At 52.3% G+C, this 284,319-nt stretch overlaps 2 protein-coding genes, 2 long non-coding RNA genes and 1 pseudogene across 12 annotated transcripts in view; 3 read left to right on the top strand and 2 right to left on the bottom strand.

The window, feature by feature from the left end:
* The window catches only part of LOC121494258, a 7,484-nt gene extending 1,936 nt beyond the window's left edge, over positions 1–5,548 (bottom strand). The window contains exon 1 of the long non-coding RNA XR_005988773.1: positions 5,086–5,548. This is a non-coding gene — a long non-coding RNA (uncharacterized LOC121494258). The remainder of the gene's footprint in view (positions 1–5,085) is intronic.
* LOC121494259 overlaps positions 1–6,030 on the top strand; it is a 6,995-nt gene extending 965 nt beyond the window's left edge. The window contains exons 1-2 of the long non-coding RNA XR_005988774.1: positions 1–3,201; positions 5,765–6,030. The exon at positions 1–3,201 is cut by the window's left edge and continues 965 nt beyond it. This is a non-coding gene — a long non-coding RNA (uncharacterized LOC121494259). The remainder of the gene's footprint in view (positions 3,202–5,764) is intronic.
* A 77,770-nt stretch (positions 6,031–83,800) lies between these two features.
* Positions 83,801–84,032, top strand: LOC121495148 (annotated as a pseudogene).
* Positions 84,033–93,322: 9,290 nt separating this feature from the next.
* SLC6A6 (solute carrier family 6 member 6) lies at positions 93,323–179,045 on the top strand. 2 transcript variants are annotated; one of them, XM_041764674.1, is made up of 15 exons: positions 93,323–93,610; positions 106,718–106,755; positions 135,712–135,954; positions 137,679–137,813; positions 139,099–139,333; positions 149,176–149,308; positions 156,515–156,649; positions 157,872–157,975; positions 158,105–158,229; positions 162,211–162,323; positions 166,772–166,909; positions 168,214–168,316; positions 169,002–169,102; positions 171,598–171,768; positions 174,620–179,045. In XM_041764674.1, the coding sequence occupies exons 3-15, from the start codon at positions 135,726–135,728 to the stop codon at positions 174,758–174,760; spliced, it is 1,863 nt and encodes a 620-aa protein (XP_041620608.1). In that variant the 5' UTR covers positions 93,323–93,610; positions 106,718–106,755; positions 135,712–135,725; the 3' UTR covers positions 174,761–179,045. The 2 variants fall into 2 exon arrangements, with proteins under 2 accessions (XP_041620608.1, XP_041620609.1); XM_041764675.1 differs by lacking the exons at positions 93,323–93,610; positions 106,718–106,755 and adding an exon at positions 126,238–126,355.
* A 1,903-nt stretch (positions 179,046–180,948) lies between these two features.
* Positions 180,949–279,410, bottom strand: GRIP2 (glutamate receptor interacting protein 2). Of its 8 annotated transcripts, none has more exons than XM_041763889.1 (24): positions 279,288–279,410; positions 212,175–212,255; positions 211,808–211,943; positions 210,836–211,089; positions 210,072–210,158; positions 209,257–209,332; positions 207,899–208,044; positions 206,987–207,134; positions 206,704–206,873; positions 204,330–204,455; positions 203,847–203,996; positions 201,319–201,505; positions 200,676–200,821; positions 199,790–199,870; positions 196,661–196,727; positions 196,405–196,550; positions 195,404–195,548; positions 192,939–193,078; positions 192,085–192,264; positions 190,897–191,071; positions 189,176–189,281; positions 185,703–185,849; positions 184,798–184,944; positions 180,949–183,574 (listed from the first exon to the last, which is right to left on the bottom strand). In XM_041763889.1, exons 1-24 carry the CDS (start codon positions 279,340–279,342, stop codon positions 183,416–183,418), a joined length of 3,255 nt encoding a protein of 1,084 aa, XP_041619823.1. In that variant the 5' UTR covers positions 279,343–279,410; the 3' UTR covers positions 180,949–183,415. The 8 variants fall into 8 exon arrangements, with proteins under 8 accessions (XP_041619823.1, XP_041619826.1, XP_041619824.1 ...); XM_041763892.1 differs by having other exon boundaries at positions 210,836–210,981; XM_041763890.1 differs by lacking the exon at positions 279,288–279,410 and adding an exon at positions 239,279–239,335.
* Positions 279,411–284,319: the final 4,909 nt, after the last annotated feature.

The raw sequence follows: 284,319 nt of genomic DNA, 5'->3' as shown, positions 1-284,319 counted from the left end.
AGGCTCACAGGTCCCAAAGGCAGTAAGTGTCAAAGCTGGGATTTTAGCCCATGTGTCTCTGACTGAGCTGACATCTCTGCACTTTGAAAAGCAGACAGCATCTTGGTCTGTGAGAATTCCTCTCTTGCATCGTGGCCCTGGGGATGGAGATGCTGAGCCAGCGTGGAAAGAGCCTGAAGATACAAGTTTGCCTCACGACTGAGCCCCTAAATGTGAAGTGTGAGGCCTCAGCAGCCTAATATGTGGCCCCTTCTTTTCTTTGGCATGGTTTTTAGAAGACTCAGGAGCCTGAGCTGGGGAAGGAAGGGAGGGTGAGCCCAGCTCATGTCCACAGGACAGATGTCAGCAGAAAATACACACCCAGTCAGAGGAATGCACTTTCACATTCTACACACACATATGCACATGAACCCTCATGATGTTCAAAGCTGTCTCCTCACCATTATCCCATTTAGGCCTCCAATCAGGGCTGCCTCCTATGGTTGCTCATGCCGTGCACTGCACAATTGTAAGAGCCGCCAGTCACATGGACTGTGATGTGAGCAGCACCCCCTGGAGTAGCCTAACACTGTGGCCCTGTTCACAGTAACCTGGGAGGGAGCCAAGGAGACTTGGCCCATTTTGTAGCTAGTAGAAACTGAAGCTCAGAGACAGCCAGTGACTTACCCATGGGTCAAAGAATGAGTCAGTGGTTGGAACAAATTCTATGTCATCCTTTGTCTCCCTCCCCCAGGCATTTCACAAAGAATTCCTCTTTCTTTCTAAAACTTTGATTTACTTTCAAAAACAAATCATTTTAAACTTCTATCTATTTTTGAAGAGGAGCCATACTCATGTGATACAGAATTGTAAGGGTACGAAAGGATATAAAGAGAAAGCTGTTCCCCATCCACCCCGACCCCCAAACAGCCCCTGCTGCTGTCCTGTGCCCCCTTCCAGAGACAGTCTGTACACCTGTCACACCAGAGGGTGTGTACAGTGCCTGCACACCTTGCTGTTTTCACATTACATGTCCTGCAGTGTATCAGAACATTTCAGGCTATGGGATTCTTCGTTTTACCCGTGAACAAAATTCCATCAAGTGGAGGCCTTAACTGCTGCCTAAGCAGGACCCACCGGTGTTCACATAGGGCATTTCCAATCTCTCGTGCAAGCAAAGGATTGCCAGATACTCCCCCTCCTCGAGCACAGAGTATCATTCCGTAAATCTGAAAACACACCTCAAGGATACATTCTTCATTTCTTTAAAATCAAAATGTTTCATTTTTGAAACAAACATAAAACACCATGAAAGGACATATCAGAAAATATAAGAGAATATCCGTATCGCTCACCCCTACTTCCTAGAAGTGACCAATAGTTCATATTATTTCATGTCTTGCACCTGTGGCTTAATATATATGATTGGTTGCAAAACCAGCCACAATACTTCACACCTCTTTGGGTGCACTGTCCCTTGTGACTTGGTAGCTTGTCCCACTGAGAGTCAGAGTCTGTTTCTCCCTACATTAAATCTGAGCTTGGCCCTATTCCTGGCGTTGGCCATTAGAATGTGGAAGTGATGGTGTGCCAGTTCCAGGCCTAGGCCTCAAGAAGCTTTACATGCTTCTGCTAACTCTTTTGGAACCTTGCTGCCCCATGGGAATAAACCCAGGCTAGCCTGCTGGAAGATGAGAGATACATGGAACAGGGGAGACTCATCCCAGTTGCCCCAAAGTTCCAGAGAGCAGCTCCTTGAAATCTAATCTGACGTCCCAACTCCAACCCTTCCCCCCTACCCCATGCCAGCTTCCCCAGCAAAATCAGAGCCCTCCATCCAACCAGAGGCCGAGTATAGCGACCTAGGTATCTCTACAGAGGTGGGAGGTGGGGGGTGGGCAGGGCTTGGAGGAAGCCATATGCATGCTCATTTTGTATGCCAGAGAGCAGAGGTCTTTCCCAATGTGTCTTTGGGAGAAAAATTGTAAAATGGTCACCAATGACTGTCCCTCTCACCTCCTGCCTGTTCTAGTTGGTCTTTCATTCACTCAACACACTTTTGTTGAGCACCTACTACATACCAGGTCTAGGTGTCAGGGATATAGCCATGAGCAAAACTGACATTCTCTGCAAGTCACATGCTAAATGGATGAGACAGACAATATGCATTTAAGCCCATGATTATATGTCAGTAAGTAATAAGTGTTCAGAAAGAAATAAAGCAGGGTAAAGAGACAGCAGTGATGGGATAGCCAAGAAATGCCCATCAGGGAAGGGATGTGTGAGCAGACACTGGAACAATAACAAGGAGTGAGCCTGGCAGACATTCTAGGCCAAGGGTGTAACAGCGTGTGCAAAGGCCTGGAGGTCCCTTTGCTCCTAAGATCCTGAGCTCAAGGTAGGAGTGAGTGTGCAGAAATGCTGGAGGAACAGCCAGGAGGCAGGTGTGGCTGGAGCAGAGTTAGCATGGTGTGTGGGGAGTGGGGAACAAGAATAGAGGTGTCTCCTGTCACTCCACTCCCTCTTCCAATCCTCAACACCCCCCTCCCACCATCTGCAAACTGACCTCTCCATCCTTTTTCCTCTTGTCCAAGGCTGATCCCTCCCCCCAAGCTCTGGATCCCATTTAGCCCTTTATGCCTCCTCAGATGCCTCCTGCCTCCCTCCCGCCTGAGATTCTTAGCACACATCATTCCCTCTCCCTCCAAGTCCTCCCCACCCCTATTCGCCTGGCTGTGCATCTTTTCAGGTCCAGGCAGGCCTCACATTTCCTGAAGGCTTCTCTGGTGCCCCAGGCTGGGTTGGAGGCCCTGTGGGCTCCCTCACTTGCCTGAGCTTCCACCCTGTGGATCTGACTCACTGGCAAGGTCATGAGCTCCCAGGGCCTAGCAAATGTCTGATTCCCCTTTGCATCCCCAGGCCTGAGCTCTGGGTTTGGCCAGGTATGCAGATGACATTCCTATGGCTTCAGGCTAAGACATCTGGCTCCCCAGATCCCCTTCTGCACCATCTCCCCTGCTTGTCCCTGTAGCCTGGGACAGTTGAGTCTCCGCCACCAAGACCTATTTGCTGCTCACTAAGCCGATATGGTGTTTCCTGTCCACCCCCACCATAATAAGCCACTCCCATTCCTGTCTCCTTAGCCCAAATCTCCTCCCTCAAAACCAGCTGGAGCCTGTTTTGATTGGAGCAGCACAAAGCACACGAGAAACAGCTAGACAGGTATGTTGTATGATGTCTGCCTGGCCCTCAGCTTCCTCACCCACTGGCTGGGGATGCAGTGGTACCCAGAGCATAGGGCAGGGGTGGGGAGTGGATGGTGTGTGCTTACCTGGTCTCTTCCCCCTTGGCCCTGGAATCCCTGAGGTGCTTGAGTTATCTCTGTAACCCCCCTCAGTGTCCAGAATATAACAGCTTCTCAGCAAATATATACAAAATATATAAAGATGCCATACTTTATGGTTTCCATTGCACAAACATTATTGTGTTCTGTCCTCACAGCAATTCTTACCAGCATCCCGTCATTTCATATGAGCACACTGTGGCTCCTGAGCCAGGAAGACTGAGTCAGGAGGGCCTTGGCCATCAGCTTTGGCAAGACTCCTACCACAACCAGAGAGGTTGTGGGATCCGCCCAAGGCCAGCCCTTGAATCCTGATCCTTAGATTCCAGATCCTAAGCTCAAAACCCTTGCACATTCTTAAGTCCTCCCTATGACACTCTGAAGTGAGCAATGATATCACGCCCATTTTATAGCCCAGAAAACTGAAGCACAGCTTGTGAATGACAGAGGCAGAACTTGACCCCAAGTCTGGGGACTATCTCTGTGTTCCTCACACATCTCCATACGTAAGCTGATTGATAATAAATAAGGAGAGATATTTTCTTTCCCTCTCTTTTGGCCTTTTTCCCATTTTTGAGGATTTAGGGTAGCAGCTGTCCTGGAAAGAACAGGACATGCAGTGCCCAGCCAGGCACCGGCTAGCTGGAGGTGGGAGGCAGGAGCTGTGAATTAATTGGTCAGCCCCTTTGAGTTGGGAGCAAGCCTCTGAATGCATCTCCATTGTTTTGCGGCTTAGAGACCTGGGGAGGTGGAGTGCCTCACCTCCCAGCGGCCACATGTTGACCTTGGAGCTGGGGTGTAACTTCAGGCACTGTTGACGAATGGAAAGTGGCTGGAGGGGGAGGGGGGGATACTGCCCTGTTTGTGTTTTGTCATCTGTCTTTGGTGTCCCAGGCTTTAGGGCTGGGTTAGGACTGTAAAAGCAGGGATGGTCTTAACGTTTGGTTATTTCTTGGCATGAAGAGGTAGGATGTGGGCATCCTGCAGCATTTAGCTGACATCCATATCCAATGGTAAAATCATGCCTCCTGCCTGGGACTGCTACACAGACATGCAATAGTACCTGGCAACACACACACAAACACACACACACACACACACACACACACACACAGGTCTGCGGAGCCCCAAAGCTGAGGAAATCCTGCAGGTTTTGAAGCATTTAGTCAACACCTACTGTATACCAGGCACGCACTAACCACAACACTGGCTAGGGGTGCTGCGGATGACCTTGGTGCACCCTTAGCCTCCTGAAGCCTTGGTTGCCTCAGCTGGAAGGAAGAGATAATGATAATACTGGCCTCATGATCCTGTAGACAATGAGGGGGATAAACACCACAGCCTCGAGAGGGTCCATCCCAAGCTGCCAAAGTGCTGGTCAGGAACTGAAGCACAAACAGCTCTGTGAAAATTAAATAATTTGGCTCCTCCAAAACTTAGGAGATTTTTTTTTTTTATCAATTTCATGTCATGGACTGGATGGAATTGGAACTAAAATCCACATGACTTTTGAATGAAATACACATGGGAAAGAAGAAGAAAACTCATGCTGACTACTCATAATAGCCAAGATGGGGAAACAGCCTAAGTGTCCAGCATCGATAGATGAATGGATAAAGAAGATGTGGTGTTCACGTACAACAGAATAGTATTCAGCCATGAGGAAGAAGGCAAGCCTGCCATGTGCTGTGGCTTGGATGAAACTTGAAAGCATGATGCTAAGCGAGATAACTCAGAGAAAAACAAATACTATATGGTCTCACCTGTAGGCGGAATCTGAAAAAGTCAAACTCAGAGAAACAGAGTAGAGTCGTGGTCGCCAGGCATCAGGAGTGTGGAAAATGGGGAGCTCTTGGTCAAAGGTACAAACTTCCAGTCCTAAGATGAATGAGTTCTGGGGATCTAATGTACAGCATGCTGTTATAGCTAATGATACTGTATTGCATGCTTAAATATTCTCATCACTGAGCACCTTAAACTTACACAATGTGTAATTGTGTGTCACGTGCCAATTTTATCTTAACCTGGAGGATAAAAGTGAAGGGAAAAAAGGAACGCATGCTGAAATATGTAGTAAACCATCAAGGAAATGATAAGCCAAGATCAAAAGAGTAAACAAAATATTTCCTCCTAGGGACACCTGGGTGGATCAGCAGTTGAGCACCTGCCTTTGGCTCAGGTCTTGATCCTGGGATCCAGGATCGAGTCCCGCGTTGAGCTCCCTGCATGAAGCCTCCTTCTCCCTCTGCCTGTGTCTCTGCCTCTCTCTCTCTCTCTCTCTCTCTGTTTCTCTCTCTGTGTGTGTGTCTCATGAATAAATAAATAAAATCTTTAAAAAATGTATTTCCTCCTCGCTGGGACTTGCCCTTTGACTTTCTTAAGGGTATCTTTTGATGTTGTTAATTTCAATCAAGTACAACATCTGTATTTCTTCTTTCCCAGGTAGGGCGCCTTGTCTTCTGTTGAAGAAATCCTTGCCTCCCGAAGGCCATAAAGACTGCCTTGAATGCTCTACACTGCAGTCCATCATCCACCTTGGATCATGTCTATGCATGGAGTATAAAGTCAAGGTTTGCGATTTTCCATATGATGTCCAGTCATTCCAGCATGATGTGTTGAAAGTCATTCCTTTCCCCCACTGAACTGCTGTGGTGCTTTGAAATATGGAACACTGCATAGCAATAAACACAAGAAGCTGCTGCCTCCTATGACAGCATGGGTAAAGTCTGTAGATTTTATGGTAAACGAGAGAAGCCAGACACAAAGGAATGTGCAGCACGATTCCATTTATAGGATGTTCCAAAGAGGCCTCTGCAGTGACAGGGTGATAGTGGATGCCTTGGGGTGGGGTGTCACCTGGGAGGGGGCACAAGAGATCCTTCTGGGGTGTGGAAGTGTTCTTTATCTCCACCTTGGGTGGTGCTCCACAGGTGTCTGCAAGTGAAAACAAAAATCGATGAGCTGTACCATTAGGAACATTCTTTTAAATTAGTGTGCAAACAGCCACTGTTTGTATGCTATATGCTGATTTAAAAAAAAAAAAATGTTCTTAGAGCACCCAGGAGGAAAAGATGCATTCAGGCAGCGGGTGTTCACTGTGGAAGCTGTGAAGAGGCTTTTCAGAGCTGGAGAAATAAAAAGAGAAGCAGCCCCTGGAAGCTGGCCTGACTTCTAGCTGGGCCGTGCTGTTCCCCCATGGGACATAAACAGGCTCACAAAACACCAACCTCACCTGAGGTCCCTCTGGGACAGTGAGAGGGTGAGACACAGCAAAGCCACTTCACAATTGTTTCTCAGCATGGACAAAACAAGGTCCCCATGCTACCCACAAAACCCCAAGCTCCCTCTCTCATTGAGCCTCTTATTAAGCTAAAATAAATATGTCTCTACCAATTATCATCTATCAGCATTATCATCGTTTTGGTCTCCCACTCTGTAGATGACACTGATTGAGGATCCTCGGTCACACAATTACTTCTGCTTTCTGGCAGCATCCAATCTGGTGAGCCCCTCCTACCTGTGTTCCTCCCCTAAATCACCCAGCTGAAGCCCAAATCCTATAATGGGTTCTTTTCAGCACTCTCTACAGAGAACTCAGAATCCCCATGAGCAGCAAGGCCACACTATTTAACTACTGGTGGCTCCAGGTGATCTGGCTGCAGGGCATCTATTGGACATTTGACCAAAGTCCTGCAGAATAATCAGGTGTTTGCCATGCAGAGGAGGGAAAAGTGATCCAAGCAAAAGGCATAGATTAGCTAACACTTTTGCAGGAGGTGGAGGGACCCTGTTTGTGGATAGTGCTGGGGTGGGGGAGCATACAGTGGAGGTGGGTTGGGGCCAGAGCATGAGCGTTGAATGCTAAGCTTTAGAATGGACCTGAGACCAGGGTGAAGGGCACAAGACCTGACCCTGGAAGAGTGAGCACCTCCTTCAGCTTTGCACCCGAGGCACCTCACTCCCCTCACACTAATTCCAACCCTACTGGAGTTTCTGGAATTACCTCTAATTCAGAGCCAGCCCCAGCCTTGACTCAGTCTAGGGGGGACACCAGTCCCCATCAGTCTGGGGACACCCTAGACTCAGGCCAAGACTCAGTCTATGGGGACACCAGTGGGCAGAGCTGTCCCCAGTGCCATCTGTATGGCCAACCCTTTCTCCTGCTATCTATAGTAACTGTTTCTAGGCTTCAACTTATGCCACACTCAGCTACCCCAGCTCTTGGCATGAGACTCAGTGCGGATTCATGGGCAGGGGGCCACCGACCTCCCACCCCTGATTGCCAACCCCCCAGGGCTTTTTGGCCTCTGTCCACTGCCCTCTATCCCTCCTCTAGACCCCTGCCTGTCAAAGACCTGGCCTCTCTTGTCAGCCCAGGACTCAATTTGGGTCCTCTCTGACCCCTGGCCCTTGTGTCCTTTGGTGCTTGGCCACACCTGCCTGGCTCTCTTCGATCCCTGGGGCCTCTATGTGGCTGACTCCTGACTGGTAAGCCTTGAATGCTAGAGGTCAGGTAGGCTCTGTTCTCAGCCTTACATTTTCCTTGAGTGACCTTACCTCCTCTGCTGGTTCCTATGACCCTAAGACCCCCAGGTCTCTTTCCCAGTCTCCAGACCACTGAATCCTACCACAAGATAGATGCTTTCATTTGGGGCCCCAGAATTCCAAACACCCATCTCAGGCTGGGTTCTCTGTGTCAGAGACTCATGCTCCAGGGATGTGATGGGAACAACTGGGAGAATCTGATGAGGGCACAGAGGAAGCAGGATGTGGAAGGGGAGGATGCTGAGTGAGGACCCCACAGATGGCAGTTCCATCCTGGTTCCCCAGTTACTCTGGAGGCTAAGTCACACTGCAAGCCTGCCACTCCTGGAGGCAAGGTGTTTGGGCTTGCATACTCTTGTGCCCATGATCAAGGGTGGGCTTACCCACCCATTTCCAGCCACAGCAGCATCCAGAAGGAGCCTGCCTAGGAAGAGAGGCAGGAGCAGGATGGGCCAGGATGCAAATACCATCCAAACAGGTAGAGGGTACAAAAAGATGGGAGGAGACCGCACCCATCATCCCCTCCAATTGCTCCCCCTTCAAGATATTTCACCTGCACAAGTAGTAAACTCTGGGGCCCAGGCCCAAGAGCAGAAACCACCCTGTGGCCCAGTCCAGGTCAGTTCAAGCATCTGGGCCAGCTCTCCCTCTGTTACTTGTGCTGGGAGGTGGCACAGGGAAGCCCAACCAGGCCTTGACCCAGGAACCCCTGGTCTATTAGGAGTCCCTGATACCAAGAAATGACAGAGGAAAAGAGATGTCATTATTCCTCTACCATTCCTCCACGAGGAAGTGGGACTCCGGCTGGGGTGTGAGGACAGGCTGCTTATACTTGGGGCAGGGAGACAGGTCTGGGTGAGAAAGACGTCACAGAATGAGGAGGCATTGACCTAGAGGTGGAAGGATGATTCAGGCAGGAGATGGGGGGCAGGACGCAGCCTGGTTTACACAGGAAACAACACTGGTTTCACCAAGAATTCCCACAACTTTATCCGCATGCCACCTGCACAGTTTTCGACCTAATGATTTTCTATAAAGAACTCTCATTTAAAAGAAAAAAAAAACTTGAATGAGTTTCTTTCAAAAGGACATTTCATATTACTACCTCAAGTAGAAAGTGAATATCACTTGCCTAGAAAAAGAGAGAGGGGATTGTCCAGAAGGCCGTTGGATACATGGGTTTAGAGCCTGAGGGTGGGGGATCTGGACAGGAGGTGCACATTTGGGGTGACCAGCATGTGGACTGTGCGCCCCAGGGCACCCCCAACAAGCTGGGGAGTGTGGGAAGGTGTAGGAAGCCAAGGGGGAAGGGCCGCCAAGGAGGGGGTCTGCTCGCAGGGAGCCTGGAGCACCTGGAGAAAAACATACAGCCCACTGGGGATTATGGAAGCTCAAATACCAGATCCCTCCTTTAGGAACACAGCCTCAGCATTTTGCTATAAAATGCTTTTCCTACCTCTCCCATAAATGTAAAATGTCCTTTGGGGGAAAAAAAGTGTGTTTTTTTTTTTAACGAGAACAACAAATGATTGATATCCTTCCAAGGGATTAAAAAACTAAAAACCAGCTTTTACTTGATGCAGGCGTCGATACCTTCAACACATCCCTTTCCAAAAATAACAATAACAAAGCAAAACGCAAACAGGGCATGTTGGACACCAGAGTAGGAAAGTTTCCAGAAAAATTAAAAATATATATATTTGTCTAAGGTTTTAACAACCAAACTGACAACCCCCTGCCCTTGGCTTCCACGCTGTAATCAGAGCTGAACAATGGAGTGAAGACAAGCCTGTTTTCCCCGGGGTGCGGCCCATGTCAGCAGATGCATCAGTGGGGAGCTTTGTGCTCTCCAGCTGATGTGCAAAGCAGCTCTGCTAGCTGGTTTCCTGGTTTGAGTTTGGGGCATCTGTGCCACCCCCCTCAGCAGCCGGCTCCCTCTTCCAGGACACTGGGCCCTTCCCTGCACGGTCTGCTGGTTGCCCACCTCTGAGCTTTAGCAGTTGCTGTTTCCCTCCATCCGGTACATTCTTAATGCCACTCCTCCTCAATCTCTGCATGTTCAAATTCTCACCATCTCCTAACACCAAGGCGAGCACAGCATCCAACAGACCTGCCACAACCCTGGTTTATACCACGTGATTATTAACAGCGCCCCCTTTCACTTTCAAAAACTAGGGATTCTGGTTCATAGGACAGATTCTATAATCACCTGACAGGAGGCCCAACTCAAATGCCTCCTCTAGGAAGCCACCCCTGATTTCCAGAGCCATGTCTTCTTTATCCTGAACTTGCACAGCCCCGAGTCCTCTTCCTGAATACATCATACACACTGTAATGGGCACTCTCCTTTGCATGCAGGCCTTTCTCCTCTACTAGGCAGATACAGTCTCTTCATTAAAAACATTTATAGGGATCCCTGGGTGGCGCAGCGGTTTGGCGCCTGCCTTTGGCCCGGGGCACGATCCTGGAGGCCCGGGATCGAGTCCCGTGTTGGGCTCCCTGCATGGGGTCTGCTCCTCTCTCTGCCTGTGTCTCTGCCTCTCTCTCTCTCTCTCTCCGTGACTATCATGAATAAATAAATAAAATCTTTAAAAAAAATTAAAAAAAAATAAAAACATTTATAGACATAGTATTGTGGGTTAGACTGCATCCCCCAAAAAGATATATGCCCATTCTCACCCCTGGTACCTGTGACTGTGACCTTATTTGGAAATAGTTTTTGTAGAATGACCCAGGTTAAGATGAGGTCATTTGGGTGGGCCCTAATCCAGTATGACTATGTCCTTGTAAAAAAGAGAAATTTGAACACAGAGACACAGAGAGAACTCTACCGTGTGACCAGAGTGACACGTCCGCAAGCCAGGGATGCCAACAGCTGCCAGCAAACACCAGAAGCTGGAAGGGGCAAGGAAGAATCCTCCCCTGGAGCTGTCAGAGGAAGCAGGACCCTTCTGACACTCGGCTCTGGGACCTCTAGCTTCCTGACCTATGAGACAGTAAGTTTCTGTTCTTAAAAGCCACTCTGTTTTGGGTACTTTGTTACAGCAGCCTTAGGAAATGGATAAATACAGTAACTACTCTTTTAAATGACTGCTTCATTGGCATACAATAAATATATAAATAAATACTATAAGATTCACCCCCTCCCTTTTTTTTTTTTTTAAGATTTTGTTTATTTATTCATGAGAAACACAGAGAGAGTACCGTCTACACCTTGCTCCTTTGGCTCTGCCTACCCTGGACATTTCATGCAGTTTGTGGCATTTTGTGACTGGCTTCTTTCACTTGGCATGTTTTCAGGGTACATCCATGTTGTAGCATGTAACAGTAGTTTACTCCTTTTTATGACTAAATAGTATTCCATTGTGTGGCTAGACCACATTTTATTTACCACTTCATCAGTTGATGGACGTTTGGGTTGTTTCCACATTCCGGCTCTTATGAATAAGGCTGCTGTGATCATCCGTGTATAAGTTTTTTCATGGACATGAATTTTTTATTCTCTTGGATAGAGATACTTAGAAAAGATTTATTTACCTGAGAGAGAGAGAGTGTGTGTGTGTGTGTGTGCAAGCACAGGGAAGGGCAGAGGGCAAGAGAAACTTTAACAGACTCCACAGTGAGCGCAGAGCCTGCCTCCAGGCTCAATCCTATGACCCTGAGCCAAAACCAAGAATGGGTTGCTCTACTGACTGTGCCACCCAGGGGCCCCAGTTGGGAGACTTATGGAAAGGTAATGCCTGCACATTAACGCAGAAAGAAAGAAAAGAAAGGAAAGAGAAAGAAATAAAGAAAAAGAGAAGAAAGAAAGAAAAAGAAAGAAAGAAAGAAAGAAAGAAAGAAAGAAAGAAAGAAAGAAAGAAAGAAAGAAAAGACAAATGTACAATTAAAAGCTAGATTCTTTCTCTCCTCAGGTAGAGTTTTGCTCCCCAGAGACCACCTATTCGTTTCATTCCTGTCCTTCCAGAAATGTAATCTGCCCCCACACACTCAGATAAGTGAATATCCATTTTCTCCAACAAGAATACCAGCTTGCAAGTGTTGTGTCCCTTGTTCGTCTAACACAGCAACATCTCTGGCTCCTTCTGCATCGGTGCATAGGGCCACACTGCCTTCTTTCAGTGACTGCCTCGCTCAATTGTTTGAATGTGCTTCCATTTTCAAGTTACTTGACAGACATTTAGGCTGCTCCTAAATTTTTGTCGCTGCAAATTCACTGCTCTGAACATGCTTGTGTACCCGTGCAAACATCTCTCAGAGACGAACTAGAAGGCCCAGAGGTGGACTTGCTGGGACACAGAATGTGAAGCTGCCTGGTTTGAGTAAGGAGACAGCCCTGAGTTTCTTGATATCGTGGCTGAATCCTATTCACCTTAGTGCCCCAGAAAGACCTGTGCATAGCACAGACAGGTGCCTGGTGGGGAGATGGGTGGAGCTTGCCCTCCTCTATTTCATCTCTTGAATTTGTGTGTTTTGAGCCTCACAAGGCTGGGGGCGCGGCTCTATGCGCTGCCCCTGACCTGCTGATTCACCAGCCTGTTAGTGACCTCATGGAGATGTTACAGCCCAGGTATAGAAAATAGATCCTTTGCCAGCACCTTTCCCTAAATGTTAAGAACCAAGCTCAATTATTCTCTTAACAAATAGTAATTGTCAACTTTAAAACTAGCCAGATTAACAAAAACAACCTTTCTGAATTATGGACTCGGTATGATGGTATGAAAGTCTTTTTTTTTTTTTTCTTTCATCTTGCTGACACAAAAACAGGCTTTGAAAACAAACTTCATTGACTTTGCACTCGTTTTCCAACTGGACAAAGATTTTCTGGCCAATCAATTTTATTGTACAGTGTGCCTTAACAAGTTTGAGAATCAGGTGAGGGCAACTCTATCCCAGCCCTGACACCAAATTAGACGGGTGACCTTGAGCATGTTTGTTATCTTCACTAGGTAGCAGTTTGCTTAACAGCAAAGGGAGGGGTGAGATAAGATTGAGAGCCCAAGATCTTCAGCTTCTAGATGAAGCTAATCTCTGTTCGTAATGGTGCCTACGTGCCTGTTGGTAGACAGGGAGTTCTCTCTTCTGGTCTGAAACTCTAACCTCCAGCAAGGAGTGAATGTCAGATTTACCGTCTACACCTTGCTCAAACTTGAAGTGCAGACAAAGGGTTAATGTCACATTTCGCCATCTAGACAGCCCTTCCAGGACCCCATTTGCCTAGATAAACTCAGAACCAATATTATTAGCCTGTGCAGGTACCTTTGGCAAAAGTTTCCGGGTGGAGATGGGGATCTGGGAGTGGCCTGGGGATTACAGATGAATTAGCATTTCTTTCCCTGGCTCATTACCGGTAGATAAAGGCGCCTCCTGCAGCTCCCAGCAGGTTGGGAGCAGGAAGTTGGGTGGTTTAGGCAGCAGGAATCTGGCTTCACAAAGGCCCCTGAAAGCCATTGTTCCAGGGCTTAACCGGGCCCTTGTGTTGGCAGCTCCCTCAGGTCTCGACTGGAGCCAAGGTCTTCACCCAGACACTGATAAACAACACAGTCGGTGCCAGAATAAGCTTCATACACTCCCCTGCCAGCCAGTCACTCCCCTGCTCAAGAACCCTCAATTACTCCCTGTTGCCCACCCACTCTCTTGCTTGGCACTCCGAGCTGACCACAGTCCAGACCAATTACCTGGCTAATCCTAATGCCCACTGCTTCTCAGTGCTTTATTTTAACCAATGTCTGTCCAGCATCTAGTCTGAGCCAGCCACCATGCCATGTGCTATGTGAGTATCATCTTGTTTCATCTTGATGAACATTCTTAAAGAAGTTCTCATCCCCATTGCGTAGATGATGAAACTGAGCCCAGGGCAGCTCAAACAGCCTGCCTAGTGCTTCATAGCCAGAAAGGCAATGCATCCCCAGTTGAGATCTCCCTTGCTGCCTGAGATTGGGGCCAGGTACCGATAACCACTGTGAGCAAGGCAGAAATGGAAGGATGCTGATGGGGTGATGCTGAGTGACGAGAAACAGCAAGTGAGGTGACAAGGGGAACAGAACATTTCAGACAGAACAGCATGGACAAAGGCCTTCCCTGGGCCTCCGCTGCTTGTCTGTCAAAATGTGCACGTGTGTTTGTTTGGAAGGTTTTACTTTCCAGTTTTCTGAGTATACTTGCACCCTGAAACACCTGAAATTTCTCTGAATCTCCCCCTAAAATCAGGGAGTGAGTGTTGGGTGCCTCTTTAAATGTTGTGCCCTCGGTGCTTTGCTTGTCTCACCCCTGGACCTGTCAGGCTGCTGGCTGCAATCACCCTGCAACTTGATTCAGGAAATAAATAAACAAATTGGCTGAGATTGGTGAGCTGGGGGTGGGGAAGACTGGAACGGGCTCTTCTGGCCAAAGTCAGTTGGACTTGAGCAAAGGCTGTTCCTTTTAGAGAGGGCATGGTCTCTACTATGCCTTAATTATAAATCAGGTCGGTCTTAATCATTTTTATCCCGTGCAAGGCCCAGGTAGCAATCTGAGTGTGCAACTCCCAGGCACCATGTTTCACAAGGCAAGTGAGGACCCATTATTCAATTTTTATGCTACTTAACACATCTTTGGCAACCACGTTACATCTCATTTGCTGATTTTCATTCTTCTTCCTTGCTTTCTTGCTCTATCATCTCCTATTCTTTCCCTGCACCCTCTCTCTTCTCACTCCCCACTCATCTCCCTCTCACCCCTGGCTACTTCTCTATCATGGCATGTCTAAATCTATTTTGACATAAGAAGTCTACCAGGGATCAGGAGGGGCTTCAGTGAGATGGTAGCCCTTGAGCAGAGCTTTGGGGCGTAAACGTGAGTCTGTCAAGGAGAAGGAAGGAAGGAGCAAAAGACTTGCCTGCTTAAATACAAGGGCTGGATTCATACAATTTGAGTTTGAATCCTGGCTTCTCTGCTCTCAAGCTCTGTGATCCGTGCGAAATTATATCACATCATCAACCTCAGTTACTTCATCAGTATGATGGGAATTTCTCTCGCACCTACTAGTGGGCAGGGCTCAGCCTTCAATGAGAAAATTTCTCGGTACAGTCCTGGTGCCTGGTTTACAGAAGGCACTCGATAGATATTTGTTGAATGAATGAACAGAAATTCCAGGCAGAAGGGACGGCATGAAGAAAGGTCTGGAGATGAGACCAAGCACAGCATGTCTGGGAAAACATCTCCCTGCCAGAATCGGTGGCAGAGCCTGGTCTTACTGGCTCCTGAGAGCCAATTGTGCACATCTCTTTCCAATTCTGCATTCAGTGATGTCACCCCGGTAGCTTGGAATCCACCACTGTGGAAGACTTTGCACTGTGGAAATTGGCAAAGACTGTAGGTCAGAGCTTTCCTTCCTCCTCTGCTGAGCCAGTTTACCAGTACACCACCCCCTGTAAGCTGGGAAGACAGGCTAGGGTTAGATTTCAAGGGGCCTTGGATTTCAAGGGCCTGGTGACGTTCTGTCCACTTTGTTTGTTGTAGGACTTCAGAGAAACAGTTTGACCTTACTTGACCCGAGAAACATGTGTTTTTCAAAACCAAAGAAGCCCAAAGTTTGAGTTCCTTAAAAAAATCCCAAACATATAACCATTTTATATTCACATAACTCTCAAAAAAAATCCTCAGTTTAATTTTTTTAAAAAATGTATTTCTAGGGATCCCTGGGTGGCGCAGCGGTTTGGCGCCTGCCTTTGGCCCAGAGCGCGATCCTGGAGACGCGGGATCGAATCCCGCGTCGGGCTCCCGGTGCATGGAGCCCGCTTCTCCCTCTGCCTATGTCTCTGCCTCTCTCTCTGTATGACTATCATAAATAAATAATAAAAAAAAATTAAAAAAAAAACAAAAAAACCTATACCTGAATCTTCTCAGAATTTATAAATTAATTTCATGTGGCTGGAAGAGAATTGCAAAATGTCCAACCTTAGTCTCTGCTGCTAATTTAAAAAAAAAATGTATTTCTACTGATTAGCAAAATGTGAATTAGAAAATCACTTAATTCCCAAGCTGAAGAATCAGATTTTTAACTGGGAGAAATGGGTATGAGAGGCCCAGTGTGAGAGGGTGGCAACAGCCAGGCCATATAAGATTTTGTGGGAAAGGATGTTGACTTTGATCCTGATAGCAGTGGGAAATCATTGGAAGGTTTGAAGCAAATTAATGATATGATCGGATTCTGGTCTTAGAAAAGATCCTTGTTGCCCCTCTGTGGAGAGCCTGAAGGGGGCCAACATGGATTCAAGGACACAAAGCAAGAGATGATGGGTGTGGATAAGCATTTTTCTGGAGAGAATAGACCACTATTCACCTTACTTCCTTTTTATCCAGAACACTCGGCTGGACTACATTCCCAGCTTCCTCTGAAGTTACAAGGGGTCATATGATTCAGTTCTAGACAATAGAATGTGTTGGAGGAAGTGATGTAAGCCCGGCCATAAGCATTGTCCAGGTTTTTTCTCTTGCCCTCACACCTTATGCCAAGGATCCAATGGAGGACTCCAAGGCCTAGGGATAGCAGAGTCACAAGCTGGAAGGAGCCTGGGTTGATGAATGGCTGTGTGGAGCAGAGCCCCACCATCTCCCTGCATTGGACTGTGCTGAGAGGAACAAAGCTTCCTTGTGTTGAACTATGACACTTAAGGCTGCTTGTTATGGCAGCTGACCTGACCTACTAGGAGGGATGGAAGCAGAGACAAATGTACACACCTGACAGCTTCTTGGGGTAAAATTGTGGGACTTATGATTGGTGGAAATGGAATGAGGGAAGAAAAGGCATTGCAGGCCACATTTCTTGCTAAATGGAGGTGTCTTTAACTAAGAGAACACTGTGGGGAGACCATGAGGTGCATCTGAGACACCAGAGTGGAGATATCAAGAGACTCTTCTTTTGGCCTCGGCAAGCCAAAGCAGTCTGGTAGTTCCTCTGAGAGCACATCATGGTGGCAGGGGCCACCTGTCATCACTCATGTGGGGAGACACAGGAAACCTCTGTCTGTCTATGAAACCATCATGCTGCCTTTGGCCAAAGCCTACCCATGAGGTTGGTGGAAATACTAACAACCTCTTCCCACCCCAGCATACACCCCACCATGTCCATACTGGACCCTTAGCTACAGCGAAGCTAATGTTGGGACATAATTTATTCTTTTTCTCTCCTTTCAATAAATGTTTCCTGAGTACCTACTATAATAATAATGTTAAAACTATCATTCATTGAGCATTTAGTAGGTTCCAGATCTTATGCCAAGTGCTTTACTATATGACTTTGTTTAATCTTCAATCAACAGAGATGAGAATTATTAGTGGTCTTGTTTGACAGTTGGGAACATTGAGGCTCAGAGAGATCACAGGCCCTGAAACCAGATCATCAAATTCCAGAGACCATGATTGCTAGCATGGGGCCATCCTTGCCCCGGACACTGAGATTGATGCAATCTCCCAGAGCTGAGTGCGGCCCCATCTCCCAGGTTCTCCTAACAATGGCCCCTTCAGTCCCTCACCGTTCTTGTTCCTCTCAATTGGGCAGTGACTGCTTTCTGCCACCCAACACATTGACATGTCCTGGATCCCTCTTCCTTTGCCTTCAGGAAGCTTATGCCCAGGACACCATATTTCATTTCTCTCCCCCAGGGGGACTGTCATTGTGCCAGGTCATGGGGCCTAGATTACTGATCCAGCCACTGTTGGCATCATAACAAGATCATATCACCCAAATTATGGCCCCTGATGAACACAGATTCCCAGTCAGAAACTGTTCTCAGGAGGGGGCCATGGGCCTAGGATCTAGAGCAGTTCCTGAGCTAGTTTAGAAACCCATCTGAACCAGCTTAGCTCAAAAGTAGGACTTAAGGCAACACAGAATCCAAGGGCAAGTTGAACCGAAACCTAACATCAGGCATCCAGATGCCACTACAACACTCTCTGCATCTCTCATTTGCTTCTTGAGGACTGTCACAGGGCAAAAGTGGGTGGTTGCCCACCTAGCATCCCTTCTCATTTTAAAGAGCCTTGATTTGAGGGCACCTGGGTGGCTCAGTCAGTTAAGCATCCAACTCTTGATTTCAGCTCAGGTCATGATCTCAGAGTCATAAAACCGAGCTCCACGTCTTGCTCCATGCTGAGCATGGAACCTGCTTGGGATTCTCTCTCTCTTTCCTCTGCCTCTCCCTGCTCACATACACTCTCTCTCTAAAAAAATAAAATAGGGATCCTTGGGTGGCGCAGCGGTTTGGCGCCTGCCTTTGGCCCAGGGCGCGATCCTGGAGACCCGGGATCGAATCCCACATCAGGCTCCCGGTGCATGGAGCCTGCTTCTCCCTCCGCCTGTGTCTCTGCCTCTCTCTCTCTCTCTCTGTGACTATCATAAATAAATAAAAATTAAAAAAAAATAAATAAAAATAAAAAAATAAAATAAAATAAACTTCTTTAAGAAAAACAAAAGTAAAAAATAAAAGATCCCTAATTTTGCTCAGCAATGTACTCAGCTAAATATTTTTTCCCAGCTTCCTTTATGGTAGCCATGAAGCCATGAGACATAGTTTTGGTCAATGAGATGTAAACAGATATCTGCTGTGGGTTCTGGAAAGGTTTTGGGTTTTTGGGTTTTTTGTTTGTTGGTTTGTTTGTTTTAGAAAAGGCATCAAACACAGTTGGCCTAGCCCTTCTCCCCTTCATCCTTCCATGAATGCTGATATGATGGCTCCATCCTGTTCCACAGGAGCAACTGTTTTTTAGCCATGAGGGAAAAGCAATAAAATCACAAAATTCTTGCTCTGACATCACTGAGTGACTGAACCAATGCTCATGATCACCTCCTTCTAGATTTCTTATCATATAAGAGAAATATAATTTTATTTATTAAGACATTGATGGCCAGATTCATTCTGACTTGCTAGCTAGGGATCCCTTGGTGGCGCAGCGGTTTAGCGCCTGCCTTTGGCCCAGGGCGTGATCCTGGAGACCCGGGATCGAATCCCACATCGGGCTCCCAGTGCATGGAGCCTGCTTCTCTCTCTTTCTCTCTCTCTCTCTCTCTGTGTGTGTGTGTGTGTGACTATCATAAATAAATAAAAATTTTGAAAAAAAACTGACTTGCTAGCTAAAGCTGTCCTGATTGAGACAATTGCTGTCACTACCACTGTGGCTTCATAAATGGAAACATAATTGCCCCTGGCCCCTGAGTTTCACATTTTACAGTCTGAACTCAAACTTCTGAGTCCCAAGTTTGAAAAAACATTCCTAGATGAGGACTCATTGGCCCAGTTTAGATTGCTTCTGCCTGGGCCAATCACCAGTGGCCATGGCCAAGGCGGGCAGGCTGTGACTGGTCCAGTTGGTGCCAACCCCTAGACCAATCAGCCGCAGCCACTACAGAAGTGGGAGGGGTTCCATTTGAACATGACACTAAGAAAGGCCCTGGGCAGCTTAACCTAGCAGTGTCTGTTCTGGTCACCCAGCCAAGGGAACTGACTGGGTCATCCCCACTTGCCCTTCCAGCTCTCATCTATTCCACCATGTTTCTTATGCATTGCTGTGTGTCCTGCATGGTGCTGGGCCAGGGCAGCATGGAAACCAGGTCCACTGTCTGGCCCACTGCCACAGCTAGACCCCAACGGCTGCCTGTTTTTATGCAGTCTTTGGATTCAGTTTATAGGGTTCAGACATGGGCTCTGCTTCTCACTGGCCGATGACAACCAGTTTCCTCATCTGTGACAGGTAGGGACACCCTGCTAACCCGAGTCCTCTCCTGGCTTCAATGGGCTTCAGAGTCAGCAGACTGGATTCTGTTCCCCAGCCTGCCCTGTCCTGACTATGTGACCTCAGGACAGCCGCCTTGCTTCTCTGTATGTGATCTCCTTGTCTGTAGACTGAGGCCATAATCCTCACCTCCCGGGTTGTTAGGGTAAGAAGACTCATGAGACAACTCTGGTCACACAGGAGGTGCTCAGTAAATCCTAAAAATAAAAATTTAATGGCCCCACGGGAATGTATGAGGAGTCATAAGCAGAGTTTCCTGCGACCAGTTGCCCAGGAGGACATTGGGCCCTGGGTGGGAGCCAACCCCCCCTCGCCCCCCCCCCCCCCCCCAGACAGGGGATGCTGCTAGAGCGGTCAGACAGGACAAGCACAAGGGCTCCGACCCTGCCTCAGGCCCACTGAAGCTCATGGGACTGGTTGGCAGATGTGGGTCAGTGGTGCATGCCAGTCCTCGGGGTGAGGGCAGCAAAAGCTGTTCCTGTCCATCTGAGGGCTGGCAGCTGCCAGGGCCACATCCACATGGGAGAGAGGAACCAAGGACAGGACTTGGGTCCTTTGGTGACAGCTGCTGGCCGCAGAAGACAGGCTGACCTTCTCTTTGTCCCCCAGGAGCTGGGCGGCCTAGGGGGGTGGACGGTGTCTCCCATCCAGGCCTTCAGGCAACCTTCCCCACATACTTTGAAGTGCCTCGCCAACAGCAGGCTGGGGGCTACGTGGAGACCAAAGCTTCCCGTCCATGCCAGGCGCCCACCACCACCTCCCTGGACTGGGTGCTAGGCTGGGGCTGCTGAGAAGGGTTTGCTCTGCCCTCGGGATACTCACTGACTGACGGGGACTAGACACCACGGGTTGAATTGGAACGGCTTTCCTCATCAAGGATCTGCTGCGTGCAGCACATTGGGGAAATGCCGTCATTTCTCACCATGACCCTAGAAAAGAGGAACTGTCATTATCCCCATTTTGCAGAGAAGGAAAATGAGGCTGATAAAGATGAGCTAGCTTGCCCAGAGTCACACTTGTCAGGGAGTGGAAACCGGGATTCCAGACTAAGCCTGTCCAACCCTAAAGAGTGTTCTCTTTCTTCTGTGTGACAGTCTCTGGGAAGCAGGCAAAGAGTCAAAATGGCATCATGGGGTGGGTCATGGGAAGCAGTTAAGTTGGGCATCAGAGAACTATCCCTTGTTGTCCCCAAATCCCTGCAGCCTGGTGTAGCTGCCTGCTTGAACAGGTGCACCTTTCTTCTTCTCCTCAGCTAAGCTTTTCAGCCACCTCCTGACCTCCATTTAAATGCTGCCTCCTCTGGGAAGCCCTCCCTTGATTTCCCCTAGGAAAGGAGTTGTGGCTCCTTTTCTCAGCTCCCACAGACCCCCATGCCAAGACCCATCTGCCTGCCTCAGGAGGATTTAAACTCCAGAGGGCAAGACTATTTCTGCCAAATCCCCCCACAACATCTTCAGGATGTAGCAGGATGCTTGGCACATAGTAGGCCTTCAATGAATATACGTGAAAAAAAACGACTTTGACCAATAAGAGTGCAGACCCTTGTTGGGGGGGAGTGTGGGGGGACTCGGGAGGGAAAGAGACTGCATCCCCGGACAAAGGGGAACAGAACAGAACAGACCCCGGGAATCCCAGGGGGCCCCAGGGACTGCCACTCAGGACTCTGTCCCTCCACCCAGGGTGAGATGTGTCCCCAGAGCCCAGCCCATTGAATTTTTTCCTGCCGACTCACTCTGTGATTCATTCTCAGCCCCTGGCACGCCTGGGTCTACCCAGAAGCCACAGGCCCCGGTGCTAAGTTTAGTGACTGCAAAATGTCCCCGTGAAATTCCAGGCAGAGCCAGGGGGCTGGTGGCACATTCCACAGGCTTCCTCGGGCCCTTCTGCACAGCTCTGGGGCCTGAAGGGGTGTGCTTCCAGTGAACAGCCTGGAAGGGCTGAGTCCTCCTCTCAGGGCCTTGACCAGAGGCCACAGAGCTCAAGGACAAAGATGTTGTTTAACGTCAGAAGAGTTTGGTGTGGAGAGATGGGAGCCTGGGGAGCTTTTCCATGACATATGGCAATGGAGAGAGGCTTGTCGAGATTCAGGGCAAGCTCCTCTCCCTGTGAATCCTATTGAAGTCTTGCACAGTCCATGCTTTCTTGCAGAGGGCTGGGGTCTGCCCCCCTGTGCTACTTAAGAGATAGAAGCATCCCAGCTCTACTCTTTGGGCCTCAGACCCACCTGTCTCCTGGTCTCTCCCTGCTATGCAGCCCCCTCCACATTTTTCTTGTCTGTCCTGCCCCTCTCCCAGAGATGGACAAAAGACCCCCAAACAGGATTGGATAGAGGAGAGGGAATGAGACAGATGTGAGAAGGACCTTTGTCAAGTCCCCACGGTTTCCTCCTGTCCTCTGTACACAGTAAAAACTATATGAAAACCATGAAGGCAGTGAAGGGGGTCTTAAGTTACCTTAAATTATTGACCCGGATTGAGCTTGTGGCCCACTAAGACCATCAGATCTTGCTCACATGAACATGTTACCTGGGAAGGTGTCCCCCTGTCTGCATTTGGGCAACTGGTTTCAATCAATTCCTCCTCCACTTGGGTCTTTCCAAATAGAAGAAACCACATCTGCATCACCGTAACTCAGAAGCTCCAGTCTTATGGCTAGACTGTCAGCCCAATGAGGCGGGAAGAAACTGTCAGATCACTGCATTCTCCCAAGCACCAAGCACAATAATGCTCTCTGAGGCCCTGATGTGCAGGTCCTTTTCTAAATGTGAAATATATATACATCCATATCTACAAAAGAGAATCATAGCAGTTTAAAGAATAATAATTTTAAAATAATAAACAAAGGCATTAAGTCAACCCAATGGGGAAAGAAAAATACTTTTAACAAATGGAAAAAATAGGATATAGAAGGAAAAGATCTCTTTATACACAAAAGTCAATTTTCACAGGGAGCAGGAGGAAACTTGCGGGGGATACATCTAAGGCCTCGATAATAGTGATGGTTTCATGGGTGTATTCTTACTCCCAAACTTGTAGAGTTGTTTACATTAAATATTTACAGCTTTTTACATGTTGAAAACAAATCAATCTGGGACCCCTGGGTGGCTCAGTGGCTGAGCACCTGTCTTTGGCTCAGGTCATGATCCCAGAGTCCTGGGATCAAGTCTCACATCAGGGTCCCTGTGAGGAGCCTGCTTCTCTCTCTGCCTGTGTCTCTGCCTCTCTCTCTGTGTCCCTCATGAATAAATAAATAAAATCTTTAAAAAAATAATTTGAAATGGATCATACACTTAAATATAAAAAGCAGAACCAGAATTCCAGAGGACACATAACAAATATATTTGCTCCACTAAGGAAGCAAAGCTCTAACCTAAAACAAAAAATTTAAAAAATTGGATCTCATCCAAATTCAAATTTTCTGCTCATTAAAAGACACCATTAACAAAACTAATAGGCAAGACAAAGACTGGGAAAAATTGTCAGTGTGTGTAAATGCATATAGGCCTGTGTGTGTGTGTGTGTGTGTGTGTGTGTGTGTGACCCGACAAAGGACTTATTCCCAGAACATGTAAATAACTATGAATCAAAAGTAATCAAATGCATAATCCAACTATAAAAAAAACAGCAGAAGACTTGCACATATACTACAAAAGGAGCTATACAAATAGCCAGTAAGGAAAATGGTGCTCTATACCAAGAATCTACAAAATATCAGAGTTCAAATTAAAACCAGATCCCTGGGTGGTTCAGAGGTTGAGCGTATGCCTTTAGCTCAGGTCGTGATCCCAGGATCGAGTCTTGCATTGGGCTCCCCGCAGGGAGCCTGCTTCTCCCTCTATCTGTGTATCTGTCTCTCTCTTTTTGTGTCTCTCATGAATAAATAAATAAAATGGTTTTTAAAAAATTAAAACAAGATACCATTGCAATGCCCACCAGAATAGCTAAATGTCTATAAAGCTTACAACTGAGTATTGTGCTGTGCACACGGAGCAATTGGAGCTTTCCTGCTCTGCTCTGGGATGGCCAGGTACTTTGGGAAACAGTTGGGAAGTTTCCTATAAAGTCGGGCAGGTAAGGAGCTTTTCAAGTTACCTTAAGGAAGCACACATCCACGACTGATGACTCAGTCGTTCTCCTCCTAGCTATTTACCCAGAGAAATGGAAACATGCACTTGCACAGACACTTGTGTGATTATGTTCGTAGCAGCTTTGTTCGTGTCAACAAAGACCGAAGCAAACCAGAGTCTATCACCAGAGAAGTGGATAAATAAACTGTGGAACACCCACACAATGGAATACTACTCAGCAACAAAAACACACTAACAACTGATAATGTGGATGAATCTCCAACATCGTGTGCTGAGGGGAAAGAGCCAGGCCTAAAAGAGTGCATCTTGCACAAATCCATGTATGTAGGGCAGCCCTGGTAGCTCAGTGGTTTAGCGCTGCCTTTAGCCCAGGGTGTGATCCTGGAGACCTGGGGTCGAGTCCCAAGTCGGGCTCCATGCACGGAGCCTGCTTCTCCCACTGTGTCTCTGCCTCTCTCCGTGTGTCTCTCATGAATAAATAAAATCTAAAAAAAAAAAAAATCTATGTATGTGAAACCCTAGGATAAGCAAAGCTAACCTACGGTGAACAGTATCAGGGCAGCAGTTGTCTCCAGGCAGGCAAGGGGTGACTGCAAAGGGGTACAAGGAAGTTTCCGTGGATGCCGGAAACTTTCCATATCTTGCTCAAGTGATAGTCATGACAGTGGATACAAGTGTGAAAACGCATTGAGATGAGCACTTAAGATGTGTGCTATTTATTCTCTCCTGATTATATTTGCCTTCAGCAAAATATGTCTTTAAAAAAAAAAAACCACCAGCCATTTCTTTCTTTTTTAAAAGAGAAAGGCGAGAGAGGGAGATAGGGGGAGAGAGAATCTCAAGCAGACTCCCTGCTTAACACAGAGCAGGACTTAATGCGGGTTCAATCTCACGACCCTGAGATCATGACCTGAGCCAAAATCAAGAGTTGTACGCTCAGCAGACTAAGCCACCCAGGTGCTCCAAAATACGTCTTTTAAAATTAAAAAATTGTTTGAAATAACTCATATCATCAATAATAATTTTAAATAATAATAATGTAGCAAACTGTGCATTTCCACTACCCAGCTTAAGAAATATAGCATCATCACCCTCTTAGAATCGTTACATTTTCCTCCCTCCCTCAGAGGTAAGCACCAGCTGGAATTCTGTATTCACATTCTGTGTTCTGTGTTCAGATTATTCCTTTCTTTTTCCTCTTAATTGTAACATGTCTGCCCAGTTCCTTTGCTTATTGTTTAGTGTGTCTGCTTAGGGACGCCATACAAATGGAATTGGAATTGTTCTGTCTATATTTTTCTGACACTTGCTCTTTTCACTCACATTGTGTCTCTGACATTCATTCCCGTTGTATGAAGTTCTAGCTCATTCATTACCGTTGCTGTATAATATTCCAGTGTAGAGATACAATACAATTGGTTTATCATTCTTCTGTTGATGGACATTGGGTTACTTCTAGCTTCGGGCAAATAGTACTTGTGGGTGTCTTCTGGTACACATGAGCACAGGTTCCTTTAGGGTATAAACCCAGGGCAGGAGTTGCTGGGTTATGGCAAATGCATGTCTTCAGTTTATAAAATGATTCCAACTTCACTAGAAATTACTGGATAGTTTCCAAAGTGACCCAACACAACACAACTCTTTGTGAGTTACACTGTCACCACAAAGTATAAAAATTCCAGTTGCTCCACATCCTCACCAAACCTTGGATTATAGGAATATTTAAATATTTGGAGACAAGGATAGGAATCACAAGCTCAGGTGCCTAGAGTAACCAGAGACTGACCTGGGGGCACAGCATGGAAGGTGAAGATTACAGCAAACTGGAACACATGCATCCTATCTGAAAGAGGTGGCTTTGGCTCTGCTTCCTGACTGTGTTTGGGTGAGAATGCAGAACCCAGGGCTGCCAGAGTTCTGGAATATTCCAAAGAAGCCAGAAATCCAGATTTTTACATGAAATCTGATTTTGAAATCAGCAACTATTTCAGATTTGCTTAAAACACTGTCTTGTACCAAGTACATTGGTGTGCCAAACTGTAACTATTCTAATAGATAGATTGCCTTAACATTCAATTCCACTTAATTTATAACTATTGGAATTTATTGGAACTTTGGCAAATGACCTCAGCTCTCCACAGTTTATGGGCTTGTGTGCTCTGTAGACTGCCATTCCTTATTGGTGGGAGCTCATCATTCTTCTGATTTATTATTCAGAAAGCTCAAATTTCCGGAAGTCCACTGTGTCAAAGGAACAAGGGTAATGAGGTGCTATTCCAATCTTCTGTTAAGTCGAACCGTATTCATTTTGAACTACTGGAAGAAATCATCCCCTTCTTCATGCTACAACCCTCCTGTAACCTGTGCTCCACTCAGCAGCCAGACGGATTCTTTCAGAATATAAATCAGATGATGTTGCTTCCCTTGCCTGAGTCCTTCAATCCACACCTGTCATCTTCGTAGACAGTCCAAACTCTTGACCAAGAAGAGCCCCTCGTTGCATCTTTGCCACATACTCCGCTTCCCACCCCACCCCCAACCCATCCATCTCCCCAAGCTCAGTCTCAACTCAGGGTTTTTGCACGTGCTGAACCCATTCATTATCTCCCCTGCCTCTGATTTTCCATGGATGGTTCATTCTTAGCCTCCAGGTCTGGCAATAATGTCACCTTCCCACAAAGATCTCCTCTGACCACTTACCTAAATAGCAGATCACTCCCTCTGATGCCCTCCCTACGACCCCCTTTGGATGTCCTTTGCACTCCACCATCTGCAATCATCTGACACATTTGTGTTCGTATTGCTAGCTACCTCCCCTAGCACGGGATCAGCTTCTGTTCCCTGCCCCCGGTGTGGGGCCTGGCATACAAGCAGCTTTTGAATGGACAGATGTGTCTGAAGCACCTACTGTGTGCAGTACCTGTGTACTGGGGGCAATAGTAGGGTGAGACATAGCATCACCCTGGCCCAGACCTCGGGGAGACAGGACTGAGAGGAGGTTGAATCATCCATAAAGAGCAACAGTGTAAGGCAGAAAATGCCATACATCGTGCAAGGCAAGGGTGCAGGCCAGGTATCCTGATATGGCCGAGCTGGCTGTTTGCAGCTTGCATCTATTTCAACTGGTTGCCATGAGCCCCGACAGTTGTGAAATATTCTTTTTCTTCCTAGAAAGAAGTAGAGGTGAAAGCAAAGTCTAGCAGACAACTTTGGGTCACAGGGTCAGAATCCCAGGCCCAGTCTTGGGAAGTCTCTGTGTGGACAAGGGATGGAAACCCCCATTCCCAGAGTCAGGGAGAAGTCAGCACTATCCTATGTGTAAAAGAGGTCGATCAATGCTATGACTCATTGGTGGCAGGTCCTGCCGGGGGCTGCAAGGCCAAGAGGCTGGGGTCTAGTCTGGGGACATGGTGGGGTAGGGGGTGATGGATGCCTTCCTGGCAGATAGAAGGGAGTCAGCAGGGGCCAGGTAAGCAGGTGGGGGATGGGGGACTGAGATGCAGGAAGGCACCAGGGTACCCAGGCCTCATGATGTCCCCATCTGCCCTCTGACAGCACTGGGATTTAATTTCAATGCCTTCCTCCCAACACTCGGGGGACCTCCACTCTGAGCCTGAGATGTCGCCACACCTGTCAGCTTTCCTGTGGGAGATGAGGGTGCTCATCCCAGTGTATCAAGGACCTCTCTGCAGGTTCAGTGACCTCTAAGGGCCACTCTGTGGGCAGTGGGGTGTGTGGGGGAACATGCTTAGGAAGGCAGTGAAGGGACCACATTTATGAAGCACCAGCTGTATCCCAACCCATGAGGAAACCAGAGAGGTTAAGGGAGTTGCCGAGGGTCACCCAGCAACAAATACAGAGACTTGAACTCAGTTCTTCCCATCCCAAGTCCCGAGATCATGATACAAAGTGCTAATTGTAGGCCTGGTACTGTGTGGAAATCTATTGTGTAGATGCTAGCACATCCAATCCTGTGAGGCAAGTAGAGGGACTATCTCAATTTTTCGGAAGAGCAGTCTGAATGTCAGAGAAGTTAAGAAACGTGATCAATGGCTGAATCAGAATGATAATGATGTTTGTAGTGATAGCAGTAGTAGCCAACACTTACACGGTGATTACTCTGTGCCCAGTACTGGCCTAAGTGCTTTGCATATGCAGCTAACTTTTTTTTTCTTTTAGATTTGATTGATTGATTGATTGATTGATTGGGGAGGGTAGACTACGAGAGCACAGGCTGAGGAGAAGGGAGGGAAGGGGTAGAGGGAGAGGGAGAAGCAGACTCCCTGCTAAGCGGAGAGCTGAGTGGGGGGCTCCATCCCACAACCCTGAGATCACGACCAGAGCTGAAACCCAGAGTCAGATGCTTAACCAGCTGAGCCACCCAGCTAACCTTTTTAATTCTGGAGTGAGCAGGGGCCAGGTCAGATTTACTCCAGGAGTATATCTGGAGCCACCCTTCCAGATATATGCTGTTCTCCCCACTAGCCCATTGTACAGATCAGGAGACCAAGGGAAAAGAGGTTAAGTCTGAGCCTAGGTCTGCCTGACTCCTGAGACAGGACCATAACATGCCTGCTGGTGGCACGGCCCCCCACGTTCTGAAGTGACCAGTTCAGACTCGTTCTGCTGTCCTGGAAGGCAGCACCAAGGCCTTTCACCTTGAGAGGTGACTTGAGAGGTGACTCTCGCCTCGGGCGGATGTGTGTGTGTGTGCACAAACCAAGAAGGTCAAGGATGCTGTGGGATGGGGACCGCATGGAGGTGCCTCTCGCCTTCCATGCTGTGCGAGGGCAAGTGTCCATATTACATGACCCACAGGATCCCCCAGCTGGTGGCTCCTGCACACCCGGTGGGTAGGTGGGCACCGGCAGGGGTACGGGGGGATGGTTTGGCCCAGAATGCATCAGCTACCCCAATTCTGGAGGCTTCTCAGGGCCCAGTCCTGCCCTGCCCTTGGCTTTGGAAGGCAGCGACCTCCCCTGAGCCAGGGCTGGGCACACCAAGGAGCTGCCTGGCAGCCAGCAAAGCGGAAAACATTGTTCTAATTAGTCTAATATGTGCGCTATGTGAAGTGTGCTTCTGGGACGGCCCCAAAATGTTGCAGGTTCCTGAACCACAGTGGGCCAGCTGGGCCTGGCTGCTCGGTGGGAAGCCTGAGGCCTGCCGGGCTGGAGACTGCTGTGGGGCGTCCATCCGTCCTTCTTTCTTCCCTTACACATGGACTGAGCACCTACTGATTGCCAGGTTCACCCTGCCTTGGGTCCTGAATGTTGGTGTTCGTATCTTAGTTCCATTCCTTAAAGTTCCTGGGGTGGGCACGGCCTGCTGTCTTCCAATGCAGTGACGTGGAGAGAAGGGCTCTGACAGTTCTGGTTTCGAATTCAGAGACTGCCATTTGCTCACTGTGTAACCTCAGGTCAGTTGCTCCCTACTCTGCAAAATGGGCTGACAACGCAGCCTGTGCAGGGTGTGGCCATCAGGGCCCCCCTCAAGGGAGGTTAAAGTCTCACCTCCTTCAGGAAGCCTTCCAACTTCGGGATCCTAAATCCCAAATAGCTTCTTCCTGCTGGACTCTGGCAGTGCCTGCCCTGAACACACAGTGGGACCGTCAGGGCACATGTTTGCCCAGGGGAACTGAGACCCTCTCTGGGGAGTCACCTGAGACATCACAGTGAGCCAATGGCAGAGTCAGTGCTAGATCTGAGGCCTCAGGACTCCCTCTCCAGTGCTCTTCTTAAAATAGGGCTTTCCGGAGGCAGCGCAGCTGGTGGTGAAGAGCATGGCTTGGAAGTTTGATTAGCCTGAGTCTGAATTCCCAACTTTCCTGCTTCTCAGCTAGGGGACTGAGGGGCAGCTAATTTCATCTCACCGGACCTCAGTCTCTGCATCTATAAATGGAGGTAAAAATTATATAGTGGTTAGAGTGCTTGTTGCAGCAGGCCCTTGGGGGAAGCCAAGGGTGTGAGATCCACTGCCCCCCCCTCCCCCCGCCCACTCCGGGTCTTGGCTGTGAATAGATACTCCCCACCCTGGGAAGCCAGAGGTGAGGTTAGCCATGGTGAGCATGAGAAAGAAGGCGGGCCCTGGAGACACCCTGGGTCAAAGCCTGGCTTTATTCCTTCTCCTTCTCAGCTGTGTGACTTTGTGCAAATTACTGAACCCCTCTGGGCCTCAGTTCCCCATCTGCTAAAACAAAGTTAGTATAGAAATTCTCCTCGTTGAGAATGGGATGAGTTAATATTCGTGAAATGCTTAGAACAGTTACCTGGAGGCAAGGCTTACGGGTGAAATAAAATACAAATGTCCACCTTGTGTCCTTCTCCCTGACCAGGTCCCTGAGGGAGGTCTAATGCCTTCCTTCCTAGAGGGTTCACGAGGAAGTGGCACACCCACCGGATGGGGCATCTGGGACGCTGGCCCCTGACCCAGCCCCCTCAGCTGTCTCTGGGGCAGAGAGTAAGCTCTGGGCTGGGCAGGGGGTGTCCTGGCTGCAGTCCCTGGGTGAGCAAAGATTAGAGCACTCATATCTACTCATGATCTTTTTAAAAAATCCATTTGAGTATGTGCTTTCTATATTTTTTAAGATTTTATTTATTTATTCATGAGAGACACACAGAGAGAGAGGCAGAGACACAGGCAGAGGGAGAAGCAGGCTCCCTGCAGGGAGCCCCATGTGGGACTCACGCCCTGGGCCTAAGGCAGAGACTCAACCGCTGAGCCACCCTGGCACCCCGAGTATGTCTTTCCGGGATACATCACGTGCGAGTTGAGGAACGCACCTATGCTTCATAAACACATATCCATCTGTAGGGGCTGTGTGTTCATTCAAGCTGGGAGACCATTGACCTAAATTAATAGCAACCATTGCTAGGAGCCAGACACTATCGAAGCACCTCAAGTACATCCTTTCATTCAGTCCTCTAGTGACCTAGGGGGTGGGTGCTGGCATTGTACCTACCTTCCAGGTGAGGCGAGCAAGAAAACGAGGCGACTCTCCCAGATCCTGAAGCTGGAGACAGCGCAAGGTCCACACCCCTGCAGGCCATGCCCCAGAGTCTGGGACCACTGGGCAGTAGTACTGCTGATTTTAACCTAAAAGGTCTAAAATGAAAGAAAGGATCGCCGGCATGAAGATTACTTTTCTTCCCGCATTCCCCAAAATGCACACATGCACACCACCACCACCACCACCACCACCACCACCACCTACTTGTACGCCTTCTGGCTTGTTAGAGAAATTGATGCTCCTTCTACTAGGCCCCAGTTCCTGTAAACACAGACTCCTGCTCCCGCTGCAATGTCTACACCTCCAGTTACACCCCCTTCTCTCGATTCACACGGTTTGTCCACTGCCCACCCTGAGATGGGGAGGGATTTTTGCTCATTGCAGGAGAACTAGCAGAGAGCACAGATGATGCCGGCACGCAGGACATCTGTTTGTCTATCTGTGGGAGGCAGCGCACCCATGTCTCTGCTCCCTGGCATTGGCTAGTGGAGCCTGTCTGACTCCTCTCCGCAGTAGCATGCAGGAGGTGCCCGTAAACACTTCCTGTGAGAAGGAATGAAGGAGCCAGTCCTGTGAGGGCCCTCCTCTGTGAAAATAAAAAAGTCCAGTCCAGTCCAGAAAGCCGGCCAGGTGCCAGTTTGGGTCCCGCTACTGGCTGAGCTCAGAATCCAGCTCCGCAGAAGATTCTGAGGATGTAAGAGGGAAGCGAGGGGACCATGAGAGGCCAGTGCCTCTCACCACTCAACCTCATTTTACAGAAGGCTGAGGCCCAGAGAGACACTGTGAGTTGGATAGAGTCTCTGACAAGGCCAGGGCATGGCCTGGGTCGTTGGATGAACGAGCGTGAGCAGAGCACAGCCTGCGCCTTGCCAAGGACCGAACCCCAACCATGTGGACCCCTCCCCAGAGTTTATAGGACCTGGCAGGAGGAGGTCACTTGCTTTGGCCTTCAGAAGGGGCCTGGAAACAAGCTGAGGATGGGTCTTACTTCTCTCACCCCTGCCCGGTGGGGGTGGCAAGGGTGGTAGTGTCCTCCCTACAGTCCCAAGGAGGAGGCCGGGCCAAGCGGTTCAGATGAGGTGCTGGAGGCAGACACACCTGCCTCAGCCCCGGCTCTACCCCTCCGATGTGGCCTTGGGCATATGAGTGCCTCTCTCCGAGCCTCAGTTTATCCATCTGTACGACAGGAATGAGAACAAAGTGACAGTCCCACTAATAACAACAATGACCATCCCTCACCTGGCCAGTCCTCAGGGTGGCACTGGGGGTCGAGGGCTGTCATTGCCCCAATTTACAGTCATAAACTAGAGGCCTTTTTTCAGCAACCTGCCCCTCTTTCCACTGCCCTTTGCCCAAACAAATGAACCAACAGGTGTGCAGAGGGGTCAGTGTTGCACCTGACGCAAAGAAACATCGGGGAGATGGTGGCATTAGTATTAGCGCTGTGGTTATCATCATGACTTGGTTTACTGTCCAAACACGGCGGGCTGCAGAGGGCACGGAAATGCCCCCGAGCCAGAGGCAGAGGCGTCGGGCAAGGAACTGTGGCCTGGACACGGGATCTCTCTCTCTCTCTCTCTCTCTGAGGTTGTAATTGTCTCGAGCGCAGTGCCGCAGATAAAAAACATTTGTGCCTTTGGGCTGCGGGGCCCCTCTGTCGCTGGCCTGTGCAGTGCTTGTTCCCTTTCCTTCTCTCAGCCCCGGCTTGTCTTCTCCGGTGGAGGCCACCATCCTCCGGTGCGCAAGGCCTGCTCCTTTGTGCACCTTCTTGCAAAGGGCACACGCGTCTAGTTTTCAGGACCCATGTTCGCAGGAAATCAATCACACGGAGAAAGGCAGAAAGGACGCCTGGAGAGCTTTGTGAATTTTCACAACCTGAACACCCTCGTGTCACCCAGACACGGAAGCAGCATCCAATGTCGCAGAAGCTCCCAGGAGCCCCCGCACTCACCCCAAAGAAGGGCTGCTTTCCTGACTTCTAACACCATAGAATCGACTCGGCTGTGTTTGAACTTTAGACCCATGGGATCACGCACCACGTCCCCCCCTCGTGTCTGGCTCCTTTTGCCCAACAGAGCCGCGCAGGTGGGTGCAGGGCTCATTCTAGTTTGTTCCCTCGGCTGTCGCTATTCCCTCCCGTGAAGCCACTACGGAGCATCTGCCTTCTGTGTCGCTGGACGCGTGCAGTGTTTCCAGCCGCCAGCTGTTCCAAACGGTGCTGCGCACCTCTGAACAAGGTTTTCGGTGACCATAGCACGAACCTCTGCCAGGTAACTCACTCGGGGTGGGGTCGCCGGGCCCCACCCGTGCGGACGCTCAGCTTTGCTAGTTCTGCTGACGTCTCCCTGGACCTGTCTCCCGCCAGCAGCTCCACCCCCTGCAACCTGCTGCTGCCTGCCCTCATCGTAGCCATTACCATGGGCGCACCTGGAGTCCTAATTTCTCTAAACGATAGTGTTTCCTTTTACCCTCTCCCCACCACCCCCGTGGCCCCCGAGACTCTCCTAAGAGCTGGAAGCAACAGCCGAACCCTTTATATCCACCAGGCTTCAGAGCTTAATCCTAAGTCTGTTACCTCACTTAATCAGACAGCCCAGGGGGGAAGTACCATCTTTCAGATGATGAAACTGAGGCACAGAGAGGGAAAGAACCCCCAACCCCAAGACATAGCTGACTGTCTCAGCAGGAGGAGAAGGGGTCAAGCTCCCCTTGACAGGGCAGGCAGGGGCCCCTGTGCCTGTCCTCACTGCCCTGATTCTGGGAAAATCCTAGTCTTTCCCTGGCCTCTGTCTTCCTATCTTTAAAATGAAAGCATCCAGCCCCAGGCACAAAGAAGCACGTGTTTGTTGCATTAAATGACATTTGCCATCTCACATCCAGACCCCACAGCAGGCCAGGTGGTCTTCACGTGATATCTCAGGTGCTTCTCATACCATCCCTTCAAACTGTGTATGGAAATCTCCCTGTCATAGCCAAGGACATTGAGATTCAGGAAGGTGGACTACTTGGGCAGTCAGACAGCAGGTGGCAATGCTGGGAGTTTGACGTGACCCACTGGCATGCCCGACCCCTCAGGGATCCCCTGTGGGACTTTGTAGAATCTACAGGACTCCTTAGGTGTTAGGATGTATTTTTTAATTGTTGAAGAAAGATATTATTCATTTTTTATCCCAAATTAAGAGGGAGCAAAACGTTAGCTACAGAGTTACTATATGTTTGAGCAATTCCGTTCCTAGGAACAGAATACTCAAGAGAATTGAAGATATACATCCACATATTAGTATTCATAACAGCATTATATTAATAGCTAAAAAGTAGTTACAAAGCCAAATGTCCATCAATTGATTAATGAATAAACAAAATGCAATATAGCTACACGATGGAATGTTACTGAGTAACAAAAAGGAATATGGTACTGACACAGGTGGAAGTGTGGAGGGACCTCGAACAGATGATGTCACGTGAAAGAAGCCAGTCACAAAAGGCCACAGATTGTATGAGTCCCCTTATATGAAAAACACAGACTAGGTTAGTCAGAGAGAGTAGGGTAGTGATCGCCTAGAGCTGAGGATGGAGAGGTTGGGATGGGGAGTGAATGCTAATAGATTCGGGGTTTCTTTTGGCGTGATGTATTAGGTGGTGGTAATAGTTGCACAATTCTGTAACTATGCTAAAAAGCACTGAATTGCACATTTCAAATGGATGAATTTTATGGCATATGATTATATCTCAATAAAACAGGTTTTTAAAAAGATTTTATTTATTTATTCATGAGAGACATGGGGTGGGGGGGGGGCAGGCAGAAACATAGGCAGAGGGAGACGCAGGCTCCATGCAGGGAGCCCAATATGGAACTCGATCCCAGGACTCCAGGATCACGCCCCGGGCCAAAGGCAGGCACCAAACTGCTGAGCCACCCAGGTAGCCCAACAGTTTTTTTTTTTTTAACTGAAAGTCAGTGGCTGACCATGAAGCATGCTGGACAGAGCACCCTTGGGGGGCTTTCTGCAAGCCTGTTACTGCCCTTGCCCCCACAGTCTGCCTCTTGAATTGGGCAAGTGCCCCTTGCCACCCTGTACTGCCAACTGTTTTTAGTGCATAACAAAGGGTCATCGGAATGAATTCGATGTCCAGGCTTTGCTCATTGTGGCCTCGTTTGCAGGAAAAATTCTTGGCCCTCTCCCTCATTGTTTGTCTTTCTAGGCCCCCAACACCATCTCTTCTGATTCATTCATTCTTTTATTTATTCATCAGGCATTTATTGAGCATCTACTGTGTACTAGGTTCTGAGACCATGAGACCTCTGGAAGTAAATGTGTTGTCAAGGAAACAGACCCAGAAAGAGAAACCTGGGATCTGATATGATACACATGGCCATGTATTTGATGATTATTTTTTATTTATTTATTTATTTATTTATTTATTTATTTATTTTTAGATTTTATTTATTTATTCATGAGAGACAGAGAGAAAGAGAGAGGCAGAGAGAGACACAGGCAGAGGGAGAAGCAGGCTCCATGCAGGGAGCCTGACATGGGACTCAATCCCCGGTCTCCAGATCACACCCAGGGCTGAAGGTGGCGCTAAACCGCTGAGCCACCTGGGCTGTCCTCGATGATTATTCATTGAGTACCTACTACCACTGGACCTGTGTTAGGGGCTGGGATCATCATGGTGTGAGGGCAGCAGCATGGCCATGACTTGGGTGCCCAGACTACAGCTGCATTGCCCAGGTTCAGGTCCTGGCTCTGTCAGTGATCAGTAACGCGACACTCTCTCTCTCTGTAAAGTTAGCATGGAAACAGAATCTATGGTCTAGGCTACAGTGAAAATTAAACAACTCAGTATATGCAAAGTGCCTAGACCAGTGCCTAGTCCCTACTAAGGACCAGGTACACGTTGACTATCATCACAATTGTCATTGTAGTTCTGCTAGATGTGGACATCCTGGGGGATGCAGTCGGGATTCCAGTCTGTCAGGTGATGGTGGACAGAGGGTGTAACAGGCAGAGGGGATGGCTTGCCCAGGGGCCTTGGGCAGAGCGACTGTAGGGGTGCAATGCACAGAAGAGGTGGTGAGGATGAGAGATGAGATAGGTTCTGTGAGCCTGGGAACCTCTGGTTCTCTCTGCAATGGCCCCACAACTACTCTGGTGCGATGGGGGCTTTCCCTCCAGGTCCCCAAGCAACCTCACAGCCTTGAAGTCAGGGGAGGCTTCTGAAGCCAGCCCAGGGGGAAGGGGTCAGTGTACGTGGGTGGCGAGAGGCCGAGGACAGAGCTGGATGCCACCTGCCAAGGGTCTAGGTGGGCAGGAGGAATTGGCTTCATGGATTCCCTCAGTCCGTCATCACTACCTCTATGAAGTGGGCATATCATTATCCCCATTTTACAGATGAGAACTCTGGGGCGTGGAGAAAAGAAGCACCTGGCAAGATCACCCAGCCAGTGAGCAGAGGTGCTGAGGTTCAAACCCTCCTCTATTTCCCTGAACCCCACATCCTTAGCCACCAAACCAGGGAGGACGGTGGTGGCTACAGACGCTGGGGCCTTAGGTTAGGGTCAGAGTCAAGTCTTGCATTACACTGGGGTTAGACTTCCCATGAGTCCCAAGCAGCCCCTGCCTCTCCCTAATGGAAGCAGCAACTGCACGCTCACCTACCAGGTGGCCCAAGGAGCACTTGGAAGTGCCGAGGGCCATCCAAGTGTCCGGGACAGACACACTCTGTCTAGGTGACTACAAACAAAGCCTTCTTGCTCTCTGGGCCTCAGGTCACAGATGGGGAAACATGATTTCTAAGTCCCTTTCATCTGGAGATTCCTGAAAATGTTCACTTGGGCTTCAGCTGTGAGGGAGCTTACGTGACCTTCAGGGTTACTGTCTGGAGGTGAAGCATGCAGGCTGACCAGGTGTACGGTTGCCAGATATAGCAAATAAAAACAAAAGGATACCCACTTAAATTTGAATTTCAGATAAATGACAAACGCTTGTTTAGTCCTCATCTCATATTTGGGATATACTTATCCTAAAAACATATCATTGTTTTTCTGAAATTCAAATTTAACCGGGCATCCTGTATCTGATCTTACAGCCTTAGCGGGTGTAGGTTGAATGCCTGCCTGAAAGACACTGGTGTTGGTCTCTCTACACCAGAAAAACATGGCCCCAAGAAGCCAGAGGCTTTGTGGGAGATGGTAGGAAAGTCAGAGGGAAAACATATCTCCCCTTCCAACATCCTCCCTCCTCCTGTTGTTGTTCTGAAACTCACCCCTGCTGTTGGCTGAGCACTGGCTCCCTCAGCGCTGGGGGCCTGAAGAGATATGATGTAAGACCAGCCTTTATCTGATGGGCAGGCTCAGAATGGCTGCTTGGGTGCTTGAGACAGGGTATGGGTAGGTGGGGCAGGCAGCCCCAGGGACTTGGCAGGGTCCAGACCCCGTTATTTATGCCACCCCCTCCTGCTTGCCACTCCCCCACTCTGATTGGAACCCAAAGAGCACCCTGGATTTGAAGACCACCCTGCCTCCCAGTACAGGCCATGCCTGTGATCGGGTCTGCAGCTTGCGTGGCGTCTCAGGGCACTCCACGGCGAAGAGGCCCTTCTCTCTGGGTCCTGTGTTCTCTGCCTGTGAAGTCGGCTTTAATTCCCCCGGCCGTTCCAGCCAGAGGAGATGGTTCCCTGAGCCCCTCTGGCATGCGCGTGTGCACAGTAGTCTGCCCCTGGCCCCTTCCCTCTGCCCATCCTGAGTCCTCACGTGTGCCCTGTCCTTGGGCCGGCTGCGTAATTTGGAGGCCCCCTAACTCTGATTCAAAAGGCAGGAATAAAGTATGGTTGAAGGACTAAGACATAAACCTTTCCCATTCTTCCATGGTCTTTCTTTCTCTCTGTTCTGTCTCTCTCTCATGGTGCTCTGTATTGGCTACTTAATGTCACACTCTCGAGTGCAGGGACACTGTGGGAGACGGCGCCTGCACCTGGGATAGTGCCTCACAACTCAGCACTCACGTGCCCGCTGATTTGGGCCGCCCCTCCCACAGGGACTGGTGGGCCATGGCCTAGACAGGTGACAGTCCAAGCCAGACCGTCCCCCTTCCTGGGCCTGCCACCTCAACCCATGGGGACAGGCACTCCACAGGGTAGCATACCCTCCCTGCTAGGGCAGTAGCCTTCTGTGCTGGGCACCTACATGCCCCTGTCAGCTGGGGCAAGAAGACTTTGCCCTCCTCTGAGGTGCCGGGGGCGTGCGACTCTGACCCTCTCTCTGCCAGCACCCAAGCCCCCAGCGGAAGGCACATCAGCTAGATGGGGTTCTGATGGGAACTTCCGTGTCCTAGGCTGGTGGCAGGAGGTGGGACCGCGTGCCACAATGCCAGCTGAGCCTCCACGTCCCTGGTACACGCTCCACATTGGACTCAAGCAACACAAATTCGAAGATAAAATTATTATGAATTTCAAGGCGACAACTAGGGGTTTTAAACCCCAAGTGTGGGGCTCTTCTGAGCAACGGCACCGGGCTTGTACCCCAGAAGGCCACCTGGTCCTGCTCCCTCCTGCTTCATGGCCTTTGCACAGACTGCTCTCTCTGCTTGGAATGCTCCTCCCTTCCTTCCTTCCCCAATTCACTCATGCACACTCAGCACTTGCCCAGGTAATCCCCTGCCCCCCCCGCACCCCCCCACCGAGGGATCCTGCATCACCCCTCCTTCCCAGACAGGAGGCTCATGAGAGCAGGAAACAGATTGTAGTGGTTCTTGCCCAGAGTACACGGGGCCTGTCACACAGAAGGCGCTCAGTAGTGTGGAGTGAGCTTTCAACTAATGAGTGGCCAGGACTGAAGAGGAAGGAGGGGGTGTGTTCCAGGCACTGGAGACAGCAAGGCAGCTGCCTGGAAGCGTGATGAGCCTGCTGTGTTGGGGAGAATGCTGTGTCCTGGGTCCGAAGGCAGGTGAAAGGCTGGCAGGCAAAGATGCACAATGGCAGGCTCTGGGGTCAGATTGCTAAGCCTTGAATGCCAGGCTAAGGGTTCAGGCTGTGTCCTGGGGAGGGTGGAGTTCTCCGAGGAGATTCACAGTGGCGTACTGTGGTCACAGCTATGCTGAGGGCCGATTGGGCAGGGTTAAGACTGGAGGCAGGGAGCCTGGCAGAGGCTGGTACAATTGTCCGGATCCCAGGGAAGTGAAAGAGGAGGGAGAGCCTTTTAGCAAGCTGCCCCCTGTGCTGGGTCCCACACAGCCTAATCCCTTACTCTGGCTCAGGCTAGAGCAAGGTGCTTAGATGTCATGTGGCAGCGGAGCCCCATGCTCTGGGATTACTGTATGCTCATGGAAGACTCGGGCTCAGAGGAGGGCAGAGCCACACACCAAGCTGCAGCCACCTCGGAATCTCATTGCTGCCACGGAGCTTCTCTCATCTGATCTAGGGTCCAGATTTAGCTCTGAGGGTGAAACCCCACTCCTAGAATAAGAAAACACTGGAGCTCTGGCTGGCCACTGTAAAAGGGAGCGTGGAGAGAGACAGGCAGATGTCAACCCAGGAGAGTAAGTGATAATTCTAGGAGCCCTGCAGGTACAGAGTCCCGTCTCAGTTTGAAGGGCTGCCCTTAGAACAGAGTGACACCTAGGCAGGCGGAGATGCTGGGGGTGGGGAGGGAGTCAACAGGAGGAGTGTGAATGCCAGGCAAGGACAGTGCGTGGGGGGGATCAAAGATCTCGGAGTTTACCTGGCCCTCCTCCGTTCTGTGACTTCTTGGTTTGGGAAGAGACGCTGACAAAGGGAGAAATCTGGGCTAGGCCGGGGACCGTGGGCTAGACCGTCCCGCTGTCAATGCCAGGGCACGGCTGGTCAGCTGGCACCCCAGAGCAATGGGGGAGCAGCTTGCCAGGTCCTGGCAGAAGTGCGAGGTAGTTAGTATATCGAGTGTATAGAGAGCTTGTTAAATGGGTTGATTGACTAAGCGTGTCAATCAGCTTCAGAACTGCCCAGCAGCGCAGTGAGGCCCCAGAAGAACCAGACAATCAGGTGCTGCTTCTGCCCTCGAGGAGCTTTGAGTCCTGGCTGGGAGTTGACTGGGACAAGGGGGCCACCTCAGTGAATTACTCTCAAGCCAAAAGAGGTCATTCACTTCAGAGAGAGGAACACGCTGCTGGGGAGCTAGAGGTGGGGAGCTGGAAGCCAGAAGATGCCCAGGGTGGCTTCTCAGCTGTGCGGTGAGCAAGGGGAGGCCCTGGGCCTTAGTGTCCCCTCTCGCACTGGACAGGAGCTGGGGTTCTCAGCCCTGCTGGAGCATCGGCATCCCAGGGGCTTGTGACACCGCCCAGAGTATCTGATTCTATAGGTCCGAGGAGGGGCCAGGAGGGGGCATCTCTAACGAGTTCCAGGAGCTGCTGCTGGCCATCCAGGGACCCCACCTTGAGAACCAACAGGCTGGAGGAGGGTTTTCAGATGTTGCTTTAACTGCATAGCCTGCCTTTGTGAAGCCCTACTCCTAGAAGGAGCTCTAAAAGAGAGCTGCAAGGATGTGGGGGGGGGCACCCATACTGTCCCCGCTCCCCACTTAGGTGACACGTTGAGGCCACTGTCTGTTCTCAGCGGCCCTGAGACAGTCCCCAGGGACACCACCACCGGTTCAGACAAGGTGTGTGGCCTACGAAGTGAGCTTGGGTGAAGGCCCCGTGCTCTCCCCGGCCCTCCGTTTCCTCCTCCATAAAATGGGTCGTTGAGGAAGTGAGCAAGGCACGAAGCTGGGGGAGCCTGGTCAGCACTTCTGCCTTTTGACTTCTCCCCGTGTCCTCGGGCAGCTGCGTTGGCTCCTGGAGCTCACAGCCAAGAATCCAGCTGGATTCGGCCCCCAACGCCCCAAACCACAGGCATGTGCCGCCCCCACTGGGCAGGAGCAGGCCAGGGTTAAGCTGGCCCCTAGGACCCCCTGGCTCCTGGCTTTGGGACAGGGTGAGTATTTCCAATTACAGAACCTCCCGGAGCAGCAGCAGCGGTCTGGGGTTGGCTTATCTCTCTGCCCACCCCTTGCAAAGCCCCTCAGGCAGAGGCTGTCACGGGGGTGTGGTTCGGTGTTTTGTTACCGAATTCTTCTTCTGGAAGAAAGGACCCACTGTGTCTGGCTGCTCCCGGAGGCTGGCTGGGTGAGAGGGTCAGCCCCATTCCCCCTCCCTCCAGGGCTGGGGTTGCTGAGGCCAGAGAGAGCTCAAGGGGCTCAGTTTGCTTCTCCCGAGCTCTCCTTCCTTGAGGGAGCAGTTTCCAAAAAGTCACAGCATTTCCTGATGCCCACATCTTGTGCTCGGCATTCAAGGCCCCTGGAACCCAATTGCTCCTCCTTTCTCCCTCTCTTCCCTGTTCCCCAGACCCAGGGGGGCTTCCACAAGCTAAGGCAGCCATATCTGCCACTCACACACTTTATCTCCCACCTCCTAGCCTTCTCCACCGCTGGGCCTCCTGCCTGCCTTGCCTTCCCTTTGCTTGAGAATGACCAACAGGCCCCATTAGCCCAGGACTAAGGTTTCCAGGATGCACGCGCTCAGTGCTCAGGCTGGGATTGTCCCAGACACACAGGATGAGTTGGTCACCCTGCTTCTCTCTATCCGCACCACATCAGGGCACCGACTCGCCCACTGCAAGGCAGGGACACAGACACAGAATGGAATAAAAATTCAGAGTCCAGCCAATCTAAGTAGACCTTGGTCCAGGTCACACAGCCTCCTCCTGGGTATAGGCTCCGTCCTCTACTACCCCATGCCTCGCTTCCTGGAGTTGGGGATCTGTTTTACAGAGCAAGTAGCAAATGTTAGGAAAGCTGTGGGGCAAAGGCTGAGCCAAGAGAGGCAGCCAAGGGTGTAGGCAAGATGTGGATTGGCAATCTCCACCACTTGCTGCTGTGTGGCCTTGGATGAGCCACTTTCCTTTCTGAGTCCAGTTGCCCCAACTGTAAAACCAGCCTTTTGATACCATACCTCTAGGGGCATTGAGAAATGACAGATCATATTATAACAAAGTATAACCAGCAGCCCACAGCATGTAGAGGATCCAGAATCCTGCAGTCCAATGTTCTGTGCTCCCTGCATATTTGGGACGTGAGACTCTGGGCCCCCAAATAGAAGAGATGTCCCCTTCCAGGCACTGAGACCACCCAGCGAGTGAAGGTACAGCAGGGCTGGGCTGACCTCATATCTCCTGGGATGGTCAGGAAAGGCCTCTTTGAGAAAGTGACCTTTGGGCAGAGACCCAAAGAAAGGAAGTAATGAAAATCTGGGGGGAAGAAAGAGCATTCTGGGTAGAAGAAACAGCCAGTGCAAAGGTCCAGAGGTAAGAACTAGTTGGATGTGTCTGAGGCTGATGGGGTCAGGGTAGGAGATAAGCTTGGGAAGCCCAGTGTAGGTCAGGTCATGCAGATGCAGGAGTGCAACAGATGTGAGTCTAGAGAGATAAGGTGACCCACCGAGGGGCACACATCGGGCCCAGGGGTACAAGGCTGAGGTGGGAGTCACGCAAGGTTGGAGATGGACTCTCAGAGCTCAGTGGCCTGGGCCCAGCAGAGGATGCTGCTTCTGTAGTGCTCACGAGCCAGACAATGCCAGGATTCAAGGTGCTATCCCACAGCACCCCACTCAGCTAGGGCAGGGCACCTAATCTGACCCAGATACAGCCTCAGCATGGTGGCTTGAGCAGGGAGAAGACCCCAGATCCCCTGGAAACTCTAGGACAGGAGGCATAGAAGGGCCAGCTGCACTTTTTGGTCCTGGGCCCTGGGTTCCAGGTGTTTCTGGATAACACATGACATGTCAGCAAGATATGAGAGTAAGGGTCCCTGCCTCCAGAGTTCCCCCCATCCCTGGAGATTGCATGTGACTCTAAGCCCACCACCCACCCGCTCGTCCATTCATTCATTCTTTTACTGACTTAATTCACTCACTCACTCATTTATCCACTCAAAAAACTTTAATGAAGAGCCAGGCTCAGATCAGATCTTTATTTATAGCCACAGAGCCTTAGATCTCAAAAAGACTCTTAAAAAAAAAAGAAAGAAAAAAAAATCCCAAAAGAGACTTGACCCTGAGAAAGGATCCCCAGAGGTGAGGACATTTGCACTAAGGCTGCAGGAGCTCTGTTGAGGCAGAGGAAAAGTCCTTCTGGGCTCCAGGTGCTGACTACAAGGGCACGGTGAATTTGCATGGCTTTCAGTGGCTGAGGACACGGCCACTCGGGCATGATTGCACCACAGGGTACAGGGATTTGTGGGAGAGTAGGAGGGGGCGAGTAGGTGTGAACAGGATGAGGCCGCTTGGTGCCATGGACACTGGGAAGCCACCAAGGATAGCATACCACTGGTTCCATGACTCCAGGCCATGTCCAAGCTGACCCCAGGACTGCAGCACCCTGGCTCCCTTTGGCAGCTCGGCCTTTTCTGCGTCTTCCTCCCAGCCTCTCATGAGCTCCAAACCCGGGCTCATATGTGTCTTTTTTCCTCCCATAGCCAGTCCCCATAAATCAACCCTGCTCATCCCTGAGTTATTTTTTCACTGTGGAGATATAACCTTGCACATGCTTGGCCTAGGGCCACCCATTTGCTGGAAGGAGATATCAAGGCTCGTGTTGCTCAAAGCTCTGTTAGCCTATCCGGCCTCAGCAAGGCTGGGAAGGGCAGCTAAGCTGGGCACATTCCTATACTTCGGTCGTTAAACATGTACAGAACAAGGGGCTGGGCCCATTGAGGGGCTCAGTGCCCAATGATGGCGTCAAGAGAACAAGATGGGGCTCATCCTCCTCCTCAATATACAGTTCAGGTGAGGTAAAGAAGGTCTCCCTCAATTCACATAGAGGTTGAGTCTTTCACATCTTCACATTTCCTTCTTAAGCCTCCCACTTTCCTTTCCCAGTTCGTGAGGGTCTTATTCTGACTGAAATAACAAAGAAATTAATGTCCACTAAAGCGTTAGCTGAAAAAGAAGATGGTAGGTGTTAACTGAGATGTAAGGTATTTAGCTGAATGCAAAGACGTTAGTTCGCTAATTAAAACATTAGCTAAAAAACAAGGAGTTAACTCATGACTAACTTAAAGATCAAGATCTTCAAGACCTTGGCTAAAAGTTAGGGTTGGTGGATAACTTCAGTGTTAGTCAATAACTAAGATGTTGGCTGAAACACTGAGCAGTTAACCATCACTAAGGTTGAAACTCAGATGTTACTTCAAAAGTAAGGTTTTCATAACTCAGTAGTGAAATGACTACCCGATTGAGGCAGGAACCCTAAGAGATATTTGTACACCAATATTCATCTCAGCATTATTCACAATAGCTAACACATGTCAGCCAATGGTTGAACGGATAAACACAATGTGGTCTGTCCATACAATGGAGTATTATTCAGCCATAAAAAGGAAGGAAATTCTGACACAGGCTACAACATGGACAAACCCCGAGGACATTGTGCTCAGTGAAATAAGCCAGTCACAAAAGGACAAACACTATAATTTCACTTCTATGAGGCCCCTGTGGTAGTTAAATTCATAGGCATACAAAGTAGGGTGGTGGCTGCAGGGGAGGAGAATGGCGAGTTTGTGTCAGTGGGGACAGAATTTCAGTTTGCACCGATGAAAAAGTTCTGGAGACAGATGGTGGGGATGGTTGCACAACACCATGAATGTACTTAACAACACCGAACTGCACACCTAAAACAGCAAGTTTTACATTATGAATCTTTTACCACAATAAAAAAGGACAACCCCACATGGGCGAAAGGAAAGATACATGGTGGCCAATATGCACATGGGAAAGATGGTCAACATTGCTAGGCATCGGGGAAATGAGAGTTCAGCCACGATGCCATACCAGCACACACCCTTTGGAAATAAAGTCAGGAAGACTGGCCACTTCAAGTGTTGATGTGCTAATGAGCAACTGGAACTCTCACGCACTGCTGGTGGGCGTGTGAAACAGCACAATTACCCCAGAGAACAGTCAAGCGTTAAACATCTACCCACCATTCAATCCAGTGATCCAGCCCCCCCACCCCACCCTGTGGGGTGGCGGGAATATCCAAGAGAAATGGAAATATATGGCCACACAAAGACCTGGACCCAAATGTTTCCAGAACCTTTATCTTCTTAAACCTCAACCTGGAAGCCACCCAAATAGCCCTCACATGGTGGTCCATCCATACAAAGGATTGCTACTGACAATAATGGGGAAGAAACTACGTATGTACAAGACACAGGAGAACCCTGAAATCATTTTTGCTGAGGGAAGAGGCTAGACTCCAAAGAGAACACACGGAGTAATCCCATTTATGTGAAAGTCTAGAAAGGACGAATTGAATTGATAGTGACATGAGGGGTTAGAGGTGGGCACTGTCCACAAAGGGACACGGGAGTGATGTTTTTGCAATGATGGATACCTTTCACATCTTCATTGTGCCATTCAGTTACATGGGTGTATCCCTTTGTCACAACTCAGATGACCGTAGGGACTTTAAAGAGGTGATTAAGTTAAAATGAAGTCTGTATTGACATTCTTCCAAAGAAGACACACAGATGGCCAACAGGGACATGACAAGGTGCTCAACATTACTAATCACCAGGGGAAATGCAAATCACAACCACAGTGAGCTATCACCTCACATCCATTAGAATGGCTATCGTATCAAAAAGACAAGAGGAAACAAGTGTTGACAAGGACGTATAGAAAAGGGAACCATTGTGCACCGGTGGTGGGAATGCAAATTGGTGCAGCCACTATGGAAAACAGCAGGGCAGTTCCTCAAAAGATTAAAAATAGAATTATCCTATGTGCCCATAACCCTACTTACAGGTATAGATCCAAAGAAATGAAGTCACCATCTCAAAGAGACATCTGCATCCCTGCATTTGTGGCAGCATTATGCACAAGAGCGGAGGCACAAAAACCAAGTTTCCTACAGTGGATGAATAGACAAAGAAAATGTGGTGTATAAATACAATGGAATATTATTCAGCCATGAAAAGGAAACCCTGCCATCTGTGATGCTATAGATGGCCCTGGAGGACATCTTGTAAGTGAAATAAGTCAGAGAGAGGCCAACACCTTATGATCTCACTTAACACGTGCAGTTTTAAGGAGTCAGACTCAGAACCAGAGAGTAGAAGAGTGCTTGCCAGGGGCCAAAGGGGCAGGGAAAGGCAAAATGTTAGTCAATGGCACAAACTTTCTGTTATAAGATGAGCATGTTTTGAGACTCCAACGTGCAGTGCGGTGTCTGTAGTTAACAATCCTGTCTTGTATACTTGAAATTTGCTAAGACGGTAGATCTTAAGTGTTCTCACCACAAAACAAAAAGAGGTGAGGTGAGCGATGTGTTGACGGATTTTATTATGGTGATCGTTGCACAACATATATGTACTTTAAATCATTATGTTGTATACCTTAGGCTCATATAGTTTTATTTGTCAGTTGTACCTCAATAAAGCTGGGGAAAGGGGAAGGTTAAAATGAGGGTGCGTGGGTCGGCCCTAATCTAATAGGATTGTCGTCCTTACAAAAAGAGGAGATTGAGACACAGACGAGGACCATGTGACCATGTGAGGACACAGGATTAGGAGAGAGGCCTGAGAAGAAACCAGCTCGCCCAAACCTTGATCTTGGACTTGCCAGCCTCCAGAACCATGAGATAATAAATTTCAGGTGTTTCAGCCCCCAGTCTATGGTATTGTTATGGCAGCCCTAGTAAGCTAATCCAGGGTACATTTTACTGTATATAAATTATAGCTCTATAAAATAAAACTAAAGGAAAATAAGAAGGCGAGCAACTTTGGGTCATAACTGGATTGTACAGTCACCCTCCAGGGCTCGTGCATCCTTGCACTCAGCTCTGTTCCTAGTCAGCCGACATAAATGCGAACTTAAAGTCCAGGCTGCTACCTAAAGTATTAAGTGATCATCCAGGCACTCCCTTCCCTTCTCCAAGAGATTCTGGAACTTTTTAAAAGCCTCTCCAATGGAGACAGAAAGTAGGTGCTGGTTGCCAGGGGCTGGCGCAGAGGGGGAACAGGGAGTTCGTGTCTAGCCGGCTCAGAGTTTCAGTTTGGCAAGACGAAAAGAATTATGGAGACGGATGGTGGTGATGGCTGCAAACAACATGATGAATGTGTTTAATACCACTGAACTGCACACTTAAAAATGGTTAAGATGGCACAGTTTGTGTTAGGTGTACTTTATCGTGATTTTCAATATTGAAGAAAAAAAAAAGCATTTCCAGTCCAGAGTAATACTTCCTATGTGCCAGACGAAATGTGCAATAATGGTCAAGTGACACAGGGGTTGCAAACCCCGTAAGGCAGTTGTTTTTCTTTTTCTTTCTTTTTTTCAAAGATATTTATTTATTCGTTCATTCAAGAGAGAGAGAGAGAGAGAGAGCACACGCATGCATGAGTGAGGGGGGGTAGGGGAGAAGGGAGAGAGAATCTCAAGCAGATTCTACATAGAGCTCCAAGCCAGACTCGGGGCTCCAGCCCAGGACCCTGAGATCATGACCTGAGCCGAAATCAAGAGTCAGCTGTTTAACCAGCTGAGCCACCCAGCCGCCTCGAAGCTGTTATTTTCATCTTTATTTTACAGGTTCAGAGAGAGGACATGACTTGCCCAAAGTCACTCAGTGAGTTGGTGGCCAGTTCAACGTTCCAATGAAAGGCATTGTTCACACAGGGGCGGGTCATGTTTCCATGGGCTCGCTGGGCCCCGGGACCAGGGCCCAAATCCTTTCAGGGGAGTCAAGTTCCTCCATACCTGTCCTTGTCAGGCTCTGAGAGGCTTAAGACAGGTGTTACCTTTCAGGGCTGTGGGGCCCCTGCACCGGCCAGCAGGCTGCACACAGACGCTGCCACCAAGTAGGCAGGGCAGATGGCCTGGAAGGTGGGCTGGGCCGTCCCACCCCACTGGACGGCAAGCTGCCTAGTGACCCGAAGCCCAGGAGGTGCACCCTGGTTGACAGGGGCGGGGGTCACATCCCTGTGACCCCGGAGATGTGGCCGTGCTGGACAAGGCTGTTGTGGTGTGATCAGGGTGCCTGCCGCCGGCTGGCTGTGACCTTGGGCGTTCCTCTCTGACCTCCTTTTCCTTATTTCATTTCACGCCTTCTGGACAGCTGGCTCTGCTCCTGGCAGGCTGGGGGCCCCCTGGCTCCCACTGAGCTCTCCTCCTCTCAGCTGCACGTGGACCTTCCTCCTCCCCGCAGACTGCGAGCGCCGAGCACCGTGGGGCAGAGTCGGCACCTGCCTCCCCGTGGAGCCCCCGCTCCCCACGTCACAGGGAGGCTGCACAGCGAGGGGCATAAACACAGGAGCCAGAGGCACCTTCCAGCTCACCCACCACAGCTCTCTGAGCCTCAGCTTTCACTTCTGCCAAATGGGGCCGCCGAGGACCATCCTGCCTCTCTGACCGCAGGTGACATGAACAGCTGGATCAGTTAGAGGAGCCCAGGCGAGCCTCCTGGAGGCGTGTGGCTCAGGCCACAGCCACACTGCCAGACCTAAGCGATGTCATCTTCCAGCAGCCGGCCCCAAGGTGTCTACAGCTGCCGAGTGAGCCCAAACAAAACCGCAGCAGGGCCCAGCTGCACCCAGATCAGATGGCAGAGCTAATGAAGTGGTTGCTATTTTCAGCCTCTGAGTTTGGGGATGGTTTTGATGCATCCATAGATCATTGAGACAAACTTCTCAGTGTCTGGTGTCTGAAAGGGAAAAGACAGGCAATGTGGTACAATGTGACATAGCAGAGGACTGTAAGGTGTCCTGTCCTGGGGAGCATCGTGGGAAGAAAAGGCTTAAAGGGGGAGTTCCAGGGCTCTGGTTTGCTGACATCTGTAGCCCCCTGAGGAGGTATCAGGGATTTGCACCCTCCTCTGCATTCTGGACCCTGGAGAGAAGCCTAGCCTCTCACATCACTATTTCCAAAGCACTGCACTCTCCTCAAAGGCTGCAGCCCACCTCTTTATCTAGCACCCGGCACATGTCCAGGCACATGGTAGGTGCTTTAGAAATAGTCAAATGATAGAGGATGCGTGGGTCCTGTTCTCTGAGCCACTGTGGGAACACTAGACTTCCACTGCCTTGTGATTCCGGGTGTGCCCACCCCCAGGATGCGTGGAGTGTTTGCCTCCCTCCTTAGACTGACTCGGGCATCTGTTCTGTCCCCCTCCGGGGAGGCAGCACATGAGTCTCCCCTTGGGACAAATGGGGGGGTGTGCCCCCCCTCGTGGAATGGATAAGTGTAACCTGCCTTCCCCCTTAGATTCTCTGGAATATCCACCTACGGCCTTACACCGGGTAGGAGTAGCTCCCCTCCCCTTTGGGACTGGGGGTTCCTTAAGACCAGGGTGCCCACTTCACCCAGCACAGAACACGGCCCTGGGGCTCTGCTGTGTAGGTCACTTGCTGATCTGTCAGTGTCCTTGAGCCTGGAGTCCGCGAGTGATGGTCAGAAAGAGGGACAGACACACAGCCTTCCTCCCCAGCAGGCCTCGTGCCCCCATTTCAAAGAACATGAATCTGAGACCCAGAAGGGATGAAGGATGTGCTCGCATTCATGACAGGCAGCATGTGGTGGGGCCAGGACTCAAACTCAGGCCTCCCTGGCTGCAGCCCCAGTGTTCCTGAGAAGCGCCCCCACTGCCACTGTGCAAGAGGGTCTTGGAAGCCCGTGCTGTTTGCAGGGGACCTGGATGAGGCTCCTAAGTCAGTCTTGACACACTGCCTGGAGAGGGTCTCTCTGAGAGGGCTGTGCACCTGGTCAGGGCTTCCAAGGACCACCTGCGGAGGGCTACAGGAAAGCCTCCAGGCCCACAGGGACTCTCAGGCCCTGCAAAGAGCACTGGACCAGGAGTCCCATGCAGCCAGAAGCCAGACCCGATTCTACAGCTAACCAGCCCCTCTGCCTCCATCTTCTCATCCATACAATGGGGACAGGTGGTACCCACCCAAGAGCATGGTGCTGAGTGCCTGGCCCACTGTAAATGTGAGTTCCCCTGCCTCATGGAGCCCCATCCCATCTTGGACTCCCTCCTTCCTCATTCACACAGGCTCCCTCCGTTTCCTGGGTCAAATGCCAGCCACAGATTTCTTCCTCCTTTTGACTTAACCAAGGCAAGTTGGGGTTGGCCACAAAATAGAACAAAATACCTGCAAGGAAGAAAACAAAACTCAGAACAAACAAGCTCTCAAGGCTGGATGCGTCTGGGTGACATGTGAAGTGGGGGTCACTTGGGCAGCCGTGACCATCTAGGGGCTGCTCACCCCCACTGCAACCATCAGGGATTTGAGAGGGCTGGGGGCCAGCCCAGGGTTCTGGAGCTGCCAGCCCTGCCATTTATCCAGGCTCCACTTTTCAGTCACTACAAGACCTTGGGAAAGTTGTGTCGCTTCTCCATGCCTCAATTTCCCGATTGGGAATTGGGAATGGCCAGAGAAGTAACAGTACTTGTCTGTCCGTTTGCCTGTCAAATATCCTTTTCTGAGTTTTTTAAAAGATTTTATTTATTTTATTTATTCATGAGAGACACAGAGAAAGGCAGAGACACAGGCAGAGAGAGAAGCAGGCTCCATGCAGGGAGCTCGATGTGGGACTCGATCCCAGGACCCCGGGGTCACACCCTGAGCCACCCAGGCACTGCTGATTTATTTGTTTTAAACTGGAAGTTTGTAAAAAATAAAAATAAAAAAAAAATAAACTGGAAGTTTGTGTTTCTTAATCCCTTCACCTATTTCACCCACCCGCCCCCACCCCCAGCAACCACTGGTTTGTTCTCTGTATTTATGAGTCTATTTCTGTTTTCTTGTTTGTTTTGTTTTGTTTTCTACATTCCACATATAAATGAAATTTTATGGCATTTGTCTTTCTCTGATTTATTTCACTCAGCATTATACCATCTAGGTCTACCCATGTTGTCGCAAATGGCAAAAGTTCATTCTTTCTTATGGCTGAGTAATATTCCACTTAAACGTGTGTGTGTGTGTGTGTGTGTGTGTGTGTGTGTGTGTGTGTGTAGGCTGCTTCCATATCTTGGCTATTGTAAATGATGCTGCAATGAACACTGGAGTGTGTATGTCTTTTTGAATTAGAGTTTTCATTTTCTTTGGGTAAAGACCCAGTAATGAAATTACTGGATTGTGTAGATATTTCTATTTTTAAAATTTGAGGAACCTCCATACTATTTTCCACAGTAACTGTACCAAGATACCTTCCCACCACAGTGCATAAGGGTTCCTTTTTCTTACATCCCACCAATGCTTATTTCTTATCCTTTTGATACCAGCCATTCTGACTGGTATGTAGGTAAGTTCTCACCTGCCATCTCCTTTGCTCTGCACACCCACCCAGGAGGTAGAGCCTGCCTGACTCTAGGACTCATTCCTAGTGCCATAGGAACTCACAAGAGAAGTGGTGGTGACAGAAAGAGGGAGGGGGGTAATTTGTCTCTAGAGACACCCACTAAGAAGCCCTCCACCCCGTCACCAAACAGAATGTGGGCTCTATCGCACATCTGGTATGTGCCTGTTGAATGCATGGTGGAACATATGAATGTAAGGCTTGTTGGTAGTGCTCTGCAAGAGTTTACTGAGCAGATGGATGGGTGAATAGATGGGTGGATGGATGGGTGGATGGATGGTTTGCAAGAGGGTACATTGCAGGCTCTTGGCCTCTGCCCTTAGACAGGAGGCCTGGAACAGCCTGCTTCCATGCCCCTAACACCATGTGTTCTCTTTTCCCCTTCTTATTCCTCCAGGAGAACCACCTGCCCAGCTCCATTTCTCCTTTGGAAGTAATTGTTTCTACTTCTCTCTGTCTCTTGTCTCCCAAATCTAGCTCCATGATTCATCCCTTCAAGGACATCTCTTGACCGAGGAATGAGCACTGATGGGCTAACTCGGTTCCTTTCTAGGGGGCAGGTTTACATTTTAAAGGGGATAGTCTTGAGACAATCGAATCTAAGGACCCGGTGTGTGGTCTGGTGGCATCCAGGTTTGGGGCTCAGCTTGGGGCTGGACTCAGAACTCAGTGTGTCACCAGGACAAGGGCTCAGCTTGGAGACAGGACAATGGGTCATCCAAAGATGAAGTTAGTGCTCAGTCTATGACCAGGAACAGGGCTCAGTCTTTGACCAGAGTCAGGGGTCAGTTTAGGAGCTGGGATTAGAGGTCATCTAGGGATCAGGATCAGAGCTGAAGACTCTGTCTATAACTTGGGTTAGGATTCAGCTGGATGAATTTGGGATCGGACAAGGATGAAGATAAGTTTGAGTATATAGTCATGATCAGGGCTTAGTTTTTTCCATGAACCAGGATTAAGGATTAGTCTACAGTTAGCATCAGAGCTCTCTGTAAGACCAAGACCAGGCCTAATTCTTTGGCCAAAACTAGGGCTCAGTCTGTGACTTGTAGCCCAGTTCTGTCTATGACCAGAGTTAAGGCCCAGGTTATGATCAGTTGTCGTGATCACTGTCTCTGAGGCTGTGTTTATAACCAGGCTATGATTGAGGTGACAAGTCTGAGACAGTGATCACGACTCAGCCTATATCTGTGTTTAGAAGCTCCTCCACGGGTTTCTAATGACATCAAAGAATGAATCCTGCTTCCAGAACAACTTAGCTCTCTCCCAAAACTTGGACCCCTCTGGAGCCAACGGAATTTTTCTTTTGTTCTCTGAAAACCTAGCTGCTAGCTAGTGGGCACCGTCCCGTACTCCCCACGCCACCAGGGGAGCTGCCTCAATGTGTCCGCCAAGACCCTGTCTCCCCCATCCCTGCCAGGGAGCCTCCCGGCTCCAGGGTTATTAAGGGAGGAATCTGTGGGAAGAAGAGGGTAAACAAAATCCGTCACGCGGGGCTGGGGCAGGCGCCCATTCCTCCTGTGGCTCCACAAGCTGACTCCGAGGGAAACCAGCAGCTCTGAGCCAGTGATGTTGACAGGATACTTAATGAAATCCAGAGGGAGGGGCCCTGGCAGGGCCCACCTGGAAGGAGGCCCGAGATGGTAATTAAATTAATTTTGGTATATGTCCCAACAAGCGCAAAAGCAAGAGCTGGGGCCAGGGTCCATTCGCCCAAGGCTCCAGGAGTGTCATAATTACAGGGAAAAATAAGTTTCAGAACTTACGTAACCCCACTGCTTGGGCCCCAAGGGTTAGGCCCAAATTGTTTTTCTTTTCCAGGAAATGCACATACTGCAAAGCTGCACCTGCACACCGGAGTCACCTCCGTGGGTCACGGGACATGAAAGAGCACAGAACATTATTCCCATTTCTCAGATGAGGCAAAATGAGGCTGGGGGAGCAAAAGAGTATTTTCAGAGTTCTGTGATCATCCTAGGACTACCATCCAGCTCCAGAACCCAATTATGCTGCCCCAGAAACCTCTCTACTGTGGAACTGTGGGCAACTAGGGGTGGGAGAGGTTCACTCTACCAGAGATTGAGGAGGGGAAGGCGCTGGAAGGCCTCCTTTAAGAATGAGTTGGGGCTGGCCAGGCTGAGAATAGGAACAGCATACCAGGCAGAGGAAACGGCACATTCAAAGGCACAGTGGCTAGAAAGAGCACGGCGTGATGGGAGGAAGGGGTCATCCCATCAGGCTGAGTGCCGGCTCACAGGCAGGGTTGGAGGAGGACGCTGACGTGGGGTGGCAAAGAGCCCCATACACAGCCACAGAAAGGTCTCCCACCACTTATTTAATTTATTTAATTAATTAAATTATTATCTTATTTAATTTCACCCCATGCCCCATGAGCTAGATGCTTCCACCATTCCCATCTGACAGATGGGTAAACTGAGGCTCAAGTGATTTGAGACATCTGTCCAAAGCAACACAGCCAGAAAGTGGTGCAACTGGGATTCGACCCACATCCATTGGGCTCAATACTGCTTCCCTAAACACATTTATTTCCTGCTTCCACACCCCCACCCCCACCCCCACCCCCACCCCAAGGCACTTTCCCTGCTTCCTAGTTCAGCTCAAACTGGGTGCCAAGGCATGAAGGTGCCCCTGGCCGGGGTGGAATACCATCAGGATCTCCAGGAAAAGAGGACGAGCAATGGGACCACCAGCCCAGGAGCAGGATAGTAGCAGGGAGCTGGTTCCTGACCCCCAGTGTCTGCAAGGCTGTCTGAGGAAGCAGAGGACTCCCGGGGACCCGAGACTCATGGCGCAAGGGAGGGAGGAGTTCCCGAGAAGTCGGGGCCAGCTCAACTATGGGCTTCTTGGACAGGAAATAAGCATCCCATCCAGGAAGACACATAGGTGGGCACGGACGGGGAAGCAGGAGAAGCCACTTCTGGGTTGGGCCCTGTGGGATCTGCACATCAAGTTCTCAGGACCCCTGGAAAAAGCCATCCCTGGTGGTTGGCAAGTGTGGGATGTCATCAAATGAAGCTCTTAGAAGAGGCAGGGCCTACCCAAGGGGTCTATTTGCTTTCAGAGGGTTTCCCTCTTCAGAGGTTCAGATGTTTCCAACACCTTGAAAACAGCATCTGAATAGAACCTGTCAAAAAAGCCCTTAGCTCATGGAGAGCTCTCTGTGGGGATCTGTCTCCTCCCTGAGCTGGAGGCACTAGACTTGGTGGCACAGAGAAGGACAGCGACTGACGAGGCATCACACAGCCTTACCCAGGTGGGCCTCCTGGGGAAGGCATGTGACCAGGCTCGGCTGTCCAGGCGAGGCCCTCTCCTTTGGGTCAGAGGGTCCTTGACTTTGCCCTTAATCAGGAATGAGAGTGTTTGCTTTCAGCTGAATATTTCCCCAACCGCAGACAAGACGGGACTGCAAATTCCAGATTCCTGGCAGCTTGGGAAACTGGGCTGTGGGTCGTGCCTGGTCACTTCTCCTCCTGGTGGCCTACTGCCCACCCTGGCCGGTACCCGGCTTGGGCCAGGCCCTCACTTTACTTTCCTCCCTGATTTCCAGGATGTCATACTCCCACCTGCGCAACCTGCCCCCCACTGACCCCCACCCAAGGGTGTTTCCAGGGCAGGTTTCCAGCCTTGGCACTCCCTGCTCACCTTCTATGGCTCTCTGAGGCTGTAAGATAAAACACAGGGCCTGAGTTCTCTGGGCCCTCAGCAAACCAGCCCATGCCTGCCTTGTCTCATCATCCCCCTTCACTGGCCGGGAACCCCCCCCCCCCCCCTTAGCCACAGAGCTCATGTGCTTTCTCCAAAGAGGCTGCACCTTTGTTGTGCCTCTGAGCTGCAGCACGTGCTGTTCCCTTGCCCAAGATGCTTATCCTCACTGTGTCTGGTGAAACACCAATGACTCAAGTTAGTGTCTATGAAGATGAGATCTGAGGGAGGGGAATAGAGGAATCGGGAAGGACGGGGAAAGGAGAGGCAGTAGGATCCTGCCAGCACCTTTTACCACAGAGAGGGTTCTCATCCAAGCTGGTAGCCAGACCCCCGGGCCTTGGGGGTGAGCCCCCGTCCTAGTTTAGGCCTCCAACGTAGCTCACCTGAACAACAGAGCAACTTTCTCCCCAAGCAATGCATCACATTGGCCACCCATGTACTCTACCATCCTAATGACACCAAACTGTGTGATGTTGCCCAATAGAGCACACACGCCCACATGTCCATTGACTTGGCACTTGCCATTCTCTCCCCTGGATCACTTTTCCTGGTGAACTCCTCTTCATCCCTCGATACCCAACTGGAAACCACCTCCTCAGAGCTGCCCTCTGCTGCAGACAGAATCAGTTTCTGTCTTTTCCAAACCCTAGGGAGGTGGCTTGCCTTGCCCCCCCCAACACCCCCACCACCAGGGAAGGGACAAGGCACCTATCTTACCTCTGCCTCCTTTGCATCCAGAACAAGGTATACAGTAGGTCCTCAATAACTGTGTACTGTAGTCAATGAGAGAGAGAGAGAGAGGGAGGGAGGAAGGCACGGGTGAGTGAATGAAGGAATGACTCAATGCTCACATCCCAGAAGAACAGATGGTCAACGACAGGTTTGAAGTTAGATCCCAGCTCTGTCTTTGGCTCGCGGGGCCTCAGTTTCCTCTCCTGCGGAGTGCTGGCAATCCTCCTTACCGTGCAGTCGGAAGAATACGTTAGGTCACGCAGCGATAACAACCCAGCACGGTGGAGCCCTTGGAAGCTCCAGGAAGCCAGCCGGCCTGTTTGCCTCAGCCACTTGCCAGCTGTGTGAGTTGGGACAAATGACTTGACTGCTCTGTGCCTCGGGTCCATCTGTAAAATGGAGAATAACAGTGCTGACCACATAGGGTTATCTGGAGGATCAAAAGAGGAAATGTGTGCAACACGCTTATGACAGAATGTGCCAAGTGGTGAGAGCTTGGCACGTGTTTGTTTTATAAACCCGTCTGTGGAGTGCCCGGCACACGTTGTGTGTGCTTGAACCGGGTGAGCGTGCGGGCTCTCACCTCCCCTACCTGCATCCTGCGGCCCAGGGGCACTGGGGGTTCTAATCAGTTGTCACAGCCACAGCCACAGCCTGCAGAAACATGGGTGAGTCCAACCCTGCAGGATTTGCTGGTTTTCCAAACAGAAATCCCACACAGGCCTCAATGACTTGCCCATGTCAACAATAATGGTTTGCGTTTCGGATCCTTCCATGGAGGGAGATACAAAGCAAGTCACGCTGAGAAGGGACTTGAGCTCAATGGCTCTCAGCCTCTGAGCTCTGCTCCAGAAGCATCTGTTCAACACGCTCCTTTCAAGGCCCAAATCAAAGTGTTCCCTTCCACTATGCAAGGTTGATATTGCTGTGAGCATGATTGTTTCCATTGCACTTGCTTGCTTGCTTTCTCTCTCTTTTTGTTTTTTAGCTCTAAGTACTAGATAATTTGCTCAAATTATGATTTAATCCCTTTAGCCCATGACAAGAGTATCATTCCCAATGGAAGGAGAAGGAGACCAAGGCTCCGAGGGGTTGCCCAGCAAGTCCAAGTTCACCCAGCATGGAAGCAGAGGCAGGAATTGAACCTACATGTGTCTGACTGCAAAGGTTTTCACCACTGGCTATGCGTTGGTATCGAGTGGGGAGCTTTGAAAATGCTGACTCTGGGAATCCCGGATGGCTCAGCGGTTTAGCGCCTGCCTTGGGCCCATGGCGTGATCCTGGAGTCCTCGGATCGAATCCCACATCGGGCATGGAGCCTGCTTCTCCCTCTGCCTGTGTCTCTGCCTCTCTCTCTCTCTCCTCTCTCTCTCTCTCTCTCTCTCTCTGTCTCTCATGAATAAATAAAATCTTAAAAAAAGAAAAAAAAAAAAGAAAATGCTGACTCTGGGGTGCCGCCTGGGCATCAGGTTTATGAAGCTCCCCAGGAGATCCACCAGGCAGCCAGGTTGGCAGGAGAGGTCCAGGGGACAGAGGAGCATGGCCAGGGGAAAGGCATCCAGTGGAAGATACACAATCCACACGGCAAAGATGGGATGAACACCTGTGCCAGCTCGACCCAGGCTCCCAATGGCGATTTAATCACTGGAGATCAGACCCCAGCCAGACACAGGCCTGGAACTTCCAGAACGCTGCAATTCTGCAGAGTCAACAAGCAGGCAGCATGTCTTGGGACAGAACTTCTCCCAGGAACCCCTCCTGACCCCCGACTGTCCCCGGGGCTGGAGGTGCAGCATGTCCCCCCAGTCCGGCCTGGATGCCAGCCCCCTCTCATGGTTCAGCTCAGGCATGGCTTTCTGACCTTTTATTCCCTTATTAGCATGGGATCATTTCTTCAAACAAAATCTCAGGAATTTGGTTCCTCTAGACTTTAACTCAGGCCCATTCATTTTGACATTCCAGTGAATTGTCTCTAAGCCAGCATCCTCCCTCCAAAAGCTCCTCTGACCCCCACAAACGCTGGTCCTGGTTGCTCATCCACCTCCCCTGAGGCTTGCAGACTCCACAGCCCCTAAGAGAATTTAGGTTTGAATCCCTGTTCTGCCACTTTTGAACTGAGTGACCTTGGGCTGGTCACTCAACTTCTCTGAATCTCAGTTTCATTATCTGTAAAATGGGCTCTTACCTCATACTGCTACAGAGGCAGCAGGTTAACTGAGATGATAACGTCAGATTCTCAGCCAGCATCTGGCATGCAGGAGTGCTCAGTAAAGACAGCTGTTATTAGTTGATCGTAGTACGAGAGGGAGAGCAAACCCAGAGTCCCACAGCCTCCACTACAGGCCCGGGGGATTCATTCGCTTTGAGGCTGTGTCATTGTCCTGCTGCCAGAGATGGATCCCCGGGGGCCGTCACCAATACACTGCCCATCTCCCCTGGCACTGGCTATAATAATGAATATAACGAACGCTGAGAAACCCACCAAGTGCCACCAGCCCTCATACCACCTGTGTAACTCCTTTGTCCCGCCCCCATTGCCACCACCCTAGTCAGGCCCCATGGGTGCTCATGTTCTCACTCCCACCCTGCCTCTGGGCTCAGCCCCACAAGTGGTTCTCTACCCAGCTGAGGCCACATACATCATTTTTTTAAAAGATTTTATTTATTTATTCATGAGAGACAGAGAGAGAGAGAGAGAGAGAGAGACAGGCAGAGGGAGAAGCAGGCTCCATGCAGGGAGCCCGACGTGGGACTCGATCCCAGGTCTCCAGGATCACACCTCAGGCCTGTGGCAGTGCCAAACCACTGGGCCACTGGGGCTGCCACACATACACCACTTTAAACCCCTGTGATCACCTGGTTACACTCTTCCATGGCTCCCCAGTCCTTCCATCTAAGCCAGGCTCTGGAGGCTTTTTGTGACCTGACCTCTCCGTGCCCCTGGCTTCCACTGTATGTTCCACCCACTGCATGCCTCTTGGAGCTGCCCGGATGTGCCAAGCTTTCTCTTGCCCCTGAGCCTTTGCACGTGCTGGTCCCTATTTCTTCTGGAATACCCTTTCCCTTTCTCCTCCACTGACCAACTCCTGTTCATCCTTCAGCTCAAGCGGCTGGGGCCTTGGATCTTTTCTATATGGGCCTCCACATACCGCCTGGGATTCCTCACAGCATGGCAGCTGAATTCCAAGAGTGAGTGTCCCAAATGAACCAGACAGAAGATATATGGCCTTGATGGCCTTGCACTAGAAGTCACACACCATCATTTGTCTTTGTCACAGGCCCACTCAGACTCAAGGGGACAGACTATGTGGACCTCACCTGTCAAAATGAGGAAGGTCAAAGTCACATCATAAAAAAAGCCTGTGCAGTGGGAGCTGGTTGTGACCATTCTTAGAAAACACAAAATGGCACAGGGGGGAGGGTAAATGTCACAGCTACATAAGCTCAGCCCCTGGGGACCTCAGCAGGGATAAATGTCCAGGACCCTCTCTCTTACAACTGGTGTCTTGGTAGATGATTGGCCTAACTCCTTTGGGAAAGCTCAGCTGTTAGTCCTGTCCACAAGGTGCAGGAAACATGGGGAACGTGTCTGTCTGTACTGGGAACATTTGCAGTGTAACAGGTTTTGAATCTTAAAGCTCTAAACGTTAGTGATCTTAAAAATTCCCCTGTGGTGCTGACAATGTGAGTTGGGCCACAAGTGACTTAAACGAGGTTTGGGGCAGGAAAGAGGGGGAAATTCTCCAACTACACATGGTCAGCTAAGGACCAAGTCCTCCAGAGGCTATCCGGAGAAAAGGGACCTCCTGGCATCTACCCTTCCGAATACAGAACGGGGCTGTGTTCTGGGTTGATGTCCCGATGGGACTGGGTGTGTACACATTCCATGCAGAGCTTCCAGAAGGGAATTACAGGCTCAGGGTTGGGGGCTGGCATGGGCAGAACCAGCCCAGATGTACTCTCTTCCTTCTTACCCTGGGCCTCGCCTCATCTTTCCTTCTCCCAGTTGAGCCCAAAGAATTCAGATTTCCAGAGGTGAGGAATCCTTCAGACCCCACAATTTAGTCCCTGACACTAATTTTGGCTGTTTTCTACGGAGACCCCCACTTACACTCAGGCAGTTGGTTGCACCATTTGGGTCTCCCGGGCCGGTGGCACCGACATCTGCTCTGTCTCCTTGCCCAGGAAAGGCAAAGCCGTGCTAACCCGGTGCATGCCCCCTCGCCTCTCGGAGCCACTCCTAATAGCAACCCCTGAACTAGTCTTACGGGGCAGTTAGGGAATAGCAACACAGAAGTGCTCCGTAAGGGAACTGTAATTGGCTGTGCAGTGAGCACTCGGCGTCAATAATGGAACCCCCAGTCCCGGGCCCAGCACCAGAGCAGGAGTGTGGGAAGAGAAAGGGTTTTAGGATCAGAAAGCACGAGCTCTTTTCCTTCCAAGAGTGAGTAAACCTTTCAGTGAGCATTTATTGAGCACCCATGGTATGCCGGGCCCCAGGCAGTACTGTGGACAGAATACAGAATAACACACATACGATGGATGTGGCCTCTGCACCCGAGGTCTCACAATCTGGACTGTTCCAGACACAGGGGACGTATAAGCAGACATCTGAAAGATGAAGAAGAATTAGCCAGAGAGGGCGGTGGCAGGGGAGGGTATTGTCTTCCTAATAGGGGGAACAGCATGTGCGAGGACCCAGGAATCAGGAAGCACAGAGACCTCTGGAGTATAGAGCTTGAGCACAGAGGCAGAGCTAGAGGGGGAATAAATAATAATAAAGACCAATAAAGAAAATGCACAGCATGTGAAGAAGGGGTCGTTGTGAAACAGAAAACTAAAGCAGGAAAGGGACTGAGTGTGTTGGAGTGAGGGTAGGCGCTGCTGTTTTCAGTAGGGGAAAGGCTGTACCAGCAAGAAGACATTTGAGTAGAGGCCAGGGAAGTGAGACAGTCATGCATACTGCGGGGAAGAGTATTCCAGGCTGGGGGAAGCAAGTGCAAAGGTCCTGAGATAGAGGTGTTCCTGGACTTGGGAGGAACGAACAGGAGGCCAGTGCAGCAGGAGCACAGATGAGGGGAGGCAGGTATGATGGGCACACATACCTGTCTGTTCTCTCCTGAGGTCCTGACAGATGCCATTAATTGTGACCTTGTCCCCTTGATCCCAGATCGATCTTCAGGCTTCTCCTCAGCACACACCTTCAGGCCGTCACTCCCAACAATCAGAGTTGAATACCCAGTGAGGTCGGAAGGCAGTCTGGGTTCACACAGGGATGGAAGCCGTGATCTGTGGGCATCTGCCATGTGCCTAGTCGTGGCTAGTTGCTTTTTGAAAAATCAATTTATTATTATTATTAATTAATATCCAGCTTTATTGAGGTTATAATTGACATATGCTAGTTGCTTCTCAAATTCTCTCGTTTCAACATCCACAACATAAACTATAAGGTTGGCATTAGCATCCCCATTTCACAGATGAGGAAATGGAGGCTCTGGGAGGTCCAGAGACTGGCCCAGAATGCCCCTGTTTGGAAATTTAATTCAAACACGGCAGTCCTGTATTCCAGGCCCCCTCCCCCAGGGCCCCCACCAAAGACCCTGCTCAGGCCTTACTCGCCACACCCGGGCCTCCTGGCCCCGCCAGGACTCTACGTGCCAGCAGGCTGGTAGAGGCAGGTGTGGGCAAAGCGCACCGGAGGCTGAGAACGCCTGCCAACCCTCGGTAGGCAGGACGGCGTGAAGGGGTGCGTGCTCGGGCATCAGGGGCCGGGCGCTGACTGGGCCCCACCCCTCCCAGCCGGGGGGCTAAGGGCAGAGCGAGGCCACGGTCCTCAGTTTCTCCACTCCCCTGATGTATGTGTAGAAGCAGGGCCCCGAGTTATTAAGGACAGAATGTGGCTGAGGTTCTGGCATCATCTGTGCCTGGGGCTGGGGCTGGCCCTGTCGTCTGGGCCCTGCTCCCCTGCTGGGGCACCTTCCACACAGACAGTCCATGTGCCTGTCTGTCCTGATGGGCTGTGGGGTCTCCAGGAGGCTGCTATGACTTAGGACAAAGAGGCTTGTGCCTTCACAGGGGGCCGCAGAGGCTGAACTGGGATCCTGCTCTGTCACTCCCCTGCTGTGGGGCCCAGGGCCACTTCACTGTCTTCACCTCTCTGGGCCTCTTTCTATATAAAAAAGAAATAGTATCTATCTGATAAGGATTTATAAGTGTTGTGAGTGGCAATATACACGAAGCATTTAGCATATTATTATTATTATTATCATTACCATTACTACTCATCCCTGAGTCTTCAGGATCCACCTGGATCTAAGCAGGCACGCAGTCAGTCTGGGGAGAACAGTGCGACCGGCCTCCTTTAAGCGAGTCCTGGAAGATGGGAAGGGAAGGAAGCAGCCAGGGATGAGCCCATGTCGACTACCACCTTGCTGGGTGACCTTGGGCAAGTCTAATGCCCTCTCCGGCCCTCACACATGACAGCCCTCCTCGCTTGGCAGCTCTGCGACTAGACTGTTTTTAGAACCTGCTGTGAGCCCAGGCCAGGGCCAGGTGCTTGGTGGAGCCTTGATATCAGGGTTAGAGAGGGCTTAGGATGCCCGGACCCCCGGCCCCTTGGAGGGGGCTTGTTTTCCAAGGAGGAGGACTGCTCCCGTTATGGGGTTTCTTCCCTGGTGCCCGTCCTTCCCACCTCCCACTGGTCTGTAAGCTCCAGGGCTGAGCCATGTGCTCTCTCAGTGCTTGGCAAGGCTCAAGCCTCAATACCAGGCCTGCTCCTCCTCCTCCTCCTCTTAACCTCAGATTGGGCTTCTCTTTCTCCGGGAAGCCTTCCTTGACTCAGGCTGAGTTAGCTGCCTCCCCGGGCCTCCTTGGGGTTTGTGCTCCCCTCTCCCATGAGCTGGTCAGATTTGGGATCCGTCTCCCAAACAGACTGCTATACTGGCAGTCGGGGGCCATGTCTGACCTGGTGCTATGTCCCGGGCACTGATAGAGCACTGGCCACAGCAGGCCTGGGGACTCCCTGAGGACTGATGGATGAATGAGTGGAGAAACCCCCAGAGGAGGGGATCTTGAGGCACCTGAGTGGCTCAGGTCACGATCCCGGGGTCCTTGGATTGAGCCCCATACTGGGCTCCCTGCCAGCAGGGAGTCTGCTTCTCCCTCTCCCTCTGCCTGCCGCTCCCCTGCTTGTGCTCTCTGTCTGTCAAATAGATAAAAATTTTTTTGCAAAGAAAGAAGGAATCTTTGACACTGTCTGCCTGGTGGAATGGGATGGTGCCGAGAAATGGAGCCACAAGGATTTGGATCTAAATCCCAGCTCTGCTCTGTACTGTCTGGGCAGACAGTCCCATGCTGAGCCTCTGTTTCCTAATCTGCCAAAAGTGGCCCATTCTTGCGGCCTCTCACATGGGCTGGGCACTGGAGACAGCGTGGGTGTGGCCCCGCAGGGTCTGTGCAGAGTGTTTCCGCTTGTCCTCCATCCCAGGCATGGGCACCCCCAGAAGCCACCCTGTCTTGCCAGCTTCCTGCCACCGGGCCAGCTCCACCTTGCACACCTAGGGCATGGCCAGGTTGCACTGGCCTGGCCCCCTGTGCTGAGTGAGGGTGGCTGTGGGACGGGCAGGTTCTCATGACCGGTCTGCTTGCAAGGGTCTGAGCAGAAATCCGAGCAGGCTGGGGAGCCTGCTCATCCCCACCCTGGCTGGGTTACCTCCAGCAAGCCAGCAACACCTTAGAGCCTCTTTTGTCACCTGTTAAGTGGGAACACTCAGCACCATCTCAAAGATGAAAAGTTAGAGATGCAGAGCCTGGCAGGGCTCTAAGGAGAAGAGACTCACTGGTGAGAGAGCTTTGCCCTTTGCTAATGTCAGAGCGGGGCTGGGCGTCTGGATGCCTCTCTGCCACTTGGAGTCTGTCCTTCTAGCAAACCAGAGGCAGGTCTCTGGCTTTGAGTTCTCCCAGGTACCAGCACCTAGAGAATATGATAAAATCACATTCTGTCTCTAATTATATCCGTTTTTCTGGTACCTTCTGTTTGTAGCAGCCATTTCTCACATGTGACACAGCTTTTTCTTTTTTAAAGATTTTATTTATTTATTCATGAGAGACACAGAGAGAGAGAGAGAGACAGACAGAGAGAGAGAGAGAGAGAGAGAGAGAGAGAGAGAGGCAGAGAAACAGGGGGAGGGAGAAGCAGGCTCCATGCAGGGAACCCGATGTGGGACTTGATCCTGGGACTCCAGGGTCATGCCCTGGGCCGAAGGCAGACACTCAACCACTGAGCCACCTGGGTGTCCCAGCAGCTTTTCTTTTTAAACCTGCTGACCTAAGCAATAGTGTCAAGTAGCTGGCGGGGGTAAGTCCAGGGACTCTGGGGCCAGGTGGTCCCGGTTCAAATCCCAGCTCTGCCTCTCTTCGGTGCTGTGTGCTCACAGACAGTTGTCGCCTCTGTCTCCTCGCCTGCAAGGACAGCACTGGGACCCCCGTGTGGCCCGAGGGCCGTGATGAGGGTAGATGAGTGCCAAGTGCTTAGAGCTGAGCCCAGGGCATCGTCAGGGCTGCCGTCTGCCGGAGACAACGTTTTACCAAGTGAGTTGACACAGAGCGAATGCGTTGGATAAACCGGTGACTTGCAGAAATCACGGCCTGGGAAACACTGGCCCAGGCCACCCGCTCTGCCTTCCCAGGGAGGGCCTGCTGTTACCTGCCTCCCTGGTAAGCCCCCTGGCAGCAGCGTCGCCTTTAATCTCGGGGCTGGTAAACATGCGATCAGGTTTCCCAGGCTTTGTCCTGTTACTTGGAGCAGTTCTCAGGCCCTGCACACTCCTCCCAGCAGTCCTCCCCCCCGGCCTGCCTCCAAAAGCCCCAGATTTCCTCTGCCCCTGACCCATGCCTCAGTCTCCCCGTGTGCGAATGGGCAGGGATACCTACCTGGCACCCATCAGTGGGCACAACACTGTTTTTACCTTGTAAACGGGGGTGAGTGGGGGCCGCTGGCTCACACACACCATTGCTGTGCACTGGCTGGTTCAGACACCGCCTGCAGGGCCCCAGATGATTCTACTGTGCCCTGTGCCCTCCGCCGCTCACACCCACCTCTCAGCCTCTTCCTGAGCTGGGACCCTCACCCAGGATGCCCTTGGCTTGCTTTGTCCATTCACCTTCCCCTCCACTGCGGACATCCCTCGGTGTGGGGGCCCAGAGTGCGGGCTGGGCAGAGGCCGGTCAGACCTCAGGTGCTGGCCCCCTGGGCTTGGGAAGGGCACCTGGCTCTCCGTGGCCCTGGGTCTGCCTCTCCAAAATGGGAAAGGCAACCGTGGCCTCCTCATGAGGTTATCGTGGTGACTTCTGCAGCCACATGCCTGCCGTACACTCGGCCTCCCGCCGCTGTGTTCACCGGCATCATCATCTGTGTGAGTCCAAAACGGGGAGGAAATCCTGCCTTCTGTGGGGTGTTTCTGGCACTGTCTTTGCTCTTAGCACGTATGGAAAAATTCACCCCATTGCATACTCTCTGCACACAGCTCCCTTGGCAGGGTGGCTGGCGCTTCTCACCCACCCGTCTCCACAGCCCCCACCTGTCACCGTGGCTTCCAGACCCCCATCTGACCAGCTCCTCCCTTGGTCGAAGCCTCTTATGCACTTCATTGTCCTCACCTCCTCCCAGCCACTCTCCCTGCTGCCACCACTGGTGCCCTGGCCAGGCTCCGTGACGTACTTTCCCCAGATATGCCTCGTGCTTTCCCAGCTGGGCCTCCAGCCCAGAGACCTCTTGGGCCAGCCCTGTCCTGTCACCTGCTGCAATCTTACTCATACTTCAAGGCCTCGGGCTTGCCACCTTCCTGGACAGAGCTAGGAGCCCCGGGTCAGCCAGGCCTGCACCTGAATCACAGCTTCCACCTCCCATCTGCTGCGTGATCTTGGCTAACTCACCTTTCTTCCTAAAGTCTCAGTTTCTCTAACTGGAAAACAGGATCATGCTGGAGATTAAGGATAACACAATTTATCAAATGATTCGGATGCTCCAGGCACCCAGCCAAGCATTTCACCAGCATGATTTCATTTTCTCTTTCCAACTGCACTGTGATGTGGGTGATGATTATCGTTTAAGAGCAATGACTCTGTCAAGCCGCGTTCCAAGCATTTTATCTATATTCATTCATTTAATCTGCAAAACGATGCCAGAGTCTCTATTTTACATAGGAGGAGACTAAGTCATGGGATGGTGAAGTGACCAGCCCAAGGTTACGCCCCAGCAACTGATAGAGCCAGGCAGTTCTGCTCCAAAACAGATGCACTTGGCCACTTAGGGATGTGATATTTACATATACCCATTTTGGATAAGGAAGTTGAGACCCAGAGAGGGAAAGTGACTTGTCCAAGTCCCACAGCTAACGCATAGAAGAACCGAGTCCAAGGCTGGATCATTCCAAAACTCATGCCCACTGCACAAGGCCAGGTGCCTAGTAGAGCCTTTGCAGGGAAGATTGAATGGGGCTGCCACTAAGGGAAGGTCAGTCTCCCTGGGAATCTGCTTTGGGACCCCTAAGCCTTTCTGTCTGAGGAAGAAATGAGTGATGAACAAGGGTAACTGTCCTAACCTACCCAGGGGCTCCTTGATGACAATGCCTTTGCCTCATTCACCTGCCCACCTACCCATCCATTCATTCTTCCACCCATCCACACCCTGCACCCCTCCATCCATTCACACCCCACCCGCTCATCCATCCCATCTACCACCCGTCCATCCACCGACCTACCCATCACTACTTTCTGTCCATCTTCCCATCTATCCATGCACTCATCTACTCTCCCTTTCTTCCTTTTTTCTTCCCTTCCTTCCCGCCTACTCTCCTTCTTACTTTCCCACCTCCCTTCAATCCTGCCTGCATCCATCCATCCATCCCATCCATCTTTCCACCTACCCAGTCAGCCAGCATCTCTTCCGTGCTAGGCCCTGTGCTGTGCTGTGCTGAGGACTTGGGTCAATTGCCTTAGTCCCTGATGTCTGCAGTAAGGCAGCCCAACTTAGAATTCGGTGGGACATGGTGTGACAAACGCTATGTAACTGCAGCATGGAGGGCTATCATAGAACAGAGAAAGTGGAGGATTCCACCCAGGAGTTAGAGAAGGAGGTGCCCTTTGACTGACACTTGTATTGGTCAGATACAGATGGACATCTTTATTCTCCAAAGAAACAGAACCAATGTAAAAGAGATTTATTTTAAGGAATTGTCTCTTGTGATTATGGAAGCTGGCAAGTTCAAAATCTGCAGAGTGAACCAGCCGGCTGGAGACCCAGGAAGAGTTGAATCTGAAAAGCGGCTGCTTGTGGTAGGTTTTTTGCTCTATTCAGGCCTTCAACTGATTAAATGAGACCCACCCATGATTGGAGGATGATCTACTTGAAGTCCACCTTTTTAAATGTTAATCTCCAGGTTCCTGGGTGGCTCAGTTAGTGACCAGCTGGTGATTTTGACTCAGGTCAAGAACTCAGGGATGTGAAGTCAAGTCCCCCCATTAGGCTTCCTGCTTAAATGGGGAGTCTGCTCAAGGTTCCCTCTCTTTCTCTCTCTCTCTCCTCCCCTCTGCCCCTCTCCCCACTTGTGCTCTTTCTCTCTTTCTCAAGTGAATAAATCTTTTAAAAATAAAAAATAAATAAACGTTAATCTCATCCCCAAACCATCTCATGGAAACATCTAGAATAATGTTTGGCCGTGTTTTCAGGCTCTGGGACCCAGCCAAGCTGGTGCATAAAATTAACCATCACGACACCTTATGTGAGAACAGGGGTTCCGAGCATTCTAGGCAGTGGAAATAATCCTTGCCTTGGCCCAGGGGTGGGATGTGGCCTTGGGACAGTGAGCTGCCCACTAAGCACAGGGAACACGGACGGGAAGGGCGGCGGCAAGAGCGGCCAGCAGGTGACTTTGTCCACACACAGCAGGGAGCATGAGAAACGTGCCGGTTCACAGCTGACGTTGCCCATCCATTCCCCTCCCCGCTCTGGAGGCTTTGGCAGGCCCAGGCCGGATGTGGTGGGCAGGGGAAGGGCCTGGCGGGCCAAGGCTGCTTCAGCTGCTGCCTCCAGCTGCCCCCGGGTGAGGGACCTTGTCCTGCTAGCATGGAGGGGTGGGCCTGGCTGGGGCAGGAGCCCCACCCCCACCCCCACCCTGATTCTTCTCACCCCCACACCCCAGTCTCCTTCGCCTTTTCTGTTCTCTGCACATTTATCTCTAGCTCCATCTGCTTCTCCCCCACCACCACTGCTCCCACTGGTTCTCTTCTCTGCCTGTGGGGTATCTGCTCTTGTGTGGCTCTCTCTCTGTCTCCAGATAAACGAGGCACACATCAATGGCTCTTTGCCACCCAGACATCCAAGCATCCCAAATACAGAGAACATTCAGCTGGAAAGACCTCAGAAACCACCTTGTCTGACAGCTGGGATGATTGAGGCTTCCAAGGGTTGCCCCAGGTGGCTCAGCAGGTAGAGAGGCTGGGAAGTGCCCCCATCCCCACCGACTCCCAGGTGGGCCACCGCCCAGCTGCCCAGGCCTGGGAGCCCGCTCCTTCCGTCTCTGCAACTCCTCCAACTGCGAACACCTTGAAAGTCATAGAAGCAGCCGGGGCCCCAGGACGCTCCCTGGTGAGGGATAAGCTCCCCACGAGTTTTGGGCAACTGCATGTCGAAGGATGTCCAGGAAGAGGTGGCTGGGGAGGCAGATGCCACATGTGTGCCTCAGTTTCTCCACCTGTCTCTCTGCCTCAGTGACATCTCCGTTCCTCAGAGGCTGGGACCCCATTTGGGGGTTTCATTCCTGGCCTGTGCCCTCGGAGCCCCCCATCCCTCGTTTCCTGCTCTTCAGCCTCTCTCCTCACACCAGCAGGTGTGGAAACACCTGCAAACATGGGTGCTCTCCTCTTTGGGTGGCTTTGGGCAAATCAAGCCCCCTCTGTCAAAATGGGCATGGCCCTGGTGACAACAGGTGCTGAGTTCCTGGCATTCATCTCCCTGGGCCTCACTTTTCTCACCTATAAAATGGGGTAAGTGCACCTGCTTCACAGAGTTGTTGTGCAGCACAACGAAGTTCGTATTTCTGGAGTGCCTGGGACGGCGCCCCGCACAGGGCAGGCACCATGACCCCCTCCCACTTGCGAGGGTTGTTATAATTACCATCACTAGTGGCTTCAGCCTCTTATTTCTCTAAGAAGATGCCAATTCTGTTACATTCACTCCAGAGAAAAAGCTTAAGAAATTCTGACCAGCTGATGCTGTGATCTTGCTAACAATGCCATCCAAAGGGCAGGAGGTCTGGACCCTCACCCACCACTGCTGGGTGATCACAGGCAAGTCCCCGAGCTTCCCTGTGCCTCAGTTTCCCTATGTGGGAGATGATGCTACCCCAAAGCCCTTCCAGCTCTGACATGATTCAAATCTGGGAAATTTTGGCATAAATCTCAGCCCAGCTATTTAAGTGCAAAATGCAGCCCCCTCCCTGGCAGCAGAGACAGGAAGGGAAAGGAGAAGAAGCCTGAGCTCTTGGTGGTGACACAGTGGGCCCAGATGCCAGAAGCCTTCCAAAATGACCTGCCTACTGGTACTGAGGGACACCGACCAATGTATTCTTGGTTGATCAACCTCTCATTGGCCCTCCTCCAGGCTCAGCTCAAATGCCTCTTCTTCCAGGAAGTCTTCCAGGCTCCTCACCCCAGTGGCTATCACCCTTTCTCCTTGTCCCTCCCTCCTTCCTCTCTCCCTGACTCTCTTGCTGGTTGCTTCTCTCTCACTCCCCAGTCTCTTTCTCTCTCTCTTTGCTCCCATACCTCTGGCTCCCTGTCTTCACTGCTCCTTCAGGCACTTACCAGCCATGCCAAACTCAGCACACTACCCCTCTGGGCCTATCTTTTTTGGCTTTCAGCATTTGCCCTGAAGTCATGGGTGTGAAGCCCCCAGCAAAGCGCTAGGACCCACTCGCCTCGTCTTCCCAGGCCCCCTGTGCGGGCCTTGCTCCCTCTGCCATCCCATCGAGGCCTACATCAGGGCTTAAAGAGGGCACATGGCATGCTCAGGGGTCACACAGCTTGAGAGTGGCAGCCCCAAGGTCAGACCCTGCTCGTCTGACTCAATCTCCGAGCTCCCGGATCAACCTGCCGTATCTCCATCGGGGTGGGGCCCTTTTTGGGCCAGAATCGACTTACAGGGGTCTTTGCAAAGGCACTGAGGGACATGGAAGGCAGAAACGGATAAATCAATGGGGATAGGGATGGAAGGGCCCAGCAGGCCCCCGGTACTTGGCAATACCCAGGTAAGATTTCCCAGTAGGGTCCGCCCGAGCCCCGAACTGTCTCTCTGAGGGTGACCTGAATTGGCTCTTCCCTCCGGGTTCACGTCTGTGTCCAGCCAGTGCGTCGTGCCTGAGTGAAGCCGTGGGGTGGCCAGGCTCCCCTGGTGGCAGCCGCCCTGGGCCGGATGGGTGGGGGCCTGTGCCAGTGCTGAGGGTTGATGGTCTCTGGGGGGAGGCAAACAGGGGCAGCTGTGGAAAGTCCGAGGGAAGCGGCCGCCTCTCCCCCGGGGGAAGGAGGAAGGAGGTGCGAAGGGAAGGGTGGAGGAGACGGGAGGGGGTGTTTCCTTGGGTCCCTGATCTTGGGGTGACATGCCTGCATGTCTGGGGCATGAGCTGACTGACCAGTTGTGTCCACAGCCACATCCCAAAGCCCTCCCAGTGTGGGGATGGTGCCAGCCCCTGGCAGCTCCGGACTCCAGGATGCTCACTGGTGCCTCTGGTAGGCTTGCATCCGTCTGCGGGGGCTGCGTGGAGAGGCGCTCTGCTCAGAGCACGGAGACAAGACACCACTCACCTCCCTGTAGCCAAGGGACGGTCTGGGCACCTCACAAAGCCCATTCCGCAGAGGTGCAGAGAGGGCAGGGTGGCCCAGGGTCGCGTAGTCACCCCCATCTGTGACTAGATCCCATCTGCCACAGCTGCAGCCGTGTCCCCGTGTCCTCTGCTCCATCCTGATTCCTCATCCTTCATCCCTGTTGGATCCTCAGAGTCCCATTGAGCACTTGGCCACGGCAGGTGTCCAGCATGTGCTTGCCAAATGAATGAATCTGAACAAAACCAGAATTAGGGCACCTGGGTGGCTCACTCGGTGCTCGGTGCACCATAGGGTTTTTTCTGCCACTTAGAAGCTGGCTAATCCTAGACCAGCTCTTTAACCTCTGGGAGCCTACTGTCCCATCTGCAACATGGGAGACAAAATCACACCCACCCGGACTAGTGGGTGTAAACTCAGGAAGAAATCTGCAGCGAGTGTCATGTGCAACGAAACATGAACAAGCAGGGGTTACGCAGATCAACGCGGTAAGCCTCATGAGCACACTCCGGAGGGGGAAAAGGCAGGTTCCAAGAGGAAGCATTCCATGTCGAGCTTATCCAAGGTAGAGTTGTGTTAAGATGTGATGTTTAAGGACTCCTGGGTGTCTCAGGGGTTGAGCATCTGCCTTTGGCTCAGGGCATGATCCCGGGGTCCTGGGATCGAGTCCCACGTCGGGCTCCCTGCATGGAGCCTGCTTCTCCCTCTGCCTGTGTCTCTCTGTCTCTCATGAATAAATAAATAAAATCTAAAAAAAAAAAAAAAGATGTGATGTTTATGCATATCGCGTGTCCCATCCATGCACTGTCCAGGCGTGTGATCAAGGTGGGCGGGACCAATACGGTGGCACAGGGGGAGCACATCTGACCAGTATTTTGAAGCATGCTTTCACAGGTCATGCTCTGGAGCTGCATCTGCCTTTGGGCAATGGACTTGACCTCACTGAACTCAGCTTCCTCATCTGCAAAATGGGGAACACTTCTGTACGAAGGGCTGCGAGGACTCAGAGCTGTAATGCCCACAAAGTGCTCAGCACAAGGCCTGGCTTGCTCAGGTTCTCTTTCAGAGATAAATGGCCTTAACCACTAGGGTGGGGGGTGGAAGAAGGGAGAAGCTGCACGGGGGCTCTGGGACTCAAGGCCCTAAGCTAAGGCAGCCCCTCACTAGCACATTAGCGGGTCGGGGCTTCTGCAGCTCCCCCCACTCCACCCTCCATGGCAGGAGGTCAGTCCCAGAGACACTTCACTTCACGGCAATCCCTGAAAATCCCTCCCCATGGGCCTCACGGGCCCCACTAATCAGTCATATGGCTGATCAGTCATGTGGCTTAGAGGCTGAGCCACACAGCTCAGTACTGACCTCCTCCCAGCATCCTGAAGCCCTAGCCAGAGGGGGGTCTCCTCCCAGTGGGAAAGAGAAACCAGCCCTGCAGCCCAGAGCATTCCAGAGAGCCAGGCTGAGAGCTGATGCTCCAGTGTCGTCTGGACTCCCAGAGCCCACTTACAAGGCCTGGGAGTAGGCTTGGCTCTGTGGCCACAGCTGGTCCTTCCAGCTGTGAGCCTTGGTCTTCTCACCTGTCAAAGGGGGATATGATGTGGCCACTGCAATCAGATGACACGTGTACATTGCTTGGCTGGAACGGAGGTAACTTTACTATTAGCATCAATCCCAAGGTCATCTCCAGACCCTGTTCCTGACACAGGACCACAGTTTTAAACACCACAAGGTCTGTTTCATCCCCCACCGAATCCCAGTGGCCAGCACAGGCCATGGCACACAATATAATATGTGATTAACTGCTTTGTGTCAAGGAAAAGTGGAGAGGTACCTCAGGAGGTCCCTGTAATGGGCCTGAGCCCCACATCTGACCTGACCCCTGAGTAACAGTATCCCCTACCTTCTTGTTTTCCTGGACATCCAAACCAGCTCAAATGCTACCTCCACCTGGGCCTTCCCTGATTGCTTCCAGGCCAAGGAGCTTTCTCTCTCTTTCTGGGGTGTGTTGTCCTCCATCCCAGTGTTCCGGGCATATCCAGCCGTGTATTTGAGCTCTGGGTGGTGCGTGATGCCCTTGCTAAGGAGATGCCATCAGGGTTCAGAGACTTTGTCTGTCCCTCTGTGGCCCACAGGGCTTTGGAGCTGAATGGCTGGAGTTCTTTCTCTGCTCCAGTCAGGCCAGGCTTGCTTCCTTCACCCCAGCGCACCCGAGGTCAGGTATCCCGTGTGCCAGGACGACGAGTGCGCTGGCAGGTAGACCCAGAGGTCGGGGGTATTTTTCCCTATTCACGCCCATGTGCCTCCAAATCGGGTCCAGTGATTCTTTCCCCCTGGGAAGCATACTCTTGCACAGTCCCCCTCATGCCAAATAGGGCTGCCCTGTGCAACCGATAGGATATTGCAGAAATGATGGTGTGTGACTTCCGAGGTTAAGTCATACGGTATTACAACTTCCGCCCTCCTCTGGGACCACTTCCTCTGGGGGAAGCCAGACACCACGGAGGCAGCAGCCTGTGCAGAGGAGCCAAGGCCTTCCCCCAGCAGCACCAACTGGCCAGCCACGTCAAAAGCCGAGCCTCGGCCCTAGGCAAGCCTTCTGATGACAGCAGTCCCAGCTGACCCCTTGACAGTGACCTCATGAGAGACCAGACTGCCTCTGCAAGCCAGCAGCACCCAGCTAAGCCACTCCAGAATTCCCGAGCCTCAGAACACATGAGATGTAACCAATGTGTATTATTCTTTGGGACGGTCTGTTACACGGTGATGGGTAACTGATACAAACAGCCAAGGGCCCCACCACATTCCTTGGGGCAACAGAATTTCAGGCAGGAGCTGCCCATAGTTGCTGGGGGACAACTTGCCAGGTCCCGGGGCCTGACCCTCCCCCACCAGGGCCACGCCTGGGGAATGAAGAAAGACGTTTCTGACTTAGGCTCTAGGCTGGGAACTTTCTGTCCTCAGGAGGCAGACCTGACTATTCTCTGGAGCAATGTGAACAGTGCTCCCCGAAGGCAAAAGGACCTCCCTGGTGATTCATGGTTCTCGGGGAGGAGGGTTAAGCGTGTGATTAATCAAAAGCTTCTGCAGGGGCTGCTGGGAAACTGGATCAGACTCTTGTTCTGTTTTTTTGTTTTGTTTTGTTTTGTTTTGTTTTGTTTTTATTGCAGCATCAAACCCCAAAAGTCACAGCCTCTCCGAATTCAGGCACACCCAGGTATGACGAGAACCTTCTTTCTGCCTGGCTTCAGGCTGGGCACACAGAGGTGAACCAGCCACGGTGTCTGCCTTCTCAAAGCTCAGCTCAGGCAACTAGCCTTGATAGAGCACCTCTATCTGTAGGCACTGAGGCCAGCACGACTCTACCCAGAATCTACTTCTCGCCACCTCCGCCCCGCACGTGGTCTGCTTCTGTAGCCCCCTCACCCACCACCCTGATTCTGCCCTTGGCCCTCTGCAGTCTGTTCTCCAAATGGTAAATCACATCTTGTCATTCCTCTGCTCAGAACCCTCCACTGACCCTGCCATAAAAACTGAACCTGACTTTAACAGTGGAAAGATCTGGGGTCAGCGCCTGACCACTTTGAAATCACTAACGGTGAGACTACCCGACATTTTGGGCCTCCTTGTAGGATGTGTTAGGATGAGCACAGCCCCACCTATGGGATCTTGACGTGGCTTCTCCAAGGCGTTGGAGTCCATATAAAATAAGGGGAGAGAGGAACAGGCTAAGCCACACCACCAGGAAACTGGCAGACACCACACCTGTCCCAGGCTTGTCACTCGAGTCTTTTTTTTTTTTAAGATTTTATTTATTTATTCATGAGAGACACACACAGAGAGAAAGAGGCAGAGACACAGGCAGAGGGAGAAGCAGGCTCCATGCAGGGAGCCCGACCTGGGACTCGGTCACAGGTCTCCAGGGTCACACCCTGGGCCAAAGGCAGGCACTAAACCACTGGGCCACCCAAGGATCCCTTGAGTCAATGTCGTATTCACAATAGTCAACACATTCCAAATCCCCTTCAGTGGGACAGGAGAAAAGTGTGGTTCATTCGCAGAAATACGGTGACACTCTCAGATGTCGTGCTAAGTAAGAGAAACCTTACCTGAGAGAATGTGCTGTATGGTTCCATCTACAGGAAGTTCTAAGACCGCCTAAACCAGTCTGTAGTGACAGTAATTAGAACTGTTCTGGTCTCGGGAAGGGAGGGGGTAGGGGGCAGGGATCCCCTGGAAAGAGCTTGAGGGAAACTTCAGGGAGGATGGAAATATTCTCTATCTATTATATATGTGCAAATTGACCAAGCTACAGATTAAGACTTGTTCACTATAGGGGTGATATATCTCAATTTAATAAAGTAATCAAATGAACAGACTTTTTAAAAAGTCAGTGTTGGCGGTGGGGGGAGGGGCGCCTGGGTGGCTCAGGCAGTTAAGCGTCTGCCTTAGGCTCAGGTCATGATCCCAGGATCCTAGAATCCAAAGCTCCGCATCTCAATCACAGCATCAGGCTCTGTGCTCAGCAGAGAGTCAGCTTCTCCCTCTCCCTCTGCCCCTCCCGTCCCCCACCCCATGCTCACTCGTTCTCAAATAAATAAAATCTTTAAAAAAAAAAAGAAAAGAAAAGGCAAATATGCCAAAATATTCACAGTGATTGAACTGAGGTAGAATCTGTATGGGTGTTTATTCTGTATTCTTTGAATTGTTCTACATTTTAAGGCATTTTTATGAGAAAAATTTAGGGGTACAATGAATAAAATCTAAAGTTCTGTGAGATGAAATCTTGCCATTTGCAATGACGTGGATGGAACTAGAGAGTATTACGCTAAACGAAATAAGTCAGTCAGAGAAAGACAAATATCATATGATTCACTCATGTGGAATTTAAGAAACAGATGAACATAGGGGAAGAGAAGGAAAAATAAAATAAGAAAAACAGAGGGAAGCAAACCATAAGGGACTTTTTCACTATAGAGAACAAACCGGGTTGCTGGAGGGGAGGGGGGTGGGGGGATGGGTACCTTGGTGATGGGCGTTAAGGAAGACACGTGATATAATGAACACTGGGTATCATGTGCAACTGATGAATCTCTAAATTCTACCCCTGAAACTAATAATACACTATATGTTAATAATTAGAATTTAAATAAAAAATTTAAAAATCAAACAGATGCAAGACAAAAATGAAAAACCAAAAATAAAATAAAGTTCTATAAAGTTCTATGTCATCCAGACCCTGCCACCCCTGATCTCCTCTCCTGCATGCTCCCCCTCTCTTACAAGCACACACGCGCGTGCACACACGCACACACACACAACTTTCTCCCTGGCATCAGAGCACACTAAGCTCCTTGCCTGGGGTCATTGCCCTGGCTGTTCCCTCTGCCTGGAACACCCATTCCCTAGACTGCCACAAGGCTGGCTCTAGTCACTCAGGTCTCAGCTCTGATCCCGGGGGGACCTAGTTGTTCAGTGCTGCCCCAGGAAGCCACAGCATTTCTGACTTTCCCCAATGCTGTCCTCGGCATTTCAGGGGAACGGGTGGTGGACAGGATATCCAGCACCCCGAGCTGGGAGGACTGGGCAGCAGCTGCTTCCCTGAACAAAGAAGTGTCCCTTTCTTTTCTCCAGAAGGAAAACTTTCTCTCAAAGCCCCTAGCAGACTTTCTCTTATGCATCATTGGCCAGAACTTGGTCACACGGCCACCCCGGACCCGTCTCTGGCTATGGGGAATGGGATGGCTGGGCCTGCCTATTCCATTCAGAATTGTTCCCCCGGTGGGGAGCACGTTACTCTCTCCCCCAAAATCAGAGTTCACCTGACCAGGAGGAAGGTGGCTGCCTAATGGGGAGACAATGCCAGGGGAGGCTCTTGTATGTTTCTGGAACTTGGAGATGATAAAGCTCATCATCTGTCTGTATCTTCTTTTAAGCCTTCCCACTGCCTTGGGGAACAGCTGGTGGCCTCCAATCCCACTTCACGATGGGCAAATGCTGGATCAGAGAGGCAGGACTTACCTAACCCTGGCTGATCCTACCCCCAATTCTCTGTAAGTGGAGAGGCTACAAGGACACCATGGGCAGGATGTCATAGAGTCCAGGAGGGGAGGCGGTCCATCACACCAGGAAATACAGCAAGGCTCCGAGGAGACCGGTGCCCAGAGAGTGCAGGGGATTGCAACAGAGGCTGGACCAAGTGTGGGGACGGGGGAGCAAGTGAGTGAGGGCCAGGAGGGGTGGAGTACACGGAACACTTGGGCCGAGAATGGAGGAGAGCGAAGGAAGAGGAGGATGGGCCTGGATCCCAAGGCCGCTTGGAGTGTCAAAGGAGGGCCTGCTCTTTGTTCTGCAGGCGAGCGGGAGCCACTGAAGGTTCTAGGGGGCAGGAGCATCGCAGAATGAGCCTAGAGAGGCCTGGAGGGGCGAGAAGGAGGCCAGGAGGCCGTGGAGACTGGTGCAGAGCTGTGGGCCCGGAGAGAAGACTTGGGGTCAGCTCAGGGGGCAGGGGGCTTGCAGAACCACTTCTCTGGGGAGAAAAGTCTCTCCTTCCTGGGTGACTGGGCCTTACTAGTGAGACGGCATCCCAGCAATGCCACCTCACAAGACTCTGTGAGGACTACGTCTCTTAGCACAGCGCCTGGCCCTAGGGGCCCTCCCCTCACCAACCTTTTGGGGTACTGCCACTCACTGCCTACGCAGAGGCCTTGTGCTGAGACCTGCAATTACTGCACGTCACACCGAAACTCCTCCAGCTCCCGGCAAAAACAGCATTTTTGAAGGACCTTGTCCACAGCAAACAGCTAGGGGAGTGGCCAGTGTCCTGGAACTGGGGGGCCTGTGCACCAGCTGCCCCGTGGCCTTCTGACCCAGAGCCTCACAAGTCAGGCCAGCCCAGCTCAAGTGTTCCCGGGACCTACTCTGGCCTGCCTCAAATGACCCCCCCCCGTTCCCAGGCCACCTCCCACCTCCCACCCCTGCCTCTGCCCCGGGGCGGGTTCATCTCCCAGACCTCCAGCTCCCTCTGACCGTGCCACCTGCTGCGGGCTGGGCAGAGGTTGCTGAGCCTCCCGGAGGCCAAGAGAACAGGCCCGACACGGGGTACCTCCCTCGGAGCCCGGGGCACAGCTCAGATGTGGGCACAGTTTTGGTCTCAAGGAAACCTCATACTTGGAAGAAGCACAGAGAATCCTCCTGAGGGGCCCCGGGGACGTCTGGGGTGAGCAGAGGCTCACCTTTCACGGCGGACTGATGTGAGGCTATGTGTCACTGAGATGGGCACAGGGTGGCAGCTCTCCGCAGCAGGACAGACAGCTGACAACAGCCTCGGCACGCTGGTTTTCCAAAGCCTCCCAGCTGGTGTCCTCTGGGATGTCCTGGGTATGGAAGACGCGCTAGCTTCTCGGGTTTGTTCAGATGCGGAGGCCTAAGGGGCCTGGATCCTGAGACTCTGCTGCCTGACAGCCCCCCGTTAGGACCCCGGGCTTCCAGCAGCCTCATCTCCTTTCGCTTCTTGGACTGAGGGCTCCCGCCATCTGGTGATCCTCCCCTTGAGTCTGGGGAGGTGGTGGGGGTGCAGGGGTAGAGAGGGGGCTGGCTCCCAGACTCAAGGGGCTCTGGAGGAAGTAATCACACAGAACCCACTATGGCAAGACAGTTCAACGAGCTCTGTTACCTACTTTGGGAGGAGCCATTAGCTCGGCCTGGGGGACAGGAGGGTGGACCCATAGGACTGTTCACAAACACACACACACACACACACACACACACACGCACACACACACACACACGCACGCACACGCACACACACACACACACACACACAGTGGGAAAATCCAAAGGGAAGAGAAGACTTGCGGGTGGCCAGTCGGAAGAATTTGGGGGAGGTAGCTGAGAGCCCAGCAGGGAAGAAAGCATTAGGAGCCCAGGGAAGGCTGGGCTGAGGAGTTGGAGCATTTGGAAGACAATAGAGAGGCACCACCGAGATTCTTTACCGAGAGGGACTTGTGAGTTGGCTCGCTCCCACCCCCACCGCAGGACTCAAGCGGTGGCAAAGCCAGTGAGGAGGGATCTGTCAGGAGTGGGGCAGAGGGTCAGAGCCTAAGTCAGAGACAGGGCCTTGGGCTCCCCCTATTAGGTGAGAGTCTTGTAGGGCGCCGTAGGCCTGCGGGTGGGGACTGACTCGGGGCTGCCCCGGTGGGGCAGGAACTGGGAGAGGCCAAGAGAGAGGAGCTTCTGGGTAACCCAAGAGAGCAGGACTCAGCCCTTCATGGTACAGATAGGGCAACTGGGGTCCCAAGAGAACTGGGCTCCCGCAGAAGTCTGCGGCAGTTCTGAGCACAAACGCAAGGTGCAAGCTCCTGACCCTTGGACAGGCACCCCCTTCCTGCCTGCTCTGGGGTCAGGCTGCCAGGATTAGATTCCAGTCCTTCTGCTCCTAGGTCCTGTCACACGTGGGGAGATGTCTTCGTTCTCTGTTGGCAACGATGAAGATACCAGCCCCGCTTCGTTGGGCTACCATGAGGACTAACGGACTGACAGGGTGCGAGAGCAAAGAGCAGGGGCTGGCACACAGCAAGTGCTCGGGGCATTCCTGCCACCATCCCCCCTCCTTCCCCCCTTCTTTCCTTTCCTTTTCCTTTCCCCACCTCCCTCCCCCAAACAACCCTCCACCCCCACCCCCGTTTTGTTTCTCCCTTCCATAAAAAACAGGCATCCACCTGGTCAGGTGTGTTGTATGAAAACAAAGATGATCCAAGTTGAGCTCCTTGGGAGTTCCACCTGCCAAGGGGAGCCTCACCCCCGCACTGCTGTCAGCATTGCTGTCCACTGAGCGCCCCCCTCCCTGGGTTCTTGGCTGCTCTTTGTCACTGAAGAGCCAGGAGTGTAGGCAGCCACCACAACTCCATGGTTCAGGTGAAGATGCCAAAGCCCAGAGAGGGGAGCTCACTTGCCCTAGGTCACACAGCTCACAAATGTGGGGTGTCCTGCTCCAGAGCCTTGGTGCTGGGCCCCAGTGCTGTGCTGGGGGACGGGGCTAGTCCTTGGGGACAATCTACCCGAGGAGATTACACTCACTCATTTGTTCTTTTATTCATTCATCCACCATCTCTGTGTCTCCCCGAGGGGTCTCCCATTTCTGAAGATGCAGACTGTTGGGTTTACTTCTGTATCCCCCAGTTCCTAGGAGCGCAGCAAGTGCCCCTAGACAGAGGTGGAAACCATACTTCCATGAGAGAATATTTGCAAACATAATACACCTACGCTCCACGCCTTCTCTTCATCTAGATTCCCCCTTGAGCCATGGTGTTCAGACTTCCTCCCTGTGTACTCCATGGAATCCCACCTGGGCCAGTGCCACTGACAGCTTGTCTTCAGGTGGGCACATCCAGTTGCCACTTGTCAGTCCTCTTCCACTGAGCTTCCTTGGACCCCAGTAAGCCCTCCTCCTTACGATTCCCTTGCTCTTCTCTTGGCTTCCATGACATGCCCTCTTTGGTTTCCATCCACTTCCTGCCCTTCTTTTTCAGGCCCCGTTATGAGCTCCTCTTCCGAGGCCCACTCCTACAAGGTTGGGGTTCTCTCCTCTCTTAACGTACTCTTCCTCTGGGTATTCTGAATTCCTGGGGATCTAAAACCCTTGTAAGGATGGCTTTCCTGAAGAGCACCTTACCCCCAAACCACCAACAGGGGCCCCTCTCTAACAGGGACATGGGGAAGAGAACTAATCTCAGGTGAAATGAAATTAGTGGGAAAAATCCCCAAACCTACGAGAGATTTCATGTGCTTTCTTTTACCTCTAACTGCTAAAAAACTATTTTGTCAGAGGAGTGAGAGACCATTAACATCTATGGTGCCTTCTCACTGTGGCAGGCCCTGTCCAGAGCATAACTTGATTTACTCCTCACCAGCCCAGAGAGGCTTGGAGTGGCAGGTGGCAGCTAGCTTCAGCTGTATAACAAGCACCCCAAAGTGAAGGGACTTGAAACATCATGACGTCTTTGGCTCACAGTTCTATGGGTTGGAGATGTGGACTTAACTCAGCGAGTGGTTCTTCTGCTGGCTTGGCTGGCCTCCCTCATGAGTCCTCATGGTGTCTCATCCTCCAGGGGGCCACCTTGACTTTTGCACATGGCATGGCTGCCATGTGACAACAAAAGCAAAAGCTACAAGGCCTCTTGAGCCCCAGACTTAAAATCGGCACCGCGTCCCTTCCACCATATTCAATTAGCTCAAGCCCATCACTGGCCCAGCCGCCATTCAAGGACAGTGGGAACAGACCCCACCTCTTGTGGGGAGGGTCGTGAAGTGTCGTGGCCACTACCCAGTCTGCCACATGGGCCATCTTCATTTTACAAAGGGGGCTGGTGGGAACAAAGGGGCTGGCTGGACTGCAGGTCCTGTGCCTCTCCCACAAATGCAGACCCGTGTGTCTCTGAGCTCAGAAAGGCAGTCCTCACCAAAGAGGCTGCTCTGAGGGGTCCCAGGCAGGCCAGTGACAAGCAGGGGCTTGACTCAAGAGGAGGATTAAGGACACTAAATCCATCCCTTGGACTTGAAGCCTGGCCAAAGCAGTAGGGCATCGCTCCAAGTACAGGCCTCCAAGGGAGACAAGCACGGGTGTCTCCCCACCAGGCTGCCTGGCTCAAGCTTTCCCAGTCTCTCCTCTTGGGACTCCGGGTACCTGGCATGCACCAGGCCCTGGGCTGGGCCCAGGGATCTGATGGCTGAGCACAGTCACTGCCCACACTGTCATCAAGTACCACCAACTCAAGCCTCGATATTTTCCCTGTGGTTGTCCTTAGAGCTGGGGCTCCCAAGCCTTCCTGGGGAGAACTCCATCTTTCCCACGTGCTGGGTAGGTGTGAGACCTTGGGCAAGTCACTGCATGCTCTCCCTGAGGCTCGGTTTCCTCCCCTGTAAAATAGGATTGAAGACGACGCTTTCCTCACAGGGAGGTGACGGGGATCAGAGAAGACAAGCGTGTAAAAGACTTCTCTCTGGGCCAGGGATGCCTGGGTGGCTCAGTGGTTAAGCATCTGCCTTCAGCTCAGGGCGTGATCCCAGGGTCCTGGGATGGAGCCCCACATCGGGCTCCCTGCATGGAGCCTGCTTCTTCCTCTGCCTGTGTCTCTGCCTCTCTCTCTGTGTGGGTCTCTCATTAATAAATAAATAAAATCCTTAAAAAAATAAAAATAAATAAAAGACTTCTCTTTGAGCCAGATAGATGTGACATTGTCTAGAGAGGACAGCCATCATCAGTTATACTCTCGGGTCCACAGTCCTGTCTGCAAACCCTTGAGTCCAGATGTGACTGGGATTACAAAAACCATGCAGTAAAAAAAAATAAATAAATAAAACAAAAACAAAACAAAACAAAAAAACAAAAACCATGCAGTGCCTGGACCATATATTACATAGCACCCCAGGGTGTGTGGAGCAGCCGCTCTAGCCAACCCACCTGATATTTCTACAGCAAAGCCTATGACTACTAGTGGTATATGGGCTAAATAAAATTTCTAGATAGTTTCACAGAATCTCGAGTTTTGCCACCAAATTCATTTTTAGGCTTTTGGTTTTCAAAAGATTGCTGGCAATGGGAATTACAGATTCTTTGGATCATTGTAATTATTAGTTGTGATTCTCAACCGTGGCTGCATATTAGAATGAGCTGGGGAGCTGGTTAAAATGCAGGTTCTTGGCTTCACGCCAGACCAAAGGAATCAGAAGCTCAGGAGGCAGGCCCCAGGGAATGGGCATTTTTTTAAAAAGGAATCTCTGCACCCAGTGTGGGGTTCAAACTCACAACCTTGAGATCAAGAGTTGCATGCTCCACCGACTGAGCCAACCAGGTGCCCCAGAATGGGTATTTTTTTTTAAGATTTATTTATTTACCTTGTAGGGGAAGGGCAGGGGGAGAGGGAGAGAGAATTTCAAGCACACTCTGCACTGAGTGGGGAGCCCAAAGTGGGGCTCGATCTCACAGCCCTGAGATCATGACCTGAGCCAAAATCAGAGCTGGCCGCTCAGCCGACTGCACCACCCAGGCACCCCCAGAATGGGTATGTTTTACAAGAGGCCAAGGTGAGTCTGATGCAGAACCCGTGATGAACCATACCCTAGAGATCATAAAACAGCATGGGGTTGGGTGCCTCACTAGCTTAGGAGGACCAGGGAAGACTTGCCTGAGGGTGGGGCCAGGCTTGCGCAGAGCAGCCAGGAGAAGGGGTGGATGAATGTCCCCAGCAGAGGGAACAGCGTGTACAAACCCCCCAAGGCAGGCAGACCCTTGGCAGCAAACTACAAACCATGGGAACTGAAAGGTCTCTAATGTGGCCAGAGCCTGTGAGAGAAGCTGCCTCTTCCACTACCTCTCTGGTGGGATTCAGAGGGGAGCTCGGAGACTGGGGTCCTTCCTGAGGGTGAAATCTGTGCAGATGGACACTCTACTCTCAGAGAAAAGCAAGCAGCAACTGTTCCTCTCTTCCTAGACCAGGGAGGGGAAAAAGTTAAAATCAGGGTGGGTGGGATGCCTGAGTGGCTCAGCAGTTTAGTGCCTGCCTTCAGCCCAGGGCATGGTCCTGGAGTCCCGGGATCGAGTTCTGCATCAGGCTCCCTGCATGGAGCCTGCTTCTCCCTCTGCCTGTGTCTCTGCTTCTCTCTGTGTCTGTCATGAATAAATAAATAATTTTTTTAAAAAATAAAATAAAATAAAATAAAATCAGGGTGGGTGCCAGGAGTTGCTCAGACTTACCAACACAGTGGTTTTCCAAGTGTTTCCATTTTGTAAGTTATTGTGGTGCCTTTTTGTCAAAATATTTTCCTACTGTCCCAACAATGGATGGAGCAAAGTGGCAGTGATACTGGGGGGTCTGGAGTCTTGTCGTCTTTGACCTCTCCCAATTCTCCCCAGGTTCCTTTGGGACTCTGGGGGATGGGGACCAGCTCAAAAACTCCAGGGAATCAGGGCTTAAAGAGGGGGACACCGGGATTGCCCGAGGAGTTTCTGTCATGCGGGGAGGTTGGGGCAAGATCCTGGCCCCCTAACTCCCTTTCCCATGCCCTTCTGGCCTGGGTGGAGTGTCCCTTAGGTCTCTCTGCATAAGTGTTTCTTTTGCCACAACTCACCTGTTAGGTATGGGTTGGACCTGTATGTCCACAAAGGGAGATGTTGAGGTCCTAACTCCCAGCACCTGTGAATGTGACTTTCTTTGGAAACAGGGTCTGTGCAGATGTAATCCGGTCAAGATGGGGTCATCAGGGTGGCCCTAACCCAATATGACTAATGTTCTTATAAGAAGAGGGAATTTAGGTTCTCGGCGGCTAGTTCCCAAGGACATGGGGTTCTGCAGAGTGAAGATATAAATCCCAAGGTCATGGCAAAACATCTGAAGTTCACTGCCAGGACTGGGATGATACAAGAGGGGAATGAGGAAGGTGCAACCAGGACCCTAAACAGAATCCTCGCCATGGATGTACATTATGGTACTCTATGAAAAGCCTTGACGCCAACAGAGGGAAAGCTGCCAGCAGATCTACAATGTGGAAATGACTCGCAAGACCAATCTGTTGTGAAAGAATCAGGAAGATCCGTGGCTGTGCCGCTGAGGCATGTGAATAGTAGCGGGGGAGCGGGGGGGTAGGGGCAGAGGGAGAGAGAATCCCAAAGCATACTCCACACTCAGTGCAGAGCCTGACACGGGGCTCAATCTCACGACCCTGAGATCATGACCTGAGCCGAAATCAAGAGTCTGATGCTTAACTGACTGAGCCACCCAGGCGCTCCAACTATAATAACATTTTTTCAAGCAGAAAAAAAAAAAAAAAAAAAAAGACGAAAAGAAGAGGGAATGTAGGACACAGAGTGATGGCCATGGGAAATCTGGGACGCATAAGAAGAAGGCTATGTGACAACAGAGAGATTGGAGTGATGCAGATACAAACCGGAGATCAGTGGAAGCTAGCAAGGGGCAAGGAAGGATATACTATCCACCCAGAGACTCAGAGGGAGTAGGATCCTGCTGACACCTTAATCTAGGACTTCTGGCCTCCAGAATTGTGACACTGTTCCCACTGCTTTAGGCCGGCAGTCTGTGGTGCTTTGTTCAGGCGGCCCTAGGAAACTGATATGCCTCCTAAATCATTGCTCGTTTAATTTTTTTTCCTTCGAATGGACTCATTTTTAAACAACATGCATACATTTTGCTAAAAAGTAAATCTCCCATCACTGCTATAAATGGAAGACCACGATCCTTTCCATAAATAGAAGGCGCCTTAAAAATAAAGACAATGAAAACCAGGCAACAGTGGCTCTGATCTGGGGATGCCTTTGTTGAAAAAGGACACACGCTAGCGATGAAGGAAGACACACAAGCCCCTAGCTGAGACTTCTTGATTTAGCAGAGAGATAAAAGGAGAACTGAAAAGGGAAAACCTGATTATTACCTGGAAATGTCATATTCTGAGATGTCTCTAAGGATTAGGATTTCAGGGGTGGTCATTCCCCCTCCCTGCCATCTTCCCTGTATGTTTGAGGAAACTGAACCCAGAGAAGCTCAGTGATTTGCCCAAGGTCACACAGCATCAGTGGCCAAGTCTGGATGTGAGCTGCACTCCTGCGTGCTTTCCAGGAAAAAACTTCTTGGGCCCATTCAACAACCCCGGGTCATGCTGGGGTGGCCAGGTCCTGAGCACATGGTTGCAGAGCAGGGTCAGTAAACTCTGAAGGCCGAGCATACAGACACAGCCTGTGTGTTCTAATCCCATTGAAGTTATAGCTCAGCGGAGGCTCTACGGGATATTACTATGCTTCGAGCAACTGGATGTGCGAAAAAATTGGCTCACACCAGGGTTATAACCCACATGATGATTATAAGATTTTTCTCTTCTTCCTCCATTGGATCATCATCTATACTGAAAATCAGGGTCCATGCAGGCAGCTGTCCCACATCCTGTCACATATGGTCACATGCTAAGCCACTGAGGTAATGGGGCACATCTCCCACACCAGGTATCTCCTTCACCCTTGTTCTGACCCTGAGGTCATCTTCCTCCTCCTCCCTCCACTCCTCTCTCCTAGCTTCCATTGCCTGCTCTGGCCTCTGAGAAGGAGCAAGGCTCATAGCTTAGAGTCTGATATGTTTGGATTCAAATCCCAACTCCACTGTGTGGCCTCAAGTCAGTGGCTCATCATCACTGAGCTTCAGTTTTCTCATCTGCGAAATGGGTTCCCTCTTTCCAGATTCAACAAGAGCACGCTGTGAGTGAACCTAGGAGCTCAGAAGACATTCATTCCTTCTGCCTGCCAGACTGCAAGAGATGAGAGAGGCATTTTCACCACTGCTGTGCGTCCTAGGACCAGTCACATACCCTTTCTGAGCCTCCACCGCCCCTAGGGCAAGTGGCCTCGGAGGGCACCTAGGGCCACTCAGAGCTGAGGGATTCTGAGATTCCAGGAGTAGAGCTGGGGTGGCCTTTGAGCTGGGGCCCACTCTTCCTGGCTCAGATGACCAGTCCCGAGGGCCCAATCAGGCCAGCCTTGGATCAGGCCATAAGTGGGAACAAAACAGCCAAGGAGCTCGCCTCTCTGGCTTTGTTTATTGTCTGGAAGCTGGGAATATTTTGAATTGTTGTGTTTGGGGAGGGAGGGGAAAAATAACCAAATATAAGAAGGCAGCCAGTGAGAGGCCCGGGCAGGAATGCAGAGGAATTAGGCCTGCCTGGGTATGTCTGGGAGATGCTGATGCTCCCAGAGTACCCCCGCACCCCCTAGGTCAAGTATTCTCATCTCTGATGAACCATTCAAATTGCCTGGAGAACTTAATTTTTTTAAAAAACCTCATGCCCAATTACATTAGGATTTCTTTTTTTTTTTTCTTTTAAGATTTATTAATTTATTTATCATGAAAGACACACACACAGAGAGAGAGAGAGAGAGAATGGCAGAGACACAGGCAGAGGGAGAAGCAGGCTCCACACAAGGAGCCCGATGTGGGGACTCGATCCCAGGACCCCGGGATCATGACCTGAGCCAAAGGCAGATGCTCAACCACTGAGCCACCCAGGCGTCCCTACGTTAGGATTTCTAAGAGTGGGACTCAGACGCAGGGTTTTGTAAGCTTTCTGGGTGACTGTAACGGGTAGCCCAAGTTGAGAGCGAGAGCTGCCCAAGTGGTGCATCAGAAGCCCCCGGAGGGCTTGTCAAACGTGATTGCTGGGCCTCCAGCCCAGAGTTCCTGAATCAGGAGGCCTGGGCCAGGCTTGGGACTGTGCATGTCTCACAGGTTCTCAGGCGCTGCTGCTGCTGCTGCTGATGCTGCTGGCCTGGGGCCTTCACTTTGACACCCTCTCCTCTGCATTCTCAGGACTCAGGATGTTGTCTGAGGACCCGGGGCATCTGCCTGGAGCTAGTCAGAAATTCAGATTCTTGGGCCCTATTCCAGGCCATGCAGTGGAATCTGCACGTGAACATCCCCTGGTGGCTCCATGCGCTTCGCAGTTAGTGGAGGAGCAGGCTAGGTCATCTTGGCCAAACTTTCCTGGTACAGATGGGGAGACTGAGGCACCCAGAAGCCCCTCAGGGCTTGGATCCAGGTCTCTCTAGGATGGAAGGGGAGGAGAGGGAGCTCCTGTGGGTGGAGTTGCATTCACAGTTTTGCAGATTGGCACCTTTACCCCCAGCTACACAGAAAGTTAATTTTGCTGTGTGTGTGTGTGTGTGTGTGTAGGAGGGATGATCCCTTATGAGGATATGTATAGCCACTGTAGATGAGCTACAGTCCCCTTCATCATTCATTCAGCAGACATTCCTGGGGCTGGACCATGGGTCTCGCCTTGCTCTCGGCCCTGGGAATACGGCATTGGACCTGGCGGCCTCAGGCCTGCCCTAGTAAAGCGGGCAGCCTCGAGGTGGGAACAGACATAAACAGGCCAACATATAAGTGATCAAGGTACCTTCGCCCTGTTACCCTAGTTGGGATGAAAATAAAACTGGACCAGGGCACAGTGCTGGAGGGGGGCGCGGCAGGTGGCTATAAGAGACCTGGTGGTCTGGTAAGGTCTTTAGGGAGGAGACACTGGTGCCGAGGCCTAAAGAATGGGAAGGAGCCCACGCTGGAAAGGGCTGAGGGGACCGTCTTGGCGGGGCCGGGGAGTGGGCAGCCAAAGCAAAGGCCAGCCACTGAGGAGCAGGCTTGGAAGGGGGCAGGAGAGCAGTGCGGGAGGGGAGGGGCGCGGGCTTAGTGTCAGTGTGGTGCGGGGTGTCCAGCGGCTCCAGGCAGGAAGGAGGAAGGGGTGAGTCTGAGGGTCTGTCTTGATTTTTACTGAGCATGCTTTGCATTTGCGTGGAATGCACCTAGCTAAAAGGACACAGCTCCCGGGCGGGCGTTGGCATGTGTATGCCAACGCTCAAGACACAGGCCGGTTTCTGCCCTCAGGAGGACCTGGGGGGGGGGCCTTCTGGCCAGCCCCCCCCACCCCCCACCAAGGCAGCGACAGTCCAGGCTCCAGCATTTGGCCTGGTGGAGACGCACGCGCTGTGGTGTGCTTCTCTCGGCGGGCCTGGTGTTCTGGAGATCCCCCTATGGTTTTGCACATCTCTGGAGTCCTTCATCTGTTTGTCTGTTTTTCCGTTCTCCTGTGGGTGTTACGCAACCAGGACTGTTTCCGTTTTTTTTTTTTTTGTTTGGTTTTTTTTTTTTTTTTTTTTGGCTATTATGAATAGTGCTGCCATTCACATTCTTACACAAGTCTTTGTGTGGATGTATGTTTTCATTTCTCTTCGGTCAAAGCCTAGGCATAGAATTGCTGGCTGTGGCTAAGTGGATGTTTAACCTTATAAGAAATTGCTGAACTGTTTTCCACGGTGGCTGTGCCATTCCATTCCCCCGCCAGCCGTGGAAGAGAGACCCAGGACCCCTCAGGCTGCTCATTGGAGGTGAGCCGGTGGGCAGGAGAGGAAGCCAGAAAGCCAGGAAGGAGGCCCTTGCAGTCACCGGAAGGGAGACCACGGTAGCTTGGTCTGGAATGGATCTGCAGCATTGCATTAGCGAATGAATAAACACACACACCCTGAATGTCTGTCCCCTGCCCTGACACCTCTCTGGTCCGTGGGGACAGATTTGGTCCTGTCAAGGGAGATGATAAAGAGAGTCCTCGGAGGCTTGCCACGTATAGGCAAGCATTTCCTGGGATCTTCTATGTTCCAGGCCCCCGTCCCAGGTGCTGCTAGGGCTACCTGGCTTATGGGTACTCCCAGTCTGGGGCTCCAAGATTGGCTGAGGCCCGGTTGAAGGAGGACAATGAGCAAAGGACATTGGGGAAGGGAACAGCATGGAGGAAGGCTGGAAGGTGGGAAAGCTCAGAGCCCATGTGGGCAAAGTTAGCAGGCATTCTGGTTACCCCAACGTTAGACTGTGTGCCCAGCACCAGGCTCTGTATGAATCTTCTCCACTTAATTCCCACAACAACCTGGGGCATAGAGATTATGGTTAGCCTAGCTTAACAAATTGGGAAACTGAGGCACAGAGATATTTGTTTGTTTGTTTGTTTGTTTGTTTTTTCCAATAATTCAATCTAGGTCACACAGCTCATGACAGATGAAACTGAGATGTGCAAGCAAGCAAGAGGAGGATGGGCAGGTGGGAAGCAGATTCCCGAAGGTCCAGATGCTCTGCTAAAGCCTCTATGGTACAGGGGTCCATTTACACACATCCAGCAGTATGGACACATGGAGTTTGCCCAGGAAAAGGTGCCCAGGATGAGGACCACTTGACAGTCCCTTCACCATCTCTGTCTCTTCAGGGAATGATGTCCTGAGAGCCTGGCTGGATGCCCCTCGGCAGGGCTAGTGCGGAGGGGCTGGTCGGCCCTGGCCAGATGGCCCGGCACAGTTAGACCTCCAGCAACCATTTGGACAACTCTTGTTGGTCGCCTGATAGATGAGACAAACGATTCTCTGGCAAGGGACTAAAGATTTTGTTTAAAGTCCTGGATCGGTTTTATTTTATTATTGCCAGTTGCTGAAAAAAGCATTACCAGGAAACTTTTCAAAATCAAATCCACAGCCTTTAAGTTAAGGACTGGAGACTAAAGCCTGAAACGCAGCCACCTTTCCTCACAGGCCCTCCGTGAGCTCTTCTGGCAATCAATTTTCATTCTTGAAATGGCAGGAGTTAGTCCCAATGGGATTTCAGACTAGTATGTGGCTTCTGAAGGAAACCTCTGCCTGGGTTTCCTTGAAGTTCCCTCCTTGCTGCCAGCACTTTGGGCTCCTTGGTGCTCACAGTGTCTTCCTGGGGTTTCCAGGTGCCATCCCCCTGGCAAGGGGCAAGGCCAGTGCACAATGTATACTCTGGGCTTCACAGTGTGCTCCCTGCAGGGCCAGGTGGGTGGCATAAATGAGGGAACCAGACAGGTGGGGACTGTGGCACTCTGGGGATCTTGCATCACCAGGTAAGGGGCTGGCTGATGTCACTCAGCTCCCAGGGATGCTGGGCAGGTAGAGAGTGGGCCCCAGGGGGCTCCATCGTGCCATTTTCTAAATGTGAAATCTTCCAGCCAGACCTTCAGATTTCTAAGATGTGAAATCTTCCAAGTTTTTCTTCATGGCAATTAAAATGTTTTTAAAAACAAAAACAAAAACAAAAACACCTTTTAAAGCCAAAAAAGCACATCTGGGAACTAGATTCAGTGCAGACACCCGTTCCCCGCCCCCCTCCCCAAGTTTGAGACCTTTCCTCACAGTGGCTCAGTGACACAGGACTCACTATAGCATATTAGGGATGAGGACACCGACCACCCCTTACCCCCCGCCCCGGGGAGTGGGCATGCAGACCCAGGTGGCACAACTGGGCAGCAGCAGAGGAGGAAATGCATCCTGGGGATGGGTCTCTGGCCTTCACGAGGAGCCTATACTTCCCACCCTATACTGCGGCACATCCCCTGTCACCTCTCCACCCTCATTGCCAGCTTTCCTTGGGGTTGAGGTTGGAGCATTTCCTGGCTTCTCTTCTCCTTCCTGCCTCCTTTCCCTGTTGCTGCTGCTGCTTCTTGGCTTGGGTTTAAATTCCAGCTCTATACCTATACCATCAACTTGTCTTCTATGTCACCCACTCGTTCTTCTACCTCGTTAACCCCTCGTCGTTAGGACCTCTAGTTTGGATTGCATCTCATTTAATTGATTTTTAATTTCTGCCTGATTAGATCTAAATTCCGCAGTCATGAAGTCTTTTGAGTCCTTTATGCTTTTTTCTAGAGCCACCAGTAGCTTTATAATAGTGCTTCTGAATTGGCTTTCTGACGCCGGGACACCTGCACCCCGATGTTTCTAGCAGCAATGTCCACAATAGCCAAACTGTGGAAGGAGCCTCGGTGTCCATCGAAAGATGAATGGATAAAGAAGATGTGGTCTATCTATACGATGGAATATTCCTCAGCCATTAGAAACGACAAATACCCACCATTTGCTTCAACGTGGATGGAACTGGAGGGTATTATGCTGAGTGAAGTAAGTCAATCGGAGAAGGACAAACATTATATGGTCTCATTCATTTGGGGAATATAAAAAATTGTGAAAGGGAATAAAGGGGAAAGGAGAAAAAATGAGTGGGAAATACCAGAGAGGGAGACAGAACATGAGAGACACCTAACTCTGGGAAACCAACTAGGGGTGGTGGAAGGGGAGGGGGGTGGGGGATGGGGTTGACTGGGTGACGGGCACTGAGGGGGGCACTTGATGGGATGAGCACTGGGTGTTTGTTATTCTATATGTTGGCAAATTGAACACCAATAAAAAATAAATTTATAAAAAAATAATAAATTCCAGCTCTACTCCGTACCAGCGGGACGACTTTGGACAAGTCATTTAATTTCTCTGTGGCTCAGTTTTCCTTTCTGTAAATGGGGCAGATTAATAGTATGAACCTCATAAAGTGGCTGGGAGGATTCGGTGAGTTGAAACACACAAGTGCATCTGGGGTGCCGGGCACTCAGCTAAGTGCTATCTGTATAAGGATCTGCGAAATAAGCGCGACTAACATTTCTGGGGTGTCTGCTGTGTGCCAGGCCCTCGGATGAACCCCAGGACTCCGTGGGGGCACAGAGAACAAGCCCCCACCCCTCAGAACTTACTATCTAAAGGAGGAAGATCCAGGGTTGTGTGAGCCTCGTCTGTGTTCTGCATTATACTGACTCGCCTGCAGTTTGCAGGATCCAATGGGCCTTTCCGGACCACAGTCCTGGATGGGCCACCCTCCCCCTCACTCCTCCCATGGCCTCTGCTGCCTTTGCTCACTCTCTGACCCCCAGCTGGCCCACGTCACCTTCGCTTACGGCCCAACCATGCTTGCCAACAAGCTTTTGCACGGCAGCTTCCTCTGCTTCCCCCTCCCTGCCCCTCAACCCCTTGGCTTTAGTCAAAGCCTCCTCTCTGGAGTCACTTAGCGGCGTTATGACCTGACACTTTGTGCTGTGTGCAGTGACACACGCAGGGAGGCTGGGGGGGTTTTGCTTGCCATCTGCTCCTTCAGCTCATGGAAGAGGCTCACACACATGGGGAAGGAAGGGAGAGATGTAAGGACTCGGCTGCCGTCCGCCCACCCCCCAGCTTTGCTTTCCTCACCTATACAAGGAGTGCTGTTGCCATGAAGTGGGAGGGCCACGCTGAGGAGCCTGGAAGTGGATGGCCCCCACCCCCAGGTAGTCGGGTGCCTCCTGGAGGAAGGGGCAGCTGGGTGAGGGTAGCAGACAGCAGGGGGCCTCAATGAGGAAACCAGGCAGAGAATAAATGTCGTCTCTCTAGCCCTGCTGCTCAGCGTCCTTAGTCCTCCCTGGGTGCTACGAAGCTCCCCCAGGCAGCGGGTCCAGGCCGGGCCAGGTGTGGTGCAGGGGATGGCTCTCTGTGGAGCCTGCGTGTCTTCTTTTATTCTCAGCCTAAAAGCTGGAAGGAGCCAGGTGCAGCCTTCTCCACACAGCCTTCCAGGTGCAGAGAGGGAGGGGGTGAGAGGAGGAACTGGAGAGTTCTTAGGGGACAGGCGTTGCTGGAGGTCACACAGCACTGCTCCTCATGCCCAGATAGGGCGCGCGTGTGGAAAATGGTCTCAGAGGAGCCGCTCATGCAAATAAGGACAAGAATAATGGCACATTCCCCATTTTCATTTAAAAATAGTCACGGTAGGGACAGCTTGGCACTTCCTAAGCGCCCGGAGCTGTTGTGAGCTTTTTGCACCGTTAACCTCGGATCTTCACAGGGGCCAGAGGACACAGGTTCTATTACATTTGTTTCCATTTTACGGATGAGGACACTGAGGCACAGAGAGCCTCGGTCACTCCCCCGAGGTGACCCAGCGGGGACAAAGCCAAGGATCCGGGAGCTGTTGGGTGACCGGTTCACATCACAGTCCGGTGAGGCCGCGGGGGCGGGGCTGCTGTGCCCATTCTTCGGAGGAGCAAGCCGAGGTTCTGAGAACCGGGTCGCCCGCCCCCGGGGAGGCGGGGGGTGGTCTGGACTCGGCAGTCGCCCGGCCGCAGGGGCCAGGTCGGGGCGGCGGGCGGTCGGGGCCGGGGCTCTGCGCCCGGAGGCGGGAGGACGCGGGAGGACGCGGGAGGACGCGGGAGGACGCGGGAGGACGCGGAGGGGGCGGGAGCGGTCCGCCCGCCGCTCGAGGGTGTGCGCGCCCCGGCGAGCCCCGCTCTTTGTCCGAGCCCGTGCGCGCGCGTGTGCGTGTGTGTGCGCGTGTGTGTCCGCGCGGGGCGGGGCTGGGCGCCCGGCCCCGCCCCCGCCCCGCCCCGGCCCGCCCGGCCCCGCCCCGCCCGGCCCGGCCCCGCCCCCGCCCCGCCCCGCCCCGCCCCGCCCCGCCCCCGGCCCGGCCGAGCTGGTATTTTTCCACCCAGCAGGATGGGTGATGCTGAGAGCCGCCTGCTCAGACAACAGACACGCGAGGTCAGGAAGGAGCCGCCGCTGCGCTGCCGCTTCCTCCGCGCCGCCGCCAGCGCCGACCCCGGGCCCCGAGCGCCGCGAGCCCCGAGCCCCGAGCCCCGAGCGCCGCGAGCCGCGAGCCCCGAGCCCCGAGCCCCGGCCACGCGGAGGAGACACGAGCGCGGAGCCCGCCGGCCCGAGAGCGAGCGGGAGGGCAGCCCCCGGCCGGCGGAACCGAGCGCAGCCGAGCGCGGCGCCGCGGCCGCCCCAGGTACCCGAGGGACGGGGCCCCCCCCGCGCCCCGCGCCCCGGGCAGCCCCGGCCTCCCCCCGCGCCCCGGTCCAGGCGCCCTCTCCGGGGAGGGGCGGGCCCCCCGCAGCCCGCCGGCGGGGCTCTTATTGTTCGCCCAGCGCAGGGGCTGGGGCTCGCCGTGCAGGCGGCAGGTGTGCGTGTGCGTGTGCATGTGCGTGCGCGGGCCGGGGCCGGGGCCGGGGCCGGGGCCGGGGCCGCTGTCCCGCGGGGGCCTGCACGGTCTCCGCGGCCCGGCCGAGGGGGCGGTCTCTGCAGCCCCCCAGCGCCTGCCCCGTGTGCCCCAGGGTATGCCTGTGCCACGCCTGCCCTGGGGCGTGCGTGTCTGCGTGTCCTGGTGTGTCTGCGGTACCTGAGTGTGGCCGTGGCCGTGGCCGTGTGCTATGGGCGTGTGCGCTCGCGGGCCCCGGCGTGTGTCTGTATGTGGCCGTGTCTCCGGGTACCTGGCAGTGCACGTGTGTGTCCCAGACTGTGGCCGTGTCTCTGGGCTCCTGGTTGCAGGCGTTGTGTGTCCTCGGCGGCACCTGAGGGAGTGTCCCTGGTGCCTAGAGGGCCAGACAGCCAGAGCTGATTCTCCAGGGCAGGCACTGAGTCGAGAGGGGTGACGGGGGGGGGGGGGGGGGGGGGCAAGGCTCCAAGGGTGCTGCCCGTGTGTGGCGTGCAGGTGGCAGTGCCAACGTCCAGCCGCCTTGAGTGGCAGGACACAGGCCCCGAGGGATAGCTGGGGGCCAAGTGGGCAGCAGGCAGGGACACATCCTCCTCTTGCCTTTTCTCCTTCCTTTTCAGGGTTCCTCTTTTGAGCAAGAGGTTCTCGTCCCCCTCCCACCAGGGAAGCCAGACAGAATCTCAGGGACCTTCTCCAGCAGCCCCAGAGCTTCAGCCTGAACTGGAGGGGGGACCTGTGGGCCACCCCCAGCCCCCCACATTCAGAGGGAGGTGTGTGCTGGGCAGGGCCACCAGCCTGGCTATTTTGGTCACTGCCTGGCCCCTGCCAGATCCTGGCGTCCCCTAGGACCAGCCTCAAAGCCTTGGGAGGTAGCCGGGCCCCCATTTCCTGCCTGCAGAAATAAATCACCTCAGTAACTGCCCCGACACTTGAACGGAGGGTCTTTGGGCTGAGGTTTAGCGGCGCGTGGCTGGCTCCATTTGGACTTTGGTAAATTGGCCCACGCTTTGGCACTGCTGGCATTCAAATAAATGTCATGGAGGAGATCTTTTTAAAATTTCTTTTTAATTTTTTTTTCTTGGCTAGAAGGGAGGGGAGCTCATCCAGAGTCTCCCAGCCAGAAGGAGTTTATTTTTGTGAGAAAGAGCGGGTGACTGCTTAGCAACCGCCTGCCTCACTCTCGACCAGGGAGTCATCCTGAGAGTGTGGGGTGGGCATGAGAAGGTGTGGGGGTGGAGTAGGGGAAGGAATTTAATCAGGATGGTGTAGGGGGATTAGAGGGATGCCCGTGCCCGAGCGCCCTGGCTCAGAACCCGCCACGGGGTGGGATTGGCAGAATGACCAGAGGTCCTAGGCCTGGCTCAGCCCCTCGTTGACCCTGTGCAGCTTTTGGAGGGGGTTGGGCTCAGTTTCCTCATCTGTAGAATGGGTGAAGTAGACTGGTTATGGGGTCAGCAGGGACCAAAAGGTAGGAGCGTGTCCCCCAGAGAGCTCAGATCAGTTACCGTGCCTCAGTTACTCAGTAGGTGACCTTGGGTGATTCTCTTGGCCTCTTGGGACCTCAGCTTGGCTGTCTGGGCAGCAAGGACGCCAGTGCTGGCCTCACTGTGTCCTTGAGGGGATTGAGGGAGATGAGGATGAATAAGCCTGTGGTAAGCTGTAAAGCCGGGCTCGGCTTCGTAGCTGCCGATTAGAGAGTGTCACGAGGTTCCAGGTCACTGGTATGTGGCAGGGCCAAGGTGCACTCCTGAGCTTTTGTCCTTCGGGGATACCGTCATGCTGGCCCAGGATGCAGCCGCAGTGGGTCTCCTCTGCCTGGTTCCTCCCCTCTCCGCCTGCAGCGATGGGGTCACAGCAGCTTTGCAGAGTCGGGAAGCCTGAGTGGGAAGTGCCCATTTTAGAGATGGGCAAACTGAGAGCTGCCCAGTGGACTTTGCCTTGATTGGGCAGTGGCAGGAGCGGGCCTCAAAGGTCTTCTTTTGGCCAGCTGTGTGTTTGGGCCCCATGGACCTTTAGTCAATGATGTGCTGAGGATTTGAACTTGGACCTCGGTCGAAACCTGAAGAAAATGAGGGACAGAGACCCCCCCCCCATCCTCAGGGTTGGAGGATGAGTGCCTGGGACCCACTGACACCTCGGTTCTGCCCCTCATTATTCATTCTCCCTTCCATGTGCCTTCTGGGGGAACCCTGCCACTCTTCCTACACAAGTGTCAGTCCCCAGGAGGCAGTTTGGGCTCTGGGGGTGGTATTTTTTAACACCTCACTGTGGGGGTTTGACTGTCAACCTGTCAGAGGACTTGGGAGCCATACTTCACTGAAAGTCCTTCCAAAGGTCCCAAAATGATTAGACGCTTGTGAGACATTGAACACCTTCCTGTATATAGGAAAGAGCTGACAAATAAATTACAAGGAGGGCCCAGAATCTAGCTTAGCCTCAGCTGGAGGGGGTCTGGGCAGGAGGAGGGCTGGCTTTGGAAGCCCAGGGTCACCCTGGCAGGTGCAGGATGATCACTCACTTCTGCAGAAGGTCATAAGCAAGCGTCAGATTCTTTGGGGCTCCATCTCACGTCTCTGTGTTGGCCAACTTGGCACAGGTGTTGGTTTGAATTTATGGGTTCTGGGGAGGAACTGTGGAAATGCCCAGGGTGGCCTTCAAATGTGAAAGTGAGGTCTTTTTAAATGTGCCTCATCTAGTTGTTTAATAAACCTTGCTTAAAGTCAGTTCTGGCCTGGCACTGAATTGGGGATAGAATATTGGCTTTCGAGGTGCTCAAAGCGCAGAGGGAGATAGGACAGTGACCATGCCCTCCAAGGCGTGCCGTGAGAACTCGGGTGACTGAGTGTGCACCGATGGCAGGGTTGTAGGCACTTCAGCTTCTTAGAGGAGGCGATGTCAGAGCTGGCATCTTCTGTGACTGGAGGAACAGTATGGGCTGGCATTCTGGGCAGGGGGTATAGCAGATGCAAAGGCACAGTGACATGAAATAGCCAAGGTTGTTTGTAGATAAAGTCTTGCAGGGTTCCTGCTGGAGAAAACAGGAGCCGGGTGGTAGGAGGACCTAGGTAGGCATTGGGTAAACCGGCTTGAGCTTTATTCGGAGGGCAGCAGCGATAGAAACAGCATCAGACTGGGTTTGGAGGCAGCAGTGGGAGACGCCAGTTAAACCTAGGAGCCCAGAAGACCCCCGATGGTGGGCAAGGTACTAGGCTAGGGTCCAGGAAACCGAAGGTGGCCAGGCCACTGCTGGTCAGGACACAAAGCATTTTCCATGCCACTGAATCTTGCCTGGAGCTCTTTTTGTAAACACAGGGTAAAGGCCCCGACATGCTGTTTAATAGGTACACAGGCCATTAACTTACTGGCTCTGAGCTCCCTGGGAGCATGAAGCCCAGGAGTCTTTAGGGTGAATTATGTCTGCCCTGGACAGGGGCTTTGGGGTTTCCCCTCTTACCTCACCTGGTCAGAGGCTTCATTTGGAAACCTGAGTTGAGGGGCAGGAGTTATGGGTGGCCAAGAGAAGCCAGAGGGAATGGAAGTTGCTGGGAATTGCAATAGAATGGTTTCTAAAGCTCTGAGTCAACCAACTCCCTTATAAAAACCAACGTACAAACAACAAATCACCCAAAACAATCAAAGGGAAGGGGAGTATAGGGGACAGGAGTTGGGCAGCAGTAACTCTAATCAGGCATAGAATGACCTGAGTTACTTTTTACAAATTCAGATCCCCAGGTCCAGCATGGACACATTGAATCAATCCCCATGGGGTGGAGCCTGGGAATCTGTATTTTAAATTTCATCATGTGATTTAAAAAAAAGATTTTATTTATTTATTTTTTTAAAAGATTTTATTTATTTATGAGAGACACGGAGAGAGAGACAGAGACAGAAACAGAGACACAGGCAGAGAGAGAAGCAGGCTCCATGCAGGGAACCTGATGTGGGAGTTGATCTTGGGTCTCCAGGATCACACGGCGCTAAACCGGCGCTAAACCGCTGAGCCACCCGGGCTGCCCAGATTTTATTTATTTATTCCTGAGAGACAGAGAAAGAGAGGCAGAGACACAGGCAGAGGGAGAAGCAGGCTACCTGCAGGGAGCCTGATTCGGAACTCGATCCCAGGACCCTGGGATGATGCCCTGAGCCGAAGGCAGACGCTCAACCACTGAGCCACCCAGGTGCCCCTAAAAAGAATATTTTTAAATGGAGATATAATTTACATGCAGTGAAATGCAAAGATTCTGTTACAGTTTGATGAATTTTGACAGATTTGTATACCTGTGTAACTACCACTCGGATTAAGATAGAGGATATTTCCAGCTCCCCTAGAAAGTTAGTTGTCTCATGCCCTTCCCCTCCCATAAGTGACAAGTTTCTGATTTTTGTCACCATAAATTAGTTTTGCCAAGCCTAGAACTTCATATAAATGGACTTGTCTAGTCTATGCCCTTTTGTGTCTGGCTTCTTTCCACTTGATGTTTTTTTTTTTTTTTTTTTTTTTTTTCCACTTGATGTTTTTGAGATCCATCCATGCTATGGAGTGTATCAGGAGGTGATTCCTTTTATTGCTGAATAGTATTCCATTGTATGGATTTACCCATCTTTATCCATTCGCCTGTTGATGGACGTTGGGGTGTTTCCAGTTTGGAGTGATGATGAATAAAGCTGGTATGAACATTCCTGTGCAAGTCTTTTAGTGGGCTTATTATTGTCCATTTCTCTCAGACTGGGACTGCTGGGTCCTAGGGTAGATAGATGTCAATTTTTTTTTTTAAGATTTTATTTATTTAGGGCACCTGGGTGGCTCAGTGGTTGAGCATCTGCCTTTGGCTAAAGACATGATCTCGGGGTCCTGGGATCGAGTCCTGCATCGGGCTCCTCACAGGGAGCCTGCTTCTCCCTCTATCTGTGTCTCTGTGTCTCTCATGAATAAATAAATAAATAAAATCTTTTAAAAAACCAAACATAAAATTGTTTAAAAAAAGATTTTATTTGGGGGAAGGGGGGATTGAGGGAGAAGCAGGCTCTCCGCTGAGCAGGGAGCCTGGGATCATGACCTGAGCCAAAGGCAGATGCTTAACCAACTGAGCCCCCAGGCACCCGGTAGACGTTAACTTTATGAGAAATTATCAAAGAATTGTTTTAGTTACAAAAATAATACACCTCAAGCAATACAAAACTGTATAAACTAAAAGTGATCCATAAAGATCATTAAAAAAAAGTGCACTCTCCTCCTCTGTATGTCAATTTGTCTGTCTCTTTCTTTAATGACAATAAAGACCCGTAAGATTATACATTTTCCTCTGCATACAGCTTTACCCGTATCCCTCGGCTGTCTATGTGGACATATATTTTCCCTTTTATTACTTTCTAGATCAGTATTCATTTCAGTTTTGATTTCCTCTTTGACCTGGGGCTACTTAGGAGGATGTGTCCAGCAAGCTAGCTGGAGTTTCGTTTTGGTGTCATTGAAAATGGCATCATCCTGTTCTTGGTCCCGCCACTCAGCCTTCAAACAACGGACCATTGTGGAGCTCCCCCTCCTCAGAACACACGGCTCTCCCAGGCCATTCTGAGTCTGCATTTGGGACTCACTGACCTGGTGTGGCCTCTGCCTTAATCACCGCCAGCGCCGCCAGCTCAGGGATGCAAAGCTCCCAGCCGGCGACTTTGAGCTTCCCCTGAAGGTGGGCCACGAAGCAGGCCGGGGCCATTCGGCATTCTGAGATGGGAAGGAGCTGATATTTATCGAGCACCTAAGATGCCTTATCTCCCTTCCTGCTTATAAGCCGTGTGCCTGACTTGGGGTTTGTACCCCCATCTTCTGGATGAGTTCACGCAGCCTCAGCAAAGTGCCCTGCTGAGGCTCACACTGGTGGGAAACGGGAGGTCGAAGTAGAACCGGAGCCCGTCCTGATCCCACTGGTGGCGCTGCAGAGGCTTCCTGAGCACCTACTGGGTGTCAGGCAGGGCGCCAAGGCTGGGAGGGGAGGGATGGTAAAAAAACACGGCCCTGGAGCTCAAGTGGCTCAGTCTCACGGAAGGGGAGAAGATCTCTATCAGGAAGAGGTTAATGAACAATTCCAGGAGGCTTATGCCAAGGGCAGGCAGTGGTGCAGGCAGCAAAACGTGGGGAAGATCTGAGGGAGAGTGGTCCATTGGCCAGGGAGCGAGGAGACTTCGGGAGCTTTGAGTTAAGCCTTCCCGCCCGTCCACTTTCTGGATCAGAGACTGAGGTCCCAGCGAGGCCGATAAGCTATCAAGGGGCCATTGTTCACAGGCTTGCGGTTCTTCCCCACTCACCCTCCGCTCGGTGATTCTGTTGAACAGGTAAATGCCAAGGCACTGTTTTGGCCTCTGTCTCAAACTCCTGATGATCACGTTCACAATTCAGATCCAAATTTTATCCCAGCTGATGGGAAGGGGGAGTGAGAGGACAAAGATGCACCCATCCAAAAGATCCCTTGGGGTTCGGCTGCTCGGGAGACCCCTGCAGAAACCGGGGTGGGGGTTCCTGGAAGGCAGGACCGCTGGCTCCTGCGGGCCCCTCTGGCTCCTGGCGATGGTGCGGAATAGAATCGAGGCAATTGCAAGAGGGCTGGAGGGCAGGAGAGCTGAGTTCTGGTTTTGCTGGCTTGGGTCCTCCCTAGCCTCCCCATTAAGCAGAAGCTTGGACCACATCTCTGAGGGGTCCCTAGGGTGGGCGTTCCGAGAGACCTGCCCTTCCCCACAGCTCCTAAGTGCTAAGCCACTCCCTGCCATGGTCCACCGGGTTGCCTGTTCCCTGGGGGGTGGGGTGAGCGGTGGACGGGTGTAGTGGATTTCAGCGGAGTCCTGCTCCATGAGTGCAGGGCACCAGAAGGGGGCAGCCCCGAGGGCTCTGCCCTCTTGCCCCATTGCCGAGCGGCCCCTGGGGTGATGGCTGCCTAGGCTTCACTGAAGACGGGGGCCATGATTTCAGGGACAGTCACACTCTCACCAAGATGGTGCTTGGTATCTCCTCTCTGGGTGGGTATCCCTACAGCTTGAAACAACTGGCCCCCTGCCAGCCTCTGTGCCTCCTGGGCACCTGTCTGTGTGGTCTGTGGGCATGCCACTGTCCTGCTCCGAGGCTTCCGGTGGCTCCCTAGTGCTTTGTGAAATCAAGTTCACACTTCTTAGCCTGACATTGGAGCCTGGGGATCTGGCTCCTGGCCAGTGTTTACCCTCATCTGCTACCACTTCTCCCCACCTCCTCACGATTTGGCTGGTTTCTGCTCTTAAACAAGCTTCGGGCTCTCTTGTCTCTGCCCACGCTCAGTCCACAAGGCCCTTCCTCCCTTTGTCATCTTCTTTTTTTAAAGCAGGCTCCATGGCAACGTGGGGCTCGAACTCACAACTTTGAGATCAAGAGTTGCATGCTCTACGGACTGAGCCAGCCAGGTGCTCCTCTCCCTTCTCTTCTTCTTTCCCCTCTTCCAGGGCCATCTTGAAGTTGCCCACTCATGAAGCTTTCCTTCAGCCCTGTGACTGTGCCTGGCACATAGTAAGCACTCAAAAAGGATCAGATGAGACAAAGTGTACATTATCTCACCTTGCTCAGAGCCTCTGTAGGGCAGAGTTCAGATCTTTGTGATCTTGCCTTTTATCTCTTCACCTGGTTGAGATCACATCAGGAGAGGGATAGAGGCTCCAGTGTCCGGCATAGGGCCTGGCACACAGTAGGTGCTCAGCACACACCCAAAAGGCTGTCTGATTCCCTCTGCTCTAAAATGAGAGCCTATAGTTTAAACATCTGAGTGGGTCTGGGCTTGGAGATTTTATTCATCCATCATCATCCATATGTCTTGGTTCTAGGCCCCAGGGATGTGACAGGAAAATCAGACAGACCAATAATACCCTCATGGAGCTGACCATGAAATAGTTTAATGAATTATTGCAGCAGCATGGGACACGAGGGTTTGGATGCAAGATCAAGTCCCAGGCCCGAAAAAACACTACCAGTTGCTGCAAAATGGTCTCCCAGGGACAGCTCTGGACGACAGGCATGCTTTGTGTTGTCCACATGGAGTTTTATACTTCAAGCCAGTATTTTTCAATGTGGATTTTTTTTTTTTTAAGATTTTGTTTATTTATTCATGAGAGGCACAGAGAGAGGCAGAGACACAGGCAGAGGGAGAAGCAGGCTCCCTATAGGGAGCCCGATGTGGAGACTCTGGGATCACACCCTGAGCTGAAGGCAGATGCTCAACCACCTAGCCACCCAGGCATCCCTGGATTTTTTTTTTTTAATCTGCATCTGGTCATTGTCCGATGTCCCTGAACTTCCTTCCATTCCACCTGGCAGTCCCCCTTGGGCTCTCCAGCATGATGCCCAGTGCCTCCCGCCTCCAACTGGCTGCTTCCTCAGTTAGGTCTGGTCTGGCTCTGGAGGCATGGAAACGTCTTGACAGTGGATCTCTAGCAGGTGGAAGCATTCTGCTCTGTTCATTCACCAGAGCTGGCCGTGCAGCACAGGAGACAGATTCACGGAGGAGGGCTTTATGTTTATAACCCTCCAGTGGGAATCCTTAGTGCTTTCACCAGGGCAGTTCCAGGGTGGAGTGGGGAACTCCAGGTTGGGCTCCAGGTAGGGCTCCAGGTAGGGCTCCAGGTAGGGCTCGCAGCGCACCCCCACAGCAGGCTGAGATGCTCACCTTCCCCACCTTTCCCACCTTCCCCCACAGCCCCTCTGTGGTCAAGCTGCTGTGAGTTGGGGGTGGGGGGGCTCCAGGCAGAGAGGATAATTTACCTCCTTGAAATGCTAAAGATTCAGCCTTCTGCGGGAGGATCAGAGGCAGCCACATTGCCTGCCTAAAGCAAAGCCCTAAATCTGAGACCTGGAATGTTTTCAGTATATCTTGTTACCTTGGCTGAGCCCGTGAGTGAAGTCCAGTGATCAGTACCCATTTGCTAAGTCTCTTTGCAGGTGCAGCCGGCCTTCCCTGAGCCGTGGAGAGGCTCCTCGGTAGTTGGGAGGCTGAGAGGCACTGGAGAGGTTTTCTTCCCTCTCCAACATTTCAGTTACCTCTGACCCCTGCTTGCAGTTCTCCCAGGCTCAGGGGTCGTTGCCACATCTTGGCTCGGTCCTGGGATATGGCAACAACAGCAATGATGATGACACATACCAGTGCTCCTCAGACTTAAGCCCAAGACACCTGAGAGCTTGTTCAGATGCCTCTTTCTAGGCGGGAGGACTGAACGGGGCTCTGAGATCCTGCATTTCTAACCACCCCCCAAGCTCTGTCAATGCTGCTGGTCTGGGAACCACACTCTGAGTAAAAGAGGTAAATCACAGCCTTTGGGTGCCTGGAAAGCATCATCTCCCTGGCCATCACAGGAGATATCATTATTCCTATTTTGCATGTCGAAAGCTGAAGCCCCAGAGACCTCACGTAACTTGCCTGAGGCCACACAGCTGGGAGGCGGCTGAGCCAGGCCAGGCCAGGCCCTCTGGGCCAGCGCCACTTTGGAAAGGATGCTGGTGGGGAAGCCGTTTTCTACTGAACAGTGTCCATGGTCCAAAAGCCACAGGAGGCATTTCAAGGCAGCCAAGTCGGATGTAAATCAGGGAGAGCCCAGGGCCAGCCAGGCGGTGCTGACAGCAGGGCAGCCTGAGGCAGTGTGTCAGGATCAGGTCTGAAGTGGGACTTGCTGCTGGCAGCCGCCTGGTGTGGGGAGCCGTTGGGGGATGCTCACAGCTCCTAGAGGACCAGCGTGAGGCCTTGTCACTCCTACGGCCTCATTTTTTAGATGAATCCCAGGGTGGAGGGCCGGCTGGAAACATTGGCAGTGGGATATGTGGAAGCTGGGAGCTGGTGCATTAGTTGTTCAAGTACAGGTTCATCCTTGCACCTGGGGATCTGCTTGAAGACAAGGGTTGCTGAGATGTGCTTGGCTGGGGCTTTATTTTTGCACCAGGCGTCTGCCCCAAGCACCCAGGAAGAGTAGAACAGATTTAGAATCTAGGTTCTCGACTTGTGGTTGCAGGATGTGCGGTCTGGTCATCACCTGGGAGCTTGTTAGAATGTAGAATCAGGGCCCCACCCCAGACCTGCTGACTCAGGCCCCCGGAGTGGGGCCTAGCAAGTTTTAAGAAGCCCTCCAGGCTTAACTTTGAGAAGGGCTGATTTCTCCATCTCCGGCCAAATGCCCAGAGGTCGGGGAGGGTCAGTCCCAATCTTTGCTAAGGGCTGAGAGTACCAGGGCTGCAGGGGGTCATTCTATTCCCCAATTTTCTGATGGCCTAAACATCAGGTAAAGGGGCATGCATAAAGTTATACAATATACCTGAGGCAAGGCATAGGTCTGGATTCTTAGAGTTGCAAGTGGCAGAAATCAGTTCAAACTATTTATTTATTTATTTATTTATTTATTTATTTATTAATAAAGATTTTATTTATCTATTCATGAGAGACACAGAGAGAGGGAGAAGCAGGCTCCCTGAAGGGAGCCCAATGTGGGACCCGATCCTCGGTCTCCAGGATCACACCCTGGGCCGAAGGCAGGCGCCATACCGCCAAGCCACCCAGGGATCCACCTGTTCAAACTATTTTTTAAAAAAAGAAAGGAGGGAAAGAAGGAGAGAGGGAGGGGAAGAAAGAAGGAAAAAAATATTTACAGATTCTTAACTGAAAATCCCCAAGTCATACTTCAGGCATGGCTGGATCCAGGTGCTGAGCTATGTCATTGGGACTCCGTTTCTTTCTCTCCATTTCTGGGCTCCTGTGTTGGTTTTATCTTCCTTGGGGTACTCTCAGCCGCATAGGATGCTTCCCCTCCCAGCAGAATCATCTCAGTCTAGAAAGAGCCTTTTTTTTTTTCTTCAATATTTTTTGCATAAGCCCCTGTCATCCCTCTCATTGTCCAGCGTTGGTCAGGTGCTTACCCTTGAGCCAATAGTCACAGCCCCTCTGGTTGGCTAGGCCTGTCTCACATACCCACCCAGGACCCCATGGGCTGAGAGTGGGTAGGCATGTGTCTCCAGGTGGAAGAGATGTGAGGCTGCCCCCAGAAGAAGTGGCATGGGTGCCAGCAGGCTATATCCGCAGGGACTTAGTGCCATTCTTGTCCTCCTCTTTGAGCTGGATTGCCCTCACATAACTGCTTAGATCTCAGGCCAGATAGAGTTATACTCCTTTTCCTGGTTCCCTTAACATTATGCTTATAATTGTGCATTAAACATGCCACCTTCATCTTTTTCTTTGTCCCTCTTCCCATGGTATAGTTCAGGATAGCAAGTTACACGTTGCCACAGCACCTACACCTATTGCAGGCATTACTAACCCACCCCAGCCTTTACAATGCCATGCGTCCACCCAGAAAATGAAGCCTCTGTGGTATCTGTGTCACATGTTGGCCATTACCGTGGGGTTGTGGGCTCCAGAAGAGCAGGGACCTCAGCTGTGTTCTAGTATCTGAAGCAGTGCCTGGCACATCGTAGGTGCTCAATAAATTTTAAATATATATATATATATATATATATATATATTTTATTTTGGGGCAGCCCAGGTGGCTCAGTGGTTTGGTGCTACCTTCGGCCCAGGGTATAGTCTTGGAGGGTCCTGGGGACCCGGGGTCGAGTCCCACGTTGGGCTCCCTGCATGGAATGGAGCCTGCTTTTCCCTCTGCCTGTGTCTGTGCCTCTCTCTCTGTGTCTCTCATGAATAAATAAAATCTTATAAAAAAAAAAAAATATATATATATATATATATATATTTAAGTAATCTCTCCACCCAGCATGGGGCTCAAACTTACCACCCTGAGACCAAGAGTCACATGTTCTACTGACTGAGCCAGCCAGGTGCCCCTTAAGAAATTACTGACTGAATATTGCTACCCCACAGTGCCTTGAACACTGGGCACCTATAGGAGCCCGTTGAATGTGGGGGCCCTAATGTAGTAATGAGCTTGTCTAATTTGGGGGGAGGGAGCTCTGTAGACTTGCTGGGGCCATGTGTCTGAGTCCAAGGAAGGGCCTCAGGTACATTGAGGAAACACTTGTCTACCCTACAGGCCTCTTTCTGCCCTCCCACAGCTACTCCGTTCCCTGCAATGCTAATCCATTTACCTGTTCATTGAAATGTGTGATCTTATTTGATAAGAAACCATTTCCTGGTTTTCTGCATTTTTATATTCTAGGAAACCAGGGGAGCCTTCCAGCAAAGCTCTGCTGGTGGAATGAGAGGGGCAGAGGTGATCTTCCTCGACTTGCATTTTTTCCCAAACCGAGTGCCAAAGAACAGGAGGTGTTCTACTTTAAAAAAAATTTAAAAAAAGCCTTCTGGGGTCAATGACATTTGGCAACTGCTTGACTCAGCGAAGTTCAACAGATTTCCTTGGCACTGTGATTCCTGGAGCCTTTAACCAGTCGATGAATTATCATATTCTCCAAGAGTCTGGGGCCCCCAGGCCTCCCTCAGCCCCTCTGTCTTGTCTTGATGTGTCCCTTTGCTTACAGGGACACAGTCATTCACAGACTTGGGCCTGTGACCAGGCTGGTATGGTGCCCCTGGGAGTTCAGGCTTCTGGGGCAGGCTAGGGCAATGGCAGTGGCTTATGTTTGCCGTCCCCGGCATAGGCTGCCAGCAGTCCTCGCTGCTGACAGTTTGAGGAGCTGGGTATGTGAGCAAGTGTGGATGTGTGTGCGCAGGTGCACCTGTATGTGAACTCGTGGGTCTGTGTGTCTGCATGTGTATGTGTGAGCATGCATGTGTGCATGGGCGCCTGTGCACCCTGGTTTTCCCAGCCCTGGCCCCACTGGGTGTTGACTTGTCTGCTCCCAGTGTGTGTGAGTTGGACAGTCACACGTAGAAGATCCCAAGCCCTGCATACAGTCACAACCTGACCAGATCTTTTCTTCTTTGCTTCCTCTCGTTGTATTAGGTCCAGAACAACAACTTTTGCTGAGGAGCCTCCAAAACGTAAGTGGCATTTGACCTCCCCATGGTGTTGCCGTCTCACCAATGTGGGGTGCTCAGGATCTCAGTGTCTCCTTCAGGCTTGAGGAGGAGGAAGCAGAATGCCCAGAGCTTCGGGACCTCGTCCATGTGTCATCTCTGGGTGTTGGGTTTATGGCCCCGGTTGGCCACCTATGCCTGACTGTGCCAGGGAGGCAACCCTACAAATGCTGAGCACTGATTTTGGAGTCTGGCCTGGACCCCATCCTGGCTTTGCCACCGAGCACTGATAGGGGGCTTCTTGAGTTAATTCTGAGGATTGGGGTCAGACACACATAAAAGGGTGAGATGCTTGGCTCCCAGTACTGATAGGATGCTCCTATCAGAACTTGGGGCTACTGTCCCAATTGTCTCATTATTAAACTTTTTACTTATTTCTTTTTTAAAGATCTGTTCATTTGAGAGAGAGTGAGCATGCGTGAGGGGGGAGGGGGCAGAGGGAGAGAACCCACAAGCAGACTCCTTGCTGAGTGCAGAGCCCCTCCCCACCACCCATGAGATCCTGACCCCAGCAGAAACCAAGAGTTGGACGCTCAACTGACTAAGCCACCCTGGTGCCCCTAAACTTTTTCTTTTTAAAAAATTGAAAACCTTCAGAAAAGTGGAATGGAGAATACAGTGAACTCTTGTATACCTTTCACTTAGATTTTCCCATTGTTAACATTTGCTACGTTTGCTTCATCTCTCTATATATATGTATGCTATCAAAATAGTCACATTAATACTTTTTTTTTGCTGACTCATTAGGGAGTAAATTACAGGCATGATGCCCCTTTAGTCCTAATCCTTTGACTGTATTTCGTAAGAGCAAGGCCATTCATTCTCTTAAATAAGCACATGCAGTTATCAACCCCAGGACATTTAACATTGACACAATTTTGTTATCTAATCTACAAATGTTAATGACGTTTTGCTGACTGTCTCATATTTACAGAAGCTTCCCCCCCCCCCCCCCCCCCCCCCCCCCCGTTGGTTCAGGATCACAGTGTTTTTAAATGGGGAAGGAACCTGAGTTTTCTGCAGATTACTTCTTCACCTTGGTTTAAAACATCTTTACTTTGAAGTCTTTTTTGTTCTGACATTCAGTAAGGAATAGATTTTACGACAGGATACCCTGTGTGTTCGCCCGTATACACACTTGAAAGTGAAACCAGTCTCACAAACCCGCAACTTCAACATCTTTAGGGCTCTGTTCTAGTCTGTTCTCTTTTGTAAAAATGATTGTCCAAAAACAAAAAAAAAAAGGATTGTCCTGACCCTTTAAGTTGATTTCATGACTCACTAGTAGACTCTACTCTAGAATGTGCAAACCACCCTGGCTTCTTGGGTAGAAATTTCTCCCAGGAGGGAAGGTAGTGCCCTGACCTAGCTCTTACTGGTCCAGATTTGGAGTTTGGCTGATGTGGGGACACCTAAGAAACCAGGACTGGGAGAAAGGCCCTGAGACCCTGGCCCTCTGTTACCTACAGTGGGCCTGACCCAATCATCAACAACCCCCCCACTAGGCCACATGACCCCATGGAGACCTGTTCTTTATTCTGTGCCATCAGGCAGGCATATCCCTGGTGGCTCAGGACACCTCCCTGGCTAGCTGCTGAGTGGGCATGGAGATGTCCAAGTCCATGTCAGCCTCCAGAGTCATTACCGTACTGCTCACCAATGTCAGTAAGAATGATCATGAGCATTTATTAAACTCTTTAACAGCATGCTAGTTATGGCACCTAGAGCAGCAGCACGTTTTAGCCCACAAGAGTCTTAGGATGTGGGTGCTGCTGTTCTTTTTGTAAAAATGGCAGGTACATTTATTGAGTGCTTACTGTGTGTCAGGTACCGCCAGGCACTTTAGAGACTCAGTCCTCAAAATAGCCCTATAAGTTAGACACTGATAGTATCTCCATTGTACAGATGGGGAAACTGAGGCACGGGGAGGTGAATTCCCTCCTCCCAAGGTCACCCAGGTAGGAAGGATCTGAACCCCACCTCTTCTGACCCTGGTGCCTGCACCATCCAGCCCTGCTCTCTCCTCCCCCCAGGCTGGGACCAGACTCCTAGGCCAGCCCATTCCCAAGGCCTTGTGCTCGTTAATGAGTAGCCTGGGGCAGACCAGGAATGAGATGCCTGCTGCTGCAAAGCTGGAGTGCACTGAGTGAGTTCTGCTTCCAGATAAAGAGTCTTGTGCAAGGCTCCCAGCCCCCAGCTGGGCTGGTGATTTTCCGGGCAATAAACAGATAGAAGCCTCTCCTACTAGGTGTGCTGATCCAGCCGCAGTTGGTGGGAGCCCATTTCACAGGAGACACAGCAGAGGCTGAGAAGTGGGTTTTCTCTCAGGCCTGTATGTCGCCTCCTCCACATGGCCCTTTGGGTTTATTCTTTCTGGAAGGGCTCCCGGGCCATGTGACACGGCAGGCAGCAGGATTTGGAGGCAAGGCGGTGGTCTCTAGGGAGCACTCCCAGGCGTCTAGGTGTGTGGCCCTCTTACAGAGGCCTCCAGGCTCCCATCTGAGGAACCTGAGGAACCAGATGACAGACACAGCCCCTCAAGGCGCGCAGCAAGCAGGGAGGTGATTGAGAGGTGGGCGTTTGACGGTTGTTCAGCAGACTTGGAGCTGTTAAGGAACCGGCCAAAACTGTGATTGCTGGCAGTGGGAAGTCTGTGGAGCTGGAATATCACACAGTTCTGGATTCGAACCCCTGGCTCCGTCCTATGCCAGCATTGTGGCCTTGAGAGGAGAATCACTGGACTCGAAACCTTGGCTTTCCCACCTGTAAGATGGACCAATAGGAGCACCCAGGAGGATTAGAAAGCATGTATAGTATCAGGGGTAAGGGTCCCTTTGTCCCTGAAGCACTCAACAGGCCTAACAAAATCAGTATGGAGCACCCCCGTACATGTTCTAATTTCATGATCCTTGGCAGGATCCCTTAGCTCAGTCCCCTCATTCGCCTCTGCTGAAATCAGATCTACCCTTTTGGGTGTCTGTGGTCATTTTAGTTGCAGGGGAAACTCTCTGGGCTTGTTTTTTTTTTTTTTTTTTTTTTTTAAGGTTTATTTATTATTCATGACAGACACAGAGAGAGAGGCAGAGACATAGGCAGAGGGAGAAGTAGGCTCCTTGACGGGAGCCTGATGCGGTACTCGATCCCAGGACCCGGGGATCATGCCCTGAGCCGAAGGCAGATGCTCAACCACTGAGCCACCCAGGCGCCCTCTCTGGGCCTGTTCTAAGGATTCCCAGGGGGCCTGCTCCCCCATCCCCTCCCAGATCCCTCCAGGTTGTGAACTCCGGCAGGGGAGGGAGTGTTCATACAGCAGACCTGTGACCCCTCCAGTGACAGCGACACCCTCTTCACTGGCTCCCTGGAGGAGCCAAGACAGTGAGAAAATGATATTTACTGTCTGTCTGCCCTGATCATAAAAATGATACATTTAAAAAAAATTGAGATAATTTGACATGCAACAGTCTCTAGGTTTAAGGTGTGAAAACATTTTGATTTGATACATTTCTACTGCAAAGTGTGATTGTCACTGTAGTATTAGCTAACACTCCTGTTGGACCACATAATTACCATTTCTTCTAGTGTTGGGAAGTGATGTATTTTTTAAAAGATTTTATTTATTTATTCATAATAGACACAGAGAGAGAGGCAGAGACATAGGCAGAGGGAGAAGCAGGCTCCCTGTGGGGATCCTGATTCAGGACTCGATCCCAAGACCCCAGGATCACGCCCTGAGCTGAAGGCAGTCACTCAACCACTGAGCCAGCCACCCAGGTGTCCCGGAAGTAATGTATTTTTAATAGGGAAAAGTTGGAGAGCACAGAAAAGTCAAAAGAAGAAAATAAAATTCATCTCCTTTCCTGCCATGGAGACATAACCACCTAACAGTGCATTTGTAAATGTGTGGGTGAAGATGCATTATTTACATTTTGCCTTTTAAAATTGAACTCACCGTGTGGCCGTGTTTGGGAGCCAGCTTCCCACCCCCATTCCCCATCATATTTCTTAGCGTTTTTCTGGGTCTTTGATCTTCTAAGTCAGGGTCAGCAGATATTTTTTTAAAGGCTAGATAGGATATATTTCGGTTTTAGGGTCTTGTGGTTTTACCTCCACTGATCTCAGATGGTCTCACATCTGCACTTATACCCAGAATGCAGTCACAGACAAAATGCAAATGAGCGGGTGTCATTTTATACCAGTAAAACTTTATTTACAAAAATAACCTGCTAGGGCAACCTGGGTGGCTCAGCGGTTTAGTGCCACCCTCAGCCCAGGGCATGATCCTGGAGACCCGGGATCAAGTACCACGTCAGGCTCCCTGCATGGAGCCTGCTTCTCCCTCTGCCTGTGTCTCTGCCTCTCTCTTTGTGTGTCTCTCATGAATAAATAAATAAAATCTTAAAAAAAAAAATAACCTACTAGATCTGGCCCTGGGGCAGGGGGAGGGGGGGCAAGTTTGCTGATCACTTGCCCACCCCCTATCCGCACTTCTTAATTACTTTAGTTTGGGCAAACCATCATTTATTGAATTAATCCCCTAGTGACGAGAGATTGGCCCATTGTAGTTTCTTTTTCATGTAAACCACTCTGCTGTGAACATCTTTCTTTTTTCTTTCTATTTTTAATTGTGGTAAAATATACATAACATAAAATGAACCATCTCGACCATTTTTAAGTCTACAGTATAGTAGTGTTAAATATATTCACATTGTCATGCAATGGATCTCCAGATCTTGCAAAACTGTGTGCACTGAACATCTCTGAGAAGGCATCTTTATACACTGGTCTGGTTGAAAAGATTGGAATGGCTAGCCTAAAGGGAGTGTGCTTTTTTAAGGTGCTGGGCACATGTTGCCAAATATTGGCCCTCAGAAATTACCCTAATTGGGACGCCTGGGTGGCTCAGAGGTTTTAGGGTCTCTGAGGCCTCTGCCTTTGGCTCAGGTCGTGATCCCGGGATTTAGTTCCACATCGGGCTTTCCGCAGGGAGCCTGCTTCTCCCTCTGCCTGTCTCTGCCTCTCTCTGTCTCTCATGAATAAAATAAAAAGTCTGAAGAAAGAAAGAAAGAAAGAAAGAAAGAAAGAAAGAAAGAAAGAAAGAAAGAAAGAAGAAAGAAAGAAAGAAAGAAAGAAAGAAAAGAAAGAAATTGCCCTAAGGGAAGCCTCTGCCTATCTTCAGTGACAGCCTCGCAGGCCTCAAGAGGGAGTAGTACCACTTCCCTGGGGAGCCCCTGCCTTCAGGGATTCAGGGAGCCATGGATTGAAAACAACCCATCCCAGAGAAGCAGCCCCCAGTCTGCCAGCCTTCCTTTTTTTGGAAAGAAAATAAAAAATCAATAAACAAGATGTGTCAGGAACACTGGACCAGACTCTGAGTTTAATTAATGCCCTTTAGAGAGAGGAGAGGTGTGGTTAAGACCTTAGCTCAGGTGTCCCATGAGCCTGGGCATAAATGTCATTTGGCCTCTACTTAGCTGTGTGACCCAGGGCAGGTCACTTAACCTCTCTGGGCCCTCAGGTCCTCTGTCAAAATAGACATGGTGTAGAATGATGTAGCATCTGTCCTCTCTGGTTGGAAGATCAGGGAACTCTGAAAGTTCTTCACATGGTGGCTGGCACTTGCTGCCCCCCCCCCCCCCCGCCCCCCAGCCCCAGCACATGGCAGTTGGGATTCTTACTTACACATGGCTATTCTTACTGCTGCTGTCAGGATTACTTTTAACACCTCTATCACAGTGGTCTGAATATACAGACAGTTACAGCATGTACGGCCGTTCGCAGTTCTCAGAAAGGTTTTCCATCCGTAATACTTGCATTATTTTATAGCGTAGTTATTATTACTGTCCATGTGTAACAGGTGAGAAATTTGAGGCTTGGGAGGGCAGCGGCCAACTCGAGGTCAGCCATGTGTCAGGACAGGGAGCCTGGGCTTTAGTCCACACCTTTGGCTTACACTCTGTTCCACACAGCAGCTGCTGGAAGCTCAGGCCTCTGGGCGACCAGGGCAAGCAAGAGCCTCTTCTTCTGGCCTCACCTGTTGGGGGAGGCTTGGGCCTCCAGTGGAGAGAAGACTCCTTGCTTTCTTTTCCTGTCTTTTCTGGCTCTTAGCCCCAACAGCAGACAGATTTTTTTTTTTTTTTTTTTTTTTTTTTTAAGGAGAGAGGTTACAATTCTGTGTGTGGGGTCCCTCCTCCCACCCCACCCCCATACCACCAAGCAATTCCAGCACTCGCTGGAGGTCCTACCTATTAACTCACTTCTGACACTGTTTACTTTGGGCTGGCGTCAGACACCGCAGGTTAATGATTCAGCCCTTCCAAGGCCGACCTCCTGCTCCCACCTCACTTCTGCTGCCTGTCGCCCAAGTGTCAGGATCGTCACCTGTGCTTTCGGACACCTGGTTATAAATCGGAGCTGTAAATCGGAGCGTCCCATGACCTCCGCCATGGGTTTGATGAAATTGCTAGGGCAGCTCACAGAACCCAGAGAAACATCTTATGGACCAGATTAGTGGTCTGTCCATAAGGGCCAGAACGCAGGGACAGCCACAGGGAAGGGATGCACAGGGCAAGGTGAGTGGGAAGGGGGCCTCCCCGCACGGAGGGTGGGACTGCGAGTTCTAACCCTGGAATCGCGGCTGGGCTGCTTCTCCTAGCAACCGGCCCCTATAGCCTTAGGTACAAGCTAAAAGTCACTCGTTAACATAACAAAAGACACCTTCTCACTCTCATCACTTAGGAAATTACCAGTTATAGGAGCTCTGCCAGCAACCGGGACAAAGACCAAATATATTTATATATATTCGAAATCACAATATCACAGGGGTTTTTTTGTTGTTTTTTCCAGAAACTAGCAGGGCATGTCAAAGACCAGAGCTGCCTGCCGAGGTGAAACCTAAGAGGGCCTGCGGGAGGTATTCCCATCTGTTAGTCTGTTCTCAGCCAGCAGCGGATCCCAAGTCCAGAAACCGAGGCTCCCCGAAGCAGGAGCCTCCCGGATCCTAAAGCTGCAGACGCCTCTGGGTTTGGCAGGCTGGCTCCCTGGGGGAGGGTGCCCGGGGTCAGTATTCAGGCACGACCGTCCAGAGGGTCCCCCAGGACCCCACCTTTATCTACCGGCTTCCCCACCAACATGCTGGGGGACCTTGGATGAGTCATTTCCCTTCTCTGGGCCCTCATTCTCCTCAGGTATAAAACAAGGATCTGGAATCTTCCCTGGGGGAGCTCCTGGGCTGGCAGTGCCCAGCTTTGGGCAAGAATCTGAGCTCAGCCACTTAAGAGCCAGTGCCTGCCGTGATGGCCTCCCTCTCCAGGCTGGGTGTTCTCTATAAAGCAGACAGAAGCGCACATGCCCCAGAGGGTCTATCGCGTGCTTGAGGGCTGGCCCCTACCGCAGCCTGGCAGCCAGGTGCCCCCCCGCCCCCCCGCCGTGGGGCTGTACACTTGGATACCTTGGCTTCCCATAATGAATTCTCACCCCTATGCCTTCATCCCTAGGAGTAGCCAGAGGCAGTTCTGAATCCCCAGCTCCCCTGCCGCACATGCCCAGCCTGACTCCGCTGACTCAGCTCCCACGTTACCTGGCACAGGTGTTCTCTCACCTCCAGATTCCCTCAACCTTGTTCTTTTCATCACCCCTGAGCTCTTGCTCTGTGGGCCCCATCAGGGCTGCCCTGTTGTAAAGGGCCCATGCCTCCCTCCTTCCCTCCTGCCACAGTGAGGGGACATGGCTCTTATTTATGTTTTCTTTTTTTTTTTTTTTTAAGATTTTATTTATTCATTCATGAGAGACACACAGAGAGAGAGGCAGAGACACAGGCAGAGGGAGGAGCAGTCTCCCTGCAGGGAGCCCGATGCAGGACTCGATCCCAGGACCCCAGGATCACACCCTGGGCCGAAGGCAGATGCTCAACCAGTGAGCCACCCAGGTGCCCCTTATTTATGTTTAAGAGCTGAGTGGTGCTCTGGCCTTCTGTTTGATTCCTAGTCTTTTCTAGGCATCCTACCTCCCCGACCATGCGCCTGACATGAGAGCTTTCTCTTGTCCATTAATTCCTGAGGCCCAGAGAGAGGCCAGGGGTTGATAAGGACTCTAAGGACTTCCCACTGATCAGTGGGAAAGGTGCCACGATCAGTTAGCAATGTCTGAGAGGGGAGCAGGATAGGAGGAGGTGGCATTTGGACTCATCAATGAGGTGAGGACTGACTATAGAACATCCTTGGGAGTGGGCACCCGCTCTGCAAAACCTGTGGAAACAGGGAGGAGGTTAGAAGACCTCGAAAGGTCTGGGCAGCTACCGGGGAAGTGGCTTCCTCTGAGTGGGAAGAAACAAAAGAGCATGCTTGTGGGAGGGTGGGACCCCAAAGTCCCAGGCCCTTTAATTTGTACTCCGTTGAAGTTTTCAGACCAGGAGGCCAGAGTATTTGATCCCTCTTATGACCTCAGGGCGTGATCTTATTTCATATGCATAAACATTGTAACAGGTGTCATATTTTGTGCTGGATGCGGTAGTGTGTGTGTGAGATCCCTCCAGATATTCTGAATAAAGTTGCTAGATAAAATACAGGGCATCCAGTTAAGGAGAATTTCAGAGAAACAGCAAGTCATGTTTTTAAGTATGCACTTTGCAGTCTGAGTAAACCTGACAAGCTTACCTGGCAAAGTCATTTACCCAGTGGCCAGGGAGGTCATGCTTGCAGGCTGGTCCCCATGAACCAGTGGCAGGAGCCCTTTGCCCAGCCCTAGCCCCCCTTGCTGTGGGTCCCTGAGATGTCGCGCCCTGGGCATCTGTGTCCTCCCCCACGCAACGGAAGGGCCAGCCAAGGTGACTTATGAGATCTGTTTTCAACCTGGAGATGCTGAGCACCTGTGACACCCCAGAACTTTACGGTCCTTTCCTCATTTGAGGCATGAAATGGTCCTGTGGCAAAGTTCTCATGTTCTTTGCTTTGTGGATGAAGAAGCCAGGCTCAGGGAGGTGCCCCGTGATCCCGTCCCGGCCACACAAGACTAGGAGTCCTGTCTTCCATGCTTCTGGGCCCCAATTCCCCACCTTGCCCTCCTTCCACGTGTGTGTGTGTGGGGGGCTGCCCTGTGGGGCCCTACTGTTCTTTCTGGATTGTTCACCCCCCGCCCCCGCTCTCCTGTCCTGTGAGGATCCCTCATAGTTGAATGAATTGAGGTGTTTACTCAGCATTCCTGTGTCCATTCACTAATGCACTGAGTGTTTTTGGAGCACCTGCTGTATACTAGGCACAGTGTGGGGCAGTGGGGATAGAGTGAGGAACGAGGCAGGAAGGGAGAGATGACATAAATGATCATGGTTTGGTTGCAAAATGGCACAAGACATTGTGTCCCGTGTCGTGTTCCTCTCCCCCGCCCAACCAGTGCAGTCGTCAATGTATATAACCAGGAGGCCAGATCTCTTAGGGTGGAGGAGGGAAGTAACCTTGGAACACAAGCCACTTCTCATGAGCCTGTCTGCCTTCCACCCTCCTATCCATCCTTCCTCTTGATGAGCATTGTGAGGCTTAGAGAAGTGCATTGACGTGGCCAAAGTCACACATCCCCTTAAGACATATGACCTCCACTCCTCCCATAGCCAGCCCTTCTGCTGTTTCCTGGCTGGATGAACCCCAGCCAGCCCCACCTCCTACCTGGGCTTCCATTGCCCCATTTGTAAAAGGGGTCCACAGGAGGGTGGACCATGATGCCCACCAGGCTAACTGGCAGCAAATAGGAGAAAGTGGTTTGGTATAGTGAAAAGCTTGATGCAGCTATTTCTTATTAATGTGTTTTATTAATAATGGCTATATTAAAGTGCTTTCAAGAGTGATTTAGTCACATTAAAAAGTCCAGACATCGAGGAAACTCTTCATCCCCAAAAAACTAGAAAAGCCACAGCTCTGGAAGATCCCTGGGGGCAGGAGCTGCTTCTAGGTACTGATCCCCTCCCCCTCCCAAATCTCTGGCCTTGCCTGTGTCAGCTGATCCCCATGTGGCCTGCCCTCAAAGCTTCCTTGTGGTTGAGGACTGGGCCTGCTGGGTGCCTCTGGGGAGAAGGGCCACCCCCAACTTCTTCAAGAAATTAATCTTATTTCATATGCATAAACATTGTAACAGGTGCTAGTGTTACAAACATAAGTAAGACACTGTCAGTTTTTTTAGAATCTTACAATCTATGCAGTGAGACGTAGGTGAACATATGAATTACATCAAAAAAAAATTTTTTAAATATTTTTATTTATTTCTGAGAGACACAGAGAGAGAGAGAGAGAGAGAGAGAGAGAAGCAGAGACACAGATAGAGGGAGAAGCAGGCTCCATGCAGGGAGCCCGATGTGGGACTCGATCCCAGAACTCTGGGATCACACCTGAGCCAAATGCAGACGCTCAACCACTGAGCCACCCAGGCGTCCTGAATTACATTAAAATTGAGTATCAGCTTTTTTCCCCTGTCTTCTTGAGAAACAATTGGCATGCATCACTGTATGAGTTTAAGGGGTGCAGCATGACGGTTTGTTGTAAAACACTGTGGACTAATGACCACAAGAGATTCTGTCCACATCCATCTTCTCGTAGGTACAGTAGCTCCCAACTTCTTAAGGTCATGGGGGGCAGACCTTTTGTTTTCCCTTTGGCTTTTATGGTTCCTTTGAGAAATGTATGTATTTTCAAACCCCTTCCAGCCCCGCTGAGTGGGGGGAAGGCCCAGATGAGAACCTTCGATGTCTGGGGAAGTTTGGGGAAAACCTGTAAGCATCTGAAAACCGAGAATTGAAAGTCTGTTCATTCAGTGATCAGAGACTTAAGTATTTTCCTGTGCACAGGCCCCAGCCACACCCCGGGGACCCAGAGTCGAGCCTCGCTCTGTTTGTTCAGCCAGGAAACAGCCAGGCCAGCGAGGAGACAAATCAGCCGTCTGTCAGTGGGGGTGTCTGGAAGATGCTTTGGGCCCCACACGAAATCAAAAAAGTATCCCAGAGGCCTTGAATGGCAAAAGCATGCCAGGCAGACACAAGCCTGGAAGGGCATTTGCTGATAGAGGGAGGTACCGCTGAAGAGGGAAGCAGAGAGCCGCAGATGCCCTCAGTAGCATGGCTTAGCTGCAGGGTTTCTCTGGGCCAGAGAAGAGAGACAAGGGGCTAGGTGGGAGGTCTTGGTTGGTACCCCAAAGGCCCTGCTGAGTGCTTGGGCCTTTTTTTTTTTTTTAAGATTTTATTTATTCATTCATGAGAGACAGGGAGAGAGAGAAGCAGAGGGAGAAGCAGGCTTCCTGTGGGGAGCCCCATGTAGGACTCAATCCCATGACCCCGGGATCATGACCTGAGCCAAAAGGGCAGACGCTCAGCCACCAAGCCACCCAGGTGCCCCTTGAGTCCTGGGGTCTTGATTCACTTTGGGGAGCCCGTCTGGAACCAGAAGCCCCGTTAAAGGTAGTGACTTAGTTGTTCTTCCTGAAGAACAGCCCAGCCCAGCTCTCACCTAAACAGGCTTGCAGGAGCATCACAGGCTCTGCCAGAGGTCCCAAGAGGAAACCCACTCTGATGAGATGTCTAACCTAGTTTTGATGACTCACATGGTTTTGGGAGCATGCGAAATGCCTTGAGAGGGGATGGCGGTGCCAGCAGACTGGGCTGCTTGTCTGACACAGCACACCCAATGGGGAAGCTGTGCCTTTGCTGTTCTCCCTGTGTGAAAGCAGAGCCCTGGGTGCTTGTTTCTGCCTCTGGTCAGTGTTGTTGGTGAACTGTATGAAATGAAAGATGGTGGTCCAGGGGCGTCCTGTTTCTCTTGTAAGAGCAAATCCAGTCGCGTATGGATGCGCTTCCTCCTAACTCCCCTTGTGTAATCCGAGATGGCCCATTTTACAGATGGTGCAACTGAGGCCCCAAGGGGAAGTGACATTCCTGAGGTCACAGTTTACAGCTGACCAGGGACAGAGTCAGGTTCCAACCAAAATCTTTAAGGTGACACAGCAGAGGCAGAAGGGGAACTAGGCAAAGGGGGTTTGGGGAACAGGGTCTCACAGTGGGTGGTGTCCTGGGGAATTCAGAGAACAAAGCTGGAGAGGCCGGGAGGGTGACAGCGCGGGCCAAGGGCAGGGGTGGGGAGGAATTATGTAGAACTCAAGCCATCTGGGGGTCAGCAGGGACCAACTGCCCAAATAAATAGATGAGTCAATTTAAAAGGATGGATTTCTTGACTATTTATAGTCGTGGCCTAAATCTCAGGTATCCTTGTCCCCAAGGAGTAAAAGGAGACTTTTTTCTGATCGGCCAGGCTATCTAAAGGGTGAATAAGCTGATTAAGTCCCGGGCTGCTGCGGAGGATGGGACGGTGCTGGAGGGTCAGGATGAGAGTGAACTCAGAGGCAGTGGGGGAGGCGAGGTTAGTCCCTTCCCTTCATCAATACCTTATTAGCCACCTAATTGCTCTAAGTAGCCCGAATTGAAATGCTTAACAGTTCTTCCTGGCCTGAGGGGCCAGCGTTTAGTAATCCCAGCAGGTATACATAATTAAATGGGAAGACCCTTGTAAAGCATTTAGCACAAAGCCTCCTGGAGGTGGATGTGTTTATCCTTGCTATTTTTTTTGTAGTGAGGCTGACCCAGGACCTGTGATCTGGGGCTGCCCGGAGACCTGGATTCTAAGTCTAACTAGTTAATTTGCAAAACGACACCCCCTATCTGCTGCTGGCCTCAGTTCTCTCCTGTGTCAAGAGGGGGACTTCCTGGCATCAATGCCCAGAGTCAGGTGGTTGAGGACCTAGGATTCTGGAATCCTCCCTGCCTCTTTCTGGTTGTGCAACTTTGTTTAAGTCACTCAACCCCTCTGAGCCTGAGCCTCAGATGGGGTATGATTCCTCATCTCAGAGGATGGTTGGTAAGGACTGGGTGAAAATGTGGCACCGAGTCCCAGGCGCTGAGCTGGTCACGCACCATCGCTCAACCCAGGGAGCTGATGTTCTTCTCTGGGTCTGGCTGTGCAGTTGGAGGACTTCCCATACTTTTAAGGCATTTAGAGTGTGGTTTTTGTTGTTGTTGTTGTTGTTGTTGTTGTTGTTGTTGTAGTTCTATGAGAGTCTCTGAAAATGTTATAAAGTCTCATTACCTTTGAACTGATTATAGGAGAAACGCAAGCAACCATAATCAGTGAAAAGTGATTTAAAATGCAAGAAGAAAAATATTTAGCATGATTAAAAAATTGCTACGTTAGAATTATATCAAAATGCCCAACAGAGTGCCAAACACATAATGTTACCTGCAACTATTTTTGTTTCCAGGCAGTAAGAACAGTTGGAATTGGAACAAAAGGTTGCTATGACGATGATACACCAGGGTCCTCATTCACTGCCTCCAGGGAGGAGGCCCACCCGCTGCCCTAGAGCATCCCCCAACCACGGGAGAAAGAAACTGGGATTACAGCTGACCAAATGAGCAATTTGTTCTGCTGGGAGATGGACAGGATGGTCAGGGAAGGCTTCCTGGGGGAAGTGTCATTTGAGAACAGAGAAGAGCAGAGATGTACATTCCAGGTCCTGAAATGGCTATAAAAATACACCAAGCTGTGAAAGCCCAGGGCCCCCCAGGCAATGACATAGAGGCAGTGAACCAGCAGGCAGTGAATCAGCGAGTCCTATGGTAAAAGAATCTGCAATGGCTTTAATTCTAGGGGATGTTCCTAACTGGTGGCATTTTTCTGGAGTATGCAGTCTCTGGGCACCTGGGATGTGTGTTGGAAGGGGCATTGTGACCTCATGAGCAGATATTCTGAGGCCCATAGCCAAGGTGCTGGCCATCTTTTAACTCTCTAGGGCTTCTGATGTACCAGTTTCCCAGTGCCTCGGGTAAGTCATGTTTGCATGTCCACCTGTGTCCCTATCTGCTCACAGAGCCTCTATCTGTCCCCTTACAGAACCCTACTGGGCTGCCTTCTGTGATGCAAGCTTGGGAGGTCCCCAACAGCTGCGGTTACCTAGGAAACAGTGTCTAGGGAGTCCACCCAGGAGAGGGAGCAGAGAACAAACGTGGGAGCCCTTCTCTACTCTGACCTGAGTGGTCCTGCTGGAGGTCTGGTGGGAACAAGGTCTTTCCCAGGGGCATCCAGCTTGGAGTGGGCCATGGCTCCCTTTGCTGAGAACTGTTCACCCAAGCTGCCCACCCCACACCACCAGTGGGACCCTCTGTTTACCCACCACCTCGGTCCAAATCCTCGCTGCCCCTGAGCTGACGGGAGGTAGGTTGCTGGGTAAACAGGCAGGGCATTCCCTTGGGGTCAAAGACTTCTGTGGGATGTGGTGCTCTGTATGTCCTGGACCTGGGAAGGAACTCCTCAAATAAGTAAGTTGAGCTGGTCCTGGGCATCCAAATAGTAGCAGGCAGGGCACCTGGAGGCCTAGAACACAAGTTGAAACACTGGAGACCGAAGCTTTTGCACCTAAGCCTCAATCTCCCTTCCTGTAAAATGGACACATGAGACCAGATGGTGGGGTTGAATTTCATGAACTAGTACATGTCCACAAAACAAATGGGGGTTGAAGAAGGGAGTAGCCCACCCTTGGGCTGGCAAACTTCTTACCGTAATTGCTGTTGTCTTACCTTCCTACTAGCAGGCCACTTGTTCCCTGAGAGCAGCTCCAACACGAATAACGCTTGCCTTCATGCATGACATCTTAGCAGGCACCTGTCTGTGCGCCTGACCCTGTGCTGACGGGTTTACCTGCATCGGCTGCATCACTTCATGTGATCACCCCTTTGCCCTGAGACAGTGGGGCCGTTATCAGCCAGATTTTACAGATGAGGAAACAGAGGCGCGGTAGGCTGCCCTGGGTCCCACAGCAGAGCCTGACTCGGGGCTTCCTGGAAAGCCCCTTTCTCTTTTCAAGCCTCAGTCTGCTTATCTGTAAACCCTGGGCATCGGGGTCCGGGTCTGATGGCCAGTTGAGGGGACTCAGGGACCCAGAGACCTCCAGCTAGGACCTTCGGGGTTTTGAGGCTTCTGGGAGTTGAGGGGGTCACAGAATCTGATTTCTATAGCTGCAGCCAATCTGGGGGAGACCACCAAGCAGCTTCTTCTCCCAGAGGTTTTTTTCACAGCTGCCCAAGGAAGGAGGGGGCTACTTGGCCATTTGCTCCAAGGACACTTCCCTCACTGCTTGTCAGACCCGCTCTGCAGCCCGTTTCCCAGCAGTGTCTGTGGCGCTAACTTTGCTCCCAAGGCCAGGCCCCAGGCCCTGAAAACTTCCGCCTCCCCAGCTGGGCAGGCACCACTGCCCATGGGGTATTGACATGTTGTGCGGGGAGTTGCAGGCCCTGGACAGCTGCCTGAGATGTTCTCCTGACCCTACCCCAAGGGGAGGTGGAAGAGGTGACAGGAGGTTTCCACATCCGTGCTCAGATCCCCAGGGAGCCACCAACCTATAGGACCTATATTGTTCCATAGTCAGCAAGAATACTGGGAGGGGGGCCCAGAGTCCCCTGGTTCCACCCACTGTGGAAGAGGAGTGAAAGCTGGATAGAAGGTGGGGGTGTTAGGGTGATGCCCTACCTGGCTGACCTGCATTCAAACACTGGTCCCGGCTCTGAGGTGATGTCAGGTGCCCAGACATGCCCAGCAGGCCTTGGCTCTGAGTCTAGGCTGTCACTGGTCTCAGGGTCATCATCCTGATAGCTCACGCTTGTTCAAGTGCTAGTCTCGGTGGTCGATCCATATTAGCTCATTTCATCTCTCAACAACCCTAAGAAGCAGGGACTATTGCTATCATCGTACTATATTTGAGGAAGCCCCAGGTAATCCACCTGCCAGCCCCAACCTTGATTTCTCAAACTCCTTTTAACTTTAACAAGCGGATAGAGGGAGTATTGCCTTGTCCCAAATCCAGTCTGTCACCTGCTCACTGGGTAACATTGGCTGGGTCCTGTTTCCTCTCTGAGCCAGTTTTCTTACCTATAAACTGGGAGCAAAAGGGCCCATCCCCCAGAGGTACTATAAGGGGCAGTGGCAAAAGGGAATAAGAGAGCCTCTGGCAAACTGTTAAGTCTGGGCACGTGGTTCTGGGGTCGTCCTTGGACTCAGTGCAGCTGACAGAAGTAAAACCCAGCCTGGCGCAGCCCCCAGCTGCTCTGACAGGGGACACTGTCGTCCATGGGCATAAACACGTGCACACGGCTGTGCGTGCTCACATGTATTATCATTGGCCAGGAGTAGATTCTTTCATTGGTTGATTTTGTTTTACATGTTACCAAGCATCTCCCAGTTCATTAGCATCGCCCTTCCCAACCTCGCCTCATTCTAAGATTCACTTGGCAGGGGTTGGTTTAATAACCTTGAAGATGGAGAGTCAGGAGGTCTGGGGCGGGTCCAGGCACCTGCATTTTCAGCCAGAGTCGGAGGCAATGCTGATGTTCAGGCACCTGTGGTCATCCACCAGCTTGGCCCAGAGACTTTAGCAAGGAATGGTTTTACAGATTATGAGGACCACTCTACAGATGAAGAAACTGAGCCTTCCCAAGGAGAACTTTGAACTTTGTCCAGGGTTGAAGTCTGAGCAAGAGCCTAGCGCCAGGTGAATGGTATGGCAACACAGGCCAGAGGAGGCCGAGGGGGTGGGGGCACGGGGGAATAGGGTGAGTAGGAAGGGCTTCCTGCAGGAGTGACACTTGGGCCGGGTCTTGAAGGTGGGTGGGATCTATCTTCAACATAAGATAACCCACAAAGCACAGGATTGAATGGGATGATGATGGAGAAATCAAGGAATTCCCAAGACTCAGGCAGGACCGAGGAGAGGTAAGGTGGCAGAGACTGGGGCCCGGGTGGTGTGAAGTATAATGAGGTTTGGAATCCAAGTGGGGAAATAGATTACTCTCCAAGCAGCTGGGAGCCACCAATAGTTCTTTAGCTGAAGGTGACAAGAACTTTCCTGTCTAGAAACAAGCTTGGCTGAGGAGTTTCCAGTGGTTGAGGTGGCCTCATCTTGTGTTGCTGCATGGGTGACTGGCTATGAGGAGGCAGTGGCACATCCGCCACACCGTGCTCTTGGTGGACATGATTAGGCCACACGTGGAATTACAGTGGAAGGTTAAGGGAAGTGGAGGCTGTCTGGAGGTTGCCTGGGAGATGGTCTGCACAGTGCAGAAATGTCACTCTTCCCTGGAGTCCACCCACCCCTGGTATGGATTTTAATGCTGAATCCTTCTAGCTCAACAGTAGCTGCTGTTAGGCACCATCTCATAGCCCTGGGAGTTGCCCCTCCTGCCGCACCACCATCCTCCAGCCTGACAGAATTAGGCATCAGTTGGGTCCAGCCAGGTTGGGAATAGAGCTTTACTTTCAGCCTCTGGCACCCACTGTATTTTACTGGGTTGGGGTGCTGGGAGCCTCCCTGCCCTCCATCACCTCCTCCTGACCTCACTTCCCCCCTCTGAAGCAAGATTCCTTCAGCTCTGATGGCCCATCTATGAAAGAGGCTGGTGGCTTTTGTTGGTCTGCTGTGGGTCTGGGGCCTCAGTTTGCTCATCTAGAAAGTGGGCTTGCATTTGCATGTGCCAATACCCTAATCCCCATTTTGAGCCTTCCAGGGTTTTTTTTTTTTTTTTTTTTTTTTTTATAAGATTTTATTTACTTGAGAGGGAGAGGTAATGAGAGAGAGAGAAGGAGCAGTGGAGAGAGGGGGGATAAGGGAAAAGCAGACTTCCTGCTGAGCAGGAAGCCCCATGCGGGCTTGATCCCAGAACCCTGGGACCATGGCCCGAGCCAAAGGCAGACATTCAACTGACTGAGCCACCCAGGTGTGCCCAGCCTTCCAATTTTTGTGCGGGATCCACAAGGACCCTCTAGTAGTACTTGACAGAGCTTTAGGAGACCAAGGAGAACACACTTGAAGATCTGTTTTGGAAGATGCTCAGGAACACCTTGGTTTCATGAAAATTGATTTCCTAAAGGTTTAGGGCTCATCTATCAAAAGAGGGAGAAGCTTTGTAGAGTTTTGCACATTTGAAGAGAACCCCGCTCAGATACTGGGGACACATCCCCTCTTTGTCTAGCAGAGAGGATGTCTGACTCATCCTTACTCTGTCGGCAGCCCTGCCTGGTCCTAAACATCTGCTGCCATCCAGTGTTCTCCACCTGGCTGAAGAATCCTCACGGCTCCAAGGTAGCACCTAGTTACTCCTGTGTTGAGTGTCCCCAGGGTTGTGAGCCTTAAGTGTTCTGACAATCGTCTGTAGTGCTGGGCCTCCTACTGGGTGTCAGGAAGCAGGCCCTGGGTGACCATAAGCACACAATTACAATCTGGGCTGGTGAGCTTGGGGCCAGAGGTGGTGTGACCCACAGATCCCAAGGAAGACACTGGGGAGGACTCAGGACCATTGTCTTGGGGGATCACTTGAGGATAGCCTGTGTTACTCAGGGGACAGTGCCAGACTAGGGGAACAGAATGAGCCAAGGCATGGAAGTATGAGAAAGCCTAGAGGTAGGTATGTGGTTCGGTTGCCCCTGGGGATCTCAGGTGGGCTTCGGATGGTGGAGGAGACCTGACACTTGACTTTCAGATACATGGAGAACATTCCAGGCCACAGCCCCTTTGCTCTGAAATGGAGCACCAGCAGCGGGCAGCAGACATGGCTTGTTGATCATCACTGTTGTCTTGCTAAGTCTCATGCCTCTTTGTTCCACAGGCACCAAATTCCCCTGGAGCTAAATTTTTTTTTAGTGTTTTTTTTTTTTTTTTTTTTATAGATTGTATGTATTCATTCATGAGAGACACAGAGAGAGAGGCAGAGACACAGGCAGAGGGAGAAGCAGGCCCGATGTGGGACTCAATCCCAGGACTCGGGGATCACGCCCTGATCGAGGGCAGACGCTCAATCACTGAGCCACCCTGGCGTCCCTGGAGCTTAATTTCTAAGGGAAGGTGAAGTATGGGTGCAGCTAGGAAGGAAGAAGTTCCTTCCTCACTGAGTGGAGACATGTTTAAAAGAAGAACTAATAGCAGGGGCCTTGTTTACATATATTTAATGAGCTAGGAGCCTTCATGCCCTGTAGATGGGATGTTATGCCCATCCTACAGATGGTAACGCTGAGGCTGAGATGCTGTCCCAAGCTGCCCAGCAAAGAGTACTTTGGCTATTTCCATGAAGACATGGAGACATGACTTCTGACAGAGCCCTGGTGACAGACTTGGAGGTGACTGGCTCCGAGTGGGTGTTGGGCCACTGGTGTGCCCTTAGCTGGCCTTGTCACTGAGGGCCTATCTCTTTCCAGTTTCTGTAGAGCTAAGGAGGGGCCACCCTTTAGCTTTTCACTACCAGTGAGAGGAGGGCGGCTTTGGGGTTCTTACAGCTTAAAAGGGGAAGTCTGAGGAAATGGAAACTGAGCTTTTCTTTCTTTCTTTCTTTCTTTTTTTTTTTTTTTTTTTGTATCTTTTTTTGTGAGCTCCAGAAATACTCCTGGGTTCTGCAGAGCCGGCCTCAGGACCATGGTAGACCCTACCCCACCCCCACTTCCGGCCAAACTAGGCTGAAGGCTGGGGTGGTGGGGAAGCTGACAAGAGTGACAGGCTGTGGCTGGTGAGTCAGTGCCAGGAGGCCGTTGCCTGCTGACTCACTGCCCTGCGCACCAAAACAGGCCCCTGAGCACCCCCTTACACATCATGGCGGCCCTCCCCTCTCTCCCCGCTTCCTCTCGCTCGGCTGAGCTTTGGCTGTGGTGGCGTATGCTGGAAGTCTATACGCAGGTGGCATCTGGGTCTCAGCCTGCCCACACAGAATCCATGAGGCCGGACTGTTCCCGAGCCTTCTCTGGGAGTACAGGTCCAGCCAGGCTGCAGGGCCCCGTCCGGAGCGTGCCGGGGGCCTGCTCCTTGGAGCTCCTTCCATTTGCCCTGGACCAGATGCATAACTCCCGTCCTCCTGAACTTGTAGAATAATTTTTGTGTTACTTTGGCAAAACGAGCCCCTCCCCTGTCTCTGGAGATTGGCACCTGGAGGGCAGAAAGGTGACCTTGTATCCCCCTGTGGTGGCCCTGGGCCAGCAGGGTGGTCATGCTTGGTTACCATGGGACCCGTGGGGCTTTTCCTGCCCTTTCCCCCAGGTGAGTAAGTGCTTGAGGTCATATAGCATCAGAGGCTGACCCTGTTTTTCCCAAACCCACGGGCTTCACCCCTAGCGGTAAGGGTACAGACTCCGTGCACCAGGGCATTGTCTTCTGTGGCACTGGTGGTGTAGTCCTTGGCCAAGGGGAAGGAGTTCCAGCCCCCCATCCTTGGCTGATCCCTTTCCATAAAGAACAGTGGCCCCCTTCAGCCAGTCCTGCAGGTACTTGGTACGTGATGGGGATGCTGGGTGGCTCCCGGGTGTTGGGGGTAAGGACTCCAGTTAGTTACAGGCGCCCACTAGGAAGTCCTCACTAGCAACAGCTTACAAGGAAAAGCCCAGCATGGGCCCTCAAATCCCTTCCAGAGTGGAAGGGAGGGGTCGGGCAGGCGGTCAGGAGAAAGCAGGGGTTGTCACCAAATGGTTGAGTCCTGGCCCAGCACAAAACTCCAGGGGTTCCCACCAGCCTCTGGCTAAATCCGGCTTTTAGTCCCGGCCTCCAGACCTGGCCTCCTGGCTAGGTCACCTTGTGCCCTACCTCCCTTTGCTCTCTGACCCGCACTGGACTTCTCTCTGTTCCTTTACCATGGCCTGTGACCTTCCTGGTACACGCTGTTCCCTGCTCTGAGAACAACATTGCCCAGATGTTTACCCCACAGACCTCAGTTTCAGTGTGGTTGAAAGCATGGACCCCTGCAGCCCATTGCCTGTGTTCAGATCCCCGCTGTGTGACTTTGGGCCAGTGACTTCACGTCTCATTGATGCCTGAAAAGGCTTAACTGGCCCAGGTCCAGTCCTAGGTGAGCTTCTGCCATTATGAAACCTTTTACCCCCTCAGAGGGGCCTTCCTGGCTCCTGGGTCCTTGTCACCTCCATCGCATCCCGCTTGATTGTCTTCTACATGCTGGTCCTGTAAATGTTTCTCTCTCCTTCTGGAACATCAGCGACTCGGGGCTCACGTCCATGCCCCTAGTTCCTAGAGCAGTTCCTGGCACCTGGTAGGGTAGATCGATAAGTGTTTATTCAGTAGGCCCTGCTTGCCAGAGCTACCCTTGCTCTGCTTTGCCCCTGGACATCCGAGGTGCAGAGGGGCAGTACTTGGGCTGTGAGACCCAGTGGAACCGGAACTAGACCCAGCCTTGGACTCCTAGGTCAATGCCCTTTCCCCTGACTCAGTGGCCTGCTTGGCCCATGCAGGGGTGCCTCTGTGTTGCGCGAGGTGAGTGCCCCTGCTTGCCTTCACCCCTGGGAGCCCGCCCAGCTGGCCCGCCCCCACCCCTCAGCCCCTCCCTGGGCCCAGCCCTGTGCCTTCTCCCCACCCCCACCATTTGCATGTCCTCTTTTTGTTTCATCTCTGTTGGCTGCCTGTGGTTCTCTGGGCTTTGGGTCAGTGCCTGCCACATCCGAGGAGATAAGAAAAATATTTGGACCTAGTCCTCAGACCTTTTACCTGTAAATGTTTTTGTGAGACGAGGATAAGGTAGCTGTAACTGGGCCCACATCCTGCCCGCCAGTGTCGTCCCAGAGGCCAGTTGTATGCAAAACCTGCTCACTTTCACCCACTTTTTCCTCTGTAAACCGCAGACCAAGAAGTAGGACTTGATCTGGTAGGTCCCTGTCCAGAGGTCACCTTGCCTCTAGGGGCATGGAATCAGGATCTGGATGCAAATCCCAACCCACTGCCTTGTGGCTATGTGCCTCGGGCCACATCTTCCGCTTCTCTAAGCTTTACATCCTGATCTGTGAAAGGGAAGGCTCCGTGAGGCTTGGGGAGAAGTTGACACTTGTCCGTGGGTTGAGGTCTGATCATGTGCCACGCAAGGTGCTCTCAGCAGAAATGAGGGGCTCTGAGGGGAGACCTGCATTTTTGTGGGGTGGAGGGTTTGCAGTCAGATCAGGGGAAGGGAAGACCTGGCCCACAGGCGCGGAACCCCAGGTAGATAACAAGCCCTATCCCCCAGAGATGTCAGGCTAAAAACAATTCCCCAAACAGAATTCACTTTCACTAGGATCAGAATGTGGTTGCTCATTGTTCGACTTTATTCCGGGCAAAACAATGCCAGACTTCCTGGATGACCTCACTGGGGCGAGCCATTGGGCCTGCGAGGCCGGGCTGGTCAGCATCTCCAGGCAAGCCTGCCCTGCCCTTGGCTGTGGCCACTTTGGGTGACCCGGGGTAATGGTGTGACCAAAGAAGTCAAACAGTTAGTATTGGGGCCACGCAATGTTTCAGAAATTAGAAAACTGGGTAAGGCCATTGGAGCCAAGGAGAGCCGCCCATGGCTGGAACCTGGGCTCCCATTTGTTCGCCACAGGCCCTACTGCTCCCCGAGGCCTCCCTGCCTCCCCGCTGTACTCTTGTCTTTCACCTGCCAGGCCCTTGAGATTTTTCAGGCACGACTTATCCCAAGATACAAACAGGTAAACAAGATAGAAGGATATAGACCACGTGATTCAATCAAAGGATTAAATCTTTTTTTTTTTTAAGATTTTATTTATTTATTCATGAGAGGCACAGAGAGAAGGCAGAGACATAGGCAGAGGGAGAAGCAGGCTCCCCATGGGAAGCCCAATGTGGGACTCGATCCCAGGACCCTGGGATCACGACCTGAGCCAAAGGCCGACACTCAACACTGAGCCACCCAGGGGTCCCAAATGATCAAATCTTTTAAAAGTGTACCTTTTTATGGAAAAGTCGAAAAGCCTTTCTTTGATTACTTCCTACTTTTCTTTTCAAAAACAGCTACCTTTAAGGTGCAGGGTGAAATAGTGCTCCCAACACACTTCATGCTTTTGTTTATTTGTTCAGATGACTTTTGGTGTCTATTTATTTGTTTATCTATTTTTGTGCTTAATTTTCAAATGCTTCCTGGGGCCAGCATCGTGCGTAAGGAGCATGCCCTTGGCAGGCATTACTAACTGATCGCAGCACTTCTACTCCCTGAGCCTGTCCCTTGCCTGGAACCTGTGGACAGTGCTTGAAGGAGCACCATGAGCTCTCTCAGAGAAGTCTCTGGGAGGCTCTCCTGCCCGCTGGAGGAAGCCTCATGGTCCAGAGGGCCACGTGTCCTGGCTACCTATGCCATTTCGTCAGCCCACCTAGCTGGTCCCTAGGGCCCCGGGCTGGCGCTGGCTGTGTCCTGTAGCTCCTCACTTCCCTGTTCGCCTTCCCCTACTTCCCTGATGTGTCCAGTCCAGTGGCTTGAAGCTGACTTAAAGGCACCAGGCCTGATTTCACTTTGCCGACTTGCTTAAAGCAGGTGATCCAAAACAACTGAGTGCTGGAGAACATGGGATTGAGGCTGAAACAGATCGGGGAGCCATTTGAAGCTCCAGCGGCCTTTTACCTGCTGTGTGATTCTGGACAAGTGACTTCACCTCTCAGGCCGAGTCAGCAAAACGGGGATGGTAATGGCTCCCGTATAGGGGGTTAACTGAGAAAATGCTTGCAAAGCACTTTGCACAATGCTAAATAAACGTGCCTGTAGTTAATGCTTAATAAAGGCAGCTTGCTTTTCTCTTCTTTTTAAAACACTCAGGATATGATGCCTACCACACAGTGTTAATAAAATTCCAATGTGGGCAGCTTATTTTCTTCAGCGGTCACTAATATTTATTAATCACTGAGTATGTACCAGGCCCTGTGCTGGACATTTTACAGGCATCATCCTGTTTAATCCCTATGAGGTGGTTCTTTTAACTAATGAGGCACACAGAGAGGTTGTTATTTGTTCCAGGTCACACAGCTGGGTTGTGGCCTCAGTGAGCCCAGAACCCTGGCTCTGCAGTGGACCGGGAAACGAGGAAAGGGGAGGATATAGCCCTGTTCTCAGGGCAGGGCTGTCCAGGTCTCTGGTCTCCCCACCCGTGATATGGGTGGGTCTTTTAGATCTCTCTTGGGATTCTGGGAGCCACTTACCTAACCCTCAGAGGTTCACTGAGAAACACTGACTGTTCAGTGAGGCCCAGAGATGGATCTTAAAGGCTGACTGAGGGCTAGGTACTTTGGAGATGGAGGTATTCTAGAGAGGAAACAGCAAAGTACCTGCCTTCTTATTTTGAAAACCTGATAAAAGCTCATGAGTGGTTAAGTCCTGACAGTACGAGATTTAAATCATTGTTCTTTTCCAGAGCAATCCTTGTGGGAAGCTGATTGTTTTTACTTGAGAAGGTTCAAGTTCTGCAGGGATGGGTGAGAATTTCCCAGCTTCTGGGCAGCTCAGCCAGGAAAAAGAGGCAAGAGCTTGGTTTCGCCACAGCCTTGGACCGAGGTGGCAGGTGCTGGGGGAGGCAGCCACAGCAGCGTCTGCAACTTGATTCAAGATCCAGCTGGCTAGTGTATGGGCACCTGGGGCCAGAGGGGTTGGGAGGGCAGGACTCAGTCCCCAGCCCTACAGTGCTCTACCTCTGCAGTCCTCTTCCCTCGGGCCTCAGCATCTCCATCTGCAAACAGTGCAGATGCCTCCTCTTTCCTAAACTCTGCTCTGGTCCCCAAGGCATTGGGCAGATCAAGTTGGGAATTCTGACTTCTGTGCCTGGCCTCAGGCAGGCCACTCGCTTCCCCGTCTGAGCTTCAGTTTCCTTCATCTGTAAAACAGGACTAAAAAACCCCTTCGACAAGAAGGCTGTTAGAGGAGTAAGTAGAATTTAGTGACAGCTCCACACAAAGGAAGCACCAAAAATCTGGTAGTTATACATTGGGCAGAAGCCAAGGCACATCTGATAAATCGCAGCATTGCTTGCACCAGGTTGAATCTGTCCCAGGGACGTGCCGAAGCCGACCAGGTGATCTGCAAGTTGGTCCTCAGGCACAGCAAGTTCTGGCCATGACCTCTGGAACAGAGAGACAAGGAGAATTTCAACTGGGCTAGGAGGGAGCCTAATCGCTTGTCACTGTAATAACCAAAGAGGAAGCTCTTAAAATGGGGAATTATGTATCACGGTCGCTACAAAATAGCCCTGGGCCTGGCGCCAAGGAAAACAGCTCTTAGCGGCTGCCTTCAGGCAGCAGGCTGCTGGAACGCCTGGGGGGCCGGGGTGGGGCGGGGGTGGGGTGGGGCTTGCTCCTAAGTGCTTACTGCACGGTGGGGTGGCAGGTGGGAATTAGTGGGCTTCATCTTGAGCCTGTGGAGAGGCGTGGAAGTACTCCAGGGAAGGTGGTGTCTGAGATTGGGCTGGGCTGGCAGAGGGGTAGGGTTCAGGCACATTACGGTTACTGTCACTGCCAGCTGTATGACCTCAGGAGTGTTGCTTGGCCTCCCTAGGCCTTGCAGATCTCACCCTGAGTAAGACACCCCAAGGTCAAGTTGCACCTGATGATTATGGCAGGAGTAGCAGTAATACAGCAGCTCTTATTTAAGGAGTATTTGCTACTTGTCAAATACTGTTCTGAATACTTTCCATGCATCCTCGCCCCCTCCCCATTCAGTCCTCACATCATCCCTATGAGGTGGGCATGATTATCCTCATCTTACAGATGAGACACTAAAGACCAGAGAGGTTGAGTAACTTGCCTGCAGACACCCAGCCAGGAAGTGGCTGTCAGCTGCTAGACCAGGGCTCACTGTCTAGTTCCTACAGGTGACATGCTGCCACCAGAGGGCTTGGAGCAGCTGTGCAGGCAGCCTGAGCCTGAGTGGGATGAACGAAAGCAGTTCTGTGGAGCCAGTGTCCCAAGGAGAAGGGAAAATGGGGTGACAGGGCCTAGCTTGTGGTGAGAGGTTTGTGTTTTCTTCTGGGAGTGATGATGGAAGGCTGGGGTGGGGGGCACATACTGGTCTGATTACGCTCTAGACGCTCTAGACGTTGCCCTCAGCCGCTGTCAAGAATGTTTTGCGGGGGCGTATGGGGTAGCAGCAGGGAGACCTGGAAGGAGGCTGCTGTGGTGGTTGCCACGGCGACGGAGAGATGTGGGTGGATGCCAGGAATGTACAGGAGGCAGGAGCCAAGGGGCTTTCTGCAGTGGGCTTATACAGGCGCGGGGCTGGTCAGACACCCCAGAGGGGCTTGGAATAAGGGGGGGGATGCCCGCACCTGGATCTGGTCTCCAGAGCTGTGAGTGAATCTGGGTGAGGCCATGCACCATGATCTGGCAGGAGGGGGCCAGAGGATGGCTGCCAGCCGTGTGCTCCTGAAGGGTACGTGGGCTTGTATTTGTGGCAGCCATGGACGGACAGGTGACGTGACCGAGGAACACATCCCTGGATACACGGGATGGGGAACGGGGAGACTCCTGCAATGCCAGATGCATGACCAGCTCCAGTTCTGCCCCGTTCAGGTCCCACCCTACATCCTGGCTCAGCCTCGGGTGTTGGGGAGACCGGGTCCTGAGTGGGGAGCAGGCTGGAGGTCTCGCCTCGTGGGAGACCAGCTCCCAGAGCAGAGGGTCTCCGGGAACTTACTGCCACCCCCATCCACGAGCTGCTGCGGGGTCCTTTGAGAGCCAGCCTGGCCAGTGGGTTTCGGGGCCCAGAGGGCAGAGCCAGGACTCTCAGGGTAGCCTCAGGGAAGCAGTGCGCTACTGGGGACAACTTTTGCTATTCTCAGCTGCCTGTGTGAGCAGAGGCAGGCCACCTCCCCCCTCCTCCTGGCTGACCTTGTGAAGGGCCTTGCAGCCCAAGATCCAAGCAAGAGCCTGAAAGGGCGGAACCGACCCTCTTGGTGAGGAGGTTCAGGGGTCATTCCCTGAAAAACATCTTCACTAGGAGGGACTTAAGCCGCACATCCTCCAATTATGCTCCCATCCAGCCGGCCCACAATGGGCCGCTCAGATAACCATCGGGGGCTGCACAAATTAATGCTGGAACAATGCTGGCCGCTGGGGCTATTTTTACAGTAGCCATACGCCTGGCCGAACCCCCACGTCGCCTCGAGGGAGCAGGGCAAAGAAAGGCTGTGCGGATGCCGCCGGCAGTCTGCGCTCCAGGAGACAGAGGAAGGGCTCAGCGAGCGCCTGGCGGCTCCAGGAAGCCTTTTCTTGGTCTGCTCATGGCTAGATAGCAAAACAATCGGGGTCCCCCACCCCGAGCCAGGGAGAGGAAGGAGGCGTGGGGGAAATGGGGATTCTGTTGTGCTTTTCTGCCTCTGCTCCTCAGAGCAAGGCCCCGGTGGGCCCAGCTGCTGGGGCCAGGCCAGCGCATCCTCTGTGTGCACACCCCAGGGCCGCCGGCAGCCCCCACCTCGGCCTGCCCAGACCACCACCTTCCACCATGCAGGGCGCAGAGGCTGAGACATCGCTGGTGTCACAGAGTTGGGGACGGAGCTGGGGTTTATATTGAGCAGCAGTGGCTTGTAGACCCCACCCTGGGGACCATCTATGCATCAGTTCTCCTCCTGCAGTCCAGGTTCTGGGCATGGCGGTGGATGAGACAGATCCCTGTCCCCCATGGAGCCTCTGTTTTTGTCGAGGGGGAGACTGTTCACAAGGAAGCAAGGACTTGAACAAGACATTGTCAGGTAGTGCTAAGCACTCAGATGAAGCCAACTCAAACCCCCCACTGGATATGTCCCGTGAGCCAGGTGGCAGGCAGGCCCAGATGTGCCCGGGAGATGGGGACACACTGGGTCCAGCTGACGGTTCCCTCAAGGAGTGTGAACCCAGGGTGTCTCAACGCCCTTCATGTGTCTTGAGGAAACCTAGAAAACTCCACTTTTCTCTGTTACTTCACTGCTGGCCACCAGTTTGGATCATAAAGACAAGCGGTGCCCCAGGCTGTTTGGCTATGAGTTGGTCACTTTTGCTTTCCAGCTTTTTGTTCTGCAGATAAAACTGAGGCTCAGAGATGGGTAGAGTAGGCCCACTAGCTCTGACACCCCCAGCTCAGCTGTCTTCCACGGCCCCGCGCCATGTGGGGGTCAACCCTCAAAGTCTCCCTTCTCCCCCTGGGCTGGGATTCAGGGTGCCCTTGCCCTCAGGACCGAGGTGGGAATGCGGGTGGTTAGGACTCAGGGATCTGAGAAGTAGAGGAAGATGTTCTGGCCTGGCTGGGGGCAGCCTTCCTCTAAGGTGGGGACCAAGCAGGGGTGGGCTAAGGGTGATCCTGAACAGCTCCTGGCAACTTGGAGGTGTGACCTCCTCTGGGGCCTTCCATTACTGAACCCAACAGGGAGTCACAGGGAGAGGGCAAGGGAGCCTGGATGGTACAGGGGTTAGAGCAAGCCAGAGGGTGGACAGGGGGGATGGACAAATGGAGATTCACTGACATTCCTCCATAATCCTCACAGTGCAAATCCCTATGCTTTATGCTGCAGAGATGTGACTGGTAAATGACTTGCAAATATATTTCATAAGCCTCCGTTTTCCATACTCTGATGGAAACCTTTTCAAATATTGTTTCTGTTCCAGCCTGAAACCCCATTCCTTATTCGTTGATATTGACCCATTCTTTCAAAGCTCAGAATGAACACCTCCTGTGGCCAGGCACTGTGCTGAGCCTTGAAAGAAATGAGAGCCATTGTTTTCTTAGAATTGCCCGGAGTGTGTCACATATCGTAGAGATGATGCCAGGGTTGGGGTAGCCTCATGCTTCTCTGCAGGGGCAGAATGAGGTGTGACATTTGGAGCTGACAGACGTGGGCTCCCGTGCCTCTGTTCAGCATGTGGCTGGGAAATGGAGCCCATCAGTTCCCGAATCTTGAGGTCGCTGATCCCCTAGAGGGGCCCGAATCACTCAGGATATTGTCAGAGCAGCGGACAGACGGGATGCAGACCCCTCACCACAGGCCTGGGCTGGTCGGAGCTAGCCCATGGGTGAGAAGAGAGATGTGCCAAGGATGCACAGCAGGCCATCCCTTACTGAGTGCACGTGGGCTTCTGTTTTGTCCCCCGCAGAAAGTGAGGAGGACATGGCCACCAAGGAGAAGTTGCAGTGTCTGAAAGACTTTCACAAAGACATCCTGAAGCCATCCCCAGGGAAGAGCCCAGGCACCCGGCCTGAAGATGAGGCCGAGGGGAAGCCCCCTCAGAGGGAGAAGTGGTCCAGCAAGATCGACTTTGTGCTCTCTGTGGCTGGTGGCTTTGTCGGCTTGGGCAACGTCTGGCGGTTCCCGTACCTCTGCTACAAAAATGGTGGAGGTAAGTGTGGGCAGGGGAGCGAGTGGTCATGGAGGAGAGGGAGGGGCCAGCCCGTGGGGGCCTCTTTGTACCCCGCTTTCCCAGCCCCCCCGCCCCCCGGACCTCCGCCTGCCCACCCCAGCCCAGCTCACTTCAGAGGCAAGAACTGAACGTGACCGAGAGTCCAGTGATACCCTGCCAGGGTCTTACTGTGCAACCTCGGGCAGGTTCCTGACTCCCTCTGACTCTCTGGTCTGTCCCCTCGGAAGAGAGGCAGTGAGGCCAGGCCCTGGGTCCCAGGCCTCAGGCATTCACACGTCCCCTTCACAAACCCCGCCCCGTCCATGTGCCTTTGCTCTGGCTTTTTCTAACTTAATCCAAAGGTCCTTCAAAAACAGGCTTTGTGTCCCCTCATAAATGGAAAACCATTATCACTGGCCATGATTAGAAAGGTATCCAGGAGAAAAAAAAAATACAGTGAAGCTATTTTTAGTTCTCCCATCTTAATTTAAAACTTTGCTCCCGTTGTATGTAATTGCCATATAACATGTGCCAGATTAAGGTGTACAATGTGAGGAGTTGATACATGTGTACATGGCTAAATGATCACTATGCTATTACCTTCCATCACCTCCCATAGTTATAACTGTTTTTCTTGTGATGAGGATTTCAGATTTACCCTCCCAGCAGTTTTCAAGTATGTAGAACAACACTTTGACTATAGTCACCGTGCTGTACACCATGTCCCCAGAATTTACACCTTGAAGTTTGTATCTTTTGACCGACCACTTTCAAAGACCATTTTTTAAAATGTAAAGTCCCTGTCTGACTGATTAGTTGGCTGGTTTGGGTTTTTTGGTTTCGGTGGGGCTTTTTTGTTTTGTTTTGCTTTTGGCTTTTGTGGGTGTTTTTTATTTTTACCTGCTGAAGGCTCTGAGCTAGAATCCTCTCCTGTTGGAGGTATTAAAGTCGGGTAGCACATGACAGAGACATTCTCTCTGGTTCAGGAGAGGGCTTGAAGAGCCTCAGGCAGGGGCTCAGCACTCGGGACAGCCGCAGTCAGAGGCTTGTATGGCAGCAGATGGCATGCCGCTGCCGCCCAAGTTCAGAGAACCACCTTTTGGGAAATTCTGCCTTAGAGCCTGGTTTCTTAACCTTTTGTAGGTCTCAGGCGCCTTTGGGACTCTGATGAGTGCCCTAGACGCTCCCCAGAACAAAGCATACCCATAGACCCAAGTTGCCCACAGTTTCAAAGGGTTTATGGACCCACTGAAGCCATTAGTGGACACAGGTAGGAACCCTCACCCCGGCTCTTTGCCCTCACTTCTCCCCTGGCTCCCACCCCCAGCCAATGCCCACCTCTTGCTTCTTATCACCATACCCTTCCTTGCTAGTTCTTAGCTGCCTGCCCTGAGCAGGCCTTGGGAAGTTCGGGGTGAGGGCTTCAATGAGGTCGTATTTGAGATGGATGGATGTGGGGAAGGCAGGCAGGTAGTTGGCACAGCTTTAGCAAAGGCTCAGAGCTGATAAAAGGTGGATTTGGAGGAGGTGAGAAGGCCCACTGGAAAGGATGTCAGCTGGACAGCTGGGCAAGGCCTGGAGAATTTTCACCCAGGCCCAGGAGTTTGGCCTTTATCTGTCCTGTCCCTCACTCATTCTCTTTGATCTCATTGGTCAGGAGGGCTTGGGAGCGGCCCCCATGACAGCCACAGCCTGACCCTCACCCCACTCTGCTCTCTCTGCAGGTGCATTTCTCATACCATATTTTATTTTCCTGTTTGGCGGCGGCCTGCCTGTGTTTTTCCTAGAGGTAATCATAGGCCAGTACACCTCTGAAGGAGGCATCACCTGCTGGGAAAAGATCTGCCCCTTGTTCTCCGGTGAGTATGAGACAAAGGTCACCTGGGGCCCAGTGTTCATCAGCTCAGCAAATTTTTATTGAGCACCTGCTATTTGCCAGGTACATCGGATCCTCACACCAGTCCGCTTGGCACTGGGCCTGACACAAGGTAGCGGTTGGTACATTATTCTGTGTTGCTGCTGCCCACACTAGCTGCTCAGTACGTCCTGGCTGTTCTCACCTCTCTGGGTCATTGAAGGATTGATGAGCTAGCAGCTGCCCAGCAATGTAGTGCAGAAGATGAACACTCAAATTCAGGAGTCTGTATTGTTTCAAGTCCCACTTCCTCCTCTTGTTCAAACTCATGTGACTTGGGATAGTCACTTAATCTCTTTGTGCCTCAGTCTCCTTATCTATAAAATGGAAATAGTGTGCTTGCTTCATAGGGTCGCTAGGAGAACAAAATGACATAGCTTTGTAAAAGTGCTTTTTTTAAAAAATATTTATTTATTCGTAGAGACAGAGACGAGGGGCGGGGGAGAGGCAGAGACACAGGCAGAAGGAGAAGCAGGCACCATGCAGAGAGCCTGACGTGGGACTCAATCCAGGGTCTCCAGGATCATGCCCTGGGCTGCAGGCGGCACCAAACCGCTGCGCCACCAGGGCTGCCCACTGTAAAAGTGCTTTGTATACATAGTAAGCTCAAATTAATGGTAGCTTTATTATTATTGTAACATTTAGTCCTGTGCCTGATACCTAGTTGGCACCCATAAAATCATCCCTGTTATGACTATAGTTGGCAGAGACGGGAGGATGTGTGGGTCTCTTCATTCATTCATCTATATAAATCTGTGCATCCATCCCATAAACTTTGTTCCATTTGTCAAAAGTTAGACCAGCCATCCATCTTTCCAGCAACCCATCTACTCATTCCTCCATCCAGCCATCTACCTAACCTTCCAACCAACCACCATCTGTACATCTATCAACAAATTGGATATCCATCCATCAGTTCAACATCCATCCATCCAACTGTCTTCCAAACCAACCATCCATCCATCCATCCATCCATCCATCCATCCATCTACTCATCTATCCATCTAGCCATCCATTCATTGAGCTATCCCTTCTCTATATATTCTTCCATTCATCCAGCTTATCACACCATCCATTATTTTCACTTGTCCATTCATCCTACAAATATTTGCTGGTCCTTGTTGAAGGACACCTTCTGGCCCCAGGCCTAGGGATAGTGGGGTTGACGATGTGGCCATGGTGGACCCGGCCTCCCTTCTGATGCTCATCTTGCTTGCCCACACCCACAGGCATCGGCTATGCCTCCATCGTGATCGTGTCCCTCCTGAATATATACTATGTCATCATCCTGGCCTGGGCCACCTACTACCTGTTCCAGTCCTTCCAATCGGAGCTGCCCTGGGCACACTGCAACCACAGCTGGAATACGCCTCAGTGTATGGAAGATACGATGCGCAAGAACAAAAGCCTGTGGATCACCCTCAGCACCAAGAACTTCACTTCTCCTGTCACCGAGTTCTGGGAGTAAGGCTGGCCTCACTGAAGGAAGGAAGGAGGGAGGGCCTGGGTGGGGGCAGAGAGGACAGCCTACTCCCTCATCTCCCCAGGGATGTGGGAGTCACAATCTCGGGGTGGGTGGTGGGTGGCAGGAGGGTGCAGATTTGGAGATAAATCCATGCCTTTGGTCTCAGACAGGCCTGGAACCGAATCCCAGTTCTGCCATTTTACTGGCTGTTTGACCTTCAGCAAGTCACTGCCCCTTTCTGAGCCTCAGTTTCTTTAACTGTCAGATGAGGGGAATGAATCGTTACTACACCCATACGCAGGTATATGTACTTCTGTTGTCTGAAAATGATATAGTTTTCTTAATGTATTTTAGACAAAATATAGTTAGCACATCAAACCTGTTATTGTACAGAGAAAAATGCGTATACGAAGCTGAAGTAGTTACTCAAGTGACCAGGTGAGTCAATAGAGTGAAAAATATGCGTTAGTTAGCTTTTGCTGTGTAACAATCACCCCTAGACTTGGTGTCTTTTTTGACAACCTCCATTTCTCTGGCTTGTGGTTCTGCTGATGGGCAGTTTGGGCTGAACTTAGCTGGGCAGTTCTTCCGGTGTTTGCCAGGCTCCCTCACGGGTAGGTCGGCTGTAAGACATCAGGATAGCTCTTCTGGGGATTAGCTGGCTATTGGCTGGGGTGCCAGGGGCAACTGGTCCACATGGGCCCATTACCCAGCAGGCCATCCCAGGCTTGTTCGCGGGCGACCCAGCATTCCACAAACTATGAAGGGGAGAGCCCCCTTGCGGGAGTTCTTTTCAGTTCTCTGTTTGCATCATTTCCATTAATGTCCCATCAGCCAAAGGAAGCCACAGACTCAAGAGGTGAGGAGAAAGGCTCTCTATCTTTAGGAGAGAGGTGGAAAACTGTGGCCATTTCCACGGTTTACCACCACGTAGTCAGTGGCTACAGGAATATAGACATAGAACAGACATCAGGAAGGTGGCATGTGGAAACCTGAAGTGTGGGTGACTCTTAGCTGATATACAGGGGAGTCCTTTGAACACGGTGCTTGGAGGCCAATCACAAAAGCGCTTATGCATTACTTTCTCTGCTCTTCATGAGCTACTAAACTTGGGAACCTGTGTGACCCCATGATCCTGGAGATAACTGGAGGCAGAGAGCCAGGGGCAGGAGACTGTTTTAAGGTCCCTCATCATCATGAGACAGTACTCCTCTTTGTATTAGCTTTGCCGTTTCTGAAGGTCTTCCCACGTCTTAGAACCAGGAACAAACCCACAGGACAGAGGGTGGACTGCTGGCTGGTCCCAGCCATGCTTGAGGGTCGGGACCAGGAAATCCTAGGCAGGCAAGGGTCACTCAAGGGGGGGGTCCCTGTCTCTATCTTGACATGCGAGCCTTTGGTCTATGCTCATGAGTCCTGAGGCCTCCTTGGACAGGGGCTCTTTGTGTGTACATATTTTCCACTTGCAGACAAAGAGTGCATTACAAGCACATTCATCACCCCCTCTATGCCACACCCTCTGGAGAGCTGAGTTTTCAGACAAAGAAATGTGGGCACTTCATTCTTCTCACTTGAATGGGGCCTGAAGCCACAGCCCTGTCTGTTCTAGGCTGTTCCTGGCACAGCCTGACCACCCACCCTTCCCAGGGCACTGGCACTCAACCAGCCACTTGGGCTCCTGTTGGGACCTTGCTGCCTCAGGCATATGGATTGGTTGCCTGGGCTTGACCCTTCGAGTCTGTCCTTTGTAGCTTGGGCAGGCTTTGCCCCTCTGGGCCCCAAATATCCTCACCTGTACTTGAGGGGATCATGGCACTGCCCTCCTAGGGTTGTGGAGCTGCCCTAACTGAATGAGACTATGTATGGCCAGCCCTGAGAAGCTGCTTGAGAAATGTGTGGCCTTATTATTTATTTAGTGCTCTCAAAGTGGGTAAAGCTGCCCTCTGGGGGCATTTGGAACTCAAGTGATCTGACCGTCAGAAGGAGGGCCCACCCTGGCCCCCACCATCGCAGAGGGGCTGTCCTTCTTGCTCCTCCCTGCTCTCATAGGCCTGAGGGCTCTTGGGAAGGAGCCCCTGTGAACCATGAGGTCCTCAGGGGGTCCCGTTTTCTCCCATGCCTTTTCTCCTGCCTGTCCCCTGCACTCAGCCCTCCTAAGGGGTCTCGGGGCTCCTTGCCTTGCAGAATCCCCATTCTGAGTGCCCAAGCTGCCCTCCCTGGCCTGGGAGCCTTGAACACAGATTTATCTTTGGAAATCAGGCAGCCTAGGCCCACAGGATCCAGATGGACTTGCTTATTAGCCCACAGGGCGCTGGCCGCCTGCCTGGGGCTCACCTCCCAGTCCAGCCTTTGGGTCCTAGCAGAGCTTGGTGAGCCCACCTGGACATCCACAAATAACGCGCCCTCTTTCTGGAACCCTGGGAGGACTGGGGTCTACAGAGCAGGTGCCTGGAATGCAGACTTAGTTGAGAAGACCAGGCCTGCCCCCTGCACGAGCAGAGGCAGAGGCCTGCGAGTCAGGCCGGGGCCTCCAATGCAGTGCAGCTCTGGGCCAGCCTACGGGGAAGAAGGGCCCAGTTCCCAGTCCCTGGCCTTCAAGAGCCTTCCATTCTCCTGCATATGCAAGAGGGGAAAGGAAAGAGAGCTACTGTGGAGTAGCTGGCTCCCGTGAATGTCATGCCAGGGACTTGCCTCTCTTATTTGTATTTCATCTTCATGGAATCCCTTCAAGTAGGGAAATACATAGGAATCCACCCAAACTCCTGCCTGCCTCGAATCTCCCATCCAGGTCACAGGTGCTCTAGACTCTCCCAGAGTATGACCACTGTCCCCACTTGGCACTCCCCCACCTCCCACCCTCCGTGGGACCCCCATCATCACTCTCCTGGACCACAGCCCTGAACTTTCCTCCCTCCACCTTACTTTGCAGCTTTGCAGTCAACTGTGAATCCACGCATGACATTTTTCAGCTCAGAATCCTCTCGTGGCTTTTCCTGTACTATGATCTCACTCAGCCAGAGAGGATTAGGTGAGAGTGTTTCAACACAATGAGTGCTCACCGAATGCTGATTCTTCTTACTGATTCCATGCCTGCATCCACTTGACAGTGTAGCCTGGAGCAGCAAGTGAACGACCCCTCTCTGGCCTGAGTTTCCTCATCTGCAAATGGAAGGGCCGTATGAGTTGGGTTTTGAGGCATGGATAGGAGCTCACTAGGCTGAACCGGAGAGAGAAAAGACATTCTGGATAGAAGGAACAGCCCGTGCAGAGGCATGGCATTCTGAACACACAAGTGTTTGGGAATAGTAAGTCATGAGTCTGGCCCAGAACGTAGGACACATGGAACGTAGGAACGTAGGCCAGGGGAAGGTTTGAAGCCTTGAATGTTAGCCTGGTAAGTTGGAGCTTTGTTCACAAAGGTCAAAGGAGGAGGAACCATGGAAGGTATACAAGAAGGAGAGTGACATGGGTAAATGTCTTTTTTGGATACCGCTCAAGGAACACACTAGTGGGAGAGAGACTAGGACATACATTAAGTACCAACTGTATGGAGGGCCTCAGAGAGTTTAGCCATCAGTGGGTCTGAGTTCCCTTTGGGGTGAAACGGCTTATATGGTTTCCCCTGAAAGTAGCTAGCAGCCCTATAATTGACTAGCTCTGGGGTTTCCTTTCGGAGAGGCTCACTGGGACATTACTGAGGTGTCACTGACCAGTAGCAGGTTGGGCTGCAGAGCCGTGCGGATACTCTCAGAAGGCTGGTCTCCATGCCCCTCGAACCAAAGCCCAGGCCCAGCCCCAGCCGTAGTTTCTCTCTGCTTCTCTTACCTGCAGCAGACCTGTGGATCCTTGAGGTAGAACAATGCCTGTTGGGTGTTTGGGAGCTCCCTGGGAATCAAGATAATAAGGCATCTTGATAGCAAGACTGCCTCTGGCCCCAGGCGGGGAAGGAATTTACTGATCACCCCTGCTCGCCCTCTCCCTCTCTCGTTTTACTAGAGGAGAGAGTTGGGAGCATGGGTGATGCTCCAGGTCCCTTAGAGCAGGGAGACTGACTGCCTCTGGACTCTGCATTTCCCAGCTGCGTGACCTTAGGATGGTCATCTCACCTCTCTAAACCTTGAGGATAGCACGGTCCCAACACCTCATAGTCTGGCTCGATTTAAAGGGCGAAGACAAGTGATGTGCTAGGGACAGGGCCTCCAATCATGGCTCCTTGGGTATGACACTGAGGACCAGAGAGGTTAAGTGACTTGCCCGAGGTTACACAAGCAGCTAGATACAACAGAGCTCCCAGCCCTCACCTCCCGACACCAGATGCCACCTCCGACGTCTGTGTCCACGGTCACTGGTAACATCATGCCGTGTGTGTGTGTGTGTGTGTGTGTGTGTGTGTGTGTGTGAGTGTGTGAGAGAGACAGAGACAGAGACACCCCACTCTCAGGTCGCGCGAGGTCTTCCAGCCTCCCTGGCCCCCCATGCCCACCCCATCTGCAATGCTAAAACACCACTGTCAGCAGGAGCTGGTGAGATGTCCTCATCCAGACCCCCTTGGAAGCCACCGGGGCCTCTGAGACAGTGATTTCACACCGGCTTGATAATTTGACTCTGAGTGGCTCTGTGATGGAAAACAGAGCTTCTGCCCCCGCTTAACCTCATCCTGCTCGTCCCTGCTCTGGGGTCCTCGCTCCGTCCCCAGGGTCCTGCTTCACCTCAGCCCTGGAAGACAGGCGGGGCCAGATCTGGCCAAATGCCCTCCATCAGGCCGGAGCCATGCCTTCCTCCCTGGTTCCTCCCAAGCCCCCCGGGAGCCCAGCACGTATCATTAGACTTTATTAGAATCAAAGAAATGAGTCATATTTGCAAACAAGCGGTGCTCAGCCAATCTTCCCCTGCAGCTGTCGGAAGGAGGAGGCGGTGGAGAAAGCCTTGTGTGGCCCCATGCTCAGGGCGGACGGGCTCTTTTATAATTGTTGCCTCCGCCAGTCTCCAGGGAAAAGCCATGGCCAATAAATGGCTGGCCGGCAGTCAAAAGGAAACGATTTGGCCCACTCGGAGGACGTATTTACATCTCTGAGTGCCGGCTGGACGGCAGCAGGGCGGCCGACTCACAACAGACGTCCAGGCGATTCTTTTTTGGATCCCACCCTGGAATGAATCATTACTATTCTTGGACAAGAATGCAGCTCACCTCTGGGTCTCCTCCCTCTGTATGAGCGATGCAGGGGAGCCTGGGATTCTGAGGGTCCTCGTGAAGGGCAGCGTAGGACCTAGCACACAGATGGCTGGTCCCCAGGGCAGCACCAGGAAAAGGGATCCAGGCCCAGGGTTGATTTTCATCTGGGTGGTTTCAGGTGAATTCTGAGTCTCAGTTTCCCCATCCACCAAATGGGTCTCATCAATTTACTCAGTTACTGTCTGTTGAACACCTACTATGTGCTGGGCACTGTTCTGGATCTAGCAGCGATTAGACATAGGCCCTGCCCTCATGGAGATGCTGTTCTAGTAAGACAGACAGATGTTAAACAGGTAACACAAATATAATTGTCACATAAAAGCTATGATAAATGATGAAAAATAAAAGCAGGGCCGGGGAGGGAGAGTGACCGGGGATGCTTTTTTCATAGGATAGTCAGAAGAGGCTGCCCCAGTGAAGTAGCCTTTGAGCTGAGACCTGAAATGCTGCAGGGAGGGGGTTGGCATGTCATATAACAAGTGACTGAGGAAACAACCAGTTTCAAGGTCCTGAGGCAGGAATGTGCTGTTTATTCAGAGAAAATCTCAGAAGACCACTGTCTAAAGGGACCGTATGGGGATGAGGTTCAGGGTACATAAACTTGTCCTGGACATGCCCCGTTTATATACCTATGTCTCAGTGTCCTTATTAATCGGTCTGAATGATGAGAGTATTTGGTCACCTTATTCAGGGAGGCCACAGGGATGGGGCAGGTTAGGAGGGCCTTGTGAGGTAGGTAGGTGGGAGCCATGGGAGGATGTGCAACAGAGGAGGGGTGTGACCCGCCTCGGGTCTGGGCAGATTCTCTCTTGATGAGAACAGATTTAGGGGAGGGTGACCATGGAGGCAGGAAGACAAGTGGGGAAGCCACTAAAAAAGCTCTGGGAAGCCATGGGGGGGGGGTGTCCAGATACGAGTAGTGGCAGTGCTGGGGACATGTGGCTGGATTTGGAGTCACGTGCAGCCTCCTGGGGTGGTTGGGAGACCGCTGAGGGGCAGTGCACCATGGTTGTCCCTCTGGGGCACAGCACTCTGTAGTTTGCTGAGCCCTCTCATGCACCACAGCGGGAACACCCATCGGATCCCTGCCTGCTGCTCTGTGGCTGAGGCCATGGGAGCCCCACATGGGAGGGACTTGTGGAGGGTCCTTTGCACTGGGTCCCTTCAGAAAAAAAAAAAAAAAGATTCAGCTGGCCGCACACGCTCTCCGGCCTCCACGGCTACCCAAAGATATCTTTGGAAAGGATGCCGGTCACTTTGGCCCTGGGCCCACGTCGTCAGGCTCTGTTTTGACAACCCCCGATGGATGAGACACATTCATTCCATTCCTAGAACGTCTGCATGGCCCATTACAAACATTTTCAAGAATTTTAAATAATTTTTATAAAGGTGCTATTAAAAACGTTGAGTCATTCATCTAAAAACATCAAACATTCAAAGAGAAAAACACTCAAGTAGGGAAAATTATACCTAATGCCAAGGGAGCTCCCCTCCCCCGCGTCCCCACCACCAGGTCCCCCTCCCCACGGGCAGCCGCTGCAACCGGCGTCTTGTATGTCCTGCCAAAAATAGTCTGTGCGCACTCAAGCACAAATGTACATCCACCCCCTTCCCTTTTTAACACAATGAGGAGCATGCCACAAGCCGCTGTTCACCTTGCTTTGTTCACTTATTTTATCTCCAGGATATCATCCCTTATCTGCACGCAGGGAGCTTTCCCGCGCCTCGGGGGGCCACGGAGCGTTCCATTGCGTGTCCTCTCCGGGCCTGCTGGGCCCCGTTGGTGGCCGTTTGGGCGGTTTCCAGTCTTTCGCTCCTACCGACAGCGCCGTGGTCAGCAGCCGGGGGTACCCCCCCACCCTGGTCAGCTGCCCACGTGACAGTAGGCCCGGGAGTGGACGTGGCTGGGCCACAGGGAACATGCCTCCCCGCGTCACCGGAGGTGCCGTGAGCTCTGACACGGAGACCGTGGCTGGCACGGGAGGCTCGGTTTCCCTGCCGTCTGTCGCGGGCGCCGCCAGTTTGCCCAGCACAGGAGTAGGAGGAGGCCGAAGGGGCGTCGGTGACACGGCCGGGCTTGGTGTGGCCAGATTCGGAGCCCTGGAGTTTCAGGCTTCTCGGCCCACTCGCCCTGAGGAGGAGAGAAAGGCTGGGCACCTGCTCAGCATGGGCAGCGCCTGCGGTGGGCCTGCCCCCGAGCTCCTGGTCCCCGCGGTCTGCGGGCCGGCTGGACAGGCTTTCCACCCGAAGGTGACGTGCGGTGCCAGCCGATGGCCCGGAGGACCCGCAGGGAGCAGTGGGCTGTGCGGGGAGCGGCCGGAGAGGCTCTCTGGAAGCACGAGGACGGGGCGCAGGCCGCCAAGGTGTGGCGGTGGAAGGGCGCTCTCTCCCCCCGACGCTGCCCATTCACCGGGAAGCCTTGGGCCGCTGCCCGGGTGCCCTGGGCCTTCACTGAAGGTGCCGAGCTCTGCAGGCTGCACGGGGAAGGGCTTTTTGTTCTAAAGCAGCTGCAGCCGCCAGACCCACGTGCTTGGCAGGGCCCCAGCCGGGATGCGGCTGGCGGACAGCCTGCCTCCTGGGGATGCCCCCTGCTTGAGGCTCCAGGGGACCCTGATCCATAGGGGGACTGGGCAGTCTTTTTAAAATTTGGGCTCTATTCTCTATTCTCTCTGTTTATCAGAGGAGCAGACAGCGGGGGAGTGGTGGTGGTGGGGTCCACAGAGCACTGGCTTTTAGAGTCTGACAGGCTAAGGTGCAGGTGGGAACTCTGCCACCCGTTGGCCACGTGTCTGGGGACGGTTGACTCTTCCAGGCCTCGGTTTTCCCCATCTATAGATGGGGCCAATGACCTCTACTCCGTGGATCAGATGAGATAAACCGGAGAGGACTTGGGGGTGTTCTGAGCACCTGGTGGTCAGAGGTGCCAGAGGGGAGCCCACTGATGTCAGGGCTCTCCCACGAGAGGACAGGAATGCTGCCCTTTCTAAGGTTACTGGAACTATTTCATGAATTGGTTCAGAGTGCCGTGTGGACTTGCCGGTCACCTCAACTGAGTGAGTCCTTGGTTCATTCACTCCATGGGTATTTCTTGAAGCCCCGCTTATGTGCCATGTGCTGTTCTGGTGCTGGGAGCACAGCCCTGGCCCAAAGAAAGGCCTCACTTGGATGCCAGTTGAGATAGGCATCTTGGGTTTTATTCAAGGTCCTCATGTTGAAGCTTCTCTGGAAAAAAAAGGAAAAGCAATGCAGTGTCCTGGTGCTTCATTCCGAGACCCAGAGCCCTGACCATGGGAAACCTCCCACCAACTGGCTGGGAGCTAGGGAATTATCTGGAAGGCATTCCTGGGCGGCAGCCTGAGGACAGGAGCTGTTGTTTGTGTTTTATAGAAGAGGAAACCAGGGCACAAAGTCACACTCCCTCTCTGCTGCCTCTTGGGCTTGTGTATGGCCTTGAAACCAGGAGCTGACTTTGGTTAGAAGGATTCCCAGCTTTTCCCAGGGCAGCACAAGCGCCCTTGCTCCCATGGTCAGCAGCCGGGGGATTCTGGGGACAGGGGACCCTGCTCGAGTGCTGTGCCTGGTGTGCCGCCCTTGGTCACTGCTGCGTTATCAGAGCTCTGGGACAATGGGGACCGTTTCTTGGCATGGAGTTTTGTGGCTTCTGGCTGCCAGCACCCTGTGCTGCCCCACCCTGACTTCAGATGACTTCACATGCCCCTCAGGGATGTGTCTGAGTAGGTGCTCATATGCGATTCTGCACGTCAGCGAGGTTCTTGGACTCCAAAGACCCAGCCTCTAGGCAGGGGTGGTGGGTGCCCTGTGCTGATTAGATTAGCCTTCAAACTGTCTACCTGCCTCCTCCTGTGAGACCTTCACAACCCTGCAGAGAGTTTGCTTGGAGCTGCTCTGGGCATCTCAAGGCCAGAATGGAAACAACCGCTAAGGTTTACTCCCTATTGGCTGCACCCCAGATCCTGTGGTTGGTACTTTGTGCGGGTTTTCTCTTGACAGCGATCCTGTAAATAGGTGGGTAGGAACTGTGCAGCCACATACAGAAGAACAAACACTTTGCCCTCTTGAGGCTTACATTTTAGTGGAAATCCAGATAAGAAATGGAGGTGAAGAGAATCAAAGAAGGATGGGACAGAGAGTGTTGGGGAGTTATTCCCATTTCACAAATGAAGAGACTCAGGTCCTGGAGGTTAGGTAACATAGTGGAGCCAAGTTTGAATCTGGTGTTTGGCCCACAGTGGGTGCTGAAGAAGGGTCCACTGAGAATCAATCACATGGGAATTAGTGCCCATTTCACAGATGAGGAAACTGAGGCTTGGGGGTATACTAAACTTGCGCGAGGCCAGGCTGGGTTAAACCCAGATTCACCTGATGCAGGGATCTGAATCTATCCCCTTGTTGACTTCTCCACAACCCTGTGACCTAGGCGGGCACTGCTTTGGTGATCCATGGGGATTCCAGGCCTTGGAGAAGCGAGGGGGCTTGTGGAAACACAGCACTTGAGCCAGGGTTTCAACCCCAGCCCGTTGGAGCCCTGGCCTCAGCTCTCTGCCCCGGGGCTGGCCCAACTGACCATGTGGCTCTGTTTGCTTGAAGGCGCAACGTGCTGAGCTTGTCTTCTGGAATTGACGACCCTGGCTCCTTGAAGTGGGACCTTGCTCTCTGCCTCCTCCTTGTCTGGCTGGTCTGCTTCTTCTGCATCTGGAAGGGTGTCAAGTCCACGGGGAAGGTGAGTTGTGCTTCTGACCCTCCCCTGCCTCATGGGAGAAATCTCCTCTTAGCCCCCCAGGCCCTCCTGCTTGAAACCGGCTCAGACCGAAGACCGGTATATGCTGAAAGAAAATAAGGCCGTGCTTTGTGGCATTTGCCCACTTCATGGGGCAAATAACTCCTACCATGTCTGATTTCAAGTTACCGATGGTTTAACAACTAGCCAACAAAATTCCTGAAAATCAAATGGTGGGTTCTCTGGAGCCTGCACAGGCTCCCATACACCACTGGTTCCCATTTGAAGGTGTTTGGTGGTGGTGCAGATGTTAGTCGATAACAAACAATGGCTTTGCTAAGTTAGCTGGTAGCAAGGTGAGCTGGTAGCAAGGTGAGCTGGCAACTTATTGTTAGTTACCAGCTATTCGCCAACTACACAGACCCTTGCTTTGCAAAGCGTGCCCCGATTGGCAGCATCAGCATCCCCTGTAAACTTGTTAGAAATAGGGATCCATGGGCTTGCCCCACACCTGCACAGCCAGAACCCGCATTTGAACGGTATCCCCACATTGAGGTTTGAGAAACACAGACTTGGGAGCTTTGCTAAGTCAGATGAGCTGAATTATCTGACAGCTAACGCTTCCGCTGGAGGCTAAGACGTTAGTTATTAAGGAAAGCTTTCGCTGAATATTAAGTCATTTGCTCATAACCAGGATGTTAGTTGTTAACCAAAATGTTAGGCATCACTGAAATATTTGTGGCTGATTTAATATGTTACACGGTAACTAGGATGTTAGCTATTAACAAAGATGGTGGCTGATTGGTAAAATGTCAGCTTATAATTGAGGTTTTAGGAATAACTGGTATATTTCTAATAATGAAAATGAGAGCCGGTAACTAATGCATTGCTTATTTTTTTTTTTTTTTATTTATTTATGATAGTCACACAGAGAGGGAGAGAGAGAGGCAGAGACACAGGCAGAGGGAGAAGCAGGCTCCATGCACCGGGAGCCCGATGTGGGATTCGATCCTCGGTCTCCAGGATCGCGCCCTGGGCCAAAGGCAGGCGCCAAACCACTGCGCCACCCAGGGATCCCTAACGCATTACTTATTAAGTTAGAGCTGGACAGTTACCCGGCAACCAAGACACTGACTGGTGTCACGGTCATCATGATGACAAGTCTGTGGGGAGGGGTCCGTGGTGATCAGAGGTGTGAGCCTGCATCCAAGGTTCTAGACTGTATCTTGGGGAGGTGTTGGATCCGCCTTTACGTGCCTCCTCCTCCCATCTGTCATTTCCCTTACATCGTGATAGGGGGGACATCTCTAAGGTCTAACAGCCTCCAAAGGTCAAAAGAGCACGTTGAGGTGGCATCTGAGGTGCGGCGATAGGCAGTGAGTGAAGTCGCTCAGAGAAAGGCCTCTGCTGCCTTGGAATTTACAGTAAGGACCGCCTTCTACCGGGATGAAGAGCCCCTTAAGTGAGATCCTGGATCTGAACAGATCCCAGCATTTACTTCAGGGCAAGATCTGGGTCCCCAGAATGGCAGAGGCAGAATGGGGATGTCTCTGGGGGAGCCTGCACCGCCTCTGCCCTCTGCCCATTTCTGCAGTCAGAGCCACCCAGCGATCCTAAAACCCAGTCTGGGAAGGAAGCTTCAGAGAGCTGGGCACCGCCTGGCCACATTGTCCCACCAGGACAGGCAGGGAGCAGCCCTGGAGCCTTGGTGCTCATTCACTGATGTTGCCCCAGTGCCCTCCTCTGTGTCGTGTGCAGACAGACGGTTTCCTCACTGCCTTTCTGCCAAGGATGAGAGAGCCGCGCTGGGAAAGGTTAAGTGATTTGTTCAAGGGCTGTCCCTCACCTTCAAGCCCCTGGTGTCCTCTTCTACAGAACGGCCGGAGGTGAGGGTTCAAACGAGTGTGTTATGTACCCCGCACAATGCTTGGCACAGACAGTGCAGTAAACAGCAGTCCTGTCTACACCATGCCTCCATTTCCCCTTATGGCAGTGAGTTTAGCAGGAAGTTTCTAAGGAGCACTCGTACCCAGCAGTGCTGGAGGCAGGATCATTTCCTGACGCTCTTATACATTTCGAGCCTCTGCTATCCGCCAGGTACTGTTGTAGAAATAGGGCTGGGGGGATGCGCAGGAGGCAACAAAACAGACAGAAATCTCTGTGGCCCAGGGGCTCACAGATTTGTTGTCTGTGACAAGGTGGATGTGTAAAATATATTGGATTTAGATGGTGACTTGAGTCTGGTGACTGAAGAATACTGTGGTGGAGGGGAACAGGTGTTGGGACACACATATTTTGGGGGACACACCTTTAAATTGGGGTGGCCAGGCGGGCTCACCAAGAAGGGTGGCTTTGGGGCACAGAGCTGAAGGAAGTGATGGGTAAGCCATGTGGATATCTGGAGGAGGAAAATTTCCAGGGAGAACAGCCAATGCAAAGGTCCTGAGGTATGTTTGACACAGACCCATGGGGGAGCCCCCAGTCTGAGAGAGAAAGCTGATGTTTCCCAGAAACAGTCGGCAACATTTGAGATACAATGGAAGGGGCAGGAGGATAGAATCAAAGCGAAAAGTAGAGAGTACCAGGCTACAACTGTGGCCAGTTGAAGACGTGACTTGACGGAGGTCCCCCTACCCTACCCCGCCCCTGGAGACAATCTCCTCCTCACGCTCCAGAGGGGCAGGCATGGCTCCCAGAACAATAGCAGAGCCTGGGCCAGCCCAAAGAAGCCAAGACAAACACAGTGAGGCTCTGTGGACTTCCTTGAGCTCCATGGCCTGCCTGCCTGCCCGCCCGCCGCCAGCCGTGGCTTCCAGCCCTGGCCACAGACCAGGTTCACAGCTGCCATGGAGGCTGGGCCCCCGGGCAGCAGGATGGACCTCATCCTGGCCCTGGCCCTGCTTCAGTGGCTGACACTAGTCCAGCAGGGGGTGGATGGATGGAGGGCATGGGCGGCTCAGGACCCAAGTTCAAATCACTTTGCCTCTCTGGACCTCAGTTCCCTTTTTTGTAATTGTCAGCATTCCAAGGGTCTGACCCTTGGCCCTGGATATGCAGGGACTTCGTTCATTTGATAGATAGTGACCATGGTGGCAAATGCCGTGTAGCACAGGCACAGTGGGCACCATTCTGTGTTGTGGGCTATAGCTCGTTCAGTCATCCTTGTGTTCTGAGGTGTCGGTGGCCAAGCTGGGATTTGAACCTGGGCAGTCCCGCTCCCAGCCTCGGGGCCCTGCATCCTTCCACCTCCTCATACTCACCTGCTGCCCGCCCTCCCCCTAGGCCAACCTGACAGTAGGCCATGAGGCTGGCATGTCCTTGCTCACAGCGCATGAGGTCTAGGAAGGTGACAGAAGTCCAGACCCTCAGGGTGCTGTGGACCCAGAGGGCAGCAGGGTCATGGACAGGAGCCGGGACGCATCCTGAGGCTGGCTGTACCCTTCCATCGCGACCTCTTCTGTCCTGCACTGGAAAGCCAAGCAGGGGTGGAGGGGACAGAGTCAGACCCGGTTTGGGGTCTCACTTTTGCTCATAGGCAGCATGACTTTGGGAACATCCCCTTCCCTCTCTGAGCCTTGGTCTCCCCTATGTGAAATGAGTTGGTTATGCAACCCCCCCGCCCCCCACACACAGGGGTGGTGTGAAGATGATGCTGGGCACAGATCCACGACCCCACCTCGAGGAGCTTCCATCTCTGGGCCCAGTGACCCCTGCTGCCCAGGCCTTTACCCCAAAAGGAAGTCCAGGGTGGCAGCGGCAGGGGTGGTGGTGGCAGGAGATGAGCCCATCTCCCTTCTGCCTTGTGGGCCACTCTCTGCCCGCTCTCCCTAGGGGAATGAGGAAGAGTTGTCCTTGCAAGTTTCCAGGGCAGTTGGGCCACAGGGCTTTTGGGTCAAGGGCTCAGAGGAACCACAGAGGCTTGCCAGCAAGAGTGGAAAAATACCATGTCCCGTGGCAAGGCCTGCTGGGCCACCACCAGAGGCCCACTGGCGGCGGCTGGCACCAGCCTCTCCTGTGACGATCCCGGGGGAGTCACGGAAAAGTTGAGAGAATGGCTCTCAGGGGCCTGCCCTCAGAGCAGCACATTCTGCAAAACAAGGGTGGCTTTCCAAAGAGGCAGATGAGGTGGCGTGACCAGGTGGGGCTGTCCTATTCTGGATCGGGGGAGGATCAACAATAACATGCACACACACACACAAAAGATGAGACTCCGAAGCCAGCTGGCGGACCGCATCAAATCCCACTCTGCCACCTATCAGCGCTGTGACCCCGGGCATCTGACGTCACCTCTCTGGGCCTGTTTTTTCATCTAGAAAGTGCAGGTGATACCTCTTTAGGGTGTCTTGAGGATTAAAAATGCATGAATACACAGAAAGCTCTTAGCATAGTGCCTGGCACACAGTAAGTGCTACCTAAGTGCTTGTTAAACAGATTTAATACTGTTTAAAAACAAGGGAAGCCACCCCCATCCCGGGGTGGTTTCCTGTGTCCCTGACACAAAGCCCTCTGGCCAGAGCTGGGTTGCCCAGCCCAGTGGGGCCCAACTGGCTTTGAAGTGGCCGCCCTCTGGGGACAGCCTGCTGTCAGGGACATTGTTCACCCGCCTCCGGGTGTGGTCCAGGCAGGGCCCAGAGGTGAGAACCAGTTGGGGGGTGGGGGGAGCCTGTCTGCAGGAAGGGAGGAGCGGCTGTGGGGGCATGCTGCTTTTTCTTTCCTTCACCCCTTCTGGGGCTTCCTGACCTGCCCCCACCCTCCACATAGGCCTCTTCTTGTCCTTGGGAGATTGGGAGAGTTCTCTGCCTCAGGAGAAGAAAATGGGGGCGGCTAGAGAAACTGAGGCCCAGATGGAGAAAAGGCGGTGGGGTGTGGGGGAGGCAGCAGCAGGCAGGAGGAGGGCCAGCCCTTTGGCGTAATAGGATCGCCAGGAGAGTACTCATTGCTGTTTCTTGAGGGTGGCGAGTGAGGTAAGCACCCTTATTTTCCTCCTCCTATGGATGGAAGCTGAGGCCAAGCCCCCCAGCTGGGAGGTAGCAGAGGGTAGGTTCCAAACTCCAGCCTGGGTGACCCCTAGCTGGCCCTCCCTGCCACCCCATCCCTCCCACTGGAGCGATGGAGCTGGGTGGAGCTTCCAAGCTCATCTGGCCTGAGCCTCTCACTTCCCAGGTGGGGAAATGAAGCCCAGAGAGGGCCCATAACTTGCTCAAGGTCTCCCAGCAAGCCAGTCATAGAGCTTGAATTCCGGTCCAGCCATACTGTGGTCGTTGGAAGAAACTGCTAGAAACTGTTGAAGAAACTGCTAGACGCAGAGGGGCTTTTTATTGCTCTGCCGTTGTCCTCTGGAGGCAGGCTCTGAGGCACCTACGGGCTGTGTGACCTGTGGGCAGGCAGCAGACTCTCCGGGCTTCGGGTTCCTCACCTTTAAGATGAGGATCGTAACGCAGCCTGCCTCAAAGGGTCAGGGCAGGACTAAGCATAGAAGTTACTGCACTGGGAATAGTGCCCAGCATACAGTAAGCACTCAATAAATGCTGGTTGGTGGTACTGGCTGAGGGCAGCTGAGCCAGGCAGGCCCTGAGAGCTTACATCTTGCCCTTTTCCAAAGGCCCTTCCTAGTTGTTTCTGTCCAGGAATTGTGCTCCAGCTAGGTTCCTGTGCCAGAGAGGTGGGGTTCAGACCCTCCATCGATGTCTGATGCCTGCCCAGGCCCCAGAAGTGCCCTGCAGTAAGCTGGCACTGCCCCCACCTCCCAGCACCACGGACACATTCATCCTGTTCTCTGGATGTCCGTTTCCTGACCTGTAAAATGGGTACATTGGCCGTGTAGTCGTTCCTTTCTGGTCCCCTGGGCTCCAAGGCCCTGATGAGGGAATCAACAGCTCTGCGACCCAGGCTTAGCATTCTAGGTGGTTAACAGGAACTTTCTGTATATGCTGCCATGGCCAAGTAAAATACCTCATGCCTTTGCTCAGAGCAAGGTGGTCTTAAGCTTCCAGGGCCCTGGGTGTAGATGACCTCAGCAAGTCTTCGAGCTCTGCTGAGCTTCCGTTCCTCCTGTCTCAACACCGTGGCCAGCATGCCCATCTGCGGGATGTGGTGAGCATCGAGTGGGCTTGTGCCTGGGGAGTCCTCGATCATCCAGTGCCCTGTCGGAAATACCAGGATCTCACCGTCCATCCAGAACTGTGCACCTTTGAGCTCCTCCCAGGCAAGAACCCTGCCTGGAAACGCCTCACGTTGAAGGCAAAGATAGGGGAAAATCCATCCAAGAGAACTGAGGGCACAGGATGTTTGGGGACCAGCGCTTTGGGGACAGGAGAGGAAATTAGGGCAGACCTTTGGTGATGGAACAGCCAGCCTGGCTCATCTCTGGTCTCCACCTCCAATTGACCTTGGGCTGCCTGGGATGTGCCGTGTGATCCAGGGAAGGCTGCGGGCCTCCCACAGCCCCAAGGAAGTGGGGGGCCTTCCTTGTCTCCTGGCCAAGGGACTTTCAGAGGCTTCATTCCCTCCCAGGAGTTCCTCTGTGCTTCCTGCAAAAGCCGTGTCTACAACGGGCCCCACTTCTTGAGCACCTACGTGGCGGGCACTGTTTTGATGGTCTCATTGAATCCTCGCCTCACCTCTTGATGGAGGTCTTCTATTACTGTTGTTTCCATCTGCACAGAAGGAAACAGGCCCAGAGAGGTTAAGCATCGTGCCCAGGGTCACACAGCAAGTGAGGGGACAGAGCTGGGATTTGAACCCACACCTAACTGATTCTTCACCCTAAGAGTCATACTAAGAGTCGTAATGTTAGCTAATATGTACTGGCACATACCAAGCACTGGGCTAAGCCTTTTACACATACACTTGAAAGTTTATACTCTTATTTTGCATTTTCCTTCACTCACAGGAATATCTGTTCCACGAGGGCAGGGGTTTGTTTTCTGTCTTGTCCACCACTGTATTTCCAGGGTCTAGATACTCAGTACACATCTCTAGGATTGTTTGCGTTGAATCGCAGTGAATCTGTGAGGTAGGTACCGGTATTATACCCACGTCACAGGGGGAGCAAGCGAGGCCCAGAGAGGTCAAGCAACATATGCAAGGTCACACAGCAAGTGAAACAGCAAGCTCGGCTCCAGATCCCTGGCCTCAGGGAGAACACTTGAATTTGACAGCAGCAGTTGATGCCATGGGCGCCCCCTGAATCACTGTCACCCCTCACAGGTTGTCTACTTCACGGCCACTTTCCCGTTCGCTATGCTCCTGGTGCTGCTGGTCCGTGGACTGACACTGCCCGGTGCAGGTGCAGGCATCAAGTTTTATCTGTACCCCGACATCAGCCGCCTCGAGGACCCGCAGGTACTGCAGGGCGGCCCGTCCCCCCTCCCACCCAGGGCAGGCAGGGCAGGGTGCAGGGGAAGGGAAGCCGACCGCACAGTTTCTTCGGTTCCTTGGTACACAAATCCAGGTGGGCCACCGGCCCCCAGTGCTTCTCCACGGGGCTGTGGCAGGTTATCCTCCGTGCTCGTGGGCCTTTCCAGCTGTGTGTGTATCTTTTCGTGTCGCAGACTGCTGAGGCCAGCCAGTTATAGTCTTCTTCAGGCACTGTGCCAGGTAAGTGGGGAGAAGTCTCATGAGCTAGGCTCCTCCATGGTCCAGCCTCTGCCCACAGGGCCCAAGAGGGCCGCATCGTGGGGGCGGGAGAGCTGGCCCCCGAGCGCTGCTGGCTTCCTCGGCCACGGTGGGATTCAGAGCTGGGGATGAGCTGTTGCAAGGTCGAGGGGCAGACACTGAATGCCCACCTCCTGGCTCTCAGCCACGTGACCACAGGAGGTTGGAGACCCCCCTCCCCACCCCTTGGTGTTTAATTGGCCCCATTTGAGGACCTTTTGTCCAGAGGATCCTCAGCCTTCAGGTTGCCTTCTGCTCTAGTTCTCTTTCCCACTGCCCTTTTGCCCCAGGCAGGATGTGGTGGGGGTGGGGGGAAGGGCTTAGCCAACATCAGAGGACAGCTGGGAGGGCAGCTCTGTGGCCATCAGGAGCTGCTGGGTGAAGGTTCCGGAGAGCAGCTTTGCCTGCATAATCCGTTGGGGAATTCCTCCCCGTTCCAACTCGAGGGCCCCCAGACAATAGCAATTACAGTAATGATAGCAGCCCTGGCTTAACAGTCTTACCACGTGTGTGTCTGCACCGGCCCAAGTCTTTAGAACCTGCGTAATAGCGCTGTGGGGCAGGGCGGTGGAGCCCATTCTACAGACGTGACAACGGAGGCTCTGGGCGGGAGTCCTATCGCTCACAATCATTAAATGGTTGGAATCTAGTTCCGTCTGCTTCATAAGTCCTTCCTCTTAATCCTGATGCGGAGTGACTGGGGGTTTCTTCGACTTTCCTTGCAGCTCAGTATTACCTTGAAAGACACCTTGATTTCCAGCACAAAGGCTCTCATTGCAGTCAAGAATTTGCACATTTGGAGGTGCAGTCCTTCAGGTGGCCAGGAACCCCCCACCCCTGTCTCCTCCAGGAAGCTGGCTCTAACGGCCTCTTCTTTCTCTCCCTGCCACCCCCACCCAAACCCCACTAGGTCTGGATTGATGCTGGGACCCAAATATTCTTCTCCTATGCCATCTGCCTGGGGGCCATGACCTCTCTGGGGAGCTACAACAAATACAAGTACAACTCGTACAGGCAAGTGTTGCGCCAGCGGGCCTGGTGGACCTTAGAAATGATGATGTTTAAAGAAAAAAGAGAAGAAGTAGGGAGCGTGGCTTCCTTGTGTTGTGAATTAACTTGCTCCCTGACATATGTGTAACTTAGGGACTGTATGCTGCTGGGATGCCTGAACAGTGGTACCAGTTTTGTGTCTGGCTTCGCAATTTTTTCCATCCTGGGCTTCATGGCACAAGAGCAAGGGGTGGACATTGCTGATGTGGCTGAGTCAGGTATGGTGGTATTGGTGGCAGTGGTGGTGGGCACTGCCACCTAGTGTGTAAGCCGAGTACCGCAGGCATGAAGCCAGACCCCAGGGGCCTTTGGGGGGGGACGAGCCTGGTTTCCGAAACGGACCCCCCCCACCAAGATGTCCCCCAAGATCAAAGAGTTCGAAAGCTAAAATTTAAGCACTTTCATTGCAATTTGGCCCAAGGGGCAGCAGAAATACGGGGGTTGGTTAGGTTGGGGACTATATTTTAGCAACTTGTGCGGTCTTCCCTCCCTCTCCTTCCCCAGCAAACTCCTGGTTTCAGCAACAGAAACCGCTTTCCTAACTCAGGCCCAAGCCAGCCACCAGTCGGCATTCCATCACCACCTTCTCAGCTTTGGTTTCTGTATTTTGCACTTTGCTCCCAGCGCGCTCCCTCTAGCAAACTCATTTCATTCATTCCACCGATGTTATTGATTAATGGAGTCTGCCCTGTGTCAGGCACCACCGTAGGCAGCGGGTAGGGGAGAGACAGTGGACACGCCACAGATCCAGGTAGGGGTAGGTGGAGGGACAGGGTGTGGGCCCTGTTGGTGGGGTGCTCCTTCTGCAAGTAGAGCAAAGAGTCTTAGCATCACGGACTCTGCAAAGCCTGGGATCCTAGGCTGGGATCCTGGATCTCCAGCGAGGTGGCTCTGGAACCTGAAAACGATGAGGTCTGCAGTTGCTAGAATCCTAGAGCCTCGGAACCACAGTTTTCTAGGACTTGCCCCTGGATGTTCTAAGTCCCTGAAATTGTAGTTATCAGTGGCTTGGAGATGGGAACAAGAACCATAGACTCCCAGCATCCCCAAATTCCACCTTTGTACCTTCTCCGCCTCACTCCTATCCTACCCATTCACTTGGTTGGGTGGTCATCAGCTGCCTGAAAGGTTTGGTTATTTTGTACACAACCTCTGCTGCATCCGACCTTCTGATTTCTTTCGATCTCCCCGGGGCCACATGGAGGCAGGCAAGGGTCCTGGGCTGAGGCTTCTCTCAGGCCCAGAGGAGAGCCCAATGTCCTAGCCCCAGGGACCACCACGGACCAGAGTCAGGCATAGCTGGAGCCCTGCATGGCATCGCCCTTGTCCTTGGGGGATACTGGGTGGTGTCCTGGTTCCTCAGCCACAGAACCATAGCGTTGGAGGTCAGGGGAACCTCAGCATTGTGCATTTGGACATCTGTTCTGCAGATGAGGAGACCAGTGGCTTTAGAGCAAGGGCCTTGCTCAGGATGGTCAGGATCCAAGCTGGGGTCTCCTGGACAGGGCGCTCTCCCCCTCCTGGACAGGCCCCTCTGACAGGTGGCCATTCCCCGCCTCCTGCCTCCCCACCCACCCTGGACACACGTGGCAACTCTGGTCCTCCCCGCGTGAGAACGTATCTGAGCTCCTCTGACCTTCTCTGACCTCAGAGCCCGTGGGCCTTGCTTTCCTCCTCACTTGGCAAAGATGTCCTCTGCTACCCTCACACCCACTGTGTCGTAGGACAAGTGTGGCAAGCCCACAGGTCCACCCCACGCATCTCTCCCCTGTCCCCAGTCGTCCCGGACCAGACCATCAAACATAGCTTTCCTACCCCAGAGGCAGGCCAGAGAGTGAGGGCACAAAGTAATTCCAGAAAGATCCACACCCACTTGGGAGCATGACAATTCCAATGAAGAGGAGAGACAGACAATTTGCAGCTCTTCTGGAGTGTTTGCCTTTGTTTTTGTTTTTTCCAGTCGAGGGCTTACAAACCAGTTGTGATTGCCAGGAGCATGGAGTGAATTTGGTGGTGGGATATATATATATATATATATGTATATATATATATGCATATATATATATATATACACACACGCATATATATCTTGATATATAAAATCTTTCTCCGTGGACAACTAGGTGTTTTTATATATGTATATATCATCACCCTAAGTTGTTTTCTTCCTCCCGTCCCCTTCAAAGACCTTGTCGTTTATTCCCCACGGTGATGTCTGAACAGCTGACACTTCAAGGATGATTATTTCTCTAATAAGCTTTTAACAAGCACCATATTGAGCGAAGTGCATTTGAATCCCATCATTATTTGGCGAACGGAGTGCACCGGCGTGGCAGGGGCGCGTTCTGCGCTCGGGGAGGCCTGCCTTGGTGCGCGGAGCGGCTGCGTTCCTTCACATGGACTTCTCTCTCTCCAGTTCACCGTGCGCTTTTAGAGAAAGATGCTCAGACCCTCTCCCAGAGGCTGGCTTGACAAAGGCAAAACTGAAATACAGAAACGAGCGCGTTGAGAACCTCCACCAGGCCCCGGGGGGCGAGGGCGGGGGCGGCAGGTGGGGGGGCGAGGGGGCCCCATTTTACATCTGTCTCCCAGTCGGCTGGACTGGAATCCCCACGTAGTGATGCCCACCAGTCGGGCCAGAGCTGCCGCCTAGGGGCCCCCCGGGGGCCCCGCCCAGGGGCCCCCACGGCTTCTGTTCCAACTTGGACTTTGGGGTCGCTGCGAGCGCCCCTTCCTCCACCTGTTGTGGGGTTTCTACAGTGTGCCTGGGGCCTCCAGGTGGTGGTCCAGTTTTCCTCAGTGGGGTAGACTCTGCGGGGGAGAGGGACCCGCCCCTGCCTGCCACACTTGTGGTTAACACCCCACGGTGTGGTTTCTGGCTCCAATTTATTTTAAAGTTGTTTTTGTTTGTTTTGTTTTTCCGCTCTCAAGCCAGTCCTTTGGTTTCTGATAATCTGTTCCAAATATCCTGCCCTCTAGCCATTTTTTGTCTTCATGTGTCTTGACCTTTTTAAAAAATTTTTGAATTATTTAAGTTGTGGATTTTTTTTTAAAGATCTTATTTACTTATTCATGAGAGACACAGGCAGAGGGAGAAGCAGGCTCCCTGTGGAGAGCCCGATGTGGGACTCGATCCCAGGACCCCGGGATCACGCCCTGAGCTGAAGGCAGACGCTCAACTGCTGAGCCACCCAGGCGTCTCTAAGTTGTGGATTTTTTACTTTATTTTTTCAGCCCAGGGCCCTTTCAGGCCTCCTCTCTTTTGCTGTTTCCTGCTTTTTGAGGATTCCCAGAGGCCTCAGTACCATTCCTCCCCTTGGCTTCTCCCCTCAGTCCTGCTGGAGATGAGAGGCCTTTTCCTTTGGTCCCTGGAATGTTTCCAGTCAGAAAGGTGCGCCCTGAGCTGGCGGGGCTCCTGCCTCCCGCACCCTGCCTCCAGATTCCGTCAGGGTCCCCTCTCTGAGGGTCGTGGTCTCAGCATCTGAGAATCTGAGCACGTGAAGGCACCTTGGGAGGCGTTTCCGGGATCCTGCCCCTCGCTTCCCGGGGGGGGACACTGAGGTCCTACATGGGCACGTGCGGACGAGATGGTGGATGGTCTCCCGAGCCCGGGCCCTTGCCCCGAGCACACTTCCCTTCAGCTTTGGGCCTTGGCTCTGGCATCGCTCAGGTGGGGTGCGCAGATGCACCCCGAAGAGACGTTAGCCCTGTAGGGCATGGTTCCGTACTCTTTCACACTGTTTCAGTCCTTTAATTCAAAAGCCAAGACCTTTTCTTTGCAAACGGGGGCTTCGGTAGTCAGATAACCAGATCTCTCCCCCTTCGCTTCCTTCCAGCAAACGTTGGCGTGGTTGCTCTGGTTTGGGGTGAGGGGGGAACCCTCCTTTTCCAAGCAGGCAGTCCCGCTTCCTGCCCTGAATGACGGGTGTCCGCCGGGTTCCATGAGGCCACTTGTGCTGCTGCATAGGAGACAGATGCTAAAACGGGGCCCCACCCGAGCCCCAGTGCGCCCCATCCGAAAGGGAGGCAGGCCTGGGCTCTTCCCCCAGGCAGGGATTCACACCTGGTTCCTCCCTGCATTTGGGGTTTGGGACACCATCTCAGTCCCGAGTGTCTTTGTGTGAGCTCCGGGGCTCTGGGGGGGCTGGGTTGCTGATGTGCCTCCCCCTCTGCCCCTCCCCATTTTCTCTTCCCTTTAGGGCCTGGCCTGGCCTTCATTGCCTACCCAAAAGCTGTGACCATGATGCCGCTGCCCACGTTTTGGTCCATTCTCTTTTTTATTATGCTTCTCTTGCTTGGACTGGATAGCCAGGTACGTACAGATGGAGAGGGGGCGCCCTGTGGAGGGCTTGCCCCTGGGGGACGTGGTTCTGAGGGAGCCCCCTTCCCACCCTCACATCAGACTGGCACCGTCTTCAGCCATCAAGGTGTCCTCTAGGACCCCGGGGTGAGGGTGGGAGACGGGAAGAGGCCTGAGGGCAGCAGGGGGAGGACACTGAGTCTTCCACCCCAGCAAGGGGAAACAGACCGCTGGCGGGTGTGGTTAAAACAAAGCCCCAGCCGGGAAGTAGGACAAGACCAAGTGGTGATGATGTGTTCCCATGGGGGGTCACGCAGACAGGCAGTGTGGGGAGGAGATCAGCAGTCACGGCCCAAGCCGTCACTGGTTGTCCTAAACCACAGCTGGTGTTCTGTGATTCCTGGAGCACTGGGGTTGTTTCCTACAAAGTGAAAAACTTTGATTCTTCTGTGCTTGGTGCACAGCTAAGCTCTGGGGAGCCTCGCTCAGACCCACTCTGTCCTCTGGCCATCCTGGCTTCTGCCCCTGCGAGGCAGGACTCCATCTATACCAACGCTGTTTCCCTGCACTGCTTCATCCTATGTCCCATCCCTCCATGGGTAGGTCAGTGAGAGCCAACCAGAGCCCGAGTCTGGCTTTGGAGTAACGGTTCCAAGCCCCCTGCTGCTCTGGGACATTGGGCACATTGGGCACATTTCCTGTCCTCTCTGAGACTGTTTTCTCATCTGGTCAATAGGTGTGACTGTACCTCTGTTGCCTTGGATGAAGTACGAGGCACAGTGCCTGATACAGAGCAGCAAGTGGTGCTTGTCTCAGGATGACAGTTTAGAGCACAGGCATGACTCCAGGACTGGGGAGTTAGGGTGTGCAGGGCGGGCTGGTGGTATCCATGGACCAGAACCCTACAGGCAGTACCACCCAGGGGCCCGCATCTGAAAGGCAGGCATTTTGCAGTCTCCTGTGTGGTCTGGGTCTCTGGCTGCCTCATGGGAAATCTTTGGTAAGCAGGGGCCCTGTGAAATGTGAGGCCTGCTGCCAGTCAGGAGAGGGCTTCACCACCCACCCGTGGGCAGCAGCCTCCAAACCAGTGCCCAGGGTGGGTCCCTGTGGACTCAGAACCAGGTAGGAGGAACGTCTTAGAAGGTCAGGCAGAGGAGAGGAGGCAGTCTGCCAGCAAGGTCAAGAACAGAGCAAAGGATTTGGCAGGAAGAGGACCAGGATTAGCAGAGAAGACAGAGTGGAAACATTTGGGAGCCTGAAAACAAAATACTTGTGCAGTTGTTGGTGGGCTTGAGCTGTATAAACAGCAAGAGGACTCCATTAATCATCCCTCGTTAATGAGTTTGGCCTTCGGAGGCCCCAAGCAAATGGCTTTTATAACTTCTTCCAAGCTCTAAGTGAAAGCAAAAAACAAAAACAGAGAGAGGTTAATAAATGACAAAGCATGACATCCCCATGGACCCAAAGTGGGCCTCCTGGGCTGTGGAAGCTGCTTCCTGAGTGAGCCGAGGTGGTTTATTCATTAGGTTTTCTCCCTGGGAGGCAGGTGGGACCTGGCCAGGGATAGGCACCTCTGAGCTAGGCCTCACGGCGGCCAACAGGCTCAGGGAATCGTGGGGAGCTCTCAAAGCCAGCCTCCGAGAGAGCTCAGAACATGAAATGCAAGGTTCAGAGCCCTTAAAAGACCTGCCTAATTGATATACCAAGGACAGGCATGACGGAGATTTGAACCCGAGGAGCTAGGGCATGATGTCTTAGGAGTCTGATGGCATAGATTGGAATCCCTCCTTTGCATCCATTTGCTATGGGAACGCGGGGACATAGGGGAAGGTTTTGCAGATGCCTGTGACTGCCTCACGCACTGCCCATGCCATGATACCGTCAGTAGTGTCACGCAAGCTGTTCCAGGGGGCAAGGCTTCATGCCGGGCTTTTGATGTACCCGTGTGTGGAAGAAGGTACATAACCTAAAACGGACAATCTTAACCATTTTTAAGCATGCAATTCAGTGGTATTAAGTATACTCACACTGTTGTGCAACGATCACCACCTTCCATCCTCAGAACTTCCCAAACGGAAGATCGGTCCCTTTTAAACACAACTCCCCATTGCCCCCTTTCCCCATCTTGGGTTTTTTGTTTGTTTGTTTGTTTCCATATATCAGCTCCTTAATCTGTAGCCTCCCTATAGCTGGGCCTACTCCCAACTGTTGCCCTATGTAGAGCCCAGAAAACCGAGGCTGAGGGAGATAAGGGCTCCACTGAGTCTCCACCTTAACCTTGGAGATCCCCCTGAACACCCTCCTCCCATGGAAGTGCAGAGATGCACGGCCACCCTCAGGCAGAGGCCTCTCGCTAATGGAGTATGACCCTTGCACATAAGGAAACACCCTCCCAGTATCCCTAGCGTCTGGTGGGAGAAGCCTGGCTTGGATCCATTGTACCACTCTGTATTTCTTGGTGAGATGGAGTAGGGATGTCATCCACGTGGAGCCAGACGCTAGCACGAGAGAACCAGTACAGCACGAGAGGAGGAGAAAACTGGTCCCCATCTCCCTGGGGCTAACTCAGCCCCCCACCATGGGTCCACAGGACTCATGCAATTGCCAGGTTTATTGTCGTGATTTCAGATCTTGCTCAACAGCCCTGCTGAGAGTAGGCAAGATGCCCCCATTGCACCAGGGAGAAAACTGATGCTTGAAGAAATCAGGGTTACACAGCTGTGAAGTGAGGGGGACCCGAAGAGGCAGGGGGGGCAGGGCTGAGGGGTGGGGATGCGGTTCTCCAGAAATGCAGGATGCTTGGAAATGAGGAGCTTGTATCAGTGTTCACCCTGACTCTCAATGAAGCTGCACCTTCCTGTCTTTAATTTCCCCATCTCAAAAAGGAAAGAACTTTTGTTCCTCCATTCCTTTTGAAGATTGATGTTTGAGCTGGTTTGCTGTAATTCAGTGGCAATTTAGGGTCAAAACCCCATTGGCTAACACATCAACCAGAGGTCAAAACATCAGCCACTTCTCTTTGGGCCCCTTTCAAGAGACTCTTGCTCATCTTTTCTCTGAATTCCTGGCAACAAAGAATCATTTTTCCAGACCCTTCTAGCCATGAAAGGATTTTGCTCCTTGTTTGTATTCCTTGATCCTCCTGTGATGCATCCCAAAGGAGTAACTGGTTAGACTTTTCTTGTAGGAAGGCTGGGGAAACATCCTTCCCAAATGCCTCTCGCAGATCAAAGAACAGAAGGGTCAAGGTTTTAGCTCCTTAACTTTTTTTTTTTTTTTTTTAAGATTTTATTTATTTATTCACGATAGACACAGGGAGAGGGAGAAGCAGACTCTGCAGGGAGCCTGATGTGGGACTTGATCCCGGGACCCCAGGATCACACCCTGGGCAGGCACCACACCACTGAGCCACTTCCAGGGATCCCAGCTCTTCAACTTTTAAAGCAATCAGACAGACAGGCCTTAGAGGGGGTGTTGGTTGGCAGAGGATTTGGGCTGTAGCCACCAAATGTAAAATGCTTCTACGTACCCTTCAACCCTGAAGCTTCATTTCTGGGTTGTGCTCTGGATGCATAGGCAGCAAAGAGAGGAGAGGAAGAGCCCTTGCCCAGGTCAGTAGCCACGGAAGGGTGGAGCCCATCCATCGGGCACTGGTCAGACCCATGATGATACCTGTCTACAGGACAGAGTTTCGTGCTGCCATTTAAAACAGAGGCAGCCCACTGTGTAATGATTTGGCTCAGGCTCCAAGTCACATTGTTGGTTGCAAAGATGGGAAGATTTAGAAAGACTGAGAATCATCCTAGCATGTTACCCAAGGAGGGGCCTCTTCAGGTGGTCTTCTTTACCTTTTGGAGCCCAGAATGGGTGCAGGCATGTGGGCACTTGGGTGTGTGGGATTCTTTCAAGATCCGTGATTCCCACAGAACCAAAACCATTGTGTGAATCTATTGGAGAAAGTGGGGCTCAGGCTTACCCTGAGTTACCCACCCACCCCACATTCTTCATGTGTCTGTTGGGCAGCCACTTGTGCCTGGCCCAGCTGGGAACCCGAGACTAGAAATGGGGCAGGGAGGGCCCCTCCCTCAGTGTCAGAAAGGACCAAGATCGAAATGGGGGAGGTGTTGGTGCCAACACACATGTGCCAGCCAGCGGGCTAAGGCGGGAGGTCAGCACTGGCTTCAGAGAAGTGGTCATTCTTGAACTGAGTCTTGAATGATGAGGGAAAGGCATCCTGATGAGCTAAGCCAAGCACGGATGTGTAGGATGTCTGTGCCTGACCCATTGTGGCTTAAGCAGCAGGTGGGACTTCCTGGGCAGAGCCCATGAGACCAGGTTCATACGTTTGGACAAACTTGACCCCCTCCCCCAGGCTACCCTGGGCATACTGGGGCTCTCCCATCTGAGTGGAGAGGAGGTGCTGGGCATCCAGGGCTCAACCACTGTCTTCTCCTCCGCAGTTTGTTGAAGTCGAAGGACAGGTCACGTCCTTGGTCGATCTTTACCCATCCTTCCTAAGGAAGGGTTTCCGTCGGGAAATCTTCATCGCCTTCATGTGTAGCATCAGCTACTTGCTGGGTCTGTCGATGGTGACGGAGGTAGGTGGCTTTCTCGCCGGGCAGGGGGGACTTCCTCTTGCAGGGCCCTTGGTGACCTACACAGGCTTCAAAGACCAGTTAGTTCAGGGCTATGCCACCCTCTCCTGCCACCAGACCGGCCCCAGGCCCAGCCATAGGGCCCCATCCAGTTCAGGGTCCCGCCCTGCCCAGGGAAAGTGGCCTACATCCTGGGCAGCAGGAGGCAGGTTGGGACCCAGCTGACCCAAACTCCCCAACCCTTTCTCCTGTTACCATGGCAACACCAGTCTCTCCTCCCCTCCCCCCCCCCATTCTCTGTCCCTCCCTTGTCCCAGGAAGCCTGGGGGAGAGGTGCTTCAGCTGAAATCCGTTTTAATAGCAGCTCTTTTCACCCATGAAAACATGTGCATCGGCCCTTCCGGGGCCTGGAGGGGAGGCGGACACGTTCCAGAGAGTAAATGTGGGCCTCCTGGTGAATACTGCAGGCAGTACTGGGCCTGTCTGGTTGACAGGGAGTGTGCGCTGTGTGGGCAGGGGGCTTGGGGAGGACCCATCTAAATGGGAAAAAAGATGCAGAAAGGAAGGAAGCACAGGGTGTCTAAGGCAACAGTGGATCCACTGTCTACGAAGAGGCAGGCCAGAGAAGAAAGAGAATCTTGTGCTAAATAACAAGTCTGTAAGCCTGGCATAGGCCTAGGGCCTGCCGTCTCATGCACCCCTTCCCATCTACCTCCCCACATTCTCCAGCAAATTGCTGCATTTGCCCCCAAACGGAATTTGGGTTTCACCACTTTTTCCTACTGGAAATACAAATAAATGTTTCTCTAGAAGTGTCTTTAAGAAACATGTGCACGCACCCACCAAAGGCAGATCACAGGTCCACCCTGAGCAGCTGGATATCACTGGAGTAGTCTCTGCTGGCCACAGTTAGTTTTCAGCACCTCCTTTGGAAACTGGCTTCAGGAAACCCATCATTTTGCTAAGGAAAAAATGTTGTGCTTTCATTTTTCTGTATGTGTATGTGTTTTAAAGATTTTATTTTCTTAAGCAATCTCTACACCCAGTGTGGGGCTTGAACTTATAACCCTGAGATCAGGAGTCACAAGCTCTGCTGACTGAGCCAGGCAGGCACCCCTGAGTGTGTATGTTTTTAATTATATTTGTCGAACATGAAGTTGAGCATCTTTTTACACAGGTCATCATAGTCTGTGCCCATTTTTCTCTTGGGTTTTATATCTCTTAAGGATATGTCAAAGCTCTTTATATATTTAGGGCATTGAGTACCATATAGCAAATCAACCTTCTTTGGTTTTTCCTCTTCACAGGGTGGCATGTATGTGTTTCAACTCTTTGACTACTATGCAGCTAGCGGTGTATGCCTTTTGTGGGTTGCATTCTTTGAATGTTTTGTTATTGCCTGGATATATGGTGAGTACGGATTGTTGCATATCCTTTCTCAACTCTCTGCGTTGGGTCTGTGTATTTAGAAGCTTCCGAAACAGAATTCTTTTTTTTTTTTTTTTAAGATTTTATCTTATTTATTCATGAGAGAGACACAGAGAGAGAGAGAGAGGAAGGCAGAGACACAGGCAGAGGGAGAAGCAGGCTCCCTCAAGGAGCCCGATGTGGGACTTGATCCTGGGTCTCCAGGATCACACCCTAAGCCAAAGGCAGACGCTCAACCACTGAGCCACCCAGGCATCCCCAAAACAGAGAATTCTAAGAGGAATTCATTCTGAGTTGAATACAAAGATGCAGGATGTGATTATATGTTTTGACAAATAGAGAATTTGGCTATGCAGGGTTCACCTATGATTTACTGCTCTGGGATCCAGCCATGCTCCATTTCAACCCCCTCTAGACATTGGATTGGCCACACCAGGGTTTATAGTCTGCCTAAGTTTGCCTGAAAAATATAGGATATACCCAGCTACATTTGAATTTCAAATAATTTCAGATAAATGCTCACCACTCTTGGGTCTACATAGTGTTGAGTATCAGGGACCTGGAGCAGACCCCAGAGACCCCTCAAGGCCCTCAAGGCCCCTGTAGTGCAATTCAGATGCAGGTGTTGGACACCGTGTCACCATCTGTCTACCTCTGTCTCTTCTAGGCAGCGATAACCTTTATGACGGTATTGAGGACATGATTGGCTATCGGCCTGGGCCCTGGATGAAGTACAGCTGGGCCGTGGTCACTCCAGTTCTCTGTGTTGTGAGTCCTGCCCTGCCTGGCTATGGGTGCCTTTTCTCCTTGGGGCTTGACATTCTTACCTGCCAAACCATCTTTCACTCAGCACCTGCCAAGCGCTGGCCTGTAACTAACAAGCCCAGTGTCGCCTCTGTCTGGGGGAGGTGGGGCAGCAGGCTGCTCCCAAAAGTTACCTTGAGATGAGTTTTGAAGGATAGGTAAGAGCTGGTCAGGAGGAGAAGACTGAAAGGGGATCCCTGGCAGAGGAACCAGCCTGTGCAAAGGCAAGGCATTCTGAAAGACGAAGATGTATCAGGGCATGTCGAGAAATTGAGAGAGTCCACAACAGAGCACATGCTCTTTGCCCAAGCCCTTCTGGAGCTCAGTGAGCTCAGTTTGGGTCACTGATTAAGTTGAGGGGCCTTTGGGATGTCAAATGGAGACAGATCATAGATGTGGGAAATGTGGTGTTTTCATACAGGGTGCAGGTTGTGTCCAGAAAGGGAAAGTCCCAGTAAAGAGATGCTCTGGACTCTGCCAAGAACAAGGAAGCTTCGTACCCACCCAGGACCCAAGGGTAGTCATGGGCCATGTTCCCCTTCCCATCAGGGTTCCCTTGCCTGCCATCTTGGAATATAGCTTAGAGCATGCCCAGGCACCCCACTTCAAACTTGCACTCAGAGGCTCTGGCAAAAGGGAAGTCCTCTGCTTCCCCAGTTGTTGTTTGAAACCAGTTGTGAGTTTTGGAGCTAACTACAGGGGAAGATATCTGTTGTGCCGTCCTCGGCTCATGGCATGGAGAATGCAAATGGCAGAAATGTTCTTTGCATGTAGGAACCAGGTGCTGAGAGATGGACAGATCCTCTCCTCAGTGACCCTGCTCCCAGGCCAGAATAAACCCGCACTGCCATTAAGTCACTGTGTGGGACCTTAAGCAGGTCCCTGATCTTAAGCAGCCCAGACTCTGGTTTACCCTGTCATAAAGTAAGGACTCTGCAGTGTGAGGTGAGTAGTGCCAACAGCCTTGGGCTGTCACTGCTGTCATTGAATATGGCTATGGTCTTCTCATCTGAAGTGCATATTTTCCCCACAAAATTTGGTGAACTCTAGCAACCAGTAACCACAATTGACAGGTTATTGTTGGAGATAAATTTAGTTGGGTTCAAAGCCTGTGTTCTTGTTCCTCATCCTCACTTGACATTGGTTTGTGAGAAATTCCTCTCACCACTCTGACCGTCAGTTTCTTCCTCCTTTCCTCCCTGAGGAGTTGGATAGATCAGAAGTAGTCTGCATCCCCAGGTGGCAGGATGAGGTCACCCTGGTGGAAAGAGGAATATGAATGGGCAGGTAACAAGCTTCCTTGTGCTGGGAGAGCCTCGAGCAGCTGTCCTCTGGGCCTCTCCCTGTCTGAACTACACTCCACCCTTAGGGACGGAAACCACAACAGAGCCAGGCGTACACTAGATGCATAGTGGAAGGCGACTGCAGCCTCGTGCTCTCCCTTCCTCCATCACTAATTCTGATTTATGTAGATTTGTCTTCCTGTCAAAACCCAGATATTAGGTATTGAAGATTTAAGTCATATTTACACTGTGTATCAATTTAGACAACCCTTGGTTATATACTAAGATGTAATTCTGACAAGAAGCAGAAGTCCTGGGCCCTCCCAGCCAGCCTCATGTGCTCTTCTTGGAGGAAATGTGGACTTTGCACAGGCCTTTGCGCTCAGAGCTCACCACACACCACCATTCATGGACGCTGATGGCCACTGGCCATTGGCATGGGCTTGGGACTGGACACTCAAGTGGGCAAGAAGGTCCAAGCCCACACCTTATTCTGGGAGGCTAGGCCCGGGGATGGAGAAGGGTGGGTGGCAGTGGGGGAGGGGAGGAAAGACTTTTATCCGTGCAGCTAGCATTTACTATGCACCTGCTGGGTGCACCTGGAGCTGCACCAGGTGTTAGAGAAATGAGGGAATGAGACTGATGCCCCACCTGTCCTCACTGACTCAGTTGTCAGTTGGGTGGAGGAGTGCGTGCTGAAGGAGTAATTATAACCACATGCTTCCTGGAAAGGAGAAGTATGGGCACCTGAGTCTGGGTGGAGCCTAGACAAGTAAGGCAGGACCAAGAGAACTAAATTAGGACAAGGAGATGCAGGGTAAGGGGGTCTATTCAGAACACAGCCTGTTCAAAGGTCCCAGGGCAGGTAGCTGGGGAGCTGAGCAGCTGGAGGGTAGATGTAGGGGCAGGGGTGAAGGGTAAGTAAGGGCGGAAGGGGCATAGCTCTTGGCTGACATTGCTGGCTGGGTTGAGGCATTCGGATGGCATCCTGAAGGCACCGGGAAGCCACAGAGGGGTCCTGAGCCCAGAAGCGACTCAGTCAGGTTGGCCCAGGGGAGCTCCTCAGGCAGCAGAGTGGAGAAGGGAGAGAGGCCCCTGGGGTGGCGCCTCTCCTGGTTCCTGAAGCTTCCTGCCCCTGATGTGCGGGGCCCCCCTGACTGCCCTATCTTTCCACAGGGATGTTTTATCTTCTCTCTCGTCAAGTACGTACCCCTGACCTACAACAAAGTCTACGTGTACCCCACCTGGGCCATCGGGCTGGGCTGGAGTCTGGCCTTGTCCTCCATGATGTGTGTCCCCTTGGTCATGGTCATCCGCCTCTGCCAGACGGAAGGGCCGTTCCTCGTGGTGAGCACATAGACCGAGGCTGGATGTGAGGGGTGCAGGAGGGTGAGAGGCGGGAGGATGAAAGCTAGCTGCTGGCTGTTGGCCGTCCTAGGTTTGCTGGGTGACCTTGGGCACACTGCTGCCCTCTCTGGGTCCCGGATCCCTTGCCCACCACGCGGAGGGGTTGAGATGGTGGGCAGGCGTGTGGGGAAATGGGAACGAAGAACAACTCATGTGGATGAAGGCTCTGCGGTGATGTTGAGAGCAGGGCTGTGGGCAGGAGGAATTTACCAGGCAGGGAAGAAGAAATGGAAGGGTGTGATGCCCAGTGCATTCGCAGGCAAGGACATGCGATAGCCCTTAGGCAGCAATGACATATTCTGGGGAGTGGGCGATGGCGCTGGGCAGGCGACAGCAGTTTTGCATGCCAAGCTCAGAGCTAGGGGCTTATCCTGGGAGCAGTGGGAGCCATGTGGCTGTAGCCATACGCAGGAGACAAGGAGCCGGGAAGGAAGCCTGAGCTCCACCCAGAGGCCTTCTCTTACTCTGAAGCCAAGTTTTGGATAAGCCCAACCCGTGCTGGTGGCCCCTTCCCCAGATCTGCGGCCCTGGTCTTGTGCCTGCCAGTTTCCCATCCAAAACCCCCTCCTCACCACCAACCCCTCAGAAATTTCTCCCAACAATACTGCAGATTCCAGGCTGTGGCAAGAGCTGGGGCTCTTTCCAAGAAATCCTTTTCTTAGAATCTCCCTTAACCTTTGGGCTTGGGCCAGCTCCAAGACTACACTGTTTTGTTCTGGGCTGTTTTTATTGTTATTCTCTTAAAAATCTGGAGCCAGGATGTCCTGGGGCCCTGGCTCCCCCTTGGGCTGGGCCAGTTTCCTTGTGGGCAGGGGAAAGGCCTGGGGGTGGTATTGGTGGGGGGAGACGGGTGGCCTGGCAGAGAGGGAGCAGCCTTCCCGAGACAGAGGAAGTCGGCCGGGGTGTGCCCGGGAGCAAAACACGAAGCCATGAAGCTGGGGTCCATCTCAGCCAGGACAGTCCTTGGGCCCTTGGGGTGTTCCCTCAGCATCAGACCCATTGTAATTCCTCAGAGGACACAGGGAAGGACCCCAGTGCTCAGCCATAGTACTGCTAGGCCCTATCATTTGTTAAAATCCTGAAATACTGGGTCTGGGGACAGACGGGTGGTTGCTACGGCCCTGAGTCCTCCACATTCAGCCCCCACCTCCACCAAACACTCCATGGCAACCCAGACCCTCCCTGGGAATTTCCAGAATGCACCTACCACCCGTAAACTAAAAGGTTAATTGGGGCACAGCAGAGAGTCTTGGATGTCTGTTCCGCAATTTAAGCCACAGAGAGGGGACACCTAATACTAACCCGAGTCCCTTCAAAGCTTAATTTTAAAGTAGTTTCATCCCAAGTTCAGAGGTTTGATGAGAATGGGGTTTTGTGGGGGGGAAGGAGGAAGGTATGGGTGAGGCCTCCACCCAAACTTGCACCTACAAACCAGTTGGGTAACCAAAGCCCCCTCCTCTGAAGGCATAGGAGCCACCATCAATCCATTTGCTGTGTCCCCGACCCTACCCCTCGACCTGTCTCCCGGCTGTGCTCCCAGCCAGGTTTGCAAGCCTAGAGCCCCGGGTGGCCACCTGGCATTGTCTGCCTCTTGTCCCAATCTTCTGGGGACACATCTGCGCAGAGAGGCAGGGTGATGGAAGGGAGCCAAACCTGCTCTCCTGCTGGCCTTCCATCTTTTGCCCTTGAGCTGCAGCCACCAGGAACTGTCCCCCAGGACCAGGCAGGGAACCCAGGCTAGGGAAGCCCTCGGGCAGGGCTGAGAGGCCCCTGGAGAAGGTGATCTAGAGCTGTAGCAGACAGCCATGCGCTCAGCTCTGGCCTATTGTTACCAAGAGGGGATATGGCCCTGGGGTTACCAGGCCTTGCAAGTTTTTAAGAGCAGATGGAATCTGGGTTTTCTGAGTGAAATAGTATAGCTTTTAATAAGCAGCTTTAAAAAGATTGTAATATACTTAAGTTGAATGTAAATGCCTAAGTAGGAAGGTTTCTTCTTGACAACTGTTTGCTGCTTAAGTCTCAGAATGGATGCTTGGCAGGAGGGGAGCTGGGGAGTCGGGAGCCCTGAGGAGTCCCAGTCCCAATGCCTGGGAAGGACTCTTTTCCTCACCAAGTTCATGATCCAGTAACCAGCCCAGAGGGCAAAACTCACCCTGCCCAAAAGTGATGGGGTGATTCTCATGCAACCCAGCCTCTGGCTTGTCTCTGTCGGAAGGTGCAGCTCAGACAGAGCAGTGGTCTCCGAGCCCTGAGCAGGAAAAAGCCCTGCAGAGGGAATGGGTGGGGAGGGTGCGAGAAAGCAGGAAATGCAGTTTACAGGTGGCTGAGGAGTTTGGTGGAGTTTCTTCTTGGGGAAGGTGGGAGCCATGGGAGGCTCACAACAGTTATCTGGCCTCTGGCATGCAAATTGCATGAACTCGGCTGGGGCTGCTTTGTAAGTCAGAGAAATTGAGGGATGGGAATTACTAGGAGGCATATTTAGCTCCATGGGAGGAAAGAAGTCGGAACTGGGAGGTGTGAGTCCCCTGTCCCTGCAAGCAAGGGTTGCCCAAGGAAACTCCTCAGAAATTCCACCCTGATTCAAGGCCCAGAGGGACCTTCCAAGCACCTTAGTTCAATTCCTTTGTCTGCCAGTGGATGAAACGGGGGGGTGGGGGGGTGGTCCAGAGAGGGTGGTAGTTTGCCAAAGGCCAGAGGGCACACTGGCAGGACTCAGGGTGTAGACAGTCGTGGTGGAGTGGGGAGGCAGGCCGCCTGACTTCTCTCTACTGCCATCCTCTTCCTTCTCCAGAGACTCAAGTACCTGCTGACCCCGAGGGAACCCAACCGCTGGGCCGTGGAGCGCGAGGGGGCTACGCCCTACAGCTCCCGCCTGGCCGTGAACGGCGCTCTCATGAAACCGACGCACATCATAGTAGAGACCATGATGTGAGCTCCTGGGCAGACGGGCCGCTTCCCTGCTGTTTACTAACATTAGATTCTCATAGGACCAGGTTTACAGAGCTTTCTATTTGCACTAGGATTGTTTTTTTTTTTTAATTGTCACAGAAAATGTTACTCTGTGTGTGTGTGTGTGTGTGTGTGTGTGTGTGTGTGTGTGGTATTGTGCGTATGTGTATTTTGTTTTGATTTGGGGATATTTTGTACAAAAAGAAAACCCACCGGCAGATGTCCGGGACGAGGCAGAGCTTTCATATTGAATTAGATGTATTTTATGGGAACTTGGTAAATTTTTCTTTGTATTTTTTTTACATATAATTATATATACATTTAGAGATTGTCATACAGTTTTACCACTTGAATCGATCTTCTTGCCAGCAATAGATCTCGTTTTTAAAAGCAATTCTTCGGTGCTTGTGTAGCTGGCAGAAAGTTCTGCCCCCCAAAAACACAGGGTGGAATCGACCTGGACAGTAGACCCATTTTAAGGGTGTAGTACCTTCTCAGCCTGGTTCGAGTAGAAGCATACAGTGGGGCTGGGGGGGGGTGGGGGGAGGCCCCACTAGCTGGCCAGACCCAGAGAGGCTGGAGAAAGGAGGGCCACAAGCTTCAATGACACTTGTCTTAGCCAATAAGAGAAATGCCAAAATAATGGATCAACCCCTCAGATCAAGGGATTGACTTAAGGCAGACAGAGGAGGCCGTACAGCGCAAGTCCGATTCTCTAGAAACCGTTGTACCAGCAGCAAAACCCCACTTGGTACATTGAGATCGAGGGTGGATAGTCAGAAGGACTGTCAGGCAGGTTGTCAGCACCATTCATCCGAGAGGGAGCGGCAAGGGCTCCCGGGAGGGCCAGTGAGGATGGCGCCCCGACATTCAGGAGGCGGACTGCTTGGCTGCCGCCCAGGGCCAGCCCAGCAGGAGCCGGGGATCTCAGGGCCCCAAACCTCACACAGATGGGGCTGTTGTGTTTTATGGGATTCTATTGTATCAGGTTCTGGCCGTTTCCCAGCTGACATGTCTTGCAGCTCCGTGTAGGAGAGAAGCATGATGTATCTGGTGAGGGACGAGGGGTGAGCCAGTGGACCAAAGGGTGTGGGCCCAGGCGTTCAGAGAGGCCTGGTGTCAGGGAGGGGTGCTTTTCTTTCCTCATCTCTCCATCCTCAGCTCTGTCCTCATCTCCCAGAGGCTGGGAAACTCCTGACAAGCTCCCCGCCCAGGGCTGCCCCAGCTCCTAGCTGGGAGTGCCAAGAGTGCTTTTGGAGGCTCCCTGAATCTTGGAGTCGGGCTAAGCGCTCCCAAGCCCTCCTCCCCATTCGGGCGCAAGAGCAGCCCTTGGTGGTGGCTTGGGAGATAGTGAAGCTCTTCACAACTTCACAACTCCTGCAGTAGCCGGTGTTAGATGCACACACCACGTGGGGACCGAGGAGAGGAGGCGAGGGAGCATTTTCTAGAAAGGTAGGATTGTTCAGGGGGCTGGCATCCCAGAACTGGCTTGGCCAAGAGCCTGATTTAGAGCGGCATTCCTCTCTGAAGAAGTACAGAAGGTACTCCACCTTTAAAATCCTGAGACGGACACGTCTCCACCCAAGCCCCCATTTGGACCTAAACTGTGCCATTTAAACTGTCACTTCCAAGTTCAGAGTCTCAACTCAACCAAAACATTGTCATGCACAAACGCCAGTGACTGCCTCGTGGGGTGCGGAGAGTGAAGCCCAGCTCAGGTGTTGAGAGCGGGGGGCTCTCTGAATCCTGGAACCCTCTCCCCAAATTTGGGAGGGGAGGAGCCTCTGGTGTGTGCCCCCTCCCCAGAGGCGGAGGCAACCCTGAACCTCTTCTCTCTGGCAAGCATTCTCATTTCACATTTCACTGTTTCCAAAGGATACACTCTGCCAAACAATACCCAGTCCTATTCCAAACCGTTAACAATTCTGTGTTCCTGTTTTTCTATGTATTTATGGTTGCCGCTGTGTCTGAGTTGATTTTGTTGTTGTGTCTTTTCCTAATTTTACTGAGTAGCAATGTGATCTGTTTTCCTTCGTCTCATGGAACTTAGTAAACTAACCACTGTCCACGATTGGTGACAGGTGATGTGTGGAGTCAAGGGGTGCTTGGTAAGCTGTGGCTGCCTGGGCATTTGTGGTCATCTCAGGCTACAATATCTCCCCTCCGGTAAAAAGGCTACAGTATTTGGGGTTGGTAGGTAAATTGCAACATTCTGGAAATGGCCTGAGAAAGGCTTCTTCTCATAAGATTTGCAGACCAAATTCTAGACCAAAGACACAAGCAGACCAAGTCCCCAGGCCCTGCCTGGAAAGAAGGTCAGCCACTTTCCCCGAGCCCCTCTCTTGACAATCTCCCAGTTTACCTGTCTCCAATCGGGCCCTCTTGTCTACTCCCCTGGCCCTTGTGTGTCTGCAGAACTTGGCTCTGTGAGTACAAGATGTAATGATGTGTGACTTTGATATGTCTCCACATAAAGGAAACTTGTCATTGGAGCTCATGACTCTGGTCCTCCTGTCTCTGGAGAACAGGCAGTCCACCCACTCTCTGCCTTGGGAATGGGTCAGAAATTCTGGTGCCTGCACCTAGCCAGGTTGGCCAGCTCTGGAAGGGATGTAAGGGAGATGGTTAAAGAACTTTCTGAGGATGCAGAAATGGGTAAGGGCCTTAGGCTAAATCTCACCCAGGGAGATGCTTCCCTGAGCCTGCCATGGGCTGTGTCGGCCCCTCCAGGGGACAGTCCTGCACAGTCAGTGCCTCCCTGGTCCACACCCTTGGAAAATGGGGGGCTTTTGCGAGGCCCGGAGCACAGAACAGACCGGGCACAGCGGGCAGGGACTGGAACCAGGCTATCCCGAGTCAGTTCCAGTTGCAGGTTCTCTGAGGGGTGTGTGGCAAGTGGCAAGTGCGTCTCCCCAGTGTTCTCCCTGAAGACCAGAGACGAGCCTTTATGAACAAGGAAGCACTCTGTGCCCCAGCATTCAGGGACGAGGAGAAGCACCCCTCACCCCCTCCCCATCCTCAAAGGTGCGGCTCTGTACCCAGTAGCCCCCTGAGCTAGGAACTGAGATCCCTGTTGCACATGAGGAAACTGAGGCCCAGTGAAGCCAGCTGTGGAAAGAAGCAGAAGTCCTTGGGCGGGATTTAGCCTGAGGCCGTGCGGGACATTCCCAGGCAGCTAGAAGCAGCCTTGGGTGATTTCTGGGTGGCACACAGCCCCCTCTCTGTATCTCTCGTTCTCACCCCAGATCCCCAGTGCACCCCTAAAGAAGGTGGTGAAGCACGAGGGGAGTGAGCTGCCCTCTGCCTAGCACACAGTGATCTTGCATCCCCCACAGGCCGCCACAGCACGGCAGTCCATGGTCCAGCCGGCTTCTCCCCAACACTGCCCTTCCGGAAGGGGAAAAGCTCTGGGCAGCCAGTGCTCAAGGCAGAGGTGCCAGCCTTCCCCTCGAGCCTAGACACAGGCCAGGAAGGATGCAAGAGAAAGCTCGAGGCGGCTAGAGGTCCCATCCAGCCCCGAGACCCGGTGCCAGGCAGCCCCACATAAATCGCACCATGCAAAAATCCAACAAGCACCAACCAAACAAAATCCCAGAGAGCAAAACTCAGAGAGGGGTGTGAGTAGCCCGGAAGCCAGAGAACAGCATTTCCCTCGCCCCCCCTGCCCTGTTAACGCCTGGCCCTCAGAATGCTCTTGTTTTTAATAGGAAGCTATGTTTCATTGTTCTCTTGTGGTGTCACTACAGACGTGTTCTGACAGTTCCCTGAGGGATGGAGCATCTTGTTATATATTTGGCTTCAAATTGAGATGTTGGCTCCGTTTCTTCCCCCCCCCCCCCAATTAATTTTCGAATCCCTAGCAACTGTGACTGTATTTAGCACAAGAGAAAGCTGAGATCGTGGGTCTTGCCTCCTTCCAGAAATATGTCTGGCTCATCAGGACTTTTTTTTAAGACTTCAAAATATTTTTAAGATATTTTAAACTTTTGTAAAAAAAAAAAAAAAACAACAACCAACGAGACTCTTCTGAGGAGGAACATTTGTATCTGAATAAGATCCTCGGTGTATAATTCAGTCTTGCAGTATACAAGCTTTTGTGTATAAATGTTTTATGATATAATCCCTGTATTTCGCAGGGCTCTTCTTTTCCTCTTTTGCTTTTTAGATAAATATGTATATCGATATTTTAAATTCATCTTTGCTTTTTTTTAGAGGAGTTTGTAATCACCTTATAACATGAAAATAAACATTTCCTTTTTAAAATCCAACACGTGTGGGTTCTGTTTTTGAGGAGGCTGTTTTTCCTCGTGGTATTGCCATCTGGGGTCAGAGACAGAGGCGGAAGATCGTCTCCTGGAGGGGATGCCTCAAAGGCACACAGCAAGTCTGTGAAAGAGTTGTCCTCCAACTCCTGGGTCTACTCTGGCTGGTTCCACCAACCCTGGGGACTGACGCCCACCTGCCGCACACCCAGCTGGGAGACCTCACATCAGTCTGTCTCCCCACCTGGAATAAACCATCACCCCCTTCAAGGCTTCGGGCTGACAAGAGGTGATGCACCAGAGGTAGTTGCTTCCTGACGCCCAAGCAGGGGCTTTCTGATGACCAAGTCTGAGTGGGGCAGGCTGCAGGGAGGAGGCAAGTCCTAGAGGGATGCAAATAGAAATCATGCCATAGACACTGGGGCCTCAGAAGGGGGGGGACACTTCAGGACCCCAGAAAATAAGTGGTTGGCATGGATGTCCTCTGCCTTGGGAATCATGTACCCAACCCACTGTTACAGATGGGGAAATGGGCCGGAAGAGGGGCTTGGCCTCACTGGGGTCACAGGGCAGGTCAATGTTTTGGGCAGATTGATGAGTAGGCAAGTTCAGGGCAGCCTGCTGGGTCCTTTCCCCAACTTCCCAGACCAAAAAAACACCTCTCAGTAACTCATTATAGACGATGTTAGAATAAAATACCACTCCTTAAGCTCTTCCTCTGGCTATTGGCTTTTTGGATGGCCTCCCTCCTCCCTGTGTGTCTTGGCCATAAAACTTGTGTTCAAACTGTACCTCCATCCTTTACTACCTGTGTGACTTAGGGCAAATTACTTAACATCTCTGTGCCCCATTTCCTCACCTCTAACACTGGAATGATAACAGCCTCCTCTGAAGGCTGTAGGAGGATCCAGGAGATTCTTGAAAAGCACAGAGAACAGGGCCTACACGCAGCCAGTCTGTGGGACGGGGCTGCTTCTCCGGGTCATGACCTGCCCCTGCCTCCCTCCCATTGCAGAAGGGCTCTGAACCTGTCACCCAGAACTAAGAAGAGCGGTGATGCCCTGTGCACAGCTCACTTTGGGCTCCCTGGCCCAACCACATAATTGCACCCAATGCGGGCTGGCCATGCTAGCACCCCTCCAGTGATGGGGTGCTCACTCCATCCTGCATAGCTGATGGAAAGAAGCTCTTCCTCCGCCCACACAGAGCTGCAGCGAGGACATGTCCTCTGGGCTCATCCTGCCTGGGATGCCCTGGGAAGATTCATCGATGGGGCCCCACCCAGCACCCTTTAGGGGCTCCATGCAGCAGACCCGCCACTCGCCTGCCACAGTGGCTTTCCCCTGCAGACAGAATGAAATCCATAGTCCCTAACCAGAGCCTTACCATTGGGCCCTGCAAACCTCCAGCCTGGTCTCCCCACTCTGCTTCTGGGCCTCCTTTCTCTTTCTTGAACCCACCACGCTCACGCCCACCTCCGAGCATGTGCACTTGCTGTGCCCTCTGCCTAGGACACTGTTCCTCCCGGTCTCACAGGGTTGACTCCTGCCTTTAAAGGTCTCAGCACAAATTATTCCTTCAGAGAAGTCCTTCCTGACCCCATTCTATCCCCATGGTTGGGTTTTTTCCACTGCACTCTATACCTGCTGAAAAACCTCCTCACGGTTTGCTCCCCGGGTCACTGTCTGTCTTCCACTAGAATATAAGCCCCACGCAGACAGGACCTCATCTGTCATGTTCATGCTGTTTTCCCAGGGGCTAGAATGATGTGTAGCCCAAGCAGACTTTTTGGATGCATGAATTAATTAAAAGCAGGGGAGATGTCCTAAGATCCAAATGGAAGCTGACTATTGCCAGCCTATGATGAGAAACAAACAAGCAAACAAAAAAACAGATACCACAGTCTGGCTGCATTTAAATAATTTTATTTAAAAAATCATTCCAACAGCACCCCATCCCCAGCTCCTACGTAACTGCAACCCCTGACAACAGATTTACACATAGGCCCCAAACAGACCCCAAATGGCCTTTGCAATGCAGCCCCTTGGCATGTGCTTCCCGAGAGCCCTAAGAAAACCCCATGTAGAAAAATACTTTACAAGGAATATGCTCTAATCTCAGCCAGAGAAAAATACAGCTTTTGGGGTGGAAGGGGCATGTCACAGGAGCTATACCCAAAATGCATAGGCAGGCAGGATGCTCACCAGGGACGGGCATCAGGAAATGTCAAGTCTGGGATCTATGATCCCCATTGAGAAGCCAGAAGAAATATTGCATATGAGAAGGCCAGCCACGGCCAGGGGCCACCTGCCGGGCCTGGTTGCATACATCTGGGGGATGGCAGAGGCCTCAGCCCAAGGAGGTGGGGGGGGCGGGGGAGGGCAAACTGGTCAGGGTCGGAGTCGGGATGCCACTTCCCTCATCTGCAGTCGAACGCAGCTCTCCTGAGCAGAGATGCCCTCGGAGTGTGGCCTGTCCAGCCCTGTCACTTGACAGAGGCCCAGAGAGGCTGGCAACTTGCCTAAGTTCACACAGTTGTGGCTGCCAGTGGCCGTGTCTCTGCTATGTCACCCCCTGGCCCCCCAAGCTGAGGGCTCTCTTGGCTTTTGCTCAGTGCCCCTGCGATGGGTGGGCAGTGCCCTTTCACCCCAGGGGTGAGTGTTTACACAGGAATCCAAGGTAGCAGAGGCATTGGGCAGTCGGCCGGCATGAAGGGCTCTCTGGGGAAGGCAGGGAGTGGCAGGGTGTGGGGAGGTGGAGGGAGGAGAAGAGGGAATGCAGGCCTTCAGGGAGAGTGTGGGCAGGGCGCCAATGGGCATGGTTCTGGCCATGACAGGGAGGCCCGTCCCTACTCAGAGACTCTCCACCCCTTGATTGTCCAGAGAGGGTCAGACCCAGAGGGCGTCACAGAGCAACCAAGCAGCAATCCAGAGCAAAAAGAAGACACCTCTTGACTCCCCATCTCATCCCTTAAGTGGGAGAGCATTTCAGGGGCCTCCATGGGACAGAAGCACGGAGGACACAGGCAGGAGTGGGTGTTCCATTTTCCTGAGACCCCTTTAAGAGCAAAGCAAATCCCCAGACCTGACTGAATCCTGCCGGCCCACCTCCATCCCTGGGGCCACAGCCAGACCACCAGGTGAAGGCCTGTGCTCTTCCCCAAATCAAAAGGGTTCCTGGTCTGCAGAAGATGAGGACAATGACTTTAAGGGATGCTGGTGCTTCCAGATTTCAAGTGGGAATAAACTTCCTTAAAGGACCCCTCTGGACACTCACCTCTGGGTGTGAGGGGGATGGCCCGTCTCTGGCCTGTGTGCCTGCCTCTGTCTCTGTGCCTCCCTCTCCTGGTCTCTCCTCCCTCACTGGTTTGGATACTGAAGAGGAGCTGTATCATCTTACATATCCTATCTCTATGGTTTTCCCATCTCCACAGAAATGGCAGGTGAATGAAAACTCTGGGGTCTTCTCCCCCAAACGACTCCCTCCCAACATGAGGGGCTGGGCCCAAGAGGGGTGTGTCCATATGGATTTGCACCTGTGCCTCCTACAAAAGAAGCGGGAGGGGCTGAGAGCCCAGAACCTGGCACTGAGCTTGCCCCAAGGGTCCAGAACTGTGGCCTCAAATCCCAGAGGCTTCAGACCAGAGATGCCAAAATGCAAGAATCTCCCACTTCCAGATTCGACAGGCCGATGTTTCCTGGGTTCAGCCACCCCAGCTCAAGAGTCCCTTAAGAATGAGGATGCCAGCAAGCCCCAAACACCAGAATTCTGGAGAAGGAAAGGGGCTAGACTCCCACCCTGAGGGGCATCCCTCTTGGTGAGAGGCTGTCCAGAACAAGTGCCCCACCCCCACTGCTGCACCCTAAAGGCTCCCACTGGGGGGAAACTAACTACCTGAGCCTGTGTGGATACATTGCCCCGATGCCTCACACCTCAGTCCGTGACTGCACTGCACTGGGGGTATCCAGTTCCCACTCTCTCACCTCCTGTGACAGGGAGCTCACTCCTCCCCGGCAACTCCACAGCTCTCCTGGGAGAAAGCACTGCCTACGCTGAGCCGTGCTCCCTGGCCCCAGACCCCTCTTCTCCCAGCTGAGCGGCCTGTCTCAACTCCTATTGAGTAGCGCTCCTCTGGACATCCTGGAGACCCGATATGAAGAAAGACCTAGATGTTACTCCAACTAGGGCAGGGACCTCACTGCCTGGTACTCCAGGCACCACTGAACCAGAGAATAGAGACAGGTTCCGGCCCATGACTCAGAGCCTCCCAGACAGACAGACGGATGAGTGAGTGGCCACGTCTCCAGCCCAGTTACAGGCCTGGAGGCCAGGATCTACTCCCGTGGCTCCTTGGGTGTCCAGACCACACGCTGACTTCAGAGCATCCGGGGGCTGCTGGGGCCTGGTGCTCGTGGGGCTCGGCTGCTCTGTGCCAGCGGGTTGCGGCTGATGACCAGGGCCAGGACATCACCTGCCTCCGCCAGGAGCGGCACGGCCAGGCAGCAGTCGAAGTCCCGCGTGCGAACGTGGTTGACCTGCACGGGACACAGCCAAGGGGACAGACGGCATCAGCTGAGCCCCGGGCTGAAGCAGGCAGGAATCGTGAGATCTCCTCAAGTGGGGGCCCCGCCCCAGCCCAGACACCCGGTAAATCTAGAACATTCACAGAGAGGAAGTCCTCCTCCGTGTAGTTCTCCTTCAGCCCTTCTGCTTGGGGTTTATCAAAGAGAAACCCCTAAGGGGATGTCAGTACACCCTTCCCACTCCCCCAACACCTACGTCCCTCTCCCTTTTTTTAACATAAAAGAGCAGACCACACACTCGGCTTCCTGCCTAGAATTCCACGACATTGCTTTGTTTCTGTTTTATTTTTATTTGACATTGACCTTCTATATGTCAAGCGAGGGGTGCTGGATTCTCATTCCTAAGTGACATGAAAGGCTTCCTTTCAAAATAAGGTTGAAAACACTCCACCACCCATTTAATGGAAACACGGTCCGTAAAGGTAGTGCAAGTACAGCAGAAACCACACCAAAGAAACAAAAGTAGCTGCAGCGTGGGGAAGGCGGTGCAGGGCAGCCGCGCCGGGACTCTCCCAGAACTTTCCATCCATGCACCTGCATTTCCCAGGCTCCCTTGCACTTAGCAAGGTCATGTGACTGATTCTGGCCAATAGGCTGTGATGGGGGATGGCACCTGTCACTTCTAGGTGAAGGCAGAAAAAACCCACATGTGATTTTCCCAGCCGGTTCCCTGTGTCACGTGGTCTAAGGCACTGGCATGAGGGTAGAGCCCCATTAGCCTGGGAGAGGAAGCCTATGCCAGCCTATAGTGGGCAAATACAGGTCGGTGTGTGTGAAGCCAGTGAGATTCGGGGTTGGTACAGCAACACAACCGAGCCTAACCTGACTATAGGGCTGCTGTTACCATTCCCTTCCATAGGAAGCTGGGGCTCAGAGGCAGGAGGTGACTTGCCTAAGGCCACTCAGCCAGTGTAGAAGTGAGGCTCTTTCAGGGCGCCTGGGTGGCTCAGCGGTTGAGCATCTGCCTTCAGCCCAGGGCATGATCCGGGGTCCTGAGATGGAGTCCTGTATCGGGCTCCCCGCAGGGAGCCTGCTTCTCCCTCTGCCTGTGTGTCTGCCTCTCTCTGTGTGTCTCTCATGAATAAATAAATAAAATCTTTAAAAAAAAGTGGGGCTCTTTCCCCACGAGGCAAAGGAAAGCCACACCATTCACAGTGCCCCCAGCTCAGCATTACCTGAAGGACCCTGTCGAATGGCCGGAGGCCCCCACGTTGGGCTGGCCCATCCGGGCGGACAGTGTGGACATAGACACCCTTCTCCAGGAGGCCGTCAGAGACGCTAAAACCAAAGTCATTCCGCAAGGGGTCCTTGTGCAGGGTCACCTGGGAGCAGAAGGAGGAGGAGGTCCCTGGAGCTCTGACCTTTGCCCCAGCTCCCAACAGTGACCCAAATTCCTCAGCGTGGGACCCATGCCCAGCGTGCTGCCTAGCTGTGCTCCCTGCCACTTCACTGCCTTTGCCGCATGGCACCCCCTCGCCATCTCCACTGCAGCACATCCTCCAGTTCACGGCACTAGTCACACTGGGGAAGCTGGGGAAGGGGTGCCTTCTCAGTTCTTCAATCCTCTCCCTTCCCCCCAGGAGCAAGTCTCCATGGGGTATCCACGGGTCCCCAACACTTGCTCATCGCCCAATTTACCAAGAGACTTGGAACCTTCTGAGGGCTACGGGCTGAGAGGTCTCTTCTCTTCTGTTTGTTTTTCTTTATGGTAACCTACAGATGGCAAGGAAGGCTGGCTTCTCCTTTAAGGATGTGATATATATACACACACACATATACATATACGTGTATTCTATCTAAACACATTTATATATTATATGCACTAATTTAAGTAGAGAAAAAGTGAGTCTACTTAAAAAAAAACTGCTATATTCATAGCAGCCCAGTGTATATCACAGGGGTATGCATGTGTGTGGATCACCCAAATGATGAGAATTTTGGAAAGTCCAACCTAATACAGAATCGTGTTTGGTGGAGGAAAATGAAGCCCAGGGAGCGGAGGCCCATGTAGAGCCCCTAGTGGGTCCTCATGACACCAGGACACGCATCCTGGCTTCCTGTGCCCAGCCCCAGTGCCCACCTTGTGCATCTCCAAGGGTGTTGGCAGCAGCAGCTCCTGTATCTCTTCAGGGGATGCTCCTCGTACCTCCTGGCCCCTCCGCCAGGGCCGCTGGCTGGGCCTGCCCTCGAGGGCCACACTCTGTACTGTGCCCGTCATGATGGATGCCTGTGGACACACAGCCCTTCACTCAGACGCCTGTCTGCTCCCTATTTGGAGCCGGCATCTGTGGACACCTCCTTTGTACCAGCCTTCAAGGTCACAACAGTGAACAGCATAGACAGGATCCCTGCCCTCCTGGGGCTCTCCATCTGCTGGTGGGCAGGGATGGGGGGTCCTCGATCACACCAGCAATCAGAATTCTAATTGTTGGCACTGAATGATTAACACTTACTCTGTGCCAAGCTCAGTTCTACATATTATACACAGAGAATTCCTCTTGTTCTCTATGATACTGAGACAGGGAAATGCCATTTTTGGGGTCCATTTTACAGGTGAGGAAATCGAGGCTAAGAGAAATGATGATTTGAACTCAGAGTCTGGTTTCAAAATCAAAGGTCTTAGCCACTCTGCTATCTTGCTAATCATAAAAATAAGATAAAATCACACACAAAACCTAAAAGAGTTTACGACCTCAAGATTCTCACTAAAAGATCTTAAAGGATGAACTCAGAAGGAAAAAATAGAATGCAAGAAGCAACAGTGAGCAAAGAAAATAATTGCCTACCACCCTAATGAGTACTGATGAAAGCCCCACATTAATTAACTTTGAGCAATTTAAACAAGCAGGGAGGGACAGCCAGGTGGCTCAGCGGTCGAGCGTCTGCCTTCAGCCCAGGGCGTGATCCTGGAGACCCCAGATCAAGTCCCGCATCGGGTTCCCCGCAGGGTGCCTGCTTCTCCCTCTGCCTGTGTCTCTGCCTCTCTCTGTGTGTCTCTCAAGAATAAATAAATAAAAAGTTTAAAAAAAAGAAAACAAGCAGGGAAGTAAGAGGAGTTTAGAGGGAAGTGTAAACATTCTACAGGCCCTGTCCCATTTAGGAGGAGGGCCAAAGGCATGGATTAGACTTTGTTAGAAAAATCAAAGCAGGGACACCTGGGTGGCTCAGCGGTTGAGCGTCTGCCTTCAGCCCAGGGTGTGATCCTGGAGACCCTGGATCAAGTTCTGCGTCGGGCTCCCTGCATGGAGCCTGCTTCTCTTTCTGCCTGTGTCTCTGCCTCTCTCTGTCTCTGTGTCTCATGAATAATCAAAATCTTAAAAAAAAAAAAAAGAAAGAAAGAAAGAAAGAAAGAAAGAAAGAAAGAAAGAAAGAAAGAAAAAGAAAAGCAAAGATAGTGGAAATTCAAGGCAAAGTCAATTGGGCCTGGTCTTTTCAAAAAGTCAGTGACACAGTCTATCCATAGAATGGAATATTATTCAGCTATAAAAAGCATGAAGTACTGATACATTCTACAACATTACGCTAAATGAAAAAAGTCAGACACGAAATTCACCAAGAAGTTATATCAATCATGAATTTATATGACACTAACAATATAACCTCAAAGGATGGAAAACAAAAATTGACAATGTCAAGAATTTGCCAAATCACCACTCATGATGGGAATTTTATCATACTGCTAACAAAAAAACCCATAAAGATAAAGCATACAGCATTTCATAAGGATGCAGATTTGAACAAGTTTATGACAATCTTGATCTGCAGAGAAACCTACACCCAACAAAAGGGAATCTGCATTGTTTTGCAGGCATACATGAAATATTATACTAAAACTGATCAGATCCTAGGCCACAAAGAAAGAAGTCTTAGCAAACTCCAAAAAATTAATAGCAAATTGAACATATTTTCTGGCCATAGTACATATGAATTAAAAGCAAATATGAATTTGTTATAAAATTTGGGTTTAAGGGCAGCCCAGGTGGCTCAGCGGTTTAGCACTGCCTTCAGCCCAGCATGTGATCCTGGAGTCCTGGGATCAAGTCCCACATCTGGGCTCCCTGCGTGGAGCCTGCTTCTCCCTCTGCCTCTGTCTCTGCCTCTCTCTCTCTCTTTCTCTGTGTCTCTCATGAATAAATAAATAAAATCTTTTTTAAAAATTGGGGTTTAAAAAAACCTTTCCACTTCTGTGTAATTCAAGGGATTAACTAAAATCGTAATAGATATTTTAAAAATATTTGGAATTAACTGATCAACAAAAGTACCCAAATGCAGCCAAAGCAGTGCTGATGGGTAAAATCATTGCTTAAGATTCACTATGGCAGAAAACAAGGAAGACTGAAAACTAAGAAGCTAAGAAATCAGGAAAAGTATCATTATTTAAACACAAATAAAGAGTCTAGGTGGCTTAGCGGTTGAGCGTCTGCCTTTGGCTCAGGGCATGATCCCGGACTCCGGGATCGAGTCCCACGTCAGGCTCCCTGCAGGGAGCCTGCTTCTCCCTCTGCCTGTGTCTCTGCCTCTCCCTCTGTGTTTCTCATGAATAAATAAATAAAATATTTAAATAAATAAATAAATAAATAAATAAGCAAACACAAATAAAGTAGAAGCTAAACACAGAAATGAGTAAGATAGAAAACAATGAAACATAAGAGAGTATTAACAAAGCCAAAAATCAGTTCTTTGAATTGGCAAGACTGATGGAGGAAAAAAATTGGCACCAATCAGTAATATTAGGGGCAGAGATGCCTGGGGGGGTCAGCAGTTTAGCATCAGCCTTCGGCTCAGGGTGTGATCCTGGGGTCCTGGGATCGAGTCCTGCATCAGGCTCCCCACAAGGAACCTGCATATCCCTCTGCCTCTGTCTCTGCCACTCTCTCTGTGTCTCTTATGAATGAATAAATAGAAAATCTTTAAAAATAATAATAATAATAGTATTAGGGGCAAAAGCACAGATAAGGTGGAAGTTTAAATTATTGCTCACAGAGTAAGAAGGAGCTTCTGAAATGACCCAGTTGGATCCTTCCCAGCCTGTTCCACTGTGGGCAACACTGACCTCACACAAAGCTGTATTCACTTCTCAGCAACCCTGACCCCTCATGCCCTGTGCTGTCCCTGGGGTTGACACCCACATGCCTCCACAGGGCATGCCCACAACCATGTCCACATACTGCACCTGCACACACAGACACCAGATCTGCCCCTCAGCCTCCAAATGTACAGACACGCATGCTCTGAACATAACCTCAGCATTTGTGTGTACGTGAGCATGCTCCCACGCAGGCACACACACATGCACACATGATGACGCCAGACATGTTCACAGGTGTACACACGTCGATGTGCCATACCACAGTGCTCTCGATCACACTTGTGTATGTGTCCATGCAGTCTGCACGTGTGTGAAGACCTTTACATAGAGGGGGATGAGCGAGTGCATGATATACACGACGCTGGAACAGGATTCCATCCACATGCTCGCCTCCTACGGGCACTCACATCAGTGTGTCCATGCACAGGGGCCCCCAGGAAGGTCTGTGGGGCAGGTGGCCCTACCTCCAGTTCCCTCAGCAGCTCTGACTGACCACATGACTCCAGGTCCTCAAGGGCTTCTCCGAACATGCGCCAGAAGCCCTCCTCACGGGCAGGGCCAGGGGCTGGGCTGTAACGTAGGAACCAGAAAGCGTCAACTCCTGGTGGGCGGGTGGGCGGGCAGGCGGGCTGGGGCCTGACAAGTCTTCGGGGCCCCAGGGCCCAGTGTTGCGCTCGAGGGGCCTTAGGGTGGGCGGGCAGGCAGGCAGGCGTCCTCGGTGGCAGTGCTGGGGCCCCGGGGCAGTGGTTGGTGACACGGAATGGGGGGAAGACGCAGTTAGGGGCGACCAGGACTGTCGGTGGCCAGTTAGAACAGGGGCAGATGAGACGGGGTGGAGAGCGGTGACACAGGACGCCTGGGAAGAGAGACAGACAGACGGACGGACAGACAGACAGAGAGGAGATCCATGGTGTAGCCCCAGAGGACGGCCCCTGGCCCCACCCAGACACATGGCATCGTAGCACAGTGACAGGGACAGAGCTGGAGCCAGCGAGGACACAGATGGATGGAGAGGATGGGGTCTCTGTGCTGGGAGAAGGGTCCAGGCCACCCCACGGCTTCCATCACAGGCTGTATGAGCCCGTCATCAGCTCTAAAATCGAGGCTTGTTAGAATGGTCACAAGTCACACTTGCACACTTCCGAGTTCCCAAAGCTACTTGCCACCTACAAAGTCCTGGCTGCTTATGAAGTAAGGTTTGCAAAGCACTTTCTTACAAAGGCCTGGGAGCTTCTCTCTCCGAGGGAGACTCGGGGAGGATGATGTACAATAAATAGTTGCCTCCCGCCCTTCCCATTTTAAAGATGAGAAGACTGAGCCTGAAGGGCACTCTCTCCATTCAAATCAAGTCTACAAATATTCCCCGAGTCAGGGCTCTTCAGGGCCCAGGCCTAGGGAGGTGAATCTGGTGTAGTCTCTGTTCTTAAGGAGTGGGTGATTCATTCACAAAGTGTGCAGGAGTACCATGGGGTGCCAGGCACCCGCTTAGGGGTGCTGCGCAGAAGGGATGACAGCCAGGTAATTAACCATGGGGGCACAAGGTGGCCAGTGCCACGAGGAGGCTCGTGGGGACCAGCAGAGGGAGGGAGGAATGCCTGCTGCTGGAGGGAGTCAGGGGAGCCTCCAGAGGCAGGGGAATTTGAGCTGGGTTTTCAAGGCCGCAAAGGCCTTGGTCAGGAGAGAGAGGGAAAGGTGTTGTAGGCAGAAGGAAGCGCCTGAGCCAAAGCACAGACACGGGGGTTGGGTAGGGCTGAGTGAGGAACAGCATTTCTCCACAGGGCCTCCCTCCCCCAGCAGCGATGCGGTGTCCTTCAAAGCCAACACTACGAAGCCCACCACGTCCACGGCCAGGGCTGGTGCCTAGGACCCGAGGACCCTTGCAGGAGGCAGGAGGCCATCAAGCAACCTGAGCTAAGTCAGGAGGATTGGGTTCAAGCTCTGAGCTGTTCTTCTAAGAACAGGAGACTACCAGACTCTGGAAAGGCAAACGCCTTCTGCGCCTTTGCCACTGCTGTGCCCTCGGCCTGGCGCAGCCTCATCCCCATCTCCGCCTGGCCGAGTCAGCTCTGCCCAACGCTTCCTCCCCTCTCCTGGGAGGTACCCCCCTCTACCCCCACCACCGTGGCACAGGGACCCTCACCCAGGAGACCATGACTGCCTCCCTCGTGGCATTCCCACCACAGACCTAGTTGGTGGCTCCCAATCCTCCTCTTCCTCCTCCTCAGGGAAGCTCTCGTCCGTGGGGGCCGGGGTATAGCTCATCCTCCGGGGCTCGGTGGGTGGGGGGCTGCTTCTCAGCCGGCTGGGCCGCCACTCCTGGGGGGTCATGCCCCGAGCCGCTGCCTGTGCAGTGTAGGAGCCTGGCAGGTGGAGAGGAGGGTGTCTGGATCCACTCTGTGCCTTTAGCTTGCCTTCCTTCCTGCCCCTTTATCAGCCGTGCTGGATGACCCTGGAAAGGTCTTTGCCCCCTCTGGCCTTGCATGACCACCCACAGTTCCCTGAGGGCCCTGCCACCTAGTCCCTACCTCCAGAACTTCTTGGATCTCTTGACCACCCACAGAAGAGCTAATGCCCAGGGCTCCAGGATCCTGTCCAGTTCCATTGGGCTTAGCCTGGCTGCCTCCAGCCAGGGAAGGAGGTTCCCTATTTTGACCATTGTTCTCTGTCTGCCTTTGGGGATAAGCTAAGAGATACTGATTGAGTACTTGAGATGTGGAAGCGGAGACCCAGGGAAGGCAGATATACAGCCAGTGGGGACCAGGGCTGGGAGCCACCTGAGGACATTAGTTCTCTGAGCTGGGCCTTGGGGAGTCCCCATGGCTCTGCATCACAGAGGCCAGAAGGCCAGCTCCTGGAATTCAATTGGCCCCCAAGACTCAAGGCCACCCATGGTTTGCAATGTGCATGGGCAGGGAGTATGTGTCCTAAGAGGGCAGCCTGGAGGTGTCCACCTTAAGGCTGGGTCTTGTGGATGTGGTGGGAAGAGGCCTACTGCTTTCCCATCTTCGACTGGATGCAATAAACACAGTTTGGGCACCTGCTGTGTGCAGGGCACTGGGCTAGGAATGAGAAAGGCAGAAGTAAGGCCAGCTTGTCCTAAGCTCAAGGGGGAACTCTGCATAGCCAGTGGGGTGCTAAGGATGCTAATCAGAAGATGTGTGAAGGCCTTAGGCCCAAGCTCTGAGCAGTGAGGGGCCCTGAGCATGGCTGATGCAGCCCAGGCAGGTCTGCCACCAGCAACTGTCTCTGAAGGTTGGAGGAGGGAGGAGGAGGCAGAGGGAAGAGCCCCTGCAGAGGTCTGGCAGCTACGGCAGCCAAGAGAGGGCACAGCCAAGAGAGGGCACGTACTTGTCCCAGGGCCCCCGGGTGTTACCTGGGCCCCCAAATCCACCCTCTGTGGCCGAGCTGTCCCAGGACTCCACAGCGCTGTCCACACTGGGCACGGCGGGTGAGAACCGGGCTGGCAGGAGGCCTCCTTTGAGAGCCTCTGGCGGGTCCTCATCTGCATCGCTGGCCTCACTGAGGCTGCCTGACTTGCGGCGTGGGAGGGGGCCTGCAATGAAAAGGGGTGTCACTGCCAGTGGCCTCTGACACAGAGACCCAGACACACTCAGTGAACCTCAGTTTCCCCACTGCAGTCCAGTCTGGGGACTCACAGGCACCGAGCTCCCTGAGCCTGCTGCTGGGCAATCTGATAGGAGGAGAGGTGGCACGGTAATGGGCAAACCCATTCCATAGACAGGAAAACAGGCTGAGCTCTCTGAGCTGTGCCTTGGGGAGTCCCTGTAGCTCTGGGTGGGTACAACATGCCCAACGTCACATCGTGAACACCAGTGGAGCCCAGATTAGAAGGAAGACCCTAAAGCGCATTCTCCTTCCACTGCAAGGGGCGGCACCCCTGCCAAGGTTCAGGGCACAGATTCAGGGGAAACTGAGGAATGTAGAAGCTATGGCCCTAAGGCAGAACAAGCAGCCTTGAGAGGTGGGAAGCGATGAAGAGGGTGGTTCAGACCCAGGCTCTGCCCCACACAGGCTGTGGCCTTGGGACCACCACTCCCCTTTCTGAGTCTTGTCTCCTCAGCTGTCCCAGGTAGACCCACGGGGCCCTGTTCCACCTGTTCACTGAGGAGGCTGTGAGGTTGGGTACATGAAGCCTGACACAGGGGTGCAGAGGGATTTCACTTCCTAAATGGACTGATGGCCCCCAGGTGGTGGGGTGAGGCTCACGGTCTAGCTGCTTCTTGATCTTCAGTGTGACGGTCTCGCCAGCCACCTGCAGGAGGTGGATGGCCTCACTCAGAGGCCGGCCCTTGAGGCTCACGCTGTTGATGGCCAGGATGCGATCCCCAACATGGATAGCGCCCGTCCTGGGGAGGGAGCACAGGACAAAGAATGAGAGACATTCAAGGCTTCAGGGTGGGGGGCTCTGTCCTCAGGGAACTCAGGACCCCAAGGCACAAGCCTGACTGACCTCAGTTAAACCCAGCAGTAACAGAAATCTGGGGCGGCATTCATAGAGGCATAAAGTCTAGAATTTGGGGGACATCTGGGTGGCTCAGTCAGTTAAGCATCTGACTCTCTCTCTCTCTTTTTTTTTTTTTTTTTTTAGCATCTGACTCTTGATTTCAGTTCAGGTCATGATCTCAGGGTGTGAGATCGAGTCCTGCATGGGGCTCTGTGCTGGGCGTGGAGTCTGCTTGAGATCCTCTCTCTCCTTCTCCCTCTGTTCTTCCACCCACCCTCTCCCTCTCTAAAAAAAAAATAATAATTTAAAAAAATAAAGTCTAGAATTTGGGAGGGATGGAGGGCAATTTGGGAGGGAGAAGATTATTCTGCAAATTCATGTCAAGCATGAATTTTGAGCATGGTTTGAACCCCACACAGTAGCTGCCACGCACTAGCTACATGATCTGGGGCCCTGTATCTTAACTTCCCTGAGTCTCAGGGCCTTTGTGTGTAAACAGGGAGCGATACACTTACTCTAGTTAAAATTGAAAGATGGCTAGGTAGACGGGATTCCTGCTTCCCTCCAGCAGAAATCCAGGGCAGCAGAAATCCCTTTCCCTGGCCCTGTTTCCTCACCCAGAGAACGAGCACAGGGTGCCCAGCTGACCTCTAAGGGGGTGTGAGCGCTGACAGGGCCACACAGTAGCACTGCTCTGGCCCAGTGGGTCTCTACCTGGACACCATCAGAATCACCTGAAGAGCTTTTTAAAAAATGCGTGCTGCCTGGCCCCCAGCCCTGGCCAGTTAAATGGCATCCCTGGGAACCCGGCTGGCGAAGGTGATCCTGAGGAACAGTGGAGGGGAAGCTGCTGTGGATAGGGGGGGGGGGGGAGCACCTGACCTGCGCGTGGGAGGGCAAGGCAGTGCTCCCTCATGCCAGGCCTTGCCCACCCAGATCCCCGGGGGGCCCAGCGGAGTAAGTCAGGGGGAGGGTGGGCTGAGGGAGGGAGGTCAGAGCTGTCAACTGTGTAAAATACACATCGGATTCTGAAAACGTGGTATGACTAAAAGAAGATAAAACATCTCGTTAATGATTTCTAAATTGGGGGGGCCCTGGGTGGCTAAGCGGTTAAACATCTGCCTTTGGCTCAGAGCATGATCCGGGGTCCTGGGATGGAGTCCCACGTCCGGCTCCCTGCATGGAGCTGCTTCTCCCTCTGCTTGTGTCTCTGCCTCTCTCTCTCTCTCTCTCTCCCTCTCTCTCTCTCTCTCTCTCTCTCTGCGTCTCTCATGAATAAATAAATAAATCTTTAAAAAATAATAATTTCCAAGTTGACTATGTGTTGAAACAAATATGTATTTAAGATTCCTTTTACTTGTTTCTTTTTACTTTGCTAACATGGCTACCAGAAAGTTTATGATGAAACGTGTGGCTCGCCTTACATCACAGTCGTACAACACTGAGCTGGATCAGCCCGGTGCGGGGGGGAAGGAGGGCTGCATGTTGCATCCCCAGCACCCAGAATGGACTGGCACACAGTGGGTACCCAGTCAAGGTGGGAGTCCATGAACACCCTTGAGATGGGAATGGCCACTGCCGCGGGCCAGCAGGGGGCGCTCCAGGAACAGGGAGCCTTCCCTGATCCTCCATCCCCCTGCATCCTATTGCCGCAGCACACTACCATGTGGCCCCTCCTACTTTGTGTCCTCCTCCAGGGGCCGTGCCTGTCACCCTCAGGCCTGGCCAGGCTGTTCCTCTACAGCCAGCAACTCTCAGTGTCTGGAGAAAGCTGCATCTCACCCAGACTGCGATCACCGACCTGTGACCCCCACGGGGCCCTGTTCCACCTCAGGGCCCCAGATGCACCTGCTCCCACACTAGTCTGGACAGACTGTTACACTCTCTTTCTCACAGTTTCCCCAGAGGAGAGGACAGCAAGGGGGACCCCTCATCCTTCCAGAAAAACCCCAGGCTGTGTCAGGATTGGAGTCGCACAGCAGATGCTCCAAAAGGGCTCACAACACTAACTTTCCAGAAATGGAGAGTCTCCAGACTGGGCCAGTGGGGGAATCGGTCTGCCTCTGGGGAATCGAGGCTCAGAGAGGGAAGGGACAGGCCCGATGTCACCCAGCACATCAACAGTGGAACTGAGACCAGAATCCACTTCAGCTGTTCCCAAAGCCCAACCCCTGCCCCATGATGGTCCTCGGCCCTCCCTGTGTGCCTCCACAGAACCTCAGCTCACCTCTCAGCCAGACCGCGCTTGGTGAGGCCTGAGATGACAATGGGGTCAAAGGGCTCCTCTGTGCCAGAGATGGTGATGCCCAGGGGACCCCCGTAACGCTTCAGTTCCACTGTGTAGCTGATGGCACCTGTGGTCTCCTGCTCATCTGCAAAGGTGGCACCCATCGGGGCGGGGGTACAGTGTGGCAGGACCCAGGAGCCGGATACCCCCAGCGCTGGGTGCCCTCACACTCATCCATTCACTCATTTGTTAATCCACCCATCCACTTGTGCCATGGCTTCAGATGGCACAGCCCGGGCACCCTGAGGCCCCCCGTTGCCCCCACAAATGTTTTCTTGCACCCAAACCCCATTTAAAAAAAGAGAAGAAAGAAAAGAATCAATCACTGAAACCCAACATCCTAAAATACAGATTTCACATAGGACACAAAATAACAATTATGAGGATAAGGAGAAACCAGATTTCCAACTTTTCTTTTAAAAAGATGATGATGATGAAGAAGAAGAATCTGCCCACAAGAGACGGTCTGGTCCTTCCCAGGGCAGGAGATGGCGGCTGCCCCTCTGAATAAGAGATTGGCTCTCCAGGGGTCACAAGCCTCACGCCTTCCTTTTGCACCCCAACCCGTACCATCTTTCTTACCTCTCTCCAGTTCACTCACCTGTCACCTGTCTGGTCTCAGAGGTGTCAGACTTGGCAGGCTTTCCTTCCTCACTCACACACGACCCCAGCAGGACGGACCCCCACCCCTCCGCCCTCGCAGCATCACCGCTCTGCCCACTCCTCTGCTAAGCTCTGTGCTGGACACGGGGGATCCAGGCAGCCCCAGGGACAGTGAGCCATCCGTGCTGAGCTCCGTCCTTGCATTTGTTCATTCAAGGAGTCTCCACCAGCTGCCCGCACCTCCCTCCCCGGCCACAGGGAGCCCCAAATTGCAAGCTGGAACCCGCTGGTCTGGTGGCTGGACCCAGAGAGTTGGCAGGGAGGGGCAGGGGCCATACCAGAGTTGTCCTCATCCTTCCGGATCTTCAGCTTCACCAGGTCCTCGCATTGCCGCAGGATTTGCACAGCGTCCTCCATGGGGCAGTTGTCCAAGCGGATATTGTCAATGGCCAGCAGCTTGTCGCCTGGCTCAAGGGTGCCCGTCCTGGGGGAACAGGGGTGGAGGACAGGCACGGGTGGGGGAACAGGAGCCTGGCACATGCTACTCCCCCTGGACTACTCCCCTTACTCGCGCCCAGGGTTACCCACCCCTACCTGTGTGCCACACTGCCCTTCTTGATGTCAGAGATAATCAGGGGCTCTCCTCGCTTCCTGCTGGTCGCTGGGGGAGAAGAAGCCATGAATCCAACCTTTGACGGCCTCAGCCTCGGGGAGGGGGACTGGGAGGGCCCAGGAGTTGGGACATGAACACAGACCTCTGTACCCTGCTCCCCCTGCTTCCTGCCTGGTGACCATGAGCAAATCAGCTCCCCTTCTGCCTCAGTTTCCCCTCTGCAAAATGGGGACAACGCCACAGAACTCATGGAGATGTCATAAGATTAAACTAGACAAGGCAAAACCAAAGTGGATCCTGGCACATAGCAGGTGCTTAATCCACATTAGCACTTTACCCTTCTGCTCAGCCCATCCCCAAGCAAGCTGTGAGCTCCTTCAGGGGCAGTGTCTGGCTGGCACACCTACCTAGCACCAGGTGGGACCCAGAACTCCATGACCTTTCCACAGTTGAGTTTTCCCTTTTCCCAGATGCAGGGAGTGCTGGCTGAATGGCTCACAGGGGGCTCCCTCTCTGGGAATTGCCTTTGGCCAAGACATAAGCCTCAGCCAAGGTTGTGCAGCTCCTGGGTGCAGCCTGGTCCACACAGTGATGCAAAGGCCCAGCTCCCCACCTCATTCAGGACAACTTCTAAAGCCTTCCCAGCCTTAGAGCTCTCCGTGGGATTGGCTGCACATAACCAGCTTCTCTGTCTGCCCAGTCCCGCATCTCTCACCTCGCAAAGATGCTGATGCCAAGAGCCCTTCTCAGTAAAAACTTCCCGAAAGTAACTGTGTCTATGAAGCTCTTTCTGGGGGAATGTGACCTAAGACAATGGGTAGCTAAGTTTTCTTGCAAAAAAAAATCCATCGGTGCTAATGGGTTTTCCCATTAGTGAGCAGATTGTAGGAGTCCCCTCTCGGCCCATGTGGCATCTTTGCTGATGAGACAAGGGCAACCCTTCCAATTAGTCTGTTGAGGAAATGATGTAATAAGATTGTAAGTCTACCTTAAATGGGCACCTTTATGTCATGCACAACTTGTGCAACCATATCTGGCAGCCCTACCCAGAAATTCCTGAGCTAGGAGCAGCTTCTCTCCTCCCAGATTGCTTAAACTCCCACCTCCATTGACTGTGGAGGCTGGGGTAGGAAAGAGTTTCAGCAGCAGCCCTTCTAGGCAGCCCTTCTAGACAGTTGCTCTCTGTGAAGCCCAGGGTGGGAATTGAGGATCATTTCACACAGTGGGGACTGTAGTCCTGGTCTTGTTTTTCCGAGGCTCCCTGAATCTCCCTAGGGAATGATATCTCTGCATCCCTTGCCCCATCTGGGGTCAGTCCACCTATGTGTGTGCTGCCCTGGCCAGAGTGGACACTTGCCAGGAGGTCACCTCGGCAGGAGAGTGGGGATGGCAGTGCTACAGCCAGGCGGGTGGTGTCTCCACCCCTCACCCCCACTTCTTCCCCTTCAGACTCCCCAGGGCACAGCTGAGCTGAGCACAGTGCTGAACCAGGCCCCCAGACCCTCACGAAAGCTGTGAGAGCCCCAGAAAACACAAGACCAGGACTACAGTCCCCACTGTGTGAAATGATCCTCAATCCCCACCCTGGGCTTCACAGAGAGCAACTGTCTAGAAGGGGTGCCTAGAAGGGCTGCTGCTGAAGCTCCCTCCTACCCCAGCCTCCCCAGTCTGCTTGAGATTCTCTCCCTCTCCCTCGCCCTTCCCCTGCCCTCTCTCTCTCTCTCTTAATAAAATAAATAAATCTTTTTTAAAAAATATTTTATTTATTTATTCACGAAAGACCCAGAGGGAAAGAGAGAGGCAGAGACACAGGCAGAGGGAGAAGCAGGCTCCATGCAGGGAGCCTGACGCGAGACTCGATCCCGGGACTCCAGGATCACGCCCTGGGCCGAAGGCAGTGCTAAACCACTGAGCCGCCCAGGGATCCCTAAAATAAATAAATCTTTAAAAAAGTTTTCTAAGTACAGTTGTCCTTTGAACTATGTGGAGTTAGGGGTGCTGACACCCACCCAGTCGAAAATCTACATATAGCTTGTGACTCCCCCAAAATTTAACTCCTAATAGCTTATGGCTGGCTGGAAGCCTTACTGATAACATACAGTTAACATACAGTTCATTAACACATACTTTGTATGTTGTATGTACTATATTCTGTATTCTTACAATAATGTAAGCTAGAGAAACGAAAATGTTAAGATAATCATAAAGAAGATAAAATATATTTACAGTGCTTACTGAATTTATTGGGAAAAAATCCACATTTAAGTGGACCCACACAGTTCAAACCCATGGTATTCAAGGGCCAACTGTATATAGTTTGTCAAATAATAAAAAGAGGCATGCTGTAGAGAAAAATAAAGAAAGGAAGGGGCTGTGTGGAAGGCAGGCAAGTTTAAATTAGGGTGGTAGAGGAGGCCTTCCCAAGGTGACATTTGGGCAAAGACCTGAAGGACGTGAGGAAGGAGGGTAGAGGGAACAGCCAGTGCAAAGGCCCTGAGGCTGGAAGGAGCACAGCGAGATCAAGGATCAGCAGGGGACCAGCAGTGGCTGGAGGGGTGTGATGGAGGGATGGCACAAGAAGAAGTCAGAGATCACGGGGACCAGATCACAAAAGAACTCATCATTCCCTGAGGACCCCAACTTTTACTCAGGGTGAGATGGAGTCACGGGAGGAAGGTTCTGAAGGTCCCTATGCTCATGCATTCTACTCTTCTGTTTTCATTCTCTCACTTTCATTCCTTTGGCAAACACAAATTAAGCTCCTGCTACGTTTCAGGCCCCTTCAGGGCCCTAGGAATATGGAGGTAGGGAAAAAACCAAACCTGGCCCATGTACGTGTTTGGTGCCTTACAAGCTACTTAATGCCACCAGGAGAGCCAGATGTCCAGGAGACTCCCATTGTGTGCAATGGGAAACTGAGGCTTCCAGTGACTGGGGGTATTGCGCGGAAGACAACACAGCTGGGTGTTGCAGGCAGAGGGAACCCAAGCCAGCCCTCCCACCAGGAGCATCCCCCTCCGCCAGGCTGGAGGTATGTACTTCCCCCCAGCAGGCGGCTCACTCAGGGCGGGGACTGGACAGCAGGGGGCCGGGGGGTGGGGGAGACTCACAGCCGATGGTGATGCCCAGCTCCACGCCACGTCTCTTGGGCAGCTTCACATGGAAGGTGCCGCTGCTCGGGATGACAGACTCTGCATGCAAACACACATGCATCCACGTAAGACCCAAGGGAGGAGACATAGGGAGTCCCAGCCTCCCACCCAATCTAGGCCAGCTGGGAGAGATTGCAAGAAGTCACTGTCACAACCCCATCCTGCTTCTTCCACCTGACAGAAGGAAACTGAGGCATGGTGAGCTGACATTTGTCCAAGACAACCAATCTGATCAGAGCAGACTGGGGGCTGGTGCCAGACCTCATGACTGCCAGCCCAGGGCTTCCCCATAGCCAAACCGAATGCAGTTCAGATCCAGCAACAGCTTACTGAGCACCTACTATGTGCCAGGCTTCAGCTGGGTGTTTCCACATGACTGACCTCATCTAACCCAACTGATAACCACTGTAGTAGAGGAACTCTAGTCATTATTTCACAGTTGGGGAAACTGAAGATGGGTGGTGGAAGGGAATGTCCTGTCCAAAGTCACAGAATGTCCAAAGCACAGGACCAGAATTCCAACCTGAGTTTGTGTCTGGGGTTCTTTGCCTAAGCCCTGCAGAGGGGCATGGAATATTTTCAGCCCCCCTCTGCCTTCCCTGAGGTCCTGTTTCAGCACAAAAATCCCTCATCAACCTTCATGCTGGAGTGTGGGGTTCCTGCCTCCCAGGCCAGGGCCTTCCTTGCCACCGCTGGGGCTCTGGCACATGCTACAAATGCTCTGGGAGGAGGACACCAGGTGGGGAGCTGGGGAGGGAGGGTGGGTGGTGGTGGAAGAGCACGTGCCCCAGGGAGGAGCATAGGGTCCCACAGCGTGAGGAGGAAGGTAGGGGCACTCACTCACCTGCCACATCAAACTCGACCTCCAACACGACCTTGTGGGCCAGCGCCGCGTCCCGAAGCAGCTGGTTGGCTTCCTCCATCGTCCCATCCTCGGTGGCAATACCGTTGATGGACAGGACCCGATCCCCCACCTGCAGCAACCCACACCTGAACCCCGGGCAGCCCCACAGAGAGAATAAGCTCCGTTACCACCACGGCGACTCCTGGGCACAGGAATGTCATGTGTGGGCAGGCTTGGGGGGGGGGGTGACTCCACAGCTCTGCCCTGTGTGGGCTACAGAGCCTCAGGCAAATTACCATATGACTCTGGCTAAGGGAGTGACCTCGCTGGGCCTCAGTTTCCCTATCTGTCCAAAGGGGATGACGCCGTTATGAGATTTGCCTTATGAGATTTGTCTATAGAGGACTCTGCCTTCAGACAGACAGGGGTTCAAGTCCTGGGTCATTCATGAGCTGTGTGACCCTGGGCAAATGAATCAGCTTTCTCTGCACCCCAGTTTCCTCATCTGTAAAATGGGGCTGATGATAGAGTGGATGAGATGCTTAAGTGAGATACCCTTGTGAAGCCAGGCCTGGTTGTGACTTAGTTTCTCTGGCTGGCTGTGAGAGTGGCAGGCCCCATGGGGCGGGGGTAGCTGGCTCACCTCTCTGCTGGGCTGTCAGGTTCAATGAAGCGTACGAGGGGAGGTGAAGACAGGGTCTCGGTGGCAAAGATGCCGCCCTGGAGCTGGAGGCCAAAGCCGCTGAGGGGGTCTCCGCAGAGCACGACCTCCGTGGTCTCTGTGTGCACGATCTGTCCCCCTGGCCCCACCGTGCTGGAGGCCAGTGACACTGCAGGACAGGCCGGTACAGCTCTCAGGGAGGCAGTCCCCGAGGGCCCTTCCTGCCAGAATCAACCCATCCCTAGGCTCAAGGACCTGGAGTCAGAGGGGCAAGCGAGGGGGAGCCCTGCCTTGCCCTGAGGTGGGCACAGTCACAGCATATTGAGCAGAGCTCTCCCCATCCGTACTGTGGGTGATTCCCACCCAGCAGGGCTGTGACAAGGATTAGAAGCCAGCTCCTGGGACCGCCACACTGTAAAACAGATGTTGTGAGGGTTGTGCTGTTACATGATCTTAGCTTTGTTACAATGCTATTATAATACCACACTATAGATTATGTTATTTTTGGTGACAGTTTTATTGAGATAACAATTCATCTATCATAATGTTCACCAATTTAAGGTGTACAATTTAGTGGTTTTGCAGTGTATTAATAATGTTATACAACCGTCAGTACAATCCATTGTAGAACAGTCTCATCATCTCAAAAAGAAACCCTGTTCCCTTTAGCTGTTGCCCCAAATCCTCCCATGTCTCCCGGCCCTAAGCAACCACTAACTTATTTTCTTCTGTATAGATTTGCCTCTTCTGGACAATCCATATAAATGCAATCCTATGATATGTGATCTTTTGTGTCTGGCTTCTTTCACTAAGCTTGATGTTTTCAAGGTTTATACTGTAGCACGTATCTGGAATTTGCTCCTCTTTATGGCTAAATAATATCCCATTATATGAATACACCACATTTTGTTTATGCGTTCATCTGATGGACTTCTGGGTTGTTTCCACCTTTTGGCGAAAATGAATAATGCTGCTAGGAATATTTATGCATAACTTTTTGGGTGAACATGACATATGTTTTCATTTCTCCTGGTCATATACCTAGATATGGAATTGCTGGGTTGTATGAAAACCTCATATCTATTTGATATTGTGTTACTTAATATATCCTGTTTTATATTCCATATATAAAATATATTTGTGTTAATATGGATATTAGATATTTATTAAATATAATTTATTATTGTATGTAATCCTATTACTAATTCTGTTATACTATTCTGTCTTTATTACTATTTTGTTATATTTTATATTATGCATTATGATACATAATACACTGTTGCATATGTTGTTACTATATTTATATTTATTATATTTTCACAGTTACATCCCTAATGATAAGAATGGTGCCTGATACATAGAAGGTGTTCAATTTTTAGTTAATTAATTGTTATCATCAATAATAATAATGATAACATTTTATTAGTCATCCAACCTAGTAAAGGGACAGATAAGTGGTCCCAAGAGCCCCCAGCCTCCACATGCCCCCACCAGTGAATAGCATTTCTGAATCTTTTCACCTACAGACTCCCGGCTTTGGTGTTTGACAAAAGTGGTTGGTAAAGGCATATTTTACCTCTCATCCCTTTTCACCTTGGCTTCCAGGAAGCTCAAAACCTTATTTCAGGTGCCAGGTGATTTGTACTCCTCTTTTCCCTCAGCTGGCTCAATTCCAAATGGCCTAGTTTGACCTTTCATCCTTCCTGGAGGCCTCTGCAACTCACAGGGCAGGAGGCTGGAGAAACTTTCTACATCAGCAAAGGAAGGGCTTTTCCTAGGAAAGACTTCAAAATTCTTGGCATCCTTGTGACTTTTGCTACATGTCTCCTGCATTATCATTCACTACTATTTGTCTTTTTACTTTTTCAAATACTTAAATACCTTCATTTCAACAAGGAACTAATAGTGATCATAAATAAAGAGAAATGCCTATAAATCAAAGGGAAGAAGAAGTATCTGTATGGGTATATATATGTGTGTAGATAGACAGATAGATCTTTTTTTATTGGAGTTCAATTTGCCAACATATGTGTGCATATATATAGTGAAAATTATTACATCTTGGATGGCTAGACTCAGGCCTACGTATCCTTGTCTTAGGGGAAATTAAAAAATGTCAGAGAAGCAGTAAAGACACAGCTATACCACACTGAGACTTTCTCCCTGAATGGATCAAAATGAATTAAAGAATGAAAGAAAATGAAGTGGAGGTACTGTGAGAATTTTGTGCACATCTGAAAAGGTATGCTTTCCTCGAGACACTTTGCCATCATCTGCTGAGAATTTTCCATAATCAAATACAAGACTAAAATGTACCAAGTGACTGGCACCCATCAGGTGGGACCTTGTGCAACCCGCCCAGCCATCCATGGCAGCCTGGGGTACCACTCATGCTATTTAGTGACCCTACACATAGACCAAAGACCCTGTGCCCAACACCCCATCCTCTGGCAAATCTCTCAGCCATACAGGCAGCCCAAAGAGGAGGGAAGAGATCACGGCTTACTTACATGAGCTCTTGTGTTCCCTTCTTCGCTGCCGCCTCCGCCCCATTGTGGTCCGAGGGCTCATGGGGTGGGACCCACGGGGAAGGGTGCTGGGGTTGGTGCAGGGAAACGCATGATTCATGGTCGGCGAAGAAAAGGGAGTCGAGGACAAGGCTGGGGAGATGAGAGCACAGCCCCGTGAACCCTGGAAGGGCCCTCCACTCTGCTGCACAAGTGGATGCCAGGGAACCCCACCGCAGAGAGACACTGGACGCCTTCCCCCTTTCACCTCAAGCACTGGCGTGTGAACCTCAGGTAGGTCTCTCCCGCTCTGGCCCTCAAAGATCACAGGGTTTCACAGACATGGTGAAACCCAGCTGCTAGGGAGGGGGTGCCCATCTCATCACTAATGTGCTAGGTAACGCCGGGCAGACCTCCTAATTGCTCGGAGTCTTGGTTTCCTCCCCTATGAAACATGCACAAGCCACGGTGAGGTGGACACATTACATCGGCTCTGGTCCTGGCCGGCAGGTGTGGCCCACGTGGGCGTCCTGCAGTGGCCGGGCCGGGGGCTGTGACAGGAGAGCACACAGGGGTCCCAGCGGTGTGGCTGCTCACTCCTCTGCACCTTCACTGCGACCCAAGGGAGAGGAGAGAGAGGTGCAGGCGTTAGAGATTCAGCATGTCTGGACTCACTGTGCCCTCCCTCCCCTGGAGGCCAAGTTCCCATCTGCAAGATGAAGTGTGCAAAGCAGGACCACACAGCTTGAGTTTCCCCCAGGCCAAGCCAAGCCAGGCATTCAGATTCTGCTCGTGTGTCCAGGAAGCCCACTAAGTGCCTGGCACGATGCTCAGTGCTCAGCCAAGCAGCAGCAGGGATGGGAGGGAAAGCAGCCCCATGAGAACCGGCCCATCAGCTTTGAGCAGTGCAGTTGGCAGATGGCATCGGGCCCCTGAACCTCCAGGAGCTGCTGTGGTGCTGTGGCCTGGGCAGCCTTGGCCACGGGCCGAGCTGCCACACAGGATATGGGTGGGGGGCACTACGGTTTGGCCATTTCTGCCTCATGCTGGGCTCTCAGGAGCAACCTATGCTCCAGGGCCCCTGGTGGGCTGGCTGGGGTTTGCTCAGAGCCTCACTGCAGACAGGCTGCTCTGGCCTCCTTCCCTCCAAACTTTCATAGGGTTTACCCCCAGATGAATTCTTTGCACTCCTTCTCTGTCTGCTTCCCACAGGTCCCCAGAGTTTCTGCCTCCCTGACCTGCCCCATCTGATCCTCCAAACCGCCTGCCATATAACACCTCTTCCCAGACTGCCCCAGGTCCTGTTGTGGCTCTTCCTTCTGCGGGGTTTTCGGGGACCAGCCTGGTGCAAGGTATCCATGGATGGATGAGCGAGAACCCAGCTATCTCAGCACACTGACTCCACCCGCTGTGCAGCACCTCCAACTCAGGAGCCAGCGGCCAGGTCCTTGAGATAAGCCATGTGGCCCCTCTGTGCCTCATTGTCATTATCTGTATAATGGGACTAAGAGAGCGGCTGCCTTCTAGGATAATGGGAAGGATCTGAAAGTGTTTAACATGTAGGGTGTGCTTAGAGCTGTGCCTGGCACCTAGCTGAGGCCCAGTATAATGAAGGCCAGGAGGACCGTGAGCAGCCCTCGTAAGGCACTGTGCTTTTCTGAGCCTCAGCGCCTCAGGCCCCTGTGTAAAGTGGGCGAACAGCAATACCGACCTCACAGACTTGTCACAAGGATGATAAAGGGGACCCACAGGAAGCCCCCTCACCGAGCCCGGCCCACGGCAGGTGCTCCATGAATGGTTTTCAAGAATGAGTCACTCCAGTTCCCACCCCAAAGCCTCCTGTAGCAGGCCCTGGCTGTGGCTTGATGGGGCCTGTGCAGACCCTAGTGGCTTGAAAACAAAACCTAGCTCCTTCTGCTCTCACCCCCACCCCAACCCCTGCCACTGTGTCCAAGTGTCAGCAAGAGATGGGTCCGCACAGAGCTGCAGAGAAGGACCCTCCCCAAGGCCTTTTTCCTCACATTTTATTTGAGGGATTTCTTTCTCTCCAAGATGATCAATTAGGCTTGCAAAGGATGGGGTGGGCCGACTCCATTCTTGCCCACACCAACACACTATGTCCTGAGGGCTAGAATTCACAGCCTGACCACCCAGCCCACAGCCCTGGGCTGTGCTTGTCCTCTATCTCTTTTGACCTCTCCCAAGTTGTGCTCCTCCCATTTAGAGATGAGGCATCCGAGGCTCAGAGATAGATGGAAAGCACCTGTGCAGCCAGGGCAGTGCTGGCATTTGTACCCAAAGTCCAAGGTTTGGAATGCTGGAGGCACTTCCAGGCTCTGAGATGAAAGCTGCATCCTTGTGGCCACCTCCCCGGGTTGGGCTCTGCCCTCTGGACTCTTAGACCTCCTGCTTCCTCTGCTCTCGGGCTGCCTAGCACCCCACTGTGGGACACCCCAACTCCTTAAAAGGTGGGGGGTCTCTAGGCCCTCCCGACTGACTGGCTGCCTCCTCTGGACCTGCTGAGAACCCCAGAGCTGACCCCCAGATCTAAGTTCTGAGTGGCACAGATCACAGAAGGACTGTCCTCTCCCTTGGGATAGCCCTTATGCTTCTATGAATGCAAAGAGCGATGGAACCAGCTTTGGGGCATCCATGCCAGCAGACTGTCAACTCATTCAGGTTGTTTCTCTGCCCGCCCTCAGCTCCTGCACTTGGCAATCTGAGGTTCTCAATAGCAATGGACATTTGTTCCAGTAAATTTTAGCTTGCCCGGGGCTCTGGTGCTGGGCCTCTGGGACTTTGTGCACCTCTCCCCATCAGCCCTCAGGTCTGGGTCCTGAGACCCTCCAAGGAGACCCACCTGCCTCTGAGGGTTTCAGGGGCCGCCGACTGTGGGGGGCGGGCAGGATCTCCAGCCGCACTGTCTCCGACACGTTGGCCAGGAGCTTGGTGGCTTCAAGCAGCGAGCAGTGTTCCGTGCTGGTGCCGTCGATGGACAAGATGTGGTCTCCAGCATGCAGGGCCCCACTCCTAGCCAGGCAGGAGAGGGAAGGGGGAGGCTGGTCCAGCCAGAGGGAACTCTGGGCCACCTTCCCCCCCTGTATCCCTGCCCACCACGGTGGCAGCACCCAGTTGTGCCTCACCTGTCCACCACACTGGCCGGCTTGATGCGGTCAATGGTGATGACTGGCTTGTTCCGGTGGGAGCCAGTGCTCAGTGAGATCCCCAGAGCTGACCCAGGAGTCTTGGTTATCTCCACTATCAAAGGCCCTGAAGCATTGGCCACCGTATCTGGCAAGCGGAAGGCAGGAAGAGTTTGAAATGCAAATACTGAACTTGCCTCCAGCCTCAGTCTGCTATCTCCATGTAATCTTCACTCTTAGGGAGGGATTACTGCACCCGAGGGGTTCAGTTCTGAGGGGCTCTGACCCCAGGGCTCTGCTGGATGACACTAACATGCTCACATTTGTGGGGAGCCTGCAGTTTGCCGGCACCGAGCTGCAAGTTCATTACCACCTTTCTGCACTCAGAAAACGGCATCCCCAGGAACCCACCCAGTGGCTTGAAAACAAAACCTAGCTCCTTCTGCTCTCACCCCCACCCCAACCCCTGCCACTGTGTCCAAGTGTCAGCAAATCAGACCAAATATATTTTCGTCGTATTTCCTGAATGTGATCCTTCTATGCTTCCTCGGCAACCAGCCTGGTTGAGCCGTGATCACGTTCCTCTCCTCCAGCCTTTCCCATCTCTCCCTGATTTTTTTTTTCTAGCACCACTTACTGCCGTCCCATACCCTCTGTATTGGTTTTATTCTGCTTACTGTCCGTCTCTGCCCACCAGAAGGTAAGCTCCATGAGAACAGACACCTCGTCTGTATTGTTCTTACCTGGATACCCAGGGCCTCCAACAAGATAAAACAGTGTTTATTGCTCAGAGAGGCTCAGAGGGGCTGTGTGACTGGCCTTTGCTGTGGTAAGGATCTGTGTCCACTACCCACTCCCTCAACCCCAGGCCCTCTTCCTGACCCGACCCTAGTTCTCAGGCCCCCAGCTCACCTGGGATGGCCACATCGTACTCCACCTGGAAGAGTGCCTCATGGCTGCACTGCCGCAGCGTGGCCAGGGCAGTGGCATGGCTGGCCCCGTGCAGCGGGATCCCATCAACACTGAGCAGCCTGTCGCCCACCTTCAATGAGCCCTCCCTGCAGGGAAGGGCCCGGTCAGCCAGGCTGGCCCCGTGCAAGCACTGGGCACAGCCCTGCCGAGAAGCTGCTGAGAACAGTGACGTCCCAGGGGACAGATGGGGGCAAGCAGTGAGTGACAGAGAAAGGGACAGAACAGTGAGTGAGGGAATGAATGCATGAGGGTGTCTATGGGTAAGCAGCTAAATAAATGAAGTGGGCATGTAAAGACAGCCGGGGCCAGCTCGGACATCGCCCACCCTGCTTGGTGCTTAATAAAGTCATAGGACCGGCTCAATCGTAGGATGTCTGAGCGGGGGTGCCCTGCGGAGACAGGAGACAGCCGAGGCCCAGAAAGGACACCAGCCCTGCCAGGGCCACACAGCGTCGGGGGTGGGGCGGTCTGGAGGCCTCCTGAGGGCCCTTTTCACTGCCCTCTCTCTGCTTTCTCAGCAGGGATTCTGGCCTGGTGACAAATGCACCTGGGGAAGGAATTCGGCAGGGGCCCCGGGAGAAGGGCCTGAGCAAGCAGGGGGTTCACCTCAGTTTGGGTCAAATCCCCACCCTGGAATGTTTGCTCCAACAGGTGGCCAAAGCTATTCTGGGAGGTTCTATGAATAGCTCGTCACAGGGCCCTGTCCCAAGAACGGGTTCAGACTTCTGACAAGGCTGTTCCAGGCTTCTCTTAAAATGGCCAAGAATCTCCCATGGGGGAGGTGAGGGGGTCGGGTGCTGGGAACGGGACATGTTTCTCTCCCACGTTCTCTCCTCCTGGGCCTGCCCGCCTGACCCTTCTGGGCTGTGCCCAGGCAGCACTGGGCAGGGGGGCACAGCCAAGACTCCAGAGGCTGCGTTACAGAGGCCACGGTGGCGCTGCTTGTCGTGCCCCAAAACCACTCACAGCAACTCCCAGGAGCTGCAGTATCAGAGCCCTTCCACAAATGGGGGCACCAAAGCGAGGGAAGGAAAGAACAATGCCAAGGCTTGCTTCCCTCCCCACCCCTGAGACAGTAGGACGTCATGGAGGAAAGAGCTCAGGGTCTCTCTTGTTTGGGATTGAGGCCTGGCTCTACCAAGAATGACTCTGGGGTGAGGGGGGGGTCCTCTCTCTGGGCCTCAGTTTGCTCATCTGGCGAATGGGCACAATGGCTTCTGGTCTGCCTTCTTCACAGAGGAAGCTGGGGGTAGTCAGGGCAGGGAAAGACTGCTCGGTTTCTTCTGGCTCAGGCTCACCTATCAGCAGGGCCGCCAGGCCGGACGTAGGTCAGGACGAGTGGGCGGGTCTTGTGTATATCCTCATGGGCACCCCCTGAACAGAATTCAACAAGAGATGGCAGTCATCTACCCACTCTTTCCCTGATACCTAGAGGCCCTGACTCAGCCCCTAAGAGGCTCTCTTAATTAAATCTGTGGAGGACCTGTCCTTGCTATTCACAGGCCCTCTTATAAGATAACCAACTGTAAATCCCTACAGAATGGGACAAAAAGTAGGGACATAATCGAAATCCCCTCTCTCTTAAATGGTTTGCTTCCCATCCTATGACCTAATCCTATTTCCCTTTTTTGCCCTGGTTCCTAGGAAGCTCCAAACTTTGTTCTCAATCTCACTCCCAGCAATCATGTGCCCTTCATTGCTTGTGAAATTTTTCCATTTAACATTTGACTTAATGGTCCTGGGCTCTTTTTTTTTTTTTTTTAAGATTTTATTTATTTATTTATGAGAGACATAGAGAGAGAGGCAGAGACACAGGCAGAGGGAGAAGCTGGCTCTCTGCAAGGAGCCCGATGCAGGACTTGATCCCAGGACCCGGGATCACAACCTGAGCCAAAGGCAGGTGCTCAACCACTGAGCCACCCAACCCATTCTGGTCCTGGGTTCTTTAAAGTCAGAAGCAAAAATCTATCTATCTATCTATCTATCTATCTATCTATCTATCTATCTATCCATAAATCCATATAATCTCACTAAAGCAAATCAGAACACACATGTAATTAGCATTAGCCTCCTTCCCAAACCCCTTGGCCCCAAGTGCGACTCTTACACTGACCTCTGAGGACAAAGCCAAAGCTATTGCCCTCCTTGTACAGGGAGACGTCCACTGTCTTTGTGATGATCCCTGGGTTGTTCTCAGGGGCTGGGGAGAAATGGAGGGCTCCTTTGAGTCCCTCAGTCACATCACCAAGCCACAGACATCACCAAAGCTCATTCTCGTAGAGCTGGGTGACCAGTCACAGAGATTACAGGGAGGGTAAACTCCCCCACCCCTGCCCATTTATAGGTAGGAGAAGTAAGACTTCAAAGGACCCGCCTCCCCAGTACTTAATCCCCCACTTAGAGGCCTGCCCACGCTCACACAGAGACCATGACAGAGCTCAGACTGTCCATGGCTATGGGCTCAGGCCAAGGTTGAATTCTAGTTATTCAAATCTTAAGACTTTAGACCAACTTTGAAAATTCAGAGCTAGGCTAAACCCTAGGCCACTGCACTCAGTGCAGGCTGGTAGGGGGGAGAGAGCAGTGGGGCAGAGAACAATTTCTTTAGCCAACATTCCCAAAACTTGCTCCCCTCAAGGAAGAGCATCTGGACACTAAATATACAATATGACACTGGGTGACAAGCAGGGCCCCGCCACCTCCTGGTAACAGCATACTGCAGTTGCAGGCAAAGTCTCTAGGTACACCGTAGATGTTTGTGGCCAATCTTCAGGTCCCACCCACCAAGGTCCCCAGCTGGCATGTACAGGTGGGGAGACAGCTGTGTCTACCCACAACTAAGGCAGTGGATAAAGATCCCTGTCCAAGGGCACCCACCGGGCGGGGGCAGCTCATACTCCACCTCCAGCACCACGCGCTCGCCCACATTCTTGAGCAGGGTGATGATCTCATCATGGCGGAGCCTGGTCAGATGGATCCCGTTCACTGACCGAATATAGTCGCCCACGTTCAGCAGGTCACTCCTGGGAGCAAGGAGGCCAGAGCACATGCATGGCGATGGGTGCCAGCATTCACACCACTCTTCTGTTGAATCCTTATGATCTCTGAGTCCCCATTTTACAGATGGGAAGCTGTGGCTCAGAGAGGTCAGACATTGTCCAGGGTCACAAAGCGAGTAAATAAGAGAGCACAGATTCTAACCTAGGCCTGTCTGACACTCAGGCCCGGCATTTTCCCCTGCTGGGTGTTGCCCTTCTGATGAAGGCTCTAACCACCCCCAAGGAGCCTGCAGCATGGCCAGATCATCTCTCCCTTTGCTATTTCCTACTGCACTCACCCTGGCTTCTCACCACCAGCCTTCCATTCTGTTCAACTGGACACTTACCAGCACCTGCCCAGAGGCCCAGAGAGGCTAACCCCTAGGTCTTATGGAACTCATGGTCCAAGGGAGCCACAGAGGTAAGATGACAGGAAAATCTAGAATGATGCGTCCAGAAGCGGCATGTAGGACCATGTGAGCAGAGCAGGGCAGCTGCCTCGCCCTGGGATGGAGACCTCCCAGAGGCAGTGTGGAGGGATGCATAGGAGTCTGCCAGTGAGGAACATGCCTTTCAAGACCGTAACTGCACGTGCAAAGGCCTGGAGGGGCTGGCAAGAGTGGGATGCTGTGGCCAACTCAGCCCATTGTGTTAAGGGGAAGAGAAGAATCACAGCCCCCACAGAGGCTTCCCTCTGAGAAGCACTTGGGTGCTCCTAAAAACACCTGCCTGATTGCTTTGCCTACAGCCTCGGCACATTCTCCACTGGCCCCTGCCCCCCTCCTACTGCCCCACCAAGCCTGCTCCTCACCTGGCAGCAAGCCCCCCTGGTCTCAGGTTGGAGACCCTGGGCTTCCCATCCTTGTCCGTGCCGCCTGAGATGGTCAGGCCCAGTGTGCTGCCTTCCTTCTTGTTCAGCTCCACCATGGTGACCCCGCGGAACTCTTCTGTCAACAGATGGGGGGGCGGTGAGCAGGCAGCAGGGGGCAATTCTGGGCCCCCCAACAGAAGTAGACCAACACTTGGTAAACAGGGTAAGATCATCTCCTTTATACACAAGTTAGGTGGCTGGTCTAAGGTCACAGAGGGAACTAGCGGCAGCCAATGCCATCTGACCCCGACTCCAAGCTCTCTGTGCCTCCAGGATGGACAAAAAGGAAGGAGAGGAGGCTCATTACCTGGAATGCTCTGTCTGCGGCATGCCAGGGCCATATCGGTCCCTCCTGCATCCTTGCCTCCTTTGGAGTAAGGCCCATCGTCTGCAGGCAAGAAAGAGAAAAAGCCCTGAGATCCACTTTCGTTTCCAGGCAGGAGAACACTTTCTGCCTTGGGAACCATCTCCTTTGAGGATGTGGCCTGAAAAAGAGGCTCCTTCCTGGGAGCCTGGGTCCCAGCTCCACCTAGGTCTCCGCTGGAGCATCCTCGTGGCTTCTTCTCTCAAGGGAGGCTCCATCTCTGCTCTTGGGCTGAAAAACCTTCTTCTAACACCGATTACATACAGGGACCTTCTCAGACATTCTGTGGTTAACCATCTCCACAATGTATATTATTCCACTGTACAGATAAAGGAGCCAAGGATCCCAGTAGCACAACGGCCACACAGCTGGAAGTTGTGCAATTTGGATTACAATGAGGGTCTGTGGACTCCACCACCCAGGCCTGTGCTTGCACATCTGCTGGGATGGGCAGCTCTCTCACATACAGGCACCACTGCACATGTGAGACCGGGCCAACCATGAGCAAACTCAATCTTGAATGGCTCCAATCCATGCTTCTTCATGAGGACTGTGCTTTATCTTTTACAATTCATATTCTCAGATATTCTAGGCAGCGAGAAATACATCTGTCTCCTTTAGCTTTAATTCTAGAAGACACTCTCCTATTAGTTCTTCAACTGTTGTTTCCTTCCCCTCTCTCTTATGAAATGCCTAATAGATATTCCTTGGGACTTTCCATTTTCATAGGTTTCAAACATAAGGAAAAGAGAATAGTGCAACGCAGAGGTTCTCAAAGTATGGTCCCTAGACCAGCAGTACCAGCATCACCTGGGCACTTGTCAGAAAGGCAAATTCTTGGGCCCCCCCTAGGACGGGGTAAATTAGAAACTTTAAGGGTGGGGCCCAGTACTCTGCATGTGTGGTGTTTTAGTATCTTGTCCTAACTTGTATTTTCATCTATTTTTTAAAAATCTTACAGACATTATTTGTGGTGTGCTTCTCTCTGGGTTTTGGGAAATATGTCCTGACCACCACCACAATCAAGATTTAGGACATTTCCATCGCCTCCCAAATTGTCTCTTGCTGCCTCTCTGTAGCCAGTCCCTGCCTCACCCCCAGCCCCCAACTACCACTGATCTGTTTTCTATGTCATTTTGGTTTCCCTAGAATGCCATATAAATAGAATCATACAGTATGTGGGCTTTGGCGTCTAGTATCTTTTACTTAGCATCACCATTTGAGATTCACTCATGTTTTTTCATGGATTAGTAGTCTGTTTCTCTTTATTGCTGACTGGTGTTCCACTGCAGGGATGTACTGTTTGCTTAGCCATTCACCTGTTGAAAGACATTTCCACTCTCTCCAGTTTGGGGTGATGTCACAGGAAGCCATAATAAGTATCTGCACACAGGTTTTTGTTTGAACAGAACATTTCATTCCACCTGGGTAAATATCCAGGAACAGGATGCTGGATCATATGGTAAGGATGAGGTTAACTTTTTAAGAGACTGCCAAACTGGCTCTCAAAGTCGTCACTATTTTGTATGTCCACCAGTAATGTAAGAGGGATTCAGCTGCTTCATGTTCTCCCCAGCATTTGGCAACGTTAGGGTTTTTCTTTTCTTTTTTTAAATTTTAGTCATTCTAATAGATATGTAGAAGTTTCTCATTATGTTTTTTTTAAAGATTTGTTTAAAAAAATTTTATTTATTCATGAGAGACACACAGAGAGAGACAGAGACCAGGCAGGGGAAGTATGTGGGCTTTGGCCCCTCCCCTGCAGGGAGCCCTATACAGGACTTGATCCCAGGACCCCAGCATCACACCCTGAGTGGAAGGCAGATGTTCAATATTAAGGGAGCCACCCAGGTGTTTTTTTTTATTTTTTATTTTTAAGTAGACTCTATACCCAGCATGGGGCTAGAACTCACAACCCCAAGATCAAGAGTCACACACTCCACTGACTGAGCTAGCCAGGCGTCCCTCTTACTGCAGTTTCAAATGTGCACTTGGCTAATGACTAAGGTCGTAAACTTCTTTTTGCTATCCATATATATCTTCTTGCTGAAGTGTCTATCCAAAGCTTTTGTCCATTTTTAAGTTGGGTTGTTTTCTTGATGTCAAATTTTTATATATTCTGGATAGAAGTCCTTTCATGGGCAAAGATCTTGTCCATCTTTCATTAAATATATTCCTAGATATTTGAAGTGTTTTAATGCTATTGTAAATTGGATCATTTTTCAAATTTAATTTTCTAATCATTTGTTGCTGGTATATAATAATACAGTTGATTTTGTATTCTGACCTTTAAAACCCTGGTATTAATTCTAATTAATAGTTAATCTGTAGTTTCTTTGGGATTTTCTGTCATCTGTGAAAAATGACAATTTTGTTTCTTACTTTCAAAACCTCAAACCTTTTCTTTATTTGCCTTTTTGCACTGGCCAGACACCAGTACAAAACTGATAGAAGTGGTTATTGAAACCACGCTTATCTCCTCTCCAGCTCACCCTCTTAATTTCCTGTGAGTTCATGTGTACATCTCAAAGGACTTTGAAGCTGGAAGGTTTCAGGTTACTTGCTCTGTGATAATGCCAGAGCCCTGTCTCCCCTCAGCAACCCCTTGTTTTAGGCACTGTGCATATTCTGGATTTTCCTCTATGCCCTGACAGGTGAGGGGAAGGGGGCTCATGCATCATGCACCAACCAACCACACTCTCCCTTTATATCTCATTCGCTTCTCACAGTGGCCCTGGGAGGAGGTAGGTGCTACCATCACTTCCACTTGGCAGAGGAGAAAACTTGTGATTCAGAGGACCAAGGTCCTTGGCAAAGGCAACTTCTGCAAAAAGCCAGGACCCGACCACAGGACCCTTGCCCACACCACTCCATTTCCAGTTTTCCTGGACCAGGTTATTTTTTTTTTTCACACTCCTCCAAGTCCTTTCTCAGCACCAGATTGAGCTGGGAAAGACAAGCGACAAACCATCAGGCTGGCAGGCTTTCCTGTGCTGCCCCCAGGGGGCCACCCCTCCCAGCACCAGGTATGCCCCATGGGCTTCCACAGCTTCCGCAGGCCTCACTTGAGCCTGCACAAGCCCCTGCCTGCTCTTGAAGAAGAGCCCTCCTGCTGCCCTCATCCCTGCAGCTCCAGCCTGGCCCCATGTTAAAAGGATGGGCTCAGGGTGCAGCCCCACATAAGTGCAGACCCTGGCTCAGCTATTCACCACTAGGGAGAGGAACGCCACTCCTCTCCCTAAGCCTTTGGCTATGGCAAGACCTAACTCATAGGACCCGTCTTCCCTCCTCTGTGGAGGCATGAGGAAGCAGGGTTGGAGAGGAATCAGTCTTGGCAAGGGATAGAAACTGAGTATCCCATCCCAACCAGGTCCTTTTCATGTGGGAGAGGATCAGATTAGGGTTTGGGGGGCGGGGTGGTAGTGGTGGGGGGGCATCAGGCTGAGTCAAGGTTAGGGCTCAGCTTGAGGTCAGGGTCAGGGCTCAGTCAGAATCAGGGATAGGGTTCAAACTACAGCAGGTTTCTCAACCTCTGCACTATTGACATGTTTTTTTCTTTTCCAAGGTAATTCCACATGGTGGGCGGGCTCTCTTCAGCACTGTAAAGGGTTAGCAGCGTCCCTGCCCTCTAACCACTAGATGACAGTAACAGCCCACCCCATCATGACAACCAAAATTGACTCCAGACATGGTCAAGTGTCCCCCAGGGGTGCAGTACTGCCCCCCATTGAAAATCACTGCTCTAGGCTCAGGGTGGGGCTCAGGCTGGGACTGGGTTGGGTTCAGCATAAGGTCAGGGCCATGACTCAGCCAAGATCTCAGGAAGGTGAGACCCTTCCCCACCTGCAGCTCTAACCACTGAGAAACTACCCAGCTTCCCCACCACTCTGCTTCTCCAGACCAAGGCTAGGCTGCCTTTGCTTGCCAGAAGGTAGTAAATAACAAATCAGACAGCAGTTAAGCCCAGAATCATTTCCAGAGCCCCTGAAGTTGGGCCCCCACCTCGTCCCCCAGGTCCCTTGTTCACACCAGCCACCACCAATTCAGGCAACACACCATTAAGTATAATGCCTCCCATTACGGTTCCCTAATTTGCACTTCATTTAGATTCAACAAGATGTTTCTGAGCTAATAAAATTAAAAAGACTGGGTTCTATCAACTACGTGACAGTGAACATCTCTGGTATTTCATGTGGGCCATTCTGGAATTAAAACCTGCCCTATCCCCTGCAAACAAGGTTCTACCACTGGAAAATCCCTCTCTCCTGGGCTGTCCTGGGAAAACCAGAGGTGAGCTTGCTGGCTCCAGGTTTGAGCCTGGGGATGGGGGAAGGAGGGAGATTGTCCTGTAAGGAGAGGACAAGAAAGCAGCGGTCAAGTTCACCAAACTCAGAGCACTAGGATCCCAAAGAATGGAGCATTAAACAACAGTGGGTTATAGGGTTTGGAGCACAGATAATTAAAAACAAAAGATCTGGAAACCTAGATTGAGGAATGGTGAGATCCCCAAATGCTGGATTCTGAAGCAAAGACTGCAGGATGTCGGCTCTGAGAGGACCCATGTCCAGGGGTGTCTCTGGGGTATCCTCCACGTTTGTCTTCTACACTGCTTCTCCTCCCTTTCTACACCCCAACATTCAGATTTTGCTCCACTAAAGTAAACAGTGCCAAATTGGGCCGCAATTACCTCCTTTGGGTCAGAGGTGTCAGGTCTGCTCATCTCAACACTGAGTGACCCCAACACCCTCCTTTCTACAATTTTTTGTTGAAAGGCTTTGGGCTTCAGGCTATAAGCATTTCTTTTCCTGGCTGTCAGGCAGGCCTGACTTTATGCTGCAAATCAAAATTCACACAACCATGTGCAGACAAAGAGTGAGTGGGCAATAAATGGGGACTTGAGAGACTCTTCTCGAGAGAAGGCATGTGCATTTTAGTGTGTGACTCTGATGATCTCTCCTGGAGACTGAAGCCACTCAGGACAGCTAATTGCTAGATAAGAGGCTTCTGGATATCCAAGACCCCCCTCCCATATTCAGGAAGGCACCCATGAGGAATATTTATATGATAGCTACAATGTTTGCTGATGCTTGTTCAGCAACAGTGGCCCACTCTCATGAGCATCCCAGGGAGGCAGGAAACTGAGGCAGCATTCAAACCCAGAATCAAGGCGGGGCCAGAATTTCCAATTGGCTGTGCGACTTGAGTCTCTATCTCTCCATCCATAGAATGGGGATGTATCCCTCCACTGCCCGCTCCAGCCAGCCCAGGCTTGAGAATTTGAGGGAATTATTTTATTTATAGAAAACCTCACGGGGGTTCAGATCCCGGTCCTCCTCCCTCGCAGAACCTGCTCCCTCTCTCCTGCTCTGTCTCCTTTTTGTTCTGGGACTTGGTAATTACATGCTTAGAGATGAAGGCTTTTCAAAAACATCTTTCCCACCAATTTTCAGCTGGAAACGTGCATAAAAACAGGGATATTTTTATCCGCGTGTTTCTTTTTTTCCGTCTCCTCCTTCCAGCAATGGGCAATTATGAGCTTTTGCTTTCAGTCAATCCGTCCTGTAAGGACTCGCTTCAGAGGGAAATGCATTTCCACAGCGATGCCAGCCTGGCCCGGCAGTTGCACAGTTGCAGGCCGGCCGAGTCGGGGGAGCAGGAGGAGCGCGGCAGTGCAGGGAACGGAGTGTACACCTGGCCCCGGCCGCGGGGGGGGGGGGGGGGGGGGTCTTGTTCTTTTTTATTTTCTTCCTCTTGAAAGCTTTGCTAATTTGCCTTCATTATCCCGTCTCTCTGGGGCCCCAGGGAGCTATTGAGCTCTGACAAAGGGAAAAGGAAGTCTGCCCCCGGCCAGGCTGCCTTTGCCAGGACCCCACCTCAGCTAGAAAGGGGCGCGGGAGGGCGGGGCCTGGGGCGGGGCTGGGGGCGGGGGTGGGGCCGCAGACTCCGCCGTGACTGAGCCTGGTCCAAGCATCCGAGGCGTTCAGCATCCGAGGGGGGCTCCTGAGAAAACGAATGTCCTGAAGCTCCACTGGAGGCGAACAGGAGGCTGCACCACAGCCAGCCACCAGCAGGGCCAGCCCGGCCCGTGGAGGAGGAGATGGGGGCTCCTGGGTCCAGGCCTCACCACTGCACCCAGGGCCCCACTGCCAACTCTCAGGAGCAGCAGCTGCTCGCAGTCCCAGCACCCCACCAAGGGATCCTGCAGTCCCAGCACCCCACCAAGGGATCTGCTAGTCCCAGCTCCCTTGTTCCCACCTCGGCCGGCATTGCTGGTACAGCGCTAAAGGAAGGATGGACCTTGGAGTTCGGCCAACTTCAGATTCTGATTCTAAACCTTGCTGCCACCAGCAAGGGATCTGGGACAAGTCACCTCCTCTCTGAGCCTCAGGCTTCTCCTCTGCGCCGGTGTGGGTGCTGGGGCCCACCTCCTGGGTTGGTGTGAGGAATCAGTGAGATGATAGGGTGTACAGAGAAACCCTGAAACACAGGAGTTCTCCCCCTGCTCCTGTCACTGACCTTGTTACAAAGGTTTTCACAAATTAATAATGGTAACAACTCCTTATTGAGTGCTGGGTATTGTGCTAGGTGCTTCGTAAGCATTGTCTCGTTGAATCCTCACTACCTCCTGCGATGCTATGATCATTATTCCCATTTTACAGAGGGGGGAAACTGAGGCATACAGAGGTTAACTGACTTCCAGTGTAAGGGGCAGGGTCGACATTTGAACCCAAGCCCTGTTCTATGAACTTTAAGATGATTACCACTTTATCCTCACAATACTCCTATGTGGTGGGTGCCATGATCATCTTCATGTGATAGATGAGGAAACAAGCACAGAGAGGTCAAGGGAACTGCCCAGCATCACACGGCTCCTTCCTAAGTGGCAGAGCCATGGGGCCCCCTCCCAGCCTCCTCCACCCACCCCATGACAGTCCTGGGGAGACTCAGCCACTCTGATCCAGGCAGCAGCCCAGCTCCTTTGGGCACTACCCACAGAAGGATGCCCCAGCAGCCATCGCAGGCTGGCCCGGGACAAATAACTGGATGGAGATACATCGGGTACAAGCTGACCTCGGAGTGATAGCCCAGATCCCCCGCAGCTGACAAGTCTCCCCAGAGGCCAGCCTCCCACGGAAAGAGAAGCAGGGAAAGATCAACTTGGCAAACAGGATGACCCCTCCTTCTGTTCAATGCACGTTTTTAAGGGAAATATACCAAGAGATTTATACCAAGAAATATACCAAGAGATTAAAAAAGTAGATGCCCAATTCACTTGCTGCCAAAGATTGAGAAAAAAGAGCATAAAAAAAGGAGCGCCAGGCCCACACTTTATATGCACTTACTCATTTAACTCTCCTGAGAGCATCAGGATGGAGGCTCACTGACTTCCTCATTTGACAGATGAGGAGACTGAGGCCCAGAGAGGTCACTCAGCTGGTGAGCTGCTGAGGAAGGGCTAGGGTCCAGGTCTTTCTGGCCTCCCAGCAGGCCACAACCTTACCCCTTGGCTGCATGCTCTCCCTGTAAACACAAGGCTAACAGACCCCAGTGGAGTGGCACCTGGGCGCCAGCCTCCAGGAGGCCCCAGGTTAAGACTCAAACACCCAGAGACTGGGCACAGCAGAGTACCAGGGGTCGTAAGCATGACCTGGAGAGGCTGCCCACCCCACAATCCCCTTTCCATGAGGTGTGTAGGACCCCCAGCCCTGGACCCTGAAGCCACACTCAAGCTGACATCCTTACCACAGCCATAGGGCTGTAGTGGCCCCGACACCATAGGAGATGAGGGTGCAGGCTCAAGTCAGGCTTTGGCCTTCTGCCTCTTCTGGGCCTGGGCTCTCTAGGGCAATGAAAAGATTCAATTCACTCTGTGAAGAATAAAAGCAAAAGTTCTCACCACAATTGACAGGCCCTTGGCCTCTCTGACTTCACCTCCTAATATTCTTCCCTTCACCAGCTCCACTCCAATTCCCTGGTCTTCCCACTGTTCCACACACCAGACTTGTGCCCACCCCAGGGCCTTTGCACTGGCTATTCCCTCTGCCCAGAATGCTCTTCCCCAGTCATTCACAAAACACCCTCCCTTACCTCCTTCAGGAATTTGTGGAAATGTCACCTTCTCAGGAAGGTCTTCCCCAATCAGCCTGTTGCCTGCTCCCTACCACCCAACTCCAGCACCTCTCATTCCCTCCTTCTGTGCTTTACTTTTTTTCCTGCACTCAACACCATTTAACAGAACTCACTTTTTAAAAAACATAGTAATCTCATTTACTATCCACCTCTGCCTACTAGGATTTCAGCTCCAGAGAGCTGGGTTTTGTCTGTCTGTTCACTGCTGTGCCCAGCATGGAAAGCATGGCATACAGTAAGTGTTCAGTAAATCATCTGGAATTTGGTTCCCACTTACAGAGTAGGAGAATGGGAACCAAAGAGTTGGAATGAGTTTTTGAAGGTCACAGAGTCAGGAAGAGCAGAAAGCCAGGATGCACAGCTGGGCCTCCTTGGTTCCACACTGTGGCCTCTGTGGCCGAGAGCCTGGGGTTTCCCCTTGGCCAAAGCCCCTGCCGCGGAGTAGGAAGTCAGGCCTGCTTGACAACCCAGGCAGGCATGGTGAGAGCCCCTCAGAGGAGTGGGTGGCCCAGGCCACAGCAGAAGGACTCCCCCCCTCCTCCACTCCCACGACAGACATACACACCCTGCCTGGGCACTCCCAGGCCCTGGCTGGGTGGCCAGTGCTCACTGAGGCCCAGTAGGCCCTGGGAACAAAGACAACTTTGTAGCAGGGAGTCAGGGTAAACACTGAGGGGCTGGGGAGGTGGGGCTTCTGGCCAAAATCTGTATTCAGGTCCACTGTGCCCCCAACCCTGGTCACATCCTTTTCCGCAGTGGCTTAGGGTTAGTGGGTGGTGAACAAGACTGGACTATGTAGGCAGGAGTCCACCGGGGCCAGAGAAAGGGGACCAAGCAGTGGGTTCCACACACCCCCTATCCAAAGCCTGGCTCTCACTGAGGAGCTCTGCCAGTAGCCTGACTTCCCAGGGCCTCAACCTTCCCTGCAAAATGCGGAGGGTGTATGGAGTAGTCACCTGTTGGCTATCCTTGTCCCCTGCTCCTGGGAGGCCACATGACCGGGCCTGGCTGGTCAATCAGAGGCCAAGTGATTGGTCGGGGGTGAGTGTGTGGTCCAAGCTGGACCACCAAGAGGTGGCCCTGGGATGTTTGCTGTGAACTAAGAAACAGATTCTCTTTCCTTAGGCGTGACTGACCTGGTTGACCTTAAGTTCAAAGGTTATAGGGCTCTCTGGGCACCTCAAGGAAAGGAAAGAGTCTGCCTGACAATGAAGCTTGCCTAAAGAAAAGCAGAAACCCAGAATCCTAATGATGTTAACTGAGTACCTGGATCCCACTGAGCCTAAGCTCCACCTTTGGACTTCTCCAAAAAAAAAAAAAGCTTCCGTGCTGTGCTGACATCAACTGTAGCGGGTGTAATTGTGAGGTTCTGTGGCCTGAGGAGGAGACTAAGGTGAGGACTGCAGTGGTGAGGTGAGGGTAGGGGTCAAGTAAGTCAAGTAAATCAACAGAGAGAAAAAAACCAAGGAGATCAAGAAGGGCCTTGAATGCCAAGATAAGGAGCTGTGATCAGATTTGAGTATTAGCAAGCTCCCTTCCAGGGCAGTATGGGGAGGTGGGGTGGAGGCTAGAAGGCTGAGGAAGAGACTGGAGCAAAGGTCCAGGCAGGCAATGCTGAGGCCTGAGCCCAGGTGAACACGGCCACAGGCCCATGGGGTGAGAGAAAACACCTCCCTGACAGTGCTCCAGGGGGAAGTCCCCAGGGTGCTACTGCCCTTGTGGCTCTGACCACTGCTGGACAAGGTCACCCCCTCACCTGGGCCTCAAGTCAGAGAGGACAGATATACCCAGGCCAGGAAGGCAGTGCCTCAGTTATAGAGTAGTCCCGAGGAGGGAACAGAGGCAGACCACATGGGGTCAAATCCCAGCTTTGCTACTTCTGGCTGTGTGGCTTTGGGCAAGTCGCTTAACACCTCCATGCCTCAATTTTCCCAGCTGTGAAATGGAGAGAAGAATAGTACCAAACTCACAGTATTGTAAAAATTAAATGAGAAAATACACAGAAAGAGCTTAGAACAGAGCCTGGCACGAGGTTAGTCTCAGCAGCTGTCAGCTACTGTTATTATTCATGTTATTATCTAGAGGCCTGGGGGTGACCCGGTCTGTGCCCCTGGCCATGGGTAAGGAGTCAGAGTCTAAGTTTCCTGGATTATAAAAGTCATCCGGGTGCCAGTCCTGCCTTGGTCACTTCACTGGAGCTGTGGGGCCTTGGGTGGGCCACCACCCCTCTCTGAGCCTGTTTCCTCATCTGTCCGTCGGGACCACACCCCTGCCCTTGGAACTGTTTCAAGGAGCTACCAACAGAAGTAAGTCGAGTGTGGGAAGGGACTGACAGGGCCAGCCCAGGGCTCCCAGTAAAAGATGCCCTGCTCCTGGCTCTTGACAAGCGGGAGGTGGGGGAGCAGGGGAGGAAGGCAGCCCCCGCAGGATGCGGCTGGAGAGACAGACAGCCAGACAGACGGATGGAGCAGCCCTGTTTGCTCCAGAGCCCCTCTCACAGGGGATGACACCTGCCCCACTGCATTCCCAGGGCCACCGCCCGGCCCTGGCCAGGGCTTCTGTCCCCTGCTCCAGGAACCCCCTCCACACCGCCCTGAGCTTGGCCTTGGCTCTCCCATCTCGGGGCAGGGAGCTCCCTACCAGCAGCTCATGCCTAGGCCAGGCAGGACGCTCCTCCCTGGGACACTCTGAGGGGCTGAGCGCCGCCCTCCAGAACCCTGGGTCCACCTGCTGCCCCTGCCGTCGGGACAGCGCACAGCCTGGTGGCTTGGGTCCCCAGCTGCAGGACGGAGGCCAAGGTCACAAGGACAGTCCTCTCGTGCCCCCCCCAGCCCCCTGGGGCCAGGTGTCCCAGCCCTGCACTGTCTCCAGGCTCTGGGTCTCTGGGGAGTGGCCGTCCCGGTCTCCCCCTCGGGAGCAGCGGTTCCAGAGGGTTCCTGCCTCCGGGTCCCCACGACTTACCCGCCTCTCCAGGGGTCTCCCGGCTGAGCCCACACAGCATGTCTGCTATTGTCTCCCGGGCTGCCCACCAACTCCCTCGGGAGCCACGCTGCTCAGCTCTCCCTCCCCGGGGAGGGGCTGTGGGAGGGGAGCTCGGGGCTCCCACTGGCTGGGCACTGAGTCCACCCACTGCAGCGGGCGGCTCTCTGCTTAAAGGGGACACAGCCGCTGTACGGCCGGCTCTGGGAAGTTCCACAGCGTCCCCACCCCCATGCCCACAGTCTGAGCCTGGGTGGGGAGCTCTGGAGAGGGTGCACCTGGGGCTCCCGCTGGGGCCCCGGCACAGAGACCCCAGGAGGGCCAGTCCTGCCTCCCACCTTGCCTTGGGACTTTGGTAAGTGACTGCTCTCCCTGGGCCTCAGTTTTTCCATCTAGAAAAAGGAACAGTGCCTTCCAAACTTTTTTTTTAAGTAACAGATACCGAGAGAATCTTACACAGAATGCCAGGACATGAGCCAGATAAAGTGCAGCCATGCACCAGAGAGCGTCTACAGGTCTCACGTTAGAAACCCTTGAGCTCAGAGTCCCCTGGGGCTCTTCCACTTTTCTGTAAGGAGGGGTATGGGGATGGTGAGCCCAGGAGCCTGCCACCTGGAGCATCCCCCCAGCCTTGGGGAAGACCGAGCAAGATGGGCAGAGGATCTGCCTGCCTTGGGCTTGATGGGCAGGGGCAGCTGGTCACAACTCCAGCCCCAGCTGGGCCTCAGCCCTGCCCAAGCCTACATTCCTCCATGCCAGCTCGGGACTGACCCTGACAACCCTGATGGACACACAAGACCCCTCCTCCAGCTCTCCAGCTGCTTGTACTCTCCATCCCACCAATGTGTGTGGGCACCAAGATCCAGACGCTGCATAAGCGCTGGGGAGAAGGGTGGGTGAGAGTGACACGGTGTCAACAGCCTGTACACCTAACTACATGTTGCATCCTGCTGAATGCAGCAGAGGGTAAGACAGGTGAGGTCCTGGCTCCCATGGAGTTTTTGGGCACATGGGAACAAATGGGGCTGCAATCTGTTCTGTGTCCTGCAGTGAATGAAATTGTGCAGCACTGTGGTTAGGGACCAGGTGCTCTTTCTAGGACGGAAGGAGCCCACTTCCCAAGGGTGCCTTCTCCTTTGGGTGACTTCACATATGTCCCAGAGGGCAGGGTCCAGGTTCCAGGCAAAGCTGTTGGGCCAGCAGTGAGGTCAAGGTCTCAGCCATGAAAGGGGTGGTGAGCACTTGGTCAGAGAAAGTGGGCCTGAATTGGGAAGAATTTGCTGGAAGAATGGAGCCGGACAGGGAAGGAGGTGCAGGCTCTCAGTGTGGTCCTTGGTGCCCAGCGACAGTCAGGATGAGGCTCTCAGTGAGGATCCTGACCATCGGCAGGACACTAAGGACCACTTCGGGGTAGTCCCAGCTCCACATGTGGCAGGAAGGGACCTGGCCCTTCTCAGCATGTGAACTGCTCTTAATAGATCCTCACCCTCTTCCCTTAAAGGCTTGTGCACCACGCAGCCCTCCACCCCATATTTACAGCTCCCTCACCGTGGAGGGCTATGTGGTGCACAAGACTTCAGAGCTACATCTGTCCTCTCTTATAAGAAAATATTTGCTCACCATACAGATGCATTTAAATGAGCGATTAAGATTGGTGATCTGTCTCTCTTCCTGCTCCTTTGGAATTTACCTTTGTGGATGAGAAGCTCCTGGAAAGGTCACGCCGTGGGTTATGGGAGAGCTTCCATGCAGCGTTTCTCTGAATGCCTGCTGTGCCAGGCCCTGGGGACCAAGATACCAGAAGACACGTGGGCAACAGCATCTTCCCCCTGCCCTCTGTCATTCCACTGAGCACATTTTCACTTGATTTTATCCAAGAGTGGGTTTAGAAGCAACTGTTAGTCCATTTTAGAACAAGTGGTGTTTAAATAAGTATCTGGCACAAAGGTGAAGTGACTTGCCCAAGATCACCCAGCTATAGGGGTGCAGCCAGGTTCACACCTAAGAGGTCTCTTTTAAAAGCCACTGCTGGGGATGCCAGGGTGGCTCAGCGGTTAAGTGTCTGCCTTTGGCTCAGGGCATGATCCTGGAGTCCCACATCAGGCTCTCTGCAGGGAGCCTGCTTCTCCCTCAGCCTGTGTCTCTGCACCTCTCTCTCTGTGTCTCTCATGAATAAATAAATAAAATCTTTTTAATAAAAAAGGCACTGCTATGTTCCTCTCCAGATTCCAGGAGTTAGTAGAGGGGTCTGGAAAGTGCAGATTAGATGCAGTTAGCTCTGTCAGGGGTCCACCGAGGAGGTGTTTTGAGCCTGACTTTGAAGGATGGGAGGAACTGAGCCAAAGAAGGGAAAACGCATTGCAGGTGTGCATCCAGACATGCAATCCCGTGTGAGCAGTGAGGAGCCCAAGCAGGACATGCACATGAAGCCAGGCCACGAAGGGTCTAGTAAGGCCTCCCTCCTCCAAGGGTAGCCAATAAGCAGCAGCCTCACTGGGAGCCCCTCAACCTCACTGGGAGCTCCTCAGCAATGTAGACTCCCAGGCCCCACCCTGACCCACAGAATCAGAATCTGCATTTGAACAAGCTCCCCAGGGGATGCATATGAAGTTTGAGAAGTGCTTTGTTTGGAATTTGGCTTTCATCCCACAGGCAAGGGGAGCCAAGGATGGCTGTAGAGCTAAGGAGTAAGAAGGCTCTGCAAGGACCTCAGACACGCAGCACCACCTCAGGGAGAAGGGAGGAGGGCCTGGCAATGAGCAGTGGGGGTCCCTTCTGGGAGCTGAGAGCAGACGAAGCTGCTGTTGGTCGTGCTCCAAAAACGACCCCTCTCATCCAATGCACGCTGCCAAACTTCAGGGAAGCAAAGGAAGAGGGGGACAGATTGCTGGGTGTGTAGGTGGCTAGAAGCCAGGCCTGCTAGGGATCCGGACCGCCAGCAGCTCCCAGTCAGAACATTTGATTGTTTCACATTTCCAACACTGTGAATGGGCCAAGAGGGAGACTGGACCACTTTGGGGAGGTGGCAGGGCCACTGAGCTAGAGGGCACACCCTACATGATCAGCAGAGGCCCTGACATCCGCATGTCCTCTGGTTTTGTGAGACCATTGGAGGATGGATTGCTGTGTGATCAGGGGCATGCGTCCAAAACCCTCTGGACCTCAGCTTCCTTGCTGTACAATGGGATCATTAAAAGCACCCACCCCCTAGGGTTGGGGAGACTACATACTAATGAGCCAGAAAGCACTCATCCATCCACTTTCCTGTCAACACTCTCATACCAACACTGGGAAACAGACCAGGGAGATAGAACTTCAAGCTGGCGGAGCATACAGGTCAGGTGCACCCAGGTTCAAATTCCAGCTCTGCCCCCCTTGAACCGTGTGAAGCCTCCGCTTCTCACCCCTGAGGAATGAGGGGCAGAGACTGGGAAGGGCTTTGAGGATCGCGACTGTCCAGCACATACCTTTGGCCTCTTCCTTACACGGAACCAGGCCTGTGGGGCCCTTCCTGGCGTCTCTTAACAGGGCACCACTGGCATCATGTTCTCCGGTATGCCAGTCCTGCCCCTGCAGGACACACTGCAGGACTCCTGGCATTCCTGGTCCCTCTGCCCACCCAGGGGCAGCGACGGCTGCAATTGGGAATCAAATGAACCCCATGCCACACAGCTGGGAAGATGGAGATCCAGGTGGGGCCATGTCTGGGGACCCCCGCCAGTGCACAGTGGGGGCCTGGACCTCAGCCTCTGCCTCTATGTCAGACCCTGGGGCTGAGTCCACCATAACCACAGGGGAGCTGTGCAAGCCTGCCCCACCACCCCCCTGCACCTCTGACTGACAGCCGGAAATGAAGTCTGGGTGGGAAGGAGGCAGAGATGGTGATCTGAAGACAAGACAGATAAACCTTTTACTGCCGTTCCGTTGCTTCTTCCTGCCTTTCTCCTCATGCTACCCCAGAGGCCAGGCCAGGACAATCGCTGCCCCCTGCCTGGTTGGTAAACACTTCCACAGGGTGGGTCCCCATTTTACAGATAGGGACACCAAGGGCCAGTCTGTGATTCCAGCAGCCACAGAGGAGGCACTCGCTGCCTCCATTTGGCTGCAGTCCCCATGCCAGCCAGCTGTGCCACACACACCCCTCCCCACTGTCCTCACCCGGCTTTAGGGTGGGCTGGGTAGAGTTTCAGGGGTAGTGCCACACCAGCGGGCTGCTCCCACTGCACCCCCAGACACCTGCCAGTTCCCAGGGCACAGGGGCATGCCGGCCAAGAGGATGCAGGTGACAGGCTGTGTGCTGGGCCTAGGGCATGGGAAGGCTCTGGGAGGTGAGAGGAACCACAGCTGACGGCTTTTCAGAACCAGGCAGAGAAGAACCCCTGTGTGCGGGGTCTGACGTTCAATGTGTTACATGCGTTTCCTCATTTCATCGCACAACATCCCCACTTCAGAGATGAAAAAACAGGAGCCCAGAGAGGTGAAGCCCCTTGTTCTCAGTCACATAGGGGGTGAGCGGTGAACTGGGATTTGAACCCAGGTCCTCCTGATACCATCCATACTAACACCCCAAACACCTAGGACACTGTCGAGTACAGGGCACACAGAAGTAGCAAGCTTGATCACAGCCCTGACCCATCTCTCTGGACACTCATTCATTTGAAGAATATTTATTAAGCACTCACTACCTGCTAGAAACTAAGCTTGGCCTGAGTTTTCTGCAATGAAGACAAGAACCATCGAGAATGCCTCTCTGGCTGTCAGTTCAGGGAGAAGAAAATGCAAATATAGATAAGTAATGAGATGGTGCTGAGGGCTGAGGGGAGGCCGGACAGCCCAAGGCAGGGGGTCACGGAGCCTCTCAGGGGAGATGGCATTCAGGGCAAGGGGAAGGATGGCATGGGGGGGTGGGTGTGGACAAGGGGGAAGGAAAGAGGAAAAGGCGCCGTAGAGGCAGGAAACCCGGAACCCAATTTTCTCTGTGCCCCAGGTTAGGTCCCTCCCGCTCTGAGCCTCAGTCTCCCTTCCACCGCACATTTAAAGCCTTCTGACAAGGACAGCTCGCTGTGCGAGTCTGGGGAACCGCCAAGTGGGAGATGTCAGGAAGCAGTCAGGATGCATCTCGATGCAAAACAAGAAGAGAAAAATGGGACATTGTGTGTCAACAATACTTCGATGAGGGATCCCTGGGTGGCGCAGTGGTTTAGCGCCTACCTTTGGCCCAGGGCGCGATCCTGGAGACCTGAGATCGAATCCCACATCGGGCTCCTGGTGCATGGAGCCTGCTTCTCCCTCTGCCTGTGTCTCTGCCTCTCTCTCTCTCTCTCTCTGTGTGTGACTATCATAAATAAATAAAAATTTAAAAACAAAAAACAATACTTCGATGAAAAACATAATAAAAGCCAAAAAAAAAAAAAAAAGACATTAAAAGTGAAAGAAAAAGAAAAAAGAAAAGATAAAGGGGCACTGACTGATTAGACAAGGCACCAGGCAGGAAGGCAAACAGCTGCGGGTTCATGCAGAGTGTCCCAACTCACTGCAACCACAGAAGTGAAAACGGAACAATGAACTCTCACTTGACCCTCATCAGAACAGCGAACATTAGAAATGCAGACAAAACAAGTGTTGGTGAGCATGGAGGGGGTAGATGGAGAGTCATGGGCACTCCTACTGGGGGGTAAACTGAGGCAGCTAGAGAGATGAGGTGTCGGTGCCTGCTGTGACCCAGCACCCTCACTCCTGGTAGTTATCAAAGACCAACCCCCCTCACAGCTCCCAAAGGGGGCAGGAATGGGAATATTGTTGGTGAAGCTGACCTGGGTCTCCTTCTCCAGGGCAGGGGATGGGTGGCCACTCCCCATGGAGTATGACAGCAGTTAGAAGCACAATGGATGGGAGCACCTGGGTGGCTCAGGACTTGAGCAGCTACCTTCGGCTCAGGTCATGATCCCAGGGTCCTGGGATAGAATCCCACATCGGGCTCCCCCCAGGGAGCCTGCTCCTCCCTCTGCCTGTGTCTCTGACTCTCTCTCTGTGTCTCTCATGAATAAATACATAAAATCTTAAAAAAAAAAAAAAAAGGCAACACAGTGAATGGACTTAGAAAACAGTCAAGTTAAAGAAAGAAAGGAAGGCAGAAAAGGAGAAGGAAGGAAAGAGAGAAGGGAAGAAGGGGAGGGAGAGGAAGGAAGGGGAATGAGACCTACCCTGTAATTTCATTTCTGTAACTGAAAAACACACAGAAAGCACTGCAAGGCTGCACACGTGTGTAAAGACCTGTTACACAGAGTGACAGTTTTGAGGGAGGTAACCGAGCTTGGGGATAAGGCACCAAAGAGAAGAAAATTAGATAAAACAGCCAGAGTGAACTGAGGAGTTCAGCCCAACCCCTGGAGCCTGCGGTTAAAAGTAAAAAATTAACAGGTGCCTCAAATGGCATGTTAAGAAGTTAGAATATAAGGGAAGGGAGAAGAAATGTGTGGGAAATATCAGGAAGGGAGACAGAACATGAAGACTCCTAACTCTGGGAAACAAAGTAGGGGTGGTGGAAGGGGAGGAGGGCGGAGGGTGGGGGGGGAATGGGTGACGGGCACTGAGGGGGACACTTGACAGGATGAGCACTGGGTGTTTTTCTGTATGTTGGTAAATTGAACACCAATAAAAATTAATTTATTTTAAAAAAATAATAATAAATTTCAAAAAAAAAAAGAAGTTAGAACTCTCTCCTGAGGACACTGGGGAGCCACGGAAGAGTTAGAGGAAGAAAAGGATAGGTGCTTTAGGAAACTAACCTGAGTGGATGCCAAGAGAGTCCCTGCGTGGGGGTGAGGGCCTCAGCTGACCCCAGTCAACCCTCAGCCGTGTTCCCCCGACAGGGGCTGCTCCGACTCTGCCCACCTGCCCTCTCACTGCCTTTTAAACAAAAAGAGCAAAACACGAAAAGGAATGGGCAAGTGGTCAGGGTGCAGCCCTGGGAAAGAGCAGCGCTGTGCATTCCCATCTCAGGATGTCAATGCCACCTTGGCAGCGGCCCTCCCTGCCCTGCCCTGCCCTGCCCTGGAGAGAGCCCTGGGTTCAGGACCAGCAGCTGCTCACACAGGACTTCCTCCATGCCAAGATCATCACTTACGATGTCAGAACATGAGCATCTCTGGCAGAAGGAACTATACCCAAAGAGGATCTGCTGCAAGCCCAAATACCACAAAGGGGGCCCAAGAGTCAGGGTTGCTGCAAGGAGGTGTCAGGGAAAGCTGCCTGGTAAAGGTGGTGTCTGAGCTAAGCCCAGGCGGACAAAGGAACCAACCACTCAAGGATGAGGTGGGAAGGGCATTCCAGGCAGAAGGAACTGCCTAAGCAAAGGGTGGGAGGTGGAAAGGTGCACAGTGTGTGTGGGGAAAGGCACCAACCAGCATGGCTGGGGTCAGAAGGCCCCAAAGAGCAGGTGGGCTGGCCCAGCAAGTGGGGCTGGGTCCCGAGGAGGGAATGCACTGTACAGGGCATTCCTGGCACTGTGGCCATCACGCGCATGACACTGAAGGAAGAGTGGGCTCTCCTGAGCCCCCCGCCCTCCATGAGATGCTGGGCAGGGGGATGGGCACAGAGGGCAGCAGCCTGGGACCAAGCTGCCAGGAGCAGCGGCTGGGGCCTCCGCATAGTGGAGTCTGATTACAATGACACCCCCTTGTAGCTGGCAATGGCTGACACTTTGGGAGGGGTGGGCACAGCCCTCGACCTGTGCCCTCAAGTGACCAAGTGGAATGGGAGACTGGCCCTGGGCCCAGATTCAGCCCTTGTGGCAAACACGATGCCTGGAAGCCCACCCTCCATCCTCTAGGTCAAGAATTAACCCTTGTCCAAATGCATAGGCCCCCAAGAGAAGGGGCTAACATGGATAAAAACATGGATAAAGTGCCTACTGGGTACCCAGCACTTGATGTTTAGTGTATTATGGAATCTTTCAGAAGCCCTGCTCTCCCATTTGATGAGGAGAAACTGAGGTCCAGAGAAGAGAAGACACTTGGCCAAGGCCTCTAGCTAGTACGGGCTGAGGGTCAGGTGCTCTAGCTAGTACGGAACCTCAGGCAGGTGCTCCTTCCTTGAGTCCTCCAGATGGGCCTTTCCCTCCTTGTGGAACTTTCCCACCGGCCCCCATCTAAGGATAAAAATCCTTAGAACCCAACCTAAATGCTGCCTCCACCAAGAAGCCCACCTTGACCTGTTCTTTTTCATAGGGGACCCTTGACTATCTTGCTCATTGATTTCAACCCTATATCCAGGGGCGGGCCTGGCATGCAGTAAGTGCTAGAATGAATGAATGAGAAATAAATGATGATTATACATAATCCCTAGATTGCTATGTTGGAAAAGAAACCAACAATTCATCCCTTCTAACACCTCAACCCAACATAGAAGTCCCTTCTGCTGCTTGAAACGGCTAGTATACCTCCACAAATGGGGAGCTCCCCACCTCATAAGCACCCTATCTTATTCCTGAATAGTTAACAGATGAGTCAAGTCACTCCATTATCCCGAGGATGATTATCCTCCCAGGGCCCCAGGACGGCCCTGCATAGAGTCAGATGCCACGTCTGGACCCAGGCCATGGCCCAGGAGGCTGGGATGATCACCTCTTTTTACAGTCGGAACTTTACAAGAGGAAGCTCGGGTGTCTAGCTCCAAAGCCTTAATCACAGTCCAAAAAAATAATAATAATAATCACAGTCCAGTAGACACACATTCTCAGAAGGGCTTGGTGCGAGAACCTCATTTTATTTCGTGCCCTCCTGGTAGACCTGAGTATTGACAGGGAGCCCTAGAGTCAGGGGCTGATGTGGAACCTCAGGCAGGGTGGTAACTAGGAAGGTCCACGCAAGGGTCCCCGCACCGCTCATGAGTATACCACGAGAGCCGGGCCACAGGGCTCCCACTGGTGGAGCTGGAGGGTGAGGGGCCCTGCAGGGCTGGGGGTGGAACCCAGCAGAGGCCACTTGTTTGAGGACAAGGCCTGACCCTGAGATTTCTAGGCCAGTGCCTGCTGCCGGCCAGCTGAGGCCTCTCACGCCGCACGGCCCCTCAGCGCTATTTAGGAAGAACCACTGGGAGGCTGCCAACCCGAGTCCAGAACCGGCTACCCACCTCTCCGGCTTCATACCCACCCCCATCCCCAGCACCACGCACCCCAAGCCATTTCCACCTCCCACCTCCTGGCTTCACACTCATGGTCCCCCAGGGATGCCCCCTCCCTCATCCCTCACCTGCCTGACCAAGCGCTGCAAGTCCCCCCAGTGCGGCCCACTGTCTCTTTCCCCAGGAAGCCCTCCCTGATCCTCCAGCCGGCTGATTGGATGCCTCATCTGGGTTCCCAACAGCCTCAGGCACCTCTCAATCCCACTTCTATCAACTCACCAGATGCCACACCCTCTCCTTTGCCCATCTACCCCCAGATGAGCCTGCCACCCAAGTGGTGAGGAACATTCTAGACTGTCCCCTCCCAGCCTGTTAGCACTCCCTCTTCCGGCAGTAGTGCCATGGGAGCCTTAGCGGGGTCCTGGGGTCAGGTCTTGACTCTACCTCTGACTGGTTGGGTGACCTTGAGCAAAAGTGGCCTCAACCTTCTCAAGTGTAAAATAGGGGTATGCATGTGGGCTGGAGCCAGAGCTGGACCTGTGATCTCTGGTGTGTGTGGGGGGCTGTGTCAGCTCCGACCCCGGGTAGTCTGGGGCCCCTCACCTAGTCCCCGGTGGAGGCTCTAAATGACCCCTAGCCTCTTCCAAACCTCAAACCAACCTTCCTCCACAGACCCGTTCCGCACACAGGCACCAAGACTCAGCGGCAGGGACCTTGCCCAAGGTCACCCACGGGGACCCCAGCTGCTCCAGTTGTGTGGCTATGAGAGCCCCCCCTCCAGGCCCGCCCACCTGCCCACACATCTGCTTATGAGTCACCGTCACCTCGGCCAAGGCAGCGAAATGCGGGGGCTGGAGAGAGAAAGTCAGTGCAAGGAGATTCAATGGGTGTGTGGAGGGGAGGCAGCGAGGGGGCTTCCGGCCCCCAGGGAGCCCAGCAGGGCCACAGAAGGGAAACTGAGGGCAGGAATGAGCAGGCTCAAGGACCACGGAGGGGCGGTCAGCTGCGATCTCCCATCTAAGGGATGTTGTTTCCGCTCCATCGGGCTGTTTGCTCGGGGAGGGAGACAGGCCCACGGCTCTCACAATTATCCGGGTAATTAAGACAGGCAGGTCCTCCCTCTGGACCGAGCATTCGAGCTGACAAGTGGAGACGGTGCTGGGATGTTAGGTGACAAAACCAGCCCTGGCTCCAGGGGTGACACGCGCAGGGCGGGAGGGCCCGGCTATCCGAGGGCCGCTCTGACTTCCCCAGGCCTGGGCTCAGCTGGGGGCGTGCGCTGCGGGAGCGACCCTCACGGGCCAGGGCGCTGACCCAGGCGGTGGTGGCCGGGTGGGGGGCGGGAGAGACCCTGAGAAACGGGGCGCCGCTGCGGGGCTGTCCTGACGCACGGGGAGCAGCGGGAGGGCGGGGCACCTGGAGGAGCCTGGGGACACAGAGCAGCAGCCCCACTCGGGCAGCCCATGACAGGCCCCTGAAGAATGCCCCTGTGGTGAGACAGGGGGCAGGCGGGCAGGCCGCAGGGCTGGGGGAGCGCACGGATTCCCTTTCCTTCCTAGCTGCGTGACCTTGGAAGGTCACATCTCCTTTGGGCCTCAGTCTCCTCACCTGCAAAGTGGGGCAATTAGTTCACAGCTCACAGGGCTATTGTGAGGATGAGGGAGTACATGTGAAGTACTGACATGGCACCGGGCAGACAGTAAGTGCTCAATAAATACTTGGGGAACAAAGCACAGGCCCAGAGGTTGGCACCTATCTCTGCCTTCTTGATTAAAAAGAAGAAGAAGAAATGCCGAGGTCTCTGAGACTCAGTGGTTGATCTGAACCTCTGCTGCCCTCCTCCGCCCCGCCCCGGAATTGAGGAGGGCAGAGCTGGGTGCTGTTCGCGCACGGGGGGGAGGGGCTGGTTTCCACACTGGGAGTCAGATGTGCGACCCCAGTGCAGCTGCTGCACTGAGAAATGCCGGGAGCCGGATGTGGAGGCGAGAGAGCCTCATTACAGAAGGAAGAAAGGAGTAAATAATTCATCACGGATGCGTCCCATGGAGGGGGCACAGGCACACAGAGCTCGGGAGGGCATGGCACAGCCCCTCCCTATGCCCAGGAGGCGCCCTGGAGCCAGCAGGAGAATTTCTATCCTTAACCTTGGCATAACCTCATTATCCCTAAAATTGCCCATTGCTCCTCCAACACATCAACTCTCCCACCTTGGCCCAGAACCTCACTGAGCCCATTTCCTCCATCCTCCCCCTTCAGCCCCCCTGCTCTAGCCTTGCCAGCCTGGGAACACCCAACATGTCCATACCTCAGGACCTTTGCACTGGCTGTGGCCTCTGCTGTCCACATTCTTCCCCTGGACAGCCACACAATCTCCCTCACCTCCATAAGAGCTTTGCTCTAAGGTCACCTTCTCAGCGTGGCCTTGCCTGGACACCCCACTTAAAACTGCACACTACTACCCGCACACCCCATTCCCTCTTCCTGCTTCATTTTTCTCCACGGCATGCATCACTGCCACGCATTTTCCTTGCTCAGCTGCTGTCACTCCCAGAATGTTAGCTCTACAGGGTCAGGGATTTAGGTTGGTCTTGTTCCCTACTGTGCCCCCACAGCCCAGAACAGTACGTAGCACATAACAAACAGGTGCTAACAGACATCTGCTGAGTGAGCGAATGGCAAAGGCTATTCTGCTTCCACATCCATCGATTCTGCCCACCGTCGCCCTAGACCTCTCACCTCTCACCTGGACCCCAACCCAGCTTCCTCCCCACATCCTCACCTGTAGTCTGTAGCCAGAGCCTGTGCTAACACTCAAAGCTGCCCTCCCTTCTCTCCTGCTCAAGGACCTTCCATGGCTCCCACTGACCTCAGGACAGAGTCCAAGCCCCCCAGTCTCCTGCCTCCTCCACCTTGGCTCCCTTCTCTCCTTACACTTTTCACACTGACTAAAGTTCTCAGTTCCCTGAGGCAGGTCTTTGAAGCTTCCAGGTATTTGTACAAGCTAGTCCCTTTGCCTCACAAACTCCTACTCATCCTTAAAAACCCCACTCTGGGAGATTTCCTTGACCTCCCTCAAGCAAGAAGATTGCTTTCTTCTCCAGGTACAAGTGGACCCATCCATCCCCATCCATACCTCACCCCACTGAAGTGCCAACATCATCAACATGTCATTTCCCTCACCCCCAAGTCCTTTTGAAAGTTTCACCTCAGTTGTCCTTGCAGCCTTGCAAGGAAGGTTCTGATATTAACCTATTTTACAGATGGGAAAACTGAGGTCCAGATAGATGAAGGCACTTGCCCAGCTGCACAGCTGGATTTATAGCCAGCAGCTGGCTCCACAGCCTGTGCTCTGTGTATCCTGCCTCCCTCACATCAACACACATCAAATTAAATCCCCCACTCTTTGAATCCAACATGACCATCTTATGCCCCCAGAGGCCCAAGGCAGCCCTGAAGGAAACCTCACTGATCTGACCTCCCGGAATCTTCTGGGGGGTGGGGGTGTCATTTTGCCCAGGTTAGGGAGGAAGGCCCAGGCGGGGAGGGGCTGGTTTCCCCACCCCTGGGAAAGTCCTGGGAATGTCTGGGGTCTAGCATGGGTGTGTTGCCACCAGGCCAGTGCCACAGGCCCCTCTCCTCCCCAGACCAGCATTTCCTCACTGCACAGGTATGGGCAGCAATGACATGTCAGGGCTGTCCCTGACCATGCAGAGGTGCGCTCTCATCTGTGCATGCGCAGGAGGTGTGCCCCCTCCTCTTGGACCCCAGACTCAAATCGGGAGAGTAGAATCAGGACTGAACATCTCCTTCCCCCAGTCTCACCCTGCAGGGGGAGTCCAGCCCCCAGACTTGAGCAAAGCCTCAAATCCCAGTCGGAGAGACCCAGGACGGGTCTCATCTGGCCAGGTGGCCCGGGGACCCCCTCTCAAGCAATCACAGGGTGAGGAATTTAAGAGTCTTACCCAGAAAAGATGGGAAGCAGAAAGGCCTATTAGAAAATAATGGGCTAGAAATGGGAAGATGTGTTCTCAGGCATTTAAAACAATATTTTGTGAGCCTGGGGGGTACAGTTGGCTGAGCTTCTGACTCTTACTCTCTGCTTAGGTCGTGATCTTAGGGTCATGGGATCTAGCCCCACATCTGGCTCTGTGCTCAGCAGGGAATCTGCTTAAGACTCCCCCTCTCCTTCTGCCCCTTCTCACTGTGCACTTGTGCGCTCTCTCTCTCTCTCTGAAATAAACAAATCTTTTATTTATTTATTTTAAACATTTTATTTATTCATGAGAGACATAGAGAGAGAGAGAGGTAGAGACATAGGCAGAGGGAGAACCAGGCTCCCTGGGAGGAGCTCGATGAGGGACTTAGTCCCAGGACCCTGGGATGACAATCTGAGCCGAAGGCAGATGCTCAACTGCTGAGCCACCCAGGTGTCCCTGTGCCCCATAAATAAATCTTTAAAAAAACAACAGCAACAATATTTTGAAAATGAAGACTGGAGAAACACCTTTCCTTCCCCCAATCTCTTAAATCCTTCTCCTTTGAGCTTCTACATTTTATAAATGGATGCAGAGGCTCACTATAAGGGCAAACAAGTTCCCTGTGCCACCATCAGAGCCCCACTCCCACCCTCGCCCCTCCACCCCAGCCCGCAAAGAAGCGGAGCGATGTCAGACAGGAGCCTGGTACACACCAGTGCATGGCGTGCCCCCAATCAGGATGTGCCTTCCTCTGTTTTGTTAGGGGTTTGCTGGTCCCAGACACCACCACCCTGGTGGGGGGCGGGGGGAGGAAGCAGCGAGGCCTCTGATGAGAAGAAGGAATTCAAAATTGCCAGGTGTCTCGTGTGCCAGGCCTTGCCCTGGTCTTTCCCAATCATCACTGCAATGTCAGGAGGGTGGCTTTTCTTGGGTCCATCTTACAGATGGGAAACATAGGTTCTTAATGGGCCACACGGGAAGTGAAGAGCCAGGGTAGAATGTGAATCCAGTCTGTTGGAGACAATACAAGAACTTCCTGAGTCTCCAAAGGGTCAGAACCTGAGCCACAGTATTTAGTTGGCTACTCTCCAAATCCTGGGGAAGCTCAAATCTGGAGCAGTCCTCATCGATGTATCTGTCTATCCCTCCAGCCTGGGAGAATCCCACTAGGTTCTCAGGGTGTGTGGACCTGAAGAGGACAACAGCCTTGAAGGGGGAGGGACTTCTCCCCTGGAGATGCTCCCAACATAGGAGTCCCTGGGAAGCCCAAGGGAGACTCTGTTCCTGATACTCTCCAAGCTTCGACTGCTTTGTTGTGTGAAAGAGGCTTCCAAAGACCTCTGGGATGTCAGACCACCAGCATATGGGCCGGTGCAGAGCCTAGAGTCCCTGAGGCCCCAAGGACCCTGCTACCCCTTGACCACTCCTGGGGCAGGCCCTCCCTATGTAGGCTCCTCCGTGTCTAGAAGATGTTCATGGCACATATGAGAGTTGGCTCGAGAGAGCCTCCGTATGTCACCTGTGTAGCCTTGAGTACATTCCTTAACCTCTCTGTGCCTGTTTCCCCATCTGCACCATCAGGATAAGGACAGGACCAACTTTGCAGGGTTGTTGTGAGGAATTAATAAGTTAATGTATTGCCTGACACACAGTGGCACTGAATTAATGTCAGTGACTGTTGTTTATATTAGCAGCGTGATTATTCTTAGTTCTGAGGCCTGCAGCATAGGACCTGTGAATTCACAATCTCCCACCTCCCCTCCATGTTGGAGATGGAGCGATGGCAGCACAAGGGGGCTGCAGGTGAAACCTAGGGTCACACAGTCCGGGCAGCTTGACGCCCAGCTCAAGGCTCCTTCTACCCCAACTCCCACCCCAGCCTTTCCCCCATCCTGAGCCTCCTCCCAGGGCTGTCGGGGCAGGATGGGACCTTGCACACAATGGGGCTCAGCATACACTCCATCTCACCCAGGGTCAAGTTCTGCCTTTACCCATCAATCCCCTGCCCCAAATGCCCACATACAGAGGCTGGCCCTCAATGCACACGTGTGCACACACGCGCGCGCACACACACACACACACACACACACGCACGCATAGCACCCCTGCCAGCCCAGCTCCACCAGGACAGCCTCATGCCTCAAACAGAGGGGAAAGAGAAGACTGTCAGGGACATGCCACATGAGAGGGGCAAAGAAGGGGACAGTGGCCCAGGGAAGCAGAGAGGGAGAGGGACAGTCAGATGCAGAGATAGACCGTGACAGAGACACAGAGGGAGAGAGACAGGTGAGAGCAAGACGGAGGGGAAGAGAAAGACAAGGAAAAACAGGCTGGGGCAGAGAGAACCAAAGATGAGAGAGAGAGAAGCAGACAAAGAGGGACAGCGAGAGACAGAGAAAGAAAGAGAGGCAGAGATAAAGATGGGGAGACAGGACAGCAATTAGGAGACAATATAGCCCATAAATTAGATTAACAATTAGGGGGAAAAAAAGGTGGACAGACAGAGAGTTAGAAACACTGAGTGAGACAAAGAGAGGGGGTAGGGGCAGTGGGAGGACAACGCAGAGACAGAGAGATGCAGAGATGGAGAGATACGGAAGGTGGCAGACCTGGCCGGGCGGGGAGCAGCCAGACACACGTACAGATGCAGAGACCCAGCACCGAAACGAAGCCCAAACAGCACCAGAAGACAGGGAGGAGGCAGAGATGGGGCAGGGAGGGAGGCCCCAGGTCCCTCCCACCCAGGGGCCCCCAGCCTCTGCCTATAACCACATCCAGGTCCAGCCGCCCAGCCCTGGGCAGGCAGCAGGGTGGCCCCATGCCCGGCCCCCTCGGTACCTTTGGGACGCCGCCTCACCACGCCCAGCCGCCACTTGAGAGACACAGCCAGCATCGCCCCCCTCGGGCCCTTGGGGCGCAGGGCCGGACACCACCTGCCCAAGCCTCCTGCGCTCCTGGAGCCCAGTGCTCCTCCGCGCTCCGGAGCCGCCTGTGCTAACTGGCAGTCTGGGCGCTCCCAGCCTCCACCCTCCCGAGTTGCTAAAATAGATAATCCTCCCCAGAGCCAGCAGCGGTGGCATCGGCAGTGGCATCTGTGGCAGCAAGTCCCTTCCTCCACTGCAGCCCCAGCCCAGGGAGAGAAGCACCAGGGCGTTCTGAACACAGCGGCCAGCCTTCACAGGGTACCCGCCCCCACCCGCAGTCCTCTTCCTCCCAAGGTGCTCACCGAGTCCACCCCTTCCTCTGCCAAAATCTGCCAATCGCCCCCTCCCGCCCTCCCTAGGCTGTGCTGTGCGATGCCCCCGGGCCTTCACACTCACAGGGCCCTCCACCTGGAACACCTGCTCTGTCTGGCTTGGCTCCACTGAACTTCTCTGCCTAGAATGTTTGCTCAGCCTTCACAGATCCCTGCATGCTGGAAGTCCTTGCCTGCTGGATCTCAATAATGCTTTTCATACCAGGTGAAGATGGTCTATCCACCCCCAAAACCGGGAGCTCCCAGAAAAAGGATAGGGTCCGCTTGTCCCGTGCCCCCTACAGTCAGCACAGACATCTGATGGAGTCATCGTGTACGACAATGAGACCTAGGCCCTGACTCTCCACTTCTTATCTCTACGATGACGCTTGTTTGAAACATGGGATAACGAGAGAATCCACCCAGCTGGCTGATGGAGTGGAGTGGATGGAAGTACCAATGAGAACTCTGGGCATTCAGAAAGGACTCAATAAATGCATCTGGTGTCCCTTCCTCTTGCCGAACAGAAAAAGCTCTGACCTAGCAAACAGAGAGTGAGGGGAAGAATCCCAAGACACAAGTCTTTGGAGATGGACGGACCTGAGTTTGTATCCTGACTCCGTGCGCCCCTCTCAGCCTGTTTTCTCATCTGACTAATGGGGCTAACAGTTAGCTCCTGTCTCTGATACGGTGGGGTCTGTATGAAATCCTGTGCAAGGAGTGCTTAGTTGAGTCTGGCACACAGTAGGTGCTTAATAAATAATAAATAGCAACTATTTATTTAAAGATTTTATTTTATTTATTTATTTGTCAGAGAGAGCACAAGCAGGGGGAGCAGCAGGTAGAGGGAGGAGCAGGCTCGCCACTGAGCAGCGAGCCGTGTGGGACTCCATCTCAGGACCCTGGGATCATGACCTGAGCCGAAGGCAGATGCTCAACCGACTGAGCCACCCAGGCATCCAGTAACAACTATTAATACTACGATTATTCTGCGGGGAGCCCAACCCTTGTGTGTGAATGGAGATGGGAAAGCCATTGAGGAGATGGTCTGGCTGAAGTCAGACAAGAAAGTCAGGAATCCAGTGCCTTCCACAAATATCATAGTCCACCAGGGTGGTCCTAGGGTCATCTTCATTTTCCAAATGAGGAAACTGAGGCTGAGAGAGGTACAAGATAGCCGCGGGCTCATCCAGCACTCAAGTAGCCAAACAGGGGCTGTTATGACCACCAGACTACGCCACTGCCACTTTCAGGCCATAACGAGGCTCTTGTTATACCCCTACAGTGTGCCAGGCTCCATGCTGAGCACCCTGCCGACTTAGTCCAGGGAAGTGAGGCTGCCAGCCCAGCATCATATACACTATTGAGCAGCAGAGCTGGGGCGGGAGCCCAGACAATCCGAGTCCAGAGCAAGAACTCTGGCCAAGGATGAGGCTGTTCCCCACCTCCGTCAATGCCTTTGGTGAGAAGACAAATGGCCCCAGCAATCTCTGGGACCAGCTGAAATGGACACGTGGAAGGTACAGAAATAAATAAGGCTGCACAGTAAGGCAGCATTGGGCCATCAAAGCGGGGAGAGAACCAGCGGCCTGGCCTAGGAGGGATTCCCGTCACCAGTATCTCCTGGAGGACGCCCTGCAAGTGTTCCAACCCGAGGGGTGAGGACGTCCCCAGGGTCAGACCCACATATGGATGGCGATGTGGGTGGGCCCAGCTGGAGGTTCCATTCTGCCCACCTCAGAACCACCACCACCCCCCACAGGCTCCAAGGCCTACAGCTGGAGCCTTGAGACTGGGGTTACACACTCCTGGGGATGGAACGAGCTCAGAAACCCCCCACCTGTGTGGCCTTAGGGAGGGGACCCTTGGTTTCCTCAGCTGTAAAATGGACGCAGTAACTTGCTTCACCTGCCCCCAGGACTGCCCTGGGTCAAATGAAGAAAGGAGGCTCCGAGGGCAGGATGAGGCCATCCACGACACCCGGCACAGAGGGCCTGAGGATGTGAAAGGCCATGGAGTGCAGTCACGAGAGTGCTAGAGGGCACAGACTGTGGAACCAGCCTGCCTGGGTTCAAATCCCAGCTCGACTGCTTTCAGGCTGCATGGCAGGGCAGGTCACTTAACCTCTCTGAGCCTCAGTTTCCTCACCCACAAAATGGAGATAATTGCATGTGAACATACTTCACATGTTGTAAGGATGAAATGAGCTAAAGTGAACATAAAGCCCCTGGAATGGTACCAGGCATTGAGTAAGTGCTCAGTAGGTGATACACATACCCTGGGTGGCATAGCGTTTGGCGCCTGCCTTTGGCCCAGGGCGCGATCCTGGAGACCCGGGATCATTACTAAGATGGCTGTTGTGAGGTGTAGCAGAGCTCCAACTTCAGTCTGAGTGGAATTCAGAGAGACCTCGGTGCCTGAGGCAAATGAGCAGGGCAGGTGAGCTGCAGTGGCGGCCTGGGAAAGAACTAATCCTACAGGAAAGGAGCCAAGGGGGATGAGCCCAACCCAAGGGTCCCTACAAGTGGGCCCCTTCACACTGTGGGGGCCCAAAAGGGAGGACTGTGGGAAGGAGTAGGTTTACTTCCCCATCTCTTCCCAGGTTTAAGGGGTCATGGGTTGCCCCTCGTCTAGAGGCACAGGATATACCCAGAAGTCACTCAGGCCCATGGGGCCCTGAAGACCCAGGTCCTACTGAGAAGCTCCCTGGTGCTGTGCTGAGTGCCATCCCAAGAGCAGAGCTGAGGAGCACATGGTCTCTGTACTCTAGGAGCTCCTAACTGAAGATACTGCTTCTCCCTGAGTCTCTGACCCCATTTGAACGCAGGAGATGGGAATCTATGATGATTCCACATATCAGAGCATCTGCATACCTTCTGTATACAGTAGGTGCTCCATATGCACCTCCTTTGCCCACATGCAGCCCAACTCCTCCAAGCAGCGAGGCCTCTGACAGCTGGCACCTGCGTGGACCTCTGTGGTTCTACCTCCTGTTCTTCTTCTGGCAGCATCACTCATTCTCCTTGGGAAGTTGCTGCCCCCCTGCACTTGGTCTGGGTAGAACTCAGCTCCAGGAAGAGCCCTTGACCCAGACCTTGCTGACAGCACCCTCCCACCCCACCCATGGCACTGGGCTCAGGATGAGCACACGACCCAAGTCAACCCAATGAAAGACTATTCTGGGACTCAGGAAAATTCCTTCCTCTGGTGGCAGGGCGGGGGTGGTGGTGGTGGCACAGGGATGCAGAGAAGGGGTGTCAGTCTGGAGCTACTGGTGGCAGAGAGAGAGGGGAGGGAAGAGCAAGGCTCTCGACATCAGGCACTTGGGTGGGACCCACCACGCCTTAAGTTGGTAATACCCCTTTCTAGTTGCTTTAACAATAAATTCCTTTCTTGGCTTAAGCCAGTTTGGGTTCGGTTCTTGGTAACTTGGACCCAAAGGAGTCCTGGCTAATCCAGGGCCTAACTCATCTCAGAGTCCCAGATTCTCGCACAGATCAGGGGTTCAGCAAATGCACAATGAGCGAATGAATGAAGAACAGCGCAAGGATTAACACGCTCCCCAGCGGCCTTCAGCGGCAGCCCCTGGCCCCTGCGCCTCAGCACAAAGGGAGTGACAGATTCCTAGCCTCCAGCGAGCAGCTGCCTGGCAGGCCTGGCACACAGCACAGTCAGTAGTGGGGCTCTGGTTTCCAGGCACCTGACGCTTGTCTGTTATCTCAGCTGCATCCTACCACGGGCCCCTCTTCCATGGTCCCTGGATTTTCACAGGGCTCCCTTCACAGAAACGGCAGCCGCAGGGAGAGTGTGGGAGAGCACAGAGCCTCTTAGAGGAGATGCAACCAGGGTGAACAGCAGATCAGCCCAGAGGGAGAGCCAGGGGGCCTGGGTTGGGTCCAGGCCGGTCCTGGACTACTGTGTGGCCCTGGGCAAGTCTCTGCCATCCTCTAGCCCTCCCTGAGTTACACTCCAGGATCCCCACTGTGCTCACCTGCTTCCTCTGTCCCAAGGCCCAGAGAGGTTCCTCCTATCGCTTGAGGTCACACAGCCACTGTGAGGCAGCCAGGTCGGGATTCAAAGACAGGGGCATTGACCACTCTCAACAATGAGCTGACAGGACTCAAGGATGGGCTAAGAGAAGGACACCAATCACAAAGGGATGCGGACCAGCCTCTATTCCTCAGATACTGCTTTTTCCATTCCTGCCTCAGCCTCACAAAGCCCCAGACTCTAGGGTTCCTGCCACCCCACCTGCTTCCAGAAACAAATTAGCATCTCATCAGACATGCCTTTAATCTTCTCAGCCAGCCCTTTCTTCCCTGTGGGCCAAGTGGTGACATTTCTGCCACCCAGCTCTGCGGATCTGAATAATACGGAGGCCTCCAGGCTCTGCACGCAGAGGAGGGGGCCTAGGGGGGCAGACCCCTCTTCACCACTTCTCCAGGCTGGAGGAGGGAGAGGATGAGGGCCACCAACCATCCATTCACTCATTCAACAAACATTTATTAAGCACCTTCTGTGTGTCAAGCCCAGAGGTACGGCCATGAACAAAATCAAGCCTTCACAGATATTCTAGCAGGAGAGGCAGAGAAGAAATGACAAATGTAATAATTAGGTAAATGTTGCAATATGTTAGAGCTGAAACATGCTAGGAATAAACAGAGAAGGGTGAAGGGTGTCGGGGTACAGAGAGAAAAACGCTGCTGATTATAAAGGGGTGGTCTCCCCGGAATCCAGACTGTGGTCTCTATACACCTTGTCCCACTAAGACAGCCCCCCAGGGCTCCTCGGAGAAGTGGCTGATTCCAAGACTGTGAAGGGGAAAGTACAAGATGATCCTGGAAAATCTCGTGGCGCCAGAAAGTAAGGAAATGCTCAAAGTCTGATAGGGGAAAGGCTGACAGGACACAGAAACCAGCCAGCTTCGCGGGGGCTCCCACTGGCCGACTCTGGGTCACTTTGAGCATCAGAAAGAATAATGGACTGCAAAGCTGTAAAAATCCATGTGCTTGTGATTCTCGGAAGAAAAAAAAACCTCACTGGCCCCTTTGGAGGTCATTATGGCACCAGTTCCTTATTCTATAAACAGAAAATGAAGGCAAAAAATAAAGCATTTATCCTGTCCTCCCATATGAATGGTATTTTGGGGGGGAACCCTAATAAGGGAAAGTCATTCTTTGCAGAAAAACCACTGCAAGTAAGTGCAGAGGAAATCACAGAATTGGAAAACCACCTTTTTGCGGTCCTAATGAGATACAGGGTAAGCTATTGACCATCAGTGGGAAGCTGAAAGAGATCCTATGATGGAGAGACAAGCAGACAGCCCTTGAACCCCTGGACCAATCTTAGCATCACCAAAAGTGGAACATTCTGGCATTATGTGCCTCCTGATAGGATGTGGAAGGAAGCCCACAGCACCATCCGTGACATATTCCTGCCTACAAAATTAGACCTGAATCAAATCCAGCTTTAGACTCAAATACCAGTTGACAGAGAGTACAGGGGACAGAAGAATGTATGAAATGACACCACGAGGCATTTCCACAGGACAAACAACCCGGTTTCCCCAACAAATAATTAGAGTGGGGGAAAAAATGGGCAGGGGGGAGGGGAGGAGGTTATTACAGATTAAAGGAGAATTAAGAGGCCCAGCAACCAAATGCAACCTGGGGACCTTAGCTGGACCCTGATATGAATAAACCCAGTGTGCCAAGACATTTGGGAGCCAACAGGGGAAACCGTACAAGGCCAGAGTATCCGCTGACTTGGAGGACTCCTGCTTCATTCTGCTGGGTTGATGCTGCTCTTGCAATTTTATTTAGGGAAAAGTCTAACTGTTGAAGATATAGATGGAACAATAACAAAAAGAAAAAAGAAGAAGCCTGAGATTTGCCTTTAAAATGCTCCCAGGGGTATTCCTGTGTTATATGTGTCATTTAGAAGTAAATAAAATTTTCAAATACAATAAAAATAAATGGGGAAGGGTCATAAAAGCCCTCACTGAGAAGTCAACATTTGAAAAAAGTCTGAAAAGGCGGGGGGGGGGGGGGGGGGGGGAGGATATGCGCTGCTCCAGGAGGGAGGAAGCAGACCTGGCCTGGGGTAGGAAGGAGGGGGTACACCAGAGATGGGAGATAGGGCATATGCAGGGCCTTAGGGCCTCCTAAGGACTCTGGTTTTCCTCTGAGGGAGGTGGGAGCCACCGTAGCATTTGGAGCAAAGGAGAGACATGATCTGACTGTGATTTAGCACCATCCTCTGGCTGCTGGTGGGGGAGGCTGGATGCAGGGACGAAGCCCCTGCTGGAGGGCGGGGAGCACCAGAGGCCACTGGACCGGGGTGGGGGGCAGAAGCAGTGATGCCATGGGCAGAATCTGGTTTCTTCTGAAGGTCCATCCCCCTTCCTCTGGCCTTCCTCGGTCAGGGTTACACGTTGGCACAATGGCAGACAGTTTTTTCTTCAGGTCCGGAGCAAGAGCTCTGGGGTCAAGAAAGAGTAGGCTAGCTAAGATGCCAGCCCCTGCTCTCCATGTGGTCCCCTCTCCACTCGGGGCCTCAGTTTCCCATTGGGAAATGAGGATCATGATTAAGAACTCAGACAATCGGGGGATCCCTGGGTGGCGCAGCGGTTTGGGCCTGCCTTTGGCCCAGGGTGGGATCCTGGAGACCCGGGATCGAGTCCCACGTCGGGCTCCTGGTGCATGGAGCCTGCTTCTCCCTCTGCCTGTGTGTCTGCCTCTCTCTCTCTCTGTGACTATCATAAATAAATAAAAATTTAAAAAATTTTAAAAAAAAAGAACTCAGACAATCATCAGGCTGCTCTATGGAGACAAGAGAGGTAAGAACGTCCGATAAACTGGTAAGGGCTGGGCTTGTGTCACAAGAGGGAATCAGCCTTTATTAGGTGCATACTACAAGCCAGGCGCAGAGCTCAGGCCTCTACAGGCATCCAGCCCCACCCTATCCCAGGTGATATCTCCTGGGGAGCTTAAAACAACTGTGGCTGAATCAGAAACTTTTTGGGTACAAGGGTAGAGAATCACAGCTTCCTTGCTGCCCTTGGAACACAGATGGGGCACTGATGTGCAGAGAGGGAAAGTGACTGCTCCAGCATCACACAGCTTCTGAGCGGCAGAGGAGAGATTTCCAACAGAGCCCAGCCCCAAAGACCCTCCCTTCTCCAAAGACCCTCACTTTCATCAGACCCTCCCTCCCAGGCCAAAAGCCAGAATGCAACCCCTGCCAGGGGAAGCAGCTCATCTGTCTGAGAGTTCTGAGACATTTCTGAGCCAAGAAATAAAATGCCACCAAGCATTTTCAGCATGGGCCAGGGCGGCTGTCTGACAGGTGTACCAATGGGGCCACCTGCCAGGAAACAGGTGGCATGCCTGTGAATATTCCTGGCTCTGCCTTCACGGCGCAATAATTAGGAGCAAATGCTTGGGCAGGCACATTAACGAGTATGCAGATTAAGTGGTGGGGCACTTGGGCAGAGGTTACAGAAATGCTCCGTTATGGCCAGGCCAGCACCAGCTGCCCCTTCCAACCCTGATTCCTGATTCCTGGGCCTCACTCCTCACAGCTGTCCACCCAGTCCTAGGGGGAGGACGGCCTGGTGGGGAGGTTTAGAGTCTGCCAGAGCTGGGTTCCAATCCTGCGCTGCTTGGCCTAGGTGCTCTTGTGTCCTTAACGGGGGACACATGACCCAGGCACCAGGTGCTTGTGACAGCCTCATGAAATAACACAAGTCTGAGGCCTGCGAGGGCTCTGTGAACAAGACCTATCTTCTAATCATGCACCCGGTGTTGGCTTTCAGATTGCAGTTTCCTGTCTGCAAAACGGGGATTTAAAAAACTAGCATTTATTAAGTATTGCTCCGCAGAAGACACTGTTCCAGCTCCTGCACACATTAACCCTCTCTGTCACCCCATGAGGTGGGGACGATGACTAGCCTCATGTTAGAAACAGGAAGACCAAGGGTCATGGAGCAGGGCCAGGGGCCAAGGTCACACGACACTGAGCCTAAACCCAGGCAGCTGGCCCCAAGCCCACCTCCATACCCACTCTGCTGTTCTTTCTAAACACAGACGCCTCTGTTACGGTCTCTGCGTGAGTGTGTGGGTGGGTGTGATGAAATACAGTGAATGTAGCAGAATAAGCCCTGGGGGGCACAGCACAGCCCACAGCCAGGCTCAGGCAAGCTTCCCGAAGGGCTGGCCTGGGGGCCCTTCCACCTTGTTTTCCACCATGTAGCTGTCCCTGCAGGCAGCACAGCCCAGGTGCCTGGACATAGAGGCAGATGGGACAGGACCCCTCCCCGACCCAGGGCTCCTCTCCCCGTCCACACTGTGGGGACATCTGCCTGGCACGTCGGGGTTGCAAAGGTTCATCCGGGTCAGGTGTAGGAGCTAGTATAACATCCACTCTCTCCCCCTGGCACTAGCCAGTGAGACCCACATCTGGGAGCTGAGGCAAGAATTGAAAGAAGGGGGCAAAGGCTGGGTCCATCCTTCGACAGAGGGACTGGCTGGAGGGCCTGCCTGCTCCTTCCCCTCCTAAAGGGGTGGACCTTGTGCCCCAAGGCCCACAGACCAGGAGAGGCAGGAGAGCAGCCCCCACACAGAGGGGCTGTGTGACACTTCACTGCTCTGGGCCCCACATCCTAGGCTGTAAGTGGACACCATCACAGCACTGCCCTGGGGGAGCAGGTGCCTATGAGGCCCAGGGACAGAGCAATGTCAGAGCAGCACCCTGCCCCCTCCTGCGGTGCTCAGCAGGTGTGTGTGCCCCCATCCCGGTGTACGGCACACTAGGAGCATACACGGTGGGGGACCAGGGTTTGTCCCCATCCACCTCATCACCAGAACAACCTTTAGCATGCCAAGCATTTCACCCTCAAGACCCCAACCATAGGGTAACCTGGGTGGCTCAGGGGTTGAGCGTCTGCCTTTGGCTCAGGGCATGACCCCAGGGTCCTGGGATCGAATCCCACATCAGACTCCCTGTGAGGAGCCTGCTTCTCCCTCTGCCTAGTCTCTGCCTCTCTCTCTGTCTCTCATGAACAAATACATAAAATCTTTAAAAACAAACAAAAAACCCCAACCTCAAGTACAGAGAGAGAAAGGAGGCGACTCAAGGTTACACGGCTGTTAGTGGCAACTACAGATGGAATGTCTGTGTCCTCCCAAAAGTCATATGTTGAAAACCCAAGGCCCAAGATGACAGTATTGGGAGGTGGGGCCTTTGGGCCATGCATGATTAGGTCATGAGGGTGGAGTCCCCCATGAATGGGATCAGTGTCCTAAAAAAGGAGGCCTCAGGGAGTTCCTTCGCTCCTTCTGTCTCATCTCCTCCGTGACTATGGAAAGGCACAGACCCCACTCTTCAGCACCCCCTACCCTCTTCCCTGCTTTATTTTTTTCCTTAGCATTTATCATTTGACAAACCACTTTCCACTTGTATTTATTTATTAGCTGACTCCCTCCGCCACTGGAGTGTCAGCGCCATCAGGACAGAGACCACATGCATCTTGTGCCCAGTTCCAGCACAGAGTAGAGGCTCAACATCTATTTGTTCAGTGAGGCATTTTCCTGCTCTTTGCTGGCTGCTGGTCCTGCCTGAGGTCAGCTACACTCTTTAGTTCAGGAGACACATTCCATTCCTCTCGATTCCCCCTCAACATGGGACAAATGCTTGCTCTAGGTCACCCAGCAATGAGATAGGGCTGGGGTTAGAACCCGGGACCTTTGGCTCCAAGAACTGTTTTATCTTTGTTCCAGGACACTGACAAAATATTTACAGGGAAGAAGAGGGCAGGCCCTCACAAAGAATCCTGGCTACAAATTATTCAAAGTCCTTGCTATCATGTGGGTTCCAGTTGAGTGAAGCCAACCATCCATCATGGCTAGATTAAATGAGTTTATTAAGTGCCATGGCCTTCCCTGGGGACACTGCATGCCTCTGGGTTGCTATGTCATGTGGCATCCAGGGAATCAAGAGACAGAAAGAAAAGTGCCTGGGTGGACCAGTGGTCAAGCACCTGTCTTTGGCTCAGGGCATGATCTTGGAGTCCCGGGATCAAGTCCCACATCAGGCTCCCCACAGGGAGCCTACTTCTCCCTCTGCCTGTGTCTCTGCCTCTTTCTGTGTGTCTCTCGTGAATAAATAAATAAAATCTTAAAGAGAGAGAGACAGCAAGAGTTTCAGGCTGATACCTGAGTGGGGTCACTACCCTTGTCAAGGGGAGGGGGATCTTCTTGTCCCCACACCAGGGTCTTGGGCAATAGAGGCATTGAGAGAAAGGTAATAATGATGACAGCAGTGACAATCTGGTACCATTTATTCCCAGACTCCATGCATTCAGTTATACTCCATCATTCATTTACTCCCCCACTGTCACTGAGCAGCTCTTATGCTCCAGCAGAGAATAAAATATGTAACACTTACATTCTGCTAGGGGAGACAGACAACATACAGAATATGCAACAGAATATAGGTTGAAATAAGTACATTGAAGAAAAATACAGTGGGCTGAGAGAATTGTGTGTGGGAGAGACTTCTCTGAGCAAGTCTTTACACAAATGGAGAAACTGGGGGACCCAGCCCTGCATATCTCCAAGCCAGGCAGAGGACATATAGCCAGTGCAAAGGCCCTGAGGTAGAACTGTGCCTGGCATGGCATGTTGAAGACTGTCAAGAAAGCCAGTGTGGCTGGAGCTGAGTGAGTCGATGTCTCTGTGGATGTCAACGGGGTCATAGGGGCAGGTGACAGATGACCAGGTTGGGCACAGTGAGAACCTGGGCTTTCCCTCTGAGGGAGGTGGGAACCACGGGAGGATGTGGAGCAGAGGGGTGTGATCCGACTCAGGTTTTAACAGGATTTCTCTGGCTGCTGAGGAAGAACAGATGGTGAGGATGGAGGCAGGGAAACCAGTAAGGAGGCCACTGCAACTAGGGGGTGAGATGTGGGGGACCCAGGGTATGTTTTAGAGAAAACTGATGACTCATTGCAGGCACACATAGTCCTGTGAGGCCAGGAGATGTACATCTTCTTTGCAGGGAAGTAAACTGAGGCCCAGAGAGGTTAAGTCACTTGCCTAATGTCACACAATGAGGAAGTGTCAGAGCTGGGATTATAACTCAGCCACCTGGCTCCAAAACCTGTGCTTTCTCAACATGGCTGTCAGGAGTTTCCTCGGGGCTTATGCCTTGACTCTCATGGCAGGAGGTCCAAGGTCTGAGGTCAGAAGAGAAACATCCCTCTCCCATCACTAGCTCCTGGGTCTGCTGCAAAGCAAAGCTGGGAAGAGGATCAGAGGGATGCTCGGGTGGGAGCAGGGGAGGGGGAGATTGGACAGGTGAGAGAGGAGGTGGCCAGGGAGGTATCTCCAGCTCCCTAGGTCTGTTTGTGAAGTGCAAAGTGAGCACAGCACAGGACACAGAGGGGAAGCAGTGGGGAGCAGGGTACAATCAGATGACCCATGTTCCCATCTGAACTCTGCCTTCAGTAGCTGTGTGACCTGTGGCCTAGCATCTAGCCTCTCTGTGCCTCAGCTCCTCCCCTACCAAATGGAGTGGCTGTGGAGGCAAACACATGGAAAGTGCCCAACCAGCAGCAACGAGGCCATCGGGATCCTCAGCAGGGGACCCAGTGAGAGCCTCCTCACTCCACTGCTGGCAATGCCCACTACCCCACCTTTGGAGCTTTGCCTCACACCTGTTCCCATCTTTACAGTGGACTCAGGGCCTTCTCCCTGCCACTAATTCGGGAGTGACAGCCATGACTACATCGTGCCTGCTTGCCTGGGATTATGACTTCAGGAGAAAAAAAAAGATTAACGGCCCTTCTGAAACCAGGAGATTGACAGAGTCTTAAGTTTGGATTCTTGGAATCATCCCATGTCCACACTGTACCTCCCCCATTTTATTCATTGGAGACTGACGCCCAGGAGGGAGGGGATGTTTGCTGAGCCATCAGACTCCCAGATCCAGGCCGGGTGATGGTGTTGGCCAGTAGGATAGACAAGCATCCTGCCGCACCAGCCCTGAGCCATGGCAGATCCAGGGGTCTTGGGGGGAGAGACACTCAAGGGGAGGGGGCCTTGGGGAAGCAGCTGTTCCCCAACCAACAGGGAAGTACTTCATCATTTTCATACCCGGCCACACTCTGACGGGGCCCAAGGGCTTCCTCTGCCCCCCTCCTCCTCCTAGACGTGTGGAGTTCCTTCCTAGGATCTGGTTCCAAGATGCAACCTTTATATGCATAATCCCTCCAGGTCCTCGTGACCAGCCCATGAGGGTGGAGGGCGGTGTTAATGACCATCACTTGCAGGGAGAAGTGACTTGTCCAAGGTCCACAGCTGGTGAGCAGCAGAGGTGGGGGCTGAGCCCAGGACTGCCTGACAGCAAAGCCTGACCTCTTGCCACTCTAGTCTTTACCATAGGGCCTCCCTCTCTGGAGCACTGCCTCCCAAGGGTATCTGCCTCCAGGTCCCCCCACCCCTCCCAGGCCCTGTTGTCCAGGCTCTGCCTCCACACATTTTGAGAGCAAAATCAGCCCTGCCTAACAGCTGGTTCCAGGTTTCCCTTCAAGGAAGAGACTATCTGGGGATACCCCAGACAGAGAGCATGTGATGATCAGTGGGACCAGGGGCCAAGGCAGCAGGGGAGGTGGCTGCTGGAGAAAGTCAGAGGGAGTGGGGGGCTGCCTTGGGTACAAAGAAATCCTGGAAGGTGTTTGAGCTGCTTGGGGCCTGGATTAGGGAGTCAGAGACAATTACAGCCTCAGCTGTATTAAGAGCAGAGCTGCACAGAATGCAATCCGTGGATGTGGGCCCTTCTCGAACTATTTCTCAGTGGACAGCAGCAGGGAAGTTCAGACATAGAATCAATGGTTAGAGGCAGAGCAATCTGATAGCGCTACAACATCCAAGCATCTGACCAGTGGCTTCTGTTTTTCACGCCTTTGTTGTCTTATTTCATTTTTCAATAGTTCATTGCTGGTATATTTTTCACATGTATCAGCCTCCAAGAGTCTGAAACTTGAAAAGAAAATACTGGCCTTTCACCAGAAAGTCTGAGAAGCCTTGCTTTAGAGGAACTAACCAGTGACAAGAAGCTGGTACCTGGCCCAATATGCAATTCAACATAAAATAAAGCTGTGAAATAAAAGTGTAGCTTTGGAGATGACACAAAATGTTTATGTGTGCTGAAGCGGAAGTAACTTTTTTTAGATCACAGTTTCTCAGCCTCTAGCACTACTGACAGTTTGGACTGTATAATACCTTGCTGTGGGGGATATTTAGCAGCATCCGTGGCCTCTACCACTAGATGCCAGTACATTCCCACCCCAGCTGTGGCAACCAAAAGTGTCCCCATTGGTCTCTAGGGCAAAATCAACCCCCTACCCTCTGTGGAGAACTGCTGGCTTAGGTATTCTGACTCTGTAGGAAGGTGTGCGTGTGTCCAAGTGAATGTGTCTGTATGTACAGAAGTGTGTGTGTGTGTATGTGTGTGTGTGTGTGTGTGTGTGTGTGTGTGTGTTATCGCTGGCCCACCGTCCTCACTCACACAGCCAGGAATCCGTAGTTTGCAACCTCTCGATATTACTCATTACTCTTAAGGGATGCCTGCTGGATCCCCCCTTCCTAAAGTTGGCCCACAGAAGACGCAAAGCTATCACTGAGGATGGTCTAAAGTTGCTATGGGAATGAGGGCTCTCAGAGCTGCAGTCCATGCAAGGCTGAAGCCACCTTCAATGCCTCCTATCCCCACCTCAAAGTCCCAGAGCACCAGGGTCAGTAGACAAGCTCAGCAGGTGGACAGAAACCACAGCCTCCAGCCAGAAGGAAGGGGCTTGTTGCCTGAAGCACATCAGGCTGAGATTGAGAGAAGTGGTCTTCAAGAACCTCAAGTCAACACCGTTGGCAAGGAGGCAGGTGGAGCAGAAGCTCCTAACAGGAGACATCAGCGAGCACACAGCTTGTTCAAACCACAGGGTCCACATCCCAACCTGGGAGGATACTGACTCCGAATGACCTGGTGGGGCCTCAGGGTCTGGGTTTGGAAAGCCCATCAGATGATTTTGATGTGCAGCAAGAGTTGAGACCTCCCCGAGTGGATCAAAATCCCCTGGGAAACTGGATAAAAATACAGATTCATGGCCAAAAAATACTTTTTTTAAAGGTCTGACAACACCAAGTATTGATGAGGACACAGAGCAACTAGAACTCTCATGCACTGCTTAAGAAAATGTAATATGGTACAATTACTTTGGAAAGGAGTCTGGCAAGATCTTTTGAAATTTTTAAATATACCCTAAAATGTACTTCAATATAACATAAAAAATAGGCACATGCTGGGGCACCTGGGTGGCTCAGTCAGTTAAGCGTCTGACTCTTAAATTTGGCTCAGGTCATGATCTCAGGATCGTGGGATCAAGGCCCGCGTCAGCCTCCCTGCTCAGTATAGAGTCTGCTCCAGATTCTCCTCTTCTCCTCTCCTTCTGCCCCTGCCTCCACTCATGCTCAATAAATAAATAAATAAACAAACAAACAAATAAATAAAATTTTTCTTTTCTTTTTTTTTAAATTTTTTTTAATTTTTATTTATTTATGATAGTCACAGAGAGAGAGAGAGAGAGAGAGGCAGAGACATAGGCAGAGGGAGAAGCAGGCTCCATGCACTGGGAGCCTGACGTGGGATTCGATCCTGGGTCTCCAGGATCGCGCCCTGGGCCAAAGGCAGGCGCCAAACCGCTGCGCCACCCAGGGATCCCTAAAATCTTTTCTTAAAAGAAAACATGCATACACTACAGCCCAGCAACTGCACCCAACAGGAATGCATGCACCTGGCTGCCAAAAGACATGTTCAACAATATTCACAACAGCATTTTCTATAAGAGCCAAAAACTGGAAACAACCTAGAAGTCCACCAACTGTAGAAAAGATGAATAAAGATGGTGGCGTCTTCATGAAATGGAATCCCACGTACCAGTGAAAAAGGATGCAAGGTTGCTACACACAGCACAAAGCATGGGCCTCAAAAACCTGACATCGAGTGACAAGAGCTGGACAGAGAAGGGTACACACTATAAAATTTCATTTATATCAAGTTCAAGAACAGGTGAAAACAAAGTATTGTGCAGTGTTATATATGAGGTGGTAACACCAGAAAGAAAACCAAGAGAACGATCAAAAAGTCAAGATGAGGGGATGCCTGGGTGGTTAGGCAGTTTAGCGCCTGCCTTCGGCCCAGGGCGTGATCCTGGAGACCCGGGATCGAGTCCCACATTGGGCTCCTTGCAGGGAGCCTGCTTCTCTCTCTGCCTGTGTCTCTGCCTCTCTCTGTGTCTCTCATGAACAAATAAATAAAATCTTAAAAAAAAAAAAAAAAGTCAAGATGGCGGTACCCTTGGGTGGAGGAGGAAGGAGGACACAATTTGAAATGAACCCAAGGGGAACATTCAGGAGGCTGACTATGTCCTATGTCAACCAGGGTGGTTAAGTTGTTTGCTTTTCGTTGTTCGTTATACTATACCTCCATGTTATATATTTCTATTTAATGATTTTAAATAAAGGAGGATAAAGGATCTCTGTCATGCATGTATATTTAATGATTTTAAATAAAAAGGAGGGGACACCTGGATGGCTCAGCAGTTGAGTGTCTGCCTTCAGCTCAGGGCGTGATCCCAGAATGCCTGGATCAAGTCCCACATTGGGCTCAATGAGGCATTCCTGCTTCTCCCTCTGCCTGTGTCTCTGCCTTTCTCTCTGTGTCTCAAATAAATAAATAAATAAATAAATAAATAAATAAATAAATAAAATCTTTTTAAAAAATTTTAAATAAATAGGGAAGAAAGTGTCTCTGTCACTCCCAACAAAGCTGTTTCCTCACTGGGTTGGGGCCTTGGAATGAGCATTTAAACACACCCCCACTTCCACTCCCAGGAGATTCTCATTGCCAAGGTTCTAGGGCCACATGTGCTGAGCATGTGCGGGGGTGAGAAGCCCAGACAGCCAGCCCCCAACTGGCAGGTCTGGCGTCTCAAAGCAAGCTGGGCCAGCGCTGCTGTTGAGTGGTGAGTAGCCCTGAGTGAAGAGCCAAGTGGGCCACCAGCACAGGGGCCACCTGGTCAGGTCCTCAGTCAAAGCTGATGCCCTAAAGAATGGCCCTGTGGGCTGCCTGCTGTATCAGGAGTTGTCATGGGTTCCAGGAGGGAATTTCTAGAGATGCCACTTTGATGCAGGGGTAACTCAAAGGGAGGGTGGGCCGGAGTTCATTGGTCACTGAAATCCCACTGCAGAGGGACTGGCAGCCCGGTGTAACAGCCTGGATGCCAGGCCAGGCCAACAGCCCCTTAAGGAAAACAAAAAGGATGAGAGGAAGCAATTAAGGGTCTGTCATCAGGGAGGCAGCTGGCATCTGCTCAGGCATCTGCCAAGACTGTTCTGTCTCCCCAGAGCCCAGGCAGGGGGACGGGACCGGGGAACCATCAGGCCCACCCTGTGTGTGACGAGCCATAGAAAACACGGAGCTGTGCAGACGTCATGTCTCCTTATTGGCCAGGACAGGCTGGCGTTCATGTCTCGAACCCACGGGCCATCGCAGGAGGGAGGGCAGCTATCCCCCAGCAGCCCAGATTTATATAACAGGGAGCTCCAAGAGGCTTCCCTGGAGGAAAGATGCATGGGGTGAGGTCTGCAGGATTCGCGGGAGTTAACCGTACAAGGCCCCCTCTCCCCCCAGGCCGAAGGAGCTGCATGGGCAAGGGTCCTGAGGTGGGAATTAGAGTGAACAGCCCTGAGGGCTCCCACTCAGTTCATCCTCATGATGACACCCTGACATAGGTGCTATTATTCCCATTTTACAGATGAAGAAACCGAGCCTCAGAGAGGATAATTAACCTACACAAGGTCACACAGCTCATAAGCAGCAGAGACTGGATGTGAACCCAAGGCACTACCCTACCTCCCATTCAGCTTGTTTCCCCCCAAGGAAGGAAAGGAGGCCAGTGTGCCTGGAGCCCAGAGAGTGAGGGGTGGGGGCGGGGGGCCAGCAGTACCGGGCCCCCCGGGGAGGATAACGACTTGGTCCTGGCAGCAGGGGGAGCCAGTGATGGTAGGTAGAAGTGATGTCATCAGATATGTGTTTTACAGATGCTGCCGGGCCAGGATACAGCCGAAGAATGGAGCAACACAGGAGTACCAGGAAGCGCCCCCCGCAGCTCCCATTTACTGAGCACCTCAAACATCACGATATTCTCTCCAGAAGGTTGGTTCGTTTGGACTCTCCGGGAGACGGCAAAGACATCTCAAATACACTCTACTTCGACAAACAGGAGAAAGTGCGTTCAGGCATGAGCCCCAAAGACCCCACTTAAACGTCTGATTAATTCCCTGCTAAGCGCAGTGAAACCACTTCCACATGGTTCCGTTGCCATTTTTGCTTTATTGAGGTCGCTTTGACGGAGATCAAGTCTTTCTTAATTAAAGTTTGTAATGACGATTTCACTCATCAGCCACTTTCTTTTTTTTTTTTTTTTTTTTTTTTTAAGAGTAATACAGGCAGATCAGCCCAGTTTTAAGATTGGCTTGGGGATTTGGAAGATCTCCCTGTAGGTTCTTAGCAGATTTTTTTTTAATTTTTATTTCATCTATGATAGTCACAGAGAGAGAGAGAGGCAGAGACACAGGCAGAGGGAGAAGCAGGCTCCATGCACCGGGAGCCCGACGTGGGATTCGATCCCGGGTCTCCAGGACCGCGCCCTGAGCCAAAGGCAGGCGCCAAACCGCTGCGCCACCCAGGGATCCCTCATCAGCCACTTTCTTTGCACATCACACGTGCTACCGATTGTGGACCACGGCCACCTGCGGTGTCATGTTCTGGCCCTGACTCTTGTCAACCCCAATCCTCTTGGGTCAGATTTTTGCAGATGTTAGTGTCGGCATGGGGATTGGATTCTTCCGTCAATTTTTAGGTCAATAACTACTCGGACCGTGCACAGTTTTAGTCGATGTCAGTTTTATTTTGTGTTGATTCTTTCCACCAGTGATGTTCATGACGGATTAGATCAGAGACCAACAGTTTGTGTTTCTGAGGCAATCCGTGAAAAATGGAAACGTGTTTGTGAGCAGAAAAAGAAAAGACTAAAGATAGATAGCGAGATCCAGAGACAGACAGGCTAACAAGGAGAGACAGAAAGTCAAAGACACAGAGATACGGATGGGGAGAGAGACCCGTGAACCCCCAACCACTCAGCAAAGGGCAATGTCCAAACTGGTGGGCGCTGCCTCCTGTCCAATCAAAGCCTGGACATCCCTACCTCCTGACCGTTGTCCCGGCCCAGAAGGCCCTTCGCTTCTTGGCATTCAGCTTGGGGTTTCCTCATTCCATCACTCAGGGAAGCTTTATCAAAATAATAAGAAGAAAAAAGTCCCTCAGATTGTGTCCCAGCAGATGGACAGGCCCCCCGGACAGATACTGACTAGCTAACAGCCCCAGGCCCAAGTGAAAGCAGGCCCAGCCCTCAGCCTGGAGCAGGGGACTCCCAGCAAAACCAGAGCAGCTGCGTGGCAGAGGGAGCAGGGCGCTTGGGGGGGCGGGGGGCCGGCCGGGCTCCGGTTCTGACTCTCAGTAGTTTCTCCACCTCCATCTCCGCTGCCTCATCCGTGACCCGGGGATAAACACCCAGCTTGCAAGGGTGCGTGTGTGCAGCTGGGCTCCACGTGGGACGCGCATAACAGGCCCCTCCGCCCCGACAGCATCTCTGGCCACCTCGCTGCCGGGCTGGCTGAGGACGGGGCAGTCGCTCTCAGCGCTGGTGACTCGCAACGGTGCACATGGCCTCACCCACACTCTGGGGCCTCGGCGGTGAAGAGGGCCTGAGCCGGGGTCCCTCCTGGCTCAGCCTGCAGGCTGGTGAGCAGAACTTCTGCAGCGCACAGCTGGACCCTTGCCTGCTGCCTCCGATCCATCATGAGTGGCTACGTGAGGTCAGGTGTTAAAAAAGCTTCTGAGGCTGAGTCAGCAGCAAAGTCGGTGACAATCAATTAGCAATATCTGCCATGGCCTTGGGCTGGAGAGCCTGGCTTTTGTTTTCTGCATCTTTAGCTGATACAGAGCAAAGACCCAGAGCCCAGATGACTGGGTTCGAGATTCAGCGACACCCCTGCATGCCAGTGACTCAGACAAGTCCCGTTACCTCCCTGAGCTTCAGTCTCTCACCCGAGACATGGGGAGAATACTGTGATTTATCTCACAGGACCCTTGTGAGGATTAAGTGAAATGGTGTATTTGTCGGTATTGATAAAATTTCATGAATGGATGAGGTTTTTTCTTTCCTTATTTATGAGGTGAGTCGATAGTGAGGTAAAAGAGCTCTGGGCTGGACTGTTTTTGTACTGGGTGACCGAGGCCAGCTGCCTTCTCTGACTCTCGATTTCCTTATCCATAAAATGGGCTTGTTTCTTACAGAATGTTGACCATAACATTTAGCGTGCAGCCCCATGTCCCACTCCTGAGGAATTAGCCTGGAGAAATGGAAACGTGCTCACATCAACACTTGGACATGGGTGTGTGCAGCAGCTTTAGTCACAGCGACCCCAAACTAGAATCCACCCAAACGCCCATGAACAAGAAGAGACTGGATAAAGACACTGAGGTGTACCCACTCCCTGGGGACACTCAGCAAGAAAAAGAACAAGGTCCTGACACACACAACAGACTGGATGGATCTTAAAACATGTTGCATGAGTTGAACATGGCAGAAAAAAAACTACATGCTGCATGATTCCAGTTACACGAAACTCCAAAAAAGACAAATCTGAGATACATGGACAAAAGGCAGATCAGTAGTGGCCAGGATCTGGCAGGAACAAAGGGTGGCAGGAACTATTCGAGAAGGACACAAGACAACTTTGGGGGGCGATGGTAATGTTCTAATTATACATAAACTGTGGTGGTAGTCACACAGGTGCAGATCTCTGTCAAAATGGACCAAACTATACACTGAAAATGCATGCATTTTATTGTGCATAAGTTATACTTTGATAGGGTTGTTTCTGTTTTGTTTTGTTTTGTTTGTTTTGTTTTCACGCTCCCAAGACAACCTTCTCACACACTTCCCAAGGCTGGTCGGTGGTGAGATCTCACATACCAACAGACATGACAATTCTGTCAAACTGAAGAGTACTTTACAAGTGAAAGGGATTTTTTTTTCAAAGATTTTATTTATTTATTCATGAGCGACACACAGAGAGAGGGAGAGGCAGAGACACAGTCAAAGGGAGAAGCAGACTCTTCGCGAGAGCCTGATGTGGGACTCCATCCCAGGACCCTGGGATCATGACCTGACCCAAAGGCAGATGCTCAACCACTGTGTCACCCAGGTGTCCCACAAGTGAAAGGGATTGTGGTTATTTTATGGGTGGTACTGAAATGGCTCAGCAGCTGTTTGGGATTCTGTTGAGATTCCTTCTGCCACGAAGGTAAGTATGCCATGGCTCTGGAGCCAGGCTGACCGGGGCTGCAATTCAGCCTCCCACCCTCACCAACCCGCAGTGCAACCAGGGACAAAGAGGTAGTTTCCCTTCCAGAATCTCAGCTTCTGGAATATCCCTCTGACTCAAAGTCAGCAAAACCCTTGGCTCTGGGCTGCACACAAGGCATGCAATCAGCCTTCATCAAACGTGGACTTCTCTAGGGTCCCACCAATGGAGAGAGCAGCACCAAGAAGGGAGCAGCTCCCAGGACTCACAACTCCACAGTGGCAGAGGTGGCCGGAACCTCACACTCTTCCTCACCATTCCTCTGGGCTGTGGTCAGCGCCAGACTGGGAAGTGGGCCAGGCCTGTCCGATGCATGTGTAACAGCCTCTGGCACTAATTACTGTGATTCTTCCATCAGTGAGACCAGCACCCCACTCCGTTCAGCACAGCAGCTGACGGCTAAACCACCTCATGCCAGGGCACTGGGAGAGCTGCTGATCCCACCGTGAAACATCATGCTGGATGCCGGGGCTGCCTCCCCACCAGCCTGGGGACCCTGCAGGACAGAGGCTTGGTCTGGCCACCCCTGTGCTTCACCTCCTAGAGCAGATACTGAGCCAACACTCCATGATAGTGAGCGAGAACCACACCCAGGTTCTGGTGGCCCCCGAAAGTTCTCCTCTCCTCTCCCTGTGCTGAGGCCATGTGGCCTCTCCTGTCCTTCCCCAAGTGGTTCTCCCAGCCTTAGGTGAGAAGGGGACAAACACATTTTTACATTATCATATAATACTTATTTAAATAAACGTCTTTGGGGCAGCCCTGGTGGCTCAGCCATTTAGTGCTGCTTTTGGCCTGGGGTGTGATCCTGGAGACCTGGGTTCAGGTTCCGCGTCAGGCTTCCTGCATGGAGACTGCTTCTCTCTCTGCCTGTGTCTGTGCCTCTCTCTCTCTCTCTGTCTCTCATGAATGAATGAATGAATGAATGAATAAATAAATAAATAAATAAATAAATAAATAAATAAACATCTTTGTCACTCTGTGATTATTTGTTTTATGTGTCAGGTTGGTTAGGCCATGGTACCCAGTTGTTTTGTCAAACACCAGTCTAGAAGTCACTGTGAAGTTATGTTTGTGGACTTTTGCTGGAGCCAGATGTGATTAACACTGACAATCAGCGGGCTTTGAGTGAAGCAGATTACTCTCCATGTTGTGGGTGGGCCTCATCTAATCAGTTGAAGGTCTTGATAGCAAAGACAGAGGTTCCCCCAGGAAGAAAGAGAATTCTGCCTCAAGGCTGCAGAAGAGAAGCCCCCTGCTTGAGTTTCCAGCCTGCCCAAGCTGCACTACAGGTTTCCGTATGCCAGCCCCACAATCACACGAGCCAATTCTTTAAAATCTTTCAATAGATAGATACATAGATCTCATACTGATTCTATTTTTCTAGAGAACCCTGACTGATGGACTCTAAGCCCACTCTCCTCATCCAAGTGAATGGAGGCCCCCAGAGTAGACATCAGTTGTTTCTAGCCATGCAACATCCAGCTCTCCTTATTTTGGTAATAACACCCTGATTTTGCTCTAGGTGGGGAGACGCTCTGTCCGTGTATTTCATGGGGCTTATCTTGCTTCCAAGGTGGGCCAATACCCAGGTTTAGCCAGTCAGAATAGTCCATTCTCTAGGCTACAGGAATTGGCTAAGGAATGGATATGTGACCCAATACTGTCCAATGGGACACAGCCCCAGGACTTTTGCTGGAGCCATCTGTGCCTTCTTTCTCCATCAGAATGTAGAATGATAGGAGTCTGGAGCAAAGCCAGCAAAACAGAGAAAGAGAGGCAAGGAATGAAAAGATCAAGCTGTGATGTCCTCCTTTGAGCCCCTGGATTCAGCCATTCCTGAAGCTGATGTAAACATGTAAGCTCTCTTCCTGGCTTGGGCCAGTTGGGGTTGGGTTTCTGTACTTTATAACCTGGTACCACCTCCTTCAGCAGGCTTGAGAAAGAACCTGGCTTCTGTTTTGGACACTGGTGTGCAAGCTTGGAAGCAAAGCTGATGGGCAGGGCAACAAAGGAAAGGCTGTGAAGGGGAGGGAGAGGGAGTGGGAGAAGATACCCAGCACCAGGGCTGCCAGGGGACAGGCTGGAAGAGAGAAGAGAGGATGGCCGGGTGAATGTGACTCCATGTTGCTCTGTGGGGTGTGATGTAAGCTGCTCCTTGTCCCTCCAGGGAATCTTTAGTAAAGTGACATTTACACTCCCACTCTCAGTGCATGAAAGTCCTGCTGTTCCACCTCCACGCAAACACTCAGTATTGTCAGTCTTTTTAATGTCAGCCCTTCTGGTGGGTATCTCCCTGTGGTTTTAATTTCCATTTCCCTTTGTAAGATGCTGTCGAGTACCTTTTTATATGTTTACTGGTCATTGGGATCTCCTTTGTGAAGCACCTACTCAAGTCTCTTGTCCAGTTTGCTGTCTGGGGGAGGGGAGTTCTTGTTGATTCATAGGAGCTCTTTATATATTCAGGATATGACCCTTTGTTGACTATATATGCTGAATATGGTTACAAGTTGGGCACAGAAACCATAGGCTACTCGTGAGACTTAGGTGTACGTGTACTTGGGATGTGTCTAAAAGGTGTCTTTGAACAAATCATGAAGCATTTCCATCTTGGATGTTATAGGAATCTCTGACCCTCACATTAAGGTTACATGGAGTATTCAAGCACAGTTCAGGGAGAGCAAGAAAGCAGGAGGGCAGTGGGAAGGAGGAAGACAGACAATAAGTATCTGCCCTAGGCCAAGACCTGTGCCAGATGTGTCAGCTGCTTCATCTCACTCCTCCTGCTGCCCTGGCCTTCCCCAAACAACACCAGACTTGTCTGCACCTCAGGACCATTGCACGCACTATTCCCTCTGCCTGTGCAGTTCTTTGCAGAGCTGGCACCTTCTCATCGTTCAAGTGCATGTTCAATTGTCAGCTCCCCAGGGAAGCCTTCCCTGGGTGTCGCAACTGAGGAAGCATCTCTACCATCTCTGTGACCCGACTCTGCTTCACTGATGCTCATTTCGTGGCCGTTGTTAGACAGCACACCTCTCTGCTGACATGGTGCCTGGCTGGCTTGCACACAGAATGTAAGATCCATCAGGACAAGGCGCTCATCTTTCTTAGGCACCACGATACCCCCTGGGCCTAAGGCAATGCCTGGCACATAGCAGCTGCTCGGTGAACATCTGTCAATGATGTTGACGCAATGATTTGTGTCACAATGATTCATCTGTGAATGAATGAACAAGCCTCACAGCAACCCCGTCAGATAAACACCAACACTGGGCCCATTTCACAGAGGAGACCTAGAGAAGTGAGGTGACTCGTCCAAGGTCTCTGAAAACGTGGCAGAGCAGCAATGGTACCTGGTCCTTGTGACTCCACAGGCTGGCCCTGGTCTCCTGCCCCACTCTAGCTCTCTGGGGGTGGCCGTCCAGGTATTATCACTTTGTCTTATGACTGGATTTCTGGGCCCCCGGATGAGCTGGGTCAGAGAAGGTACAGGAGAGAACAGACTGCGGCAGGGACAGTTGCAGAGGCTGGGACCCTTGCCAGGGCACCAGTGCATGAACTGGAAAAACCAGGCTCACCACAGTGAGCAAACCATCTCCAGAGATGTCCCAAGAGTCAACTAGTCCGAACCCCTCTGCAGAACAGGAACCCTTTTGACAGCAGCCTCAATGGGGAGCTCACTACCTCCTGGGACAGTCCAGTCCAGTCTTGCCCAGCTCCAAGGGAAGCAAATGGGTGCTAAGGCCTAGCTGGGAGGTCTGGAAGGGAAGCCCAGCACCTCCAGAATGAGGAGAAACTCTGAGTGCTGCTGAAATGTGACAAGAAATTAGGTTAAAGAAGGAATAATCAGCTCATTAACCCTCTCACCAGACTCCACATACACACACACACATACATACACACACACACAGCCTGCTTCAGAGCTACACTGCTGGCTGTCACTGCCTGCCTGGATCCGGGTGGAGCAGTACAAGTGAAATATTTTATTTATGTGTCGTGCATATTTATTAGGAAGAGGTAAATAAATTAGCTGCCTGCCATCTGCAACCACCAGCCTACGATACGTTTCTTCCCTCCTTTCCTGCCTTGGGAGGGGCCATGCCAGCAAAGCCCTGGGCTTGGAAAGTAAGGGGCCCTTCTTTTAGTATGATTTTCTCCAGGGCTAGAGCAGCCCTAGAGTTACAATTTTTCTGAGAAAATGGACATTGAGTACTACTGTAGGCCATTTACCCCATAGCCGATCCCCCTCCCCCCCACTCCCAGGAACCTGGGAGGTGGGCATATTGTCATCCTCCTTTTATAGATGAAGACACAGAAGCTCAGAGACATTAGGTCACTCATCTAGGGTCACACAGCAAGTGAGTGGAGAGGCTGAGCTCAAGCCAGGAGGGCCCCAAGACTTCCACAGTGTGCAGGGGAGAAAGGCCAGACCAAGACCTGATTACATTCTCGGCTCTGACGTCAGTTGCCTGGGGGTCCACGCTGGTCCCTTAACTCTCCTGACCCCCCTCTGGGGGATGGGAAAGTAAAATACAACAGGACAGACTCCACACAGGGCTGTGTGGAAAACCCAATTGCCACCTATCCCGAGTGGCCTTCAAGCCCATCATGGAGGCTCTGGACTCCCCCGCTGAAAGGGCCAGACCCCACCCCTGCCCTGCTGTGTGACTCTGGGAACACCAGGGAACTGCTCAGAGCCTCTGTTTTCTCTGCTGTAAAATGGAAAAACAACTTGGTGAGGGTGGGGGAAGGGCGCAGGCTGTGAGGAGGAGGATCTCACAGTGTGGAAAGGTTTGTAAAATGCAGGTCTGGTGGGAAGCAGGGGGCAGGCTAGGGTCAGGGAACTTGGGGGAGGAAGGAACCTAAAATGCCCAGAGAGGGGCCATGACTTGCCCAGGGTCACACAGCAATCATGGCCATTAGGAGCCTCAGACCATCTGCCTCTCAGGCCACAGAGACAGAGCCCAGAGCACTGAGCCCAGCATCTCCTAAGTTCAGCGTGGATCTGAATCTTTCATGAAGCATCATAAATCTCCCCAGAATCGCTCCTGCCCAAGCCCACAAGCCCTGCCTCACTGCCTCTGCCTCCCTGCAGGGCCTTTTCATTAAATTAAGGGCAGAATCAATGCAATTGCTTTGGATTTTCCCTGAGGGGCCACCAGCCACCTCCCTTCAGGGAGCTTGCAGCACCAGAGCTGCTGCAGGCTGCTCACCCAACCCCTCAAACAAACATTATAGAGCTCTCTAGATGAAATATTTTATAGGATGTCTGATTTAGTGTCTTCCATGCTGACGTGAGTAAGCCCCCACTACATGCCAGCAAAACCTCCTAGTAGCCCCAGGAGGCAGAAGGAGCCTATTTCACATAGAAGGACAGTTCAGAGCAAACACGGGCCTATCAGACCCCCAATTCTGGAGCCCAGTGAGGTGGTGGGGGGACCACTGATGCACAGAGCCTGCTTGTGCTAGGGCAGCTGTCCAAGGGAACAGGCATGAGCCACAGCAAGGAGACAGGTCAGACCCCAAGGAGGCCAGGCAGCAGCCCCAGTGTACTCTGGAGCAAGCCAGTCTCACTTCTTGACCTTCTTCATGAAGAAGGGAGCAGCAATAAGAGTGGCTAGCTCAATGAGGCACCTACTGTGTGCTGGGCATCGCGAAGGTTTCCCATGACCCTCAGAAGAGACCCAGGGGCGCCAGGGTGGCCCAGTTGGTTAAGCATCTGCCTTCGGCTGGGGTCATGATCCCAAGGTCCTGGGATCGAGTCCCACAAGCAGGGAACCCACTTCTTCCTTTCTCTGCCTCCTCCCCCACTCTCTGTCTCTCATGAATAAATAAAATCTTAAAAAAAAAGAAGAAGACACCCACCTGCTGGCCTACCAGTCTCACCCCATTCCACTCTCCTGCTCCACCACCACACTGTGGCCACACCGGCTTCCGCTCCTCAAACATACAGAGAGTACCCAGGGCCTCTGTCCCTGCTTTTCCTCTGCCTGGAATCCTCCTCTCCCAGATCCTCCCTTGGTTGGTCCCAGCACACATCACCTCCTCCAGGAGGCCCTCCCTGACCACCCATCACCCTCTTTCATCTCATCCCCTTTTCTTGTCTTCTGAGTGGCACTTCTCCCTGTGAACTTGTATTCATTTCTCCACCAGTTTATGGTTTCTCTCCCCTGTACCATGAGGACAAGCACTGTCTTGTTTACTACTGTATCCCAGCACTTAGAACAGTGGCTGGTATATGGTAGGTCATAGTTAAACAACCACAGAAGGACAGGAGAAAGGAAGGAATCAAGCCACAAAGGGTCTGAGTGCCAGGACCAGGACAAGGGCAAGAGGGAGGCAGCAAATGCCTGGGGCTTGGGCAAGATGATGACAGCCCTCCCCTCCCTTCCCCACTGGAGGTTGGTTCCCTGCATCGAAAGTGCTGGAAGGGAGGGATTAGGGCAGGGGGTGGCTTCCCAGAGGGAGTGGGGAAGCCTGGTGGGATCCAGAGAAGGGGAAATGGCCTGGAACATTAGGAACAGCAACACTCCAGGAGGTTACATGGCCATTAAAAATGACAAGTGTAAGAAATAACATCTGCAGGGGGAAAAAGGCCATGCAGAATGACATCAAGGCTGATGGCGACCACAGGAAAGCTGAGTCTCGCCACAGCCTTGTTTATAACAGCACAATGCTGGAAACAACCCTGATCCCCAAACGTGGGGGAGCAGGTGGATATACTCCATCTGCTACAGACACCCCAGGGGGCATTCTGTAACTGATCCTATAAAACTTAACAAAGAAAAAAACCCCACAAAATGGTATATTCATACGATCTCAACAAAAATAGACAGCGAGGGAAAGAAGACTGGAAGGAGATGCACCAAAGTTGTCTCTGGATGGTGGGTTGATGGAGGATGATTTAACTTTCTTCTTGTTTTTTTATCTTTCTTTCCAGAATGGTCTACATTTAACAATAACTGCATACTCAATCAGAGAGAAAGTAACTTAATATATAAGGATACTCTTGTGGCACCTGGGTGGCTCAATCGATTAAGCATTTGACTCTTGATTTTTGGCTCAGGTCTTGATCTCAGGGTTGTGAGATAGAGTCCAGTATCAGGCTCTACGCTGGACGTGAAATCTACTTGCTCCCTCTCTTTCTGCACCCCCCCTCCCCCACTTCCACATGCTCTCTCTCTCTCTTTTAAAAAAAAGATTTCATTTATTCATGAGAGACAGAAAGAGGCAGAGACATAAGCAGAGGGAGAAGCAGGCTCCCTATGGGGAGCCCGATGCAGAACTCGATCCCAGGACCCAGGGATCACGCCCTGAGCTGAAGGCAGACCCTCCACCACTGAACCACCCAGGTGCCTCACTCAAATAAAATCTTTTTTAAAGAAAAGGATATTCTTTTTAATGACTGCAAGAGGCCAGGAAAATGTGTACTATCAGTGCTGTATGGAGAAGAAGGGACATTACAATGTTTTTTTTTGTTGTTGTTGTTTTTACTGATAACTCTGTGTTTAATTATTTAAAATATTTCAAACGCCCAATGACCATTTTATGTTTTATTTTTTTTTAATTGGAGATAGAAAAAGGACAAACCATGAAACTGGCCCACAGGAGGGCTGAGAAACAAGTCCTAGCTCAGCCACAAAGTGGGGCGAATCTCTTCTCCTCTCTGGGCCCCCATATCCCCGTCTGTAAAATGGTGTTAACCACCCGTATCCCCCACTGTTGTTGTAGAATCCAATTCTTGAAAGATTTCAAGATCTTTCTTGTGTGCTGGGCATCGCGAAGGTTTCCCGTGCCCAGCACTTAGTAGATACTCAGTAAATGTTGCCCTCTGCCCTCCAATCAAGGGAAATCTCAGCCCAGGATCCCAGGGTCCCTCCAACTACTATAGTCCAACAAGTAGGCAGGGACTGGTTCTCAAATCCTTTTGCTCTTGCACCTCATCTGTATAAAAATGTCTGCGCATTGCCCTGCAGATTATTTATGACTTACCCATGTGTTTCCATATCCACGTGTCACTCAATTATAAGCGTACACCAAACTAGAAAAAAACTAAAATGTGATAGAAAACAAACGTAGGGATCCCTGGGTGGCGCAGCGGTTTGGCGCCTGCCTTTGGCCCAGGGCGCGATCCTGGAGACCCGGGATCGAATCCCAAGTCGGGCTCCCGGTGCATGGAGCCTGTTTCTCCCTCTGCCTATGTCTCTGCCTCTCTCTCTCTGTGTGACTATCATAAATAAATGAAAAATTAAAAAAAAAAAAGAAAGAAAGAAAGAAAGAAAACAAACGTAAACTAAAACTCCTAGTATTTTTTTTCCATCTCTTTCTTCAAAAGATGGTCCTGGGTGAGGCACCCCTACCTCACTCTGTGGGGTCCTGGATAGCAGAGACCCCTGAGGTCTCTGTCAGCATATGGTACCAGCAAATGGCCAGCACTCAATCAAGAGTAGTTCAGAGGGACATCTGTGGTTTAGGCTGGCTTATCTTCGAAAGAAACAAAAACAGCGAAAAGAAAACTACACAAGGGATCCCTGGGTGGTGCAGCGGTTTGGCGCCTGCCTTTGGCCCAGGGCGTGATCCTGGAGACCCGGGATCGAATCCCACGTCGGGCTCCCGGTGCATGGAGCCTGCTTCTCTCTCTGCCTGTGTCTCTGCCTCTCTCTCTCTCTGTGTGACTATCATAAATAAATAAAAATTTAAAAAAAAAAAAAGAAAGAAAGAAAATTACACAAACCAGAGTCTGACCCTTCAAGTCTGAAGAACCCTGGCCTTCCCTGGGACCTGCACTCTTCCTCTCTCTGGACACAGTCTCCCCACCCAGAAGCTGAGGGAGCTGGACCATGTGGCTTCTGAGGGAGGGGACTCTCCACCATCCTCCAGGCATCATCACCTTGAGCCCCTTTCCCACTCCCTTGAGGAAGGCAGCCTCTCTTGGGAGGCCGTGAGAGACCATAGAGATTTACAGCCTCCTGGGGCCCAGCCTCACTATAAAATACAGCTCTCCCCACCCTGCCTGTCCACCAGGACTCCTGCCAACCACCGCCAGCTGCCCATGAGCCCCCAGATATAAATCTTGAGGCCCAGCTCCATCAGCACAGAAGGCAAGCGGTAAATTTGAGGCTCCCTGGTCTCTGGCAGTGGAGCTTCCTGGGAGAATTCATCTTTCACCCTAGGATAAATTATCCTTGCTGGACTAGAGAGGAAAAGCATTTGATCATACAGTTGAAAAATGGTTGTTCAAAGGGCACCCCTCCATGGGGTTCCCCAGCTGGGCTGCCAGATGCCAGAGCTATCCATCCAGAGGCCTCCAGGGCAGATGCCTCTTGGCAGGTCTCTCACACTCAGCCCCCTAAAATCCACCCCTACCTGCCCCCCAGCTCAGTGAAAGGCACTAGCATACTACCCCCAGGCCAGGAGAAATCCCAGGCAGGAAACTGAGTGTCATCCAGGCCCGGCCCTCCACAGTTGTCCATTGCCACATCTGGCCCATTCTGCTGCCTATGTCCCCCTACTCTGGGCTTGCAGTCTCTGCCCTGTGGAGCAGACAGGCCAGAGGCCAAACCAAAGTCACCATCAGCCCTGGGAACTTGAACAAGCACACCCACCTCAAGGTTTTTTTTTCTCCTCTTTTGTAAAATTACATGAATCCCAAAGGGGACTAGAAATCTGAACAGCCATTCTGGAGAGCCATGTCGCACCGGGAGCTGAGAATGATCTATTTCTTACCCCCCCGGTCTTATATTGCTCTTCAAAAAGCACAAATGTCTTAATCACTCCTCTTCAGGGACAATATGTCTCATGATAAAAGAGCAAGGTGCAGAAGTACACGACAGTATGCTGCTGTTTGTGTAAAAAGAAGGAAAATTGGGCATAGTGCCAGGAACAGGTGACCGCAGTTCCCGTCGGTAGAAGGGGTGGGGACTTGGCAAATGGGAGCAGAGGTTCCAGAAAGACCACTGATGTGGTTGGAGGTTTTCATCAGAACCACGTAGCCCTGTGTTCCCATGCCAGTCTGCCACTGATGGACAGTTGGTGTATTTCCTTTTCCCCCTCTGCTAACACCGCAGCCAATGTCTCTGTCCATGGTGCCTTATGCATCTGTGCTAGATTTTTTTTTTCTCTAGACTAGAAAATATTTATAGTACTTACACTTAGAAAAGGAATAGTTGGGTCAAAGGGTTTACGAGCTTTCCAAACTGCCAGATAACTTATCAAACTGCCCTCCTATCTGCCTCTCCTTCCTGCACGTCAGCTTCAGCGTCCCCTGTGACCGCACCAACACTAGATGCTATGAATTTTTTAACTTCTCCTTAAAATTGATACTGTGCTATTGTTTCTCTGAGAATTTTCCTCACGCTAATAGAATAATCCCATAAAATGTTGAGGTTGGCCGTCTTTCATTCACTTTCTGGCCGTTTGTCTTCCAGTAACATCCTGCTTGAATCCATGATGTTCCTCCTAGACTATCTTTTCTTATTGACTTCTTGACCTTTCTTATTAACTGTGTATATTTTCTTATTGGCAGGAGATCTTGATATACACTGGATATCAGTCTTTACCTGTGATGTATGTTGTAAATACTTTTCCTCCCGATCCGTGGCTTGTCTTGGAACCTTGTGAAAAATGCCTTTAGTCATACATAACTTCTATATTTTTAAGTAGTCCAATTTTTCAATCCTTTCTTTCACAGCATCTACTTTTGTAGCTTCCATTTCCTCTGAGAATGCTGATAACCCGACCTTGCGGGGTTGTTAGGGGGAACAGAGACAATGTGAATAAGGCACCCTGCAAGGCTGAGCAGATGCTCCTAACATGGTCATTTTGGGAGTCTCCCTGCCTCACCTTGCCTTCCATGCCCCAGCAGCCAGCAGAAGCTTCCTAAACGTGCCACCTCTTGCTTAAAATCCCTTCAGCTACTTGATGATGACGAAGTTCAAACTCTATTAGTGAGTAGGTAGATCTCAAAAAGAAATACCACTAAGGCTAAGTAAGTGAGTGAACGCATCGGGGGCCGGACAGGGAGCATGGGAATACACTCCTGGCCCACACGGGACAGCAGAAATGTAAGCCCAGGGTTACCAGGTCCTCTGAAGAAAGCTGCAGATCTATTTATTTTTTTTAAGATTTTATTTATTTACTCATGAGAGACAGAGAAAGAGAGAGAGGCAGAGACACAGGCAGAGGGAGAAGCAGGCTCCACGCAGGGAGCCCGATGCGGGACTCGATCCCGGGTCTCCAGGATCACACCCTGGGCTGAAGGTGGTGCTAAACCACTGAGCCACTCAGGCTGCCCTCTATTTTCTTAATGTCAATCCCACCCTGCCCCCCCAACACACACACACACACACACACTCAAGTTTAATGACAACCAATTTCTTTGCACCATTGTCAGGGTCAAGAAAGACCCATTTGTAACCAGGGTGTGGCCATCTCTACCCTCACAATCTCTCCCCAGCCAGAATCGTGCCCACTCCTCCCCCACACACAGTGCATACAGCTGACGTGCCAGCCAAACTGCACAACTGTGGTCACACCAGGTTTTTCTCAACTCTGTGCTTTTGCACACACTGATCTCTTGGCCGTAAGTGCCCTTCCCTTCCTGGCCACTCACTCGTGCTCTTTCAGGTCAGAGGTCAGTGCCAACTCCCAACCCCAGGGAGAATTCCTGGGTACCTCATTGCTTGTGACTTTTGGAAACAGAATTCCAAAGGAAGCAGCCTGAGGTCAAGGAAAGCACCCTGGTTTGGGAGAAAGAGATTCCTGGGATAGAAATCTGCTTTGCCACTTCCTAGCAGCACATCCTTGGGCAAGTGACTTAACCGCTGTGCCTTGGGTTAACAGCTGTGAGATGGAGACAGTAAGACCTACACATGGTCAGGTTTCCCAGAATATAAAGTGAAAGAGAAGTAGCTGGCACATAGTAGGGGCTTGATAATGAAATTGCAGACTTAAAGAATAAATGAGAAGGAGAATAAATATTTCCTCAGAACGCTCGAACACACAGGCAAGGTGTGGTCCTGCTCAGTGAGTAACTGGGCACTGCCCCCTCACTGTGCCAGTCACCATCCCACTAGTACACCCTACTCCATATAGCTGGCAAAGCCCTCCCCTATCTGTCATCTCTGGATCCTCACGACAGCTCTCCTGGTCATAGAGGTTTGTTTAGATATTGGAATGAGGGGCGCCTGGGGGACTCAGTGGGTTAAGCGTCCACCTTTGGCTCAGGTCATGGTCTTGGGATCTTGGGATTGAGCCCTGCATCAAGCTCCCCACTCAGCCTTTCTCTCTCAAATAATTAAATAAAATCTTTCGAAAAGGAATGGAATGAGGTGGGGACTGCATACCAGGCAGGGAGAGGCAGTTCACCTCAGTGGGGAGCCCCGCACACACCAGGAGCTCAGGCCAAGTCCACAGCCCCTCTGAGCCTCAACGTCCCCATTACTAGGCCACTGTGAGTGAAGGATGTGAACATGATCAGTACAGGGCCCAGTTCACAGTAGATGCTCAGAAAGGTGTGTTCCTCCCCTTCCTTTCTATTTCATGCACCACTCACTTAGTGGACATCAACTGTATGCCAGTGCTGCAGACCTACAGAGGGATAGACAGGGCTGCTGCTCCTGGAGCTCTGTGTATAGTAGAGGAGACAGATGAGTAGACATGATTGTGCTCCAAAAAGGAAAGGGGCCAGGACAGATACGTGGAGGGAGAGGCTAACACTGCCATGTTGGGAGGAGGAGGAGGACATGGAAACTGCACATTGGCCTGGGGTTGGAACCAGAGGAAACAATACTTTTCTGGGTGGAGGAGCGGGTGGAGGAAGCACTCCAGGCAGAGCGGCAGCCTGAGCAAAGGCTCAGAGGTGGGGCTGAACATGGTAGGCATATGACTAAGGAGGAAAGAAAGGTCACTGCAGCCAGATGGTGAAGGGCCTGGGGTATTAGAGCCCTCCAACTCCAAAGGAGCACCGCTGGACTCCCAAGGTCTTTGTTTGAATCGGTGTTTAACATTTTGCAGTTGGGAGGTGGCATGTAAAACTCTGGGTTTTTTGCTTCTCTAGAAAAATCAGATCTGGGATGCTGAGCCAAAGCTCCTATAAAGTCTACATACAGTCTCTGTCCCCCAGACCCATTTCACTCCCTTCATCCACTAATGTTTACTGAACAACTACCAAGTGCCAGGCAATGTACTGGTTACCAGGGATAACGTGGAGAATAAGATGGACACACAACCACAGCCCTCATGGCACTTGCATAAAGTGAGAGAGAAGGGCAATGAACAAGGATATAACATAAGGTCAGGAAGTGCAAACTCTGGTAAGAAAAAGAAAGCTATGGACTAAAAAGCTGGGAGGGTCAGGGAAGTCCTCTCTAAAGACGAGACAGTTGCATAGATCTAAACGAAGTGAGTGAATTGTGTACATGTAAGATCAACCCAGCAGAAGGAACAGCAAGTGCAAAGGCCCTGAAGCCTTCTTCACTCATCTACTGGGTCACTTGCCTTGCCCCTCCTTAAGTAATGGAGCACATGAGGAATGTATAAATGGATGGAAACCACTGCCAAAGGTATGTTTCAGGTAAAATACCTCTGACCAGTGGTGAGAGAGACAGGGAGAAATAGAGACACGAATGGAAGACATGGTATGATTTGTTTCCAACAGGAAACAGGATGATTTCTTTTTCCAAAGACAAAGAGGCAGAGGAGGCTCATCATACACGGAACATTAAAACTTAAGCACAGGACAGAGAAACCAAGGGTGGGAGCAAGGAAATCCTCATTTCCTTCCTCACCAGCTGCCTCATCTGCCAAGCCCCACACAGTGGTAGGCAGGAGTAGGGAAAGAGAGACTAAGAAAGCTTCTGCAGCCCTGGAGCTGGTTGCTGTTGTTGCCATGTTTTGTCTCTTCCCAAGCCCACCTGGGCTGCTGCTTTAGAAAGTCAACTGCAAAGGAAACACTTTGGTGGGTTTTGTTTATTGTTTCCCCAATCCCTTCCTCAGCAAAATTAAAGTGTGGATTCCTTGTCCTTTTACCCACAAAGTAGAAGAAAGAGAGAGCATTACTGTTCTAAAGGAGAGGGGAGGGGAAAAAACAGAACTACAATCTCAAACCAACCTTCTTGGCAGGGTGGAGGAGGCAATTCTGCAAACTGACATCACAGTCCATGTCACAGGACATAACCTCTGCCACTCAAAGCTTTATTTGCATTTTTAGAGATAGAGGGAAACGTTGAAAATCAGCTCCAGGGCTGACATCGCAGTTATTAAAACCAAACAAAAGAGCCTTTCCCAAGACTGGCTGGTTCTTCTTAAATTTATCTGGGCCCCCACTACCTGATTTAAGGCAATGAGCAGATGTTTCACAGCAGGAAGTGCATTAGCTCCAGATGCTGCCGCTTTGTTCAAGACGGGCACACACATGCACCGGCAACCACACACACACATGCACGTACTCGCGCGTACACACACACATACACACACACACACACATACACACAGGACTCGGGGCAATGAACATTCCCAAGCTCCCCTTTTAGCACTTGGCATGCCCGCATGGACCATTTGTAACCTCTGCCTGCAGTTCTGACACAGAGATGAGCAGCGGGAGTGAGTAGCCAATCAGATCCTGCCCCATCGTCTTCCCGTTGTCTCCTAGGTAACCGGCACAGGGACACATCAGCTAGCTGGGTACCACGGACACACACACACACACACACACACACACACACACACACGAGCCCATAATTGCAGGGACACCGGATGTGCCTGTCAGAACTCTAGACAGCTCCCCGGAGCGGCATTCAATGCCTTTGGTCCCTGCCTGTCTGGCAGCCTCAGCCCCTACAGCTTTCCCACCTCCGCTCCTTTACTCATGCCATTCCTCTGCCTGGCGTGCCTCTCCCCACTGCCATCTCCATCACTCCAAACCTTGCTCATCTTCGGAGCCAGCCCAAGTCCTTGGTCAAGACTTCAACAGCTCCCAACACAGAATAATATCCACGCTCCTGCGCCTACAGTGATCTGGCCTTTCATGATCTGGCTCCTCCAGCCTCACTGCTCGTCACTCTCCCTCTCTCTCACTCCTTGCTCTTCCTCCAACAGGTCAAATTGGTCCTCTCCACACTACACCCTGCAGACCAGGGCTTTTCTTGGTACTTGCTGTTACCCCGCCTACTAGCTCTGCCTTCTGCTCTTGGCATGTCTGAGCCTTCCTGCTCTTTAGTCTCAGCTCAAAAGTCACCTTTCAGAGAGGCTTTCCCTGACCACCCTTGGTTAGCCTATCTGGAGAAGTCCCTTCCCCTGGAACTCCCCACAACATTCCCCTCTGCTCTTGTGTTAACCCTCATCTCACTCATGACTCTAGTACTGTCCCATTCCTATTTTTATTTCCTTGCCCGTCCCTCCTCCCTAGGACTTGAAGTCTGTTACAGCACGGTCTTTGTCTCATTCATGGCCATATCCTCGGCCCCCAGAACAGGGCCCAATAAATATTTGTTGAATGAATAAAAAGTCATTTCCTCCTCACTGCTTCTGAATTTCCCATCTCTCTAATAAGACGAGATGACTTCTATTAACCCTCCTGGCTCACATTCCAAGAGCCCATTAGAGAGCAGAAAGGACTGGCATAAGGAAGAAAATTAAACAGGCCACACCATGGGAAGGATCTGCCAGTGGAAAGCTGACCTGCCCCGGGCTGCAGCGCCCCCCTCCTGCAAGCAGCCTGCCCACTCGGAATTGCTGCTGCTTTCAACTTCACATTCCCCAAGCACTGGGCACCTTGAACTTTTGTTATCTGATGGTCTGGGGGCAAGGCAAAGCTGAAGCCTGGCTTTCATTTTTTGGATCCCACACAGAGACCAGCAAGAACCTGGAGGTGGTGAGGGGCAGAGGGGAGTCCTCTGGAAGCATTTTACTGCAACGAATACAAGCAAATGTGTCACTGTCTACAGGACCATAAGCATTAAGGTGGAATTACATTACACAAGCCACACATGCACATACGCACACACATACACATAAACTCAGAAGCATCATGAAGTTAGAATCAGAGTTCTCCAATCTCAGTGGCTGCCCGTGTCTCTCTTCAACAGACATGACTACTACTTCCAGTTCCAAAACCTGCAGAGAGATCTGGACAGATATAATGTGCAAGTGTGTGTGTATGTGTGGGGTGGCATAGCGGGAAGCGTAACTCCACTTTTGACCAACCTCCTTGGGTAAGGCCAGATGGTGGAGTCAAGCAGGCGCACGGTAGATACAACCCAACTGGGTCCCCCAAACCCTAGGAGTGGAGAGCCTCAAAAGGCGGCTGCTCATCAGCCAGAAATCCACCGAGTCCTGAGTTACTCCACTGACCAACGCACCAATTCATTTCTCCAAATATGAAGTTAAAGCAGAGGTAAAGACCAAGAAAAGAAGAGCAGGATTAGCATTTCTTGAGTATCTACTATATGCTAGGCTTTGTAGTAAAATATCTTAACACTGATTGCTCAAGACCACCCTGCAAGGCTACGCTTCCCACTTTATGGATTGAAAAAACAAAAAACAAAAATGCTGAAGCCCAGAAGAATTAAGTAGTATGCCTAAGGTCACAGAGCTGGCAAGTGGAGAGGCTTAAGTCTGGGACATGAGTCTGGTCTTCTTTCCTCAGGGCCTGAAATACTACCACAGAATAAGTAGGTAAGCTGGTTTTATTCAAAATGTCCTTCTCACTAACTCTTCACCGAGGATGTCAGGTCTATAGTCCTGTCTCTGCATCTCTGTCACTCCTGGGCTTAACTGACCTCCTACCATGAGCCTCTTATCAAGCTGGACACATATATCAAAGCCTCTCATTTGAGATCCAGCCCACAGAAACTAATGTTCCTGTGGCCCAGAGAAAGGGATTTTTGTCTTTTTAAAACAGTAATTTCCTGCCAGCGAGGGTGGATGCACCAGCCAGCCACCCTCTGATTTAATGCTGAGCTCAAGGATCAATCTCAAGTCAGATTTTCCAAGGAAAACTTAAATGCTGGGCACCTCCTGGCATTGATGAAGGGAGAAGTGGCCTCCCGCAAAAGATGTGGCCAGGGGCAGCCAAAAAGACTGTAGAAATCACAAGACCCACATGCCTCATACATGTCACATGTGCAACTCACTGGCACTCACATGCATCTTAAAGATGATGCCCACGTGCCTCTCTCTATGCACACCTCACGTACACATATACCACCTACGTGTCTCACCCATGCCCCCCCACCCCCCATATACACACACAGGCTGGGGAGTGTGATTCAGGAGCAAGAGAGCAACACCCTCTCTCCCAGGACATCACAGCGCCCACTTCTGAGCCTGCTCTGCTATGTGCTATGCCAGGGCCAAGACCTCATTTCACCGCCCTAGGAACCCCGCAGGACACAGGGCTAGGCTCTCCCCTTACAGATACAGAGGTGAGCCTCAGAGGCAGGGAATGACTTACTTGTCCAAGATCACAGAGCTGCCCTGTTTTCTGAAGGGCCAAGCTCAGGCTGAACATTGGTCGTGGGCACCTGGCTCTGCAAGATTTTTTTTTCTTAGGGGCACTCCTCCAAGATCTCCTCCCTGTTGGTAGCCTTATCCATCTTCCTCCTCCCTCAACCCCAGGGAAGGAAACCCAGGCGCTCTCTGTGCCCTATGGCTGTGCCACCAGTATCCACTCAGCTTGAAGGAGGAGTGGGAGGTCCGCCCCCTCCACTGGGCAGAGCTGTCAGCCTGCCAGGGTCTTGGGACATCAGCTAAGGCCCCCTGAGGGTCTAAACAAGACTCTCCACAGGCTCTGCTTCCGGGTCCTGGGAACCTGGGTCCACAGTGGGGTAGAGGTTACAGATCTGACTTAACCCCGGGGCCAGGGCAGGAGGCGCAGGGATGGGCCCTGGCTGTCACCCTCCTCTCCTCCTCTCCCCCTCCCCCATGCCCCACACAGGAGCTTCTGGCTTGGGTTGAAAATGGATCCTTTGCTATGCACTGAGCCGGGCCCACCTTGGGGGGCAGATAGGAAGGGGGGGGGCTGGACACTACCAAAATCTTGCCGGTCACACAGACTCAGGTTCATGCCGCAGCTTTACCATCTACCGGCCGAGTGACCTTGGGCAGGAGGCTTTCTCTCTCTGAGGCTCAGTGTCCTCACCTGTAAAGTGGAAAGAATGACAGCGCCCTGTCGAGAGGGTGGCTGTGAAGGTTAAAGAAGGAGCAGACGGGAGGCTCTCGGTGCCCTAAGCCCGCCACCTCCCCCCCAGGTGGGCAGAGGAGCTCGGTCTGCCCCGGACTCTCAGGCCCAGCGAGTCCTAACTAGCACCGAACCCGAACTTTCCTCGGCGGTGGCGGGCCCGGGCGGGGCCCTTCTCCTCCTCCCCGCGCCCCCGCGGCTCGGACAACAGGTACGGAGGTGGGGGGCCCCGGCGAGGTGGGGGGCCCCGGCGGAGGGGGCCCCGGCGGAGGGGGCGGGCCGCAGCGCTGCGGCAGGGCCGGGCGGGGGCCGTGCGGCCGAGCCTCCGCCCGCGCCCCTCCCGCCTCCCGCGTCCCCGCAACTTTGAGCAACTGCGGGCGCGGGGAGGGCGCGGGCGCTGCGGGCGTGCGGGGCGCTGCGGGGCGCTGCGGGGCCAAGTTGGGTCCCAGCGGCCGCGGCGTCGGCCCCGGAGCCCCGCGCCGCGAGCGCCCGCACATCGCGGCCCCCGCGAACTCGCCGGGAGCCGGGAGGCACGTGGTGCCCGCGCCGGCCGGGCTGGCTCGCGGGGCGGACTCGCGGGGCGGACTCGCGGGGCGGACTCGCGGGGCGGACTCGCGGGCGGGTCAGCCTCCTGCGGCCGCGCCGCGCCGGTCCCCGCTCCGCGCTGCGAGCGCCCCCGCGGTCCTCCCCGCGGTCCTCCCCGCGGTCCTCCCGGCCAGGCCCCGCTCCGCTCCTCTCCGCCCCGCTCCGCTCCGCACCGCGTGTCCTGCGGTGACCCCGCGAGCCTCCGCCTCCCGCAGCCCCGCGCCCCGCGCCCCGCGCCCCGCGCCCCGCGCCCCGCGCCCCGCGCCGCGGCGGCTCTCCCCGGCCTGGGCAGCGGCCGCGTCCTACCTTCGTCCGGCAGCCGCTGCAGGCAGAGCGCGAGGTTCCTCCGCCAGCCCCGCATCCCGGCGGCCGCCCTGCGGCCCGGCCCGGCCTCGCCAGCGCGGCCCCGGCCCCGGCCCCGGCCCCGGCCCCGACCCCGCCCCCGCCGGGCCGGGCGGCGCAGCGCAGCGCTGGGGAGGGCCGCGGGCCCGGGGCGCGGCGGGCATGGGCGGCCGCCGAGGGTCGGGGTGCCGGGGCGGCCGCCAGGCGCTCCGCTCGGCTCGCGAGCCCGCGGCTGAGCAGCGACGCTCCCCGAGAGCGCGCGCTTTCCCCGGCGCGGGGGGCGGGGCGGGGCGGGGCGGGGCGGGGGCGGGGCGGGGGCGGGGCCGGGGCGGGAGTCAGGCTGCGGGGCGACCCCGCGGGCCCGCGCGCTCTCCGAGTCACAGCCTGGTACTCCCGGTCACCGCCAATTAGTCAATGAATGAATGAATGAGGGAAACAATGAATGCGTAAATAAATGGGAGAAGAAGGGAGTGGATGATGAGTGAATAATGAGGTGTAGAGATGAGTGAGAAGATGAGTGGCTGAATGAATGAATGAATGAGTTAGTGAATTGATGAATGAGAAAATTAACGAGTGAAGAAACATGTAAAAAAATGAGCGAAAAAATGAATGAGCCGGTGAATCAATGAATGAGGGCACCCTGGCCTCAAGCCTGTGAGAAGCGTGGGTCACTCCACAAAAGCCCTCCCCCCCTGCACCTGGGTGGCTCAGTGGTTGAGCGTCTGCCTTTGGCTCAGGGTGTGAGGTTCTAAGGTCTTCCATCCCACATCGGGCTCCCTTGCAGAAGCCTGCTTCTCGCCCTGCCTATGTCTCTACCCCTCTCTGTGTGGCTCATGAATAAATAAATAAAATCTTTTTTTAAAAAAAAAGCCATTACCCCTGTCCTGGAAGGGAGGCCTTTGGATGGCATCTTGCAGAGGAGGCCGGAGAGGCCCAGAGAGGGTGGGGCCTGTCCATGGACACACAGCAAAGGCTGGAGGCCAGCAGCAAGAGGTCTGTCTGTGTGCAGGCCTTGTCTACTGCACCCAATCAGAGCTTTCCTCCTTCTGCCTGGCAGCGGTTCAGCTCCCCAGGTCTCAGATTCTGGGAAGAACAGCCAGGGGAAGGAGCACTGGAGGGTCCTATCCTCAGAAGTCAGATTCGCCCCCACCATGGGGATGAGGAGGACGTGGGGATGTGTGGAATCCAGGCAAAGCAGTACTACACTGCCATAAAAAAGGAGGAGGACATTCTTTGGAAGAGGACAAAATGAAGAACAGTGTTTATAATATGGGCAGAAAACAGGAGGGAAGGCTGGACATTCATATTTGCTCAAGTATATGGAACATGGTCTCTACTGGAAACACTGGCCCCTTCCAGAATGGGAATCATATGGCCAGGGGCAGGTGGGAGAGATTCACTTTTCATTGAATCCCCTTCAGTGCCTCTTGAAATTTTGAACCCTGGAAATAAACAAAAAATAAGCTAAAGATTTTAAATGAATTTTTACAATATTAAAAAAAATCTATACCTCAGTAAAAGCTGTTTCCTCCCTGACCAAACGAGTCAGCCTATTTGCCTGGACACCTCTCCTGCATCTAGCTCAGGGAGGGAGAGGGGCTTCATGGTTATCCGCAGAGCAAAATATGAATGTGGTGGTTAGTGCAGATCACCAAACTTCTACCCTTTAAGAGTGTTGGGAGGAAAACAAGCATCCTCTGCTTGGATCCTGGGTTTGTTAATTTTTAGCTCTGTCTTTGGGCAAATCACCTCAATTTTAAGCCTCAGATTCCTCACCTGCAAACCAGAGATCATCATATTGTCCTGACAGAGTCCAGTAAGGCTGGAGCCAGATACTTGTATTCCAAAAGGTAGCTCAATGAGTGACAACCCCTGGCATCTTGATCCCATCAACAAAGCTACCAAAACTTTGACCTTCAGAGGTAACCCTTTTGTAAGGTGAGGGTAAGCTTTTTTTTTTTTTTTTTTTTTAAGATTTAATCCATTTATTAGAGAGAGAGAGAGAGAGAGAGGCAGAGGCAGGCTCCATGCAGGGAGCCCAACATGGGACTCGATCCCGGGTCTCCAGGATCACGTCCTGGGCTGAAGGTGGTGCTAAACCGCTAACTGCCCACCCCCCCCTTTTTAAAGATTTTTAAAAGATTTTATTTATTTATTCATGAGAGACACAGACAGAGGCTGAGAGAGAAGCAGGCTCCATGCAGGGAGACCAATGTGGGACTCGATCCCGGATCCTGGGATCATGCCCCGGGCCAGAGGCAGATGCTCAAATGCTGAGCCACCAGGCATCCCGAGGTAAGCTTTTAATGTGATCTTAGATCCCTAATACTTCAGCAAGGTTGGTATAATTAGCCCCATTTGACAAAGGAGGGCAGTGGGGTTCGGAGGAGTTAACTGTCTTACCCAAGTTCGCACAGACAGGAATTCTCAGAACTGACTTTTAAACCCAGATTTGCCCAGCTCCAAGCACCCCCAGACAGTGCTGCCCACACAGACCATGGGATATATTTATCCCCTGTTCGTGCTCCTAAGACCCTCAAATGGGTCATATCCCAGCCCTGTGTTAATTCTGAATTGTCAATCACCTCAGTAAGTAGGCCCAGGGGGGGTGAGGGCAAGGAAGGGGCAGATCTGCACCCAGGCCCCAGTCTGCAGAGTGCTGACTCCAGAACTTGTCTTAATGGCTGTGAGCTTCTGACAAGGGAGTGAGTCTCCTCAGCAGTAGAATTGTGAATCACTGTTGTCTGCCCTGAGATTGATGAGCTCCACAGCCAGGCTGCCCGCTGCTCCGAGGATGACAGGGCTGGGATGGCTGAAAGGCGAGGCAAACACACCAGCACCAAGGTCAAGAGGCCCTGGCAGAGGAGGGCAGTGAGGAGGGCAGGGCACAGGAGAGGAGTGGCGGTGGCAGGAGAGTAAGAGAAGGGACGTGGGGAGGAGGGACAGCATCATTGAGAGAGTGTTCTGGTTATCCGTTGTTGTCAATCATGCCACTCTAAACTTAAGTGACATAAGACAAACATTGTATCATGGTCATGAATTCTATGGGTCAAGAATTTGGGCAGGGCAGAGGGGCTGTCTCAGCTCTGTGATATCAGGGCCTCAGCTGGGAAGACTCGAAGGCTGGGGCTGGAATCACCCACTGGTACCTGAGCTGGCATGACTCAAAGGCTGGGCTCAGCTGACACTGTCACCCCAAGTGCCTGCCAATGGCCTCTCCGTGTAGCCTGGGCTTCCTCACAGCATGACAACCTCAGGGCAGTTGAGCCTCTTACACGGGGCTCACTGGGAGTGAGCGGCAGCGGGCATGCCAGGGTAGGTGCACCACAGCACGAAGTGGAAGCCTCATCCCCTTTGCTGAGCCAGCCCAGAGCATCATTGTTGGCTCTCCTCGAAACAGTCACAAGCCTCCCAAATTCCAGGGAGGCCGCACAGACCACCTCTTATGGGAGGAATGTCAAAGAATCTAAGTATTTTTGAAACCCACGGAAGGGAGGAAGTAGAGAGAGAGGAAAGGAGATGAGGGAGGGTAACAGAGCAAGTCCTATTTACTGGAGAAGAGAAGAAGTAAGAGAAAAACAGTAGTGTAGAAGAGTCCGAGAAAAAAAATCCCTGACTAGGAGGAGAGATGAAAGGAGTCGTAGTAGCAGGAAGAGAAGAGAAGCCTTGTGTGCAGAGGTAGCATGAAGAAGAGTAAGAAACGTAATAGCAGCCCAGCCAGAAAGAACGGCAGTGGGAACAGGAGAGGCCCTCCTACAGCAGGGAGGAGAGAGCGCGCGAACAGAAGAGTAGTTTGGGGAGTAACAGGAAAGAAATAGTAAGAAGAATAGTAAGAAGGTTGCACGTGAGCAACCTGGCAATGACATAGGGCAGGGGAGTTGTAGCAGTAAAATGGGAAAAGCAGCAGGGGGATGTTATCAGAGGAATAGGAAAAAGAAAGGGAGCAAGAATGGGGGAGATGTGAATGAATGAATGAATGAATGAATGAATGAATGAATGATGGTGGGAGCAGGACTAATAGGAGGGAGTGTGGAGAGTGGTTTAGGGCCTAGAACACTCCAGAACCAGGTACCTGCTTTCAAATCCACCTCCATACGGCACCTCTGGTGAGTTTCTGAACTGTGCCTCAGCCTTCATCTCTGTAAAATGTGGAAACCAATCATATCTCTCTGATAGGGTTATCATGAGGATCAATGAGTTAATACATTAAAGCATTTAGTGCCTGGCTCATGGTAGGGCCGATGTAGGCATTAAATACCATTACCAGTTCTATTGATACCCTAGAAGTGGGAGCGTTCCCCTGGGCAATAGAAGCAGCAGCAGGTGACTACCAGGTCCAGTTGACTCAAAGGCCTGCCTGGCCTGTTGCTGCCTGCTGGTGACTAGAATGTGACCCCCCCTCAAAGACCCAGCCCATCACCCAGCACACTTGGTTCATGGTGCACCCAACCCCCATGGCCTCTGAGCAGATCCCTGTGCAGGACATAGGGTGTGGACTATAAGCCCTGCCACAGGCAGGAACCAAGAACCAAAGCAGGGATAGAACTCAGCCAAGATTACTCACCACAGAGTGCCTGGATCTGGGCTGCACCTAGGCTTCTGGGCTCCCCTCTTCCCAGAGCTCTCAGGGGAGAAGAGGTGTTTCAGGCTGGTATACTGGAACCTTCTTGACTCCCAACTCTGACTGCATTTCATGGAAACCTAACAGCCTTTGGTTGGGAGGGCAGCAAACACAACCCGGTCTAATGACATATGACTGCTGAGTAAACCACTGGGGTGTGGGAAGGAACTAATACTACTTCTTTTTCTTCTTATTAATAAAGAAAAAAAGCTTTACTGGTATTTAATATGCAGATTGAGTGTGATACATACATTAAACTTTTACATATGTACACATTTTGGGAGTATGTGCTCCCCAATTGTTTTACCAACAGCCTGTGAGACCACAAAAGTTCAGAGAACCCTGTGCAAAGGTAATCACGCCACACAAGCCAGC

This window comes from Vulpes lagopus, chromosome 7 (genome assembly GCF_018345385.1).
Source record: "Vulpes lagopus strain Blue_001 chromosome 7, ASM1834538v1, whole genome shotgun sequence".
NCBI classification, from domain to species: Eukaryota; Metazoa; Chordata; class Mammalia; order Carnivora; family Canidae; genus Vulpes; species Vulpes lagopus.
This window is presented reverse-complemented; position numbering and strand designations above follow the sequence as displayed.

Bases quoted from the DNA above. Each gene is read 5' to 3' on its own strand.
- GRIP2 (XM_041763889.1), bottom strand. From the start codon at position 279,342: ATGCGGGGCTGGCGGAGGAACCTCGCGCTCTGCCTGCAGCGGCTGCCG. The intron at 196,728-199,789 runs GTGAGTCTCCCC...CTTCTCCCCCAG, and splicing joins GCTGGGCATCACCATCGGCT to CGACCAGCAGGAAGCGAGGA. The intron at 184,945-185,702 runs GTGGGCACTGGG...TTCTGCTCCCAG, and splicing joins CACCCTTGGAGATGCACAAG to GTGACCCTGCACAAGGACCC.
- SLC6A6 (XM_041764674.1), top strand. From the start codon at position 135,726: ATGGCCACCAAGGAGAAGTTGCAGTGTCTGAAAGACTTTCACAAAGAC. The intron at 137,814-139,098 runs GTGAGTATGAGA...CCACACCCACAG, and splicing joins GATCTGCCCCTTGTTCTCCG to GCATCGGCTATGCCTCCATC. The intron at 156,650-157,871 runs GTACTGCAGGGC...AAACCCCACTAG, and splicing joins GCCGCCTCGAGGACCCGCAG to GTCTGGATTGATGCTGGGAC.